General features: G+C 39.2%; 3 protein-coding genes across 12 annotated transcripts; all 3 read right to left on the bottom strand.

The window, feature by feature from the left end:
• Nucleotides 1-93,960: 93,960 nt before the first annotated feature.
• On the bottom strand, nt 93,961-132,368 carry CTXN3 (cortexin 3). Its single transcript, XM_005515931.4, is given in 4 exon segments — nt 93,961-94,214; nt 94,216-94,495; nt 103,760-103,859; nt 132,298-132,368. Coding segments are annotated over 2 exon segments (234 nt in total). The 5' UTR covers nt 94,401-94,495; nt 103,760-103,859; nt 132,298-132,368; the 3' UTR covers nt 93,961-94,165.
• Nucleotides 132,369-134,015: 1,647 nt separating this feature from the next.
• On the bottom strand, nt 134,016-165,019 carry PRRC1 (proline rich coiled-coil 1). 10 transcript variants are annotated; one of them, XM_065045703.1, is made up of 11 exons: nt 164,878-164,935; nt 164,244-164,298; nt 161,677-161,726; nt 157,041-157,157; nt 152,880-153,266; nt 151,466-151,623; nt 146,887-146,989; nt 143,450-143,613; nt 142,008-142,111; nt 139,314-139,416; nt 134,016-135,549 (listed from the first exon to the last, which is right to left on the bottom strand). In XM_065045703.1, exons 4-11 carry the CDS (start codon nt 157,135-157,137, stop codon nt 135,340-135,342), a joined length of 1,326 nt encoding a protein of 441 aa, XP_064901775.1. In that variant the 5' UTR covers nt 157,138-157,157; nt 161,677-161,726; nt 164,244-164,298; nt 164,878-164,935; the 3' UTR covers nt 134,016-135,339. The 10 variants fall into 10 exon arrangements, with proteins under 10 accessions (XP_064901775.1, XP_064901777.1, XP_064901772.1 ...); XM_065045705.1 differs by having other exon boundaries at nt 161,677-161,723; nt 164,878-164,919; XM_065045700.1 differs by lacking the exon at nt 164,244-164,298 and having other exon boundaries at nt 164,878-165,005.
• Nucleotides 165,020-171,062: 6,043 nt separating this feature from the next.
• Nucleotides 171,063-277,593, bottom strand: MEGF10 (multiple EGF like domains 10). Its single transcript, XM_065045696.1, has 25 exons — nt 277,468-277,593; nt 251,319-251,450; nt 248,323-248,424; nt 246,856-246,956; nt 235,250-235,342; nt 219,473-219,719; nt 218,775-218,895; nt 216,772-216,908; nt 213,894-214,106; nt 207,773-207,947; nt 206,785-206,905; nt 204,278-204,441; nt 201,927-202,029; nt 192,026-192,172; nt 190,244-190,378; nt 189,741-189,869; nt 186,605-186,733; nt 184,847-184,975; nt 182,817-182,945; nt 182,047-182,283; nt 180,578-180,705; nt 180,285-180,408; nt 178,291-178,335; nt 176,492-176,698; nt 171,063-175,522 (listed from the first exon to the last, which is right to left on the bottom strand). The coding sequence occupies exons 2-25, from the start codon at nt 251,432-251,434 to the stop codon at nt 175,362-175,364; spliced, it is 3,393 nt and encodes a 1,130-aa protein (XP_064901768.1). The 5' UTR covers nt 251,435-251,450; nt 277,468-277,593; the 3' UTR covers nt 171,063-175,361.
• Nucleotides 277,594-285,775: the final 8,182 nt, after the last annotated feature.

Raw genomic sequence — 285,775 nt, 5'->3', positions numbered from 1 at the left:
AAAACTCCTGCTGACACCTATAGCTCTTTGTGTAGGAAAGGACAACATACAATATTGTCAATCAAATGGTTTATATAATTTGTTTATATAGTTTATATATATGTTTTTATATATCTATATATTTCTATAGTCCCTATGTTTCTATAGTAAAAAATAAATAGATATTCAGAAAGAAATTGAATCATAGGTACCTTCTTACATTCTTACTGATAACTTCTGTTCTCCAAAAATACAATTCCACCCATACTAATTAATATTTCATTCCCTCCTTTCTAGCCATTTATTCCCTAGTTCAGGTCTTGATCACCTCTTAGTGACAGTATCAAGGTGCTGTTGAAACAATTGTGATGTCAAAACCAGATTACATACTTGAGTCATGGAAATGGGAAAGAGGACAATAAGTTTCCAAATACCAAAAGTTTCCTTTCCAATATATTTCCAACTACGTATTTCCACAGTGGACATCAGGTTATTTTGAATTTTTATTTTTTAAAAGTCTCTCTGAAGTAAAGTCAGTGGCTTTTCCAGTACCATGCACTAGACCAGTTCTGCTCTCAATTGCATCAGCACAATCCTCTGTAAGTCAACAACATTACACCATTGTAAAGCTAGGATAAGAGGGGCCTTCTTACTATTTTTGACTATAAGTATTACAGACCTCCTTTTTCTTTTCTTTCTTTCTTTTTTTTTTTTTTTAAACTCAGATTCAATTTTTTTTTTTTTTCTTTTAAGCTGATTTTGCCCCAGGCTTAAGTTCAGTTTGGACAGTCTGAGCTGAGAAAAAAATAGCAAACCAAACACTGTTTGTCTCCTTTTGAAAGTTATTCAGGCAACAGGGACTAGGTCTTGATTAATGCTCTCTTTTGAACCATTGTTTTCTAAGCTCTTATACAATTTGTTTTGGAATTTTCCTTGTTTTCAAAAGTAGTGTTGAAAAGTCAATGAAGTTAACACAAAGAACTACTGTAATGAGGTAAGACTGTGTCCATACCAACAAAAGAGATAAAAATGGGTTATTTCAAATGCTGCTGGTGTGCATCAGTGTTAAGAGAATATATGAACAGTAAAAGTTTGACTCAGTTGCCTAAACACAGGCTTCTAGTGACATTTGAGATGCCCTAGGATTTCCCACATGGCATTCACATGCAAATCCAGAGAGGCATGTGTCTTCCTTATTTTCTTGGGGTATCACAACAGACAGGCCTATGCAAACTCTCCAGTGTCTAAAATTACATGAGAGAGTTTTGCTGGGGAAACTGAATCAAGCCCTGAATGTCTGTATATTCTGTAACTTAATGAGCACCACAAAAAATTAGTTTTATACTTTGTTGATAAAGGACATGCCTATTAGATGCTTTAAACATATTTTGGAAAATATGCTCAATATCAATTTTACATCATCTACAAAGCATGAACATGAGAATAGTTAAGTCTTAGCACCTTTGTGCCACATGCTTTACGCTCTTGGCTGGCAAACTCTAGCACATTTCCACGGGGGCAAATACAACCATGTTGTGGAACCTTACTGAACCGTGTAAAAGCCAGAAGTACAAATAATCTGCTGCATAATTAGATACAGCGCTTGTGACATTTGCAAAGTTGCTCCTGTTTTGTGTCATGGTGAATTGGTTTTTAATGAATTAATATGTGTTTTAATACAGTTACCGAATTTAGGAATTACAGGTTTTGGTTGTATGAACATGTTCAAGATTAGAGCACAGCCATATGATAAATTGCTTCCCAACCATATGTAGTGTAGAATGTTTACAAATTAAAGTGAAATATTCTGAACAATTCAGTTTATACTATGAAACATGTTCTTTTATTCTAGATGGAACATATAATGCTTACTTTATATGTGCTATAGCATTTGTTATGAATATTAGGAGTGCGTTTTGCCATGCTCTTTCAGAATGAAAGATTTTCCAAGTGATCTGTTTCTATTTAGTGTATGAGAAAGCTTCTTTTGAGACAGTGTTTGCAATATGTAGACAAAACACAGTGTCTGTTCTGTAGCTGTCACTAATATAAAGGCTTCAACCATTTAATATGGGTAGCAGGTCCATTATGTTTAGCAAACTTTGTCATCTTGTCCAAGTCACTGTGACAAGCACAGCTTCTTTTTAGCTTATTTTCTGGTTAGCTTATTTTCTGGTTAGTTTCCTTGTCCATAGCCAGCTTGCTTTCACCTCAGCTGCTGACTTCCTCCACACTATCCTTCTTCCCTTACAAGGGCTGGCATGCTCCTCGTTGCTCACTGCACCAGCTGGCCTAACCGTAGAGGCAGTCCACCTCCAAGCTGATCAATTAATCCCATTCTAGTCTCTTGGCTACAAAGATGACCAACTCCCTCAGGCCTTCAGCTCTACCTTGGTGACAGTTTGACATGTGTCCTGATGTACAATGATGGCTTGTACTACCGAGAATTATTAGTGACATTCAGCGTGGCTTTAGAGAAGTCACTTAAGGACAGGTCATAATATAAGCTCCTTTCTATAGTTGGTTTATTTTAGTCTTAACATTACTTAAACTGAGATTTCTGTGTGCTAATGTTACTACGATTATACTGACCTCTAGGGGTTTGCTTTCCATCATAGAGTCTTTAGCTTCTTCAGTTACAGAATGATGAGCTCAGTTTCCTGTTTGAGTTGTGCCAGTGGGACTATATTCTTACCTTTTTTTTTTTTTTTTCCACATTGCAGTTTCTTTAAAAAGTAATAAAGACATTAAATGAATACTAAAATAACAAGACAGAAAAGCACATGTATCCATGTTCGTTTAGCATCAGGTGGGACAGAACACATCTTCAGAGATGTGAAGGCCCACCAGATTCAAAGTCTTATAAAAATAATAAGAGCTACTCTTAAATCTTTTTCTTGTACCTCACATTCATCCTGCTATATTCATGAGATCAACACCATCAATTTTTATTCCATAGAACTTTGATCCTTCTGAGAATTATTAACAATAATTTTAGGAAGAAGGACTTGGACAGTTTTCAGTGACAATTCACCTTTTGTCAAAAATGTGCATTTGTCAGGTATGAAGACAAGCTAGTTGCTTTGAATGGTGCAAAACTGGCTTCCAAATTAGGAAACTGATTCTTTGTATCAAAATACTGCATTCTAACAGTACAAGTCTTTCTAAAAGGACTTCTGTCATATAGGTAATATTGTCTAGTAGTGTGTATCAACAACAAATGTATTCAACAAAAACATGGTGGCCTCAGCACCTCTCAGCAGCAAAAGCTTTCCTCAGAGGAAGCCCATATGTTTAACACTACAGTTAAATTTCATTTGAGAACTATAGGTTAGCAAATGTAGAAGTGAATGTCTCCTCCTGCTTGGGAATGTACTGAGATAGTCTTGAATTATAGGATTGCATAGAAATGCATACAATCCTATGGTTTTAACGTGGACATGTGTATAATCTCTTCAGTAGTGTGCTCTACTTCATATTTGCCCAAATGAACAGTTGATTTACTACTCTGCAAAAGTATTATTGATGAGTGATAAACAATTTTCAATTCATCACGACTTCTGAAAAATCAGAAACCAGTTCTGCAAAACCTTCACAAATTCTAACTCTCACCGAGTCCAAATCTCACTGTTATGGTGCACAAATTTAGGCAACATTGATGACTCTTACCACTAGTGCCTCATCTACAGTCATAACAGAACAGAAACCAAAAAGTTACTATCTAAATTTGGAAAAGCACACTGGCTTCGTGCCCAGAATAAAACCATCCCAGTTTCTGCTTTTACTTGTTCATCTGGACTGACCAGATAATCAGGAAATCCTTAGATGGAAAATGGGAAATCCTTTATTATTCATTTGAATTGAAGGGTATTTCCACTGTGGAAAACTGTATCTGCTGTCAACAGGACTAGATATAGTATATGAAAGTAAAATTTAAAAATATATATGTATTTAAACTGGCAAATTTAAATAACGAGTAGAAATACAAAAACCAGATGATTCTTAGCTGCCAGGTAGATTTGAATTTACTATGGTAGTGTCATTGAATTCTTATTTATTTTATAAATCCCATGTAAGACAGCCTCAAGCCATAGTATCAGAGAACATTACACCTGGAGAAGAATGCTGAATTCCAGTCAAGGACTGGACATGCCACATTTTGCTCATCAAATTCAAGTTCCTGGTCTTCCTTCTTCAGTTTCCTTTAATGCTGTTTTTAATTTCACTTCTATTTCCTTCAGTCCCATGTAAACTTTGTATACTTACTAGCTTTCCTCCAAAATTTCATTTGGGGGCTTCTATCCCAGGCCTGTATTTACAAGGCCTTTTCCTCCCTGGCCCCTGACTCCTCCAGCTGGTCCTCTGTCTTGAGTTGTTTTGTATTATACTTGGGATGATTGAGGCTTCAGACCTGCAGAGTTGGCAATTCCTTGTCTTTTTCACCGCAAACAGGCTCACTGATAGCAGACAAACAAAGCAAAAGCAATCATTCTATACAAGCAAATAACTCTATGCAAAATTATTTCTGCTTTCTTTTATTGAACATCAAGGTCTCTGTGCAGCTACCATCACCTTCTCTAAATTACAGCCTTTGAAATTCATAATCATTCAGAATCATCCTTTTCTATTATCAGTTACTAAAACAAGCCCAAATCTTGTGCACATTTTTTACAAAAATAGATGCCTGAAGAAGCAAATTATATCATATTTTCCCCAAATCATCCTATTAATAGAGTGGATGCTATTTTTTTAGGGAAAAGAGCTGCTATTCTACTCTCAGAAACAGTGGGGTTCTGACAAGAATCTTCCTGATGCTGTTAGGTTTGGGAACCTCTGTTAGAGAGCCGCTCTGCAACAGCCTAGCTCCAAAGAAACAGTGTTAGTATGTAAGTACAAATGAGATTTCCTGATCTGAAAGGGTCTGCAGAAGAAGAAATTCTGTTTAGGTATTGTAATGCATTGGAGCAACCTGGAAAATGTATTACAAACAAACAAACAAACAAACCAAACAAACCAAACCAACTGCACAAACAAGAAAAAATAAAACCGAGGTTAGCAATATTGTACATGGGTTCAAGGAGATAGACCTGCAGAATGTGAAGTTGATGGATGATCTGAAATGCTGAAACATGATTACAACTTCTCTGTGGTTAGCAGTATATAAAGCAGTAAAAAATAGGGACACAACCATGCAGAATCTCTATTTGATGAAAGGACTATAAGACCTGCTTTTACAGTAAGTAAAGTTAAGTCTTGTGCTCATCAAAAGGCTGAAGTAGAAAGTAGCACAAATGCTGCACACTTAAAATTCATTTGAAGTTCTTTTTTTTTTTTTTTAACTTTTCCCATAAGCATAGGAGGAATTCAGCCAGTAGTTCTAAACATTATGTTGCTAGGTGCTGCTGTGTTGCTGTGGTCCAAATTAGAATTAGCAATAAGCAGACACAATTTAACTAACAGCTTGAAAGCCATTTTCTCTGACATTGCCTAGGGAGCTAACTGAAGAAAATGTGCAGCTTCGCAGCTTCACCTTTAAAAAGTGGGCTATTACTTTACATCAAACTAAAAGGCAGTTGTTGCTGAACAATGGAATAAAACACAATTAAAAACAAAACCTTATAATCATAATAAACAATAAAATTGTTATAGATATGATTTGTATACCAAACAAGTAGTATGATAAATACCAGTTGTTTTTTATTAGCTAAATTATATTTTCATATGCCACACTTTGCTACGTAAGCAAAGTGCTTTATGATAAACACTCATTAACCAACTCTTCCATTTAGTGACTCTTGACAAAGCCAGTTCTGAGCAAAGCTTAGCATATTTACCTTAAGGAATTGCACATATACAATATGTAAGCTGGAAAAAAAAATGGACAACGACTTAGTCTTCAGATTTTTTTCATTGTATGCATCTTTAATTACTAAATGTCTGGTGTTACGGACCTTCTTTCAGTACTCAGTCTCTAGCCAGTCAGGTTTTGAGACAGTAAAATATATGTTTAGATTCTGTACAAAAATTCACGACTATTGTAATTGTGTTGTGTTGTTTGCGGTTTTTTTTCGGTGGTGGTGGTGGCTGGTTGGGGTTTGTTTGTTCTTAAGAAACGAATAGGAACTAATCCTTTCAGGAGGCAAATGTGGTATTCTAAATGAAATTGTCTCAAGTACCTAATTTCTAAATGAAACATCCTCTCTGGAATCTGAGCTTGCTGAATTAAATTGAAATTCCTTTCAGTGTAGCTATGCTAATATCTTCACTGGAAAAGACGGGAATCTCAGTTTCATTCAGCCTATGTGAAATTTATACAAAGGAATGTATCAATGCATTTAAAATTATGATGCACTTGAACTAACTTTGTGAGACAATCATGACCTGACAGATTTTATTGTGGCTATTTACAATTACTTCTGTAAAGACTTCTAAAATTTTCCTTGTCTTGCTTATTGCAAAATGGCTGTGCTATAATCACAAAGCACATATTAGCCTCTAGGCAAAGTAGATAAACCAATAGGCCTAGAATTTGAAAGAAAAATGCCACAGGAAATATAATATCTTCATGGTTATGTCTAATTAATCTCAGAACTACCCCGGTTTGATCTCACTAAGAAGGGTTCTCTCGCTCTTTTGCTGGAAGATCTGCAAAATCTTGGTGTTAAAAAGGTGTTAAGTGCAGCAGAGAAAAGCTACGTATGGTAGTTGTAATTAAAACAAATGCTAAAAATTAGAGAGTTAAAATGTCATACTTACAATTAATAGTGAGTAGTACAAAGTGATTAAATTTTTATTTATTTGTTTTTGCAGATGACTAGTAAATTAGCTGAATTTGTTTAATCAAATTCCTTCTACCAGCTCTACTGGAAAATCTTTTATTCTTCTAAGCTGTTAAATAACTGTCATATGTCTCACAAGGTGCAATTTTGCATTTATTAACATAGAAAGGCATTCTTAACACTGTGACCTCTGGATGGAACTATTTTAAAGCTCACTTTGTCAGGCAACCTTAATATATCTCACATGCTGAGACTGAGACTCACGGAGGTGGCTTTTCAGCTTGTCACTGCTCATCAGCTATCTCAGTCATCTCCAGAAGTAAGTGATGGCCTCCTTTCAGCAGAGCTACATGCCGTGTGCCCTGATCAGTGATCCACTCACCAGCTCTGAATGGAGTTACAGGGAGCAGACAGGTCACAAAACAGTGCTACACTATGCTGTAGTTAAAGGCGAGCTATACAGTGAGAGTCCATTATTGAAATAGCAGTGCTATACTACAGCCTGGCACCTTAGCCTTCTCCAGTCGTGTGATCTGATTGTCCCTGTTCCTTTCCTCTTCCAGCATATTGGGCCACAATTCTGAATGTGACATGTCTCATGTCAGAAACAAAAACAAACAAACAAACAAACAAAAAAACAAACAAATTAACTGTGTGGTGCACTTAGTTTGAAAAATCTTAAGACATATAATAATTATCAAGTGTATTAGTTCAGTCAGTACTCTGCATACAGGTTGCCCAGGTTGGAAGAAAAGCCTCCTCTCTGTACTCACATAATGAAATAAAAGCAAAGATTTAGATTACGTTCATAGCATTTTTTATATTTTAACAAGTCAACACTTAAATACCTTCTGACTAAACTCCAGATTGGTTTGGACAGAAGACTACAAATAAGCAGCACTGCTACATATTCACTGTGTAAATGGCAGATACGTAGTAGCATCAACAAATTTGCTTAGCTGTTTCATCCTACAGTTGCAACAAGGTATACAAGCCATATACAAGTTCCTTCAGCTGTTTCCCAAGCTGTTTTCACACAAGGAACTCAAAAGGAATGCTACTGTAGAAAAAGCAACATAAACACCCTATTGTTCAAACTGATGAAAAGCCTTTATTTATACTTCTAAATGAACCTTTCTCCTGTAAATGTGTACCACCCCAATCTGAAAAACTTATCACGCTGAACTCAAAGATTCGCCTTTTAGATACTACTCTTGTACATCAAAGCACTCAAAACAGAAGCAATAGCTGGAGTTGTAAAGTCCTGTTATTCAGCAACATCTTATGCAATTCACCTTTGTAACTTCCTGACAATTGCATTTAACCTTTGATTTCACCACTGGAATATTTTCTGTAATAGCAGCCAAAGCAAACATTACAAGTACAGTAGAATCCTTTCCCATATCAGCTTAAATTTCATTTGCAGAAAAATACAGCGGTTTTTTGTTTGGTTGGTCTTGTGTTTGCTTTTTTTTAAAGTTTGTTCCTACTTGGCTATCAGCATGTCTGATTAAGCCAAAGAAATGAAAACTCAGCTAATAACATTATTATATCTCTTACCTGATTTGTCAACTAAACCCTCAAAACTAGTTATCACATACTTAGGTATTCAAAGACTGTTTCTGACAAATTAATGGGCCAGCACTGTTGAAGAATGGAAATAAAGAAAATCAGGCCAAAGCTCTATCCCTAAATTTGTAGCCTGGTGACCAGCAACTCATAAGGAGACTTTCCATGAGTTGTTAAAAGCCAGCCTACTTGTAGAGGGTGTGCATATGAGAGAGAACTGAGAATTCTTTCCTTCTCCAAACTACAGAATTACTGTGAGGTCATTTTTGTCTTTGTACCAGAGAAAAATTTTTCTTGGCTTTTTTTGTTCATTTTACATTCAGAGAGGTTTGCTCTGGTGAGGAAATCCTACAGAAGGGTTCGCAATTACTTTAGTAGGACTTGTTCCTGTCATATTCAAGAAATTTTCAAACTATGCCTTGCTTACACTTCCACTTCACTCATTGTAACTCCTGCAACAGCAGTGTTGTTTACTGATGTACTAGAAAAATGATGGAAGAATATAAAGATTTCCAGATCCCTGGAATTGTATATTGACCTTGCAGAACTTTTGGAGAGAGGAAAAAAAAAAAAAAAAAGAAAAAGGAAAAAAGAAAAAAGAAAAAAGAAAAAGGAAAAAAGAAAAAAGAAAAAAGAAAAAAGAAAAAAGAAAAAAGAAAAAAGAAAAAAGAAAAAAGAAAAAAGAAAAAAGAAAAAAGAAAAAAGAAAAAAAAAGAAAAAAGAAAAGCTATTGCTATATTAATGTTCTAAAGATTACTCAGAATGACTATTTCAGTTAACACCTGATTTGCATAGGGCATTAATTACTGAGCTGTTTAAGTCTGGTAGCCTTTATAATATTAGATGAAAAAGAAATAACGTAATCAGAAAAATCATATGTGTTAAAACTGTCACATAAAAAAGGTGGTTTTATTCAATGTGCTCCTCTTAACTGAGAATTGCAATACACTCTAGAAATGTCACCTGTGTTTACAATGTAAGGAAACATTTTAATTGGAACATATGGGAACAGCATGGGAAATTTTTAGTCCATTCAATTTCCTGTTTTGAAGCTGGTTTATTTTAGTTTTTTCATTGTTAATTTTAAGTGCTTTAGAGTAATTAAGAAATTATTCAGAATTCAAAAAGCCTGATGTTAATATAAAATTACAAAGGTAAAAAAATTGAGTATCATTTTAGCTCAGCAGTCATGCTATTAGAGTTTTCAAGTAAAAACAAAACATAAAACATAAACCGTGTACTCTTTTTTCTATTTGTGTTGTGCTTGTAAGTTATCTAATGAGCTTGGTTAGCTTCTAATCTAAGTAAGGTAAGCAAAAGTAGTAACAAAGAGCAGCGCTGTATATATACTTACACAATTCGATGCAAGAGTATGTTTTATTATACTGTATTTTTACAATTCTTTTATTCACTAAGAATTTAGCACAATATGAAACATAAATAGAGCTCCAAATTGTAAAGATTTTTTATGGATACCACCATTTGAAAAGTCAATGTTCCACTCAGGAAAAAAATATTTTCTGAGGTTTCCGAGGGTATATTCAGCAAAGGCAAAGGACTCCTGATAAGCAGGGGAAAGGTATCACATCTTTTCAATCTATCGTGAGGAGTGTAGAAAGGCAGCATCATGCCTGGCAACTCTTGAGCCCTTTCTTCTCTTTTCCACCACTACTTTGTATTTGTGGTACCTGCTGACTTAGCTTCCAGAATCACTGCTGTCACAACACCGTACCAAAAAAATAAAGAAAACAAATATGCAGGAACACTGGCTTGGCCACTGGCTGTCCAACACATTAAGTACACAAAAAGCAGCAATTTTGTGTGCACCCTGCAAAAGTTCATCTCACTGAGACAAGACAATTTTTTTCTCTATCACAGGCACATATTTTTTAGCTTAAACATACAACCACGCAATATCAAATGGTATGCCTAAGGCATGGTTGAAGTTTTTATGATACACAAAGACTGATTCTTTCTTATCCCCTCCTTTTTGAGAGCGCGGGTCTGTTAATTTTCACTTCCACAACACTGGTTTGAAGTCACAACTTAAATTTCTTGCATATGAAATCAGAAGCTTGTTGGAGGAACTACCATTCAGTACAATAATTACAGCAGAAGAACTATTTCTTTAGAAATCTCTTTGTGTACAGAGTTCTTGAGTTGAAGCATGACTGGAGCTGCCAGACCTCGCTAGAGCAGGAATAGTAAATGGAATTGAAGGCTTGTTTTCGAGGCTTCAGAACTAAGAAAAGAAGTAGGCCACTATCTCAGGTTAAGAAACTGACTAGCAGCATCACAGGGGAGAGCAGCTATTAAGTGGAGTATGAATTAGCTGAATGCACAGTTAGCTGGGATGACCTCCTTTAGACAAGTGTGTTTGGTGTTTCAGTCATCACATGCACATGTGAAACTTGATACTTCTTGGCCTTAGGACAGACCCTCTGTACTGAGGAGAAGACTGTGAGAGAGTCCTCAGCAAGTAGACAGTTCCATTTTCAGCCCATTATAATATTGCTAGTTTTCCAGCTCTTCAGTAAAAACAAGGAAAATGTGGTATTTCTGAAACAAAAACACCCCTATAGCATGAAAACGGAACAGCATGTGATATTCCATAAGGTAAAAACATAGCAGCTAGGATACACGTTTTGGGGGCATTCTTTCCTTCTATGATTTAAACAGAGTCAGAGCATACAGATAGCAAAGAATATTCTTTTCCTACCTTAGCAAAATCTTTTGGATGTTATTTTAAAGCATGTATTATGTAAATCAGTCATTCCCGTTCATAACCATGGCATCATGAGCGAGTTTCATTTTTAAAGCCTCTCATACTTAGGAATGGGCTGGTGTTTCACTTCTGCTTGTAATAAACTGTGACCAGCCTAAGAGTTGGGGTGTTTTCTGTTTCCCTTTTTCATTTGATCTGCCCCACACTCACAGGCCATTGCTAGGACACCGCATTAACTAGCCAAAGGCTAAAGGAAATGAATACTCTCTACGAATCTACAATGGCATGACTAAACTAATGTATAGGTTAAAAATATTTAGTGCCTCTTCAGTTGAAGAAAAAAACTAACCTGAAAAGGTCATGTCACTGACAAAGGTTGTTACATAGTTGTGTACATTCTTGTTGTAATGAAAGATTTCATCTACCTCTGCTTGTCTGGGTCCAGCATGGAAAGCAACAATCAGGCACTGTTGATGAAACTTTGCAGCTAAACAAGTTCTTCTAGCCCCACCTAATTTTTTTGCAGTGATTAAAATTTTAGGAACAGAAGGGCTGTATATCAACTGTCTTTGTAGCTCTTTCCCACCTACATGGCATTTTAAAATTTATTAAGGCTCAAGGAATTTATGTCTAGTCCCTCATCACAATGAAAAATACAAACTACTGTGCTGAAGTCACATCTAAGGTAGCCTGTCTGTGACACCCAAACTTTACTATTAACACGGCTAATTAAAAGCTGTCATGTCATTTGGCTTTGTTTTGATGTGATGGGACTTATTTGACTGTATGATATAGAGTAGCAGGAGGATTGCAATGTTCCACTGTGGCAAAGAACCATCTTATAATGGTCTTGGGTTAGCAGGAAAACAAAAAGCATTATTAATCTTATTTAACAAACCTCTAAAGCAGTTAAGTATAAAGCAACTTCCCCAGACTTTCAGTAAAGGCCCTACTGGTTCTTCATTTAAGTCTGTCTTTAATCAGGCTGTGTAACAGTGAATTGAGCAGAAGGGTGCAGAAACTACCATTGCACTAATTTCCTTCAGAATTTTATTGCAGATTCCTGTAACAGAGACTATTCTCAAAAGTTTGAATGCAATCTTTTGCATGCAGCAAGCACTGCTGCAGATAAGGATGTAATAATTTTGGACAGTGGCAGATTTTAAGTCTAATATCACAAGACAAGAAGGGCTTTGATCTGATTTACTCCTGCTTACTTTGAGACTAAAGAACATTTTGTTTCTAACGGACAAACAGCAGCAAACAGAAAGAGGTTCAAAAGCAAGAGTGCTGGTAGTTCATTGGGCACTTTTCTGGAATCGATGTGGGATAGAGACTTTACTTCTTCCTTTAAGTCAACAGAGATCAAAAGTAATTAACATAGCACAATCCGGTAAAGCACTTAAGCATGCGTAGCACTATAAAGAATGTAAATAGTTTAATTTGATGGAACTTGCATTCTTCAGATTACTTGAATGCATAAGCACTTTGCTGGAGTAAAGATGATGTCGGTTATTTGTCATGTTGACAAAAAGGGAAAAGTTATGATCGTCTCAAACAGCAAAAATGCTAACCTCGCACTTTAGTCAACAATGGAAAAGTCACAGCAGTGTTGTACTTAAACTACACACCAAAAGACATTTATAAGTTGAATATACATATTTTTGCTTGCAATAGGTTTCAATCCAAGTAGTCTTTATTATAATGCTATTAAAAATCCTTACTCAAGCTCCCATATCCTTCTAACTTTTTTACAAAGTAATGTTCAAAGCTTATTGAATTCTTGTTTGTTGGGCTTTGAGTAAATAATTCCGAAAGTTATGGTCCTCTATGCTGAAAAAGGACAACAGTAAAAATCCAGTATATAATAATTTTACAATAAGACTTAGAGAACTAATCTGGCCTAACCTGTAGGCCATCAATTAAAAATGGGGAGATGAAAGTGAAGAAGTGTCCATGTCCATGATCCAATAATTGGGCAACTTGTTAAAAAAATAAGTGTTAATGATCTCTTTCTGTGGCAAATAATCTCCAAGTGAAACCAGCAGAAGAGTCTTAATTATTTCAAAGAGAACTGGACCAAGCTCTTTCCTAAAATCTTACAGGTTTTTCACATGTGCTAACACATCACCTGATCAGTTCGGGCTGGCTCCTGTGATTTTGTTGCTGTCAGTGCCATTGAGTATCTGCCAGGGAGAAACTTCACTGAAAAAGCAATGCTGGAGTCAGAGTTAAGAAGAAATACTGGAAGTCCGATATTGTAGCAACACTATAAGAACCTGACTGAGATGTGGCATCATCAATCAAAATCTCCTTGCTACCACCAGGAAGCAGTTGCCTACACACACACTATGCATATGAACTCACTTAAATGAGATGTTAACTGATTTTTATTTTGCTACGCTTTGGAAAGATCACCTGCACCCAGAAAGTTAACTTTGAAAACTCTGAATCTTCTTACGTTTAGTGAAATATATAAAAATATATTTTAGCTACCCTTACAGCTAGTAATTAACTGTGGCTGGCTTTATTACTTGATTTTTTTTTTTTTTTTGTTTAGATGATAAAAAACGGTCAAGTAGGCTGTTCAAAAGTAAGAACCTGTAAAAGTCATCCGTACTTCACCATAGTGTTCTGCAGTCTCCTCCCCATCACACACCACTTAGTTCTAGCTTTTAATTATAAAGTGGTACTTGCCCCTGCCATAGGTGAAATTCCCACATTTAGATAAATCAAGATTTTTCCTACATGCAGAAGTGGGCTTAATAGTATATCTGCACAGCGATTCATTTTATTTCAAAATCTGTGGCAGCTAGAGGTGGCCAACTGTTCCCTTCCGCCATCTTCCTTCTTTGCACTGGCAGAACCAAACGATCATTAAAACCATTGCTTGATAAAGATTTCCTACTATTCATTTTGCTCACCGCTTGCTCAGCCGTGGTGCTGGTTAACAAAAGACAGTCATTGTAATCTGTGGTCCTATTAGAGGATATAGGAAGATTTTTTTCATTCCATTGATACTGTCAGAGATCCTGCCCTTTTGCCTTTCCACTGTCAAGTAAAATTCTCACATCCAAGTGAAGTGGCATTGCAAACTAAGCTAGCTGGTCTCACTGGTTGTATAATACAGTGGTAAGACTCTGCTTTAACTCAGGTAATGTTCAGTAAAGATACAGAATAGGTCATCTACATAAACAGATTTTCTGTGCCTTCTCACAGTTTCCCTCTCTTCAACCTTGCAAAAAACTTCCCTGAATCAGTATTTGCAAAGAATCATAACAGAATCATCTTACTGAAGCATGGACATATATACCATATGCTGCAGACATTATACTGAGTGATGTGCATTTATAGGAAACTATATGATTTGGTAACTCAGGCTTGACTTAATGTAATTTACACGTATGCAGAATTTTCTAAGTAGTGGCTGCCTGGAGTAACTCTGAAGCCTTCAAATATTCGTAGTCCAGTGCCTCAGGCACCTGCTAGTAGACAGGTGCATACTTACTGCAGTGATAAAGTTGCATGTGCGATACTCTGTTAAATGATTAAGGGCTGAAAGCTGGGGAAAACCGTGCTACACAAGCTCTCAAAAATCTAACAAAAGTACTGTTTTAAGTCAAATGTCAGCAGTGCTACAAGCATGTGTAACACGAACATTTTAAACTAGCATACCTCTGTCTTCAAGCTACATATAAATGGTTTGGCAAAAGCCTGACAGCCAAACCAGACTCTTCAGAATTTCCTTGTTATACCATCATAGCTCTTTATATTTAGCAAGTCGTGGGGTATGGTTCCACACCTGAAAACAAACAGAATTTCTTAAGCAAACTCCAGCATAAAAGGGGGTGTGTGAGAGTCAAGGGAAGTACACATTCAACACCTGAAATCAGAAGCCCTAGCACTGAAGTACACCCTACACTTTTTCCCCAATATAGTTATTACAAGCTGAAACTTTGCTTTTCCTCACAAAGCGGTGCTTCTTGGGGACAGAAGACTGCCACATGAGCTATCTTTTTAAAAAAACTTGTGGAGATAAGACTGTACTTTTTGGCAGAACATTGGTAGGCCAGTTCAACATAAGATGTGAATATTGTGTTGGATAAGATGTTGAAATTGTCTAGTTAAATCATGGTGAAAGTGACAGTGATTTATCCCCAGAAAAATCACAGTGGATTTTTTTAATTCATGTAAGTTATGTCATCATAAGAAAATTTGTTAAAAAGATGCTAATCAATTACGTAGGCTTCCCTTCCACTAGTTGCACATGTATTTTTGATTCAAGAGAGGATTCATATATTTGGAAAGTATTTTCATATAGTATCTGTTCAGACCTGGTGTACTACACTTACCTCTTTGTCTCATATACTCACTCAGTGACCAGGGTCAATAGAAAAGTATTCATTATATGTAGCACTCCACATGTTTAATTAAATCATCTCCTGAGCACTTCTGCATGTCAGATTTTCTGGCAATACAGTGGTATTAGCACTCTCTTAATTAAATCAGAAGACTCCAATAATTAAAAAAAAAAAAAAAAAAAAAAAGAAGAAGAAGAAGAAAAGAAGAAGAAGGAGAAGAAGAAATAAAGGACGGAAGGAGGGAAGGAAGGAAGGAAGGAAGGAAGGAAGGAAGGAAGGAAGGAAGGAAGGGAAAGAAAGAAAAGAGAGAAAGAAGGAAAGCAAGAAGGAAAGAAAGAAGGAAGGCAGGAAAACAAGAAGGAAAGCAAGAAGGAAAGCAGGAAAGCAAGAAAGCAAGAAAGAAAGAATGAAAGAAAGGAAGGAAGAAAGAAAGAAAGAACAACAATGACAAAAGCTTGCTTGGAGAGATGAGCAAAGAGCCAGAAATAAACCCTAATTTACTGATTGCACAGCAGACCACCATACAATCTACATCAAGCAATAGCAAATGTAAGTCTCAGTTTATTAATAGTTCTGCTTAAGGGCCATTGCAGAGATCATTTAAGACAAAATGGATTCCTAGGTCTCTTCCAGCATGGCCTAACGATAAAAACAGTAAGAAAACTACAGAACTGCACTGTAGGCCAAAGCACTTTGAACAACAACAACAACAACAGAAAAAAAAAGATTGAGGAGTTTTTAGTGAGGAAGACAATTTTCTGGATCTTTTGCCAATAAATATACAAGCATTTTACTGGAGCACAAGTCTGATGAGGAGCAGTTGATGGAGCTGGGGTTGTTTAGCCTGGAGAGAAGTAGGCTGAGGGGAGACCTTATTGCTGTCTACAACCACCTGAAAGGATGAAGGGTGTTGGTCTCTTCTCCCAGGCAGCAAGTGATAGGACAAGGGGAAATGGCCTCAAGTTGCACCAGGTAAGGTTTAGATTGTATATTAGGAAAAATTTCTTCACAGAAAGGGTTGTCAGGCATTGGAACAGGCTGCCCAGGGAAGTGGTGGAGTCACCATCCCTGAAGGTGTTTAAAAAGCATTGAGATGAGGTTCTTAGGGATACGGTGTAGTGCTATGGTTAGGTTATGGTTAGACTCGATGATTCTGAGGGTCTCTTCCAACTGAAATGATTCTATGATTCTTAGATTCTATGATTCTGTTTTTCTTGCTTGTGGTAACAATACAGATGCTTCATACACGACAGGAAATGGTGGGATGGAGGGATAACCCCACACATATAAATTCAATCGCAGGATATGTTTATTCCCTACCTTATCTGATTAGTGTTTTAGAAGCAGTTTGTTTTCCTTTTCTTCTAAATGTGCTTAAAGTGAAGTAACAAAATTATGAAATGGGTATCAAGTTTTCTCTCCCTCAAGCATGGCTTTTGAGAGGCAAGCAACAGCTCCGACTGCCACCCTCTAAGCTTTCCCGATCAGAGCAAACTGACAACTAAAGCAGATTGAAAACCCAATTTATATATCTGCACTGGTCTTTGCTCTCCTTATTGTCATTCTAGCACCTTGAAGTAGTAGCCTTTAACCTTGACTGTGGCTGTGGTACTACACAAACGCAGAACCTAAATCACTTATTACTTCATAGCTAAATTAGAGAAGGAAAATTTACAGACTTTGTGCACAAAATGTTTTGTTGGTTTTTTGGTTTTTTTTCAGGGTGCATGATCCAACCTAAATTATTTTTTATCTGATAAGAGCTTGTATTTGCATTCTCTACATACAGTCCCGCATTCAGCATCCTCCAAATTCATCCTTTACTAAGGCACACAAAATAATGCAAAAGCCACCCTTTTAATTGGTGTAGTTTCAATGGCCCTCTCTTCTAAAAGAAACATTATTTTTTTGCCAAGTAGTCCACTGCAAAATTTTTACTTCCTGATGGGCAGGTTTCCTTTGGCTACTACTGAATCCAGTTTATAAATTAATGCCCCAAATTTCAGGCCATCTCCCGAAGTTCTGGGGTCTTCCCCTTTGGATATCAATGAGACAAGCAATTCCATCCATCAGGGCTTCCAGCATTTGGTGTTAAAATCCTTGTCCACACTATAAAGTCACAAAATCAGGAGTGGGTTACTTGCACTAGCTACACTCTTTAAAAAAGAGCCAAGGCATCGCTTAAACACTGTTTTGGTAAAGCATTACACTATGACAAGAAATCTAAAATCTATTGTACATAAATGTGCTAAAGAAAAAAATGGATGTGTTTGGTTTTGAAACTAAAACTAATGGCAATGATTTTACATACTGCCAATTGAAGGAGCGGCTAAAGGTCCCACTTTCAGTGCAAGACATGGACCTGTTGGAGAGGGTCCAGAGGAGGGCCACAAAAATGATTGGAGGCATGGAACACCTCTCCTGTGAGGAAAGGCTGAGAGATTTGGGGTTATTCAGCCTGAAGAAGGCTCCAGGGAGACCTTATTGCAGCTTTTCGGTACTTAAGAGGGGCCTGTAAGAATCACAGAATCATTTTGGTTGGAAGAGACCCTTGAGATCATCAAGTCCAACTATATCGTAGATCTGACAATAAACCATGTCCCTAAGAACCTAATTTAAACACCTTTTAAACACTTAACCACTTCCCTGGGCAGCCTGTTCCAATGCCTGAAGACACATTCCATGAAGCAATATTTCCTAATATTCAATCTAAACCTCCCCTGGTGCAACTTGAGGCCATTTCCTCTGTCCTATCACATGCTGCCTAGGAGGAGAGACCAACACCCTCCATATTACAGTCTCAGATAGTTGGAGTCAGTGAAAACATCTCCCCTCAACCTTCTTTTCTCCAGGCTAAACAAGCCCAGTTCCCTCAGCCGCTCCTCATCAGACTTGTGCTTCAGGCCTCTCACCAGCTTTGCTGCCCCTCTCTGAACTCTCTCCAGCACCTCAATGTCTTTCCTGTAGTGAGTGGCCCAAAACTGCTTGCTAGAGTCGAAGTGCCACCTCACCAGTGTTGAGTACAGGGAAACAATAATTCCCCTAGTCCTGCTGGTCACACTATTCCTGGTACAAGCCAGGATGCTGTTGGCCTTTTTGGCCACCTGGTCACACTGCTGGATCATGTTCAGTCGGCTCTTAACTCCCAGGTTCTTTTCTGATGGGCAACTTTCCAGCCACTCTTCCCCGAGCCTGTAACGTTGCATGGGTTGTCATGTCACAAGTGCAGGAACCAGCACTTTGACTTGTTGAACCTCATACAGTTGGCCTCGACCCAGTGATCCAGCTGGTCCAGATCCTTCTGTAGAGCCTTTCTACCCTCCAGCAGATCAACACTCCCACCCAAATCAGTGCCATCTGCAAATACAGTGAGAGTGCACTCAATGCCTTTGTCCAGATCATTGATAAAGGTATTAAACAGAACTGGCCCCAGTGCTGAGCCCTGGGGAACATCCCTCATGGCTGGCCACCAGCTGGATTTGACTCCATTCACTATAACTCTTTGGGCCCAGCCATCCAGCCAATTCTTCATCCAGTTAAGAGTGCACCCGTCCAAGCCATGAGCCGCCAATTTCTCCAGGAAGATGCTGTAGGATACAGTGTCAAAGGCCTTACTGAAGTCTATGTACACAACATGCACAGCTTTTCCCTCATCCACTGAGTGGGTCACCTTGCCACAGAAGGAGGTCAGGTTGGTTAAGCGGGACCTGTCTTTCATAAATACATTCTGGCTGGGCCTGATTGCTTGTTTGTCTTGTATGTGCTGCATAGTAGACCTCAGGATGATCTGTTCCATGACCTTCCCTGGCACCATGGTCAGACTGACAGGCCTGTAAGACCTTGGATCCTCTTTCCAGCCCTTCTTGTAGATGGGTGTCACGTTTGCCAACTTCTAGCCAACTGGGACCACCCCAGCTAGCCATGACTGCTGATAAATTATTTAAAGTGTCTTGGTGAGCACCTCTGCTATCTTCCTCAGTACCCTTGGATGGATGTCATCTTGTCCCATATACTTCTGTGTGTCTAAGTGGTGTAGCAGATCACTAATCATTTCCCCTTGGATTATTTGGTCTTCATTCTGCTCCCTGTCCCTGTCTTCTGTCTTAGGCACGTGGGTATCCTGAGCACAACTGGTCTTACTTTTAAAGACTGAGGCAAAGAAGGCATTTAGTACCTCAGCCTTTCCCTCATCCTCTGTCACTGTGTTTCCCCTCACATCCAATCAGGGGATGGAGACTCTCCTTAGCCCTCCCTCTGTTACTGATATATTTATGGAAGCATTTTTTGTTCCCTTTTACCTCAGTAGTGAGTCCCAGCTCTAACTGGGCTTTCCCCTTCTAATTTTTTCCCTGCATAACTTCATGGCATCCTTATAGTCCTTGCCCCTCCTTCCAAAAGTTATAAATTGTCCTTTTATTCAAAAGTTCCAGCCAAAGCTCTCTATTTAGCCAGGCTGGTCTTCTTTCCCATCGATTCATCTTTCAGCACATGGGGACAGCCTGTTCCTGGGCCTTGAGATTACCTTCTTGAAGAGAGACCAGCCTTCCTGGACTCCTTCAGATTTCAGGACTGTCTCTCAAGGGACTCTGCCAATCAGATTCCTAAAGATCAAATTCTGCCCTTCAGAAGTCTAAGGCAGCAGTTCTACTGACCACCTTCCGTCCTTCTCCAAGCCTACAAAACTCGATCATTTCATGATTGTTATGCCCAAGGCAACCTCCGGCTGACATATTTTTGCAAATAACAGGTCCAGCAGGGTGCCTTCCCTGGTTGGCTCACTGACCAACTGTGTCAGGAAGTTCTCTTCCATACACTTCAGGAGACTCCTAGATTGCTTACTCTCTGCTGTGTTTGTTCTCCAGCAGACATTTGGTAAGTTGAAGTCCCCCATGAGAACAAGGCCTAGCAATTGTGAAACTTCTCCCAGCTGCCTGGAGGATATCTATATGCCTCTTCATCCTGGTTGGGTGGTCTGTAACAGACTCCCACCAGGATATGCACCTTGTTGGCCTTCCGCTTGATTCTTACCTATAAAATCTCAACCCTATCATCACCCTCATCAAGCTCTAGACAATCAATACACTCCTTAATAAACATGGCTACCCCACATTCTCTCCTTCCTTACCTATCCCTTCTGAAGAGTTCATACCCATCCAATGCAGCACTCCAGTTATTTGAGTCATCCTACCATGTTTCTGTGATGGCAACTACATCATAGTTTTTCTGCTGCACAATGACTTCCAGGTTCTCCTGTTTGTTGCTCATGCTGCTTGTATTCATATAGATGAACTTCAGCTGGTGAGAAACCCTAATTCTTTTGTGGTCATTCTTACACACTTACGTGGTTTCTAGCACATCTATAGCCCTATAGCCCCATCTATAGTCTTTGCTACCACACCCTTTGCTCCATCCCCTACCTCCACTGAGACAGCAGACTGAAGGGCCTCACTAGCACCCCTTCCCTCAAATGTTGGCATGCTGCCCTTGGGTTTGCCTTTGCTGTGCCTGGTTTTCTCCCCTTTCTCTTTCAAATATAGTTTAAAGCTCTTTCAATAAGCCCTGCTAATTCCTGTCCAAGGATCTTTTTCCCACTTTGATACAGGTGAGACCTTTGTCTCCAGCAGGCCAGGTGTCATGTAAACCAGCCCATGATCAAAAAACCCCAAATTCTGCCAGTGACACCAGTCCTACAGCCAGGTATTGATTTGGTGTGTCTTCTCCTGATTGTACCTGACAACTGGGGAGATAGAGGAGAACACTGCTTGTGCTCTTAACCAGTCATCCCAAGTGCCTCCTGATTGCATTTGGATTTCCCACTGCAGTCTCATCGCTGCCTACCTGAAAAATTAGTAGAGGATAATAATCTGAGGGCCTTACCAGGGCAGGAAGTTTTCTCTTCACAGCCTTAACCCTTGCCCCAGGGATGCAGCAGACCTCCCTAAGAAGTGGGTCCAGTCTGCATATAGAGCCTTCTGTTCCATCTAGAAGGCAGTCTCCTATGGCAATGACCTGCCTTTTTTTCTTTATAGCAGCTGTTTTGGTGGAGGGTGCAGATCAACTTAACCTCTTCCAGGCTGGACAGGGCTCTGAGCAACCTGATCTAGTTGAAGATGTCCCTGCTTGTTGCAGGGCAGTTGGACTAGATGACCTTTGAAGGTCCCTTCCAACCCAAACTATCCTATGATTCCATGATTCTACTTCACATCAATCCACAATAAATATAAAGCAGCACAGCAGAGAAACTTAACCTTCGTAGAAGAGCAGTTGAGAAAAGCAGATTGCTAAGAACCTGAGATCTGCATCTTATTAGCATATGCATTTTCACATGCATTGCTAATAAATTTAATGCAAGATAATATATCTAATGAAACCACAAGAGTTATTTAGAGAGCATTGAAACTGTATCCGTGTCTCTAGAGAACATAGAGAAAAGTAGGAAAGACTTCTGGATGGAAAGAAGACTTCTTTCTTGGAAAGTACGTTCTGGAAGTCTAAGCTTTCCACACAACTGGGTAGAAATGATGGAGTAGCAGAAATAGTGGAGTTTGGGCTTTTTGACACTGAAAGTTTGCTGAAGCAAATACGCTTTGTTTCAGTTTGACATTATTCTGTCTCTTCATGATTTTCTAAAGTGCTTCTGGTGGTTCAAATCCTATATTTTTCTATTTTTCTCTTTTATAGGTAATATTCCTGACCTGTCTTTTCTATAATGTACTGTGGCACACAATGATAGTAAGCCAAAAAAGCATTACACTGTAGCATGAGAGCAACAGCCAGACAGGGAAACAATTTGGGGGATTTTTCAGAAGGCAGTTTTGATACTATTCTGATATAAAACTAATAATTTATGCTCCTGATCTGCACAACTCTGAGAATCCTATTATAGTTCTTCTTATTGAATATTCTGTGAAAAATGTGAAGTTCATTTCCTTGTAAGACAGAAAAGGAATTTACCCTCAGGACCTCAAAGGAATTTTAGATGTGACAAAAGAACATGCAGGTACAATCTACAAGCATACCAAAATGTCATTCTTCTCAGTCAGAACATCTTTCTCTATCTGAAGTAGAGAAATCCTTTGAAAAACCTCTTATCTTTATATCTCAGAATGACATACTTTCATTTATCTTCTGGATGAATACCACATGGAAATGAAAGGAAGTATCTCCATGACTTTCAGGAGGACAACCGAGATGACCTTCATAGTTTCTATTAAAAAGCCCTACCAACCAAACTTTTATACCTTTCTTTTAGCAGCTTATATATGGTAGAATTTTAAAAAGGTCTGCTACTATCACATTATACTGATGTATTTGATGGCTTGGGCTTATTGTCCAATAAATTTAGTTTAAAATATCTATAGTGTTTGATGATTTCATTAAAGTAGTGATACACATCATGTGATAGTTGAGTGTGTGCATAACTGTACAGAAAGAGAAACTTCAGAATATGGAATATAAAAGAAACAAAAATTAATTACTTTGAGCTGGTGTGCAGTCATATAGTCAGATTGCCCTCAGTCTTTACATTAAACCTTAGCTAACAAAAAACTTTGTAACTGCAGATTACAAACACACAAAATAATTCAATTTTCCCATTCTAACTTCTTGTATATTAAAAAAAAAAATTAATAGCTTGATTTTTATTACTATTATGATAATCTGTTAACTACAAATGTGCAGAATTCTATACTCTAAAGCAAAAAATACAATATCAAAATTATTATCCAAATGCGGAGTCTAAGATATAAGGTGTTCACATGGGAGAACAGGAATTAGGCTTCTATTTTTGGGTGCCTTGAATGAAGAAACTAAGATCTATAGATAGTCATTAAAATAATATGCTGTAATTTTAAGCTTCATAAATTTTAAATTGCTGTTTGATTTTGATGAGATTGTTTCTATCTTTTACTAGCAAGATCAGAAGCAGCTCCAAGGTTATGTTCTTAAAAATGTTTCAGGCCTCAGTCAACTTCGATTCTGTGAAATTCCGTGTGAAAATCCCCCCCTCTTTTTGAAGGAAGGAATACTATGTTTGTATTTCTAGTTTTCTACCTAGGAATTGCCAAACATAGGTGAGAGAAGGAAAGACATGCTTTGTAAATGTTATAACATGACTGGGCAAATCAGTATGTTGCTGCAACCAGAGAGATTTCAACCCCTCCTCTGTCCTCATCTGCTGGTTCATATACATTCCTTTCTGGTCTGTAAGCATCCTGCCTTCCCACCTTGCAAATCTGAGCCCCAAACTAGGTCTCTTCTTCATAAAGATAAGCAAGTATATAGTGCTGCGAACAGGTAATTCACTTTCATCTCTTTAGGCTTACTAAAAGCTTACAAATTTTGTATTTTTCTTCTGCTGGTGTGTTTTAGAAATCATATGGTTATTTACCACACTAGAACTGAATAAATGGTAAAAATAATTTGAATACTTAGTTCAAGTAGAAAATGTAATTCCACTGTAAACTTGACCTTCAAAGTCTCCAAAATTGTAAGAAGTTCCATCAGGGTATATGACAGAAATAGCTTTCTACGGTTCTTGTGTTGAGTTTCAGTCATTGTTTTCAGAATTAGTCCAGTACAAATTAGAAACAAAACTTTAAAGTAAGTATTCAATTGTCTACCATTTAACATTTATATTACTACAATTTATTTGGACTACCTTTTTTTTTGAGAATTTAATTACTGTAAAATGTCCACTTCTTCCCTGATTCTCCTGTCTTCCCTATCTACTGTAATCTGCTGTTATGCTTTCCATTTCCAGGATCACCAAAATTTCTAGATGACAGAGTAGGTTCTTACTTGTAAAGGCTATCAAAAATAAATCAGTATACCCCATTAAGGCAGGAAATCTTTGCAGGATATAGATGAGATGGAAATGTGGAGGAAAAAAAATCTCAGTCTTTTCATATAGTACCATTGCACTGCGTACACAATACATGATCTTTGAACACACATACAGTAAAGAAAGCAATAAGTGTTTATGGTCATGATTAAACTTCAAAGTGTGTTTTGTACCAAACACTTTAATACTTGAGACTGTTTGAAGTATGCCAGTCCTTTATAGGCAGAGCTGATTCCCAGAGTCATTATACTGATAGTATGATAGATTATGGTGGGTAGATGAGGCCTCATGTCTTGTAAATATTCCTTTAAAATTCAGGGGCATTACAAGGAGTATTTAAAATAAGAAGAAATGTTAGTTTGAGACCAGGTTCAACCTTTACTAGGTTTGGTAACCACTCAATTGGCAATGACATTTCTGTGTAAATTGTTCAGTGCTGAGATACTCCCAGTGCCTTCCACTACTGAGATCTCATGATAACAAAGAAATATCATACAATAAGGCAGTAAAGAATAACAGATAGTTCATACTCCTATGAAGAAAAGGAACATGTCCTAATGACATGGAATAGACTATTCAGCATGTTAATAAATTATCTGAGAAAAACAGTGATACTGAAGTGACAAAGTTTTCTGTTTAAACTATGGTTATTCAGGACAATAAAAATAAGCTATAAGGAAGCAGAGAAGGAAAAGTCTGACTGGGCAATAAAATGGCAGAGGAAATGCAGTGTACACAAAAGCAAAATGAGGCACAGGAATAAAGTAATCCTAAATTTACATGTACAACGAATGACTTCAAGTTGAGTAATAACAATCAAGATTAGTATTTGAAGTTTATGATAGTTTATCTAGTTCTGTGAAAACACCAGTTTTTGATAACAGAAAAACAAAGCAGGGAAGAGAACAGTACATCTCACTGTTTTACCATATATAATGCAGTATTACAATGCCTACAGTTTGAATATTGTTCATATTTCTTATGATTTTAAGACATCACCCATCTTAAAAGGATACAGTAGAACCAAAGATCGAGGAGAAGTGGAGGAAAGAATGTCTAAAGATATAGAATAGTTTTCCTGTGTAGGTATCTCAGCTTGGAAAACAAATAACTGAGCAGGCATATAACTAAGGACTATAAAGCCATGAATTAAACAGAAAAAGCAAACAGAAGATGGTTCTTTCCTGTCTTCCCTAACATACGAGTGAATGTGCATTAAACATAAGTACTTAATCAAAAAGGAGTAGGTGGGGTTTTTTCACACAGCATGCAGCTGAGCTGTGGGCCTCATTGCCACGGAATGCTGTGCATCCCCCCCAAAAATAATTAGTCTTAAAGAGTTTAGACAAATTTACAGGAAATATATCTCAAGGACTATTAAATTAAAGCTACTACCTCTTATAGTGCATCTGAACGAATGATACATGAACTGGCTGTCACTGGTACCTAGGAAATATTGGAGAATCATGGCTACAACATGCTGTAATATTTTTCCCAAGTGTCTTCAGTTGTGACTATGGAACACAGAACGCTGGGGCAGATTGACCTGTTATGGGTTAGAGTGCAGCCATTGTTTGTTCTAACAGAATGATGATAGTGGGGATACAGTGACTTCCATACAGTGTTGCAATGTGGCAGACCACAAATGTCTAAGCTCAGTGTCAGATCAGCTGAATTAACTCAGCAATAACAACATAAGCCCTGAGAATTTGATGAAACCTTCATCTGAGAGTTCTCTCTAGACCAGTCCTAAAGTAACTGCTTACTGGTCAGCTGAGAATGTCAATAACAAGGCAGTAATGTTATAAAATGCATGTTATATAACACTGTTGTTTGATTTTAAATCCATTCTAGATAGCCAAAAGATAATGTCAACAGAATGGATGATGCTTCCAGAGGCTAACTAAATGCTATTAGTGTACTGTAAGGCCATGAAACAATGCTGTTCTGCTCTTGAGAAAATATCAAAGCAGCCAACACTAGCCTCCAGCAACATAAAGGCAAAAACTTTGCACAACGTGTTCTGAAATGTCACAAAAGACTGTCACCATAATTTGAGCCAGGCAAGTGACTTTCAATCACAGTTACAATTCTGATGTATTTTTAAGATTAATATTGCCATAATACCAGAGATGCCAAAATCATTGATATTTTTGCTGTATCTAAGTTAGCAAGAAATGTGGTGCAACTGGAGTCAAGCAGTAACTCAAAGGTGTTGTTGCTGAAACCCCCAAGATCAATGTGTGATGGAGTTTGGAGTTTTTAATTTAAACTAAATTTACTCTGCCCATCTGAACTTAACATTCACATTACACATGCAGCCCAAAGCTGCACAAATTTCCACAGTAGTTTCTTTGAATATGTATGTCCCAGATAGAGGCTGTGGTGCATCTTGAGCAGAGCTTACAGATTAGCTCTCTCTGAAAAGAATCTGGGGTTTATGCATAGCAGAGACACTTGTGAAACCAACTGATGTGTAGTGTAGGTGGGTACAACTAGGAGATTCTCTTTATTACCACTCCACTCTTTACACTATGACCCCACAGAGGATTTTTAAATTCTCTTTAGTTAACCTACTTATTAAAACCAGGTAAGGCACTGCATTCATTAACTTATCAGAGAATCACAGACCTTTTGCAATTGGGAGGGACCTCTGAAGGTCTTATTTTCCAGCCCCCCTGCTCCAGCAAGGCCACCTAGAGGCACTTGCCCAGGTCTATGTGTAGATGGTTATTGAATATCTCTAAGGGTAGAGACTCCATAACCTCCCTAGGCAACCTGTTCCAGTCCTTGGTCACTCCTGAACTCCACCATCTCATTCTCACTTCAGACAAGTCTGCCTTTGGTCTTCACATCCTCAATAAGCCCATCCTTGTTGGTGAGTACTGGGTCCAGCAGAGCACCTCTTCATGTTAACACCTCTGTCACTTGGAGAAGTAAGTTACTATCAATGCACTCCAGGAAGCTCCTGGTTTGCTTATGTCTTGCTATATTGTCCCTCCAGCAGATATCAGAGTGGCTGAAGTCACATAAAGACCAGGGCTTGTGAATGTGAGGTTGTTACTATCTGTCTTTGTTTTTTCCAGTTGAGTGCCTATAGCAGACACCCACTATACTGTCACATTTGCCTGTCTTCTCTTTAATCCTAACCCATAAACTCTCTGTTGGGTACTTTTCCATTCCCAGGCAGAGCTCCATACATTCCAGGTATACACTCACATAATGGGCAAATCTCCCTCCTCTTCCCTTCCTGTCCTTCCTGAAGAGCCTGTATCACTGTACTGCAACACTCCAGACACGGGAGCCATCGCACCACGTCTCCATGATCCCAACAAGATCCTAGTCCTGCACTTATGCACATATCTCTAACTTGTGTTTATTCCTCATACCGCATCGGGATAAATAGTTAAAGAATTGCACTGCTTTACAGTTTCAGCTTTATGATACTAAGATATTTAATTTAGAACATATTTTTTCACATCTATATAGGTTAACAAGTCAAAATATAAAACTACATTATTCTTAACAATTGTATATCTATAATCAGATATTCTGCCACATATTAGAGATGGAATACTTGACTATACCAAGTGTTGACCCTGTTATTGTCTAATGGTGGTATTTGATCACTGATCCAAGATTGTGGTAGGAAATGGAAACAAAGAAAAGAATGAATGCCAGTTAGGATTTTTTTCTTTAGTTCCCATTTCAACAATTATAACAACATATGGAACAAAAAAAAAAAAAAGGCACTAGTTCTTTGGAACCTATCACATAAAACTGCCTATTCATGTTTTGAAGATAATGTAGTAAACAAAAAACAGTACAAAGAAAGCTGGAATAAGAATCCACCTCTTAAGATTTGGGCAGTTCATTAGTTTTAAGTCACATTTGCAATAAATATTTCCAAAGCAGGAAAACAGAATGTATACATAAGCCCTTATCATTAGGACAGTTATAGAGCAATTACATTTTCCAGTATAAGCAATATTTAAAGGAAATGGAATTTGTATGAAGACTATTTTAAAAATCCAGCCTCTTTCTGGTATATGTTTTGTTAGTGGGGAAGCTGAAAAAACATCACACTGAATTACACATCATGTGGCTGTGTAAACCATAGAACAACTGCATTTGGAGAGAGTGGCACAATGATGCAAATTCTGGCAGAGAGAGTACATAAAACTGAATTCTTTCTTGTGGGGAGAATATGCTTAGACGTAACAAGGGAGATCATCCTCTGAAGGTAACATTGGCACAGGTAGTTTGGCAATCTAAACTCTCCTGTCAGTGAATTTTTAAGTGTAATATTTTCTCTGTACAAAGCAAAGATAATAATACATATGCAAAACACTCATAGACCAAGTAATAAAAATGATTGTGAAATTGCTATGATATAAGGAAGTTCAATAACCTCAGTCTGTAGTTTCAGAAATATCTGCAACGTTCAGGTGCCTGCAATTTCAGATGGCAGCTCTTACGGTTGTTTTCAGATCAAAAAGGGAATAACAGCACATCTTGTCACCATTTTATTGTGGATCATCTTCCTTGTTCTGAAATTTCCATTACTTTTAGGTGATCTGTTTGGCAATGAAAGAGTTCTTTCTATAGCCAATATGATGTATTTGCTTCTTGGCCTTTGTTCTTTTTGTTTTGTTGTTGTTGGTTTTTGTTTTTGCAACTCAACATAGTTATGAAAAGTATGAAAAGCCACTTCGCATCCTGAGAATTTTGCTGTACTTACAAGAAAGGAAGATAGGATTTGGTTTTGTGGTGTTTTTGCCTTCTTTTTCTTCCTGAACTGCCAACACCCCATCCATAAAACTCAAAATATTAAAAAATGAGACTACAGAAAGCCATAACTATTTTGTCTGTATATTTCTTCTTCACCTTTGGAGACAATGCTGAGTTGCTCAGCAGAAAGATGTTTACTAAGTGGTATTGATGACTAAAATGGTACCCAGGACTGCTGGATGAAAATGGGGCTATAAATATATGTCCCTGCAGAAAAGCAAGAAAAAGAACTTCATGTACCAAATTCTGCTCTTTTCTACACCATATGACTCTCAAATTATTAGACTGATTTCCTTGGCATTCCTCCAAGCTTAAACTGATGTAGCCTGAGCAGACTTCACCTCACAGCAATTAGCTGGTTTCCTTTAAATGTCATATTCCAGGGAATGCAGTCAGTTGAATACATAATTATTTTCCCAAGTCTTTTATGCCAGTTTTAAAGAAATATATGATCTATGAAACCCATGGTATTATAGTTTTCAAATAGGGCATGTTTCAAAGACAGATTTAATATCACATGCCCTCATGACATATTAAACTTACATTTGTTGAAAACCAAGGGGTGACAGCAGGCCAGAAACTTAGTGACAATAACATAGTATCTCTTGAGATGTCTTCCATCCCCACGTCATACTACATTTTTTATCTGTTAGAAAGTTTTGCTAAAAAAAAACTACATAAAGTAGCAAGGAGGAAGTGGTGGGGGAAATTCTTTTGTAACCGCTGAAGTTCTTTTAATGACATGGAAAATTTTTCCATGTCCCTCTTTAAAGCCAAAGGTTGCTGTAGTAAACAAACATCTCTCTCTCAAACTCTCTCTCATGTGCACATATCTTTTGTATGTGTAGTCCTAGTAATGGCATTAGCTAATGCAAGTCATTTTCGTATGCCTCGTCTCAGACTCTCTAACTGCCATGATTAAGCCAGTTTTCTAAAGTTTTCTTTTTGCTGTAACCTAACAAACAGTACTTCTTTGTTCACAGCAAGAAGTATGTTTACCTTCTAGCTTTAACACACTCCTAAAAAGACAGTACACTGCCCATTCTTATTCTGCAGATAGCAAAATATAATTTACCACTAGCTTTAAAGAAATTGTTTTTCCTTTTTATCTTATTGCTAAACAAGAATGTAAATTAAACTGAAAAATATTTATGCTGCTATGAATATAAGGACTGGCTTTTTATGAATAATATCCCAGTTAAATTTAATGGTGTACTTTGATTCTAAGCAAGCTGTCTTAATAGTTCAAACGAGATTCAGGACCTGATTTGATTCTGGTTGATGTCAGCAGTAATGACTGGTTGATATCAATGAAAACAAGGCTTTGATTCTGCACAAAGCATTAGTTTTAGTAAGAGTGTGATCTATGCACAACTATGTGAAAAAAGGCCTACTCCAGTTATAGTAGCTTTAAAGACTTAAATATTTTTCGTATTTATGCACATATTTTTAACTAACTAAAAAAAAAATAAATAAAAGAAACTTAGATGATCTTCAAACTCCATGAAATTTTCAGTTCTTGTTTTAATCTCTTTATATATTAAAAGACACAAAAGGCACTGACTTCTTGCTGAATGATGACTGTTTTGTCTGTACACATTTCAGATCAAAATTAAACTGTATGGTTGCCACAGCACATTACAATGAAAGGAACACGGTGTATTTGTTGAAGGTTATAGTTTTATGTCCCTGTACACTGTGTGTAGATTTCACTGTGAGAGCTACTCTAAAAGATCCCCACAGGCTTTTAATTACTATTTCAGTTTTATAGATGGGCAAATTGAAGTCAGAACTGCTAAAACTATACAAATAATAAGAAGCAGACCAAGAACTAGAACATACTGGTCTTGACTGTCAGACTTTTCCTCAAACTAGAAAGAATGATGCAAAAAGTCAGTTGAAAACAATAAGCCATAACAAAAAGGCAGAAAATGATCTGAATGAGATGCGTAGTAGCACTATTGACTGCCTAGATTTTATTGTGCATGCACAGCCAGGAATCAACGTGCTCAGTGAATGAATTTATCAAACAGACAGAACAATCCATTGTGGTACGTCTTGACTGTTAGTGGTGCTGGCAGCTCAGCTGAGCCTTATGGGGTAATTAGCCAAGGATAAATTAATCTGTTCTCAAATGCAGCCTGTTGATCTTTCCCAGGTTGTGAGCGCTGTTTAAAAGCATGGTTTCTTTTTTCTTTTTTTAATGTTTAATCTAGTCTTCCTTGGAACTAGAGTAAATAGTTGTATCTGTAGCTATGAAATATTACTTTAACATTTTGAAAGAATTTTCCTGAGTGAAAAAGCTGCATGTGTTGGATTAATGTCAGACTATTTTCCAGTTAATACTGGATCTTTATATTCTTTGTGCAAATGTTCTGCAGGAAATATCACATAGCTAGTCTCAAGGAAGACAAATATTTAGTTTTCGCAATACTGTCCTTAAATGACTACATATAGCTTAGGCAAAAAGGATTTGGCACAAATGTCTTTATTTTACTTTAGTTACCATAGATGAGGTTTGTTCAAAGCCCTTGAGGTTTTCAAACTTGGGATCTTGTTTCTTTTAAGCTATCTTGGAGCATACCTAGTCTCTGGCATATGTTACTGTTTAAAAGATTCTGCTTTAATGGTAGCTATTTCCAAATACTCTTTATGATACTTGGTCTTCTAGTTCTGCCTCATTAGAGCTAGCAGGCTAAAAATAGAATTGATATTTTAATTTTCTGCAAAGCATTTTTTAAAAAGAAAGAATAAAATCGAGGACAGCATTCAGGATACTGATTTGTAATGCATTGAAATCACTTCCCATTAATCCAAACCAGAAATGAGGCTGTTCTGCACAAAGTACTAATATAAGAGGCACACCATATACACCGTCATAAAGAATTAAGGTTTATTTGAACTGCTAAACATTTGAGTTGATTTTTATCCCCCATGAATTCTATTGCACATTCCATAAAAACATTGTTTTCAAGTAAGCTCTCCTTCACACTCAGCTGGTGACAGGAGCAATTCATACCATGCAGGGAATATGCTTATTGCTTGCACCTATGCGGGCTGTCACTGGACATCTCTTTGAAATAAAATAAGGCAGCAATTGTTTTTGCCTAGAACCAGTGGGTTGTAAAAACAGCTTTCCATTACCTCACAAAATGTCCTGTGACTGAGCTATAAGCACAGATTCCCTCTGCTCATCTGCAGGGCTGAGGGTTTGTGCAGCTGCAGAAGGAGCTGCTTCCTATGCTTTGCTGTCTGGGTATTCACTCCTGGACAAAACAAATACAAAGAGCTATAATTTTTGCCATGTTAAGCCTCCCTTCTTAGGATTCTCATATGCTACTTTTTAAGTTTAAACCCAGGCTTATCTTTGTGTTTGTTAATTTTTATCCATATCATCCCTGTACACATTTTGGCCTAGAGATGCTGCTGTTGGGGACCAGCAGGCTTCTTCTCCTCACTCATCCTCCTCACACAAAGGTGTGAAACTGTGTAAATCTGTGCAAATCTTCACCCTTTGTCATGGGATGGAAGCTTCACAAAATTCCTAAATATGAGCTTATTTATTTAAATGAAAACATGCTGTACACACAACCTGATGGAGATACACCTCCTGCTCTGTGTCTGATTAATGGTGGATGCAGTGTTAGAGGACAGTGGCTTTTCCTGTAGCCTTCCATAGCCTGGGATGAAGCTTGTTTGTGGGCGAGGCCAAATGGAGGAGGACAGTGCCAGGACTTGGAGTGCCCCATCTCACCTTTAGCCTGAGCCCTGCACACAGGCTGTCGAACGGAAACAGAAGTAAAAAGACTGTAAACAGATTCTATCATTGTGTCTTCCAGGTCATGCCATTGTCTCCTGGCTGGTTCCAGCCCAGCAGCTCAGGGTCTGGCTGGGTTGCAGCAGATTCAGTATTGCTGCAGCCAGGAGCCCATGGCCATCCCCCTCCCCTCTGAGGTAGCTGGTTGCACACCTGTTTCTTCCTCCTTTCCCATGGGTTGTCAAGCTTTGCTGTCTCAGACGGTTCACTCCTCACCTGGTCATTTTGTTACACTGCTCCCCTCTCCCTGCCATCGCCTTCCAGAACGTTCCCTCAGGAAAGACTCAGTCTTCACCTCTCTCAGGAGCCTCTTGTCCTTCCCAGCAAGGACAAGCTGAGCCTGTGTCCTCCTCTGCTGCCAAGCTGCACCTTCGGATGGGAACATAACAGGCTGCATGCCATAAACAGCAAACAAAAAAAATAAAACAGATATGGTTTTTCCAACTAGTAACTGCTATGAAAATTGCAGCGCTGAGGGAGCACAGCAATGCTGAGGTGGGGGAGGCATCAAGCAGGAACAATATCTCCAGGCCTTGCTGGGTGGCCCCACCACCATGAGAGGTGGTGGTGGCTCCACAGCACTGATCAGCAAGGAGCTGTGGGGAGGAAGGTGTGTCTGGGCACTGGGGTGTCCATCTCTGTGAGTGCTACTAGCAATTTAGCTGCTTTTGGTCCAGCTGCCTGGCAAATCTGCCACAGGAACTTTGTGAGATTTGCAAGACCGCCCTGGCTGGCTGGCCTCCCACCGAGCAGGGTCTCATCCCATGTCTCAGGCATGTGTGAGCTGGGTCTCCTGGCAGGAGGACTGAGCCCAGAGCAAGGGCACCAACACCAGCAGTGGCTCCTACACAGCCACACGTGGCCTCGAGCCCTTCCTGAGCCCTCAGTTAGGGACAGAGCCCTCCACACCGTCTGGTGGAGAGGGGAGGTTTGAGACAGGTCTTGCACATGCTCATTCAGCTTTTTAAAAAATTTCCACTATTTGCAAGCAGTTATTTGCTCCTTTGGGCACTTTCTGTGGTGGCAGCTCAAGTCTTGAGATGTGTAGCTGATTTTGCTCACTGCTTTTGCTGTAAGGTAGATGTTGCAATAGTTTCTTGTTCCCCTGAGCAATGTGCAGAAATCAGATGCCATGTTTTCATGAAAACTGAAAATTAAATGAAAACTGGTTTGTACTAGTGAGTTTCAGGCTTGGCAGCTTAGCTCACCACTGGGGGTATGACTGCCTGCATGACCACCAACTATCTGCTTCAAATTCTTCACCTTTTTATTAATAGTTTCCCATAGACCATTAACAGCTTCCTAGTAAAGCACGTGGTCAGGCTGTTGTCAGCCACAACACTGAATTTTGTTAGTTCTGACAGCCTGGTTTGATTAATGGCAGCCCAGTGTCACTGAGTACAGCAGGGCCAGAAAAGGCAACATGCTCCTTTGGCTCAAATTTGACTGATGAAACAGAAAAAGCTGCAGTGAATGCATATTGCCTTTTACATGGGGCTTGCGATCAAAATGTTTTGGTGCATATTAACTAACAGCAGCAGGCTGGGCAGTTAATAAAACCTTCAAATAAGAGGAAAGATGGGGAAAGAAAACAAAAGCACAACCTGAAGTTTCTTATCCTGCACAGCTAGTGCCAAGATACTTTCATAAATCAGTCATGGTAGAGTGAACTGTGATATTAAGCATAATCAACAAAGAAAACTAGGACTTATAATTAGGGGATTCTACTACAAAGCTTCTGAGATATTAAAAAATATAATGATAAAATATATTTATGCATTTTGTTCATATAGGAATATTTATGAGCTTAAGAAATAAAATCATCATAGGGTCACAGAATAGGAGGCTAACAGGATAATTCAGGCTGGGCAGGAGTTTCAGAGGTCTCTGTTCCAATGTGCTGCTTACAGCCATGGTCAGATCAGGACGCTCAGGGTTTCATCCAGCTGGGATACGCAACCCTCTGAGAAGGGAGGGAGTCTGCATCATCCCCCTGGGCAGCCTGTGTCACTACTTGCTTGGGCCTCTAGTGGAAATGCATTCTTACAGTCAGACTTCACCTTCTCCCTCACCCTCCCACCATGCCCCACTAAGATACAATCAGCTCCATCTCCCCAGTAGCCCCTCACAGTCACTGAAGACTGCTGTTGGGTGCCCCCTGAACCAGCCCTTCTCCAGACTGAATCAGCCTTGGTTCCTCAGTCTCTACTCCCAGGACAAGTGCTCTAGCCCCAAGCATCTCAGCAGTCCTCTGCCAAGCTTGCTGCAGTTTGTATAGGACAAGGGGTAATGGTTTTACACTAAAGGAGGGTAGATGCAGGCTAGACATAAGGAAGAAATCTTTTACAGTGAAGGTGGTGATATGCTGGAACAGGTTGCCCAAAGAAAGGGTAGATGCCCTATCCCTGGAAAGATTCAAGGTCACACAAGGTCACACAAGGGCTTTGCGTAACCTGATCTAGTTGAAGGTGTCCCTCTTCCTTGCAGAGGGGTTGGAGCAGGTGACCTTCTAAGGTCCCTTCCAAGCCAAACTATTCTATCTCCTTGTGGCCTAATGAGGGCTGAATAGACAAGGAATCTCATCCATTAATTGACTGGCACTGTTCCTGTTTATACAGCCCAGGACACAGTTGGTATTTGTGTCTGCCAGAGCACACTGCTGGCTCATGCACAGCTTGCTGTCCACCTAGACCCCCTGGACATGGTCATCAGAGCTGCTCCCCAAACTGGGAGTCCCCAGCCTGTATCTCTGCAAGGGGTTATTTGATTCCATGTCAGGACTTTGCATCTGTTCTTCTCAGATTTTCTGATGCTCTTGTCAGCTCGGTCCTCCAGCTTGTTTTGGTCTCTCTAGGTGGCAGCCCTGCCCTTGAGCACATTGACTGGTGAGCCCAATTTGGTGTCATCTCGTTCTAAGTTATAATAATCTAATTTTTAAATTGTCCTTTTCATTTTTCAAAACATTCCTGAGCAAAACAACCTTCAGAGGGGACTTCCATGGGAATTTTCACTTGTCTGTTAGTCAGACAAACCAAGTAGAACTTGTTTCAGGGCTACTGAAAACTTGAAAAATTAAGCTGCCCTTGCTGTAAGAGGATTTTAGCAACACTAAATTTATGACACAAAAAGTGTGTATTGGCCTCCTAGAATTGAGGTTTAACTCAAAAAATCTCACTCACCATTTTGGATTCAATTTCCGTGTTTCCTTCATCTTAAAATGAATCTTTATACTACAATAATACAAACATATCAATGTCATCTCTGTTCAACAGGTTTTTGAATTGATAATAATTGGAATAATTGACCTGGAAAGGGATAAATATATAAATAAGATTGCATTTCTTAGCATATGAAACACTAAGCTGCTCAGAAATGAGAGGTGGATTATACTTACTCATAGTTACATTTTTCCTTTAATTTTGGAGACGTTACAATAGTCAAATGTAGTAAGCTGTTTAATACTTATAACCCCTAAGGTCTGCACAGTGGAATGTGTGTGTAGATGTCCTCAGGTACTGCAGAAGGACCAAATCATTAGAGAACAAAGAAGAACATTTATGTATCAAGTTAACTTTTGTTTCATAAACCAATTTTGATAATTTCCTTCACTAGTTGGCAGACAAAAATGTGATCTGTACTGTCTTCAAAATCAGATAAAGAGAAGGCTCCAGGCAAGTCTGGGAGGTGTTACACCACAGAGAGGGAGTGGATGACTTTTGAGAGAAAAGAGTTCACAAATCTCGTCCAGGGTTGAGTTACACTAGCAACTATCTGGGCTGCTGACAGTGTAACTAATAAAAGAATTTTATACTGCCTGAAACCCTGCACAGAACAGGTCTTTCCAGACACAGAAGTATGTAGAGTTAGTCAAACTAGTTTAGGTGTTATGTCTAATTTAGGAAAACAGAAAAAATAAAATTATTTCCCTTCCTCCTTCCTGTATTCCTCTTCACTTTCTTTCCTCAGCAAGAGTCTTTTAATTTCCTAGAGGTTTTAGATTGAAATGCTTCAAAGTAAAGAAGGACAAAGTACAATCTAATCAGAAGTTGTCATGCTAGTCACAGTGTCCATTAATTCCATCAACAGCTGAATAATGGCTGCAGTTTGGCTCGGGGATGAGTAAGCCAGAGAATCATTGTGGAAATAATTGTAGTATCTTCTAGCCTTTGAGTTATTCCTTGGAGAGGCATAATAAAACTTTTAATCACTCCAAGTTGTGTCCTCATCAGGAATTCCAAATATCAGGATCTAGAAACCAAGACAGTCAAGACAAGGTCATCTGTACATCTTTCTCAACCAGGATTCTTTTCAAATAAAAGGCTTTTTTATTACAGTATGTTATGTACATTATATTAAATGAATGGTTTGACTGCCTGTTAACTTTCCATTTGATGTCCCACACAGCCCTTTTCACTAGATGTTCTTCTGTGTTTTCATTGTTATAGTTTATGAATGGAAATCTCATTATGAAAAGAATTATGAAAAGAAAAAAGGATTCTCATTATGAAAAACATTTTTGATGAAGTATTTTTAATGGTGACTGTGGCAAATTTGCATTATATCCTCAAGTATACAGTATCTCTGCGTTAGATCTACATTAAGTGCACTAATTCACCCACATGGAAACAAGGCCACCTCTTACCTTGGGCACTAAGGTCATCCTTTCTTAAATTCGCACCAGGCAAAAAGATGCCAGTTCTCAAAGACATTTGTATTGCTAGGACAAGAAGGTTCAATGGTACAGATCTCTACCACACATTATATTATGTTCTGCATTGCATTGGGCAACCTAGAGAAACATTCCTCCAGTGTGTAGCTGCTTCCTGTATGAATTTGCATAATCTGTTTGAAATGGTGTATGCATTTTTTTTTTGCAAGTAATAAAATACTAAATCCCTTCATCCTGTATCTTCTTATCGTCAGTATTAAAACTAACAGTATTTGCCTGTCTTCTGCTATCACCTCAGTTTTGAAACCTGAGCACTGGATTCCTCTTACTTAACTTGAGCTATATGAGCCATTGCTACCTGGTTTAAAAATAAAATTCTGTCTCTGTAATCAGCCAAGAGAGTTCCTAGACAATGAAAGCAGAATATGAACAGAATTTTTATTCCATCTGTATATTTCCATTGACTGGAGATGGAGCCTATACAGATAATATTAACTCTAATATCTTGCCTTTCAAGCAAGTAAAGTTAGGTGAGATTGTACTAATCAGTTTGTATGTGGATTAGTCAATTTTTAAACCTAAAAAAAAACCTGTATTCAGATTTCCTCTTTTCTTTAAAATTCATAAACCTTGTTTTATGTAACCATCATGGGGTTTTGCCCTTTTGGGGGGGGGGGTTGTTTGTTCATTTGGCTTTTGTTTGTTTTGTTTGCATGTTTGTTTTTTAGACAACTAAATGAAGTTAGGGATACTTGCCAAAACTCATCTATATGGATCAGGTAAGTGTCTGATAGATTTTTCTTTTCATCATTCTACTCACATGTCTGTGACTTACATTTTAGTTCATATTTAGGCCATGTGTGTATATGTCAACATATCTTGAGTGTTAACTTAAAAACACTTGTGCGTGATGAAAGTTGGTCAGTGTAAGCAAAAGAGAGGTAATATTCTGAAGTTAATGCTTAATCACCATTTATTAAGCATTATAGGATGTTATGCTCTAGATCATCTTTCAGACCAACAAAAAAAACAAGGTTCTTATTATTTCTCGATATTTAAGGTATTGTTGTTGGTTTTCAGCACTGTAAGATGTGTGTATGTAAATCCTGGTGTTCTGGCTTCATTTTTTACCATTCTGTCTGCTAAAATTCCCCTACTAGTTCTATTACCATGTTTCAGTTGCTATTGTGTAGCACATATGATACTGAGATTAGGCAACAGCTGACTGCGCATAGTGAAGTGACATTTAATTCCTGTAGGTGTTATGATGATGGATTGGTATTTTTGTGACCCTGTCTTCACTGCTGCCTTTTACCTTAAAATCATCTGTGTCAACCCGGCCACCATGCCCTGATGTCTACAGCAGACTTCAAATTACCTTTCCTGAATACTGATAACAAAGATAATCACTGTGAAAATGGGCAGACACTACAATCACAAAACCTGATACCTGATTTTCCTCCCAACCCTTCCATAAGCTTCCCCAGTTACAGCCTGCCAAACACATGTTCCACCCCTCTTGCTGTACTGTGACCTGCCCCTTCTTGCCAGCAGAGACCTGAACTTCATATGGAACTTCACCATCTTCAGTCCCATCCCCAGCTGCCAGTTTTTCTGCTTGCATTCTTCTGTCTGGTGTTAAGCAAAACAGAACATATGCTTCAGCCTTAATAAGAAATTGTTGAATCTATGATATTTTTTTTGCATCTAAAGGAAGTATGTGTCAAAACGTAGGTTCAGCACTGGTCTGATGTGAGGGCTTCAGTCTCTCACAAAGACACTCTGAACTGTACAGTATCATGTCAGAGTAGCAGGAAATGGTAATAGGATCAAGCAAAATATCTAGCAATGCCCAGAGGTGATGAAAAGGCCAAGGATAACAGTAAGAGATCAGGTTCCACCATAGAGATCTGCCTTTTCCTGACAATCTGGTCAATGTGGACGTTTTCAAAGGTTTGTCATGCATCTCCAGTCAAGAGAAGGATTTCCCTTGCCTCTCCTTGTAACCCAAGGATCTCTTCCATAGCTGGTGCCAGAAAGACCAAGCAGACATAGCTCTGTTAATAGCAGCCATTCACAGAGGCACAATCAGATAATTGCTACCTAAAGATATTAAGCTACTGGAGAGTGTCCAGAGGAAGGCTACAAAGTTGGTGAAGGATTTGGAGAGGAAGCTGTATGGGGATTGGCTAAGGTCACTTGTTGTGTTCAGCCTGGAGAAGAGGAAACTGACAGGAGATCTCATCGTGGTCTATGGCTTCCTCACAAGCGGAGGAGAAAGGGCAGATGCCAAACTCTTCTCTTTAGCAACCAACGACAGAACATGAGGGAATGGCAGGAAGATGTGCCAGGAGAGGTTTAGGTTGGACATGAGGAAAGCATTCACCCAGAGGGTGGTGGAGCACTGGAACAGGTTCCCCAGGGAGGTAGTTATAGCCCCAGGCTTGACAGTGTTTAAGAAAAGGCACATGGTGTGAATTGTGCAGGGACAGGAGCTGGACTTGATGATCCTTGTGGGTCCCTTCCAACTCAGGACATTCTATGATTCTTGATGGAAGAACAGATCCCCATGTCAAGCATTTAACAGAACATGGACACACGAGATTCTCAGGCTCTAGACTCTCAGTCAAAACACATCCTGAGACTCAGCTTTAGCCTTTCTTTTGGTTGTATCCAGCCGGAATCTGTCAGCAAGAAGAGAAGGTAAACAGCACACTAGGCATGTAGCATGCCTTCCAACACCTACCTGTTGTCACCTTCTATACTGAGAAAAGCAAGACTTCATTGCTCATGTGATTCCCAGCTAAACTGACCTGAGCAATGGGGAACTGGCATTCCACAGTGGGAGTCCAGATACCTTTGGCTGTTGAGAGCAAAGCCATTCTGCTTGAGAGTATTTGTTTCTTTAATCTCTCGATTTGGCAAGCAGGCTAGTCCATCATCTTTTGCAGAAATGGGTGGAATAATACAATGATTTATTGGTTTAGTACTCCTGAGATAAGCTGCTTGTCTGACTGATCATAGCCAAGGACAGGCCAATGTGTACATGGGTCATGCCACCAACATACTTATATTTATGTGTGGTTCTATTGCTGCATGTTGAATTGTTACATGCAGACTAACTGGCAGTTCTTTTACCTGTGATTAGTTTCCAATGAAGATACAGCTTACATATCTCTTTGAAAAGTTTCAGATGGAAGATTATACAAATTATTTGTTCAACCCTGAAAATTCATGGGAGAAGAGAAAAAACCCCACAACACTGTGTGTTGAAGTCACAAGCGTATCTGTATGCACCATTCACACCACCAAGAGCATGACATTTAAGACTAAGCAAAGCCATCGGTTATGTAATTAGTTAGCAGAGGCAAACATCCTGCCTGGAAAAACAAGAACAAAAGCTGATTTGTTTTATCTTTGCCATTCTCTTTAAGCCAATACGCTGCTCCAAATACAGCACTGCTGTACCAGTGTTCATGTTCCTTCCTCACTAACAAAGCTGAGGTCGTGCTGCAGAACAATTCTCTTGTAGTGACATCAGATACAAATGGCCTCAGAAGTAACATACTTGTTTGAAGAAAGTCCCAGTTACTAAAATTAGTTGTATAACTGCATTTATCATGAGAGATTACTGAGTCAGTGATGCCATGCTGCTCCCTGGGAGACTTACATAATAGGTTTTTCTATTGCTAATAATTCTGATTTTAGGTTTCTCTGATCATCTGGGTATAACACAAAACTTAAGCCTGCTTTCAGTCAGAATTAACTGGATAGAGAGACAGAAAGTTCCAATTACTTACATTAGCTGTATGACTACATTTATTATGAGAGATTACTGTGTCAGTGACGCTGTGCTGGCCCCCACGGGACTTACTTAGTAGGTTTCTCTGTCACTAGTAATTACGATTTTGTGATCCTGTAATCAGCTGGGTATGACACAAAACTTAAGCACATGTTCAGGCAGAACTATCTGTAGAGCAAGAATTTCTCTGTTGGCTCTACAGAAATAATAGTGTTTATGCACTTTCATATATAAACACTGCTGCTAAGACTACCTTACTTCAAACAAACTTATCCTCATTAGATCCAGTGTTCTATTTAAGCACTAAAACAAAATACGCGGTGCATATTTGGGCAATCATTGCATGCATCAAATGATGTTTAACCACCCGTCAAGTACAATAATCCCCTAGAAATGCACCAGCTGAAATACCGTATTGCTTTTTTAGACCTGAAATCACAAAGAAATAGAGGGAAAACAGTCTAAATCAGCACTGGCCTAAATAGGGCAACACCACTGCCAAGCCCAAACTTAATTTATATAAAATATTCTGGAAGCATTACACAATTTTATGAAGAGTCCAAGGTATTCTCAGTAATCTCCCTAGTGAGGCCTAGTTCAGCAGGATAAGAATATGACACAATGTGTTAGGCTTTCAGCATTTAACTAGAAATCTGTTTGGTCTATATTTATATGTATTCCAAAATCACTCTAAAAGATCCACAATAGAGAGCTACAGTTGCTGGTGTCTGAGATAGATATTCTGGTTGAAATGTGGAGGTAAACTTGTCATTACAATAGTTATCTTTATTTTCTTAAAATTGTGTAATGAATTCCAATGAGCAAAAGAGGAGAGAGGAGTGATTCTACTGAAATGTCAGTGTGGACTTGACCATGAACTTCATTGTTGTTTGTATTGACACAGAGAGAGGAGTCAAAATAATTCAGAGGAAAAATAAACTGAATAACTCTCAAGTCACTGGTGAATACACAGTTTTTTCTCTCTTTTTTTTTTTTTTTTTTTGTGATTATGTTCATTTGTGTTAGCAGTAAACTATCTTACCAATAATATACAAATGTGTAGGCATATTGATAACCTCTAATGAATTACACACATTCACACATGTAGATACTACTACACTGTATCTGTTACCTTGTACCAGGGCCTTGGTTAAATCTTCAGAAGTCTGGTGCATACATAGGAATATCCAAATTCATGATAAAATCAGAGATAAGGAAGATTCCGTTGTTACTTTTCTTGGCGTTAATCTTGTCTGTTTGACAGTGGTCAGATCAAAAGATAACAGACCTTCTTGGGTGTACATTCTGAGGTTCTCAAGAGCAGCAAAATTTCTTGGAACTTCAACAGTCTGCTCAGATCCATTAGAGACAGAGACTGGAGACAAAGTAGGTGATGGAAATGCATGGTATTCGGTCAATTATTTAGTCATTCTGAAGGAGATCAAATCTTGGTAAGAACTCATTCTTCTTATTCCTTTTATTCTCTTGCCCCAACTAGTGGTGAATTATTAATGACATATTTATTAAAAAGCAAAAACAACAATAACAAAGAAAACCAAAGCAAAAGAAACCCAAACCAACAAACAAACTAAAAACCTTTTAATTTGATTGCCTGGATATTCTCATGAGATTTAATGTTAGCTAAGAGTGAATAGACTGCATATCAATTAACTAACAAGGACTGGTCAGTCAGTACCAGCTGTCTACAATAATGTGACGTATTTTAGTTACAACCTCTACTACACATTCGGCAAAGTTTTATTATTATAAAACCCCAGAAGGATTTAAGGATCAGGACTTGGTTTATTCCAAGCTTCCTTCTTCCTGCTAAAATGTACTCCCAAAGAGATATTCCATTTGTTTTTCTCCTCAGGTTGTTCATCAAGATTAGGGTTCCAACTACTTTTCTCCCCAAATTGCTTTTAAGTGGGAAAAATCTCATGAGACAATGCTGCATTCTGTACTAGATTCATACCCAAATAATGTAAGGAAGTTATGGGGTAGTGCTATAACAGTGTGTTAAACTGTATGCATGAGTAGTGGATAAGAGAATAATACAGAGAGGGTAAAAAAGCTGGGTTTGGTACAGTATCGCGCATTCACAACACATCCCACACCCCAATTTCAGCATGGTTTGCGTTGAAAGGGATCTTCCAAGATCATCTAGTCCAGCCCTCCCCCCCATGAACAAAAACTGGTTAATCAGATTATAGTAGGTTTTCCTAGATAATAGGCATGCTATAAAAGATGTTTCTCTTAAATATTTTTTTGAGGACTAACACTTATGTATTCATAATAGCAGTCCAGAAAATAAATCTTATAAATGTTTAGAAAGCAACAAGTATTGGTTAAGGGTACAAACCTCAGATTACTTGTTGTTTATAAGAGAATTGTCCTGCTTCTGGTTGTTTGTCTTTTATATTATAGCCTTTTATTTTTTATTACTTAGCAATCCAAAAAGTAAGTGAGCTCTTCTGGCAAGTAGGGCACTTAAAACGACAAAAGCAAGAAAGTAAAATACTCTTCTTTAGTGTAACTTATGTCTTAGTTTAGAGAAAAAGTGCAGGGGTTATAAGCCCTACAGTACGTTCATGTAGTAGTTATTCTTTCCCTTCATTCCCTGTTCAGTGGAAAAATGGGATACTTGCTTAAATCCCCAAGAGCTCTTCTCTCATCACTTCTACAGTGACTCAAGCAGATTTTATTATCTAATTACAGCTCTGTAAAGATGCCCATTGTAAGCTGAGCCCATTTTCCCTGCTCACATGTGCTTTTCTAGAGACCCCAAGGGCAACACTGGATGTAACTCTCAGATCACTAGGTCATTTCTGATCTGAATTACACTGACAAAACTGAGATCAGAATTTGGGCCTATGTAATAGTAACGTCTCTACAGTGGTGTAAAATTAATGTGAGGAGAATCGAGCTCATTGATTTCAAGAGAGCTTCTCATCAAAGTAAAGCCGTCAGGATTGACCCTGGGAATCTTGTGACACAATGTTCCAGGAAGCAGCCTTTGTTTGCACACACTGCAGCTCTTATTTATTAATATGTGAGGCCAACAATGCCTATTGTCTCTTTACATATTAGAATGTTGTCACATGAGCAGTTCAAGTGACACCAAGGATTGCAAGGCGAAGACAAGTGGCTCTCTCTGGTTCCAACTAGAAACACTGTGTATTTGGATACATTAATACTCAACAAATATCCCTTCAGATTAAATCAGCCACAGATTTATTTTTTTTTAATTAAAAACTACTCAAACAATAATGGCTAACTAAAAGTAAGTTCACCCACCTAAACAAAATAATGTTTTATTTTGAAAATCCAGGCACAATATCTATATTTTTAAAAATATCTCACTGAATGATCTGAGTGTCTGAAATTAGGTTACAGGTTACTTATTATAAAATTCAAAAAATACCCACTTTGTTTGTGTGTCACTTGGAAATTTGAAGTGTAGAAGTATAATTTTTATATGGAGATTTGTTCTGCATTTTGAAATACTCATCTTTTTTTGTCCCCTTCTCACTCGTATGGTTTAGTCTTACAATATAAACAGCCCATAAAATACTCAGCCTTATTTACATGAGCCCTGTTATGTATAATTTCATCAGTTTTTTTCAGTCTATAAACATAGAACAATCCTTTATTTTTTGCCATACAATTGCTGCTTTCTCTCTTCCCATATTTTAAGTGAATCAGTTTTGCATAACTGCATCTATTATTCCATTCAAGAGAAAAGATGAGGATGCTTGTAAATGATATCAGGGTAACTTGAAATTAATACAGCTAAGCCTTCAGCTGGTGTTATCGTGCAAGGAGTATCCTGGCTCCTATACATTCCGTGATGGAATAAATGAAGAATAACAAAAAGGAGGCAATGAAATACAAAGGAACTATGTCTGAATTGTATTTGAAACTATCTAATCCCTTTGCATGTAGACAGTACTGAGGGGATACTCCATCTTGGGAAAGATAGGAACAAGTACACAGAAGGTATTTTCAGAAATGCCAAAGTGCATTCCCTTCTGCAAAAAAATATTAAACACATAGACTCCAATCACTAAACACTTCCCAGACACAGATTTTAATAGGAGTTATAAACCAAAATATGTCCAACATTATGATGCCAGTGAAAACTGAAATCTCTTACACTTGCCTTTTAACTCTAGTCTCCCTGTGTTTCTGGCAGGAATGTGCAAAACTTCCCAAACATCCAGTGACACAAGATTTGGCTCTAAACCTCAGTAAGCCAAAGAGACAAGGAAGAGGAGAATATGGCAAATTACTTTTTCCATTAATATTCCTTTTATGCAAATTTGAGCACATTCAGTTAGGTGCTGAAATGTAGCCCGGCAATAACACTTTTTCTCTAAGAATAACACACCTTGCTTTACACAAACAGATATTCTTGAGTGGGTTGAGGCACCCACCTACTTTTGAAAGCTGACAGCTTTTATCAGTGCTTCCCAAAGCTGAGTTTAAACAAACTTCTACTCAGTTTATTGGCTTCTGTGAACCCCATTCTAAGGTGAAGACTCCTTCCTGTGTCTGTGGCAGATGTTTATAAATCTAGCTTGGGACAGACAATTCCTTTAGATACAGGATCCCCAAATACTGAACATGGCAATGTCCAGGAAGTTCTGAATGTACCTACTTCCTATTGACCTTAAAGCATTTAAAAATCCTACTGCTTGGATTCTCATTCCTTAGTTACTAAAGATATTTCTGAAAATTGTATTTCTAGCTTTGCTGTACCATTTAGATAGCATTATATAACATATGAATCCAGAAAAGATATCTCAAATGCCAAAGGCATTTACCATTAACCAGATTTTAAAAACTTACGACTACACTTTCTCTTTCCCTTTTGTGACCTGGGGGCTGTATGGAGACAGAGAAAAAGAAGGCATAGAGCCAGGAAATAGCTTACTTAAGTACTCTGAGTCTTTAATAAATCAACAGTATTACCATTGCAGAATGAAGCCAAGAGAAGAATAATGCCAGCATCACTAAACTGCAGCCACTGTGCGTCTTCCTTGTAAGGGAGGGTAGTGTTATTGCGTGGCAAATAATGCAGCTTATAGGGGGCAAAAACCAGAATTACAGTTTCTGACGCTCTGAAATGTACATCTCTCTGGATGAAAGAAGACTCAATAGCTTCACCACACACATGAAGTACTGGTTTCTGAGAGTCTACCCATGATTCTGCTGAAGTAAGAAGATTTCTCATTGTCTTTTCAGGGGTTCAGGACCAGTGCATGAATTTTTTTTTATACCAAATGCTTGCCAATTTATCTCTTAGAGGCTCCTACTCTCAAAAACCATGCACAGCAGTGGAATAAAATTCCAGAGATTTTTGTTGCATAAGCAACAATCGTATTTTATAACAGTTATGCAACAGGCACATCTCTGTTGATGGGCCATGTTCTTTTAGATTTTCATCACGTGCTTTTGAAGTCTTTGTGAGCTTTGCCACTGACTGAAGGGGCTCTGGATCTTGTCCTTACTGCTAAAATCATTCTGCAGTGATAGACAAGATAGCTGGCAAGGAAGAACAGTGGCACCCAGTGGTGATTTGCTTTTTCTTTTCAAAATAGATTCTAAAAGACTTTCTACTTAGATTTTTTGGTAGATCCTCCTACCTAGTTTACACAAAGAATATATAGACATCTATGCATCTGTTACACAACAACATACATACATACATGCACATACCGTAATTCATGAAGTAAAAGATGGCTTTTATAATTATAATGTAATTGTAATGTTGATTAAAAATGAAATAAACAACCAAATTAATTGCACTTTAGGAAAAAAAAATAAACCAAAACAAACAAAAAACACACCAAAAACACTTCATGAAAAGTGGTTAAGGTGACCCTGCTTGATTGACCGTAATGCCATTTCCACAGCAGTTAAAGAAATTCTGTACTAATGAAAAGTTAAAAAATAGTGAAAGTTGAATATTTAAGTGCAGGTAGCTGTGTTCAGTCTTTTGCCTTATTACAATAAGTGCTGAACAGGATCTCACTTATTCTAGAAGATTACCGTCTTCCATTTCAGTTGTTCGTGGGGTTTGGTTGGTTGATTTGTTATCCAAATTTCACAGTTTGGTAAACAATTATTTAGAAAAAGGATGCAGCTTCTTGTAATAGCATGATTCTTGTTTCATAAAAATCATCTCTAGCACTGATTCATACTGCAGGTAATTTAGTTTTCGAAGTATATTTATTTGCTAGTCACAGAAAATGCTATAGATTTTTCTTTGTTCTCAGCTACTGTATCTAAGCCAAACTTCTCTTGTATGTTACCTGTTTTCTTACTGATTTTACCTGGTATACTGCAGGAGGTACTGGTTGTCTACATTTTTGGCTATGTAGCCATCAAATTAATGTTGCACCTGTACTATACATCTATATCAGCTTAAATGTAATCAGAGTCATTATCTGATACTAAAATTGACAACAGAAGATTTCTATGTGCTGTGAAATTCCTCAGTCTCCAAAACACAGGGTCTGCATGCACTTGTTTGGAATGATCCATAGCTCTTTCTAGTTCCTGAAGCTCGGACAGGAATTATTAATAAGACTTCAGTGGCTCAGGCCATATCTATACCAGAAGTGATTATAGCAGTTTATCTAGATAGACAGTTCAGGGATAATGCCTTGGAACATTGTCAGAGTTTGTTTAAATTTTTAACATACGGATATCCAATAAAACTGCTATAAAGACCTCAAGATTTCTGAAGTCTAAGGCAGTCCTGTCATTCTTTAACATGCTTTTCAGGGCTGCAGTGTAAGGGTGGGGCCTGAGGTCTGAAATAAATGGTAAGTCCTGGAGCAGAAAGCTCTAGGCTGATGGAAAGTCAGAGAAAAAATTTGTCCGTTGGTTGAGAGAGAGAGCTGTAGCTAAAGAGATCAAGAATCATGTGTAAATAATGTTTAGGTTTAGTTTTATGCTCTGTCATAGTTATACCCCTTTGTTTGAAAAAAACATGGGTAATAACATGGGGAAGAATATATTGTTGAAATAGTGCATAAAAGTTCTGGGCAAACTAGCAATGCTGTCAGGGGGAATAGTACTTAACTTTATCAGCGTACTGCAGCCTTGGCGTTTATTTTGTAAGACCAAAATAACAGAAGAGGAGCAGCTGCCTGTGCTGGAGACACGACAGCGCATAGCACTGGGTCAGATGCACCTTGTTTGATCTTTTGCCATCCAGCAAGACAGATAATGGAGCCCTGGGATTTGATACCCACATTTTGTAACTGGAGCATTACTCAAAGAGGAGGAGGGGAGCAGACAGCTGTCCAAGCAGCTGCACAATCAACAATTCAGAGAGTAGACTTCCTTTAGGAAAAGGGATAGCACAGTATTTCATATTTTAATTTCTTTTACGAAGTTAATATTGTAAAAAAAAAAATTATTGGTTATTTTTGAATGAGGGTTTGTAGTTGACAGACCACGAAGGCAGTCCTTTAATTTTTCCAACATTTTCAGAAGGGAGTGTTAAGCTGCTATTTGTTAGAGGCCCTTCCCTAAAAATTGTCAGGCCCTATTGAGTAAGTTGTCATTGAATGTGTAGACCAGTAGCAAATTAGTAGATCTAAGTTTGACCTGATTTCTTTGGCAAAATCATATTAACCTGACACCAGATATGGCTTTTGTTATTTTGACTACATGTTAGTAAGCAAAACAAAGTTTTCTGTACTATTAAACTGTTGTAATATTTTCTGCCTCACATGCCAAGTGCTGTTACATTCTGCAGCACAGAGCATGCATATTAGTTCAACAAGACATTGTTTATTTGAAGTGTTAGGCTGGTTTCCTAAACAGTAGCACATAAGGAAAACATCAGATATGAGTAACTGCTATGTCACATATGTATTTGCAATCACAGTCTTAAAAGATCTGGAGTTTTTTACTTTTTAATTTTTCTTTTACTTTTCCAGTACTGCAATATGTACAATGTCTACTACTCCATGGTTCAGAATACTAAATGCTAGGTAATTGTGCCCACAGCTTGCAAGAAAGCAATGTTGTTGACCCCATTTACTACAATCTGATTAAGAAGCAAATAAAATGAAAGACACCCACAGTTTAAAATTAGTAATCTCCTGTCCAGGTAAATTAACTGATAACAATATTTCTGGCTAAGGCTGCTGTAAAAAAATTAGGTCCAACCCAGCAGATTTCTTCTCTGAAATTAACATCAAAATCATCCTAACATTTTTTCAGCAGATTGGGATTTCTCATGTCTTAATAACATCCTGCTTTCAAAAGCAAGAGGATAACCAAACACTATATGACAAAAAGGTAAAAATGGCAAGCTCAAAGGATAGACTCCTATTCTGTATTTTTGTAAAGAGAACCTTGGAAGTAAGTTACCCAAGAACTTATACTGACTTAAAAGAGCTTAACAGGAAATGAGAATGTTCCTCTTGTTCTCTTGGGCAGTTTGACAGCCAGTTATGCACTAGGGAGACTCACTATGCTCAGACAGAATTCCAGCTTCCAGGAAAGCCAGGAGCTGCCTGACAATTCTTCCATTGTCACTGGAAAGAGATGCCACATCTAGTTCCCCTCCATCTGCTAAATACAAACAAATCAGCATTTCTAACAAGGACTCACAGCGTAGGGCATCAGTCCTAGAGAGAATCAGTTTGCAAGCCAAGATCAGTGTCAGATCCATGGATAGAGACTCACTCAGCCAAAAGCTTATCTAAAGAATCCTAGATACCTGTTTGACAAATGCCAATGCCTGAAGTTTCTTCCTTCAACAAGACTAAAGATTTAGATATTGGTGGGGTTTTTTTAAAAAGAAAAAAAAAAAACAAACTTCAAAAGGCCTCCTAGATATAAATACTATCTCTGAGCTCATAGCTTTGCCCTAGAAATAATTACCATGTCCTACTCACAGAGTACATTTCTGAGTAACACACACAACGTGGAAGTTTTTGGAATAATTACAGCATTAAAGATTACAGAACAATCTTCTGGGAGCACATACAATCATTTTCTACTATTTGCTGTTTTATTAGTAATCTTTATTGTGAAAAAGTTGATTTTCTTAAGTCTAGATAAATGCAAGTGCTATGCATAGAAACTAACTGAATAATAAGTAGTAGACATTTGAAATTAGAATTTCATAGCTTGCTGGAGAATAGAATCACTGAATCACAGAATTATAAAATGGTTCGGGTTGCAAGGGACTTCCAAAGTTCAACTGTTCCAAAACCCCTGCAATGGGCAGGGATATTTTTCACTAGCTGAGGTTGCTCAAAGCTCCCATCCAACCTGATCTTGAACATTTCCAGGGATGGGACATCCACACATTCTCTGGGCAACCTGTTCCAGTGTTTCATAGCCCTCATCATTAAAAATGTCTTCCTTATGTCCAGTTTAAATGTACCCTCTTTCAATTTTAAACCTTTGTCCCTTGTCCTGTCAGCCTTTCTTCATAGGAGAATAGATTATATTCATTAACTTTTTTTTCTTTAAAGTTAAGATAAATTGAAAGACTTATGTTTTTACAGATACATTTTTGAGTTTATATGAATAAATTGCCTCAGCCTTTGAAAACAGAGAACAAACTTTTTCAAACTTTAAATTCATCAACTAGCTAGCAATATGTCCACACTGACTCTCAGTTTGAAATGTCCAAAGTTTGAGATGTTCAGGTCAGTTATTCAGATCTCCTTTATAAAGCAGATCCAACAAATATAAAACATACTTCTCTATCAGTGCTTGACAAAAGTAATTCTCCAGAGCTGGCAAATCAACAAAGATGTGTTTGAGAAGATGTACGTAAGCCAAATTAAAACCATGGAAAGCTTTCCCTAATAGACCTTAGATCACTAAGGGATTTCAAGACTATCAGTGCTGTGCAGAGTGGCCAGCTGAAAGTTCATAACAGTAAAATAATCTTTTTAGTCCTTTTAGGAGACCATTTACGCCAAAAAGAGAAAGCCTCTCTGATTCTCTCCAGGGCAATCAGGCTAGACTTAGGTCAGCAGTATAGTGCTCACAATTTAATGACTGTGGTTCATACTGTTGAAACAAATAATGAATTAAATGAAATACAAAGGCCTCCTGGTTATACAAATCTGAAGCAAATTCACAGTTGGAAATGCTTTAATCTGTAGTGGCAAAACAAGACATAGGCTGAAAGGCCTGGAATACAGTACTGATCAAAATGCCTGAAAGAGCTTAAAACAGACTAATCTGCATCAGCAGAAAGATAAAATAGATCTTTCACTGACTGTAGATCTGTCAGTAGTGGGTGATTACTGAGAGAATTTGATTATACTTTAAATCTATCCTTATTTAAATTTTCCCAAGTTCTGTTTCATGCAGTTTTTGTTTCTTGATGCTGTTCCATAGTACGGTTAGTAGAGTCTGAAATATAGACAAGAAAAAGTAGCCTGGGAACAACTTTTCATCTTATTTTGAGTAATTGCCAAAAAACTCTTACACACCAAAATTTTATTTTAAATTTCTGCCTGGAAAAACTGCATTGAAAAAATCCTTGAAGTAATAATGAGAAAAAATACTGAGTGATAAAATCATAGATCATTCAGTGGTCTCAGGCAGAATCATTTGGAGAAAAGTATTTCCCAGTATGAAGTCTAACATTTCTGTTTGGGTATGAGAAGAATCTGGTGAGTAATAAGTTTTCATTGCATTGTGTCAAGACTACACAGAAATGCTGTCATTGACCCCTCACATTGCTAGCCATGCTGTCAAGATTTTGTTATCTACTTCCCAATTTTTGGTGCTGCAGAAGATCTTTCAAGAGGAAAACTCCACCAGACAATCAAATTGAAGTTCAATTAATTAGTCCAGTTCAGTTCTGTACTTATCTGTTTATCTCTGCTTGGAAAACTGTAGCTTCTTTGTGAGGAAAAATTCAGATTTTCAGTCTTTGTCTTCAAAGCTACTATATCCAGTAGAAACAAGAATGTTACTGACATCAGTAATTTGGTCAAAGGAAGCAAGAAGATGAAATGTACTTTCGAAGCAAAGAAATTCCATTGATCTGGGAATCAGCTGAGGTGGAAGGAATTTGGCTGCATTTGAAAAACTCACACAGAAACTCCATGTTTTGGTGAAGATACCATGTACATAGAATCACATAATGGTTGGGGTTGGAAGGGACCTCTGGACATCATCTAGTCCAACCCATCTGCTAGAGCAGGTTCACCCAGAGTAGACCACACAGGAGCATGTCCAGGCAGGTTTTGAATGTCTCCAGAGAAGGAGACTCCACAACCTCTCTGGGCAGCTTATTCCAGTGCTCTGGCACCCTCAAAGGAAAGAAGTCTTTCCTCATATTCAGGTGGAACCTCCTGTGCTTCAATCTGTGCCTGTTGCTGCTCGTCCTATTGTTGGGCACCACTGAAAGGAGTCTGGTCTCATCCTCTTGACACCCACCCTTGAGGTATTTATAAACATAGGCAAAGAACATGTAGATAAGGAACATTTTCAATCAGCTTTGGGGTATTTAACTTACAATCACCCCGAAGCCAGTCTAGTCAGGTGTCATTTTATATCACATAGGGTTTACTAGTGTGTGAGTCCAGCCATGTGAACACAGATAAGCTACCTGACCTGCAGAATCAACTCAGAAGTTTGGTGACTTCAAGACAGGAACTCTGGAAGATCTGGAAATCTCTCTTCTGGGCTTCCCACTGCTCTAGCTTACAGAAGTCTGGTAAACATGACATACGGCACTCGGACAGTTTCTGCAATTTTATTGTCTTTCATTTGAGCCAATAGGTCTCACCAGAGCTAGATTTCTGGAAATTGCATTAAAGCAATCAAGAAGTGCTTGCAGAACTGAGTGTGAGTGCTCCGTGTCTATCACATAGCATTGATATTATCCAGATATTTATGCTCTTTAAAGGTATCTATGTCCCTAACTTTCCTAGATAATGGACAGTTAACTATAGTCTCTTCATTGTATTTCTCTAGTTCCCCAGTCATCAGGGTCACATAGAAACATATGTCCTTTATCTGCCTTCTCTTGCCCAGGCTAGGAAAATTCAATTATTTCAAAAATGCATATTTAAAACCTCTTCTGACACACTCACTCTAACATCTCCTCAGCATCAAGCTCTTTATGCAATGTCTTAAGCTGGACATTCTATCTACTCAAGGCATTGTCAGAACAAAGTGGTGTAACCCTGAATGTCTTTCATGTAACCATACCATTAATACATAGGAAATGTCTTCATTTTTTTAACTAACACTTTACGTTTTACTTATACTTGTTTTGTAATCCACTACAGCCTACAGGTTCTTTCCTATAACACTCCTGCCCAGGAAGTTATTTTTCATTTTGCAAGGGTGGTTCCTAATTATAATATTGTATGTGTACACAGCTTATCCTTTATGAATTTCACCTATCTGATTTTAGAGCAACATGTTGTCAGTCTGTGACTTACTTACGCTGTGCTTGTAACTCTGCATAGCTCACTGTTGCTTATAGTTCATAAATACACTCTTCTGACACTACAGCAGTTAGTAACAATGTAAGCAAGACCTGGAAAAGACCAGACTGTCTTCTATTTGACCACATTGTCCCCAAATCTTCTGTAAATCCCCATAAACCTGACATGTTCCCCCACTCTGAAGAAAATGATTGAAGATTTGCCTAAGTGCTGTTTTATAATCAGGCATAGTTCTGGATTATTGTGATTTAATGAAGCATTATCTCCCTAGTTTATCAGGAAAATGTCACATGAAATTATTATGAGTCTAACTGAAATCAAGGCAGACTTTCTCCTCTCCTCTGTGATAGATATGCTGCCTAAGAAAAGTGCTGGATATGGTTTCCTTTGATACAAGTATGTTGACTATTTTTTGTATGTTTGTTATTCCCTAAATGCTTGCAAACTGATTCATATCTTTCCAGTATATTTCTGGATAACTAAGATGATTGGTTTGTAATTCCCAAGATAATTCCTCTCTTCTTAAAAAGTACTGTTTGTCTTTCTTCAGTCCACTGGAATCTCTCTCTGACTTTCCTGCGTTGTCTGTAATACTCTGCAATGTCTCTTCTAATTCTCTAAATTTCCTGATGTGTTTTATCTAATATTTTCCTCCTGCTTTTTTCTCATCTTACCCAATTTTTCTATTTCTCCACTGAAAATTGCACAAACATGCATTTTTTTTTTCTAATCTACATTTTTAAAGACACAAAATAAATTGTTGTGGTGGTTTTTTTGGTCAGATAAATTTGATTTAGACAAATATGAATGATGTATTAGACCACATGTACATCAGATACATTATCATAAATATTACGGTATCAACAAATGCTTAAAAGCAGAAAAGTAAAAAAAAAATGCCACAGATGGACAGTGGACAATTACAGTCACACATGCAGACTGGCAGAACCTTTTCCCTGTTCCCATACTTGCCCTTTTCTCTTCAATTTCACTCAAATGTCCACAGCCAGCCAGAATCAAGACACAGAAGTATTTCTGACATACTAATCCCTACTGCTGCCTTTCCCAGTCACATCATTCTTCCGTTCTTCCATCATGGTCTAACCAAAAGGCAGGCAGCTGGTAGCACAATCAGCATACACAAGTGCTTCAGGAACCTGGTCCAGAGGACCATATGACAAGGATACATTTTGTCATATGTTTGTGAGTGCTTGCGTTTTGGTGTAGCAATGGGCACAATGACCTAATTTTAGAATAGATTCACCCCTTTCAAGTGCCTCACAGTGAAGTATCCAAAGCATAAGGAAAATAAAAATGTTAATGTTTGTTAAAGTGATAGAATTACAAATATTTTCTTTGTTAAATCTCTTTTTCTTCTGTAACTACTCTTAAACAATCAAGAGTTTGGCTGGAACTAAAACACCAAGTCATTACTTTCTGAGAAAATGTTCCTGGCAAACTAAACTGTAAAAGAACAGCTAATGTAATTTGAGATAATGAAGGTTTATACTTATGGTTACACTTACACATTTTTTCCATTATATGTGTTAGCTATATATGATGTTCTTTACAGAATCTGTTAGGTTGAAAGTTAGCATTGCTTCATAGAAACCAATGACTTTTTGTAACTTTTAGAAATCATATGATAGGATTAGTTTTTATTAAGTTGTATGAACTATGAAGGAGGAATTTTTACCTAATCTGGAAGTACTGGGAGAATATCATTAAGCAGATTTCAAACTTCATCTATAGTAGATAACTGTGTTGGTCACCAAGACAAACAACTTATGGATACTCCTTTAAAACTGAAATAATCCATTGCCTCTGCATATGCCAACAGGGACAACAGAAGAAATCTCTTTTAAACATAAAAAAAAAATGTCTGCACACTCCTGTGTATAGAACAAATACTACAGCAGCTGAAAAGTCAGTGATTTAAGGATGGAGTTAATTTCCTGTATTTCCCCTGTACTGTAATCCCAATTCAATTCACTAAAATCTAAGCTGAGCAAGTGTCTATATACAGGCTGCTATATGGCAGGTCTACACAAGAAATGACATTACTACTACCTACAACAAAGAGAATAGTGGACCCACGGTGACTGTGGAGCCTCGAGGCTCTGCCATCATGTGATGTACTTGAGCATGATGGAACAGTAATGTGGTTCTGAAAACCCTCATATTCTAAGCAATATGCATGTATTTAGCACATTACCTTGCGTGACATTAAGCATAAAACTGGCTGTTCACAGAATCCACCACACTGTGCCTGCAATGGTGAGTTTCTTCATATTTTTGTCAGAGCATTTAAAATAACCACCAAAAAAAAAAATGCATTCTGAATGACAAAGAGAATTAGTTTATAATGGGCTTGGTCAAAAGCCAATACATTCTGGTGAAATGGTTTGTTTACCTTTCACAAGTCCTTGAATGAAGTCTGCCAGTCCACTAGACAGATGAAGTTTGTATTTGTCTGTTGCCTTGTTGTAGTTAGCATCTGTGTCTAAGGAGGGTTCTTTCCACTGGTGTTATAATCCCTTTTTAAGATGGAAACTAAATAATTTTACTTATGTTTCCTAGATTTAGCTAGATTTCCATTGCATTCATGTGACTGTACCACTCTAGACTTCAGTTTCAAAAACACACTGGGGTTTAACACTGTTGCCTGAAATAATCTAGTTCAGGGCATTTTTATAACTAATGATAACAAAGTTTCATAATTGGTTATAGCAAAGATCAGATCTCTTCTGATTTTTTAGGGGGAAAAGACTATTTCATATATCCATTGTGTTACTTCAGTATCATTTATGGAGGCAGTGCTAATATTATATTGACATACCCCAAGTTTCACTGTAACAACAACCTGTCACTGTTAAATTTGTTTACTCCTTTTTGTATGGTAGATTGTTCTACCTTTGAACTTCATATATATATAAATGCTCCTTTGAATAGTGTGAAATAAGGCGCATCCAACATAATTTTTTTTTTTAACTTCAAGATTTCAAAGTAATAGTAAAGCATGCACTTTGCATGGAAATATGCACAAGAGAAAGCAGAAGAACAGAAGGAAAATGGGATGGGGGTGGGGAGAAGAAAGAAGTGAAGCTTACAATCATGTATTGTAATATTTTTTTTCAGTTTTTCCCCCTGCTTTCCTGACAGGAGACAGTTGACCTGAAAGCAAGCTCAGCCTGCTTTAATCCCAGAAAGTGACTGGGGCCCAGGAAACGAAGACAATGAACTAGCACTCTGTCATATTTCTGTTGCCACTCTTAAACGAGTAACTCTCACCCAGAAATGATTTAGATTTCTCTCTGTTCTTTCCCACGTGTGTTCATTTTCACTTACCTTCAGACAGCCACCCTGAACTACATAAATACAAAACTCACTGTATGTGCACTAATCTCTGAATGTTCTGGGGCATTTCTTTCAAGATTTTTCCAGGAATTTAATTTTCCCCATTTTCTTGAATTTCAGGTTTTGAAGTAAACTTTACTGTCCAAACTACAAACCAAATGTTATCATGAAAACAGTGAGTAAAAAGATCTTGAAGATAAATTTAAAATTCAATAGAAAATAAAATAAAATAAATCCCAGATAAGCTATACTTCTTTTTTTCTTTTTTGTTTTCTGTTCAGGGTTACGTGTATAATTCTGGTGCCATAGAGTAAAGTGTGAGATATGCTACATATTCTCTAACATCTAGATAAAACCAGATGCCTATTTATTGATGTGCTACATTCCATTTTAAGTAGGTAATGGGAATAACAGATATTTTGCCCTTAATGAAGACATTTACTGCCTTTGTAGTCTGTCAAATCATTAGTGTACTCTGAGCAGGTACTTCATCTGCTGAGCAATATGGCACGGGGCAAAACTGTAGAAAATGCAGTGATGATTGCTGCTACACACAGTCATCACTTCACCTCTAGAAGACCATGCAAGTGAAACACAGAAGAATACTGGGAGTCAGGTAGCATCAGGGAAAGAGTCTGAAAGCCATTCTGAAATGTTGTGCCACAACTGATTACTAGAATCTCTAGTGGTGAAACAGGCAAAACACTTGAAAACCAGCTACTTCACAAGACAACAAAAACAATTAAAATTTTTAGACCAGCCTAGTCTCAGGTTATGTAAGACAGCTATAGCAGACAAGCTGGGCCTGACACTTGACTGTATTCAGTGTTTAAATGCAGAAGGGAAATAGATCTCTTGATGAAAACCAAGGTATTTCATGCTCCCACATTTTTTCATCTCTCCATAAGGAGCAAACTTCACACAAGGAACTCCAACCACAAAGCAGCTGGTTTTGACACTGTGTGAGAGAGAACATAGGGGCTCTTACGAGTAGAAATAGGAAAATGCTGGTCTTTAAAACATACAGATTCTATATGTAGCAAAAAAAGCAAAACATTTTTCTCAAAGATCAACCATAGACCAGAGGCTGATTAAAGCAGTACATTACACCCTAAGGAAAATTAAAGGTAAGAATTTCTGCTATTAATATGTCAATCAGTTCTGCTCTCTGGGAGTGAATAGACCTATGACAGCTCTGCAGCAGCAGAAGGGCTAACTCTAAAACTTTACTAACATATTAAAATCTAGATTTCCCATAACCTCCAGTGGTCTGGCTGTCACAAAGCTGTCCAATTTAACTTTTTCCCATGAGAACAATCCATTTGTGCTGATTGTTTACAAGGCAAGAGGTTACTTTATTACAAGCAGGAACATGGAACATGTGAGCAATGACTGTCCTCAGAAGAAAGCGTTCACTTTCATATTGTAAGAAAGCAGGGGAAGCATGCCGGAAGGTGGTTCTTAAAGTTACAGGCTGTGTAGTGTGAAGTAAGACAAGTGACTTTTCAGAAGTCTCAAATGTTGTACACCAAACATATGTCCTGCTATTTTTGTCTCCTTCACACTAACTACTCTAGCATGATTGTTGGCCTTAATTTATTATCCATGTCAGAGAAGGGCAGACTGGCTCCGAAGGACAAAGATATTATGTCAGTACTACATGTATTTAGGTCAGGGGACTTGCCTTTAAAAGTTGAATATAAATTCCATTGTTTACGTTAGTAAATAGGGCATGAGGCCCAAAAACGCAGCAGATCTCAGTTCATCCATTCCATGAATTCCTTTTGTTTAAAAATAAGTCAGTTCAATACGCTAGGCAAATTAAATATATTTGAACAAATTTTTGGCTGATATATGTGCAATTTGTATTGACTATCAAAATTTACTCATACTGTTCTCTGAAATTTCAATGACTTTGTAAAACGTCAAATATTACCAGTGCCAGTATACCATTTACAATTTTTGATTTAGCATATGACCTTCCAGCACAAAAATTTAAGACTACACTTTACACGTATCTGCAATTGCCAGTTGACTATTCAAGAGTAAAATTCAGGTTAGGCCCTTTTGAAATTCATCAAAACATTTCACCTTTATTTAATATCCACTTTCAAAACCTGAAACAATCCTTCCAGTCTCTGTTCAAGCCTGAAAAACTCAATTGTTAGAGCATCAGGTCAGGATGAATTTTTCCACAGCACATCTCCACCGCTTCTCCAAACTGTTTGTCCAAGCTAATATCAAGCTAACTCAATTTAGATCAAATGAGGGGTAAAGCTAGTTGTCATTATGTGGTAAGCAGCATTTGCAGTCCAAAGAAAGAGTCTCAAGCAATTTTTTTCCATTGTTTAGTAGCATGATCACTGTAGGTATCTAGGGTAGTATTTCCTAATTATAAATTGTTAGAAACGTCATATGCTAAATTAAAAGGTGGTGAGTGATAGCACACTGAGGTGATATTTTATATGCACATACATGAGCTGAACTTGTCTTGCCTATGCATAAAGCAGTAAGCAATGCGATAGGACTCAATCAATTAACTGCTCAGATCTAAAATTTCAGGCTCAGATAAAGACTTAAAATATGCCAAATGAATCAAAGGGTCAGAGGGCACAGAGGCCTCTACAATTTGTCTTTGTGGCCTAATTATCCTGCAGAGTACAGCTGTTCATTGTCCAGTGAATGAGAAAATCAGAAGCTTTCAGAGAGGCCATGCATTTGAAGAGTTATTTCAGAATTATTCACAAGATTTTTCCAAGGTTTAGGGGTCTTCCTTGGATATTTTTTTACTGCTCTAGTGTGGAAAAACGTCCTGAAACTTAAAGATTTTTCCTCTGTTCATGGACTGTGGGAAGATCTGCAGACAATAGAATGGCACTCGCATGAGTGAATGAAATACCGTTTCCCATGGTCTTCTGGGTGTACAAGGACCATGCGGCTTTAGCAGAATACCCTGTAAGCATGCACATTACCACATCACATGGATGTTAGTTAGCAGTTTACTGTTCCAGCAGCGACTTGCATGTTTTAACTTGCTTCCTCTTTCAAGCACAAATCTTGTCAATCTGTAATCTAATCATTACATTAGTACAGATTGTGTTAATTTATTTTGTCCTTATGAAGCACTCCCTGACTGAGAATTTTTAAAGACTAGAATCTTACAAAAGCTTTGCTGCAGATTGCCTGTGGCTTACTTAAGCTGTTTTTTTGTCTGTTTGTTTGATGGCAGAAAATTAAATGCAGCATCAGTACAGAAGGGAGCAAAACCATCACACTGCACTCAGAAAGCCTGCAGGGTCCTAGGACACTGTGTTTTGTTTTTGTTTGTGTTATTTTAGTAGTGACTCTATAATGTTGCTAATTTAAACAAGACATGGACAAATTTGTTTAACACTTCCAATCCTAGGACTCTTCAGAATTTTTCTCCAGATATGTGCTCTCTTCTGCTTATTTCTCCCAACTGAATTAGTTCAGCAATTATGGTCTCTCTGGGATAACAGCTTTGTTGAGTTTTTCTTAAACTCCAACAGGAAAGCCAAACATGTTTTCTTTTAGATTTTCTTAAAATCAATGTATTTCTCCATTAACCCTGAATCTGCATAATGTAAACTTGAATTGCTTTAGCACATTGTATCATTTTCCTCTAATATCACCCCAAAGTTTGAGTATTTAAGTTTTGGGTTGTTTGCATCTTGATATGCAAATTGAATTCAGATTAATTTGAACTGAAAGACTGAAAATTTGAATAACAGTATCACAGGAAAAAATATGGACTTGAGGACTCAAGAGGCATTTTCTTTTATCCCTGCCCCTAGGCAGAATTATGGCTAAACTATTCTTAGCTTGTATATAAATTAAAATTAGTGGGAAGTTTTTGCTGGAGGCATAGTTTTTACAAGGTATTTTTCAAGTTATCACACTTCTCTTATCTTTCTGAATTAAGTCCTTAGCAGTTTAGGAGTACTTCTTGTGCTAGTCTGAGTCAAGGGAACAAGGTCAAGTCTGAGTCAAGGGAACATGGGAGTTTGCTTATTTTCAAGCCATTGCCTAAATTTATAGCTACATCAAAATGCTAAAGGGAGACAAGCATTTTCTCGGGTAACTTGGTGCAGTTAATTGGTGAGCAGGTAATTTGCAAAGATTCCACACTAGGAACAGTAGCAACTGATTTTCCCTTCCTGTTTCACTTCCATATTTATCACAGTTTTCTTTCAGGTAGTCAGCATTAGTTTATTACCATGTCATTTTAAGCTAACATTTTTACTGTTTGCATGTGAACAATGCAGAATATGCCTCCGTCTTTTCTGAAAAAACCCCACATCCTTATGATATTTAGATACACTCATCCAGTGTTGACAATTATCAAGTTATTAATCCATTTGCTTTATATATGGAGTATCTACAACAGTTCAAATGAAATAATATTTTCAGAAAAATTAAAGACAATAGGGAACAAAGAAGAAGCTAAACTCATCCAAGTAAAAACCTAAGTCATCCCTTAATTCTCAAACTATCTTCTGCTGTAACCAAACTGTCCTTAGCACTCACCTAAACATAAATTCCCAATATTAGTTCTATTAATATCTTGCAGTCTGCAAGAAGACAGATCAGATTTAGTCAAATTTTATCTTTCAAAAACAAGACAGCAGTGAAGTCTTGGCAATACCCTGAAGACACATTAACAGTTCATTTATCCAGTGTGGGTAAATGTTTTTCTCTCTCAGAAGTGTACACCATATATTATAGAAAACCAAGCTACTTCAGCTACTGCAAAAGACTGCTATGGATCTAGAAGGCACGTTTCATATGAAGGGGTTCCTTTTAGCTAGGTATCGCTCCACGCTGAGAGGTAGATGGAGAGCAGCAGGATTCTATTTGCTTGTAAACAGCAAGGTCTATTTAGAGCCATAACAGAGATCTCTTTTCCTCAAATAGACCTGGCAGGTGTTGTTGTAGCCTATGCAGTGTAAATAAATATCTTCCCTTGAAAAACACTTCAGCTTGAAGAGATGAAATTTTACAATGTTCTGTAATGCTAAATATAATGTATTAAAAAGTTGCAAGAATCAACAAAGGTGTCCTTACCTGAATTTTACTTAAACCTAAGACTGAACTACAGAACTTCAGAGAATCTTGGTCTATAGCTTACCCCAAGCTTAAGGAAAACCACCTAGTACTTTTACTGAAATCTAGATATCTATAAAAGCTGTCATTCAAAGCTTCCAAATGCACCAGCGTCCAAACCTGGAACTAGATTTTCCAAAGATTTATCCTTCTGCTTATGTTCTGGAATAAGTGAAAAGATTTTGAGAGAGAGAGAGGTATCTGGCATCTAGTCACTACATTAGTTTGTATATGGAAACTGGATAAGACCTGGACTTCAAGAAGCTTGCTGGAACTTTCAGACAAATATTTTAGTTGCAATAAACTATTAAACCATGTTGCGGGGAGGGCTGCTTGGGAGAGGGGGAGGTTTTGTCTTTGTAGGTGCCAATGACAGCACAGTACTAAGTGTGCTATTTAGCTGCCAGAATAAGTGGAAGGGACATGGGATGATGATTGGTCGTTATTCTTCCCACCTCCAGGCAGTCCCTGAAATTCCTATTTAACTGACCTAGCATGCCAGAGCTAAGACAAAAATATGCTTTTACAGAGTGTAAATAAGCACAGAAATAGAGAAATACAGTGTTCCTTTCGTCAGCAACTGAATCACAAATAAACTTAAACAATAGCCTCTTTGAAATTTAGCTAATGCCTGAAGAGAAAAGGAGGAATGCAAGGCCAAAAAATCCACCCACAGTCTCAACAGACTGATAATTAAAATCATACTTGTTTACCATTCCAAATTGGTTAACCTTTTTTGTGTTGCTTGCCCCTACAGACTCCCACATATTCTATTGTAAAAACTGCTCATTACACAGCTGATATCTTAATTTAGATGGACTTGATTCTACTTGCTTCAAAATCACCATGAAAATTTCTATTGCAGTAAGTGAGGGCAGGATTTAGCCCTAAACCTGAGCTATGTTTTTTAAAATGTGTGCAAATACACATATTTATTCACAAACACATAGCCACATTCCACTGTTTGTTTGTTTTTTCCAATCCAAACACATTAAAAAACTGTCTCTTAAGCTAATACTACAGGAACTCATATATATATTGCATGAGATTGTGCCCAGTGTAAACACAACTGAGGTTGTCCACTGACTGAGAAAACATTTCATTTCTTAGAAGAAACTGAAATGTATAAAGTTATTCTAAATTTCCTCACCATGCTTTTTCTCCTCTCTGAATCAACATGTTCATACTAACTGCAATTAAACCTTAGACAGACTAAGAATTTATCTTTTCAAATATACTTCTAAGAAAGATATGCTGTGTAATTACTGTGTAAATAATTTATAACTGCTTCCAAAAAAATTTTAAAAACCAAAACAAACAAACAAACAAGACCCAAACTTCTGCTAAATGTCAGTTCTGGGTCCGTTAGTAAATAAAAAAGAAGCTATAGAATTAAAATTGTGTATGAAATGGATACACCCTCATTTTCCACAAAACCTGTAAAGTTAATAAAGATTCTTGATCCAGAAGTGAGTTACCTTTTCTCAATTTTACCCTGGTACAAGCAGCTTGAGAAAACCATAAAAACAAAATGCCTCCATCCATTAAATGAAGGCTTGGGAGCCCATTATAACCCTGCCTCTGCTGACCCAAATTTCAGGGATTTAGAGCTGGAATTCATTTATACAAGTGTAAACCTGAAAGCAGCATCTGTTGGGTGGTAAATGATCCTCTGGAAAATGGTTCATTTCTTATGTACAAGGGCAGAGCCTCCCACGTGCACAAGAAAGGCAAGACGAGCTGCAAGTCTGACAGTTAGATGAACCTAATTGGAGTGTTACAAAATAACTGAACTGAAATGATAACAGCACAGTCCAAGATTAGCCACAAAAACTTGAAGAAACTGCAGAAGCACTAAATGAAATCACAATTGCGTGGTATTATACCAGTGAGCAAAGAATTTCAGGAAACCAGCTCAAAGTCTTACGTTTTGTACTTGAAACTAACGTCTACCTGTAGTTGTAAGGAACACATGATTCACACTGAGCCAGCTGGGTTTGCTGTGTGGCTTGTTGATAGTGAGAGGTAGCACTTTAGTACACCTGTAAAATACCAATATTTATAAAGAAATGAGTCTTCTGTATCACACAGCAAAATAAAATGGAAGTTGAAATTATGAATATTGCAGGTTTTTTTATTTGTTACGTTAAAGTGTTCTTCTGTATCATTTTTTCAGATATTTTTACTTCTATATTTTACTATCACTATGAAAGTAATTTTCTTTCTGCATTGAAATTCATTTACCAAATCTGTGAATTGGAATCTTCTCATGATAAAAGCTTATTAAAACATATTCTCTGTCTTCTGAAAAAGAAGCATAAGACATGACACAGAAGTAATTTCATGTTTTGAAGGGATAATTATATCAAGTATTTTCTTCATATAAATTTTAATAATAAATCTTTTTTGTCACAGTATAGTACAGTTATAGCAGAAGCCTTCCTCCAGTGAAGTAAATGAGAAATATTATACCATGTTTGATAGGTTTTGGATAAAGTCCGCAATTACCTGAACAATGTCATAGCCCGTTTCTAGAAAAACAAGATGTTTCGTAGAATCAAATCCATGGTCTTTGGCACTGTCACAAATTCAAGTCACAAAGTTCATTGCAAGTATATCTATTTGATTAGAATGATATTTTAGAATATGTGAACCAGCTGAATTCCTTTAAAAACTATTTCATTAGTGCTCACATTCTCACAGCGTATCTGTTCCCAGTGGAATTAAAGTTGACAATTAATAGAAACTGATTTTATGCACAACACATCATGTGCACATTACAGGTATCTAAGATGATAATTTCTCTCTCAGCTTTTCTACAACAAGGAGCTAAAAGGGTACCCTTTTATATCATAACCACATTTTCCCTGTCTAACATTACAGACAGCAGAATATTATGTGCACAGTGCCTTGTTAGAGTCCCACATTAAGAGAAACATTCTCCAAATGTCAGACGGTGATGCATTATTGCTTCAGTCTTTAACCACTTTATAGTCACTTCCTCATGCTCTGTGACCTGTGCTTTGCTTTTGGTGTCCATGCCGTTGGTGTCATGGTGACCTTACAGTTACAGTCTGTCCACCCTGGAGCGGCAGCTCCCGTAGGCTCTCACATGCATCTGCAACTGGACATGTCTGGTTAACGAGCCGCTTTTGCTTTCGGTGTCATTGCTGTTTTGGAGTCTTACGGCAGTTTCTTAACTCTGAACAGCCACCTAAGGAGAGCCAGCAACACTTACGCAGCCAAACCAAGGCTCAGGCTCTGAGCAATTAAACATTAAGCGAGAAAACTGACTTCCACTGCTCTGGTAGCCTCGATATTTCCTACAGAAAAAGTTATTTCCATGTCTCCTGCTCAATCTCTTCAAAGTGGCTTTAGGAGTTGAACAGTCTGCTTCATTTCTCTCAGGATAGGGTCATTTTTACACTCATTGTAAATTGTCCATAACTGGTGATAAGATTATTATTTTAAAAGAAGCATATTAATACCAGGCAATTTGCCTGAATCGTTGTCCCATGAGTCTGGGCAGAAACTACCTCCCATCTATTCACAAGCAGGAAGGAATCAGTTCAGGCTATGGCTTTCAACGTAGCGGATGTCTCGGCTCCTCTCAATCTTTCATTCAAAGGGCAAGAAAACAACAGTCAGGCCAATTGAAAAGGTATTTTTATTCTAGCTGGGTAATAAAAAGCAACTTCTTTTACAAGTTGTGGAACTGAATAAAAAGATGAGCAGAAACTACCATGCATTACAAGATCCATAATACCTTGGTGGAGAAAGTACTGCAGAAAATGATTAGTTGAGAATGTGTGAGAAGTCAGAAATATAGCTCCAAACAGGCACCTCTAAAGTCAGGCAAATGCCGATTGCCAAAATTACTCCAAAACATGACTTATTTAAGATTTAACCCATGGGAAAAGTAAGCCAGAAAGTGGTTGTTTCCCCACAGAAGATACTGAGGGAACATCAGTTTTCATGAAGGAAAATATTTCTTTAGAAATGTTTTAAGCTTTCAAAACAATGAGAAGAACAGTCATGACTCAACCCACAGTTGTTCATAGACGGCAAAGCTGGTGAAGACATTCAGCTTCAGTATTATACTATTTGGGGACAATGTACTTAGGATTGAATATTTAATAAATACAGCCTCATTTTGGCTGATCAAAGCCATGTGTTTTTCCATTTGATTCAGTCACTGGTCTGCAGCATATGAATTCTCAACATATCTTAGAATGAGAAAGCAATATGAAGTGATAGCAATTTAAAAGACTATTCAATGCAGCACTTTTTGGCATTCAATAAAAAAAGGATTCATAGCTTTGAAGTTAAATAATGTATAGAAGTAGGAGCACATAGAGCCTCTGTTTTCTAAAGGGAGGGTCATGAATCCAGTAACATGGATTCAAAATCCACAGAGTAATCATGTGTGTTCAGTTATTCATCATAAATTTTGTAACATCACTCAAAATCCACTGATAAGTCAAAATCAGGGTGTAACCATAAACTTAGTTGTCTTGCTTGCAACATAGGATTTTAGCAGGTCCTCATGTTCTGCTGAAGTGAGGCAGTAACTTTTAAAAATCACAATAGAGACAATCAGATCATAACTTTTCTCCTTCAGACTGCAATCTCAGATTCCCCTCAGAGTGTTCCTCATGTCTCCTTATAGCACCTGAGCACAAATGAATAGCTTTTGAAAGAAATAAAGGAACTTAAGTAAACCACAGGCCATCAGCAATATTATTTCTTCCCACTGAATGTAGTGATGAAATCTTCCATCAATTCAACACACTAGAATCCAGTTCTTGTGGCTTCTCTGGTGAGAAGATTAGTCTTATTTTCACAGAACACCAGCAGCTACAGATGCCAGAGCTTTCAATATTCATTACGCTTGCTTTCCTTTGGCACCTTTTATGCTGCGCAATGTTATTGCAAGCTTGTCTGTGGATTTTGACCACAATGGTGTATGTTTACTGTCATACTAAATGGTCTTTAGATATAGTACATCTTTGCTTCTACAATATGGGAGGGAAGAGGCATTTTGCTTTAGGAACATCCTCTTAAAACATTTTAGTGACCTGCTACTCGGCTGATTACCATGCTAGCCCTGTGCGTTCCAAAATATGTACCAAATGCCCAAAGCAACATCCATTATTCACAGCCCTTTTATCAATCTCCATTAAGAGAATGCTATTTGAACAGCACACTGATATGTCCTTTCACTTATCAAAGAGATGGGATGAAAATCACCTGACAACAACTACTAATGAACCCACCTTCGACACCAGATGGCTGTCTGTGGTATGCTGGCACCATCTGTGGGTCACACAAGACAAGGAGATTACCTCTAAGCCAAAGGCTGTAACTATAAATGGCATTTTGAGCCCAGAAACATCTTTCAACTCTCTTTAAAATCTCTGAAGTCTCCATAAACCCTATTACATTACAGCTTATAAACGTACTTATTTCAAAGCTTGAAGTGTTTGAATCGCTAGAGTAAACGCTGCTACAAAGCTACAGTAGTACCGTACCGTAAGATCTGGACTATTTTGTTTGCTCTGACTAAACACAGAATATTTCATAGACAACTGAGAGAGGATGAAAACTTTCAGATTCTGCTTACATGCCTAAGTTACACTCTACAACAAAAGTCAAGATACATTATCTCAACAATCCATACAGACCTTGGCTTCTTCTTGTTTGTACTTTTATCGCAGTAATTTCAACTCATAGGTCTTCTCTCGCCCATCAGCATTTTCAGCTTCTTTGTTCTCCACCCAGTTCCCTTCCACAGGTGAAAAAGGCAGCAAGTGAGGTTTGACCTACATGATCCACATTTGTGTCTGATCTACATACCTATGATTAGCCTTGGCTTGCTGGTTGACCACACAAAAAAGAACTCAATGTGATGTTAAACGGGATACCCTAATTAGCACCTTCTCTCTCTTCTGTCTTCTGCTTCTGTGGAAACTTATCTGCAAGATTGTTGATAGCACCTTGAATTTAATTGAAAATTTAAAATTGGTTTTAAAAAATCAAGGAAGACAGGTAGCATAATTGCAGAAGCTTAGTTTCTTAGCTTAGGTTTCTGCAACAGTCAAAGAGGTTCAGCCAAAACTTAATTACCCTCCAAATAGCAAGGAGTAATTCTGGTTGTGAAACCTTAGTTAAGCAATATGTTAGCTCAACAGACATCTTTTTTTCTATGCCTCTGTCTAAAGAGATTTCTGGCAAGTATGTGTGCAAGGCATGATATTTTTCCATGTCTTCATAGCAAATTCTAAGAATACAACATTGTCATGTTTCCCATCCCTTTTTGGTTGACTCTTCAGGGGTTTTGTTTGCATTTTAAGGAATTAATATTTCATTGACTTACACATTGTTAAGCTCTATTATATTGTTCTCCTTAATTAACAGTTTCTCCGTCCAGCTTCAACGCAACCAGACTAAAGTCCATTTTTAAAACAAAGGTTTATATAACTGGAGATGCATGAAGTCTGGGCAATTTGTATCATTTATCTGAACAGTCAGCATCTGGATCAGCATTTCCTTGAGTCAGGTTGCCTTCCTCGCCTGCCTAAAACACAGGGATCCCAACATTCCCTGCTTGCAGACTCTTTTTACTGCAGTTGAAGTAAATCTTTGATCTTAGCTAAAAGGATCAGCATTTTTGTCCAGACTATAGATAAGGAAACATAGCTGTTGCCTGCTTTGATAGCTGATATTCCTAAATGAGTAGAAATAAACTATAGCAATAGAATCTTTAAGTCTAGTGGTGCAAAAGAAGAAGAAGAAACTTGTTATTTCACTCACTAAAGGTAAAAGCAATACTCATCTCCCGTCTCTTTTTCTAACTTTGTCACCATGTTACAGACTTTTCAGCATCAAGTTTTCAGTAGCTAAAACACAACTACTTATGGCAGCAAAGCTGAGGCTGAGACTACAATGGCAAGTTCACAATTTCTTTGCAATGGGCAGGCATTTATCATATGGTTTCATGACATTAATAGTAGTGTCTTCTCAACCTTAGAAAACAATTTTGACAAAGTAATTTTACCAATGGGTGAAGTTTTACATATGAAGAGTTCAAGAGAAAATTTTAAAAGCGTCTAGTGACTGATAGCAGCTACACAAATTTAGTACAGCATTTTTTTATTGCTGAATAACACTTGTAGAACAGTTTTTCAGATACAGCTCTAGAAGTTCATTGCTCTTCCATTTCACTAGCAAGTATATTTATGAAAACTATAAACACATCCTGGCAAAGCACCAACATATTATAGATCTATACATGGAGAGCCAGTGTACAACCTTACGTGAAGACCAATAAAATCACCCCAAAATTTTGCTAATTTCAATCGGTAAAGAGACTAGGAGGAACAGTTTCACAGTCAAGCATGGCTGTTTTTAGAAAATAGAAAATTGAAAAGCTTAGAAAATGGTGTGTCCTGTTAGACTAGCTGGTACATACAGAAACCTGATTTTAAAAGGCTACTTATTGTTTGGAAACAAAGCAGGGATTTAACAGTGTTTGGCCATTCATACCCCACCCGTGGAAATAATTATTCAAACTCTCTAGAGAAGCATCCTAACAGGATTTACGATCAAACCCTAACTGGCAAGGTTCTTTGGCTCCTCATTTTAGTTTCATGCTTTGAAAAAGAGGGAGGTCAATAGTTACGCAGCACACATAAACCCTCACTCACATACACCCGTTTCATCCATCTATATGGCAAAATAAGTAAACTGGGAACTCTGAGAAAGAGAGTTAGCCACAGTAATATTGAAATAATTTTCTTTGTTAGATAATTGTACTGTTTTCAAGCTGAAAAAAAAAAAAAAAAAAATTATTAAGCACATGCATATGTCCTGGTTTTGTTAAAAACAAGTTTCTCTTTTAGTGATTTTGCCTTTCAGCTAAAGCCTTCATATTTGCTGCATTTTCCTGGAGAACCAGACACAGGTTTTGGTAAACCTAGCAATGGAATGCAAACCTATTGATAAGCGCGGATGGACATCTCACGAGAGGGGCGATGAGAAACAAGTGACCAAAAAACTGACCAACTGTGTATAACATTCCATTCACGTGAATACTTCATATAAAAGTGCGAGATCACGAGGATCTCGTCCCTTTTCCTTTTCCCTTTTTCCCTTCTGCTTATGGCTGACATTAGGAGAGGACCTTGCTAATCGTCCCTGAGAACTGAGGCCTAGTGACAGGCTGAATCCAGCTCCGATTGGCTACAGAGTCTAATCCAGGACTTTGGGTGCCGGCTCTGCAGTTGCTGAGACTTTCAAGATTGGTTTTGTATGTTTTGTATTATTTTCTCTATTCTTATTAGCAGCACTAGTAAAACATTATTAATTTTTCCAACTCTCTTCTCTCTGTCCTTCTTTCCCTCCCGATCGCCTGTCCTGAGGGGGAATGGGGGAGATGGAGGGGCAAAAGGGGGAAGTGGGGGGGAGAGGGGGTTAACAATACATCTGCCAGGGTTTTATTGTCACCCTGCAATCTAAACCGTTGACAACATATACATATGTGCTAAGAATTCTGCCTATTCTTGATGGCTGTAGACAGAAGGATTATTTTCCCCTTCATCTTTACCTACTTAAGATTCACTTAAATTATAAAGAACTGCAGGAAAAGGACCATCTCATAACTTTTATGTAGAGATTTTATGATAGGAGTTGTACTGTGCAGAGGGTTGATATATAACATAAAATTAACATAACATAAAATTAACTAAAATCAAGTATGTGGAGGGAAAGATACATCTTGTTTAAAAATACTAATTGTACACATTTACATTATCCCGTATCTTCTGCCATCTTTATCAACATTCGTTGCTTAAAACTCTCTTTAAGTGACTTTTAGCATTGTCCAGTAGAATATGCATGTGATATCTGTATTTATTTTTCTTTTAATATCCTTGTCCAAAAGAAAGTATGTCCTGTTAAATTATTTCTGCCTCGGTTTTCAAACTGCAGATGATAGGAGAAGAAAGGATTGTTTAGATAGATAAGGACTCAATGTTAAAAGACCAGAAAATTTCCACGACTGTTTTAAACACAAAGAGGAAATTTTATAGTCATTATAACAAAAGCTAAAAAGCAGCTGAAAAAAAATGTCTGAAAACAATCAAAAAGACTGTGTTTGAAGGAGAGGAGTCAGAAAAGGAGAACTATTTAGAGAGAAAAATAAAATGAGAGAAGTTGTAATATACTGGCTAAGAGGAAAGGTTCTACATTTAGACTAGCATTTACAAATCATTGTTGAGCAGAATGAAATAAAAACTTCAGCAGACACTGCTGAGAAAAAGTCATAGCAGAAGCACCATAAACAATCTATAACAACATTGCCTGCTAGTAAGCATAGCCAAAGTAGCCTTGTGCTGAACAGAGCTTGGAAGTTGAAAGGCAAGAGTAAGGAAAAATTTTGATTAAAACCAGTCTAAAAAGCTAGAGACCTAGTCACTTGTGAAAAAAATTATAAGGATAAACAAAAACAGAGACTGCAGACAGGTAAAAGAAGAAGAAAATGGCATGGGGCACTGTCCATGCACACCATACTTCTACTCCTAAAACAATGAGGATTTGCACTGCTCACTAAGGGTAATTTTCACTGAAAAATCTGGTTAGTAAATATTCACAGTTCAATGGGGGATCAGTCACTTTTCTCCCATGTAAGTTCTTTCCTGTGAGGTTTATTATTCTGCCCACTGCATCGTAGTTATGTGCTCCAATAAAGACGTCTTTAAATCATCACCTACAGAAACTGTCTAGCTTTTTGGTAATTTGAGACCAGCCATTGCGAAAAATGGAGCATCCTTGTTTAACAGAGAATATTTCTCACAGATGAAGCCAGGATTAATTGCAGGAAAGATGGAAGAACAATAGACTTACTGTTGAAAAAAGGCATAAATAATCAAGAACCTCTGCAAAGAGACTATGTTCTCAGAGAAACTGGCTTCTAGCCACTTATAAATTAAGTGTGAAGCATGCAGAAGTAGGAGGCAAACAAACCTGAAATCATTAGGCAAAGGAACAATCAAGTACTAATCTCAGTCAGGCAGTCAACACATTAGCACTAGCTGTGGGTAAAGCCCAGCAGACATTTTGTATGAGTTTGTAAGAGCAGGCTACAACTTTGTTTGACTACATGACCTCAGTGAGGTCACACACACGTACTTACACATACATGCATGCACACATGGATGTATACGTAAAATCAAGCACACTCCAGCATCTGTACATGAGTATAGGACACTATTTGTGGTCACCAGCTGGGTGAACCCCAAAATTTTCTATGTAACTCACAGCATCTATCCATTCAGCTTGGTCTGTGACTTCCTACCTTCATTGTTAGAGTTCCTAACCTCTTGCAAACCCTGACATACCTCTAGGTCCCACAACCTTTTTAGTCCAAGAGCTGCACCTTTACCAGTCTCTAACACAAGGCAGCATTGGCTGGGACCTTCATCACCCTTAAGCTGCAGGAAGTTTGGGGCTGTCATTTCTCCCAGAGTCTGAATCTCTTTAGCTAATCTTTTGAGAAAAAAAAAACTAAAAAATCCAAGAAAGTTTAGACCAGGAATCAATCTCAGGAAGATTCCCCCTTATGAGAAGCAAGTACCCCAAAACACAAAACATCAGCTTTCTACTTTGAGCAGATAATCCCATGACCATAAGTACTTTTCTCTTTCCTTGTGTCCTGGGTTCAGCTGGGATGGAGTTAATTTTGACATGAAGCTGGGAGGGGACACAGCCAGGATATATGATATCATGCTCATTATATAAAAACTTGGGGAAGCTGGCCAGGGGAAGGAATTGCTCAGGAGAGGGCTGGGCATCAGCAGGTGGTGAGTGATTGCATTGTATATTCCTTGCTAGTATATTCTCTTATTGTTATTATTGTAATTGTTTTTCTTTGCTGTCGTGTTAAACAGGTTTTATCCCAGCCCACAAGGTTTACCTTTTTTTCTGATTTTCCTCCCCATTAACCAGTGGGGAGGAGTGAGTGCACAGCTGCGTGGTACTTAGTTGTCAGCTGGAACTAAACTACTGCACCTTGTTATTTCTCCTCATCTGGGAGGGAGGAGGAAAAGCAAAAAAAAAAAAAAACCAACACCACCCCCAACAACAATGACAACAACACCACCAAACAAACAAAACCAACAACAACAAAAAGTGGTGGGTGCCACCTCTGGGGTGACATTTCCATCCTGTCTTCAGGCCACTCAACCTGACAGAGTAAGACATTAATCCTACTTTATCAGTGCAAACGCTGGGGACAAAATTGCTCAGAGGCCCTCCCCTGGAGGACTTGCAGATTCCGACAACTAACCTGTACCACAAGCAGAAGTCTCTATCACTCCATGGAGTTACAGTCCACTATCAGCCTTGTTGCAAAGCTCACAACCCTGAACAGATTTACAGAAGAGTAGTTGAAGGGGCTATTTTTTTCGTGCCGCAGTAGCTCAGAACACCAGAGATTTCAGTTTAAATTCAACTATCAGCCTGTGCTACCTGTTCTTCCCACCATCCAACCTGAACTAAAGCTGCTCTGCTAAGAATCAGAAACATCTGCAGTTGCCCCAGCTGAAAACCAACAAGACAATGAGTCAGAGACTTTAATCATACTGCAGCCTCTTGCTGCAGTAGAGGTGAGCCCCATTACTCTCATGCCCTCTACATACCACCTTTTTAATACCTTCTCTCATATTTCCTTACAAACCCTCACCACTGTGTAACAACACTCAGAGCACTAAGGAACCTCACTCAAGGTCAACCAGCCAGTTAGTCTGTTTCACCCACACATCTCCCTCCTCCTCCCAGCTGACATAACTGCATCTCCCCCCAAAGCTGAACAAGGTTACTAATTAGAAACACATCATGCCAACCGGGTGCATCTTTAAACACTTTTCTGCCTAACTGCTGCCAAGAAGTGCTATTTCAGATGAAAGCTTAAGCAGGGATGAAAATGCCCTTACTGGTCTGATAGCAAAATTGTTGGGTTGCATTTATGGAGTACTCCAAGTCAGATCATTTCCTTAAGATAAGTCTTTAATAAACGAAGCTTAACAGCCTCTTTTGTTATACTAAAGAGCTCTTTTATTAAATAACTTAACAGATACCAGAACACAGGCACCCTTGTGCGTATACCCCCAACACCTTCTCTACCTGTCACCTACTACAAACAGCTGGGATGTGCCAGAAGATGCTACAATAGAGGCAACCCTCACAACATTCATTTTAGATATCTTTATATGGTTTGAGAAACATCTAGCAGCTTTTTAAAAGACAACTTATATGCTAATGAGTGTTTGGTTTGCTTAAAATCTTCTGTTACAAAAAAAAAAAAAAGGAAACAATGGTGTCTCTTCTAAAAGAATACCTTCAAAGAAATAGGAATCAGTCTTTGTTCATCCTAAAATCGCCAGTTTGCCAGTTTTACATAAAACAGCACATGATCTTGGTTGCTTCAGCACCATCTAGTTTCCGGCAGATAAATCATAAATAGCCAGTACCACTACAGAAGATGAACTTCCATTTTACAAAAGCAGATGGAGCTGAAAATGAAGGTCAGGCACTGGCAGATCTCTGTTAATGAAAAGTAAATGGTTTGCAGTGATGGAAGTGATCTCTCTGCGTCACCACATGGTTTCCTGTGATTCTTTGTGTTGAGGTATACTTTCTTTTACTCCACTTTTTCTCTTTTTTGTGTGCATACATGTCAGGTTTGGTCCTCTTGCACACTTCTGTAAGTATGTGCAAGATTTATTGTCTCCCTTTTCTTTCAGTCTGGTTATATTTCCTCGTCTTTCTGCTGTACTTTTTTCTGACCACAATGACATGAGGTTTTTTGATTTTGTCTGTCACTTTCCAAGACATTGTAGTGATTACTTGTTAGACACAGCCCACTCACCCCATCATCCTCTTCCTAGCACTGTTCTGTGGAACATGAGTGGCAATATAAAACCCTTCTTCCTTTGCTCCATTCATCTTACCTTGCATGACATATTTGCTTGCTCTCACAAGGGACCATACCAGTGAATTAACCCTTTTCCTAAAAATAACTTGACCAAAGGGCTATCCTTCTCCAGGGGGATCCAGCACACGCCATCCAGTCAGGGAGTGACCCACGGCAACATAGCCCTGCTCGTTAACTTTTGCGCCAAGAAAATGTATGGTTACAAATTAATCAACATGCTGTCAACACACAGAAATCTCTTTTGCACACTGTCATGCAGCTGTACCAGATCCTAACTGGTCAGCACCTCATTGTTTAATATAAATGGATGTTCCTCTAGTGTTGCAAACATGATTGCTCTCTTTGTTTAGGAGGGAATACTTTAATTCACTCATTAAGTTCAGCCACCTTTACCATAAATGCATGAGTAGTACTGCCAAGAACAGTAGCCAAACCAATCTGCATGAGCCAAACACTCTTTCCTACATACCTTCTACACATAGCCTACCGCCAAGAGTAATTTAGGTTGTAGTTACATTAGCAAGTAATTGCACCAGTTTACACTGGTGTGTCTAATTTTTTTTTTCTAATTCATTATTGCAACATTTAAATGAATCATAAATTGACCTAAATGTTGTGTTTTTATTGAAATCACTGCACTGCTGATATAAACATTTGTATTTGAAAATGGAATCTTCTGCTCAGGAAATATAGAACTTTAATGAGTCTAACAAATGTCAATGGATGGCAAAAAATTTTTTTCTAGATATGAACATTAAAGGTCTGATACTTACAATCCAGATGCACCATAATATGTTTTACATCATGTAAGCAGGCTGAAAATCAAAGAGAACATGAGGAGAAATCTCCCAATAGTAACACATATACAATGCATCCACCCTGGACATCATACCTACCTGTGGCAGCAGATACCTGCTGCCTTGTCCCTTAAGCCAAGGCTCCCTTTCAAGGATTTTTTAAATTTTGTCCTCAGTTAAGCTCAAGAAGACAACAAAAGCCCAGCATGAACTCAGATTATGGGAAATGAATGTTCAGAGAAATTGCTGAAATATAAATACACAGAGGCTATTTTCCATGGCAGAGCGCTATGCTACTCTCTCCAGAGGCCAGCAGCAGGAGTGAGGTGCCTGCTCTGCCTTCCCAGCTGCTCTGCTCTCCTGTCATCTGGGTAATTCTGACCTGCTCCTGCAGCTTTTCCCTCCCACTTTTCAGGCCACGTTCTCAAGCTCATCCTTTTGCTAGCAGTGGGCATGCTGAGGAGCACCACTTGAATAGCAACAGTAAGCGTCCTGGGCCTCACCCGGGCTTGACATGTTTGATTCACCGCTTCACTGTGGCATTTCCTTGGCATGGGAGGATTAAGTGGGCGTACGGGCTCCAGCCACATTCCTCATAGCCTCAAGAGGAAGGTGTGTGACTGACAGTGAGGCACAGCCAACACAGGATTGCATAAGCTGTTCCAGCTACTTCTGACAGACAAAATTGTTCCTTGGGGTTATAGAGAACTGTAGAGGAACTGAGGCAGTCTAGCTGCACTTTTGTGCACCAAAAGAGACACCAGCTGGCCCCACTATTACAAGGATGCAAGAAAAGTCTTAAATCACTAACATTTTCCACCTCAGGTCCAGCCCAAACTATGGTAAGCACGAAACAGGAGTCTGGGAGAGTGCTTAACCAAATACTGTTGTAGAAAAGCAAAGAGATGCTAGCACAGATCCAATTGTTTGTCTTCAAATATTTCTAGTTCCAAAGGATAACTTTAGAGTTGCTAAAAAATCACATACTCAGAGACTTTGTTGCATATTTAGTAAGGAAGTAACTCTCAAGGAAAGAAGAAAGGGAGTCAGCCATGAAATAGCAGGATCACAGAACAGCCTTGATGTTTTTACACCAAGTGAGGTGAGCAATTCCTCGGGAGGGAAGTGGGAGATGTCAGAGAATACTTGCAGCAGCATCTGTCACAAAGGTGTATTTAGTTTTTCAAAGTCTGTTCCAATCCCAAAGATAGCCCCAAAATCAAAACAATTTTTAAACATCACCTAAGTTTGAAATCCAGTACTGTGAAGATTGAAAGTTGGGCAACTAATCAAATATATAGGCTCATGCTTATGTTTTCCAATTCTTCCACAATATTATAAAGATAGATGTTAATTACATAAAAAACACTGAACCTCCATTTCAGTTTCAATTCTACATTTTCTAATTATAATTGGTATATGTAGCACACCGAAGTACATATGTTGCAAATGTGAAATATTCTCATTATAATGTGGAGGAAAATCACATAAACAAATTGACAACATCACATGGAGCAGTTAAACCGATCAGATACACTGGAGGCTTGTTATTTTTACATCTTCTTTTCCAAGTTATCACCATGCCAAAAGATCTGTATTATGTGTAACTTTTTTAAAGTAGGAGAAAGAAAAATTACTGGGTATACAAAATAATTCAAAGTAGCTGCCTGAATACTACTCAAAATGGGATTAGCAAAAGTTTAATACTCACTGGAAAAATATAGTAAGGACTTCTAAATCTAAACTCTTTCAGTTTAAAGACATTATCCCTTGTCCTATAACTATATACCCTTGTAAAAATTCCCTCTCCAGCTTTCCTTGAGGGCCCCTTTAGGTACTGAAAGGCTGCTACAAGGTCTCCCCAGAGCCTTCTCTTCTCCACGCTGAACAACCCCAAACTGTCTCAGCTTGTCTTCTCTTTTTAATTCCATTATCAAAAGCTTTATTATTTTAAATATTACTGTGATATTCATGCCCAATCACAAACTCATTGTTCAGAGTTCAACAGACATACAGTATTATGAAACACAGCCAAGAGAAGCACAGCCAGTTATTCTATGAAGATGGCAAAATCATAGAACCATAGAATCATTTGGGGTGGAAGGACCTTAAAGATCAACTAGTTCCAACATCCTGCCATAGGCAGGGACACCTTCCACTAGACCAAGTTGCACAAAGCCCCATTCAACCTGGCCTTGAACACTTCCAGGATTGGGCCATCCACAGATTCTCTGGTCAGCCTGTTTCAGTGCCTTGGCACCTTCATGGTAAAAAATTTCTTCTTTCTATCTAATCTCAATCTACCTTCTTTCAGTTTAAAGACATTACCCCTTGTCCTATCTCTATGTGCCCTTGTAGGTTCCCTTTAGGTACTGGAAGGCTGCTATAAGGTCTCCCCAGAGCCTTATCTTCTCCAGGCTGAACAACCTCAACTCTCAGCCTGTATTCAAAGGAGAGGTGATCCAGCCCTCTGATCATTTTCATGGCCCTCCTTTGAACTTGGCCCAACAAGTCCATGTCCTTCTTATGTTGTGGGCTCCAGAGCTGGATACAGTACTCCAGGTGGGGTGTCAGTAGAGGGGAGTAGAGGGGCAGCATCACCTCCCTCAACCTGCTGGTTGCGCTTCTTTTGATGCAGCACAGAGTATGATTTGCTTTCTGGGCTACAAGTGCACATTGCAGGATCATGTTGAGCTTCTCATCAGCCAATGCCTCCAAGGCTTTCTCCTCAGAGCTGCTCTACCCAGCCTGTATTTGCACTTGGGATTGCCCTGACCCATGTGCAGGACCTTGCATTTGACCTTGTCGAACTTCAGGAGATTCACATGGGCCCACTTCTCAAGCCTGCCCAGGGCCCTCTAGATGGCACCCCTTCCCTCCAATGTGCCAACTGCACCACACAACTCTTGTCATCAGCAAACTTGCTGAGGGTGCACTCTAATCCTACTGTCCATGTGGCCAACAAAGAAGTTAAACAGTGCTGGTCCCATAACTGGCCCCTGAGGAATGCCACTCATCACTAATTTCCACTTGGGCATTGAGTCCTTGACTGCAACACTTTGAGTGTGACCATCCAGCCAGTTCCTGAGTGGTTCATCTGTCAAAACCTTGTTTCTCCAGTTCAGAGACAAGGACGTCATGTGGGACAGTGTCAAATTCTTTGCACAAGTCCAGGTAGATGATATCAGTTGCTCTTCCCTTTCCCACCAACACTGTAACCCCATCTTAGAAAGCCACCAATTTGTCAGACATGATTTGCCCTTAGTGAAACCGTGTTAGCTGTCACCAATCATCTTCTTATTTTCTATGTGCCTCAGCACAGTTTCCAGGAGGATCTGCTCCATAATCTTGCTGAGCACAGAGGCAAGACTGGTTGGCCTGTAGTTCCCTGTGTTTTCATTTTTCCCTTTTTAAAAATGGGGGTTATATTTCCCCTTTTCCACTCAGTGGGAACTTCATTGGACTACCATGACTTCTCAAATATGATGGCTAATGGCTCACCAACGGTTTCCTCAGGACCTGTAGATTCATCTAATCACATCCCATGAGCTTGTGCAACTTCAGGTTCCTTGGATGGTCTCAAATCCAATCTTTTCCTACAGTGGGTGGTTATTGACTCTCCCAGTCCCTGTATTTGCCTTCTGTGACTTGGGCAGTCTGGCTAGAGCACTTGCCAGTGAAGACTGAGGCAAAAATGTCATTGAGTATCTCAGCCTTCTCCATATCCTGGGTAACCAGGTCTTCTGTTTTCTTCCAGAGAGGGCCCACATTTTTCCCAGTCTTCCTTTTATCACCAACGTACCTACAGAAGCTTTTCGTGTTGCCTTTGACATCCCTGGTCAGATTTAATTCTACTAGGGCTTTAGCTTTCCTAACCTGATCCCTGGCTGCTCAGACAATTTCTCTACATTCTTCCCAGGCTAAGTGTCCTTGCTTCCACCCTCTGTAGCCTTCCTTTTTGTGTTTCAGTCTGTCCAGGATCTCCTTGTTCAAACATGCCGGCCTCGTGGCATTTTTGCCTGACTTTGTTGAGATACATGGCTACTGAGCTTGGAGAAGGCAATCCTTGAAGATTAACCAGTTTTCTTGGGCCCCTCTTCCCTCCAGGTCTTTATCCTATGATACTCTACCAAGCAGATCCCTGAAGGGCCAAAGTCTGCTTTTCTGAAGTCTGGGGTAGTGGGTTTGCTGTGCTGTGAATATTATTGAAGGTTATTGATACAGTGTGAAAAAATGTCCAGTTTTTCTATCATCCGTCTAGGCATCCTTCTCGCTCAAACTGACTTTGACAAATTTAGCTTTGGTTTTATGAAAAGTCTTCTCTAAAGTCTTCTGTAAGCTGTATCATCAAATAAACCCATCTTATGCAGTGCCCACTTCATGGCCACAGCAAGTCCATTGGCACAAACCCCAGCGTTATCTGAATACTGTCGTTCATGTTCAAGGTACAACTAGCACATCTTAGCCATCTGAAGTGGTTCATTGTGAATGGTACTATTAAATACTTTTGATCTGCCCCATACAATTTCCAGACAGAAGTATTAAAGTAGAAATTGTTTAGCTTTAAATTAATCATAGACTGCACTTCAGCACAGCTAACTAGACATTATAAACAAGTGTGAAGTTTCAAAATAGTGTTAAGAAAAACAAGCCGTACTCTGAACTGAATTGCTTGTATGTTAGACAAGAGCAGGAAATCTGCCACAAATCTGCATTATTTTTACTGGCAAACTGAAAGATACAAATGAATAGCTTGAAGTGGATTCCACTGCATGTGGAATAATCCCATTAATTTAAAATACAGTGGAAATAGCTGCTTTTAAAAATTATACTTTATCTTCAAATTCTATCAAATTTAGCATTGCAATGAAGTGTCAAAGGCAACTCGGTGTTCTTGCAGTCTTAGGTCAGGTAAAAGCAAAATGGTTCACTTTTTTCAAGTCAGATTATTGTGTCCAACTTGTGTCCATTGTGTCCAACATCTATTTCTCTGTGATCCATCAGATTGTATCATTCCCTGCCCCTTCATACCTCTGTAATGTCCATTGTGTGCAGGGCAAAAGAGTCAGTGTTTGTCTCTGTCTTTCTCACTTGTACATGTACATGTCATAAGAAGTTTTCATTTGTCTCCCAGAATGTTTTTCTTCCTGATTCATGCTGCTCCTGATATGTTCTGCTTTATGTTGTCCATTCATACTACATTGATATCACACTCCAGTAGATCTATGTACAAGTTTGTAGCTCCTTTATAGAGAGCTAGTAAAAAAAGCAATCAAATAATTGATTATTTACAATTATAAGATGGAAAAGAGGTTGCTTGACCTGGTATTCGAGTATGAAGAAGGGATTTTTTTGTCTTAACAATACTGTTTAACTGTTTCAAATTTATACAAAACCTTAGTTTTAACTATCAAAATGCCAATTGTTGTTGTAGGCCAGCAGTTTGTACTGCCATCAATTCTGTCACCAGGCACAGAAGGATATTTGTGGAATCCAATTTTGTTTTATTGTATGAAATTCAAAGGAACAGATGTGTGAACAAATAGAACAGGGTGTCAATGCTTCCACCTCTACAATAACCCTGACAAAAAACACGTTGACAGCACCACCATACAAAACCACTTCAGCATTATACATATTTTGTTGCTAAAAAGAGCAACCCTTGACCACTTTTTAGAAGACAGGCAATCCTATCTGAAAGAAACATGGTACTCTCTGAGACTCCCTCTTAGTCTTTGTACATCGCTATGACTTTCAGACCTGTAATTCCCAGCATGTCCAGCTCTGCTCTTGCATCTATAGCAAGCAGGGATACAGCTGGCAAGAGAGATGGGTTTTTTTGCTGACTCTCTTGTGGTAAGTCCTTTATGTGTTCCCACCTCGGCATGTGCTCTCCTGGACAGAGTCCAGCCTCTGAAAAGATAATTTGCATTCTGTGCAATACAACCAGAAGCTGAGGACATCCAGGCTTAGCCACACAGAACTGTTCTCGTGAACTTCCTTTGCCCATAACATAAATTTATCAGTGAAAATTAGACGTAGTCCTGGAATAGCAGAGTCAAAATATAGATCTTACACACTTGTTGTGATTCTGGAACTTGATATCAATGAAAGTTAACCAGTGGTCTAGATCAGTAATAGCAATTAAGAAAAACAAACTTAATAAAATTATGTCATCTGTCCACAGCTCATGAACAGACCACCCTCTCTTAGCAGCTTCTGCTTCACAGTGTGTTTGCTTAGCTTATTGATCTTCCTGTGTCATGACTGTACAATGAAATTTTCTTTTCAGTGGAGGGCCTACAGATTTCAAAATTCCTTTATCAGAGAAATAATGGATTTTTCACTACTAATGTCTCCTAACTGAGACATGTCCCATCAACTGTGTTCTCAAACTCAGGAAGTATTCGAGAAATACGCACCTCTCTTCCCCTCCTATTCCAAATTCGTGAAAGAAAAATAGCAGAAAATGACAGATTTACAATAAAATGTTTATATATCTTCTTGTTTCCTCCAAAAAAATATTGGAGATCTGTAGAGCAAAGAAAATAATTTTTTAAAACTGAAGTATGTGGACATAGCCTCACTCTGCACAGATCTTTCTTTCTGGTGAATGTGCTATTCAAACTGTAGACGTTAGTTGTACTTCTTGGCATGCAATAGAAAGACTTTATCTGGATGAATATGATTTAAACAGTAAAAGTGTTGAGTGGAAATGCTAGGAGCCCAAATCATGTACGTAGTAAAACAAAAACAGAAAAAAACTTCTTCAAACAACCTCTGGTACATCCAGCATTTGAAATGTGTGTTTGATAGGGTGGGGGAAACAGCTTTATAGTTACTTCTAGGTGGATTTGCACTTCAGCAGCAATAATGATTTTTAATGAATCCTTGCTCTTAAAATTTAGTTCCTGAAATGAAAAGGTACATGGGCAACATTCATAAAATCATTATGTGGGAGGCTCTCCTCTTCTGCTGTGGAAAAGATCATTCTGCCATCAGTTGCTACATAATACTTTGACATTTGGTAGCTTTAATGGTGTTGATGACAAAATGGTCTAAACAGATTAAAAGACTATAGGAAAAGGTAATGAGCTATACTAGAGTAAGAGCTGGCTGATCTCATAGTGAGACCTCTGTCTGTGATTTTTCAATGCTCTTGGGAATCTGGAGAGGTCCCTGATGACTGGAAGCTGGCAGATGTTGTCCCAATCTACAAGAAGGACAACAGGGATGACCCAGAAACTGCAGGCCTATCAACCTCACTCCTGTCCCTGGCAAAATCATAGAGAAGATTGTTTTGGGAGTTATTGAAAAACATCAGAATGACAATGCCGTCACTGGTCTCAGCCAGCATGGGTTCATGAGGGGAAACTCCTGCTTAACAAACTTAATTTGTTTATACAACAAGATTACCCACCAAGTTGACCAAGGGAAGCCTGTCAATGTGATAGTTTTTGGATTTCAGTAGGACTTGAGGGAATACTAAATAAGTTTGTTGATGACACAAAATTGGGAGGAACTGTTGACACTCTCGAGGGCAGAGAGGCCCTGAAGAGGGATCTGGACAAATTGGAGAACTGGACAAACACCAACCACATGAAGTTCAACAAGGGCGAGTGCCAGATTTTGCACCTGGGACACGGCAACTCTGGCTGTACATACAGGCTGAGGGATGAGATGCTGGAGAGCAGCTTTGCAGAGAGGGATCGGGGGGTTCTGGTTGACGCCAAGGTGAACATGAGCCAACAGTGCCCTGGCAGCCAAGAGGGCCACCCGTGTCCTGGGGTGCAACCAGCACAGCATTGCCAGCCGGGTGAGGGAGGTGATTGTCCCGCTCTGCTCTGCACTGGTGCGGCCTCTCCTGGAGCACTGTGTGCAGGTCTGGGCAACACAGGATAAAAAGGATATAAAGTTACTGCAGAGTGTCCAGAAGAGGGCTATGAAGTTGGCAAAAGGTTGAGAGGGGAAGTCATATAAGAAACAGCTCTTGGTTTGTTCAGCCTGGAGAAGAGGAGACTGAGGGGAGACCTCGTGGTGGAGGAGAGGCAGGCATTGATCTCTTCTCTTTAGTGGCCAATGACAGAACCCGGGGGAATGGCAGTCAGATGTGCCAGGGGAGGTTTAGGTTGGGCATTAGGAAAAGGTTCTTCACGCAGACAGTGGTGGAGTACTAGAACAGGCTCCCCAGGGAGGTGTCACAGCCCCAAGCCAGACAGTGTTCAAGAGACTGGACAACATCCTCAGACACATGGTGTGAACTGTGGGGTTGTCACATGCAGGGACAGAAGTTGGACTCTGTCGTTCTTGTGGGACCTTTCCAACTCAGGACATACTATGTGTCTATTCTATGTGTCTAATATATTTAGGTACTCAGGTTATTTGAAAAAAATTACCAAATAGCTTTATGAAGAGGAAGTAAACAAGTCCTCCTTTTTTCAGCTACCAATGCAAAGACAAGAATGATCCTTGCATGCCTGAGTAACATTGAATTGCTTGAAGGAATTTTTTTTTCTTTTGTTGTTGGATTTCTCTCTGAGTTTTTTTTTAATGGGTAGGGACTGCAAGAGAGATTGGAATGGAGCTATTATTAAAAAGAAAATAGATTTCTTTTCCTACTGCCGTTACTGAATAATCAAATAAGTTCTTCTGTACTTTTCCACAAAGAGAAAATGAGAAAAATTAGATTACCTGCAACTGTCCCTCTGGATTTTAATTTGAAAACTTGTGGATGAAAGTTTCAGGGAAAAAAAAAAAAATAAAATTTACTATCTAATATTGCCTGCATGAAACAAACAAACAAACAAAAACCAATACAGAAGAAAATAATCTCCATGACAGCAGACTCTGGACAGTTGAGCTTCCAGTGTGATCCTTATACTGCAAGAAAATGCACTTGGAATTACTGAGCAGTGTTGCTGTGAAGAAAACAACATAAGCCAGCAGTGTGCCCTTGTGGTGAAGGCAGCCAAGCACATCCCTGGCTGTGTGAGCCAGGGTGCAGCCAGCAGGTCCAGGGCGTGGATGTTTCTCTGTTCTGCACTAGGGAGACCATGTCTGATGGATTGTGTCTACTTGGGAGTTCCCCAGACCCAGCAATCCCAGAGCACATACAGCAGACTCCACACTGATCAAAGGGTGGGAGCCCTTAGTGTGTGAGGAGAAGATGAAGGAACAGTTTGTTCAGCCTGGAGGAGAGAAAGCTCAGGTGACTCTTTACTGCTGCCCACCACTGGCCACGCTGGAAGGTGCAGAAAAGATGAAGATACACAACAGAAGTACAAGAGGCAATGTGCACAAATTTCAGTACAAGAAATTCCAACAGAATTTTATATATATATTTTTATATATATATATATATATATATATTCTTTATTTATTTATTTAATTAATTAATTAATTTTTTGCCTGGGAACAATCAAATACTTGAATAGGTTACCCAGGGAGGCTGTTGGATCTCCATCTCTAGAGGTATTCAAAACACACCTGGACACAGCCCTGAGCAACCCGCTCTGACCAGACCTCCCCTTGCTCTTTTTAACCTTTGTGACTCCATGACTCCATGTGTGTTTATCAACAACTTCTGCCAATGCTGCTACTAATGTGCTTGCAGAAAAATTATCCTTTCTGGTGTTGATGCATCCTGTGTATGTTAGCATAACTCCATACTTCTCAGACACTGGTTTTGTCCTATAAAGAGAATGAATGGGTCTTTTCCAGGGTTTAGTGTTTGTTTTTACATCATTACAGCCATCCAAATATACAATTATCGTGAAAAGCAGGTGCAGGGATCTTTTATTCTTAGAGTTGCACGGACAATGGGAAGTGCCACAGTCCAGTGGCATGGTGAGGCTTATGAGGTTTGTCACATTTGACTGCAAACTGTGTATCTCGGTTATCAATACCAGGTGTAGACAAAGAGCTTAGTGAGGGCTGCTGAACCTATCCGACATCTGTTCAATGCTGAGCCAAAATACACTTGTTAGTGTTGTGGCTGGGCTACTAGAAATATTTGAGCTTGTAGTTCCAGAGTTCAGCTGTCTTTTCCTACATAAACTGCAAGCACAATAGGCATACTGTATATGTCTATGTAATGCAGATATAGATACAAACTCCACAATGAAGGGTAGAGGAGAGATTTCATGTAGACATACTGGGCTCACTTAAGCCCACCAAAGTCAAGGGAGTACTTACATACCCAAGATGAAAGACAATTTTTTAAAATGTACTAACTAGCATTTCTGAAGAATTATTTTCTAAACATACTGGAGAATTCCTAGTCTTCATATACCATTTGATATTCTGTTTCTACATTATCCATCTGTTTTAGCCAAGAACTTTCTCCATTTATGTCTATATTTCCAGGATACACTTTTAGCAAATTGTGATTTTGTTTATTATTTCTGTATCTGCTGCTGTGTAACCAGTAACACATGGACTAACCTTTTTTCAAAAAAAAAACTATACATTGTAGTCACTTCAAAACTTTCATGTTAATAATTGTATACATAAGAATTATCCTACTTTAATAGCACCCATTTTCTGCATGGGCTAGAAAAAAGCTCCAGGAAAATGGAAAACATTGCATCATATGTTAATGTACTGTGTTATGATAATTACTAGTGAGACACATAGAGCAAACACATTACAGCACTTTAGGGAAAGAAGCTGCATTTTTGTAGACAGTCCAGTCATGTTGTCTTCTGAACTTAACAATAATTAGTGGAACTGATTGGTCTATGTTTATGGTAAGAGTTACCATGACTAAAAACAGGTAGCCCAGATAGCCTGTGAGCTAGGTCATGGCCATATAGAAAACAAAGACAAAAGTCACAATGCTTCAACTGTTTTAAAGCTCTGATTGATTTCTGTAATTCTTTTATAGTGTATTTTGTTACCTTGGCCACAGTAGCCTGTCTTTTTTGTTGATTACACCTGGAAACAAGCCTTTCTGAGAGAAGTAAAGCTTTGGCAAGAAGCAGACAGATGCATCTGACCTTGGAATCCCAAACAGAAGAACTACACGGGGGAAAAATTGAGGCAGAAAAATCTGAAATGACTAGGTAGGAAGCAAAAAAAATGATCTTATGCCAATCATTTTTAAGAGCAGGAACAATATGAAATGCAGTGTCTAAGCACCAAAGAATCCAGATGGTAAACAGAGAAGACATCTCATTTTACACAACAGACATATACACAGTAATGTTTTATGGTCACTGCTTTCTGGTTATCAAACCCTTTGCACTCACCATAAAAGACAAAATACATAAAGTATCAGCAAGATTTTTTTATTTTTTTAACAGCTGGTTAAACTTTACAAAAGTGAGATATTTTGTATCTATCAAAATTGATTAGAAAACACTATTAAAAATGTTCTAATAACATCAAATCAAGATTCCATAGGAAACAGGACAGTTTTCTAATATCTGCCAAAAACTGTTCAAAGAGTAAACACATAAAAAAGCAAAACAAACAAACAAACAAAATCTCAACCAGTTGTAAAGCCTAACCAAAAAAAAGAGCGATAGAGATAGTGCTATCAATGGTGAATGCTTCACAAAACTAGCCCCTTAATTAGCAGTCAGACACCATGAATTAAAGATATGTTCTGTCACATCAGAAAACCTGTGAAAGTGTATTGGCAAAATAGTAATTTTATGGCAATTATAGGACCTGTTGAAGCTTAACAACCAAGAGTGCTGGTCCTAAAAACTAGTCGATTAAAGAAAACAAAACAACAAAAAACATTGACTGCATATGTATTAAACATCAGTGCAGCACTGCCAAGCCTTTGATGCAGGTGTATGTGTTTAGAAATTTGGAGTCCATTTCTTCATTGCATTAATGTAAATCTGAAGTAATGCAGCTGAAATCAATTACATCAAGCCCAAGCTGTGGGGAACCAGGTCTTAAGAATGTGACCCTCTACCTACAAAAACGTCATAAATAGCCTTATTTTCTGTTGCAAGGATACTGTGACAAATGTTACAGGATTAAAGACCTTTAGGTCTGCTTGGATTTACACTGGAGTCTGAAGTGATCAACAGCATCAGCCATGGTATTACAAAGATGGGGCACTGTCGTTATGTATGAATCTTTCTCCTGTCTCAGACTGGGGGCTGTTACACATACTTATAGATGTACGTTCTGACTTCAGCCTTTGTAATTTTTTTCTCACATGGAACAGGCAGTCAATTATTTTTTTTTTTCCCTTGGCCTCATTGTAAATAAAGCAGTTGTCTGTTTAAATGTAGTTCTTGGTATAACTATTCTGTATTTAAACCTCTAATACCAATTCTAAGAGGCAAGGTAAGGTTTTAAACCAACACAGATAAAGGTAGAGAATCTTACTGAAAATCAAATCCATAGAATGGAAGTACAGTCTAGTTCAGGCACTGCTTGTTTAATTGCTTGGATAGCAGCACTGCACCAAATCCCCCAGTTCCCTTGGAGATCCTGCACAGTCTAAAGAGCAGGTTGGTGCCAGCTGCTGCAATGCTGGTTCTCCCACAGTGAAAAACAGAGCTCATACAAAGCAGAAGGAACTGTGATAGGACTTACTATGTTTTACAGTTATATAAAAAATGAGAGATGCATTTTCTACTACCCTGTTGACTAGTACACAGTGAATTCAATGTGACAGAAATCTGTGCTTCACAGATCCTGCCTTAGCACTGATAGTAAGTTCTTTGTCTCTGCCTTGAAAAAGACTTTCCTCTCTGCTCCTCCTGGGCCATGAAAATAACAGTGCAGATATCTAAGGGCACAATGGGGATTGATTAGCTGGTGTGCCAATATGGGAAAAAAGAAAAACTGCTATAGTGTCAGCAGCTTTTACAGTGACACTGACAAAAGAACGGGAGCCACGGTAGCCTCAGGTATCAATGCTGCAGAAATGATACCAAATCTCTGTTTTTTTTTCAGAAGTCCAAACTTTGCTGCAGAATTGCAGAAGCACTACAAAATGGTTGTGAAATGTGGGAAAGCAACAACTTTATTTTCATACAAACTGTATCAATATGAATACACACTTGCCACGTTTTACAGACTACGTGCATTTCAATAAACCAGGATGAAAAAAAAAAAAAGATATTCCGTGTTGGAGAAAATTCAGGTCATGTCCAAAAACTCAGTCATGCTGTAGATGAAAGGTTTCTGGATTATTTCTTGCAGTTCTTGGGGGTCTGCAGGCTGCTTTTCAGTGGTCATTGACATAGGCAAGTTAGTTAGTCTTTGCACCAAACTGAGTATAAATTCCTACCACAGAGCCTACAGATCAGAGCAGAGGTTGCAACTCCTAAGCTAGACTTCTTCAAAGTGTAAAGTGTCCCGTGACACCACATCTCACATGTGCAGCTCTAGTATCTCAGTGCAGAGCTTCAAACTTGCAAAATCCCTGTATACCAATCCCATCAGGCTCACAGGGCCATGTAGCTACACATGAGGTACCTCCAGGCCTTCTTCTGGAAGTATGTAAAGTAAAAGCTGCCTGAGTTATGCTTCACTGGTCACTTTGTCATAATCAAGCAGTATGCACTTGCTTAGACTACACAGCAGGCAGAACAAAAAGTAAAAATAAATCAAGTTTGTATTCGTATATCCTCTTGCTTACACAAAATTCTCTTCTTTGAAACTTTTAAGTCCATTCAATAGTATGAACCTCATCTCTGGAACAGGCTTCCCAGGGAGGTGTCACAGCCCCAAGCCTTCTCTCTGAGGCAGAAGAAGTTTGCCTTGCTGCCAACTGCATCAGTCAGTTGGTGGGTTCTTTTTCATTCCCAGTCAGCACAGCTATACTGCTAGACCCCAGCTTCACTTACTTTTGAAAAAGAGATCAGATCCTGCTAGTTGAATCACACTGACAGATGCATTTCACTGATGGACAAACACATCTGTACATATCCAGCAGTAATCCCTACATGGCTCTTGCAGAGTGAAGAGAGCTGTGGATTTCTGTGGCTGTACCATTGCTGACGTGAGCTACTTTAAAGGTGGCCCCTGCTTGCACAAGTTGCACTCAAACTGCTGACTGCAGTGAAGCAGCAGCATCGGGGCTGTTCTCACACATGTGCACCTGTCACAACAGCGGCTTGTCCCAGCTCCATGCTGTTAGGACAGTGCTTTCATTTAAGTGTCATGGCTGAGTCATAAAAGTCTTGAAATTCTCATTGGAGTAAAACAACTTGACTCACTGGTGTCTATCAATAAAGAAGCATAGAATCACAGAAAGTCCTGAGTTGGAAGGAACCCACAAGGATCATCGAATCCAACTCCTGTCCCTGCACAGGACAACCCCACAGTTCACGCCATGTGTCTGAGGGCGTTGTCCAGTCTCTTCTTGAACACTGTCAGGCTTGGGACCGTGACACCTCCCTGGGAGCCTGTTCCAGTGCTCCACCACCCTCTGGGTGAAGAACGTTTTCCTAATGTCCAACCTAAATGTCCCCTGGCACATCTTCCTGACATTCCCTGGGGTTCTGTCATTGGTCACCAGAGAGAAGACATCAGCACCTGCCCCTCCTCCTCCCCTTGTGAGGAAGCTGTATCTGCCATGAGGTCTCCCCTCAGCCTCCCCTTCTCCAGGCTGAACAAACCAAGTGACTTTAGCCGCTCCTCATATGGCTTCCTCTCCAAACCCTTCACCAGCTTCATAGCCGTATTCTGGACACTCTCCAGTAGCTTTATATCTTTTTTATCCTGTTTTATCCCTGAGGAACCTCATTAATGACTGGTCGCCAGCCCAACATAACCCCATTTAGTAGAACCCCTTGAGCTCAGCCTGTCAGCCAACTGCTCACACACTGCATTTTGTGTTTATCCAGCTGTATGCTGGACATCTTGCCCAGGAGGATACTGTGAGACATGGTATGAGAGGCATTACTTAAATCCAAAAAGATCACATCAGCAGGCTTCCCTGGGTCACCTAGGTGGGTAACATTGTCATAAAATTAAATTAAGTTGATCAGGCAACACTTTCCCCTGATGAGCCCATGCTGGCTGGGACCAGAGACTGTGTTGTCATTCTAATGTTTATCAATAACTTCCAGAACAATCTCCTCCATGATTTTGCCAGGCATAAAAGTGAGGCTGACAGGTCTGTAGTTGCCAGGGTCACCCCTGTTGCTTTTCATGTAGACTGGGGTGACGTTTGCCAGCTTCCAGTCACCAGAGACCTCTCCAGGTATCCAAGGGCATTGAAAAATCAGAGAGAAAGGTCTCACTGTGACATCAGCCAGACCTATAAGCACTCTTGGATGAATCCCGTCAGGTCCGATTGACTTGTAGGGATCTAGCTGGAGTAGCAAATCCCATAGAATTCCAGATTGACTGGGAATTTGAGAATTTTCTATCTGTCTTTATTTGGCTTTATCTCTTCGCACTGTCTCTTTGACTTAAACTCTTTCTAGTTAGATCAAAAAAATTAACGTGAATGTGCTATTTATTCAAAAATTACAAATATTCCTTCTTCCTCCGCAGTATGTAAAGGTGTATTTGTTTAAATTATACCAAAATTTGCTTAAATTATATTTTAAAGATTGCACAGAATTTTCTACAGAAACTGAGATAATAAACAAAAGCCCATATCAGTGTGATGCAGAGCTGCCTAAGCACAGCTGTGTTAGCACACAGGCCCTCCCTTTCCAGTCTCATTAATATTTCAGGTCATTGCACAGTCAATACACATTCTTGTGAGGCACAGTGATGTGCCAGAGGCTAATTTGTGGGCTGGAACTGTACTATTTCCATTCAAAATCTGGTCTGATTTCTCCAGACAAGGAAAAGTGAGCTATCACGAAACTGAATCACCAGCATGTCATTAGAAAACTTCTGTCAGACTTTGAGAGTGTGAAGGAAGAAGTCTCTGCTGCAGTGGGGGAGCTGGTATGAATTTCCTGTCTTTGCTATAGTCAATGTCCACAGGCTGACTTAACCAGACTGCCCAGCAGTATTACATTCCCCTTAATAGACCGACTTATCCCAGTGGTTTACAAAAATATCTCCTTGGAATAATTCCAAACATACCAGAGATGCTGGCTGGCTAAGTCTCAAAAATAGTCCTCAGTTAGCAACTTCCAAACTCCACACAGGAATCAAATTATCTCTCTCTAACACTGTGCTACATTCCCTTGACCAGAGTCACCACCTCCCCCTTCAGGTGCGATTATGAGGAAAAATCCTATTCTTTTAAAAGAAAATAAGATGTGTAGAGTCTTCAAACAGACCCTGACACACGAGACAGATGCCAGCCCAGAGGTAAAAATGCTGTTAGTACTGCTCCGTAAGTACTGACAACATATTGTTTTAGGCAGCACTGGTGCAACAACGGGAACATCTCTTGTACACCACATTGTCATTATCTTTGACAAATGACCTGAAAGTTTGAGTTTGCTTTGACCCAGGTACCCTGGCACTAATAGATACATAGCTAAAGCCAGCACCTCATGACTTCTAGAGAACATAGTTGTGTTCTCATCCGCTTCTGCCTACTCCATCTTGAAGGTTACCACCACTGCAATAAGCGTTGCTGCTACCTCTGCAGTGACAGATCACAGCCCAGGTTCTTTCTGCAAACTTGTCATGGAGCAGCATTTGGGGCTCTTGTTGTCCTCCTGTGAACTGTGATAGCCAGTGTGCAGAGCCACCCCTCCTTCTGCTGCCCCTGCTGCAAATAGCCTCAACCTTTAACTGGTGAACAGGACAAGGAAGCAAAGGGAAATAAATAGCTCTAAGTGCCACAGTGAGAGTCAGAGCTTTAGCTTGGATGAGTCAGCACAGCCCTAGCTGTACCAGCTACGGGGCAGGCTTTGTTTCTCCATTTACAGGCTGCAAGCCAAAGCACAAAGGAAAACTTCGCAAGTGCTTGTCATTATTATAGTACAAGTAAAATGGCTAAATCTAAAGCTTTGCCTGAAAATGGACAGCACACACCTCCCCTTCCCCACTCCGTGAAATGTTTCTGAAGTCCGGCAGCACGAGAACAATTTTCAAGATGCTTCTGTGTTCAGGAGCATGGCCTTTTCCCTGCTGGCAGTACATCAAATGTTGTTACCACTATAGTATTTCAATGCTGCTAAACAATGCTTTCAAACATCCACTTGGACTGTAGGTAGTTCTACTAAATTTTATGCAATCTTTTAAATCTTTCTTTCCCTGATGAATCATGCAGATAGATTTTTGTTTACATTGACTTCCAGGAATGAGTTTTCATTGTATAAATACATTCAAAGACATTTATAGGTAAAAACAGTGGTGGTTATTTATTGATTCTTAGCACCAACGTTTTGGTCATCCAATTAGAAAACAAAACCAATGCAGTGTGGCCTACACACCAAATAAACAGACTGAGTGAATTCTGGAAATGTGGGGGCTGAAATACATGCAAGACTGAAATTTTTTTGCACAAGCTGTTGAAAGAACAGTGCAAAAACTTGTCTTAATAGAAATCGATTTTGGCACAAAACCAGAAATATAAGCCAAAATTGTTACATGTCTTATTTACAACAAAGATTGCAGTCAGTGACTTGTTAGTATTAAGTAGCTCAATAACTGTTTAACACTAAGAAAGCATTTTATTAAATACCTGGGAAAACATGGAGGACTTTTTTTTTCTCCTGAAGTTTTTTAGCTCTTTCGATCTCATCTTACAGTCTGGGAAATTCCATCACTTGTCTTCAGAGCATGGGAGATAGAATAAGAAGAGTCTTGTGGAGCCTGAAAAGCTAATTTACTGCATACAAATAATAAAAACACATTCTTACTTCATTTGTAATACATTTTCCTCCACAGACTATAATGATAAAAAGACTACACAAGAGAAGACATGCTTTAGTGTCTCCTAGCTGATTATAAGAATCACATACGCTACATATTGTTCTGCTAATGCAACCTTTATCTTTTTCCCAATAAAGAGATTCACTAATCTACTTTGAAAAATGTAACTTGCTTTGGTATTTAATTAAAATCAAATTAATTGTGTGCATATTTGTATGTTGCAACTCCTACAATATTTAAAAAAAATATAAACTAGGACCAAAATAAACAGACATTCCAGGATTTTTCTTTCCTTATCAGAGCACTAAATAAGACTCTATTATTCTCAGTCTCTATGCAAGAGCATAGTCAAACTGGCCTTTTTCCAGCCCATCAGCCCATCGAGGTCGGCATACTCTGGTAGGGGTTGAGGAGAATTCGGAAGCAATGAATAATGAGTATTCCCAAGAAAACTAATAACAAAATCACAAAGGCAAACGTTGTTTTCTGTTCCAGGGTCATGCTAGAATTTGGTGTCATGTTTCCAGGTGGCACCAAAGTGGCAGTGAATATCTCTCCCTCCATCATTCAGGGAAGCTGAAAGGAATGGTCCCACAGTCGCCTTCTTTTCGTCATCAGTTTGCTGAGGTGAGAGTAGAAGCCATTTAGATGCACTCTGCTATCTGTAGGGCAAGGGGGAAGCAATGTTATCTGTGAATAGCCCTTTTGGTTGTTTACTTCAATACAACTTTCTCCTAATGGAGAAAAATGACTTGGAAAAGAACTTGACAGCAGGTCTGCTTGCCTCTGTGTCATATATGAGAGTTGTCAGAAATCCTGTACCATTCTGTTGGTAGTGCAGAATCCAGCCAGTGATATTAAATGTCACTAGACCCTGAGCTGGCAGTAACTTCTCTCTACCTACCATATCATTTGGACTGGGGTAGAACATTTCTTTTCTGCAAGGGGGAAAAAAAGGAGTTTAATTACACTGATCCAGTGGGAAGGCCACAGAAATCACAAATTGCATGCCTTGCAGCAGGACAGATGAACTGCAGTGGATGTGACTCTAGGCTGGGGAGAAGGGTTTGAAAAACAGATGTATTATACACAATGATCAAAATGATCAAAAATGTTTTGAGGTGGATGGACCAGAATCCACTGCAGGCCAATAAAATGCACGTGTCCCCACAGTGGAAGGCAGCAACCATTCAGTGCCAGTAATATTGCAGCATTTATGAAGGAAGAGCATAAATAACTTTTGCTGGAAATAAGAGAAGATTTAGGAAGGGAGCCTGAAGTAAGCCAAGTAGCAATTCAGCTCAAAGGCAGACATTACATCAAATCAGAATTGGGCTTAAAAACACAGTTAGCAAGAAAATGTTTTTTATGTCACCAGCTCTGCCACATGAAGAGAATCACCAGGATTTGGGACTGTACTTGGCTGTGGATATGCTCTGCTACTGCCTGTCTGACACTTCTGCTCCCTCGACTGTCTGTCTGGCTGTCCATCTGCCATTACTTTATCCAATGGATTTTCCTTCCAGCAGCAGGGAAGCATCACTGGATGCCACAGCTTAAGCCTGGTCATCAGCACCGCTGAAATTACCTATAAAGTGTCCTCAGGAAAAGAAAGGCTTAAAGTTGGTTGGAGGATAATGCTGTCTCAGCTGCACATGTTGTGTTAATGGTAAGAGGAAGGAAAAGAAATAGGAGAGCACAATGCAGAATATAGCAGGCAGGTGGTGAAAATTTCATACAAACATAACCGCTCCATCATTGGAATGGGGTCAGTAACAATTTGTAAGCATGCCTCAGTAACACCAGTTAATAGGTATAATTAAATGAAGAAAGCATAGTCGTACTTGAATATTAACATAATTATTCTAAAAACTGTACCTTAAGGAAAACAGAGAAAATTGTAAAGCAACAAAAACATTAGAATTGCATGGCTCTTATTGCCTGATTTAATTTCTGATGGAATGAATAGAAAGAACAAAAATGTTTACTTGCAGTCTTTCAAAAGAATGTCTCAGCTACCAGCTGATAAAAAATCTCAGAGGACTGCCTAATAGCAAGAGCTAAAACTTCAGGAACAACCAGTTTAATGAAACTAACAGACTTATTTGAGGGGGTGATACCTGGTGAAGGCAATAATGAATCCTGGTGATAAATAGTCTCATTATAAAAAAAAGGAAGAAACATATAAACTGAGACAGAGTGTATCACGGTGGCAGTCATGCTACAGTGAAGACCAAAGGTAGTTGTGCCCACTTTTAAAAGACCTCTGGTATTCTGACTTCAGAAAGTTCTTCAGTACTCGCATTGTCATGTTTTTTAATATTGTTTAAGCATATGCCCTCAGCCATATACATATTACAGACACTTAACAGTCTCCTAAAACTGCAATCACACTATACAGTAAATAGGCTTTGTCTCACAGGTCAGAGCATTTTAGGAAAGGTTTTTCTGACATTTTTCTAAGCACTATATGAATACAGTTAGCAACCATGGGAGAAAATGCAGAAGATGGAAAATTAACCATTTCATTCATGACAAAATAATATTTAACTATCCCTACTGATACAAGCACATGGGTACTTGAAAGGAGAAGGTAACTGGCTAAAGAAATTAATTGAGTGTATCTACAGACATAAGCAATTAGGTGTGAAGGCACTTTGGCCACAGCAATGTGGGCTCCCACACTCCTGGCCTCTGGTCATTTCCCTGGAGCAAGTGGCATAAGGAGCCCCAGAGCCCACACTTTCTGTTGTGTCAGCAGAGCTCTGCTGTTGCTGGGTACCAAAGAAATGTTCCCTGTCTAGTAGACTATACAGACTGTGCATAGCAGCATACCCTTAAACGGTATTTTCTTGCATGAGAACCTCTGCATTCCTTGTAAGAATTCCTCCAGCCTGCCTGAACTCCATCCCACCTCAGCGGTACCAATCAAAGGCTGACAGTGAGGACAGGAGCCTGGAAGAGGGTGGTGAGGAGCTGCAAAGAGAGGCATAAAAAGGCTCCTCCCCATACCGTGAGGGAGATTTCTGCCTGAGGATCCACTTCTAATGCAGATTCCAAGAGGCAGGAGCCAAAAGCACAAGTGTGATGCACACTGAAAGGTATCTCCGTTTCAACACAAATGTTTCCATGCAGCCAAAACAAATAAATAAAAAAATACAGATCATAACAAGGGAAGTGGTAGAAACCAGGTAATAGTAATAACACAACATGAAAGTATTTCTTTTTGGCTTGTTCCAGTCACTAAGAGCTGAGCCAGGTTATAGCATGGGTGGAAAGCCTGAAGGTTGTTTAAAAATTTGTTGATGTAACCAAGATTCCTCTAGGCACAGACCTGCTTCTTTTTTTATTTTTTTTCCCCCTACATCTCAGATAAAATCTTAACTGATAGAACAGACTATCCTTCACTTAAGTGACTAGCCCTGGTTCATATTTTTTTAATGCAGAGGTGCCCCCTTCGATTACTTTCTGTAATGGGTTCCTTGTAGATGTTTCTAACCCTTCATTTAATGAGTACACAGTTGCACATCACTCAATCCACATCAGGTTTTTATTATAATTTCTCCTTGCCAGTGTGCACACATCTATTATGTAGTTCAATTATAGCTAAATCTGAGGTGCTGCTTACAGTCTAAGGCATTAAATTTATAAAGAAATAAACAAACAAACAAACAAAAAAGAGTAAAACTTGCATGTCACTAGTGGCATTAAATTGACAGGTTAGTTCTTGGCACATCCTAAGACTTAACAGCCTTCACATAGTTTCAGATGCCACCTGCAGCCCAAAAACTGAACCATGAGCATAGGAGCTGGCCAAATGTCAGTAAAAGGTAACTGTTCTGTCAAGCCACTAAGATTTTTGAAGTTAAAATGTTGTTGGATGAATTACTTGATAGAACTATCGACACATTTGTATGAAAGATACAAATTCTCAGGACTCTGAAGAGTTAAACTTGTTCAAAGCACTTTTGATTGGTCTTTCTGTGCTTCGAGCACTTCATTTGTTTGAAAGTTGAATTTAATTGAAAATTGCTGTATGCTCAAAGCATTTTCTTAGGGCTCACAGTTTAAAGCTTCTTACTTTGAGAATAATAGGACTAATGGAAAGAATGGCTTTAAAATCTGTACCTCTAGGAATAGCATATTTACAACTGAATTTTGCTTTGTTCTGTTGTTTAAACTGTTTCTTTGTTATTACCATGAACAACATAAATTGTACTTTATATCACCAACCATATTTTTATGTTCTTAGCATGAAAGGCTTGTACGTTGGTGAGCAGTCACAGCCAAAGAGACTGTAGGGAATCACATCCCAGTTTGCTGGGCAGAATATTACTTCTACCTGTTTTGCCAGTTTCTGTAGCCTACCTGTTCATAAACTTGTATATCACCCCATCCATGTAGCTGCAATATGGCACAAATACTCTGAGACACATGAAAGCTCTGGAGCTGACATTCATTTGCCATAAATTGTTCCAATATAGTCAGAGGTACACACAGATTAGCATTGCTGGCCCTCTGTCTTTCAAAATACTGAGGACCTTGTAACTCAAGAAACTACTGAAGACATCCATACTGAACTGTGGCATATGCACTCTATGTCTGCATGGATTTAAAGAAAATATTTTAACTAAAAATATTAACAATGAAACACCATATAGAGTGTCATTGTCTATTGCTGTTCCTTGATAATCATTCACTGCACAACGTTCTGCGTAAACCACATAAAAGAGGTAGAAAATACTCTGAAACAAGCAAGTCTAAAGGAGAAATCTGACCAGCAGAAAACCATTTAAGTCACAGGGGCTTGCTGCCTTGCTATCTAGACACAAGGACAGATGTCCTGCTACTGCAGCGCTATACAGTTCTGCTTACTTAATTACTACCATGCCCACTTATGCTTTCGGCCCTGTAAAATTTGATTGATAAAAATTACAATTAAGCAATAAACACATCAAGACATTAAACATCAAGATACCTCAACGTGTTGAACAGGATATTTTCCTCTCTCTTTTAAGTAAATACCCATTGACTTTCTTTTGCCTGTCTTCTTCATTTGAGATTTGCTGGCCTAATCTGTAACGTCCTGTGACTTCGCTGAATGCTTCATAATGTATGCCTGATATGCAGGTATCCTATATTAGTGGAGCAATTGTTTTTCCGTTATGAAATATCTCATGGAATGTAGCAACCACACAACTGTGCCAAGACCATGTGCATGATTTTCCTATACCACCCATACTAGTTTCACTGATTACTCACTTCCTTAGCTACAAAAACACATGGCAAGTTTCTTCAGGCTCAAACATCTGTACACAAACTATGTGAGCAAAGAAATTTCCATGCACTCACAGCTCTATTGCTGTGATTGACATTTTAAAACTACCTTAAATAAACAAAACTTTCTTACACGAAGTGCCAGGTTAACCAATTAAATTACACGTGCTCTTCTCTTGTGCCCAAATGTGTCTTACGTTCCTTCATACTGTATCCTGTACTGTTGTTTACTGCACAGTCTCAATGGATATATGAAAATTCCCTTTTCACCTACACTTCATCCTTTTCTTCTTACAGATTTGATATCAAGCTGACCTCGCCCTTCCCCTGAAAGCGCATATCCTCATCACCTCTCAACAGCTTTAAAAGACAGATCTTTGTGTGCAAAAAGAGCCCCTTCGTGCACCATTCAGCTGTTGATACTGTTAGAGCAAGTTAATGGGGTTAATATTAGCAATAAAACAATGTTAGAAAGGAATCTGTTATTTTTTTTTCTTGTAGAACCTCTCCAATTTCATGCACCTCAATGTTACTTAATGCATCATGCAATGTTTACAATGAAATCTCACCTTTAATGTGTTAATGTGCATACATAATATTTTCAATTCTTCTGCATAAGCTGTATGAGGATGATTTATACATAAAAAAGGTCAAAGTTATTCCAAAAGCTTGAATTACTCACTACATTTGATAAGGTAATTGCTAGCTTTATGACATATTACTTGTGAAGATCTGAAGGTCTGAATCTGTGAAACGTCAATATATTTACACCATCTAGAAATCTGTACAGTGGTTTGAAATATGCACCCAACAGACTATTTTCATTCCCCACTACACACTCTTCTTTTTAAAAGAGGGTGTACAGATACACAGGCATCAGTATTGCAACCCTTCTCTACAATGAGTATCTTAAATATACAGTAGAAATAAGATAAGCAAAAATACTAAAGCTTTTAAAACAAATAACAAGACTAATATCCTTAGGCCAGATGCTACATGAATCAGCAAGTTGAAAATTTGTTATCTTAACAGTCATAAATCCTTAAAAAAGAAATGTTTGCTGCTCAAAATGAGAAGAAATGGATTTACTACTACTCCTTGGAGCATCAGTAAAAGATTAACTGTAATATATTTTTCAGAAACTAAACAGGGAATACACAACCTTATAATCAGTATAGAATAATTACTGTTACTTTTAAGTCTAATGTCAATTTTCCTGGCCTGCTCTGTAGGACATAATAGACAGGAATAGCCAGGCTTATGCAACAAAAAGGTTATAACTTCATTAGATAAATGAAGAAAATTAGACAGTCAATTTCTGTGAAACAAATACCTTCATCCAGTCGAGAAGGAACTTGACTTATTTCCCACAGCAGCAGTTACAGGTAGTTATAAGTATCCTTAGTTTCCATTCTTCCCCATCTTTCTTGTATTTCTAAGCATAAAGCATCAGGGACTGCCAAGGAACTGGTGAATATCCAAGTTCAAAAGCTGCCTTTTGAAGGATTAGAATTTGACACAAACACTCTCCCCCAAAACTTGAATGAGAATCCCATTTGTGTGTAGGAAGTAATTAGCTGAGAATACTGTCATTTTTTAAAGTGAGGCTACAATTTCAGTTCTGCCTCAGCAATTCTTCAATGGATTCTGCTTGGCTGAGTACAGCAGTTGCCTTGCAGCCTGTCTGAAACCATCTTCAGCAGAACATTAACATTCCAAAGGTATAACAAAAAAAAAAAACAAACCCACACCAAAAAACCCCACAGGGTATTGCCATACATTTGCAAAATCAGACCTATAATGTTCTAGTTCTTCCCTCTTCTTCTCCATTGATTGTTGTCAATAATCTGTCTTTTTAATACCAATTAACACTCCTTTTATCAGTCAATCTGAGTATTGATTACAATTTGTGATATGCAGCTAAACACCTTAATCCCTTACACTTCTTAAAATGTAATAGATTGTATGAACACAAATGGTGTACTATCTTTAGAAAACAGACTGACCTTGCAATGGGAAAGGATGTAATTAGTAACATTTGCTGCTTAACTTCTGAACCTATATCTAGGGATTTTTGCTCTGAGAGTTGTATTTGTCTCCATGTACTAAAGCTGCCCTTGACATTGTTGCTTTTTATTTTCAGGGAAAATATCTAACTAAAGCGAGAAGATTCCTGTTTTCCTTTCCCATGAGAAAAATGAAGTCAGTTTTAGAATGTCAGTCAGATAGGCTGGTTAAAAAAAGCATGGCTTTTGTTTGTTTGTTTTGTTTTGTTTTCTGAGAGCTTCTACTTAAAAGCAAGCAGACACACAGACACTGAACCCCAAACAATTCACTGGGTAAAGAACTGGCTGGATGGCTGGGCCCAAAGAGTTATAGTGAATGGAGTCAAATCCATTTGGTGGCCAGTCATGAATGTTGTTCCCCATGGCTTGGAACTGGGGCCAGTTCTATTTAATCTCTTTATCAATGATCAGGACAGAGGGATCGAGTGCACCCTCAGTATGTTTGCAGACAACACCAAGCTGAGTGGGAGTGTTGATCTGCTGAAGCATATGAAGGCTCTATAGAGGGATCTGGATCAGTGAGATCGATGGGCTGAGGCCAATTGTATAAGGTTTAACAAGGCCAAGTGCCGGGTCCTGCACTTGGGTCACAACAACCCCAGGCAGCGCTACAGGCTCGGGGAAGAGTGGCTGCAAAGCTGCCTGGCAGAGAGGGATCTGGGGGTGCTGACTGACAGCCAGCTGAACATGAGCCAGCAGTGTGCCCAGGTGGCCAAAAAGGCCAAGAGTATCCTTGCTTGTATCAGAAAGTGTGGCCAGCAGGACTGGGGAAGTGATAGTCCCCTTCGCTCAGCACTGGTGAAGACCAGCCTCAAATCCTGTGTTCAGTTTTGGGCCCCTCACTACAGGAAAGGCATTGAGGTGCTGGAGGGAGTTCAGAGAAGAGCAACAAGGCTGGTGAGGGGTCTGGAGCACAAGTCTGATGAGGAGCAGCTGAGGGAACTGGGGTTGTTCAACCTGGAGAAAAGGAGGCTGATGGGAGACCTTATCACTGTCTACAAATACTTGAAAGGAGGTTGTAGCATGGAGGGTGTTGGTCTCTTCTCCCAAGTAGCAAGTGATAGTATGAAAGGAAATGGGCTCAAGTTGTGCCAGAGGAGGTTCAGATTGGATATTAGGAAAAATTTATTCACAGAAAGGATTATGAAACACTGGAACAGGCTGCCCAGGGAAGTGGTTGAGTCACCATCCCTGGAGGTGTTTAAAAGACATGTAGATGAGGTTCTTATGGACATGGTTTAGTAATAGAGTTAGGATATGGTTGGACTTGATGATCTTGAGGGTCTTTTCCAACCAATATGATTCTCTGATTCCACGATTTTAAGGTAACACAATATTATCTGTTTTAATCTCTTAAAGGGAACTTCACTTTTCAGACATCTCATATTTTCATAGACCAAAAAAAAAAGAAAATGGGATATTATTCTCCCCTCATGTTTCTTTCTAGCTTTTGGTATGGACAATAGATTTGAAGCTCACAAGAATCATCTTCCTTTCTCTGTCTCTTGAGGATTTTCCAGTTGAAGCATCCTCTATTTTACAACGTTAACCCTGCCAACCACATGTGATAGAGAGTCAATGTTGTGGAGCGTGGGACCACGTTTTTGTGCATGTAATAGGACAAAATATGCTCACAGAGATGATGCAAAGCTGCCACCCAGATTAGCAGAATGCAGAGGTCATTTTGTGGACAGACATGCAGGCAAGCAGGGACATTCGTGCACCCTCATGTTGGTCTGTCTTAAACCCATTCACAGTCTGGCTTTTCATGCTTTATACAACTATAAACAAAGAGAAAATTACGTCCTCTTGCTGTCATATAAAAACCTCCATGCAGTGATCCCTCAGCACCTTGTTCTTTGCAGGACAAACAGGTAACAAGGCTTATCCAGGGACCTAGGCTTGGCACACACAAATATTCTGCGCAAGTCTATTTCAGTTGCCAGCACGTTGCTCTGCAGAGTAGTCACACATGTATAAATCTCAGTATAAACCATGAAGCAGTCTGCCATATGAATTCAGGGTGCATCTCTCCCTGTGCAGGAAAGCATTTCAGGGAGGATTTTTCAGCTTCTTATTCTCCTTTGCACACAAGGGCATAGGTGAGTCCAGTGCTGTGTTCTGTACCTTCCTAATCCCTCAGGATCTATTCCACTGGGCAAGCTTCAAAAAGTGTGTCCTAGGGCCCCTTCAAACACTTCCCCCCATCAGTATCTCTTGTTCTGTGACTTTAAAGAGCCAACTTGTAATGTCCCTTTTTGATTCTCTGGGGATTTTCCACTTTCTGAACCTGAAATACACACAGCTGGATTTGATCCACCCCATTGCTATAGGAAGCAACTTCTAGAAGGATAACTGATGAGGTTTTCCTTGTCTGGAAGATTCATGACATGACTTGAAAAAGAGGCTGGATGACATTCCCTGAAGATTTCTGGCATATGGTTTTAATAACATCAGACAGAAGCCTTCCATTTTTCATTTAAGTACTCTCAAATCACACACAGTCTTACAGACCAAGTAGCAGATTACTGCAGTACCACTGCTCTGTGACCCAGGCAAGCCAGTGTGCTTTCTGGGGTGTACCTTTTTGTCATGAAGAAACTCTTCATCACGTACTTCCCTTTAAACAATTCTCGTTGTGATTCAAGTTGTCACCCATTCAGCTTCAAGAAATGGAGCCAGTCTGCAAGAAAAGAAGGAATGATTCATTTCTTACAGGAAGACAAATTGTAAGAGCATGAACCTATAATCCAGCAATGAGGGAACTCCCATGGAACGGAAGGTTTGTTCCTGTCATTCTATATGCATTTCATATTAAGTAGCCATTGGGTTTGAAAAAAAATAAATCAGAAATAATCGTGGGAGCCGCCTTGTTTGCCTATAAACTGAATGCTGCTGCCATACCGTGTGAGCTGGATGGCAGAGGAGGCATATGCAGCACTTCTCCTAGGATTTGGTCCCAATAAGGTTACAGCAGGACTCAGGAATTAAGTGGAAAAGCTCAGGAGTGTCTCTGACCAAGTCAGTCAGAGAGGGAAGGCAAGAGAACTGCCTGGTGAGCTCAAGTAGTTATTAACCAGAGAATGTTTCCAGTCTTGGTTTCAGAGTTGGATTCCCATAGTCCCCTTAATGCTGCTTCGAGCAGCTAAAGCTATTCAAGTGTGGCCTTCAGTTTTAACAGATGCTATAGAGTTAGTTCCTGTAGGGCTTACAATGAGTGCATCATATCCTGGCTTCCAACCCCATAGACTGCAAATTCCTAGGTTCTTATTTGATTTGAAGACAGTATGCTTTACATATATCTTTGAATGGAAATAATGTAAAATTATGAAATAAATATCAAAAATACATTGGTATTTCAGATAACTTCCTACAGCAGTGGTAATAGGATAAATTTTCATCTCCAGCTATTTAATAGAAAAATTCCTTTAGCGGTCTTCAAATAAAGTTTTTCTCATCCAATATCATTAAAATATTTTCCATAGCCTTGACTTGATTTATTATAGAGTCCCATTTTACTCTTGACAACTTTTTGAAAAATAAGACCTGAAGATAACTGTATTTAATATTGTGATGTGTTTCAGTTCCAAAATCTACATCCATTTCAAAAAAATGTAAATAAAGGCAGCCTTTCAGGAGGCAACTCGAGACACTTCTGGCAACTTCTTGGTGTGCTTTTGTTTTGCCTGTTATTTATTTTTGTGAGGTGGGGACCCTGAAGTGCTGCTTCCCACCTGTTGTACAAGCAGTAACATATCACTTACTGAGTAGCAGGCATCCTAATTGCAGGTCCTGCACCACCATACTTGCACAGATGGAAAAAAACATGCAAACTTGCTTTTTCCTGGAGAGGTTGCTCTCCTAGATGTTTTTAGTGAGCAGCCCTAACCATCATAGCCAAAGCCAAGGCCTGACTTTCTATGTCAGGCTGGTAGACGTAATGCAAGGGAGAAAGATTTTGGCTGATACAGCAGCGTTCGCAGCCCAGCACAGCCTTCCTCATCTCCCCCAGGAAAGGGGGATAGACCAGGCATTTTGGGTCCTTGCATCACCCGTTAAATTACTTAACACACTGCATCTTTTTTCCCCTGAAGATGGCTTTAATTGGCACTAACACTCAGAGGCATCATTCACTGTGCCATCCATTTGGCTGGAAGTACAAGCCAATTCTGGCAGTTGCTGTGGACATCCCAGCTACAGGCACAGAGTCAGATCAGCCACCTCTCCAAGAAAACTGAGGTTCCCATCCCTTCCTTCCAGGCCATGCAGCACTACCACTGGCACTACCTCACCCCACAAGAGAAGTTTTGCAAAATAAACCTGCTTGCTATGCTCATGCCCCCTCTGAGTCAATCACACTATCTTTTCAGGGTAACTCCATTGTTTTTTTTGTTTTGTACATGCATGGGCAAGTTTTCTTTGGCAGGTGCATGAAAGCACATGAATACCCTCCTTAACATAGGCCATTCAAATTAACAATGTAGTTTAGACATTTTATGAAGGTAGTAGGCAAGCAACATAACTCCCAACTTCTTATTAGTAAAACAAACAAGAGCACACGTGGCTCCCCTACAGTAAACTCAGAAGACCTAGAGGTGGCATGACCTGTTTCCCTGCCTGGTCCATTTATTACACCTCTACACTGGAATTTCAGCTCTGTGGTCCAAATATTAGCCAGCACTTCCCATGGCAATTGCTTGAACTCTCCCATATATGTTTAAATCACATTTTCACATTCCTATTTGTGTGCTTTGCTTTTACATAACTGTGCCCCCATGGTTCCCATTTCAGACCCCTTCTAAGCATCTCCATTGCAATTGTGTCACGAAGCTGACAAACTCCATCCTGCTTCAGATTACTTGGAAGCACAAACTGAGTCACTCACCTCTGACTGACATTGAAAGCTGTTGAGAATGGGGATCAGCCACTGCAGAGTGCAGTGTGATACCTATAAAGTGCCACACACCATTCTCTTAAACCAGAGGTGGCATTCAGTGCACTAACTCATTGTTCCCTAGCACCTCAGAAGCTGTGTTTGCAAATTATATTACACTAATATTGATTGATTTTTCCTTCATTTGTATTCCTTAGTATGTACTGTAGCAATGCCAAAAAAAAGCAAAATCTCTAATGTCATTTACATAATTCATCAGAAGAGCCAAATTTTCAAAGTTAATTTACCTTCCTCACATTTTTCTCTAGTTCCCAATTTTGTCTTAATGCAGCCTCAATGTGACACGGAACATAACATGACAGCATTTCTGCTGTGAAAACATAAACATTTGTAAAACCTTCTACTTCTCTTCCTACAGTTGATTTATGCAGGCAGCTGTGTAAAGTTCAAGTGGTGTCTGCTCATAAGAGTACTAGATACCTTGTGACTGGCAGCTCTAGAAAAAGGGTCTTAAAAACTTAGACCATGCATGGACACATCATAATAAAAGTGTACAGATAGTTCTATTTTTTAATCCATAAGCTTATTAGTCATTAAAGAAGCAATGTGTAATTTTAACACTCTAAAGCTGAAGATTATGAGATTGAATTAGGATGCCTTCCAAAAGATATCACTGCATTATGTAGGAATTGCAATTTGGTATAATGCAGTTCATTAATGTCAGTCAAGGCACATTTTATGTCTAAGTCTCATAATAAACCCAGAGGAATATCACTGAACAGATTTTATTGTTTAAGAAATTATAAACACTACCTAACATTCCCATTCTCACATTAGTTAGCTTACCTTAAAAGTCATCTCAGAATACATAAAGAGCTTTGGAATAATGAGTCTGAAGAGACATGTAAGAGCTTAATGAGCAGGATGCTGGCTTTCTTGCTGTCTGATTTTCTCCTGATTTTCAATAACTTTGCAGAACTGAGTGCTACTGCTAAGAAGTGAGACAGGATTGTCTTAGCAGAGAGGTTGAGCATGCCAGTGATATAACTGCTGACCTTTAGAACAATTTGGGATGATGAGTGTGTTTTTCCTTTTCAAGAATCCTGCTTCATTTACAAAACTGCCCCTTTCCACAATGATGTCATCCTTTGACAGTGTGTTATGAAAGGAAGGGGTAGATCCCTTAAATAAACCCATACAGTTAAAATTTCTATACAATGTGCTACAGAATTCCAGCTGAGGAAGCTGGTAACACCCAAGTGATTCTTATCCACTGTTTTGGTTAAATTGAGACCTTAAAGGAATGAAAGTCATCCTGCTGGCTAACTCAGAAATGCCAAAGGTAACAGTGCTTTTTCAGTAAAAACTGCAAAAGTTCCATAATGAATGTTTTACACACCCAGCTGCACAACAGGTCACACTGACACAACTGAAACAGAGTTTTTTTCCCCACAGCTAAATGCTATCATTGATCTGATATTATATACAAATATTGTCACAGAATCACAGAATGTTAGGGATTGGAAGGGACCTCAAAAGTTCATCTAGTCCAATCTCCCTGCCCAGGCAGGAACACCTAGATGACGTTACACAGGAATGTGTCCAGGTGGGTTTTGAATGTCTCCAGAGAAGGAGACTCCACAGCCTCCCTGGGCAGCCTGTTCCAGGCTCTGTCACCCTCACTGAGAAGAAGTTTCTTCTCATATTTAAGTGGAATGTCCCATGTTCCAGTTCATACTCATTGCCCCTTGTCTAATCACTGTTTGTCACCGAGAAGAGCCTGGCTCCATCCTCATGGCACTCACCCTTTATATATTTATAAACATTCATGAGGTCACCCCTCAGTCTCCTCTTCTCCAGGCTGAAGAGACCCAACTCCCTCAGCCTTTCCTCATAAGGAAGATGCTCCACTCCCTTGATCATCTTTGTTGCCCTGTGCTGGACCCTCTCCAGCAGTTCCCTGTCTTTCTGGAACTGAGGGGCCCAGAACTGGACACAATATTCCAGATGTGGTCTCACCAGGGCAGAGTAGAGGGGAAGGAGAACCTCTCTCGACCTACTAACCAGCCCCCTTCTAATACACCCCAGGATTCCATTGGCCTTCCTGGCCACAAGGGCACAGTGCTGGCTCATGGTCATCCTGCTGTCCGCCAGGACCCCCAGGTCCCTTTCCCCTACACTGCTCTCTAAGAGGTCATTCCCCAGCTTACACTGGAACCTGGGGTTGTTCCTACCCAGATGTAAGACTCTACACTTGCCCTTGTTATATTTAATTAATTCCACCCCCATCCCCATGAGGAACTGGTGACCTTTTCTCCTGGGAAATTCTGTAGCCAGCCAATTATCTTCCTTCTTCCTTCAAGAGAGACTTTTCACACTGCAGCAAAGTCGTTGCATGAGCTACTGCCAAAGAGGGCAGACTCACCCCTACCCCACCTTCCAGCCCTGAAGGTTGCCACCACGACCTTTGCATCCGTCACAGCTGTTGTGCAACTACAGCAGAAATCAAGTATGGAGAATCCATCTGGGGAATAAAAAATGAAAACCAAACCAAAACAAAACAAAAACAAACAAACAAACAAAGATCTCATCAGATCAGCTGGCTTCTCAAGAGAGTCTGGTACAGAGGGGGACCTGAAGTCAGAGGAGCTGGGCTGCCTCTTTCAGCAGCAGCTTATTGTTAGATTGGCTTAGCCACAACTTGGAACTGCATCCTAAGCCTTCCTAGGGAAGAAAATTACTATGCAGTCACCTCTCCTCAGAGACAGACAAAGGAAGAAATTAAAACAGATGGGAGGATCCACGGGGGTGCCACAGCCATGGTTATCTTGAGGAGTAGATACGCAGTAGGACTGTAATAGCTCAAAGCTGAGAGGGAGTTGGTTGCAGATGGACTGGGGTGATTTCAGCAGTTCACAGTTAGGCTGCATGCATGAAGTGAAAAGCTATAGGAGCAAGAAAGAAGGCTGAAGACAGAGAAGATTTGAAGGACAGTTAATTGCAAAAGCATGGTTTCAGTTTAATTGCTCATGAGAGCAAGAGAAGAGTCTAATGACTGAATGGAAGGGACAGGAATCTTCTGAGTACCAAATAGTGGGGAGGAAGGCAGAAGAAAACATCAGCTAACAGGAGGTATGCACACATGCAAACACAAATACATATTAAGTTATTCAGACTGTAATAATGCCATAAACTGAAGGCATTTTTGGTAAAGGAGCAGAATTCTTATGGCAAACTGCGGGAACCCCAGCTACGCATACCCACACTTTTCTACACTATTTGTACAACCCCTGCCAGCACCAGCAGTTGCATTGCCAACTGTGAAGTGCCCTGGTCCTGGTGGAGCTGTCTGTATGCCTGCTATCATGCAGGAGAATAAGAAAATGGAAGTTTATATTTTCCTAGAGGCTCCATTTTTCTTCTGTTCTCACTGCAAGGTTACAAGTATAGAACTGAGGGGAAAACTCCAGTGCCAAAGTTTTGAGAGGTGGTGTCTCTATCACATGTGTTAAGAGTGAAAAATGGGATTGTGGTGTTTTTAAATTTAGTATGACATGCTAAATCTACAGTCACAGAAGGCTCGTTTTTCCATTTAAAGGAAAACAAATGGAATATCTGAAGGTTTTCCTCATGTTTATCCTTCTTAACTTATTTTAATAAGAATCTGAAACCATTTCATCTTGAAATAAGAAAGAAATTTTTTACATTGAGAACAATCAATCAGTGGAACAGCCTCCCAAGGGACATAGTGGAGTGCCCATCACTGATAGTTCTCAGGATGTGATTTAACATGGTGCTGGATAATCTCATTGATGCTCCCTTTCCTACAAAAGATTGGACCAGATGAGCTTTCAAGTTCCCTTCCCACATGGGCTGTTCTATGATTCATTTGATACATCTAATACGACAAAGATTTCTTAAGAAAAAAGGATAAAAGAGAGGGACAACAAGCCTTGTTCTGAGAGATCTCACTACAAATCATAAAGCTGCAAAAATGTCCACAATATTTTAAAAATCATCTCAATACTCTTAAATTGTTCTGATTAATCTCAACCACTGCATGATATAGTATTTTGAAAGCAAATATCCAGCACCTTGTAAAACATCCAGCCTGCCTTGTAAAAGGCAGACTGCAGTTTTGCGAAAGACAGGCACAGGAAAGGTATTGGGGTGATTTCTACCTGCATCTTGCAGCAACAAACGCTGAAAATGCTACCAAATGAGTGTTTCATTACCTTCGCGAGCACGGCCTTCAGAGGCACAAGCATTTATCAATAAAGTTTTCTGATGTCATTAGATCTTTGTAGCCCTTAAGGCTTTCCAGATGATAAAACCGCATTTAACATCAATTGCTTTTCAACCTAAGATATAAAATAATATTGAAACCATTGTGAATCTTATGAAAGAAACTGGCTTAACAGAACTGAAGACTACAAGCTTTTGTTTCTCATGCTCTGCAATGGTATGACAGCATGTCTCCCATCCTGCTTATTGAAGTAACTTTGTCCTGGTTTGGTGGGACAACCGATGGGGATGAAAAAATAATACTGATTCATTAACTCTAATTCACTCCTTTATTGCCAGCAAACAGCAAGATAAATGAGATATTGTGCACAGTCTTCATGTGACTTCATAAAGAAACCTCTATTTTTTTATTTAAAACAAAATGTTTGTTTGGCTCCATATGGTATAGCTGTCAAGGGTTTTGATTGCGAGGTGACAATAGAACCCTGGCAGATGTATTGTTAACCTCCTCTCCCCAGCTTTCCCTCTCAGCCCCTCCCTCTCCCCCCTTCCCACTCAGGACAGGCAATTGGGAGGAAAAGAAGGACAGAGAGAAGAGAGTTGAAAAAATTAAAAATGTTTTACTAATGCTACTAATAAGAATAGATAAAATAATACAAAATATGCAAAACCAATCTTGAAAGTCTCAGCAACTGCAGAGCTGGCACCCAAAGTCCTGGATTGGACTCTGCAGCCAACCGGAGCTGGATTCAGTCTGTCACTAGGCCTCAGTTTTCAGGGACGACTAGCAAGGTCCTCTCCTAATGTCGGCCATAAGCAAAAGGGACAAGATCCTTGCGATATCCCACTTCTATATGCAGTATTCACGTGAATGGAATGTTATACTCAGTGGGTCAGTTCCTTGGTCACCGGTTTCTCGTCGCCCCTCTCACGAGATGTCCATTCATGCTTATCAATAACCTCACATTCCATTGCTATGTTTACCAAAACATGTATCTGGTTTTCCAGGAAAATGCAGCTAATATGAAGGCTTTAGCTGACAGGCAAAATTCACTAAAAGAGAAAATTATTTTTTAACAAAACCAGAACAATAGTGAATAGCACAAAGAATTATCTATTTCAGAAGATAATATTGCTGTTGATGCTACTCAGCCAGTTTATTTGACAAATTTAATCTTTTTTGTACTAACAGAAATTTTTAAAAAATACTTCCTTTTGAAGGAGTGAGCAAGAACAACTCACAACTTGGCTGTGCCTGGCCACATTTCACTGCCTATTCTCCCAGACCTAAAGCACATTGAGAGACTGCTTCTCCCCTCCTCTGAGCAGTCATCATCCCTCCAAGGATTTTGCAATTATTCATTCAAAACGACAAGCCTGTTAATATTCTTTTCCATTTTCTCCCTATGCCCGGTCATTCTGAAAATCTGCATGTATAGACACCCCCTGTCTCACCCTGCTGTCCCAATTCCCCTGCCATCTCAGAAGCACTGCCTGACACAGCATTAACAAAGCTGCCATCCTGCCATCCTCTGCAGGATTTTACCACTCACGATTGCATCTACTCCTGGTCAGTGCAGACACCTAAGCACCCTCTTAGTCTACACCTGGAGCACAGAATCTGTGCAGAACAGCTGCACTTGGGTCATTTTTTCAAGTTACGCCAGCCTGAGAGAGAGCAGCCCACCTATAGGGGAATCAATCTGCCGTTTGCTCGTCAGTGCTGCATTCACATTTGTGAGGCAGTGAGAGACACGGCACTTCACCTTGCAGCGGTGAAGGGAAAGCTCAGAGCAAGCTCGTACAGCTACTGCACTAGTTTCACCTCACTGCAACTAAAATTCTGCTTTTTAGCAAGTCAATTACCATACACCAGAAAACAGAAACTTGCTCTGCCACGGCTGCAATAACTGTAGATATTAGACACAGCTGTAAAATCATCTATTTCTGTTGCTTATCCTGCTATGCTGCTTGCCTAGGTGCCTTTCATTTCAGTGATTTCTAACTGCTTGAATATTTTTTTCTTTAAATTTAACATTTTAATGTTTTACCCAATTCTTTATCACAATTGAGAGGGCATATTATCACATTCTCTTTGACCATTTTTCAGATCCATTTTGGAAAAACCTGCTGTGCGGGCTTCTTGGTAGACTTAAACTATTTCATTTTTCTGCACATGATCTTAGCAAAATATTACAGAGAGTAGGGCTCTTCAGTAAGAAAAGAACTCCATTTTGACAGACATTTATAATGAGAAACTCTAAAACTGTGTAAAAAAAAATAAATCAAATGTCTCTAAATTTTCTTTTATTTCAGCAGAATTTTGTTTCCTGCAAAAAATTTTGATCTTGTAGAAACTGCATTTTCCAGTGAAATGCATTTCACTGAAAATTCTCAAAAAAGCTTTCATATTTTTTCACTAAAAATACCAAATTATGTATTCTTTAAAGCATTAAAAAAGGGATGCAAATCTCATTGTCCCATTCATAGCCTATTCCTATAACTACGAACAAAACTTGAAACTGATGTCTTTTGAGTCCCATTTTTTGAAGCCAACATGAGATTTTCTTAAGGCAAAACCAATTACACCAAAATTGTTCTGCCAAATGTTTGTCTAACATTCAACAAAGTATACTTCTCCTCCTTCTTCAGCTTCTGAGCCAGTTGTGTGCATTTGGATCCCACTTTCCTGCTGATTTCTGCATTTTGATGTCTAGAATCTTCATTTTTCTCTAAATGAAAGCTGAATTTCTCACATGCTCACATGCCAGCAGGAACCAGGCTTTAAATAAAACATCAAATAGCCATAATTAAATTACAAGAGTTGGCAGCATTGTCTTAGCTTGCTGAGAAAGAAAAGTGGGAGAGTTTTTGAGTAGCTGGAGGCTCTCAAGTGGTGTTCTGACTCACACAGAGGGAAACCACATGGTCTTATTTTGAGAGCTTCTTTTTGCACCTTAATCTAATTTGGCAGGCCTGGGGTTCAACTGGTTTTCGGAAGAGCTGTATCATGAATCACTGTCATTGCTGTCCTTATTCACCAAGAAACACAGACACTATATTGTGAAAATGTCTTATACAACTTCTTCAGACACAAGGTTGTTCAGAAGTGCTTCAAACTGCACATCAAATGTCCTTTATAGCACACACACCAGCTTCAAACAAATACTTAAACAAGAGCAGTGTACCACTCACCGTGAATCACTGAATGTTTGACTGATAGACTTTTAGGTGCGGTTGTGGCATTTCGATGAAAAAGGCTGTGTTTTTTCTCTTAAGATATCCACTGGGTATCTGTGGATAGGTTTTCCATTTTCCCAGTGTCCTTATGAGCAAAAGTAACAATATAAAAGAAAATAACTTTTGGACTCATCCAATATGATTTGGAAAATGTACTTCCAGAAGAGTACTATCTTTAAAGAAAATGTCATGTTTTCCTGGGAGTTAGGGACAAAAAACCCAGTAAGGACTACCACGGCGTCACAAGACAAAGGTTAATTGGATGCAGATCCTGCAGGACATATGCTAGCCTGACATATGCAAGTACCTGATAAAAATGGTTTTCCACATAAGCATATTGAAACTCATAGGCTCAAGTGTGACCACAAATACAGTTGAAGACAATAGTAAACTAGAGATGGGTCTGAAGATGTGATTAAGAAAATGATAAAACTTAACTACACAGGCATCCTCTTATCTGCAGACAATTACTGAATCAGTACACAGGAATAAACAGAAAGTAACTTTGAAGAGAAAGCTGATCACAAGGGTAATTTTTTAAAAAAAAAAAAGGCAAGCAAAGCAGGGAAACAGTTTTGTTGTTCCCCTGAGACAGGAGCAGCAGCTGACAGAAAACTATATGTTAGGGGAGAAAAGAAAGGAAGCAAATGTTCACAAAACAGATATATGGGTTCAAGGAAAGAGGAACCGATCAGGTAAGGGCCCAAGAAAGACTGCAAAACAGAATGGCCTTGTGACAAATGACGTTGTTAAAGCCCCGGTGCTAAGGAGGAATTTGTCAAACATCAATGTGTTGTGGAGGATAAACAGAGAGGAGAAGATTCACGTTATTTCCAAGGGAAGTCATTCTTTCCTTGGAGGAAAGCAACAAAAGTAGGACAGCAGAACAAAGGTCAATAGGTCGCACTGTGTTTGGATCCTTGAGACATTGTTAGTGGTAAGCTTTGTCTTCTCAATGGATGAACTCTAATTGAGTCCTTAAGTCGCTTAAACTAAGATGATAGTCTTTAAGAAGAACCAAGAAACAATCTTAAGTTATTTTCTGTTTTCGGCTTATGCTCTTACAATGGCCTTTTGCTGGCGTAATGTTTGGTGAAGAATAAAACTGGATATTAGCCTTAGGAATAACTAAGCATAAGTAGCATTTCTTTTTGGGTTCATGTATGACAGACAGTTAGGAAGACAAAACATTGAAATATAAAATAAAACAAATAGGAGAGACAGAGCAAAAAATATATTTGTGAAAAGAGAATAAGACATCACGTAAGAAGTGAAAACACTTGAGGACACAAGCAACTGAAATAGGATTCTATTTTAGAATAGAGAACTCTGCTAAGTACACAGAGATAAATAAATACTTCTGTTAGAAGCTGAGAATTGACTAAGAAGTGAAAAGAAATACCTGGAAGTAGGTGTTGGATCACAGGATGAGCACAATTATTTCAGATAATGATTTAGAGCACTCAAATTAAGCTCTTTGTGTCCCTTTATGTTGCTACTCTTCTCGAGAGACCATAGATGAGCCTCTGAGCCCCATGAACCCTTGTTGGTTTAGGTGAGCCCAGCACCAAAAGGTGGTTCAGATGTTTAGTTGAACAATAAACTAAACCAATTAAATCCTTACTGATATGTGTTGAAAAAGATGTTCAATGAGCAATCAGAAAAATCTGTATAATACATCTTGTCAGTTGCTACACTGATTTCTCATTATTAACCGCTTCCTCAGAAAGTCCATACAGCTCTGAAAAAAACACAAGATGACTGGAGGAAAATAGTTCTAATTTAATATAGATATGTAAGGAGAACTTTAGTGTTAAGAGAGAACCATCCTCTCTAGTTCCCACAGTGTATCCTAGGTTTATTATTTAAGGTTTATTTATTATTATTTATGGTTTATTAATAACACAGTTTATTATTTATTTAATTAACAGAGTCTGATTTTTCCAGTTTTACCTAGGAAATCTGCTGATATTCAGGTTGTCATAATTTTAATACATTAAAAGTGAGCTAACATGATGACACACATATTAGTGCATTCTCATTTTATACTCATTATTGCAATGAATGAATGAGAGATCAAAAATTCCGCAATGTGAACATGCTAAATATAGATATTTTGGGGCTACATATTGGTTATTTTTCTTTCAAATTCTGTTAAAACTTCTTCATATTTCCCTATTTCAAAGTACTGGAATACTATTACTCCCTTAATCACAGAATGTTAGGGATGGGAAGGGACCTCAAAAGATCATCTAGTCCAATCCCCCTGCCAGAGCAGGAACACCTAGATGAGGTTACACAGGAATGTGTCCAGGCAGGTCTTGAATGCCTCCAGAGGTGGAGACTCCACAGCCTCCCCGGGCAGCCTGTTCCAGTGTTCTGTCACCCTCACTGTGAAGAAGTTTCTTCTCATATTTAAGTGGAAACTTTTGTGTTCCAGTTCATACCCATTACCCTTTGTCTTATCATTGGTTGTCAAAAAGAAAAGCCTGGCTTCATCCTCGTGACACTTACTCTCTATATATCTGTAAACATCAATGAGGTCACCCCTCAGTCTCCTCTTCTCCAAGCTAAAGAGACCCAGCTCCCTCAGCCTTTCCTCATAAGGAAGATGCTCCACTCCCTTAATCATCTTCGTTGCCCTTATTTAGTGTTTCTTACCAGTACTTATATGAAGCCACAATACTCAATTCATAATGATAAACTGTGAAGAAATATAAAAAACAGAGTAGTATGACTTCTTGTAAAGTTTTTTCTGGGCTGAAAGAAAGTGTGCCTGATAGGGCATGTACAGGTTTGTTAGTATAGACATCAAATCAGCATTAGAGTAAATAACTTAACTCATGGCACAAAATTCTGTCAGAACAGAAAATTTATAGCAAATTTCATCTGTGTTCATGTATTTTTCTTATTATTGTTTTGGAAGATTGCTGTGAAGTTTATTTTTCTCCCAGAACTTCCCTCTGTGGAGAATTTCAGACTCTGGTTTTCATGCCTATTTGAGACAACATGAAATTCTGACACTTGAAAAAACACCCTGGGGTACGATGTGACTCCCATCCTCCCTGCAGCTCCCCTCCTCTGCAAGCCACCAAGAACGCAAAAATAGAGGAAATAAATAAAATAAAACAAAATATCCCAAATTTGTCATGTAATTAACTGGTGTGTGTTGAGCATGGGTTCTCCCTCTGGAGAGATCCATTCTGAAGTGCATGATCACTGGCATTTTTCCCGTGAGGACGGTGTTAGGAATAGGGTTTCCTCACAACCACTCTGAGACCAGGCAGCCTTTCAGCATTCGTCTGGAATGGACAAGAGCCACGTGTTTCCTTGCCGGTTGTTCTTGGATCCAGATGTTTCCTCTTGTTCAATGACTGTATTGTGACTGTTTGTTGACCATAACTTTTATTTCCACGGCAGTGACAGGATGCGAGTAAATGCCACAGATAGCGTCTCAAACGTTCGTTTTTGTGTTGTTTCCCAAGAGTCCCAGTCCACACTGAAGGAAGTGGAAGTTTTGTATCAAAGTGTACATTCCCGAGCAGGAATAGGTATGGGGTTGATAGGGACAGAAAATAACCTGATATTTACTTTTTAATTATCAGAGAAATAATTAGCCTAGGCTGATGACTAAGCTCTGAAGAACATTACCAACTATACCTAGTCAAGTGAAACAAATGGGCTGTCTGTAAGCTAAATGCACACTATCCAAATGTCTTTGCAGAGAGCCACCACACTGAGGTACTAAATAGACTTGCCTTTTCCCAAACATATTTCTTACAAACAATGAAACTGATGATATTTTCTTTTATGTCCAGTTCAAAATTTAAGAACAGGAAAGTCACTATTGTGTAAGAGAGAGATGAGTTTTGCAAATTTTTGCTTATTATTTGACTTACAGGAGAAGCCTTGTCGATGTAGCAAAGCTGACATTGTCAAATCAGTTTGCAGTCAGAGTTAGAAAAGAGAGAATACTGATACATACAGCTAGTGAAAGTAATGGGCATGAGTTTTATCTGGTACAGCCTCTATTTAAGACCTTCCAGTAAATATGCATTATTTCTAGTATTTTCTCCAGAAGGCTGAAACTACAGGCTAAATACTCAGTTGTTGTAGCTTAGCTATGCTTCCCTGATTTTATATGCATTTAGACTATTTAAGGACCTACAAGGTGGTACTTTGGAGTCGGTTAAATCCGAAACATAGAGGGCTGTTAAAACGAGCTGCTTTTAATTAATTTCTTTAATTTAAAAATACCTGTCTATGACAGTGTGTTTTGATTTCTTTGGAACTACGTGCTATAAAAATTCCCCCCAAAATAAACAACCAAAACCAACCAACCAACACAAAACCAACCAACCAAACAAACAAACACAAAACAAAACCAACAAGCAAACAAACAAACAAAAAACAAGCAGAAACATTTCTAAGGCCTTGAATAGAGCTGAATGTTTGAATTAAGGAAACATCCACAGAAAAAGATTCCCTCAAGGAAGGAAGGATAAGAGATTGGGAGATTTCCTGCAGATGGGCAGTTATATCATCTCAGGGGAATGATCCTTTTGATATTTTTAATCAAGAGGTTCTTTTGTTTGTTTAGCTGTAAAGCCAAATCGGCTAAAAAAAATTTTACTTATAAGACCTCCTCTTTATCTGCTCAACTACTTTCAGTATTTTAATGTATCTTTTGACAAAAACTACACTCTAAGCATTTCCAAACAATTTAATAGAAATATTCAACAGGATTTTACTACATTCCCCTCAAAGTGCTAGAGTACTTTTTACAAATACCTGGCCTTGGTTCCAAGCCACAGGAAAGGGCATAGGTACTTGAGTTATCTTCAAGGTATTGTCTCAGGGACAACACTTCCAGTGGGAAACAGTTTTTTAAACACAACAAAATCTTAGGCAGAAGTTACTGCACTGCTAACATTAAAAGAAGCTAAATGTACTTTTTTGTTATCATTACTGAGCTCATCTGTTCAGGTTCATGGCTATCCAGGAGATCTGAGATTTTTAAAGCATGGTTAGCATTTATTTGCCACATGCAGGCAGCTTATCTGCCTACTGTAGGTTAATAAAAGTAATTTATTCCTCACAGGGCTAGACCCCGGACATCCAGTGCCATCATGTGGAAATATGAACTGTTACCATCTGGATGCTCAAAAACATTGAGGAGCATTTGCCCAAAGGGCCAGTGCTCTGGTTCTGTAGACACAGAGATCCTAAGGAAGGATATTTATGTATGATAGATCCACCAGATGCATCTTTATCACTAGCAAGACCTAGCGACAGAGTAGGACATCCATCTAAAAACTTGTACTTGCAGTAATGAAACCAACTGCGGAAAACAAAACAAAAAAAGTCTCTTTTGCTCTAATTGTCTAAAATGGTGTGAAAGCGTCATCCTCTGGAGTTTAATGGATACTACACTTTTCAGTGTCACTCCTCTAGGTAAGGCTACAGATTTCTCCATCAAGAAGAAGGAAAAATAGCAGGTTTTTCTTTCATTCATATATAAACATACACACATATGTACACACAAAAATATGCATATGCATACATATATGAACACACACAGAAAATGTTTATCCTTTAGAGGAAATTTGAGGGAGATCCTGGTCTTCTGGTGGTCACCGACAATTTCTGCTTTCCTGAACCAGGATTTCAGCCTGTGTGGGTTACATGTGAAGAAGCAGAAATAAAAGAGTAAAATAGCTTTTGCTCACTTCCAAATTGCCAGAAGCTGTAAGTTTTGAATGGTCAGGTGAAGGGCTAGAAAATACAGATGACAGTTGACTGTCCTATAAGCAAATGTCAGATACTACTATGGACTGACTCTTTTTGGCCCATGTGTTTCCTGGCAGAGAGCACATACATTTGGCTTTTGCATAGTAAGACTTCAAACAAGTAAGACACCAGTACTTCTTAAAAGTAGATCCATGATGGGTTTTCTTGTCATAATGCATTCCTCAGAATAGCAACAGATCATTAACTCTATCCAAGCCAATAGCCTGTGGTCTGTCTCATTACTATGGTTCAAACACTCAGTTTGAAGATCTAAACCAAAGTATCAAATGCCCAGAAAGTAACCACAGTTTGTCATGTGACTTTGGCAAGTGTTCTTTTAATTAACTAGAGAATGAACTAGGGTCAAGTCCATATGTTGGGAAAAATGAAATCTGAAATTCCTATTGCAACGCCTTCTGCTCCCCAGAATGCACAAGGCTGCTATGCAGAACATGCACAGGAACAAGCAGAAAAGCAGTAATTCTACACTTGACTTACTGTATCTCTCCCCAGATATGAAAGCATTAACAGTATCTCTCATGTCAGAAGTAATCACATAAACAGGTTATCATCCCACTTACAAGCATCTTAATCAAACCAGTGTGACACTTTAAGGACCAGTCTTTCTTGTTGTGCCAAAACACTGTTTGGATGTCTGTGCTGGTCTGGTTTAACAGAAGAAAAGTACAGTAAAGCCAGCTCTCCTTCCCATCTGCAGAAACTTTTCTTCTCTTGGAGCCCAAGGTGCCATGAAAGGTTGTGTGTTATAGTTTAGAACTGTGCTTGCAATACAATCCCGTCTACACAGCTCTTGTAGCTTAGAAGAAAAAAAAATGGCAAAGCATTCAAATGAGAAGATTGAATTGCTCTCTTTATACATACATATTTTTACATACTATAAATAATCTATCAATGATTTAATACTTATTACAGATATCATACATATGTATATATCATATATATGTGTATACGTGTGTGTACATATATACAATCAAAGTAACAGAGTCAGACCTCCTGATAAGAATACAACTTCTGCTCTGTTTTTCCCAAGCTTCCATAGGTTGGGCAACCAGAGCTTCCTCATTTGCTAGGCTAGTTTAAACCAGGTCAGTAACTATCACATACCCAGGGCTGTACGGTAAATGGATCAGGAGGATTCTTTTCTAAAGTAGCACCAGTAAATTGATCTTTAGGCAACATTTAAATCAGTAAATGTGCAGAATCCAGGAAGAAGTTCAAGCACAGCCCTGCAGTGTGTTTAAGCCCCAGCACACTCGTAAGGCACCACTGGCTTATGCCACACTGTGCTCTGCCTCGTGATGTCTGGCATCATTCAAGTCTAGCACATGAGGGCAAAACAAAGAGGTGTTTTGGATGTGACCACTCTGTGACTGGATAAAGCCTTGAAATGTTATTTTAGGGCTGAGGCTGACAAATGAATAGGCTTGTGCAGCGCAACCACAGAGGAAGGGATCCAACAGCTGCAATGCCACCCTCTCAGGCTATACAGTCCTGTGTTGCAACAAAACAAAGCTAAAGCTTATCACCACAGCTTCCCAAACAGGGATCCCTGAACTATTTCTCCAGCCATCTGTCCTTCCCCATCTGCCTCCCCCTTTCCAACAGCTGTTCTGCGGGTTTGAGTCTGCACACACAAAGGGGAGGTGTGCTACCACACTTCAGTGACAGTAAGATAAGGCAATATATACTTTTCCTCTGCTTCTCCCAAGACTGTCCCTGGGCTGGCTTCTCCCATCCAAAGTCACTTGACCCTTTTTCATGCCCTCCCTCAGACCTTGCATGTTTTATTTTTCCACCACAAAGTCTCTTGTCAAGTCACCAAACTCAGACTGCTTGTCTGTGCTCAGTATCCCTCCTGCATACATTTTAATTTTATTTTATACCATGCTTTATTTATTCTAATACCTCCTGAATGCCCACCGATACATTTTGTTTTAGTAGTCCTTGTCTAATGGATATATTTCCATAAGCATTTATTTTAGAGATAATTTACTAGGCCTGCAAAGTATTTTCTTCTACTTACTGAGCCAGTAACTGACAGTACAAGACAAGTCTGCAAAGATTGCAAGTTAGGCCAGTTTAGGGAACTGCCACTCCTGAAAATCGAGATCTAGAGTTACCGTACAGCAGATGAGCTCAAATTTTTCACCTCCACATAAAATGAGTAGAGCAGGATTGCCTCCTGGAGTCCATCCTCCAAAATATCACTGAAAACAGAAAGTATTTATTCTCTTGATCCTCCAGTATTAAGGCTGCTTGCCAGCCCACCACTGAATCTCCACCCACAGTGCAATGATGCAGAAATCAGAAATCCAAGAAGAATCAGAGGCAATCTAACACACAAGTTTTGGGGTGCAGATTTCTTCCTGTACTTAGTTGCTTTCCTGCTATCTTGTCAGACAAACATGAAAAGGAATGAATGGAAAGTGTCAGGCTGTTTTGTATGCAGCAGTAAAAACAAAATATTTCCAAGTGTGGGCAACTTGATAGTAGCAGGCAAAAGGGTGAACACGAATAAAGAACAGAAGGGAGCCAGAAGGAGTTTGTTTTCAGAGGGAAGGAGAGAAATATATGAGTACACCAAAGCATGTGGTCATGCAGATACAGAAATTGCTCCGTAGAATGTGGTAGAGTTGAAGAAAACCAAGACCTATTAGCTTCTTAGTCACTGATAAATAAGAACCAGAATATAGGCTGGATGAATACTTGATTTCTAATTTTCAAGAAAATTATGGACAAATACTTGAAAGCCCTCTCTAGAGGGTCTTAGATGACACTAGCTACAGATCCTATTTTTGACAATAGGATCTTTTGACAAGAGTCAGCCACAGACTCTTAACAAAGCAAAACAAGAACCACTCAGCACACAATGATGCTTCTCATGCTAAGGCCTTCCATTTTCTAGCGCATGTAGTTCAGAGATACAGTTATACCTGCATCTTCGTGATTAATGACATTTTGTACTTCTCCATTAGTCTCTTTTTGAAACCATTTATACTTTCAGATTTACCAGCATTTAATTCATAAAAGAGTACTTGTTTTGACTTGGCAGCCTATAGGTACTGCAGTACGTACAGTTGGCAGTTCTGCTTGCCGCTTAGTCAAGCTGTAACTTGACTCAAAACCAAAACAAAACCATAATTTTACCATTTCTCCCACCCTTATTTTTCAAGAACAGTACAAGAATCATCCAGAAAACACCAAAAATCAGGTTTTCTGCTTCTGTTTATGGTAATTGAAATAAATAATATGGTTAAAAAAAAAATCTAGATAAAGATCTACATGCATCTGCTCTGGAAATCTTCAGGTTTTATCTTCTTTCTCACTTGGCAGATTTGAAGTGGGGGAGCCAAACACCAGCAGGAAACAGGTGAATTTACTCAAAACTTCCCAAAAATTGGGTTCTGAAATCAAAGACATGTCTTGGACTAGAGCCTCATACTGTCTTCCAAGCATACTCTACTGTGGTGGTTACTGCATGAAGACCACGGCCCTCCTCTGTATGAAATCACAACTCCTTGGCTGTGTGTCCACTCCTACTCCTACCCAGTGATAGTGGTTCCTTGCTATATATGAAGACTTCCTCAAGTAGATCACAAAAAAACAATACGTAGAAAAACATCAGGACAACCTGAAGCTGTAAGGAACTATCTGTGACTGTCAGATCAGCTCTCCTCACTAGTGTTAGATGGAGAAGGCAAAGGTAGAGAGCCAAAAGAGCAAGAAGGTTTGACTGAGTTGTTGAATTGTTCTTTGAAGAGTAAATGTAGAGGGAAACACTGTTGAAGGCTGGAAGAATTAAGAGGTCTCTAACAGCATTCAGGGAGAACATGACAGCCCTGCCACAGCACCAGGACATACCTTTTATAAAATGGAAGAAAGCCAATGAAACTAGATAAAGATAATTAAAAGAAGAAATTGAAGTGAGGTAAGGTAGCATCAGTGAATCAGACTAGGTTGAGAAGAAATAAATAGGAAGATAAGACCAGGATGGCTGAACTAATACCTATCAGGAAATAAGTAAAAAGCACAGCTAAACAAATTTGTCAGAAGCACAACATTTATTTTCTTCTTGTGCTCTGCTGCTTGTTAAGGGTATTTGCAGACAACAAGAGTTTGAATCGGGAAATAAAACAGAACCATAGAAATGTCGTGGTAAAAGAAAAACAAACGAACAAACAAACAAAACAAAAAACTAGAACCAAACCAAAACCAATCCAACACAGAAAAACAATAAAACCAGCAGGGCTTCATTTTGAGACAGCATAATTAGTGTGAGAAAGTTAGGAAAGGAAGTTAGTCACAAAGACTATGTTCACATAATATTCATATGTACCACATGCCATACCGTTATATTATTTTGAAGTTTTCATCAGCTGTGCTTGCAAAATAACACCAACATCCACCTAAAACAAGCCATTGTAAAACCTTCTGCCCCCGGCTTTGGCTGGAGCAGAACGTGGTAGTTTATGCACGCTCAGCAGACACACCAGGCACATGCAGCTGCACTGGCTGCAACCCCTGACAGACGGGTCTGGCATCCCTTTTGTTTTCCTTCGCTTTCTTGGCATTGGTATCCCTGGAGCAGATAATTACAGGACTACTCTCAGAATATCCCATCTTCCATTCAGAGCAGTACACAGAAGAAAATACACAGTCGGGGACTACACATCCGAAATTTAACATACCAAATGCTTTCCGCCCAGCACACGGCATGTGCAACCCGAAACATTCACACAAAAGTAGAGCACTAGGGCTGTCATATCAATGGTGTTCAATGCATGCAAACAAGGAAAAGAAGCAAACACAAGCATTTGCCCCGTGGGAACTTGCCTTCACCAAAACACTGGCATAGCCAAACTGAGAGGGTTGCTGTGGCATGGGCAGTGATCTAGCTTGCTCAGCAAACAGCCTCACATCCCACCACATTTGGATTCTTTCAATTGTAACATCTCACAAATATTACATCTATGCTGAATAAAGTAGGAGATAAAAAAAGTAAAAACTTTAATGTGTTACGGTACACAGAAACAATAGGATGACTATAAATAAATAAATGGACAGATACAACTTCTCTTTGTTCTGATACTTTTGAAAGCAACAGTTGCTTTTATGTAGATACCCACGTAGAGTGTGCAAAATCATGTGGTGATTATGATTGCTTACAGAGACTGTTATGTTTTCTGCCTCCAGGCTGTTTTCCTACAGTGCCTTCTGCACTGAAGATGTGTAGAATACACGACTACACTCTTTACCAAGAAATGTTCCTCCCTTACTACACAATCCGAAGTAAATAAAAATACATGCACAGAAACTCTATTATTGTAACTGTTTTATTTATACCAGTCTACTAGGAATTTGCTGCAATTTCCTCTACAAGTAGCAATTTTCGGAGCAGGTGCTTTGAGTGGCTCCAAAAAAAATGCAACAGAAATATGTTTTCCTTTGAAAAACTAAATTTAAAGGTAACAAGGCAACTCCACAGCTAGAAGGACACTATACTGGCAGAGGCTGGATGTTCTGCTCAACTTCATACTGAAAACCTGTCAACATCAACTGGAGAGATCTGCTCTCATAAAACAGTGTTTATTCAGCTCTCCATTTTAGTGCCAGATGAGTGCAGTTAGCACTAACTAGACGGGTGGTTTTGGTCATGGCCAACAAGTAGCCAGATTGATTTCTGAGGCTACAAAATACTGGGCAGCATACGAGCTCTCTTCAGTTCCCAAAACTATAAGGTATGTGCAAGCTCAGGTTTCTGTGTGTTTCATTCAATTTTTTAATCTGTTGATTCAAACTCTGTTTGTTTTGGTTTTGCCATAACTCAAAAGTCAAAACGAACTGCAAAGAAAATAGTTTTTCCTATTCAATTAATTATATGGAAGCAATGGTTTGGTATTATCCAGTTCTGCAGAACTCTGAAAAGTATCTTATGACCTGCTGTCTTTAAATGAAACCAAATCAAAATAATGAAAACATGGAGCTACTTTATCAGCCTGCATTAACTGTTATGTTTCCACTTATGTTAATAAAACAACACTGATTTGAACTAGTAAAGGACTGAGAGTTTGACTAGAAACAATAATGTTTCATTCAACAGAAACGGGAGAGAGAGGTGGGCTACTGCAGAAAGCAGAGAGCAAATTGTAGGTGATATGAACAGGCTGCAGCGAGAGGTAACCAAGATTAGCAAAGCAAATTAAACAGATCACTCAAAAAAATTCATGAAGGTCTTTTGTGGGCAGAATGACAAAACTTTCCCTTTAATATTAGGAGAAACTTTACTGCTAGAAATGAACCCAAGAAAAGGTAGCACTGTTTTTGTTTTGTCTAAAACTGTGTGCATTCACACCCATGACTTCATGAAAGTATTGTACAGACATTGATAGAAGTGCTTCATGTGCATCGGATAACAGTCTTTATTCTCTTCCTGTATACTGATGTAATCTGATTGGTTCACCTATTTCCTACCCAGTATCAGATAGTCCTCCAAGAATAGGAAAGAAAAGCAAAGTCGCTCATGCAGTGGCTTCCAAATTTATTCTGGATAGTTAGAGTGGCCAGAGAAGATATGGTGACACCACCACCAAGAATGGCTGGATTTTTCACCAGCTCTGTCTCACATGCTTCCTCTTCCCTTTCCTTCACAATTTTTGTCCCCAAAATACAGCTTCAACTCCTCATCCTTATACTTAATCATTTTAAATTAGGTTTATACCCCTCCCTCCTCAGCTTTGTGCTACATACTTCCTCATCAGCTAGGTCTTCCACAGCTTCCTAGGGGAAAAGCACTGTTCCTACCACAGATGGGTTCCTATACAGCTAATGGGAACCAGAAACAAGTTCTGAAATCTACCTAAGTCAGTCATGGCATCTGCAGGCATCAGCCTTTGTTTCATGCTTGCACTTAAGAATCCAGAAAGCCAGCCGGGTGAGGGGGGCGATTGTCCCGCTCTGCTCTCCACTGGTGCGGCCTCACCTGGAGCACTGTGTGCAGGTCTGGGCAACACCAGTTAAAAGGATATAAAGCTACTGAAGAGTGTCCAGAAGAGGGATACAAAGTTGGTGGAGGTTTGGGGGGAAAGCCATATGAGGAGCAGCTAAAGTCACTGAATTTGTTCATCCTGGAGGGGACTGAGGGGAGACCTCATGGCGGCTACAGCTTCCTCACAAGGGGAGGAGGAGGGGCAGGCGCTGATCTCTTCTCTCTGGTGACCAATGACAGAATCCAAGGGAATGTCAGGAAGATGTGCCAGGGGAGGTTTAGGTTGGACATTAGGAAAAGGTTCTTCACCCAGAGGGTGGTGGAGCACTGGAACAGGCTCCCCAGGGAGGTGTCACAGCCTCAAGCCTGACAGTGTTCAAGAAGACACTGGACAACGCCCTCAGACACATGGTGTGAACTGTGGGGTTGTCCTGTGCAGGGACAGGAGCTGGACTTGATGATCCTTGTGGGTCCCTTCTAACTCAGGACATCCTATGATTCTAAGACTATGGTGGTTCAAAATTACTCACTACTTTGGCTGTCACTGCTGGAAAGAGAACCTACCTTCATAGCTTCACAGGATTTGTAGCATTGTCACATAAATGAAACTAAATCACCTTATCCCTAGTGATAATTTTAATTTCTTAAATTTATCAATTTAAGGCCAAATTTTGTATGTTGCTGAGTTGCAATGTCCAAGAAAACAGAATCTGTGGATACAAAGATACAAAGGACTGCAGCTACATAGAACAGAGAGAGAGCTTATAATGCCTACATTAAAATGCATACAACCTTCTAAGTATTTGGATGTGCATTTTTATAAACACTCTGAGATCCACAGATTAAATGAACCACATAACATTGTGACTATTATTACAGTAGCTCCCATTACATTGAAAATAAACATTCTCTTGTCCTTTCCTCTTCAGACACGTTTGTTGATTTGCTTTTAATACATCTTTTCAAAAAATGAATTGCAGTATGTGCCTTGCATGTGCACCATTCATCCCACAGCAACATCCCAAGCACACTGTTGATTGCAGGCTGGGCTTTTGGTCTGCCTGGGAAGACCTTCTACACCTGTTGCTTTGCAAGATACTAATTTTTCTCTCTTGTTGGATGGCATAGTTATTTCAGAATTCCACTACTGGTCAAAAATACTCACCCTTAAACAAAATACAACTTCCTGCACTTTTCCAAGAACTCCTGGAACAACCACCACTCATTTGCAACAGTTTGCAACTGTAAGAATTAGGTCATGAAAACAATCGTTAATTACTATGCATTCATGTGTGGTCTATTGTAAAAGCAGAAAGAACAGCACTCTGATAGTTGAGGAAAAAATGAATTGTGGTGTTTCTCATTGTGGTTAAATGCCTTTTTTTCACAGCCTGTCCCAAGTCGGTAAATATAGCCAGTCAAGAGCTTAATTAAGCCTGTATCTTTTATCAACTCATTTTCTCACCAGAAGACACAATTAATCCATTTTTATTACATAAGCAGGGCAACAGCTACTGTCCTTTTTTGTTTCTGAGGTGAAAAGAAACACGTTCCCTCTAGTATCCTGTCAGATGAGAAAAGTGTTTTCTTTCATTAGGAAATAGTCCTATAAAATTCAGATAATCGACTGAACTGTACAAGATACTCAAACTAAGCCTTTTCAAGTGAGAATTTAAAACCCAGAGAGTTTTTGATGGAATACAAGAGAAAACTGAGGGAGGAATTTGACTTAATGCATGGTTCTCAGAGCTACCGCAATAGTTAAAGTTTGATCTTTATTAAATACATGATGTTTGCACTGATCTGACAAAAATAGATTAAAAGAAGTTTGAAAGTCTCGATGTATCATTTCCAGCACCCCATTAAAAAAAAAAAAAAAAAAATCACATTCACTCCTGTCACAGACCATATTCTTACAGGAAACATGTTTTTGTGATTGATACCAAAAAACTCAGACATAACACAGAATTCTATGTAACTTTGTATTAAAGAAAGCCAACATAACCTTGGAAGAGCAACTCACCTGCTCCCTCCTTTACTGTACGAGGTACTTCCCTCTGTTACAGGGAAGTCCACGGCTACAATCACCCACACTTGTAGAATGTAAAGGTATAGGAAACCACTTTCTCAGTATTTTTTTTTAATTTGCCTGTGACCTGTTTAAGGCTACATTTGTTTTGATTCCAGTATATGAAAAATCACTGTGTTAGTTCAGAAGCAGCAGTTGTGTGGGTTTGGATCTGTTATTCCTCTGCAGCACTGTGTATTCACAACTCAGTTGCCAGGTCATAGTCTGGCTGTTTTACAAAGTCAACTGGCTGGAATATCTAAAGCTTCAACAGAATTCGGCACAATAAGACAATAAATCAAACCAAATGGCTTTTTTTTTTTTTCCTTTTAGGAACTGTAGCTCTGTACACCATTACTTTTATGTGAATAGTTTTTCCTTAATTGTATAACTATGGATGGAACAGAGCCATAAAGTCAAAGCCAAATAGCTCTGAGATTCAGGATGTCAAAATGCGAGTTCTTCACAGATTACAGACAGACTTAATTGTTGAAGTTAAAATCCACACTGGAAAACTAGCCATGTTTGAAGCTATTTTATTCTGGTTTTCACATCTGTGAACAACTTTTGATGGGATACAGAATGTTCTCATTTGCTACTCATTCTAGTGCTTGCCAAAAGTAGGAAACTAAGAAAGACTTTTTTTTTTAAATCTGCTTGATCAAAAATTATTAAATGTAATTGCAGACTAGACCCCCATAGTTCTGTCTTTCAGACTGAATACGGTTCAGTAATAAACTCTTCATTTCCATCTGCAAAGTCTGTAACACATCACACTATTAAGAAAAAAAGGCTAATGTTATAAATATCCTTAAAGAATTTTCATTAAAATTCTCATTTTCACAAGTTATAGAAGTTTTTCAAAAACCTCCACCTCGAAAAACACTCACTGAAGGAACTACCCTATGTTGCATGCAAGGGTAAACATCAAAGGTAACATGTAAACTTAATTAAACATAGATACTGAATCGCAATTACACTAAACCTCTCTATTGCGTGACTTGCATATATGTGTTGGTGATCTACTAAAGCTGGCCAAAATCAGCAGTAGCACACTGAAGTTAACTCATACTCACATCTGACTTCTCAGCTACCCTCTACCACCTCCTGTATCCCTGGCATTGAACAGAAGACAATTGAGTTTCTGTACCTTTTCCTTCATTCTTCACAAGAAGTTCCTACTTCTCTAGTACTCTCCTAATTGCTTTCACATCTTTTCATACTTTAATAATTTCTCTGCCCTCATCTGCCATTGCTGACTATCTTGCCCAAATTCAGCAGGTATCTAAAAAAGATTACTAGTATTGGAAGGCATTTCTAAAAACCTTTTGTTAAAGGAGAACATTCTGGAAAGTATATGAGCAGTCATTGAGGCTGTTCTGTTTCCGGGTTTGGGTCAAGACGTTTCACCAAACTACATTTGCTGTTTTGGTAGGCCCCACGTGTCACATCATTTAATCACTGATGTTATGTCAAATCCTGAGAAGGACAGCTGGGTGAAAGTTATCAGAACAGCATCAATAAATGTGTGGGGAATTGTACAACCAAGATTTTCCTAACAGAGCTGTGCTGCTCTGAATGGTGCCGTGATGAAAAAACTGAGGCCAGGCCCAGAGCAGTAACTTCTCAACCCAGCCTGGCTTCAGCCAAAACAGAGTGTGAGAGCAGCCCCAGGTAACTTCAGCTGATCCTGAGGAGAGCTTATTCTGCTAGGAAATCTGCAGAGGCAGAAGCCTCTTCCAACAGGGCTGTAACACTTTAAGCCACTAGCGCTGCTTGTAAAGTCAATGTCTGACCAAGGCCACAGCCCAAGAGCTGGGATAACTATAAACTTTCTACACCAACAGGCTGTTCAGACCACTGACTCTGTGCAAATGATTCCACACAAAAGATTTTGTTGGAGCGAGGCAGTTTTGCACATTTAAATTTCCAGCCCTTCTCTACTGATAACCCTGTCACACTCTCCTTCAAAATCCTTATTTGTGACATCCTGCATAAAATTCCAGTATCTAATTTTATAGAGAGGGCACACCTGGGTATTTTTTCTCACAAGTTCTTATACACATTAAGGAGTTGAAAACAATAAGTAATCCCTATTTGCTCTTTTTTTGTGTGTGTATCTTCAGTGAAATCAAATCAACTGCAAAAGGACTGAATTTGAACCTGGCATTCATTTCCAGCATACATCTCATTTTCAACTTTGCTATTCTGTATTGCATATTCTTAGGGCAAGGCACCACAACAAGCAAAAGCTGGAAGCACACATAGCCACATTCACTATCTGTACCTTAGACACAATTAGCAAGTGCTTTGAAAAAACCAAGGCTTTAATGGCAGAGCATCAACCAGTCCAAAAGTATCCAGAGCCCAAATGCACCCCTGTATTTTTCCTTCTGTTGTCATCTGCACTGACTAGAACGAAATTAGCATATGTGAGCTCATCTCTGTTGCCACCCCATGCACACTTTGTTTCACAGGTACACATGTAACTGGTAACACGTGTTCCTCTTTTTGAAGATACTACTACTCAGACAAGTATCTGGCTTCTTTTTGCAAAGCGTTCCACTTGGACGTCTGCTAGATAACTTTTAAGCAGTCTACAGGCATTTCCACAAATACAGAGTATCCTTTTTTTTGTACAGAATGGATATACTAACTATAGGAGCAGAATATTGGGAAAAAGAGAAAAAATTAAATCTAAATATTTCACTCTTTCCTAAGCACTCATTTTTGAACCAGACAAGCAGGCAAGCTGACTGCTTGCAGCAAACCTCTCAGAAACTTCTGCGCTCAGTTCTGGCCTCCCAGCTTTCCAGTCATGCAGCTGGATCCAGCCTTCACAATTCATTTATTCTGCCCCTGGGAACCTCTCAGCTCATTAAACTTTTCAGCCTCATCACTGCATGGGATAGTTGTCGGGATATTCCTCAGCTAAGCCATCCTTCTATGTTTTCTGCTTAGTTTCTTTAAACACGTTCTCAGGGGTTACTTGTAGTGATGTTGGACTTAACAGGTAGAGTACATTTATTTAAAACAAAATCAGAATTTCCTAAGTCCATTGATAATAAGAACCATCCAAAACTCCTAATACCAATGGGAAAGCTCTATAGTGGCCACCAGGAGTAACTTGTCACAAAAAGCATGTGCGACTGACAATGTTTTTTAACAAGATGCAGGAGGTTTTTTCCCCTTCAAGAAAACCAATCACAATTAAAAACTGGAAAAATATCATTACCTTCTCTCTGATCTACTAAAATCTCACTTTTCAAAACAAAAATCATTTAACTGACTCTTAGAGCTGGCAACAAATGCACATAATAAAATAATTTCAGAGCCTTCTACACTGTCGGTAGGTGCTTGCTCTCATTTCTTTAAACAACTTTGTTAAGTCCTGAAACTTTTTCAGACTCAGAATAAAAATCCAATATTCTTCCTATATATAAAATCCTTGTGCTAGTTTGGTTTTTTTGGTTTTTTTTGGAGGCTGATCCATTTGGTTTTTTTTGGAGGCTGATCCATCTCTTATTAGCCTATACAGATCTGCATAAGTTCAACCTGAATTTATCACAGCTCTTCTAAATACCGATTTCCATAACAAAACCTAAAATCCTGCTACTATGCAATGCACAAGTGACTTGAAGCATATTCAGCATGCACATGAGCATGTAAAGATTTGTAATCAGGACACCTTTGCCACAGTAATTAGGCAATGCTGAGAAACACCGATGCAACCGTCACAGTCCAGCCCCAAGGAACTGAACTGACCACAGGCTGGCAGGGAATTAAATTACATTACCATTAGAAAGATGTGCAGCAAACACAGTCAGTGACACCACCACCATAGCAGAGCACACAGTTATTACTACATTTTGGCTTACCTGCAGACGCAGCCCATGTCTCACAGCCTGGCCTTCTCCTCCCTGCTGATTATCATGCTTTTATATTTGACTGCAGTGAGGCAAAAGCTACAATAGATGGATGTCAGGTCAAATTATGTTTGGTTTTTTTTGTTTTTTTTTAATCAACGTGTATTTCCTGCTGAGACAATAGTACCATTTTTGTGGCAAATAGCTCCAAAACATCACGAGAGTACTGAACAAGACCATGGTCATGGAAAAATTGCTTTCAGTACAGCTTGCTATAAAAGATACAGTAAATAAAATAACTAGAACAGCAATTCCAAATGAGGAAATAAAATACTGGAATTAGCATAGCTAGTCTCCCTTCTGGACATATCCCCAGGACCAATTTCAGCAATCCTCGATATCCTTCATCTTCGAATCTGGGAGCTTTCCCTGTCTTTTGTTTATGACACTCATACATGAGCAAACATAACTGTTCACAAAGCAACAGAAATGGCATCTACAGCTGTATCTACAGTGATGAGTAGCAGTTGAGAATTGTCTTTACATGTCCAAATGTCTTTTTCTAAGTTGATTTCAATATAAATTTAACACAGGATGTCAGTGTCCTAGCTGTTGAGCTTCTTCTATTATTGCCCACAACACTACCCAGCAGATATTAAAAAGCAGGATGTTACCTTAACTTTCTCCAGCATTCATCCATGCCAATTGCAACTGAGATCCTGAAAAAGGCCTTTCCTCATGTAGGAAGTAATTTCAAAACTGGTTAGCTTTCCAGAACATCCTGCAGACATTTTGCCTTTCCTTGGCCTCTCAGGGAAAAAGTTGAACTCCTGGCTTTTATACGAGGATGTCAATTTTTTTTATACATAAACAAGCAATGCTCAGTAAAGGCAAAGAACTAATAGTAAGCTATCAAACTGGTTGTTTTCGTTCTTGGGTGAACAGTCAAAACTACATCAGCAGACCCTCATTGAGCCAGGGATTTTGAATGAAGAAAGACTGTTTCACTTGACAATGTCATAACCCAGCACCCAACCGTGAGGAGAAAGAACAGGGAGCGGGCAGTAACTCTAATTTTGCCATAAAGACAGCAAATTTCTATAGAAGAATACAGACCTAAGAATTCTCTAAGTCAGGCGAGGGCAGCCTCGGAGTATGACACATCATCAGCCTCGTAAGATAGCTGGAATGCTGGAACAGCTAATGTCACCACAGTGAACCAGGTCCTGCAAAATAAGAAGCTGCCTTCCGCCTCTGATCTTATCACCTCTGAAAAACAATGAAGGGCAGTACCAGGAAAGGGAGAAAGAAAATGGATATTCCTCTTCAGTTTTAATTTTAACTTATGCTGGGGCACATAAGCCTATTGATGATTACATGTCCTTTTCTCTTGGCATCATGGAGGGTGCTGTAAGGAGGGCATGAAAGGGCAGCATTCAACATATTGTACAATGAAAACTGAAATTGCAATAAAAGCAAAGATGCTTTTACTGAACAATGACAAACAGAAGTCCCTGTATCTTCCTTTTAGTTTATGGTATGAAGTAAGGACTACCAACAAGAGACCTCATGACTGCAAAACTCACATTCTGTTTGTTCTGGGCTTTTTTCAGACAAGATAGGCATTTATGTATGTGCCAAGTTTGTAACTTGACCATGTAACTATAATTGCAATAAACAAATCTTCATCAGCTATATTAAAAAATAAACCTTTAAAATAGATACAATCATCTAGGAAAAAACATTTATTCAATTAATTTACAGAGTAAGCCCATTAAGGCAAAATATATTACTTGGAAATAGGCTTTTACTGGGTACAAATGTGAGCTGTCTTAACAATATATTGTATATAAAAATGTCCTTTGAAAGCATCTAAGAAAGGTAAAGGCAGAGCAATACAAGCTGAAGAACTGCTTCTTTAAGGCAAACAAAAAGTATGTTTATTCTTCATTTCTTAAAAAAAGTATTATTACCAAAATATTTTCTTCACAAATGTTTCCATATTTCTAAATAAAGGTTTAAGATTGTGCAAGTATAGATAGAGGGCATTGATAGCCATGAAGAGAAAATCAGACACCACTGAAGATTTATACAAGAAACAGTGAGCTCATGACATCAAGGCTTTTAAGACTTCAAAATGTTTAGAAAACATAGGATAGCAAAGCAAGGGATACACATTTCACCATTTTCCACATCAAATTGATGACAATCATAACTTGATAGAAGAAATTACATAATTCCATACAAAATACAAAGTTTGGAAGCACTTGAGTAAATTATGTTGTTGAAACTGCTGAGCTAATTTCATGTGTATGTGGTACATGATCTAAAATCCACTGAAGCAACTTGAAATTTGTCTAGTGTTTTAATTGGACATGAATTTCATTACTGTTACATAAAAAGAAAAAAGATGCAGCCTGAAAAATGAGATTTCAAAATTATTTAGCAACTACTTCAACTAATGGGGCATGGATTTGTGCTTTTCTTCAGCAGCTCACTGTTACATGTTTTAAAAACTACTCAGCATCACTCCTGAGAACTTGTACACAAACACCAAACCTAGGAGATGTTAAGTACCACCAAAGCACAGCCCCCAAGAAAACATCTAATGCAGAAGGTAGTCTCTCTGTACTGAAATGTATATATAACATACATGTTATACTGTCAACATGTTTGCATTACTAATATAATAGAAATAGCTAAACAATTATCCCCTTCTTTTAAAAAGTATACTAACTAAAATATCTCAGCAAACGCCTAGTAAGGTGTCAAATAATAGCATATTCCCCTTTACAAACTGTAATGCTATTTGACCCAGTTATAAATACATGTTTGTGCTGATTTCCTGGTTCGTGAATCGTATTGGAAATCATATAGTAGTTAACATTTGCAATTGCTCATTTCCACTATCGGAAATTACCTTCACTCTGAAAAAGTAAAACAGAGTTTAATTACATTACAAATCTGTGTTGTATCCACTGAGAATTAGAATATGTAAGCCTCCAATGCCAGAATCAAAACCAGTATTCCTTCATGTCATGGATCAGCCTTCTTTCAAACGGTCCTGGGTAGTAAGTGTTGTTTGTACATTCCTGCTAGAGCCTTAGCTGCACTGTAGATCATCTGTCGACGGGACATGCCAGTGAATGCCACATGCCAATCAGTCCTGTTGACGTTCAGTACACTCTTCTCAAGCACTTCGCCCACGGTCACCAACAGGCCTGACCACCTCAGATTGTAGTCCTGAGGAGTGAGATTCTTAGCCTGTGTAACATTTTGAAAAGTGATTATTGAAAGAGTTTGAAATGCGTAGTTTTGTTTCTGTCTTCACTATTACTAACTTTCATAAGTAAACATTTGCACGTCAATAGGACTACCAGTCAAACTGAAGGGTATCAGAATTTCAGACTGCCCCATAATTTCCCTAGCCAATTATTCTTTTTGGATTTGTATGTATCATGATCCAAATGACATCTGAACAATACAAAACTAAAATACAATGCTTAAGAGTAAAGACATTCTGCCATTACTAGGAAGTAGTCTTCTCTTTAAAAGTAGCCAACACATGGAATCAATAATTGTACATATTTATACAAAGACTCATCCTTCAAAAGTTTTTTAAATGGTTAAAATGTCCATCTGAAGCAGAAAAGCAGTCAAATATAAGAAGAATGTTGATGCTGGCAAAAATGGAAGACTGAGCTACTTTAATGAGATCACAGAGAGGGCACATACTGCAATTCCCTGAAGCTGGAAGCAGAGGGAAGCAGTGGGGGAAGGATCACAGCATTTATCTGGTCTGATGCTTATCCCAAGCAACCACCTGTGGCCACCCTCACATACAATGTGAGGTAGAAGACTTTTAGCCCCACTAAGACTATTCTTAGTATTACTCAGTTCCTCACAGCATCGCACACTTGGCAAAATTCTTCACACAGATTTTATTTCAACAAATATTCGAGTCAGTCTGTTTCCAGTGCATGCACAGCACATCAAAACTCAATGTGTTCCAGCCTTCCTAAAACTACTCTCTTGCAACAGTAACACCATATATAAGTTTGTTAGAATATGCAGTCTGCTCCAATATTGAAATAACTTATTATCATGAGGTACATAAGAGACAGATTTCTTGAGCAAAGGAACACAAAATGCTCCTTATTAGTCAGAACATTAACAGTAAGAACTAAGTAACAGTGCATAGGAACACAAAATGCTCCTTATTAGTCAGAACATTAACAGTAAGAACTAAGTAACAGTGCATCTAGCTGCAAGAAGGGACTGAATATCTGACCAGGGTATCTCTGTTATGATCCATAACTGCAAATAACTTCATTAAGTAATTATTTATATTTTTACTGCTGAGAACCAGTTAACTTCAAATGAAATAAAAAACAAAACAAAACAACCCAACAAACATCAATATTGCAGTAGTTTCCCCAGTTGCAATTTCTGGCTCAGCAAAAAAAAACAAGATGACATCTGGTCTCCTCATAGAAAAAGGTTCTCAAAAGAAGCCCTCAAATACCCCTTTTACCTGCTCCAATCAAGTAATATTTAGAGTTCTGAACAGCCGTGAGTCTCATATTATGTGCTCAGAAAACTCTGCGCCATTGGTAGAGACATTAGCGAGACAGTATGTATTCTGTACAGTTAGTTTTACCACTATTTCCATCACACAGAACAATAAAACACCTAGCTAGCAAGAATTTCATGGAACATAATTGCTTTAACGTTGCCTCTCCTAAATCTTTTGTACAGTGAATAAGAAATAACATTGTCCCATACAAGTTTCTTCTCTATTTTTAGTCTGACATACAACTATACAATTGCTAGGATTTTTCCTACTGTAATCTAGATTTTTATTAAAGATATTGGACTGGATTTATACAGATATATGTTTCTCACAGGCCCTTGAGAGAAACCCACTCTGATTCTAGAAGAGACATAATGGTAACAAAGGTAACAACTGTTGCATACACACAATCAACAACCAAATGATTCACCACCACACATTATGTGTAAGTTAACTGAAATATATAATAGCACAACTAAAAAAAAAATTAACTCTGGAGGTACAAAACAAAGCTATGTTTTACTGTTGATGTATATACAAGAACAGTTTTATTTATACAGGAGAGTAGAATTCCATTTAATTCAAGTTTAGAGGCTTACAGTTCCACTGAATCTGTACTATACACTGAGATATACACTAAATGGGTTGCATAAAAGTTAGAACAAGTACAATTTCTGCTATTACAAGGTAAACACTACTTTTCAAAGTTGCAAAGTGTGTGTACCTAAGATAAAAAAAAAAAAAAAAAACACACAAGAAAAAAATCCTCACTAAGTTAAGCTATTGACTATACTTTTAAAATTACAAAATAGAGAATATTCTGTGAAACGGAAATTGAAGATGCCTATTGTGCTTTATGCTAAAAAAAAAATCAGTTCATATCAGAGCTCCACAGAAAATGTGACACTTATTTAGTAACTTCACATTGCTGTGCCTATTTTCATAGCATCATAGAACGGTTTGGGCTGGAAGGGCCCTTTGAAGATCATAATTTCAACCTGATTAATTTTTTTTCGCTGTAGCTTCACGTCTTTCTCCACTCATTTTGGAGAGCATTCTGGAAAATGACAGAGAGACTGAGCAATATTTCTCTTTTGGCCACTCATCAGCTTTTAGAAGCTGAAAGAACTTCGAAAAATAAGAAGTAAAACCAACCCCACAAACGTTCACTCTGCTGGAATTGGTACTACCAAAAAAAAATCCCAAAAACATAAATAGCTACTACTTGTTTTCTCAAAACAACTCCCTGAGGAATAAATCCCAAACAGTTCTGTTTTGAAATCCTTTACAGAAACATTTATTCAAAAAGAATTTTCAGACCAGAGTTAACTAGCGTATGACTCATATCTGCTGTCAGGCAACATGCAGTGACTGGAATTTGGAGTAATTACCAGTGCGTGCCCAAAGAAATTTAAACGATCCCATAATTGCCATTAAAAACTGCTACTGGTGATATTTTCAGTGGGGTGAACCGTGGTATTTCCAAAATTTCAACCTCTCAATTTCAGAAATTTTACATCCTTGTGAGAATAGTGCAGTCAGAAGTGTAAATCAGTCTTGCCTTTTAGGTCAGAGTCTCTGTGTTCATGTTGGAGTTAAGTTCAAGCACAGATTTGAAGAAGGGGTATCCTTTATTCATATATTTATTAGGAACGAGTTTTCAGAACACTAACTAGTACAGTATGCTGTCTGTTTGCTGGTAATTAACAACATAAATACTGAGGATTTACGAGCTTTATTAAGAAATGAGTGGTAAGATCTCAATTTATAAACTTGTACCTAGATGAAGTAGAAGCTACTTCACTGAATTTCTAACATGTATATGCGTGCACACAGACACTTCTCTATTACACAGTTTTGTTGGCACTAGATGAAACTCCAGTATGTATGTGAAGTAAGTCAAGGAAAGGAAAGCCTTCAGATTGGCAAGACTGCTTACTGCACCTTGACACAATTACTTAGTGCATAACCTAAGCTGCAAAGACCTTCTTCCACACCTGAGGAAGAAAGAGTATTATTTTATCTATGTAAGGATTCATGAGGGTTAATTTTGAGTCACTGAAACAGACTGATAACAATATTCCAATGGTTAAAGTTATATCTCCTTTATGAGGGAGTATTTTTTTGTGGCTAATTTCTTCTTGGTTAATATTTTGTCTTGGTTAAGTTCTTGTTGGAATATTTCTTCTTCATTAATAGAAAAGTAAAACTAGTTCTTCCAAGTGCCATGTATTGTAGAATGAGACTCTCAATCAAAAATTGCTTTCCCACCAATGCCAAACATTTTTAGGTAATCCATAAACATTATTCAAAAATAGTTATAATCCTCATTTCATAAATTAAAACATTCAAGTGGAGCAACTGTCAGTAAGAAATGACACAATCAATGGAATTAAAAGTTAAGTCTTGTGTCTCAACTGTTAATCCAATGTTGGTAAGAAAACGGAACACTCACCTGCTGAACGTATTGCAAAGGCACTGGTGTTGCTTGGGTAAAAGCTTCCAGATGAATTCCATGAACTGGATCCTCGATAATCAGACATCCAATGTCAAACCACCTGCAATGACGTGCAAGTTACTTTACGTTTGAGTACTGAATATCACTCAATTGAAAAACACCACATAAACAGTTGAAATATGACCATTTTATAAACTCTACTACTAATGTTGTAATAATGAGTTTCAAAGTTCTCCAGTATTTTTCAAGTAAATTTTTAATATCTCTCTCTTTATATATATATATATATATAAAATTCTAGTGCATGTGTATGCATATCAAATAAATAATGTACATAAAAACAGATAAAATACATGAAACTTACAATCAAAGAAATAAAGAAAGTTGGTGGGGTGGGCATGTGTGCAGATACATCCTTTTGGCCATATTTACTATGCTACAATTTTTGCCTAATCTCTGAAAGAATGTTTTTCATTAAGATAAATTTCCCTAACAATTAAAAAAAAAAAAAAATCAATCATTCATGTTCTATATTCAGAAGATATTTTTTTTCGTATGTCTAATCCTGTAACAATCATTTAAATTACTTATTCAGAAAAACACTTCTGCATCTTTCAGAAAAGATGGTGTCTCTTGTAGCAGACACAGTAAAGGCTACTGAAGCAGTACCTGAATGCTTCTCCTATCTGGCTTGCAAAAACATTAAATCATATCTCCCTATCAAAAAACTAACAATAGTGATACGATCCAAATAAAACCAAGGGCAATGCTTCATCACTACTTAACTGTATTCTGTTCTTATAACAGTTTTACAGTTGAGTTTCCATGGGAGAAACATAATCCAGGGAAACCACAAACAACAGCAAGGCTAAGAATCGTAAAAGATTTTAAAAGGAAAATATTACTGTAGTTCTTGTTTTATATGTGTGTTTACATATAAAATGTACTTTATTATTTAAATCACAGGAAGCAAGGATGTTGTTATAAAAAGAAATGCAAGACTCCAACTTTAAGAAACAACTGGCTGGGCCACACAAGCTTCATGTTAAGAGTTTACTGGAGCAAGACAGGCAGAAATACTTCACTTTGCCATCTTTGAAGGAGGGAACAAAGCACTGGAATGTTCTGCGATAGAGGACTACCTCACTTGCAAATATGAAAGACTGTTGAGAAAGCTTCATGGTTAAAGATATCTTGCTCCCAATTAAAAAATGAGTGAGGAATCCAAACAGCAAAATACACATAAAAGAGTTTGCAACCTGTTCTGCAAATAGTATTCAGGGCACACATTTGGAAGGGGAAGTAATGCCCTTTGGTTGTTTGACAGACAACTGAGAAGTTTAGCTGTGAGCAGTGACTGATCTGATGTTAGGTGCAAAGCTCTTAGTATTCGTGGGTCTTTACTGGGAAACTCATCCCCTTCGGACACGAACAAGTATGGTGAACAGTATCAGCAAAACAATGACTACAACCCCACATTAAAACTGTAAAACTACAATTCTCACTTCAGAATAATAATCAGTTATTAGCACCATGACCTATCATTTCTTTGTAATAAAAAAAAAAAAAAAAGGGCAAAAAGTAGTTCAAACGTTTTTTGTAACGCCATGCAAGGAAACTTTCAATGCTGCCTACAGAGTAAAAATTAAAGCATGCATTCAGTTATTCTTTTATTGTAACTAATATTGAAGATGAAGACATTCTTGGAGCCTGTAATGTACAGACAGAAGAGATAGTGTTTCTCGGAATAGCACTGCAATCCTGGGTCAACTCTTTCACATCCAGTACTTTAAACAACACTTTCAGATTTAGGAATGAGAGTTCAAATGACAAGAACAGCAATTATTTTGAAACAGACATCTCATTATCATAGTTACTCCTTTGTGGAAATACAATAAAACAGCTAAATCAGACTAGAAGGAAATAAATAGTAAATTCACTATCCATCTTCCACTGAAGATATTAAATATATATTAAAAATGGTGCAAGAGCAGAGTATGTATTAAAAAAAAATAAAAAATAAAATCAAAGCCCATTACGTGAATAAAAAGGTAAACAATAGAAAAAAATACTTGAAGTTTGCATGAAGAAAAACATGACATTGTCCTTAATGTTTTTGAACTTAATTACCAAGCTGCTACAAGAACTGTCTGTCAAAAAGTATGTTATGAAATCAAGTTGTAATGTATTTGAAAACACCATTGTTATGTCTGTGCAGCGCAAATTAAAAGTAATAAGTACATTGCCAGTGGAAGAAAAATGGATAATATATTATCTGATAAAATCATATTACTAAAAATGCCAGCACGTCTCCCAATATACTTTCCGAACTGAATACAATTTCAGAGAAAAAAAGAGTGCACACACGAGAGTGAGCAAACTACTAGCCAAATTCCAACTTTTACAGCTCCTTAATTTTGTCAGTTCAGCACAACTTCATTGTATTTCCATATTGTGAATTCTGAAAAACCTGACAAGGATTTTGTATATTAAAGTCTCAAGATGTCTGGACAAAAAAGCTGAACATCATCACCAAAATCATGTCTGCCCACGCAACACTGAAGAGAGACTATCTTTTCTGCTCAGAGTGATACTGACAGCAACTCTTTAGAGGCACCTTTGAGTCAACAAAGAATATGACTTGTTTTATTTGTTTTGTTCCCCTCCCAGGAATATATTTAAAGTTCTCACTTGTCAGGAAGCAATTCCTCAATGAAGTTTTCTACTGATACCACAGGCTGTTTTTCATGTATTACTCCTGTCCGACGCAAGCTGTCTATCCTTTCTTGGGCTCCCTAAGTGGTAACATTAGCTGTTAGAAAATATTCTCTTTGAATCACAACATAGTACAATGCTTACAGATTAATGCAAAAAGAATACACTTTTCAATTTACACAGAAAATACAAGACATTTTGAAAAACTACTCTTTATTTCCATGTTGGGAAAAGAAAAAACAAAACTCACGAAAAGCCATAATGGAATACCAAACAGTAAAACACAAACAATCAACAAAAAAACTATGATAAAGCTAACTACAGAATTTTAGTTTGTTATTTTTTTATGAAAAAGGACTGGATTAGCATGCCAAGAAATCCTAATCTGTAACACTGCTAAGCTTCACTGTTAAAGCATCAGTATATATTTCTGTTACTCACACTGACATTTTTGCATCTTAAGATTTGTTTGGTATAGATCCTTTAAGAACTTTCTATCAACTTGTAACACCAAGGGAGAGAATCTCTTTGTTGTAGAATCTATCCAACTAAGATGTATGAATCACTCGCTCCAAACCTGCTATCACTCTTGAGTTTTAATAGAAATATTACTACACTGCAGCAGTTAAACAGCTAAAGGAACATATACATTGTCCTCCTTTACCTCAATATAAAATTGTATCACCTAAAATATTGCTATTAGGATAGGCTTTACTCAATTGTGAGCACTGACAAAGCAGTTAGGAGAAAATCTTTCTGAGAGTACATTATTTTCTTACATTTAAGAAACAGAATATTAAATAGTTGGGTTCAGTTACAGGCAAAGGAGGTGGTTGCATCCACATATACACCTGAGGAATGTGTACGTTTTTAAAATCCGGTGAAAAAACTCTTGCTAAGTCTTCCTCTGGGCCACCACAGCTGTTTGCATGCTGCACAGTGAGTTCTTATTTTAAAAATGTAACACAGATCTGTTCAAGAAGATCCCTAGCAAGTGCTGATCAAACCATCTTTGGTCTACAGAAGTACTGGGGAGACAGCTCAGTCTCAAAGTCTTTTCATTTCTAACATTCCCACCATGGCTAGTAACAGATCAAGAAGAAATGTCCAATATACTTTGAAACTACACTAGTATCACAATGTATACTAGATGTGATGGCAATCAATGACAGTATAACAGAACTGGCTTAACTGTTCTTCATTTGCTGTAATGTGTTTGCAAAAAATGCAAAAAGTGCTTCAACAAGCATCTTTAAGCTCAACTAATGAACCAGGTGGGAAAAAAAAAAAAAAAAAAAGGAATGTTTATCTAGCCCACAAACTGACTTTCCCTTAACAGGAAGTCCGATTCTTGGTAAATGTTTCCACACTCTCTCTTTGCATTGAACGTACTTTACTACCGTTATATATCAACTTACTTTTAAACCTGCAGCATAGCCCACAGGTTGGGGTGCGATGTTAGACTGAGCAGACTCTCCAGTAACAATAGCCATTCCAAAGACTTCTTGAAAGGCATCTCGAATTGCTGCGACCTTTACCTCTTTATTAGAAGTAACCACTATGTCCAGTTCTCCCCCTGTTTCTGTAAAATACATATATATATGTGCATACATTTTTCCTCATTTCTGTTAGAAGCTAGTTCAAATACATACTACAGTTCAGGAGTATGCTTCAGCTGATCTTCTCTTTCTCATGCACTGTACAAAAGTTCTTTCATGAAGCAGCAGTAACTAAAGTTAGAAAGTAAAAGTTAAATGAATGGCTAAGTGATTCATGGATGAACGACAGACAACAGAACTGATGGTTGTTCAGCATCTGAAAAAAAAAGCATACAACTCATTTAAGGTGACAATTCATGGATTTAGAATAATAACTCAGACATCTATTTCTATGGATATTATGGTGTTCTGGGAAGTGGTAAGGAATGCTGGTGTGACACAAACTCTTCCTTATGAAAGTGACCAAGAACACAGATGCAGTTCATCAAATCCACTCAACAGCAGTCATATTACATAAGCTTTAAAAGAACGGCTCGCATTACTGCAGTATTTATCCTGATGTAAGAAAAATTCCTCCATTGATAATGATAAGCCTGAAGCTTAAATTTTAAAGAAAAGAACAATTTATTCTTAGGTTCATATTACTTAGCAGACCTCAGTTATAACATCTTTTTCTGAGGAATCATCAGAGATATGCCAGATGTGCAGTAGAACATAGTATTTGGTTTTTAAGCTATTTTTAAACTTATCTATCAATTGCTTTACTGAATGGAGTTGGGTATACATATCGCTGAACTTTGGGTAATTGTTTTGAACACTGGCTAACAACAGGACTAAAGAAACATTGAGAGGATCTATTTTCATTGATTCCTTCTTGATAGAAATCAAGTTAACATCAGTAAACAAGTACCTAAAATTGACTGCAGGCTTTTGCTGAAGTTAGTCTTGTTTGACTGCCCAGAGATACAAAAACTGTTCAAGAGGCTTTTGATGTGACTAAAAACTAACCCATAACATACCTATTAAATTACTGGGTTTTAACTTAAGGACAGTAACTGTGCCCCATATGTTTGTGTATTCCAAGAGCAGAATTCAGATTATGTTCTTTTGTATTAAGGATCACCATACATCAAAAGCATATCTTTGTTCATCACAGGTACAACAGAAGGGAAACAAAGATACTATATGCATTAAAAGAAACCATTTATGACAAGATCTGTCACACACTATGGTAATATGCAAATATTAAAACCTAAAATATAAGAATGAGATATACACTGGTAAATTCAGAGATAACTGTCACATTAAGTGCTCTGACACTTTAACATGAAATTTCATTGTAACTTGTGTTTTATAAACCGACATGACAGTTCCACCTACAATTTAAGATTCTCTGTTGTCTTTTGTTATAAAAGCATAGATGCTTATGCTTATAAGGTATTCATTTCCTGTGTAGACAGAAATTTTCTGTTCCAGGTGCTTGCCTCAGATGACATCTTCACAATGTGTCACTGAAAACAGTTCAGCCCTTTTCAAGAAAGAGATTACAGAAATATTATTTGCTCCCTCTCATGAAAAAAAATTTCAACCACCTCACCCAGAAGCTTTGGTAGTTTCATGCTTTGGCCTGAAATTTATTTGGAATTGCAGCAGTGGAGGGAAAGCAGTGTGAAGTTGGGTCAGTTGTTGTTGAGGACATGGCTTTTGTTGATGCCAGAAAACATTTCTAGAAGGAAGTAAATACTAAGTTTACAAATCTCTGCCCTATTTCTACGACCTGCAACTACAAAAAAAAAATCACAATATATTAATGGCCAAGATGTATAAAGATACTTTCCCGTCCAACATGACTTTAGAGAACTTTGAGATAACCACTGAATTTGCTTACGCTAACTGAATCTTACAAAGCATTTTATTAGAATCTTACAAAGCATTTTATTAGACTTACTTCCTCGTCTAGGTAATGTTGTTCCATGCAATGAATACTGTGTCACACTATCCAAACTGTCACTGGATACTGACAGATCCTATCTTAAAAAGGGATGGTCATGACTGCAATAGAAACCGCAAATACAGTTTGCCAAATTGTGCATAATCAACATTTACTGTAGCTTTGCACTGCATCCCACTACTCCTCTCAAATACTTTCTCAGTTGCTGGTTGGCCTTCTTGCTGGTTTCATATCCCGCTATCTCCTCACTAGTCAGCTGCTCGGATATCTTCCTTTAAAAGTAAGACAAATAACTATTATTCAATGATTAAGTCATCTTCCCATTTTATTCCACATATTGTTCACTAGATTAGTACAACAGTGCAGCAATGTGATCAGCTGAATCACTGAACAGGTCCAGGTGAAAAACAGCTCAGAAAAACAAAATGCGAAAACATTTAGTAGTTACTTCTTAGCCTTATCAGTTTCCCCAACAACTTCACCTACATGCAAAGGGCAGTACTGGCACAACTAAGAAGAGGACTGCTTAGCAAGCTGCTGGAAGAAAAAAACAAACAAATAACAAAACCAAACCACAATCCTGGACAAATTATGCCTTTTTTCCTCTATTTTAATAAAGTAGAAATCTCAAGGCAGTTACACGTGACATGCAACGTACTGTAGTAAAACAAAAAACAGTGAATACCACGATGTTTCTCCTTCCAATTCATTTTCAAACTGTAACTGAAATGCTATGCTTTTTCTTCCAGGATCACTGCTCAGCAACACTTCAGACTTCATTAGACCATTATAGAATTTTAATGTTCCTACTAACTGATTCAGGAACTACTTAAAGTTTGATGAATTTCCTAAAAATAGTATACTACTGGGCTAGAAAAGTGGAACAGTTGTAAGTCAGAAAAAAGCCTCAAAAGCTATGGAAGTACCTCTGTTCTATGCATACTTTTTGGCTTGTTTTAACTTTCATGTCATAGCTTACACAGCAGTATTTCACTATGTGATCCAACAGAACACATACAGTGTATTTTAAACTCAACTCCATGAGGCTTAAATAGAGACAAAGTGGGAGAAAACAGCATGCATCTTAGGGATTATAGACATGGTCTCCTCATTTTTTTTTCTTTTTAACTTCCTCATCTTTCACAATCTGAATTAAAGGATGCTGTCTATGCCAGCATCTGAACTTCAGTGGAATACAAAGTCAAACGAACCTCAAGACACACACAAGAAGTCAGCCTCCAGAGTAAGAGTTTCACCAGGTGATATACTTGAGAAATCAGTATAATATTGTGACTCTGAATTAACACACTAGATATAGAAACTTCAAGTGTGAAAGCAATGTGCTATTATATTAACCTCTCTAACACTGACATGTGTTACTTAATGGTTTGTCACCAATACTTACTGATATACGGAACCATGCCAGGATCCAGCGTTGTGATCATGGTCTCCACTGAATGTTTGGTTTTATCAAGAACAGACTTCACCATGGGATTCTCAGCTACACCCTAAATTTAAGCAAACAGATTTCCATATTATCATACTTTTTTTTTTCCCAAGACACTCAAAATATTACAGCTAAAAAACATACAAACAAAGAAGTACTTTCAAATATTAAGCTGCTTTTTGTTTTTCTTACCACATTTACACTTTGTAACACCTACTGTATCTCACTCCTTAGCACCAACGGTACAGGATATGACAATCAGTGCATGACATTTCAGTTACAACATAAAGTTCAAATGCTGTCTTTAACATACTCTTCTGCATTAATGCAGAAACAGGCCCATCAGTGATGGTGGAAACACACTTGATGCACTCCTATTCTGGGACTGGAAGACTTAAGCATTTAGTAGAGTTGTAGATTCCTAATGCTAACTATAGGTATTAATATCATCAGGCTAAGTAGCTACATTTAGACTGTGTTAACTCAAGCTGAAGAGTCCTTGTTTTCTAACCTTCTTAAAGACAACAGGATCTATTTTTGAATGGCCCATTACTAATAAATTTTTCTAGAGCAATTGAGCTGAAAGTCCTCAATTTATAAATAGATTCTAAACAATGCCGGAAAAATGTTCTACATTCTCCAGCCAAATCGTACGTGGAGGTGCTGACAGACATAAAAGTTCATTAAATATAAACACAAACACTGTCTTGTGTCTTGCAAATAGTCTTAGCGAATGTATCTCATCAAAAGATCACAGGGTGAAAGAAGAAAGACACCAGTGCTGAGTTATTGAGATAAAGCACTGGAAACTGTGGAAACCTTTTATAAGATTTCCTTAGTAAACAGACTGCTTTCAGTCTAATATTAAAACTGGATATACTTGTATCTGTTTCACTAAATGACATGCATTACACAGGACAACACTGCGCACACATTTTTCTCCAGAAAATGCTTGCTTAATACACCTTCACAGTATTTCACAGTACTGCAGAATCAGAGTAGTTTTAACTATTGCAGAATAATTTTACTCAGCAGAGCTTCTTTCCTATAAATCATAGAATCATATAAAGGTTTGGGTTGGAAGGGAAATTAAAGATCACGTACTTCTAACCCCACTACCATGGGCAGGGACACCTTCCACCGAAACAGGTTGCTCAAAGCCTCATCCAAACTTTGAATGCTTTCTATATATTTACAGCAAGCTTAACAAAGGAAAAAAAAAAAAACAAAACAAACCATACTTCTACAAATACTGAGATATTGTGCAGCTACTAATAATTATTATCTTATCCTATGCTCTAAAGCCAGAGCTCACTGTAACCACTCGTTTCTCATAAATATAACGCAAGACTTTTCTGAATAGTATCATTCACTGAGTAACACAAATATTTGTGACTACTCATGTACCAACAGGTTGCCACCAAGAACAGGGAAGTTTATATTCCTGCTTCAGCTCTCTCACAATTTGAAGTTTGTTGGTTTAACAAAAACTGAGTGAATGCTATGAGATCCTCAGAAATATTTTAAGTAGGAATTTTGAGTAATGCAGAACCAAGCAGTACTTCTCCAATCAGCAATCTGGCTGCCTAACTAACATGAAGTCATTGCACATCTGCAAATAATCAGGTTCCCCGGCAGCAAGAAGCTGCTACTTTTACCTGTGGAAGATGCCTTTATGTTCATCAGCCTACCACAAGAAGGAGAAACAACCCAGTTTTATACCAATGCAAAACATGAAATTATCACAACACTCTGAACTGCAACACAGCTAAGTTTGGAATTTCTGTCAAGTCAGATCTAAGTCAACATAAATCCTGTCACAGTTTAACCGCATCTAGCTATTCAAAACCAGGATAGCTGCTCACTCACTCCCCACCCCTCACCCCCAAATAGGGAAGAGAATCAAAAGGGAAGGGACAAACTTGTGGATCGAGATATGAATAGTTTTATAAAACAACAAAATAATACTAACATACTACTACTAACAATAATCATATACAGAAAATGGAAATAAAATATAAAATGATGCTCAAAGTAATTCCTCATCAACTCTGTCCATGCTGAGCAGCCAGTCCAGGGAAGAGGGCACCCTGGTCCCAGAGAGCCAATCCCAGAGGGAGAGAAAAAGCCAAATCAGCAGAAAGTCTCAGAGACCACTGCAAAACAGCAGAATGGCAAAAGGCCAAACTAAAGGAGCTCCAAAGGGAAGTCTGCAGAAACAAAGCAGAACTGCAATAGGTTTAGAGGTGGGTTTTCCAGCTGGGTCCTTAAACCTGAAGCATGATGCTAACGGTATGGAATATTCTCATCCATCAGCCTGGATGTCAGTCAAGTTCTGCCCCATCCATGCCACCCTTCCTTGCTGTCTCACACCTGCAGACAGAGAGCTCAGAAAGACCATGGGTCCCAGACAACAACTAAGATAACAGTAAGTTCTTACATTCTCTTTGTTCCAACACACGGTCACTAGAAAGTTACTTGAAAACATTCATTCTATCCCGAGGTGCTCTCTTATTGTTCTCAAACTGAATTCAAACAATGACCATGTTAGTTGCAAAAAAGAAAAGTTTCTAAACGCATGAAGAAAATTAACTCAATTTCAGTCAAACCAGCACAATACAAATTGCTTAAATGGAGAAACTTCCATGTTGGAAGAACGCAAACACAATTTTTCTTTTCATTTAGGTCCTGGCTGTCTTCATTGCTCAGTCAAATACAAAAGCTGCCAGGTGCAACAACTGCAATAGTACCATACTTTGCCTCTGATGTATCACATAGAAACCCATCTTGGAACTGCTATGAGTCTACTCAGCCATCTTTGACAGATCAAAGGAACCGAAACAGCCTCATTTGATTCTGGAACATTAATCTGCCTACTTTGGATTGTCATACTCTTGGGTATTACTTAGCTTGAAGGAAATCTGGAAGAATGGTGTATGATTTATTATGAACACCAGAGGAAAACAGATAGTTCAAACTACTTCAAGGACAGAAATAAAGATAACTGCTACAACTACTTTGTAAGCTCTCAACATGGAATCTAGGATGCACTTCTGTAATAATCACAAGCCAGTCTCTCAGATTCTGGGTGATCTTCAGAAAAAACAAGAGTCTGATGTGTGCTTACACATACAAAGAACTTGATGGCTTCAGTGTAACTAATGATTCCTCATTCTTCCACATAGAAAATTCTCAAGAGGCCACTGAACACACAAAGCACAAAGAATTGTGTAATATTTCAAGCAAAATCTAGATTATTGAAGTAAATAATGCAGACCCTATCCATAAATAGAAACAGGATGCCTTTTGGATCTTACTGGTATAAAGGCAACAGTCATGTGGATGAGACTGGTTTTTCAACTAATTTGCAATTGTAAGCTCTGGTACCTTCAAAGGAGCTACAGAATCACGTTACAAGAAAATGTTCTCTTCTGGAACATGACCATCTATTGCAAATATTAGGACAAATATGATGACTGAGACCAGGACGTTATTATTTAAAGGAAGAAAGATGTGTTTTTATGATCACCAGGAGACACCTCCCCCTGAAACGTGCAGCATGGCAACCCTGCTCTCACCATACTCATGGAGGATTAAACTTGCTCTTTAAGATTGTAAAGATGTTTATTCCTTCAGTAAGGAATAGCTCAATGTGCCATGCCACACACAACTTTTTCTCCCAGCTTTTCACGCTACAAAGGGCTTGAAAGTCCATTGAAAACTCTGCAGTGCCATTGGGACATCAATCTTCTCAATTCTTCTTGCACGTTCAGTACAGTACAGAAAATTGTGTTGCTCTTGAAGATGGTTCAGCATTCACGTACAGTCCTTAGATGTTTTTGCCACAATCTTCATGATGCTACTTACACACATAACTTGTTACAGCTCCAAAAAGGTTACAAGCTAACTAAATTCTACTAGTTGATGTTGCTACTCATTTCCTCAGTATGATTAGACCGCACCACAAAGAACATCTGTTCTGCACTATATACCACATGCCTTCAGCAGAATAGAAAAATCCTACAAAGTATCTCAGACACTTCTCAGGTAAACTTTTCCTTGGTGGAAGATGTATTTGTCTCCCCTGGAAGAGACCTGTTTGTTTAGAACAGGCAGGACTTGCATCCCGCAGAAATCAAACTCAGTTCATTAGGAAATGACATAGAAACAGGATATGCAAAGAATTCTGGTGAGGTAAAACAGTTGCTGGGAAGTAAAAATTAGCTTTCAGATCTTAAAGAGGTTCTAAATTTTCACCTGATTTAAGAACATGTGACAAAACCTGTTAGGTATGCATACTGTCCTGTCGCAAGCACTGAAATTAACCTAGAACACTTGCATTTTTGTAGTCCTGCCTCTTCTATACAAAGAAAGAGCAAAAGCATAGTTTCAGTAACTACCACTATGAAAAACAGCCACCCTGCACATGAGGTCAGAGAAAAAACAGAATTTATAACAACAAGCATTTAAAAAACATGTCAGTAAAGTTAGTAAAAAATGGTAATTCTTCATGCAGGTAACAGACAAAACCCTATACCTTTATAAACCCCCACAGTCCTCCAGCAGGTACTGCGCCTTGGGCAGTGGACACTCTGGGGTCTTCATGCTCCTCAGGAAAAGTGATTGCAGAACCAGTTCCAGGAGCCAAAGGTGATGAGAGAGTTGCTTGTTGAGTAATAGGATCTGCCAGAACACCTAATATGAGGAGAAAAACAAAACACAAGCGTTCATTTAGTTTACTGCATTTCATTTGTTATACTGTAGCAACAGGCAATTGTTTAACAGGAAAATGAGCAGGAAGAATAGAAGAATACTGGGTTGATTCACTTCATTTGTTGAAGGCTCCAGAACAACTCTGCTTGTTAAAGGTTAGCCAACATAATTACTGTAAAAGAATTCGACAACATCTGCTAATAGAACCGAGGCTGCCAGTACAACATGTATAAAATCAAATAATACTTTTTTCTTAGCAGGTTAGTTTAAAAGTGGTGCTTTTTATTGTATTTTAATTTTCACAATAAGTCCTCAGTATAGGAAAAAGAGGAATGGGTGTTGCCCAGGAACGTTCTTATACATCATAGAAGTGAGAGAAATAGGAAATTTTCTAACCCTGAGTGCTGGAAATTACTAGCAAAAGAACAAAGACCAAGTAAACTAATAGCTTTACACATTTTAAACAAAACCAAAATGAACTGGAGCAGTAGAAAAATTAGCCATGAGCCTTTGTCCCATTACTCAGGCCTATTTTATCAGACTTTCCAACACTAGCCTTAATCAAGAGTTATTTTGATTTCACACTGCACAATTGATAAGTCTTTTTAGACATTTTCCTAATACGGGCTACTTAAAAGAGGTATCACCAATAATAGTAAAAGCCTGGCCCAGTTGCAGTTAAACAGCCAATTTTCCATTCCACTAGCAGGAAATGACATCACTTCAGCAACTACAGCAATTGTTTGCATAGAAGGTATTTATTTTTAGCTGTCCTAATGCAATTTAGTAGCTGGAAACAAGAAAACAGAATTTGTCATATGACAGATTGTTATAGATAGCTTTTCAGAACAAAACCCTGAAGTGTGAGATTACAGCCTGAGATATATCATTCAGTGGCAACAAAATGGCTGAATTTGACTCTCTGATCTGCACAAAAGAGATGTATATATGTTCAGGTGGCTTACCTGCGCAAGTTAACAAAAAACAGAGCTCTTAAAGTTTTTTTTCTGTAAGACTGAATGCTAGCAGAACTCTGCTAAAGAGGACTCTCTGTCCTAGACCATGACTGTATATTAAAGGCTACTCTCCCTTCTTCAGAGTGCAGCTACATTAATTAAGTGTATCCAGAAAAATAAAGAAGCTGAACTTGCAGGACTCTAGCAGACTGGTAGAAAAAGCCACTCAGGACATCCCTCACCCTTTCTCACAAACGTGAAAGCATATAACCAAAAACTTACCTGTGACTGGAGGTGCAGAAAATGATGGCATCAGTGGGCTCTGTGGTGCTCGACCAGCATGACCTCTGGTAATGTCATAGGTTGAAGACATGGAAAATCCTGAAATGGGGGGACCAGTGGGAGGTGCAGGAAGACCAGAGCCAGTAGTAGAGCTTAATGGAGAAGGTACAGAGAACTGGGACATGGAGGTACTAAAAGCTGAAGGAGCAACAGGAGGTGGGGTAGGAGTTAGAGGTGGTGCAATAGTAGAAACCGTTGCGGAAGGCACAACTGGAAGAGGAGCTGAAGTCATCACAGGAGAAGGAAGTGAAGACACTCCAGTGGGCAAGGGTGGTGAGTATGTGGGAGAAGATGACATGCTTGGTGTAGTAAGGGGCCTGGACAAAGCTAGGAAAAAAGAGAAAAAATTGAATTTTAGAAATGCTGAGCCTTAATCACAGATATTCAGTCATATAGTTGTTCAAATATTTTACAAATAAGTTTTGACCCAGCCTGCTTTTTTTTCTTCAAAGTTAATTTTAGTTCACCTTGAGTCTGCATACTACAGCAATTGAACTCAATTTTTGGCGAAAGTATCTTGTAAGCTGCATTTCTTTTATAACACTATCTGACATAAGCTTAAAAAGATTAGTAAGAATTTGACTACTGAATTTATAGCAGCTGAAGTCTGCCTCAGAAATTTCTAGCTAATACTGTTCTTTCTGACTGACTGCTTAATCAAAACGAATAATGATGACGGAAGAAGTGCCCATCTTTCAGAATAAAATGCACACTAATCACACTCATCATATCTAGAAGGGTGGGAGTTACTTCAGAGGTATGGTTCTGTGAGATGGGTTGAGCACCAGACAGCCCTCTCCTCCCTGACACCCAGTATCCCTAACCCATCTGCTTTATCTGTTTCAGTCCGGCCCTCAGCTGATGCTTAGATAAGCCCATTTTGCTCTCTCACTTTGAAACTCTCCAAGTTTAGCCAGAAAATCAATTCAGAAAAAGAGAAATTACTATTATTGATAGCAGTTGCGATAATGTAGTGGTGTCCAAAGTTTATCATGCATGTCTATCAGTAAAAATTTTTGAGTGTGCACCCCAATGTATGTAAATTTACTTATAAACCATTTACATGTACCGCTGTACTAGGATACTGTGTATATCATAAAACATATACAATAGGAACTTTAAAAGGATGCGATAAAGATGAATGAAAAGAAAATAATTTATTAACAGCACAAAAGCTTTTCTGCCTCCACTGAAAATTGTTTTATTAGTATACTATTAATAGAATTAAATACTATATAATACAATTATTAAAGTAATGGTTAACATACTATATAATACAATTATTAATAATAAATTTTTAGTGTGAGCAACGTGATTGAAGATGTCACACCGTTAAGAAAAAATTTTGGTTTAATACCTTATGCTACGGCAATTTGAATGTCCAGTTCTACTCTGTGTCCAGATTATTTCAATATTTGGCTTTAACAGCTGTCATAGCTGGAAAAGATACCTCACAAAGATACATAGGTCCAAATGGAAGAAGTGCACTGTTGGCTGAACTTACTAAAACGTGCTATGTGTTTTCCACTCCTACCCACCAATTATGCAAAGGTTTTTCTTGAAACTGAAGTAGTAAATTTCAGCCTTCCCTGATGTCACCCAACTGTTCTTGTGAACAAATCAGAAGGTGGTGTACTTTGGCATTTTATCAAATGGGTTCAAAACCCACTGAAACTCTTTGTTTGGAAGATTTTTACACAGGTCACGAAATCCTCTTTGCAAGTGTATGTGTACAGACCTGATAGTTTTTATAAGCTACACTTGCTTTTTTTTGGCAACTGGATTGCACAACAATGGAAACATATCCAAATATCCATTTTCAAATCCTTCTCTAAAAAGCATGACTTTCTTACAAAAAGCAGTTACTGTATTGCTCCTTGTTAAAATGTCACCTTTACGTTGAAGGGACAAATTAAGAGCACATATTTTTAAAAAACATTTAGTAGTTAGCACATTGCTGACAGTCACTTGTCATCACAGCAAATCTCAGAAAATCTGGGAGACTCGTCTTTTTGTAAAAGAACAAAGTTCACGTCATCATTAAGTTCTACAACTCTTTTAAACACCTTGCCACATGACAACCAACAAACCTCTGTGCGATACAAAAAAAAATATTCCTGGTCACTCCTTATCTCATTACAAAATATTGTTAAAAAAAAAATCTATTGTTTAAAGATCATTTTCATAAAATTAACCACATCGATGGCATCCTGTAGCACTTTGTGCACTTCTGGCCCCGGTTTCTTTGCTGCAATAGCTTGCCTATGAATGAGGCAATGAATCAATTTTATGTGTGGCAATATCTGTGTAATCTTATTCCAAAATCCATTTTTATCCTAGTCAAAGCAACTGCTCCGACAGTGGTTATGCTTACACAGTTTTAATAAAAACATTGCTTTCATTAAAGAAGACATTTATTGTTGAGGATGTATCTTTTCTGGCACATCTCTCCTGTAGTGTTTGACAATAAAGCAGTTCTTTGTGTATTTTATTATTGAAACGGAATTTAGCAAAAACCTAGGCTGAGACATGCTAGGAACAACTGTACTTTCAGGCAACTGTATAGCAAACTTCCTGCGGTGTGTAATTTGTTCTAACACTTGTTTCTTCAGGAATGTTATCTATGCATCTTCCAACAATATTTGCAGACTAATGCATTTTAGTTTGTCACCCTATTGTTTACCAGGTATTATTTCAGGCATTTTTACCATGTCAGGAAGAACATGTGTTTCCCCAGCATACATAGCTTTTTGTCTTCACTATTACGTAAGAAATTTCAAAAGAGGTTTCTAAACATTTATCATTACGTTTACTGAAATTTTTTAAGTATTGGACTGAGTACTTTATGACTTGAAATATTAAAAAAACAAATTGGAGAGGTTTGTTTTCATGTTCTGCTTAGTTTTTAGATGTCTTGCTAATCACAGTGGCTTCATACTGTCCTTAGCTAATATCACAAGGCTTGATATACATTTAAGGCAAGGTTCATTGTTAACAACAGGGGATGCAAATTTATATTTCAAATAGTCCTCTTGAAAATTTTGAAATTTTTTTTTGCAATTTTTTGGTCAGATCTGATTAGATTGTTAGCCATATTATGAAGTAAAAACAGTGGCAAAAGAGCTCGTCCTAGGAGTCAGAGAAGTGTCAGCTCTTCCATTTTCTTGTTTGCTTGTGCTCACATTATTAGCAGTATTTTCGGTCCGTGGTTTTGCAGGAATCTTTTTTAAGTCACTTGCCAGTTTTGTGAGGGTTAGTACAGTTAGAACTAGATAACAATACATAACATCCACTTAAGCAGGCACACAAACTGCAAGGTGTTGCAATATGATGAAAGTGAGCAAACAAGTGAGGGTGCCACCATCAACCACTTTCCATCATTAAATACCAGCTCTCCCCTCAGGACACGTGAAAGTTCAACATATGGACCGAGTGAGGAGAGCAGCGTCAAGCAGTGTATTAGATATTAGTGAAGTTAAATTTGTTTCTTATTTTTTAGAGTAAAATAAACACTAATGGAAGTTCTAATATTTTCTTTCCACACCTGAATGGATTGCCTTGCATACTGCCTGGCATAAAAGCACCCTACTTTGGCATCTATTGCACTACAGTGTCTCAAGATGTGTCAGAAAATTCAATATGTCACATAGTAGATGTATCAGAAAACTAAATATTTGGTATTCAGAATACAATGTTCCAATTCCTGAAAAAGCAGATTAAGTGCTTTGATTACCACCCCCAATATTAAAAATCAAGTGATTATCCAGGTTTACCCCTATACCCTACAAGACTATAAATTCAAGTGGTTTTTAAACTCCATTCTATACCACTCATCTAACTGCACACTGTAGTGGAAGGTATTATTTCCCTGGTCCCACACCCTTAAAAACCACAAATTTCAAGAATAGCATTTAAAATATTGTGCGTGTTAGATGCACATCAGATAAGCAGCATGCTTCCATGATTAAGCAACAAATCAAATTCTTCAATCAGTCTGGAGAAGAACACTGTAATTATGCTGATTGCAATGTTTTTGGATGAACTGCTGTGCTTCAAAACACAAGAATAAATATGATGAAGTTGGTGAGGAAGTTTCTGTACCTAATGAGATAGGTGTAGCAGTGGCAGACACAGCCCCTGTTGTAGTTGGTGGGGGTGTGCCAGGTGGAGTTGTCTCTATTCCACTCTCTTCCATCATTTTCCTTCAGCTACGAAAAGCTGTGTGGAAAAAAAATAAAAGGCATACCTTGAGAAACAAGGGAAAATGTTTTAAATTAGAATGTAAAGGTCCCAACACAGTGATTTACGTTTCTGAACAGAGCAGGTAAATCAAATGCTCTTGAAAAAAAAGAAAAAAACTAACTGATCTCAAGTACATAATTATCAAGTATATCTCATTTCTACTGTATGTTCCCTTTATTTTTAGCACCGTGATAATATCTCACACTCCAAGCCTCTTCCTAAAAACTATATTAGGGATGCCCAGTTACTGCTCCAAATACACACTGGTGGTAGTTAGATGAGTAATAATAGAGAAGTAACTACATATCGCAAACCTCATATCCTATTGCAAGAAAAACTTCATTACAAGGTAGTGTTTTGTTGCATTATTGACTGCAATAGCTCAAACAAGGACCTCTTATTTTCAGAGCTGATGCATGAGGGGATGCAAAATGTGGCCAGAAGTAAGACCAAGGACCAAAGTCTTCCCCTTCTGACAGTGAAAAACCATGACTACCCAGGATGCCCTTTTGGGCTTAAGCACTTCAGCAGATGCTCCTGAGCATCACAACTGAATACAAGCACCTTGCTGAACAGTGGCATCGGTGGCAATGGCCCAGGAGCCTGGTGTGACCTAAGCTCTAACCAGGACCTTGCAGAAGCGTTTCAAGGTCAGTTAAATAATCCTCTAGAAAAGCCAAATGAAAATAGCTGAAATTTACTTACAACTTTAATAAAATTACACTGAAATTCATTTACTCTGAACAAATTTTCCAAAACTGAGAGTTGCTGTAAAATCTGAATAGCATACTCTTCTGGTGACACTATCAGAAGTGAAAGTAATTGAAAACTTTGGCTTTTACTTTGAAGACCAGATTATGTTGGATGTATCTTTTAACACCTTTGAGTAAACCTTTAAAATATACTACTACTGAAAAAGTAAAGCTATATGCCTATTTAAAAATCTTAAATTAACATAAAAGGGCTTAGAAGAAGGAAAAATATTGAGACTTTCAGGAACACCTGGAGATTTTTCTTCTTCAGTACACAAACACAAAGCCCTAGTTTCTTCTAAGTCTGGTAAACTAGATCACAATGATTTGTACCACTCCCCAAGGTAACTACTCTTAAGGAAATTTTAATGAAATAAAAATCCTACATAAAGTAATTCTATGTATGAAAAATAGACACACTCAAACATTTTCCACCATTACATCAGTGGCTATTAAAGACTGCCAGCTTATTCCCTTCAACAATTTACAGAGAAAAAGCCTTAGATAGTGTGTTGAGTAGAAATATTCATGTGTATATACAAAAACTCCACTTACTAGAATACAGGGGCTTTCCTCTCTTTCATAAAAACAAAACAAAAACTCACTGCCTCATTGTTTTTAATGTATATACAACTCTTTAAGTTAAATATGGAGGAAAAATTACTGTTATTAGCAAACTGAAAAATCCAAGGAGTAGGATGACAATGTTAGTCTTGACAGGCTTACAAAGAGTCACAGAAACAAATGAAATCATCAAAATCACGTAGAAGAAATTCGAGTCCTTCTGACAAACCTGTATCCACTGCATAAGTAATTCAAGACTAAATATTTGATCCTAGCCTCAGAAATCAAGTAAATATGTGCAGTACTCTTAATGAAAACTCTTAGGACAGAGGGATTTTACCTTCTGATTACCTATTCATTTCATTTAAAAACTTCTCTTCAGGTGGGATGAAAGGGTCAGTACTTGACTGCTGGGGAACAGACTGTCCTTGCAGAATGACTGCATCTCATCATCCCTTAGAAAGAAACTGCAGTATCTTCCATTAAACTTCAGTAAGTGGAAGAATTTGTAATAATAAGATTTATTTATTCTTTTTAATCAACCTACAGGAGTTTACATTTCCCCTCAAAGAAGTATTTCTAAAGTCATTCTTCTTCCCATTATACACTGCAAAGCAAGAAAGAATTTTCCATTGTGCAACTAAAGTCATCACTGATCAGAAACATTTTGTTTCATCAAGGCTCATTTAACCTGCTGCTTGATTTTACCTAATGCATTAATTAAAAACTGCTGAGAGGTGCTTACTACTTAAATTTAATACTACAGCCATGTAGAATGACTGAAAAATTTCCACAAAAACTCCATACAAGCTCTTTTAAAGCTTTGCAGAGCTATCACAATTTGGGGCGGGGGAGGGGGAGAAGGGGGAACAACCTCACAAAAAGTAATCTGACATCTGGAAACTTAAGAATTAGTAGAAATGTAACTAACTCTACCATTACTTTTCTCTATCACCTTTACAATGCGAAAAGAGAAGCAAGCATAAAGAGAAATAACCATCCCAAATGTGCAAAAATTATGTGTCAATTGCTGAAATATGGAACTGACTTAAAATTTTTAACTGCCTTAAAATCTGAACTTTAAAAAAAGCAAAAACCAGTACTTTCACATTTTCTCCTAGCACTTGTAAGCCTCCCTGGGAAAGCCAACCATCTGCAAATTCAGCCTGGCCAGGAAATGGAAGCTTGAGAAGGGAATCCTGCCAGTTGTAGGGCTTATTTCCATTCCCTTGGACTTCGCAGGTCTGGGTGTGTACCCCTACATGATACGTCCCAGTAAGCTGGATACCCTCTGAGTGATGCTCAGTCAGAAACACAGCGCTATTTTCACTCTGTTTTGGCTGAAATTTTATCCTTTGAACCTCTTTCATATATTGTCCACTATAATCAATTGGGGATTTGCCACTAGCTAGCCATAAGACTTCTCCCAACCTTTTGCTGGAAGAAAAGACGAATTCCTATACTCTCACACATAATCACAATATCCTGAAGCGTTTTTCTCCCACTCTCAACTTTTTCCTTCACTATTTCCTCTTTCCATCTACCCACATCCATGCCAATTAGAGAAGCCTAACTGCTCCTATATTATTTTCCTTTCAGCTTACCCGTCCCCTCACACAACTACCAATCTTACTGAGAAGTCTTGACCTGGCAGAGACTAACATGAAGCTTGCCTAAGTAACAGCCTTCTATACACCAGTTTCTCAACCTAAGCCAGTTGTAGTTTGCACATGCTGCATAAAAAACAAAAATAATAGAAAAAATAATAATAAAGTTAAGAAGAAAGATAAGATGTGGGAAGAGGAAACACACAAAAGAAAAACAAAAAGTACAATAGGTGTAATTGGAAGCTAATTGTAATTGGAAGCTCATTGTGTTGAAAGAATCCAGCACTATATAGAATTAAAATTGATCCTACAGGATATATGGTTTAACACTTGAGTCTAACTGACCTATCTGAAACCAGTTACATGTGAGAAACTGAGAAGCATGGAGTGGAAAAGAACGTAAGGGGAAAAAAACCCCAAGAAATTCACAGACTTTAATGGTATTCAGTCTTCAGCAAAGTTTCCAGGAGGGTTTCCAGCTTCCCATAGGGGAGTTGCAGGGAAAAAGTTCCCCAATAAGATCAGATCAGCCTACAAATACTTACTGACTGCTGGGTGTGGAACTGTACTGTCTTTTCAGGGATTTAAAAAAACACAGTAATAATTCTTCATAGATCAAGCCACAAACACATAATTTACAGCAAGGACCAACCAAAAATTCAGCGTAACTTTTTAAGGAAGTTACTTTTGTGCCTTCTTGCAAACTAAAACACTTCGTATTACTAAACTGAAGCCACGAAGGAGAAACTCTGAGACAGACACATTTTAGTGTGTGCAATTAGGTGAAAATAACAGCAGTACTGCCATCTAGTGATTTGTGATCATAAACTGGTTTCACAAATTTGATAATATTGCCACATTTAGCTAGAAGAAAATCTTGGTTTATGCTTATATGAAAGTAAAAAATAAGGTATATGAAAAAGAGAAAAAACACACTCCAAATGATCAGTCACGCTTACAATAACCCATTTAAGAAGCAGAAGCATGAATTTTGTTAGGCTGCCAAAGATTATTTGTTTAAAAAAATAAAACTTGCCAGTAACAAAGAAGACAGTATAGGGATGCTGTCAAACCCCCACATTACACAAAGAAAATATACTATACCCACAATGTCCATCCCTATGACTGGTAACTATATTTTACTGATTCTCACCAGCTGAATCTCACCCATTAACCTGAAGCTGAACCTCGTTCTCCTAATTCTCAAAAGCAAGGCCTGAATATATTGCAATAAAAACTAGGCTAAAGTTCTAATTAAAATTTTTAACAAGGCTTGTGTTAAAAGCAGGTATGAAATAATTTGAATTAGAGACTAAAAGGCTGAACTGGCAAATTATTCACCTTTTGACTGAAGTTTAACAGGAAGTAATTAAATTTCCACTAATATTTTGCAATAATCTTAAGGATATAACAATACTTCAAAAGCATTCTTCAAGTTGTTACTCTAAAATGTAGATTTCACAGTTAATTATAAGATTACCTACAAATGAAGATTGGCAAATTTCACATGGATAAAAACACATTATGTAGAAATCAGTAAGTAATACTTCAGAGTTTATAATAAGGGCATACCTTCAGTCATCCTTAATTAACCACTTCTTGTATTTCAGTAGAAGTTCCTGCTAATAAATGAAAAACCACAGTATACTTAAGAATCCTAAGAGGCAACACTGTTCTCTAAGCAGAGCGTAAAATGAAACAAAACCACAGCTGGAATACTAAATTTAAATGCTATTAAACTTCTCATCTTTAATCACAATATGCATAACGACAAGGTGTTTCAAAAAGATGGACACAGTTTGAAATATCTGTATCTCTGCAAACACAAACTGCCCATGAATGAAACTGCTACAGTCCATACAGCAGGTGAAGGAAACACAGAGCACTTATTAGAAGTTTAATAAAACTTGATAGCTTATTAAACTGTTTGTAATTTTTTGTCTAACTGTAATACATTGGGTCCATCTTTCTGAAACACCCTGTATTTTAATTCTGTGTAACAGTACTGATTACACACATTGTTAATGGCTAAGCACAAGTTGACAACTGTCCAGAATAAGGATCAGTAATTCATTTATTTATTTGAACAAACAAATTCTTTGGAGCCATTCCTTGTGCGGCAACATCTACAAATAAAATATTATGCTCTAGGTTTCATTAACTGCTAGAGAGATTCACAGGCTCATAGTTCTAGTCCAGAGGAGAGATGTCAAAGGGAAAAAAAGCCCAAGAACTCAAAGATGCAAACAAGGGAGATTAAAAAGAGAATTACCAGTAAGAAAATGAGAAAAAAAAATGGCAAAAGAAAAACCTTCAGCTATTAACGACGGCATGCAGCTGACCTCAATCAAAAAGACAACACTTCCAAAAAAAAAAAAAAAAAAAAAATCCAGAGGTGAATGTTTAGTACATTAAAGTTTTATTTGAAAAATCCCTCACATTGTTTTTTCCATTTTAGAAAGGAAGAGCACAAAGTCAGCAACAGAACTTCCTTCAGACCCTGGTCTGTTAAATGCAGGCAGTTCCCAGAGGACATACAAAGCCTCACTGAAGCCAAAGGAAGGGCACAGAGAGATGGTAAGTTTAACCACCTGGTGTTAAATGAGTGGTTCTATAGTCTAGAGAGCTAAAGGGAGGTTATCGCGGAAGAAAACGCAAGAGAACAAAACTCTCCTATACCTGTTTTATATTTATAGTATAAATAACATTAATCATTACACCAGCATCACTTTTTCACTTTCTTCCTTAGACAAGAAAAAAAAAAGTTCATTAACTAGAATCCAGTACACCTCAGACCTAATGAGTACCAAGATAGCCCGAAACATCAGGCATGCCAGAAGAATCACAGAATGTTAGGGATTGGAAGGGACCTCAACACATCATCTAGTCCAAGGGGTTGGATTCATCTTGACACTACTGCAGACAGTTATCTTAGTCCACAGACACAGTAAAAAAACAGAAAGTTCCACTTTTCTAAAACTTTCCTAATCTCTGATCATTATATTGTTTCCCACATTCTTAGTGCCATTGCCAACTCTCTGGATTTGTTCCAGACTACATGCACACTTACTATCAAATATTTATTTTTAAACATCACAAAGTTCAAAGGCAACCCTCATCTTTGGTATTGCCAGCTCTTGTGATTTATAATAATTTCAAAGCAATCCTCAAGACATTGATGTTCAAACGTGTGAGATTACAAGATTTGATGAACTAAAAAACTGAACCATAGAATAGTCTGGGTCGGAAGGGACCTTCAAAGGTCATCTAGTCCAACCCCCTGCAATGAGCAGGGACATCTTCAACCAGATCACATTGCTCAGAGCCCTGTCCAGCCTGGCCTTGAATGTCTCCAGGGATGGGACATCCACCACCACCTGTTCCAGTGTTTCACCACCCTCATTGTAAAAAATGTCTTCCTCATGGCCAGCCTGAATCTCCCCTCTTCTAGTTTAAAACCATTACCATGGACCACTCAGCTCCAGAACACTGATGATCACAAAGAACTTCTAACCTAGTATACAACGTTACATACGACTACACAAAACCATCCAAGAAACAGCTTAACAAAATCACGTATATTTTATCAATTTGCACCAACAAATACATCATATGATGTGACGGAACAGCTCCAGCATTTTCAGAGAAAGAAATGAAGGTTTTTTCATGTGACAATAAAAATAAATAAATCATATAAATCAAGGGCAAATCACTTCAACAATGCCTCCAGAGACATTATATTAAGTAATAAACCTCCTGAAGCATCAGTTGATAGAACTCAGGTACTAACAGATCTGCAAGGGTGAGCATTTCCACTGTCAATCACACTAAAGCTGCAATCACACAGGTTTAGCAAGACCAGCATTTCAATCTCTAGCTGCAAGGTTAGAAGACAAAGTCCCGAGGTCAGGCATCCCATCTCCCTACACAGAGCCTGGAGGAACTCTGTTAGCCAACAGGAGTGACTCACAACAGCTGAACAATATATGTGACCTAGCAAGGTGCTGGAAACAGCCAACCAAAAACTCTACGGTAGAGTGCTGGTCCATGTGTGAATTTGCAATGACCACCAGTCACTGACGCAGCAAGGAGTCCTGCTGTAAGGACTCTGATCTCCATTCATAGCACATGACGCTCACCCTTACAGCGAGCTTCAAAGCATGTTCTCGTCAGGAGGGAGGACAGGAGCCGCTGCTGCCCTTAAGGACAAGATGGTTGAGAACAACAGGAAGAAGCTAAAGTGTCCGTAGCGGGGTCAGGTCCATGGCCGCTCTGCAGGATCGAGCCCGGTGGGCAGCTAACACCATGGGGCCCCAGGTGTGCCACCCAAAGGGGAAGAGCGCCCTGGGGGGAGGTCTCGGGAGGACTCCCGGAGCTCGGCCCGGGCCTCAACACGCGCGAACACACGCGGTGGGGCCTACAGCCCCTGCAACCCCTGCTGCTGACGGGCCGGCAGGCCGGACGGACCCTACGGGCACCTCCCCCCGCGCGGGAAGCCCTCCAGCGGGCTCCCCGCCGCGCCCCATCCCGCACGCCACGCCGCCCCTCGCCCCGTCGCCCTGACCTACGGACCTGTCCCAGCTGCTTCGGGCCCCAACGGAACCCAACCGCCGCAGCCGGCACCCTGGATCGCGGGGAAGCCGCCGCTCAGGGCCGCAGCCCAGCCCAGACCTCCAGCCACTCCCTCCCCGCCGCCGGGGACGACGGGTGCCACGGCGTCCCCTCTGCCCGCCACAATAGGCAACCTCACCGAGCCCCAGCACCAGAGCTCACCGCCTCGCCACGACGCGGCCTGCCCGGCCGCGCTCGCCTAATGCGGAAGCTGCGCCCCAAGCCTCGCCGGCGGGAAAAGGAGGCGCCGACCCGACCCGCCGCGCCGCTGACTACAGCTCCCAGCGGCCGGAGCGGCGATGCGCACGCGCTCTGCGCCACGCTGGCTCCGCCACGCTGGCTCCGCCTCGCGCTGCCACGTCCCCGCCAGCGGTGCGTCGCGGGGCAGCGCGCGCGGTTGTGTGGTTCTCGTTCTCCTGCGCTGCCGCCGCGCGCCTGTTCGGCCCCCCCGCCGGGGGCGGCGCGTGCTGCGGCCCCAGGCGGGAGAACCGTGCTCGCACAGCTCGCGCCCTGCCCCCGAAACGGCGGCAGCGCGCGGCAGGACGCCGCTGTGCCACGCGGTGCCACGCTCTGCCACGCTGGCGCCACGCTGGCGGGCGGCCGCGGGGACACGCGGTGGAGGGTGGGGCGGGATAACGGACTCTGCCCGGCGCGGGGGAGCAACTCCCTTCCGCCATATTCCTGGGCGCTGGTGGGGCTGCCCTTGCAATGCTGTGTTCAGTTTTGGGCTCCCCACTACAGGAAAGACATTGGAGTGCCGGATTAAGTTGAAAGGACGGCTGCGAGGCTAGTGAGGGGCCTGGAGCCAAAGCCTTTATGAGGAGTGGCTGAGGCAACTAGGGTTGTTTAGTCTGGAGAAAAGGAGGCTGAGGAGAGACCTAATCACTTTCTGCAACTACCTGAAAGGAGGTTGTAGCATGGAGGGTGTTAGTCTCTTCTCCCAAGTAGCAAGTGATAGGACAAGGGGAAATGGCCTCAGGTTGCACCAGGGAAGGTTTAGATTGGATATTAGGAAATAAATTGATCATGGGAAGGGTTGTTAAGCAGTGCAACAGGCTGCCCAGGGAAATGGTGGAGCCACCATCACTGTAGGTATTTAAAAGATGTATAGATAAGGCTCTCACGAACATGGTTGAGTGCCCAAATTAGGTTATTGTTGTACTCGATCTTGCAGGTCTCTTCCAACCAAAATGATGCTATGATTCTTTATCACTAGCTGACTCCTGTCACATTACACCTGCGCAACCCACCATTTTCAGGGATGTCAACAGCCCCTCTGCCTATCAGGGAGAAAAAGAGAGGAGGCGCTCTTGGAGAGCACAGCTCCAGCCCCATGATGGCCCAAGCAGGGCAAGGAGGCTGTGCAAGAGCAGAGGGAGAAGCCCCGTGGCCTCTGCTGAGGGTAGCGAGAGGAAATGGTGGGCACAGCCCAGGCAAAAGGGGAGAAAGCAGCACAGCTGGGGACAGCAACACCACCTGAACTGTTAGTAACACCCTCTGCAGTTTTTAGGCCCTTTTTGTCTTTTACTGCCTGCCAATCAAGCCTAGAGGTCTGGGAGCCCTTGCTGGCCGGCACAAGCCCCAGCTGCTGGCCCAGCCCTGGTTTTGGCAGAGCCTGGGCCATTCTAGTGCTGCTGGTGGGGTGGCCTCTTGGCGGCTGGAGAAGACTCCTCAGGGCTGCCGGCCCTCCTCCTCGGGGCTCGCCGTGGCTCCCCCCGGGGAGCGTTCCCTGCCCCGGCTGGCAGAAGATGGACCTGGTGCAGCCTCCTCCTGGGGCTCTTGCTGCTCCCAGGCGATGGGAAGCAGGGCAAAGGGAGGGCTGCTGGGACCCCCAAGCAGGACAGCTGCTGAGGTGCTGGGCCAGTCGCCCACGTTGTCTCCTTCAGGGCTTCTGAAGGGAGCTGGGGCAGGCATGGGAGACCGTCCTTGGGAGGCAGAGGGGCCGGGGGCAGCCCCAGGGCTGCTCTCCCGCTCCCAGGCAGCACAGCCGTCCTCCAGGCTCAGCAGACGGTGGGCCTCCCTGCTGCAGCGTTGCATGGCCACGTCAATAAGCTGGTGCACAAATGTCGCCGGGTGGTTTTGGAGGGTGGATCCCAGCAGCTGGACCACGATATCTTCATCCAGCCCAAAGAAGACCAGGAGGGGACTGATGGGGTCCTTCACTGTGGCTGCCTGTGAAGACCGGGTCCCAAATAGCTGTCCCAGCTCCTGATGCACCCAGGTCAGCAGGGGCTGGAGGAGAGTTGGGTGTTCCCAGAAAAGGGATGCCCAGCTGATGGGCTGGAGGCCACCCAGAGGAGCCCTGGGCACCATCCCCACAGGCTGTGGTGTTGTGCTGCTGTCAAGATTTAAGGCAAGGTGGCAATAAACCATGGCAGACGCTCCCTGTTATCCCCTCACTTCCCGCCACCCCTTTCCTTTAGATCGGAAAGATGATAAGAAAGAGAAGGGGAAACGAAGAGAGACTTAAAGTTGGAGAGTTTTAAAGGGGTTTACTGATGCTACTAATAAATAGAGAATATATATACAAAATATACAAAACCAATCTTGAATGCTCGATGTGGAGCTGGCGTCACTCCAGCAGCAGGAGCTGGGCGTGCGGAGCTGGCGGCTCCGGCAGCTGCAGCTCAGGGTCCTGGAAATCATGGGCAGGACTGCACAGCAAACCAGAAACTGGTTGCAGGGATGCAGGGCCTGAGGGCTGTAGATCACAGGCAGACAGACAAGGTCCTCTCTAGATGCCGGCCATGGTCAAAAAGAGCATGACCCTCGTGATCACCCTCTTATATAGGGGGTGTGACGGTTATGGGTTGGAATACCTACTTGACCCTCAGTTGGTCAGTTCTAGTCACCTGTTCCATCCACCCCTCCTCAAACACGCCCCCCTCACAACGGAACGTGGGCAAACTTACCGGTCTTTCTTGGCTACCATAGTAATAACTCTAAACATGAGCTTCTTCAGCATTCTGTTGTTCTTCCAATCAGCACTGAGTACAGCATCCTACGAAAAAAAATATGCAGGCTAAAACTCAGAAAAGTACAGCCACCTAGAAGAACTTAGCTGAAAGAAAAATCACTGAAACAGAACTGGTCTTGTTTTTAGCACAACCAGGCCAGCTGCTGCTGGGCTGTGCGCAGCTGGATGGCCAGGAGCTCCTTCTGCCTGGTGGCCAACAACCGTGCTGCAGGTTGAGGGATGACATGGTCCTCAAAGTCGCTGTCTCCTCGCACTGAGTGCCAAGACGGAAAGGATCCTCCTCTTGCAGAAGGGGCACTCAGGTTTGCTCTGTGCCCACTGCAGGATGCATATGTAGCAGAATTGGTGGAGGTGTGCATCACGCTCAGGAGGCTGGCATGGCTGCAGGACAGTCATCCACGCTTCTGCTGCTGGGGAAAGTATGGACCAAGTCCTCTTGGTGGCCATTTCTGGCCGCATGAGAAACCAATATGAGTGGTGACAGCAATGCCAACCTCATTGTTAGAAACACCAAGCCTATTTCTGTAGTTTTCATACATTTATTGTATTATTTGATCATTAGTCTCTCAGTCCCCTTGGGGGCCGGCACAAGCCCCAGCTGCTGGCCCAGCCCTGGTTTTGGCAGAGCCTGGGCCATACTAGTGCTCCTGGTGGTGTGGCCTCTTGGCAGCTGGAGAAGACTCCTCGGGGCTGCCGGCCTTCCTCTTTGGGGCTCGCCGGGCCCTCCCAGGGGAGCACGGGCTGCCCCGGATGGGAGTGGAGGCCGTGGGCCCAGCCTCCTCTGGGTCCTCCCGCGGCTCCTCTGGCTCCTCCTGTAGCTCCTCTGGCTCCCTGTGGGTGGGGACGGGGACAGAGCGGGTGCTGCTGGGACCCCCAAGAAGGGCAGCCGAGGAGGTGCTGGGGAGCTCTTCTGCCTCTGATCTGTCAGGGCTGCTGGAAGGGGCTGGACTGGGGGCAGGAGAGCCCCTTTGGGAGGCAGCAGGGCCGGGAGCAGCTTCGGGGCTGCCCTCCCGCTCCTCGGCAGCCCAGTTGTCCCTCAGGTCCATCCGGCGTTGGGCCTCGTTGCTGCACCGCGCCACCACGGTGTCAATCAGCTGGCGCACAAAGCTGACCGTGTGCGGGCCCAGGGCAGCCCGCAGCAGCTGGCACAGGGCTTCCTCATCTGGGCCAAAGAGTCTCAGGTTGCACATGACCAGCCTCTGCACTGATGCCTCTTCCTGGCGGGCACCCTCGAAGATCAGCCGCAGCTGGTGTCGCAGCCAGAGCACCAGGTGCCGCAACAGAACTGGGTGCTGCCGGAAGAGCAACGCCCAGATGTGGGGGTGGAGGCCGCCCACAGGGGCCCTGGGTACTGGCCTCACAGCTGATGGCTGGGATGCTGCAGGGCCATGGAGATTGTGGGCGTCTCGGTGTCCAGGAGCTCCTGTCAAGTGGGTGACAACGGATGGTGCTGCAGGTGGAGGGATGACGTGCTCCTGAAAGTCGTTGTCCCCTTGCACTGAGTGTATGATGGAGTGGATCCTCCTCTTGCAGAGGGGGCACTCAGGCTTGCTCTGTGCCCACCGCAGGATGCATGTATAACAGAATTGGTGGAGGCATGGCATCACGTAGCTGGCCTCCTCCCAGCTGTCCAGGCAGATGGGACACCGGTTGTGCTGCTCCGTGGCCATGCTGTCCACTTGCTGCGGTGGGCTCGGGGGAGCTGGGGACGTGGAGCTGCTCCCTCGCACCGGTGCTGCAGCAGCCGCTGTTGTGCTGGAAAAGGAAGAGAGGCCACGGTTACTGGCTGGCCCGGGGAGGGGTGGAAGGAATGCCCAGGTTCCTCCAGAAGGAAACTCTCCCAGCTCCCCGGGGTGAGGTGTCCCTGCCCAGTTCACCTCTGCTGCTGCGAGCTGTCTCCTGGGTGCCCCGGCTGCCTGAACCTGGCAGGGCCGGGGAAGATCCTCCTGTGGCTCTGGGGTTGTGCACTGAGAGCTGCAAGAACAACTCCCCGAGCACAGCACCAGCACCGACAACAGCCTCGCTCAACACTCCAAACCTCGCAGACTCGCTTGGCTGGAGTGCGGTCACAAGACGGCTGGGTGAGACTCAGCGCCCGGATATAAGCAGTGAGGGGTCAGAATTGATTGCTTGGGAATGTCATAGTCCACCACTAGGTGACATCAGAACCCACCACTGAGGGGCATCACTGTCCAGCGCTTGGGGACACCATGACAGACCATCTTTGCCCGCAGCACTCACCCAGCAGCACTGAGGCCCCAGCACGCGTGTCTGGGGTTGCCACAGAGCCGCTGCCCACTCCGTTCCCCCATCTCTTGTCTTGTGCTCGGCATCGGTGTTTCACGCCAGTCACCGAGGCCTCGGCTGTGTCTTACCAGGGCCCCATCAGGTTGCTTTGGTCAGGACAGGCGTCTCCAGGCCCATATGGCAAGAGAGGTTCACTTGGTCAAACCTTGTGCCTCCCTGGAAGGCTGCAGGAGAACGACCCACAGGCTCTCCCCACAGCCCAGCCCCACTGGCCAGCCTCCCACGGGGGCTCAGAGGCAGCACTTGACTCACTCTTGCCCGTCTTATTCTATTTTGTATCATATCCAGAGTGGGAGCGTAGGCAGGGGTGCTTTGCTCAGCACTCTTCAGGCCTCATCCAGGCACTACATTATCTTTGCAGTCCCAGACAGGAGATACTATACACTGGAAACACCCATCCACTGGGGGAGTCACCTTGTCATACAACGAGATCAGGCTGGTCAAGCAAGAACTGCCTTACATACACCCATGCTGACTGTGCCTGGTCACCTGCTTGTCCAATATGTGCTGCGTGATGGCACTCAGGATCACCTGTTCCATTATCTTCCCTGGCACCAAGGTCAGACTGACAGGCCTGTAGTTCCCCAGATCCTCCTGTGGCCCTTCAAGTAGATGGGCATTACATTTGCTAACCTCCTGTCAACTGGGACCTCCCTCGTTAGCCATGCTTGTTTATGTCCTGTTTGTACTTTGTTTACTGGCTTTTTAATGGTTGACCCAAGGCTACTCCACTGAAGAGGGGAAGTGCCTTGCTTCTGGCAACTCAGCTCCCCATCCTTCTCAAAGCTTTAAGCATTCAAGAGACAGCCTCGAAAGAATCAGCCCGTTTACAGAATCATAGTCCAGTTTACAGACAGTAATCATAGAAGTTCAGCAGTTAAAAATCAGCCTTGATCTTCCAGGAAGCATCTCATGAACTACTTGCCTTCTGTATGAGGGAAAATAAAATGTTAACACGTTACTTGGTGGTCCAGCATGGGCAGGCACAACAGTTTTATATTTCCCATCCTATTTCAAGATCCATCCTAAGCAAATGAGAAACAAAGGAAAACATTTCAAAGCATTTCCCATCTTTCATTAGAAACTTTATTACATTAACCTGCAAGTATGAGAAGTGAAATAAATGGTAGTGAAGGACAGAGGGATGAACGTCAGTCATCTTTGGAAAATAGATATATTTTCACAACAAAACACTTTTTTGTTACAGCTAAGAAAAAAAGCCAGGCATACTTGAAAGGTTTTCTTTAAAAATATATTACAGATCAATCATATCAAAGTGAAGTCCTCTGGGCTAAAAAACTGAATAGAGAAGAGATAGGTTCAGTGCTCTAGCACTAGTGTGAGTGTACCAAATGACAGGATTTTCTGTACAGTAATTAATGAACATGCACTCATTTGTTTTCAGTCATTTAAACTACTATATATACAGTCTTTAATAGAAAGCATTTTTGTCAAAATTAGCTCTGTATTCTTCACTCTGGACTTTAGAGCTCCAGTATAAGGATTATTATTCAGAAACATACCTAATAAAAAAGTGGGAGTCACAGTACTTGGAAAATCCAGTATGTTCTAAAAAACACATTCCTCACTTTTGATTTTGTTTTATCCTAACTTCACTTCAATATTAACTTGACTCTGCAGATTGTCTCAGCAGAAAGTATGAGTACAAAGTATTCTTTCCCATGTGCATCTCCAATCCAAATTTACGGGAGTCCTCTGGGAATATCAAGATAAGGACAAAGTTTATGTGTAACAGTGTGTTGTGATGAAAAATCTTTGATACAGTAAAAAGCCTTGAGGTTCATTATGCTTCTAAATGACCAGAATTAATATGCCTGCATTATTTAAAAGCTAAAGTTTATGCTCACTACGTATTTTAAAATCAGGTATTAACACTGTGCGGCTTTTTGCACTTTATTAAACTGCTAACAGGTTGCTAAGGGATAGCTAGCTCCATTTCAATGCTATGTTTCTCACTGTTGTCACAGAAACATACAGAGGCAAGGCATCTCTTTCCGTTCCCACCTGTAGGGAACCCAATTCTCTGAGTAGGTGGCATTCGTTAACATTATTGTCCCAACTTGCTTATTAAGTTCTCACCACAATGTAGTATGCACGTTCACAAATATTTAAGTTCCCTAAAGAGCATACTGGGATGTAGAAAAAGGGCTATGTGACAGTCATGAGGATTGCTTTGGGGATCTCTTAAATTGACAGCAGATTGTACTCCAGAGCAAGCCTTCCCAGCAGTACAGGAGGCAGCAGGACTGGTCACGGAAATCCCAGGTGCTTTTTTGCTCTGGAAAGATACACGGCTGTCATTTAGCAAGAATGTATGACCCCTGCATGAAATCTGTTTTCTGAGTGTCTACCAAGGATCATTCACTGAAGTAAATTCACAAGTCGTTTACCTGATCTGTATGTATCGTAAATCTGGCTTGGATGCAGACATTGCTTTTGCTGACTACACAGCAGGAGTTCTGCCCACATCTAGAAAGACGGACTTTGGTAATATGTCTATATAGAATATGCACAATAGGCAGAATTATCAGAAACTCATCTGTTTTCAGGAGTATTTGGCTGAATGCAACACTTGAGAATATGTGATAGACTCAAAAGTTTCAAACAAATATAATTTATTCAGCTCTTCATTTTTCCTTATAAAGAGAACTGTTTATGTTATGAAGGTTAATTTAGCTGGTGATCTCCAAAGTTTACACAGAGTAAGAAAATAATTTTTTGTGAGCTCACAATTGCTAAATACAGCATTTGCTATTCATGGCTTCAGAGAAGAAAGGTTTTATTTTAAAGTCTCTTTCACACAGTACAAACACGTGTATATACCAGTAGCACTACATGTTATCTATACACACACAAACCCAATCAATACTTTGTCTTACGGAGGGATTCAATGGTAACTGACTTTTGAAGTCTTGTCGTTAATTTCTGTACTTGCAAAATCCAAAACTAATCAAATCATTTATTGCAAGGATATACAAGAAATGCCCAAGGAATTGCAAACAGACAGTGCTCATGGCCAGCAAGAACCAAGGATATTCTGGGGCACTTACACAGGCACATACTTTCCCAGGCTTGAGCATGTCCACAACAACATCTTCAGATGCAGATCTCTCATTTGTCACCACTTCAGTGACAACAAATAAAAGCAAATTTTATTTCCATTTCAGCTCTGGAGTTCCTTTTTAAAAGGCTTCCAGAAGTTCTTTCAGTTTTTCCTCCAGTTAATCCTCTGCCACATTTAGTATTCCAAAGGCAACTGGCTGAGATTTTCTTAGGAATCTATCAGTGCTGTCACAGTAGCGGCCATTCCTTGTCTCAGACTGTATTGCAGCCCTGACTTCAAGATAAAAACGGTCTTGGCACTCCCTGGGCTAAGCCAGACGGCAAATGTACCAAGCTCTTGACCGATCAACTGCCCTTTGCATTGTTAGGGCGTGTCACAGGTCTCATGTGCCAAAATGGGACCCTAACACAGAAAGAAGACGACTAGTGCCTGCCGTTACATGCCATGGGATGCAACCGTCTGTATCCTTTCCTCATCAATCGGGGATATACCGAGCCTCAAGGCAATCTATTCGCAAGAAGCTGCAGAGTTTCCACCAGGGCAGGGTGAAAAAGCCTGTTTTGTTGATGTTACAAGCATGTTAGTGGGTAGCATCACTGGCAGCAGCAGCAGCTGGAGGTCATACTGCGACATAATGTTTACGTTCCTAAAGGTAACTTTCCACTGAAAGAGAATGTCGGGTCCCTATCAACCATTAAATTTTTAGGCCGATGTGTCTGAGGGACAATTTTGCTTCAATGGATGGATACCTTGACAAATTTAATTTCCACTGAAATGTGCAGCTCGTAACAGACTGTTTTGGAGGGAGATAAAGGAGCTTTTTGGAAAGATGGACTCCATCCATACAGTCAACAGAATAAGCTATACATAAAAGAGGGACCGTTTTTTATTTCTGCATTCCTGTTATTATCCTAGACAAAAACACCTTGAGTTTTTTTTCGCAATTAATTAATCAACTGTGATGTATTAGCTAAACACCTCTGACAGACATCAGTATGACATGAATTCTTACTTTAATCCTCTCCCTCTGCCCAGAGGTCCCTTTCATCAGACAAAATAAAGGCCAGTTGGCAAAAATGCAAAATAAATGGACATGGTGAAGAATATTTTTGCACTGACAAGCTAGATCTCTAGAAACACAGACACACGGTGTAAAAATGGAGACACAAGTTAATGAAGACTGGGGGGTACATGTGTCACATTATTAGCAATGCAAAAGACCAGCTTAAGCATGTGTTTCCCTACATCAACTATAAAAAAGAAAAGGTGCTTTTTTAGCAAGTATGCACAGAGATTGCTTAGTTATTTCTATGAAAAAAAATCAGAGCACTTTACTATTTTTATCCTATATTACAGTCATTATTACTACCTGTTTATAAAATGTAAACCTTTCCTTGCAATTAAGATTTACAGCAGTCATCACCTTTGTCCACTCCTTATATAATCAGTCCATGGTGTCAAAAATAAACTGATTGAATTGACATATTTTATGAAGCAATTACTGATATGTTATGGATTATTAGTTGTGTATGGCAGAAACAGTAGTCAGAACTGCAACATATGGAGTTGACTGTAGCGAAAGATTTGTTGAAGGCTGGTGCTGGGTCTCCAGTACCAAGAGATCTTGAGGCATCATACAATATTGATGTATGCAATGCTTTCATCTCCAAAACTATTCAAGCAAAGTACACACACCACCAGTAATGGACAAAAAAAGCCTGATGGTGCATTTCCCAAACAGCTCTAGTATTGTGCTTACTTATCCCCAGCAGGTCTTGTTTCTTAATATGTCCTGACTAAAGATCAGAATGGAAGGTAAAATTTGGCAAAGCAGTTTCTCTTCTACAAAACTAGTGAATCGGATTACCTGTATGAAGTGGTATTTGGTAAACTGCACTGTCCTGGGAATATTTCTGTTCTGAAACATGACAAACGTGAAGTCTATATTTAAAGTCACTGAAATGGGATGTTATCAAAACTGATCTGCTAACTAATATGTTTAAGCCACTATATTACAGTATAAATGTGTTGCATACCTGTTTCTATAAAACTCACTGCCACGAAAAAAAAGAATTATCAGGATCCCCAGAGTGTGGCATTTGTCCATCTGTCACTTGTATATACAATACAAACCTCATGCTGAGATTCTGTTTAATGTACAGCAATTGTCTGCTGGACAGATTAGGAGCCAAATACGATGTTAAACCTTAGGGAGGAGCACAACCATGCCACTTTGCCCCTTGAGAGTCCCACTGTGCTACACATCAGCTTTTGGGGTCATTCACTGCTGACCTCCTTCGGAGAGGCTGTGGGGCTATCTCGAACTGGTAGCAAATCATAATGGCATGGAATATGGCTGTTTTTTGGAAGATCGTAAGGATCCTGGCTGAAACGTCCACCGCTGCTGAATGCTCCCTGGACAACACTCACCGTAGGTTCTGTGACAAAAGAGAGCACATACAAGAAACACTAGAAGCGGCAAACAGAAGGCAAAGACTGTCTTTCATTTCAGTGTGCATGACAAAATATCCTCTCCTTTCTGCTTCAATCTAATGATTGAGTGCTGAAACACAGGCATAGCAACAAAGGCTGATATTGAGGTGTTTTGGCTTCACACTAGGTTACACCAGCGGGCTTGCATCAGTGCCCTGCCATGAGCGTATCTACTGACAGAAGCAAGTGGACCAGCATCTGTTCGTTTTGTGTGGACAAGCTAAAAGAAAGCCCAAATTTGGGGCTTTTAATAAAGATTTTATAAAAATCCTCAGAAACACAACGGAGATATTGATAGATTTCAGAGGAATCTCTAATAGGGGACAGAAAAGGAAAATGGTATCCTATGACATGTGACATACACTTTATTCCATTCCAGAGACCATTAGGTTAACTACCATTCTACAAGACCTGAAAGTTTTCTGTAACTACAGCAGCTACAGTAATACAGTAACTAGATGGGGCACATGTGAACGAAATTGTATGTCTGTGGGTGAAGGTGCTGCTTTTTTTCTGGTCAGGAAGAGGAAACATGTCTTTTGTCCCTCTCATAGACTTACTCCAGCTGCGTTCAGTACTTAACAGCCTAATGTAGAGTTGAATTACACTGCAACCAAATGCTAAGTTCATATGATGCTGTTCTTTAAAGAAAGCCTTTCAAATCGGGGCAATTCAGAGGTACGTCTAGGTTACAGAACACAGATGAAGGTATTTCACTCTGTTCTTGTGAATTACACCACTTAGCTCAAAAGAATGAGATTGTTGTTACAGCCTTTGAACAGAAAATAAAATCTGAATGCATCATCATTTTTTTCAGTGTTTTTTCATGTGTTTGATTAAACGGGTCAAAAGATTAAAAAGTCATGTGTTCTTGGTTCTTAGCCTTCAACATTCAAAGTAGATGTTGTACTTACCGACTTCATAAACATTCTTATTGGCAGAAGTAGAGCCAGCGATCTCAGCGTAGGGGGAGTCCCTGCGTGCTGGTGATTTCATTTCAACATATCCACATTCTGAACTTTTTGGTACAAGAGCCGGTGGGTCTTTTATAGTAGCATATGGATTCTCAGAACTACTCAGTGAGCAATTACTTAAATTGTATTCTGAATTCTTCACTAGATCTGCAGAAAGGAAAAGCATCTATTTCTCTCAAGCATGCTACATCCTATGGACATTGCTACTTAACACAGTATTCTTTTCTTTTGAGTTCTAAAAAGTCACTCATAAATTAATATCTAAACGGAAACCAGTCCTAACACTTCAACATCGTTACACAGCAATTAATGAAAGCACCTTTACTGCCCTGCTCTTTCACAGTATTGGTCTTGCCATCAGAAAATTCCTGTTGCAAAGTCTGAGTACCTTCAATTCTGGGTAAAATAGTAGCTAGCATTAAATACAGATAATGTGTAGAATCAGTTTTTAAGAGGCACTTCGGAATACTTTCTGCCCTTCCAAGTGCTGAACTCAGGACACTGTTAAAATAAGTGATCTAAGCTTGCTCCCAGTAGCAATGTCTAGGCAGATGGTAAGGTGATTTTTAGGGATGGTTTAGCTGGTACAAGGTCTGAATACGCAGCCACACTAGAAGAGTAACCAGCTTTTTACAAGATTCTGTAATGCGCACGTAGGAGAACTGAAAAGGAATCATCACATGGCTTGTCATTTCAGGATTTAACTGAAGGCTAAATAACTAGTTTAAGAGATGTATTTTCTTAAGCTGGGAAGATATTTTATGGTGTCTGTGTTACTTTGTTCTCTGTGGGTGTTTCGGGGTTGTTTTGTTTTGGTTGGTTGGTTTGTTTGTTTGTTTTGTTGCTGTTTTCTTTTTTCTTTTCTTTTCTTTTTTTTTTTTTTTTTGGTGATATGTTGTGTTATTTAAGCTTTAGAGCTGAGACTTTCTCAGCTTGTTCCCAGCCCCGGGTACCCAGCACGAGACTGACCATGGTAAACATGTCGGCGGTTCGATCACTCCTTCATCTTAATTGTTCTGTATTATACAACAGGTGACAAACCAGCTGCTTTTGCCTACATATTTAACTCACTATTCCTATGGACTTTGCCAGGCATTTTTCATTGTTTGGATGCCCAGGAATTCCAATCACTCTTGCCTCATGTAACAAAAATAGTGACACACACCAGTATAAAGTCTGATGAGAAAACTGGATCATTCAAAAGACCAGAAATATCAGCACTACCCTGAATTTCTGAAGCTTTTAATTCCTCTCTAGGTATTAATGCTTTTTTATCCTTCCCAAAGGCCTGCAGTAAATGTGGTGAAGCACTGCAGGCTCGTCGTCATGCAGTCCTATATTGACCATGCCAGTTGCAAGAGGAATTGACCCTCTTTTAAAGCTTTTCATCAGAGGCAGCATGCATCCTTACCTGTCTCACTAGGCTGAATTCAAGGGCCATGTCCCTTGTGCTCTCTAGAGCCATTTCATAACCCAGCCATTACAGAGACATTTGATGTATGTGCCACACAGGGGACTTACAGAGGCTTGTTTTGTTTTGTTTTGTTTTGCTTGGTTTATAAACCCTCTCTTCAAAAAAGAAAAACTAACAAATGAACTTCATGCATTGATTCAGTGGCTGGGAATAATTTAGTCCAAAATTATTTTATATTATCTTCACACAGAAATCAAAGATAATTTGGAAGAGTAAACTGAATATTTACATCATTTCATCTAAATAGATCAGAAAACAAACTCACCTTTCAATGACTTTCCCAAATATCCCCTATCAAGTCCAAAAGCACCTGAGAAAAATGATATAAAAAACAGAGTAGTTTTAAAATCAAAGACATGTTATTAGATATTGGTTTCCAAAGCTTTAAAAATTGCTTTGGATTTCTACCAATTTCTACCTTAGCAGATTAATTCTTTTATAAGCACTGTGAAACTGCCCAGTATAGGATACAGAAGCATTGTTACTGTTTGCTTGCAGATTTTTCAAACAGTGGTTTCCTGAATAGGGAAGGTGCTTAAGGTCATAAGGGGCCATTCAATTATCTCATTTGAGCTCACATATGTCACAGGCTGTTATGTTTCCACCAGTTACTCTAGAATGAGCCTAATAACTGCTGTTTAATTAAAGTATAATTTTTGTCTGGTTAAACCATATCCACCAGAAAGTCATCCCATCTTGACCTAAGAATCTCAGGGTATGCAAAGTTCACTCCAATTCTTGGTACTTTGCTTCCAAAGTTCATCACTCCCATTGTGTTGGCCAAGGTCACTCTGTCCCAGTTCCTTGTCCTGCAGAAATGGCCTGAACACCTAGTGCCTAAGTTTACAGCTTTGCAATTGTCTGTTAGTAACAGATTTCTCTCCCCAATAGAAACATCAGCAATGAACAATGCCTGACAACTGTCTTCAGAGACCTGGCACTTAACTTGGTCATTAATTCATTCAAATAGCTCTGATTTATATTACGGAGTGTTAATTTTTTAAACAGATTGTATTGGGGTACTATGCTAAAAGCCTCACAAAAGCCTAAAATAATTTTATCTATACAATATCTCTATAAATAAACTTCAGAGTTTCCAAGAACAAAATCATGTTATTTGAGGAGACCTAAACCAACTCATTTTATTCCCACCCATCTTTATGTATTAGATCTCATGTCAGCTGTTCTGTTGTTTTTACTAAGACTAATGCCCGGCTCACCAGCCCAGAGCGCCTCAAGTAATCCCATTTGATTTCTATAAAACCAACATACTGTCATCATTCATCCAGTCCTCTAGAATCACCCACAGCCAGCATCTCTTAGGAGTCTTAAGTACTAATGCAAATGCCCTAAGAAAATGGGAAGCTGAGCGTTAAGCATTATGACTGAAACCTTTTCTAAGAAAAAATAGATCTGAGCCTGAATTGTGGTTCGATCAAGACTGGGGGTGAGCAGGAAGAAAAAAATGATACTGCATACTGTTGTTCTGATTCCCAGAATCTGATACTGATAAGGACCAGAAATGAAGGTAATTAACCGATCTAAATTATACAGGCACTGAAAGTCCCTTTTAAGGATTTCACTGGTCAGAAATATGGTTAATGCAAACCAGCTCTTTTGGAATGCATGAGATCGGGAAAGGATGAAGAAACAGCAAAAGATGGCATCAAGCAGAATACAGCAACTCTCACCACCCAGACATTTTTCTCCTTAAGGTCTTTTAAGAAATTTTTCTCCTAAGGTCTTTTAGCAAACAGAAGGCTTAGCTTGGAAGATGCTCCTAGAATTTACACCTGAAGCAGCTCAGATGATGAGAAACTAGATCTTAAAGCACTGACACCATTTGGTGAGAATTAAACATAAAAAACAAACAAACAAAACAACCCATAATATATGCAGCCTCTACTTTATTAATAAGAATATGTACTTTTGTCAAAGCAGACCCTTATTGTACAATACCTATTGTTTTATGAAACCAATCGATAAGCAAATCTTTTTAGAAAAATAAGACAGGACTATTTTGCATCTCATGTTCTGCACTGGGCATCAGACTGATTTACCATTCCCCACAAGGAGTCACTTTTTTATTTCTAAGGGTATGGCCTTAAAGAAAGGTCAAACCCATAACCCTGAACCTCACACACAGTCTCACAAGCCTGGCATTACGCTGAGTGGAGAGACAGGGAAACATCCCTGCTTTCCCATCCATCCCAAAGGCAATGAATAACACTCACATTCTCCTCCTCTCTTTCCCCTTACCAAGCTCATTGAGGTAGCCACCATGTTTCCAGTCTGCAGGCAGTGTTCCCGTGTGGTCCATGACAGTGCCTCGTTTTCCAGGTTCCACATTTTTAAGGTTCACAAACAGCTGATTGTTTTTTGCCTATTCCAAAGAAAGATGGGTAATAAAAACTGAAACCGATGGGAAGTTGCTGAATTCCCAGGTGGCAATCAGGGAAAGCAAAAAACCACCAAATATGAAATATTAGAGGAGAAGGTAAAAGAAACCAAAGACTAATTGAGACAGAAACATCCAGATGTTTATGTTTTACCTTTGCCATGGTCAGTCGGTCCATGTTGTCGACAGGAGGTGGTGTAGTGCATTGAGTTAGAGTATGATAACTAGGGTTAGAGAAATAGTGATTGTTAGCATTTCCACCATTACTGTGAGGGATGGTTTCTGAAAAGAAAAATAAAGGACAATAAGCAACTAAAACTAACATGGCATTTCTTTCTTTGGATGTTTTTTGACAGTGCTGCACTATTTCAGAACCTGATCTAGAGTTTCTTGGAATAAAAACGTAAAAATCTTGCATTCATTTAAAGAAATTAGAGATACAGAGCAATAACTGACTAGTCATGTCCTCACTTTCAGCAAAGAGCGTTCACAAGGGTTACTTGCTAACTTCTCTTTCTGCTGTGGTCCCTTGCTCTCTTCTACCTCTGTAGTCATAGTGTTGTCCCAATATAGACACTTTTACCATCGAGTTCACAGCAACATTTTCTGGTGCTTCAAGAGAACCGCCACTTTTGCTGATACACCTCTCTTGTCTCTGGCAACTGTTTATTCTGGCTTCTTTACCTGCTGCCTTCCTTAAGAGTTGTGTGCAAAAGACAGCACTGCCTCCACTTTCAGGTACCCATTGCATCTCAACTCACATGCACTTCCACAGGCTGAACAAAACTCCTCTTTTGTTTTAGGAACATTGCTCTTTGCCTTCATTTGTTTCAAACTGGAGCCACTCTGCTCTCTGCCTCTCTACAAAATCTTGCCACAGCTAGTGAGAAATTCTGATTTGCCACATCTGTAGCAGTCTTTCTGTATTCAAGCTGTTGGCATTGAATTCAACATCTCAGTAGAAATCTTCTTTTGCCACACTCCACAGTTCTGTTTAAAAATAGGCACAGAGGAACAGAAATGTCCTTTCTGCAACTGTTTAATGCAGAAAAACATTTGAGGGTGCAAAATGTTACACAATAAAGCAAGGTATATGGTCACTTGTTCCTTACAATTGACACATTTTACCAGGGTAAGCCACCTTCAGAGTATCAAAAGCACAGATTAAAAGACTGTGATGCAGAACAAACTAAGCAGCTGTAGACGCTGGGCCAGCATCCTTCTGAACTCAGCTGAACTGTCTCTGGCAGATAAAAGGTAAGCACACAAGTCTATCATCGCATCCCACCGGTCTCGTGTGGCACTTCACCAGCACCACTGCCAGTGTGGTCTCAGGGGCCGCTCTCCTGCCAAAGGCACTTGAGATCAGAGTCTCAGCCTTCTTCTTCCAAGAGGGAAAGCCCCTCCTGCCTGTCTTTCCAGGAAGGCTTCCAAGGCAGATCTGCAGATACTCTTTTTGAAATGGAATACGTTCCTGCTCACAGCAGCCCTCACTAATGCCAAAAGCTGAAACATGCACATTCAAGCCCTGTTAGGTGCAGATTTGAACGCCTGCAGAGCTCTGCTAAAAGAGCACAAAGTCAAGACATGGAGAGAAAAAGATGTGTTCTAACTGTCACTTACCTGAAATGGTGTAATCGGCATTGATGACCCTCATAGCAGGGGTATAGGTCACTGCAGGCATATTTGTTTCTTTTCCTTTCTGCTTATGTCTGTAAATGATGAACAGCACTAGCAGGAAAAGCACAATCAGGACAAGAATGATGATGCCTGCTATGGCCCCTATCTGGTAGGAATCAGCAGGGATGGCAGCACTGGTACGGCTTAAGCTGTTCAAGTTTCCCACTATAATTACACCAGCTGAAATACAAGAAGAAATGAAAATACGTGGCATAAATTCAGAGGCTTATATGTCAGGAGCAGAAGACAGTAGTTCACTTCTAAATCTACCTGCTAATTTCACTGGATGTAATAATTCCGAAATAGACTTTGTCAGAAAGCAACGTGAAGACAGTCCTAGCCTTAAGGAATAGCATTCACCTTCTTTATATAAAGACAGATTTTCATGGAGCTGAAAAAGTAGTAACATTCTCTAGGCAAAAGCACAGTGCAGGTAAAGCAGATGCTCTGTCAGCAGCTTTGGACAGCACAGCACAGTACTGTAAAACATGTCATGCGATCTACACCTGAGAGCTTTGTTCCAATAAACTACCACGGAGGCATCTAATACTTACAAAATCTACAGAACATTTAATAGATTCAATAGAATGGACGACTTGAACACACATGCCTCATCACATTCATTTAAGGAATGAAATAAAGATGGCATTTAATACGTTAATACGATATTTATATAAAACAATTGCCATAATTTTATTGCATCTAGGCTTCACCTTGATCACACCTGGCCCCTTTCCAGCCTGGGCTGCAGTAACATGTTCCCGTGATGTGGTCGCAGGTTGAGTTGTTCAGACAGTCACATATCTGCCGGCACCCATACCCATATGTACCTGGGGGGCATTCTGCACAAAAGAAGTGCAAATAAGAATCAGGCATAGTCATTACTTCTTAAACGTGTTGGTGTTACAGATCCACAGCACCATATGCGCCACCATTTGTTTCTTTTCGTATATGGCCAGCAGATGGCAATGTCTTCTTAGTGGTAGACTTCTGTGGAAAAGATTTTGTTAAGAGAACTTCCGTGTGTGTGGGGGGGGGGGGGGAAAGAAGGAAAAGGAGAAGGAAACTGTGTTCAGAAGTTATTTTCCTTTACTGTGTAGTTGCTGCCACTAAGGCGGTGAAATAAGCAAGGAAAAACAAAAAAATAAAGGGCAGAAGACAGCGATGAAATGGACAAAATGTAAACAAAGTGCCAAAGTATAACTCACAATTGGTGAATAACACAAGTGGTGCCACAGAAATGTTCCTGGAGTCTTGATCAATTCAGACTCAAGCGGAATGTCATTCTTACATACCTTCTTCTTTTCTTGGTTACACCCACTAAAACCAGACTCTAACCACTGAAGTCAATAGCTGGGCAAAAACCATCATCCCATAATATATTTGGGCATTTTGAAATTCAAATTGGAATGAAAAGTCAGTTTTTAAAACTGACATTCAAATTCAGAAATACCAAAACACTTAGTTTAATGTTGTTAAATCATCACAATCAAATTATAGGATAAAATATAACATCTCTAAAACTTAATAATAGAGTTAGATTTGCCAAAGTATTCAAGATGATTTTTTAATATCATGGCATCAAGAGAGGATCTTAAAAAGTTTATCTTTTCCTAAACATTATTGCTCTTTTGGAGTGAAACATTAAAATCATTGGAGTAGAATAAGAAAATTTGAATAGCTAATAATTTCATGTTGCCAGCTATTATTTCATTGAAATAAACATATTCGTCTAAATAATTCAGATTTTGCTGCAACTGTATTTCCCCTAGGAAAAAAAAATCTACTACCCGATTTTTAGTGGTTCTACCGTAGATGTTGATCAGCCTTAAAAACATAACTCCTGTTGCAGCTGGGGGCTAGACCCACTGCTGAGGGAATGAAGTGTGTCTATAGGGATGTAACCTCCCCTCCCTTCTGCAACAGTGCTGCCAGGTGTGACACATGCTGTCCTGGCCCCTGCACAGCCCTTCAGAGCCAGATGCAGCTAAATCAGTCCTGGCTATAGGTAACACACAGTGTCCTCTGCCCAGGAGAAGCAAAGCCCTGTACAGGTTTAAACCTTCACAACAGCAGGTTGAGTGGGTTGGTTTGCACTGCGGTACAACGCATGAAGAGTGGGAGCACCGCTCTGCAATGTTAACAAAGGCTGGACGAACAGTTCTGTGCTTATGAGCCTGAATATTCCTCTAATGTTGTACAGCGTTACACCACCATTGATTTCAGTAGCGCTATTCTTGATATTTCTGAGTAACGAATCACAAACATACAAAAACAAAATGCCATCTCTTGCGCTTTTGTAATCCAATTGTGTTGTAAAACCACATGGCAAAGATTAATTTTATCCACTAGGACTGATGTGGTACTTCTTTAGTTTCCTCACTATCAGTTTTCATTGTGGTTTCTGCTAATGACAGTTACTTGCATTCATTTGTTACTTTCACGACAGAATTGTTGGGGTTTTTTTAGCATTAAGTGCAAAGCAAGTAGAATGTAGTACAAATGCCTCATATAGGTAGCTGCAAATTGAGAGAAACAGGCATCCCAGTCGTAATCAGTCTTAATAACTAATTCTGTGGGCTTTTTATCTGTTTGGAAAAAGCCTAGATCCGGCTCCCAAAGGTCCTTCCCATCAAAATTCCCACTGAAGTCAAGAGGCTGTATCACAGCGCTGGCCAAAACAAGAGTCAGCTCAGGGCTTTGTGTTTGCTACTGGGCATGAGCAATTCCTGCCCGTACTCACTCTGCTCGCAGTGCTTCCCCATGAATCCCGTGCGGCAGGTGCACTGCCCGCTGATGTGGTCACAGTCGGCTCCATTCTGACACTGGCATATCGATGCACAGTCCTTCCCGTAAAACCCCAGGGGACATCCTGCAAGACAAGGAGTGGGAGGGAAAAGGAGTGGAACAACTGCTCTAGAAATAGAATACAAATATTCGGGTTAGGTATGTTATCGAGGAGTAATTTCTCTAGCCCAGCTACTCAACATGGAATTCTACAAACAGTAGATCAAGATCTACCTTAAGTGGTTTAAAATACACATTAGCAAAAACTACATAAAAAAGAGGCTGGGAAACTCTGTGGACAGCAGATGTTCAGAATAAGGCAGCAAGAAGGGCTGCTCAAAGAAATGGGTTTAAGAAGATATTTGAAAGAGGAGAAAGAGAGGAGTTTGTGAATTAGAGCAAGGAGTCTGTTCTGTGATACAAGAACCTTCAGACACATTTTCTGCACCAAGTTGAAGACGGAAAAAAAAAAAAACAACACAAAATCAAAACATATTGTATCTCAGCTCCTCACAAAGATACCATTTCAGTATGAAGAAGACATATCACTGCAAAGAGGTCATTATTCACCAGCAGGAAGCAAAATAAGCATGTTAGCTGACAGCTTAACCAGTATAGTGAATGTCTTCCAGAGCTGCATCCATATGGCCCTATAATGTATCTGTTATTTCCTGCCACTATGACACTATTCAGTTGAAAAAGCAGAGCTCTGATTTTATGAAAAATTTATTTAAATACTGAATGCAAAACACAGTAGTCTTCTTTTTCTTGAGTTTAAAGATAATGGTTGTGCACAGGTTACAGACAGTCAGAGTGCCTGGATTGAAGATAAACCAAATTGAAGCTGTAATATGATACAGATAAGAAGGCAACTTGGTCAATATCTATTCTAACAAATGTTTATTTCTTAAACTTCGTGTGAACTCTTACCCATCATATAATGAGTGTCATATACCTACACCCAGTCACCACACTGCTTGTATTTTTAATAAAACACATAGAGAAAATGAAAAAAATATTCTAACATCACAGTCTAGTGAAGTTTCTAAGTTCCAAATAAAATAGCTTCTACATCAGTATTGGAACTAGAGGTGCTGAGCTAGCACTTTTGTTGCAATTGCCCCTGAGCGGTAGCAATTACAGGTATGATATGTACTGTATGATCACTCTGCTGTAATAACAGAGACTGCGCCTCAGCAGACAACAGCTACAGCTATGCTTTTCTCATGGCTTCCGTCAGCTCTGTGTTATCTTACAGTCTTGGTTGCTGGGTCCCTGACGCTATAGTGTCTCCTGGGGATGTTTCAGAAAGGGAAGGTATCAGATGGTAAGGTGGGGAATGCCTGCAGAGCTGATACTGTTCATGCTACAGACTGCAGCCAGAACTGCACATGTGCAGTGGCAGCATCTGAACGTCAGGGTCATTCGTTCTGCATGTTCATATGACAAACCATTCCAGAAGGATGTCCATCTACAGCCAAAAGTTGTCTTCTTCTGAAGGAAGGATAAAGAGGAACCTGAATGTAGTGGCCAGTACTCTGCCAGTGCTTATACGGGGGCCTCCCCTGCAACCATGTAGGTAATGTGGTTGTGTCTTCCTGATCAACAAATGTTCAGCAGTGTGGGAAGGAATCAATGAATAAAGTGTGAAAACACTGAAGGACAATTCTGTCACTGATTCGTAGACTAACACAAGATAACAGAAGTCACTCACTTTGCGTACAGTAAAGGCCAGTCCATCCTGGGGTACATTTGCACTCCCCATCGTAGGCACTGCAGTAAGCTCCGTTATGGCAGTTGCACGTGTGGATGCAGTTTGGTCCCCAGTGAGAAGGTGGGCAAGCTAGAAGAACCCAGAACAATTAATTAATCTCAAATGTCAAAGATCCTTGATACCTATGAACGGAGCTGCTTACAATCACATGTGAGCACTCATTCATTTGAGGTTTGTTGTTTTTCTTTTAAACACATTTTTGGGCTCCTCCACTCTGAGAAAACAGCCACAGATTTTTTTATTTTTTTTTTAAACCAAGGAATCATTTTGCTCTAGATTAAAAGTGCTGAAAAATATTAGATGTGTGAAAGAAATCAACAATACTTACTCGATACTCAGTAACTAGGACATTCATACCAGCTTTCTCATAGAGAAAGCCATGTAAATTTCCTTTCTTAATTTATTTTTCAATCTGCAAGCAGTTCAATTGAGCAAAGACAAGGGGATAAGCCTTTAAAGCCCCAAAAGTGAAGAAGAAACAGAGAAGGTTGAAACACATCTTGCAGCCTAGAGCTTTAGACCCAATCCTAAACTTAGTTCTTGTATTTCCATTGTTAGATACTAAATAATTGCCTAAACACAGTGCATGTAATCAGGACTATACCTTAATCAAGTTAAGTCAGCTGCTTCTGTGGGTCTATATCTCTAAAAAACAAGTAATCATCTATACAGTGGACATTTTTTTCACTCACAATCATACTGACACATTTTGAGACAGAATTTTACCAACTGCTGTGAAACTGCCATGGTGAGTGAATCTGATACTATGTGCTTCCATTAGAATAGTGAAGTGGTTCCAAAATGCAAATTACTATTCAGACACAGCAAAAGATAATTTTCTTCATGTCAGAATATCACTAAGTCCACAGGGTAGGCTAAGAATAGCCCCTTTCTATTGATTAGGATTCACATCTTGAGGTTTTTACTTGTTTCTCTAGTAAAGAGATGCATAATTTTAAAATAGTTTTCTGGCAGTACAACATGAGTATTTCACAGGAGAGAAGAAAGAGGTCAGACATGGAACCCTTAGCTTTATTCCTGTGTAAATTTTAAAAGGCTGATGACTCGTTGTTGTTGTGTACTGATTTGGTTGTCCACAGACCTGTCTGAGAGCAATAAAAACTCTTGAATCATTTAAATGTTTGCAAAATGACTTGTCTGTGGGGGCTGTGTTTTTACAAAGTGTAATCTTTGCCCAAATTTCACTTCATTAAGAAATATACAACATTGTATTGAAAAAAAGTACTAAGTTTGTTTTTTTTCCGTTTCCACTTCAGTTGTGCCTTGTAATGATTTTCATTATTGTTTTTTGTTTGAAATAAGTGGTCAGCTAAGAAGGAATGTAAATCACATACAGATGAAAGGTTCGAAGTTTCAAAAAGGTCGCTAGTTCCAAAAGAAATTAATGGAATCATTATTTTCTATGTGAACGAAAGGCCTTTATACAAAGCAAATAAACTTCCTCTGTTACGGTCCATGAGCACAGCCTCAATAGACGCTTCCATTCATATTGCTGGCACCATTTTCTTGTTATTGATTCAATGAGTAAGTCCCTCCTCCTCCTAAATACCCCTATTCTGCTACTCTTCCAACTACCTACTTATTTTACCATAAAAACAGGGACCTTTGTTGATACTGGCTTCCACAGGAATAGGCCCAAGATTTATTTTGGTATCATATTGAGTTGTGCATGCTAATCACTTCACAGAATTTAGCCAGCAAAGGTTTTTTTCCAAATTGACCAGCTGTTACATTGCACTGGTACAGAGCCAGTTAACCTGGACTAGTCAAACCGTAAATTGTATAAACTAATGAGGCATGTTATTAGGAAACGGACATTCCTGGAAACCCCAGCACAATGTCTTTTGAATTTTGACATATCAGGGTCTGGTATAGCTTCCTTTAGTAATATAAAAGGGGTTGACTGAAATTTTGGCATGTATATGTTTCAGACTATGCGGATTTTAGTACTCATGGAACTGTACATGCTTCATGTGAGAATTTTGCCCCAAATGTTTTTTTCCTGTCGTTAGTAATGTGCATAGACCCAGCAAGGCATCTGGAGAATGCCTAATTATTTAATAAAATAACTCTATGAAACATAATACAATTAGGGCCTAGCCCTTCTCCAGTTTAAGTCACTAACTGAGTCTTCAAGTTTAGCCTGACAAGACAGTACTCAACAAGTGAGGCAGAATTACACTAAAAACACCTATCTGTGAAATGTTTATAAAAGGAAGAAAGCAAAAACTCCTTCAGAAAGTTATAGGCACTCAAAAAAAAAGTCATACTGAAAAATTTCTTAACAAAATGTTCAACAAGAATAAGGATGGTCTTCCAACTTGTGTCAGAAAATCTTGGCTTTGTTCTGAGCCTTGCCAGTAGCTCTCTATGCAACTGCAGTAAGAAAAAACACGTTCTATCTCAGTGCCTTAGCTTCTTATTTGTAAAATAATAACTCTGTTATTCATAAGACTATCCTGAGGATACAAGCCCTGGGATGTTCACAGCCCTACTGTGGTAAGACTAAATAATTACAGGCAAGCAAACAACAGGTCAAGAACTCCCTCTGCAATGCAAGATTCATCAGGTCACATACTTTTTCATGTTGGATGAGACCTCTAGCATTGGTGAGTCCAACATCCTACTCAAAGGATCTTCAAGAATTATAATTTCACAACCTCTTCTAGATTGGGAGACTTCAGAGCCTCTCTGGACAGTTCCTGTTCTTGATTACTCTCACAGTAAAGATTTTTTCTCTTGTACCTAGTAAAAGTCACCCTTGCTGCAGCCTGTGAGCACAGACTCTTGTCTTTTCACAGTGCACTTCTGAAATAAGTCTAATCCAGCTTCTCTACAACTCTTCTTTGGGCAGTGGAAGACTGAAAATCAATCCCTCCTGTCATATGCTGCAGCCCACTTACTAGAAAAACCATAGGGCAAATGCATTTCTGGTAGTGCTGATGAAACAAAAAAAAGTTTAGGATCTTTTCATTATATACCATAAACTCCTAATTTCTGACCTAAACTGTGCTTCTTTACCAAAAAGTAGATTATTTAAATAGCTGATACTTACGCTGAGAGCAGTCACTACCAATCCAGCCAGGGTAACACTGACAGGACCTATCAATAGGATTACATGTTCCATTATTGGTGCAGGTGCATATTCCAATGCAGTTCTTGCCAAATCTGCCACTGGGACATACTGAGAACAAGTTGTCAGAATTAGAACTCGTTAGTAAACAGAACAAGATTGTATTTTCTTTATTTCAAGAGAAAGCAAGCGATATTAGGATCAAGAAATGTATTGCTTAGTATAACCTTAAAGTGACACATTATAAATTCTGGTAAGCCCATTGTGCATACTCATTATACAAATAGTACAAATAAGAATACAGTGGGTTTCATACTTAAGGATCAAACATTCAAACAGTTTAAATCTGCTTAAGATTCCTAATTTATAAACCACACATATTGCAACAGAAACTATTTTTGGTTTTATAGTTTCCAAGTGACAGAATAAAAATTATTACAGTGCCTGGTCTCTGCAGCCCATAGAATCTTTATTACAACTTGTACCTTCATTACAGAGAGCTCCTGTAAATCCAGGTAAGCAGTCACATAAGCCAGTAATATGGTGGCAGGGACCACTGCTGTGTACACACTGGGGACATGTCTGGCTGCAACGGTGTCCATAAAACCCAGGGGAACAAACTGGAATCAGAAAGAACAAAATGTCATTGCTTCCTGCCCTTTCTATACAGCCATGATCTACTCTTCAGCACACTTATTCCTGACTTTGAATTAGTTCTGCTTTCTAAATAACACAAGAGTTGCACTGGTGGTTGTTATTCTTCATACAGGTCAATGCTTTACACTCATGGAAGGAGATTTGCTTATCTTTATCAAGGGTTTACTATATTCTAGTTCGTAATGACTTAGTTGACATTCTATTACTTGTCAGGGCACGCTAGACTTCGGTTTGAAATGTACATGTACTTTATATATTATACATATTTGGCTACACATTTTACATCCTCTACAATATGAACTTCTTCTAAAGCATTTCTGAAGACAAGTAAGTTAAAAAAATAGAATGGATAGCTTTATCTGTACATGTCTAGGGTCATCTTAGACCTTGACTTCTTAAATGTTTCTAACTTGGAAGACAAACAGACATTAATTCACTGAGAAAAACATACGAATGTTTTCCAGTCATCCTTTCATTTAAGTACTCACCATACTCATTACATGGTACAGACAGCTACACATCACCTAACTTTAAGAGAACCTGAGACAAGAAATACAGAGTTGTCCACTTCTTATGCTAAAGGCTGGGGTGGGAAAAAGGCTGTTGAATTAAATCTCCTTCTTTGTTGCTCTAATCCCATTTGGCATTTATTTCCTGATAGATTAGAATATTAGGTAATGCATCGAGAGAAATACCTGCTGCACAGCAGCAATTAGTACTGATGAAAACTAACTTGGAATCTTTTCAATATTTTAATTTCATTCAAAATTCAGTCTTTTAATTATACACTTGATACAAGTTATGTGGGCAGATCTCTCTAGAGAGATTAACTTTTCCAAGTGAAACAGCGCAAAAAGGTCTTCCTGCTTACTGAAAAGGCACTTTCTGACTGGGATCCAAATTGTTTGTATGACCTTTGTCTTCCCAGCCTTCAGGCCACGCATCAGAGGGGGGCTCTGAGAGCCACTGGACTGGAAGCCTCTTGTCCAGTTCACAGGCATAGTTCCAAAACACAGGCAACACTTTTACATGTAGCATTACACTTAGTCTGCCTTTGGATTAACTGATTAACTGCAAGGCCTTCAGAGATTAGATAGTGAGAATAATTACTGCAGCTAGTTAGAAATTATATGGGAATACTAATGCCACAATAATGTGGGATTTAATAGTGTCACAGGCAATCGCATTCTTCAGCCCGAAATCTTGCCATTCCTGGAGTGTTAGGACTTCATCTTCCTCTGGTTCTCCCTCTGCCTTCTAGTAATCATTACAAAATTCACATCCATCAACCACATTTGGAAATGCTTGCCTTGAGAATGGAATGCCCTGCTAAATTTGTTTATTTGAAAGTCATGTGCATGACAACATCACAGTACAGACAGTGAAGAAAAGTTTTACCATAACAAAAAATGCACTATTAATCAGAAACATTTGTTAATTTTAGATAACACTTGTTTCAGTATACTCATGCATTTTGACCCAATATACAATCAAGGAGTGTTTCACAGTACTTCATACTGCAATTAATAAAGCATTATGGTATTGTATAATATGTATTCCAAGTAGAGGAGGGAGAAAGAGAAATTTTGAAGTATTTATTTTGTCCTTACTTCTCTGACAAGTAGTGCCTCTGTATCCTGGTGCACACTCACAGATTCCATCATCTGGAGAGCAGGATGCTCCATTCTTACAGTAACAAGACAATGAGCAATTTGGACCCCACTGTCCCTCTGCACACACACTGTCACAGTGAATACCTGCAACCATAAATGAACAAAACTGTCAGCCTTTGTAAAAACCTCTTATGCATAGTTAGTTTGAACTTCTGGTTCTCAGAGGTCTCATTTTTAAAATGCAGATCATAAAACCTGTTTTGAAAGTAGCACTAACATTAGGAAAACAGAACAAGGTAAACATGCATCTCTGCTCCTGCCTTCCCCTAGAACAGTAAATTTCTTTCATATTCTAGTTTTGATGAGCTGTAAATAAGGGCTGATTCTGCATTTCTGCAGATTCACATGGAACATAAGTGCTCCATGGGATGATGCCTTCAGGTTTCCTGCTCACTAATACTTTAAGATCTACGAAGATAAACATCAACCCTTCTTCAATATAAAGAGTTCCATAATTTTCCAACACCTTTATACACATAAAAATTTAAAAAGCTTTTTAATTCCTCTCACTTTCACCACTGGTATCAATAAGGAGATATTAAAGAGGAAAGCAATTCAAATGCAGCAAAATGATGGCTTTTGCTTCCTCCATAATGGCTGTTTCAAACCAGCAAAAGTTTATTTTCAAATTTTATGTTAGGGAAATGCAAGACAAAAGGTATTGCAGAAACTTTTCCTTCTGAAAGTAAAAATTCTTAAGGTCTGACATAATTTTCTGTAATAATGGGGTGCAGGACACAGAATGATTTCTAATTAGTGGTGAGCTGATTACTGGTAAGCCTCTACCAAATGGAAAAATGTAGTGCACACAAAGGGTTTCCAAACACACCATGTGAACATTCCAAAATGCTTAGCTGCAACAGTGTTAAGGATGCTGGTCAGTCAGTGCTTTGTCTAACCATTTTTGTCACAAAATTTATTACAAAACAGCCACAACCTGAACCCCTATACTTAAACCATAATAGAAATCACTAATTATAATAATCAAGTCATGGGATAGTTTTTCTCTTTGCAATGCAGCAACATTCAGTATAACTTTCCTGTTTGTTTTTTCTACTATCTGCTTTTAAAAAGCACGCTGCATGTTAAATGCCAGCAGGCACCACTGTGGAACTCAGACCATATTGTGTCTACAGTACTTTGCATTAACAATTAAGTATTATTGTAGTGCCTCTACTGAATGAAGCTCTTCGCTAAGGGAAAAGTGGACTGAATGCAGCCACAAGCATGTCTTGCTTTGTAAGTATTTCCAGCAAAATATGCCACAGGCTCACTGGCTGCCAAAGTCCTAAAAAAGTAGAACAGTTTCACATGTGACAAGAAAAAAATCTTTGAATTTTGAAGAGCAAAACCTACTGTTCAGAACATTACTAAAAAATAATTACACTGTTCACTGACAGACCAGATGCAGAGGTGATTCTTCAACACCTACAGCATGTACCTTGTAAAGCTGCCTATATCCAAAAACTAACTCTCTATTTAGAGGAAAGGTGAAACTCCAGACTCTCAAATTGTTTGTTTCTCTGCAAGACAATCAACAGATTGAATAATCAAATACGTGGTTCAACAGATTGCACAAGCTAACACCAGCAAGAGAAAAAACACTTGCTTTTTAGAATCAGATGCTAACCAGCAGCAAGACAGTACCCAGGCCACCTAAAAGCCCTAAATGTACAATGATCATTGGTTAATACTGATCTAAACCAAACTTGTCGTCAGAAAATTAAAGACTTCTTGTATGATTACTTTTTCATCTTTTCCTGCATAGGCAATATCATTCTCCTATCTTCATCTACATTTGAGAGACAGTGTAGACTTGCTTCTCAGTAGCTGGGGTCACCTTTTTCACTTACTTTCTATTTGTAGATAAATAGATAAAAGAGACTGGTTTGATTCTGAGAGATGCACATAAGCAGGATGAGATCATGGCTTTTTTTTTTAGAAACAAGACCACTTATTTCAGATGCATAAGATTGCTCTGCTTTACATTCTCAAATTTGAGAATTCAAGTTTTTAAATCTGTGAAAGCACAAGCAGACACACACAGAGGATTTCAGGATTGAGTTTGGCATTCTGTTTGCCTGACTGTTATCTGTGATATCACACAGAGCTTCACTCAGTGAACTCTGCTAGAGAAAAGACATTTTTCACGGAATTTTGATGGGTTTCCGTGGTGTTCAGTGTACAACAGTCACTATTAACAAGTCAGCCGTTGCCAAGAGTTACCATAGTGCATTATCTGAGATTATGTAGACCAGTGACATGCAACAACACTAGGCTCAATTATATCGTCTTGATCTGTGCACAGAGGATGCTTTATGACAGCATGGTGTCAAAGGGTGATACTGGGCACACTGGGATAGAAAAGACAAAGGGCCCTATGCTACACAGAGCCACGATACTTGAGAGAGCCCACAACTACCATTAAGAAATGAAAAAGGAAAGAGTTCCTCCAGTACATATCAGAGAAAATTATCCATTGGGGAAACTGAAAAAATTACCTTTCGTTTCCCACTTTCAGGCCTTATGAGGAGGTGGTCAGGTAAAGCATTATATCCCCCTATTTAACAAAGAGTGTATCCCAAATATCACTGAGTAATAATTATGGCAGTATAAAATACTGAAAGAGTGCCTAATATGACTCCTGTTGCACTATAAAAGGAATTTTATTATATTCACTATTGATCATAAGCAAAATTAATTTCACTCCCGTGTGTGAATGTCAAGAATGAACGTAGCAAAGGATAAACACTAATTCATTTAGTGATTTATTGTGTCTTTACTTAAAAAAATAGTTTTAAATTTCATTCACCCACTGTTTAGATAAGTTCACAAGGTGCTTAAAATAAGTAACTGAGTTTCACATCTTTACCTGTAAGAATCAAATATGTCTATTTTTGAGAAAGAATATGTTAGAAATATTTAATGTATTAAAAAAAAGAGAACTAGTTTTCCAGACTCTGATCCTTTATATGAACTTTCAGCAAAGAAAGCCATGCTTTTACAGAAAAGCTAGAAATCAGTGAGGAAAAAAACATTTTTTTACTAGAACTTACAAAGCAAGATTAGACTCAGCTTTTACAACAATGGTATCAACAGTGTTCTTCTTACGATTGCTCCAATTAATCTCTTATGCAATAAAATTGCTTTTGATAAGTTTTCATGTTGATTTTGATACTGATAAGGATATCTGCAAGGAAATGTTTTTGCCAGAGCTATGGACAAAGGGCTCTTTGATGGGCTTCACAAGTTGCTAGGCAATCACTGAATGGTCATGATAAACTTCAGCTAAGCTGCTCTGAAGAAATGCTCATGCATTTAATGCCCAGTGCTTTATGCTGGGGGCCTCACATCTAAATCAGCGTTCCCCCAGCATTTGTAATTGCATGAATGAAGTAAATAATTCTTTAGGGATACCAGTGTTTCTGCCCATCCTAGCAGAGTGTTTACATACTCCCTATGCTACATTTTTAAGCTGAGACTCAATGAATCATCCAAGTTTGATGAACGAAGAGCTAATTTGTTTCAGTACTCAAAGGGGAAAAAAATCTAACAATTATTTCTTACGATCTTCCTGGGCAAATTTATTATTGGACCAAGTACTATTTTGCAGATTTTTGTGTTTTCATTAGTCTGATAAAAAGTTATCTGAGCTTCAGAAATAATTTTCTACCTTTTTTTTTTTTTTTCCCCCACAAAACATGTATTTGCTATAAAATTTATTTTCACAACATGTGGGACTTCCCAGTATAGTGTCTCAGAATTAAAACCTATTTACCTATTTGTATACAGGTGTACTTCCCATATGTCAGAACTAAACTGAATATGCAACAGCCTAAACAAGAGAAGAATCGAGACCTCAAAACCTGGAGAAATCATGGTTTCGTTAAAGCTAATGAAATATTTCCATTATGGTCCAAGACCTCACCCTTCATTTTTGAGAGAAACAAACACTGGACAACTTCTGTTCAAGGAAGCTGAGACTTCTGATGGTGAGAATTGCTCCCCTCCATCACAGCCAAATAGTGGATGAGCAGCCCAAAGAAAGGGGAGAAACAGGACATGGCAGTGGTGAAAAATTTCAGAGGCACTATTTAGAAGGACCTTCTTTGTCTTTAAGGGAAGAGAAGCACCTTGCTCCCTACGTAAAGATAGCCAGAAGACTAAATAAAAGTGTCTCAAATTAAGAAGCTAATGAAAGGATCAAAGATTTTTCTCTAGAAGTTCAAACTGCTGCTTCTTCACTGTAGCAGCAAAAGAGTTCGTGCCCATGAGTTTTGGTAGGAAGCCAGCTACAAAAGCTTGTCAACACAGGGCTGTGTGTTTGAAAGCAAACATATGGATCTGCAAATCTGAGTGGAAGAATCACTTTTGAGATATCCTTGGTAGTTTCCTGAAGACCATACTGTTGCTGCATGCTATCATCCTTTCCAGTGGAGCTCTTCATCTACCATGGTTTAGGCAATCACAAGAAAATACTACTTTTCCTTTTCTTACCTTCTTGATAGGAAGAAAATAAATGTGCTTAATCTATTGATTTAAAGTCATTCTTCTAAAAGAGCGGTATTGCTTCCACATAAATACACAGTTAAGTCCAGATGTAGGGTAGGCCGAGCCTCCTCCTACTGAAGAATTAATCTCACTAAATTTGGAAAGTAAATACACCATTTATCATGTACCCGCATATGATTTAATTTTGTGGCACACTTAATCACAACGGGACCTTGTGCTTCACGAGCCCAGGGGAAATCAGCCAAGGTGGAGGGAAACACATGTTCTTGCAAAACGTTCTTGGCTTGGGTGCACCAGGGCACCAGCAGCACACCGTTCCAGCACCAGATTGCTTCTCTGGGTCTTAAGGTGAGGGAGACCCATGACAGTACTCTTTTATGCCTTTTTTCTTCTATGTCAAAGGGGAAAAAAATGTGTACACATGAAAAGCTAAGAAGCAAGGGAGAATTCCAGTTTGTGTTTCCCAAGGGACCTGGTTATTTGCTTCAGTGAGGCAAGTATCAGATGACAGTCCTCCCTGTTATAATCCAGCAACAAATGTGCCTCTTACAAATAATATCAGGAGCACATGGAAAGACACAGCACTTCCTCACAGAAACAACACATCTGGTGATAGGCAATCTGACTAGCGTCGGCAGGTGTCCAGCACAGCAAAAAGCCACCAACACCCTGTCTGCTGTAGCATATGGTAAATACTACGCACGCTGCCAAAATGTAGGCTGATAGTACTGCGTATGTCGCTTTCATAAACCAATGCTATTGTTTCGGTACAGAGAGCAGACTCGTGGTATTTCATAATGCCTGGCACTGCATAACCTTTAAATTGATTTTAAAAGTAACAAATGTCATGTATCAGTACGGTATGACATCTCTTCACAAACAGAAAGGTCCAGCAGAACTGCACCCAAGAAAGCACAACAGTAATAGGTTATCAGTAATAGCCTCATTACTGTAGTACAGTAATGGATAAACTGTCTAGAGAAAAACCTTCTCCCTTTTTATGATGCTTTATTGCAAAATCTCAGTTTGCAAGAATATGAATTCTCTGATCTTTTAGATAATTTGGAAAAACTGTATTTTCACAGCTGCTTGCAGAACGGATAAGATTAATGGATGAAATTAACAGTTACCATGGTGCTTTCTGAATTGTGGTCACTGAGAGAGGCAGTAGAGGTGGCTCTTTAATGGAAGTTAACTTAAAAGTGTTGGTATAAATTTTTAGGATAATTAATTATCATTGCCTATTAGGGGAATACATTTTGTATGTCTTTCTTCTGCTTTGTATTTTAATGTATCTCATTCTTTTCCACTGTCCAGCTATTTCACTCTCTCCAAACGAAGAAAACTTATTTATAAGATACAGCGAAAATGTCAAGGGACGAGAGTGTTTGGGGCAGACATCATCCTCTGCGTGGGAGGATGTTTCTTGTTTGTGCCATCCTGTCATGTGGCTCCTGGAACGTGATGGAATGGTCAGATTGCCAGGAAAAAAAACATGAGCCTTAACTCTTGCTTTTCTAAGCAGAATTAAGCTGCTGTACAGGGAGCACTTGATGTAAACTATAGACAGGGTAGGATTTCTAACAGGAGTCCTACAAACAAAGTCACTTTTGTCTACGATGAAGAATCTAGATATGCACCTAGGTAACAGACCTTAAACTAAAACCAGAAATCCTAAATTCAAACGGAACCTAATTAAAACCCATTTTAATTATTTCTTGAGTTTTATAACAGCTGATGGCAACACATTACACTTTAGTTCATAACTAGGACCTAAGACACAAAAGATAACACACTTGGCATGTTCAAAACCGAAGAAAAAACTACTTTAAAAAGTTAAACCATATAGCATCTCACTATTGACCCAATGCTCAGCTGCAGCTATTTCTTCAGACTAAAATACGGGGTAGCATGTCAGCTGTGCTGCCCTTTGGTACATGACAACAGTTCTTCTGCCCACACAGCAGTTCAGAGCTCCCTCCTGCTGAGAGAACAGGCACCTTCCCAGGCAGTGACCCCCCCGCCCCATGCAGCCTGCTTCCTCTTCCCCAGAGTTACGGTACAACCATGTCACCCAGCAAGAGAAAAATCTTCCACTCTTCCTTTATTTCTGCAAAGTTATAGAAACTATTCCCTCCGATTAAATTCCCTGGGGAATTGTGTGGACAACTGCCCTGTTCAAATGGCTGAGAAAAATGCTACATTTAAAATACATTCTCAGAAGCTTTATGTTATTATGGTGTCATCAAAATATTTGGGGAAGTTGACCTTGGATTCATCAATATATTCTTGTTGAAAAAGAAAAAAATACTCACAAGTTCACATTTTTAAGCTTCTTCAAATGCATTTATTTTCTAACACTACCCTCACAGTGGTTTTTAGACAAGTAAATCCTTCATTTGGGTTAGGTAAGACTGATTCAAAATCAGTTCCTCTCCCCCTCTTCCTTTTTTTTTTTTTTTAGGAAATATTAACCACCAAAAACTAATAAGTGTGAGAGTTACTTTAACAGATCTAATAGAAAAAAAAAGTTATTCTAACATAATTTGTTGCTATATTTTGACAAATGTATTGGGATTGCATAGCAAAGTTTTGTAGCAGAGAGGCTACAGGGGTGGCTTCTGTGAGAAGCTGCTAGAAGCTTTCCACATGTCTGACAGAGTCAACATCAGCTGGCTCCAAGATGGACCCGCTGCTGGCCAAGGCCAAGCCCATTGGCAACGGCAGCACTTCTGTGATAACATATTTATGGGGAAAAAACTGTTGCACAACAGCAGCTGGAGGAGAGGAGTGAGAATATGTGAGAGAGACAACTCTGCAGACACCAGGGCCAGTGAAGAAGGAGGGCAGGAGGTGCTCCAGGCACCAGGGCAGAGATTCCCCTGCAGCCCGTGGTGCAGCCCACGGTGAGGCCGGCTGTTCCCCTGCAGCACACGGAGGTCCACAGTGGAGCAGAAATCCATCTGCAGCCCAGGGAGGACCTGGGTGTGGACCTCTGGAGGACCTGGACCTCTGGCGTGGGCCAGAGCAGGTGGATGCTCAAAGGAGCCCCTGGAGCTGGAGCAGGCTCCTGGCAGGACCTGTGGCCCCTCAGAGAGAGAAGCCCACGCTGGAGCAGGTCCTCTAGCAGGACTTGTGACCCTGTGATGGGCCCAGGCTGGAGCAACCTGTTCCTGAAGAACTGCACCCCATGGAAGGGACCCACGCTGGAGCAGTCCATGAAGAACTGCAGCCTGTGGGAAGGATTCATGTCGGAGAAGTTCTTGGAGAACTGTCTCCCATGGGAGGCATCCCATGCTGGAGAGTGCGATGAGTCCTGCCCCTGAGGAGGAAGGAGCAACAGAGACAACATGAGATGAACTGGCTGCAACCCCCGTTCCCCATTCCCCTGCACTGTTTGCAGGGAGGATGTGGAGAAATCAGGAGTAAACTTAAGCCTGGGAAGAAGGGAGGGGTGAGGGGAAGGTGTTTTTAAGACTTGGTTTTATCTCTCATTATCCTACTTTGATTTGACTGGTAATAAATCAAACTAATTTCCCCAAGTCAAGCCTGTTTTGCCCATGATGGTAATTGCTGAGTAAATGGTGTTTCCCTGTCCTTTCTCAACCCACGAGCCTTTCATTATATTTTCTCTTCCCTGTATTTTTGAGGAGTGGGAGTAATAGAACAGATCTGGTGAGCACCTGGCATCCAGCCAGGGTCGACCCATCACAATCTGCTTCTCTACCTACTATGTATGCACATATATATACAGCCTCCTTTCTTAATTCTACAGTCCAATGATATCTCTGCAATGTAGCATTACAGTACAGCTATTTGAGAACCTCTTTGTAAAGTATTCTCTCCTTTTTTTAATCATTCTAAATATAAGTACCTACACAAAGACCAAATTCCTCATGTATATTGCTCTGACATGTGACGTGTGGGAGGAGGATTTTTCCAGACAGAGTATAAAGCAAACTATGCCATTTATGTCATACTGTGTGTCTAGACATCACCAACATGTTGAAACTAGTCTGTTAAACACGTTGTTGTGATGACATCATCCAGAGATGAATACTCAAAGTTTTATCTATGATCATGCATGAAGTCTCTTTCTAGTGAAATCTTTTTCCTTTCTAAATATGAAGACAAAGTAATATTTGACTAAAGACAAAAATATTATCTCCTTTTTAATACCTGAGTTCACGTATAGTCAAAGTTTGTGATATGCTTGAAGCCTTTGTCACATCCCCAGTTAGTTATGGCCGGGTAATTTTTACAGCCTGTTATAAAAATTGCTAATTTTTAGCTAATTTTTAGCCTTTTGAAACTACCTATTTTAATCTGGCTTCATTCATTAACATATTTTTGGTCTCTGAAGACTTGTCTCCGGTTTAGAAAAGTCACAATACGTGTTTTGAGCAGTACGTCTGGAACTTGTGAACAGTTCTAATTGCCTACACAATGGTTGCTCAAGATCAGCCACTGATTCACATTTTTAATGTGGGTATTCTTTGCTTAATATGCTTATTAACTTAAGAAATAATATTTTGGACAGATCCAAATATAAGTTTGAGAAAGTGTGTCCAAACACACACGTACAATTACCTGAAACTACCTGAAAGTAACAAAAGTCATCGAAGGTCATTAACATCAAAACAAAATAAACACAAAGTAGTGTCTCACAAAATAGTAATAGAAGGCATAATACTATTTTTTCATAATTCTCTCTCTTTTACTATTTCTGAGCGCTTGTGGTAGCCATTTGCTAGAGGTATCTGAGTGGCTAATGATAAGTCACACTGCAGTTTGTGGGAAGAGAATAAAATAAACATAGAATAAAACAAATTCCTGGCTCAGGTAACTGCTGGCTCTGGAAGCCTCTCTCACACTGAAAAGAGCAACACTGGGGAGACACAACAGTGAGACAGGCCTTCTCAAAGAACCTGGCAGCAGCTTAACATACAGACAAATTGCACAAGTAAGAAATAGATTTAGTCTTCCACAGCAAAGCAGGAGCCCTTCCTGCCCACATGTGTTTCCCCTACAGATTTCCACTTCCTACACTGCCAGCACAACCTTTAATATCTAGTTATTTACCACCTTCGTAAGGAATCATATTCTGGAGATGCCCAGATTTTAAGATTTCCCCTTCTATTCCCGGTGTTCTGTGGATCCCACATTTGACAAAGTTTCCACACCTGTGAATCACAGAAGTGACACAGCAGCCACAGAACCGTCCCGTTTCTCCTTCCAACCCCACATACTGCTCCTACACCCACAAAACTGAAAGTCCCACCACAGCGGAAACTCTCATTGTTCTTCATGACGGTTTCTTTCGCACCTGACCATCCTGGTAGACAGCGACAGTAACCCGTGGTGGGATGACAACCGTCCGCGTGGCTGCAGTCACAGCGTTCTGCACAATCCATACCATATGTGCCATCCTGTAGCAACAACAACAACAACATCAAAACAAAAAAAAACAGAAATTACAACAACTGTGAGTTAGAGGAGAACAAGTTCTGGACAGTTCTGCATCAAAAAGCAAGTACAGATCTCTCCTGAATCCATAATCTGCTTTCTTAATGTAAAACACTTTTGGCTTTTGGAACATTTTAGCACCCTACATTTTCATTATTTCATTTAAGAGGGGAAGATAAAGAATTAATTACATTCTCTTGAAAAATCCCAGACTAATGGACCTGGACACAGTGGTTCAGAACAGAGTAATCTACACTGTCAGAGGCTGCAATGAAAGCTTTCTTGTACTGTCCCTCTAATTTCCCTCATTTGCCTTACAACTGTGCTACTGCTCCAGGACCTGGGGTTCCCTCTACAGGAAAGCAATTCAGTCTCTCTTCTGCCTCAGACCCTGAGCTGCCTACATATTGGTCAAAAAGGATACTACACAATGCCACAATTTCTTAAAAAAAATGTAGCAAAACGTTATACTAAAATGTGTGTTCAGTGTGAAGTTTATTGCATAAACAATACAAACTCTCTTCTTTTGATGAAAAATCCTTCTCTCTGTACTACATCTCACTATGTTAAAAAGAGAAGCTCTTTGGTTATGAGACAGTACAGAAAACAAAATAATTTTTTGGCTATGCAACTTTTTTTCAACAAACAAGACAGATTAAAGCTACAAGTTGAACACCCCTCTTGGTGTATTGTTTTTTAATGGAACTACAGATTTTAATGGAACTACAGATAAACACATGAATTTGCCTTTTCTGCTGCTTCTGTGGCACATATATTTGGGGTTAATTTCCTACAAAATCAATCTAAGAAACTGAAAAGAGCAAAATCCTTACAACTGCATTCTGAAAACAAGGCGAAGTACAACAGTAAATTTGTCTTACAGAGAAGGTGTCAAAAACAGATTAAAAATCATGGGGAAAAGCTAGTATAATTTAAGGTAATACTTCTGAGGTTACCCATAGCAAAGGAAAAAAATAGAAAAACATGTCAGGTTTGTAAACAAATCATTTAAATTTGAGGCTAAAAACTGGTCTCAGTCACATTAAAAACCCGAACAAAACCTATATGAAAATTCATCTGCTGTTCTTTGACGTTCATGCCCACATTTCAACCAAGTTCCACAGCATTTAGCTATGCAGTTCCCAGTTTTTCAAGTCTAAAATAGAAGAAAATCTTACATGACTGGGGTATAAGGAGGCTTTTGCTCATCTCAGCAACTCCCAAAAAAAACCCCACTTCCGACTATTCAAATTTTCATTGAAAACAAAGGTGTGCTTTTCAGTCTTACATTGTAGGTCAGCTACTCCTACCACATAATTGCTCAGTAGAGCTAGTCCACACTGAGAGAAGCTTGAATGTGATATGGGAGGGGAATACAAAAGGTTTATGTTTAGTTCGGGTGATTCCTTTATGATTATATTAAACCAAAAATTTGCCATGCAGATAGTTTTGCAAAAGAGAAGACAGCAGAGAGGAAAAGCAGAGCAGAGAGAAGTTTACAACTTTGAAATTTTGAAACTGTATATTTTTATGGCTTCCCCAAACTACAGATTACAAGGCAGAACAGAACTGATGAGGACCGTGCCTTTGTCAACACAGCGATTTCTAATTTTGCAGTTCTCAAAGTCTGGGAGGTAGCAGAAGTGAGAGCTCCAAGAGAAAGGCAGAGACCTGTCATGGGACTGGGCAGGAAGAGTGCCTTTTTGTGTCTGACTGAGAAGAAATGAAAGTTCTTCTGTCACACTGAATCATAGATGTAAGCTGATCTACTTAAAGTTAGGTTGTTTGATGTGGAGTACATTTTTGGTACATTTTTTCTCTCATCATTTTTACTTAAAGTAATTTAACAGAAGCAGTTTGGATAGAATTTGATGCCGATAGGGAAAAAATTGGTTTTGTGTTTTTCAACAAATTCTAAAGGAGTTGTGAAAAGTTTGAGATCCAGCTTCCAATTGTGAAAGCAGAAAGAGTGTTCATCAGTGCATCTTCATTTTGTGTAGTAATTTTTTGTGTGCTTGGATGTGCAGCACAGCAGAGTTCTTCCAGAAGAACTGCTGGTGCATGTCCCTGATCTTGAACCCAGTTGCATACGGGCTACCAGGTGCAGTGCTGCTTAGGGACTTTTACCCATGAAGTCAGAAGAATGACATGGAGCATCCCCCTGCCCAGTATTATCCTACAGTGCAAAATTCAGTGAAATTATTAAGCTACCTGACAAGGGAGTTCACATTTTTCTCCTCTCCAGCCTGGAGCACAGGTACAGGTTCCATCTAGAGCATTGCAAGCCCCTCCATTAAGACACTGGCAAGTAAGGTTACAGCCAAGTCCCCAGGTACCGCTGGGACAATTTATTGAGCAATCAACACCATGCCAACCTGCAACAAATAAGAATTAAAGTGACAAATTAATCAGGTTTTCTCCCATTCCTCTCTGAGGACATGCTGCCTTCCACCTACTGTGTGGCATCTCTCAGAGCTGCACAATACCAGCGTAACATTAACTACAGGTGAGTATCAGCAGTTTCAGTTGAGGACTTGTCCAGGTTTGAACAAAGGTGCTCTAGGGCACCTTGTAACATCTGTGCACAGCATACATTTGCAGATGGTTGCCAACATACAAAAGTAATTGATGGGAGATCCAAAACAAAGACACCTTGAAATTTCTCAGCACTAAACTATACTGCAAGTTTTAAGGCACAGCCTGGAAAAAACAAACAAACAAAAAAGACGGAGACTATTTTCCTTAGACATGAGCTGCTGCTTTCAGGATTCTTTCACTAGCGTTCAACACAGTCAGTTTTGCAATATGGTTTTAACAGAAATCTTAGACACAGAAAAAAGAGAAGACACAAGAGTAGTGTACAAGTTTGATTTCTCCAAGGATACAAAAAAGACCTTTCAGATTATTTCTGTACTTCTCTTCAAATACAAATAAGAATGCAATAGAAAATGGTCCTAAAATGCGGCATTCGCCACTGATTATGCCTGAAATTAATGGTTCACAGACTGTGCACTGGATAGACAGAGATGTGAATAGATTTTTTAAAATGTGATCATCCATTGGATACAAGAGAAATGGCGTGAGCCAGTCATATGTTATCATCAGCAGTGACACAAGCCAAGTTTCTAATTTTGTACCTTGTTTACAGTAAGCAAAGGGAAAATAGTTCTGCACTGAATCTAATCAATAGACTATCCAAAACACATGTATTGAAATGAAGCAGCCTTATGGCCTGGATTGATAGCTTTGAATTTAGGGGTCATTTCAGGAAAAATATTACACTATACTAGCTGGAAAATTGAGACACTTTCTATCAAGTGTCTTTCCAGGATTTATAAATTTCCTTCATTTACATTAAGGTTTTGATTTCACCATTTGGTGTCTTTTTTCAGTGTAGTATGACTAAAACTGCATGATGCACAAGCAGATAGGATTATGTGTGGCTCAAGGCATAGTTTTTCTCCTCACAAACTACTACTTAGCAGTAGCTATTGGCTACTTTAAGAGAGTTAAATCAGCTCCACTGTCTCTGGCAAGAGCACAAGCTGGAAACAACACATTTGCTACGCAACTGATTTAATTGTATCTGACGAATTTAGTGGCTATTTGTGTAGGTAATTCTAACACTTCTCCCCCACATTCAACCTTTGTATATTTTTGGAAAAACATTTTTAGAGCGGGGGGGTCTATGATGTAGGCTGGGCATGGGATTTGCATGGGAATATTCAACAACCTGCCCTCCATTCTCAGCAAGCCAGCATCACAGCTGAGAGATGCTGGACTTTAAATCCTTCCTAACAGCAGAAGTGAAAAAGAGAACAGGTGTATTGCAAGAGGGGATCTTCAAGTGCAGTTTAGTAGCACATTTGGGGTTGAAAAGGAACACCGTGTGCACCTGTAGACCTTTATGTGGGAAAAGACTTCTGCAGAACCAATGCTGGAGGATGTCTGATATATCTTTGTTGCAGCCAAAGGCATGTGATACGGGGAGACAGAGAGGTGGGCAGGCACATACAACTTCTGGTGGAGGTACACTGACAATCAAAATCACTGTTGGGAGGACACAGCCAGGTAGAAGGGTCAAGGAACATAAGTCTACTCACACTAATACTGGGAGATTCAGAAGGTTTTCTTGAAGAAGCAGGGAACAGAAGAGGCACAAGCTGGGAAGGGGTTATGCAACGTTTTGTCAGGTAATTGCTCAGGAAAGGAGTATTTGAATAGATAAAAATGCCAGTAGGTATCAAGATCAGAGCTAAACTGGCAGGAAGATGTCAGTGCCTCTGTGATGCTAAGAGGGGCGAGGGAGGCGGCCAGAGGTGAGGCTCACCCAGGCTGAGGGGAAACTGCGCTACATATTTTGACTGGGAAAGCCAACATCAGAAAAATGGCATACGATGGTCTCTCAGACCACAGCACTGCCACAAGATACAAGTGGTGGCCCATCTCAGGTAAACACTAGTAATTCGCTCAGCCACAGTATCCAGCCCACTGAGAACTGCACTGAAGAAAGAGGAACACAAGGTACACGCACCCTTCTCTGAGTAGATGTGTTCCTAGTTTTTGCCTCACTGAGCAGCAAGAAGCATGAGGTATCTAGTGATATGGCCTTCGAGGTGGTCTGCTTTTTACTGAGTTTGTTTCTCCTTCTCTGCTTCAAAAACTCATTTCATTTTGTGATTAGAGAAAAAGAAAAATAATTCTGAAGAAACACTTACCTGCTTTGCAGGCACAAGAACCATCCACTGGTGAACAGATGGCTTCATTTTTGCAGTTGCACACAGATGAACAGTTTACTCCATACGTCCCCGGAAGACAAGGAGTACCACAAGTCACACCCTTAATTACACAAAAATAGGTTCAGACAATACAACTACTAAATGACCTAGATGACTCAGAGGCTATAAAAGCCAGAAAACATACAGCCCGTGAGTGTCCTAGGCTGTCACTAAGTTATCCTGAATTTAAGGGAGAGTCATTCATGCTTTCTACTTCTAGAATAAGCAGTGGTTTTCCATTAGTTGCTGTGAGAGCTCAGGTCACATAGCTAACAGAACTTGGCTAGAGCAACGGACAGTATTTTCAGTAACAAAGAAGCCCCTTATGAAATCTAAACACAGTAAGACGGCAGTTCAGTGGAAAATAATGTGGATATGTAAAATATTTTTAAGAAGTATTTTAGCTGAAGTTTTCACAGTTATTATTCTTAAAAGAACAGTCATACTTTAAAATGTTTTCTATGTTACACTAGCATCCAATGCACAGGTAACAGCAATTGTGTGAAAGCCACAGAACAATCTGTCCTGAACTGTAAAAACAATTGTCTCTGTCTAGAGTTTCTCTGGATAGAGCTGAGGAGTTGGTGAAACAAGATAATGATTGAAACCTAGCATTCCTCCCTTTATTTACACATAATTTACACCTTAGACCCTCATTCTTATCAATGGCTTATAAAGCAGTCAACTTTTCTTTCTTAAAATGGCTTAAAATGGCTCCATTTCAGTACTAAGAAACAATCACAAACTTTGCCTTTTCAGAGTCCTACCTTATAACACACCCAGTGGTACAAAATATCCTTACCTCTACTACTTACTACTACCTTAACTCTACTGTGGTGGAGAAGGGACATTCTGGCATTTTGAAGAATTTGGCACTTAACAAAGGAAGCAGAGTCAAAAATGGACTGTGAAAGTGAGACTTATTTACCTTAAATCCAGGGGCACAGGTGCATTTTCCAGTCACACTATCGCAGTCAGCACCATTTTGGCAGCTGCAGATCTGCTGACATGACTCGCCATAGAATCCCGGGGAACATGTCTCATTGCAGTAGAGCCCAGACCAGCCGGGCTTGCAGGAGCATTCCCCAGACATAGGGTGACAGCTGCCAGGAGGGTATGAAAGGATAAATAATTCAGGACTAAACGTGACACCAATATTAGTTTTTTTTCCAGAGAACAAAATGCTGTTATAGATAGGTTGCATAAAGGATCTCGCATGCTATGCATAGATACAGTTTTACTCACCAAACCACAAAGAAAAGGGCTCTGTATATGTGTATATAAATGTATGCCAATTAAGATAAAAATTGTAACAACATACAACATATAGACATTTTGGGAGGACACAGAAAGAAAAGCAGAGGTATGGTTTTTCTATAGCTAGCTGAAAAGAAACCTATCTGAAACACAGTTTTTACCATAAAATATATATCCATGGTTACAAATAACCAGGTGATGAAACCATTAAATTCCACAAAATGTATTGGTAGGTGTCCACTCCACTTATAAAGGGATCATTTTCATAACTCTGCCCAAGCATACTGTCTGAGAAATATGATGCTTCAGTAAAATAGCGTGGCATCCAACACAAAATAATAACACAGCACCCAATGAGTAGCAAGTACGCTTTTTTCTTTAAATCATTGGTTGAAAAGAGGACAATTAGCATCATTCTGCAAACGATACAAAATCATTTGCATTGGGCAGAATTCAGATACACCATGAGAGCAGTGACCTTTTGGAGAGCATACTCCCTGTGTTGGCCATACCTGGTGGCAGACCAGCTGTCCCTACCTGGAACAGCAGTTTCATTGAAGGGCCAGTGAGACAGCTGTTGCCTGATAACAAATGGACTCCATCAGCTGTGCAAAGATATATGTGCTGGAAAAGTGGACACAATGGGGTACTCTGTAGCACTCTGGCAGACAAAGCACTTCACTTAATTCTCACCAAAGGAAAGCCTTAATATCCAAATCCAATATATTTACAATGGGAAGACTGTTTAAAGATATTTGTCTGCCACTGATTGAAGTTGCTTTAAGTGTGCTGGAAAAAAAAAAAGTGACTTTGCCCAGACGCATTAAATGACCCATGACAAGAGCCTGATTTTGCAAGACTTGCTGACTCCTTGTGTGGGATGTGTTTGCATATTTTTCTGACCATTTGAAAGTTTGAAAAAATACCTACCGCACTTTCAGGTGCTATATCATAAGTAACAACAATATCATTTGAAAAAGTTGCAACATAACAAGGGAATACAATATTAGTTGCAACTGCTCTTGGGACTCATGGACTACTCTTGTCAAACTACAGATTTCCATTGCCAAATATAATACAACCAACTGACAAGATATTGCTGATCAAAAAAAGTATGAATTATACTGTCTGGAATGTCATTATGCATTCTGCTCTCTATATTATTGCATATGGTGTGACATCGTAAGAATCTGGGGGGCTTAAAGATTCTTGGACAGTATCAAGCTGTTTTCCATGAAGTGAGAGGAAAGGTCTTTTCAACTAAATAATATATGCAAAAATGGTTCAAAACTTATGGTGCTCATAGTCAACAGTCATGGTTATTTGTTCAGCTCTAAGTATACCTGCCATGAAATATGTTGAAATGGAACTATTCTCATATCAATTATATGCAAAGTTATGAAAACACATGATGCAAGATGATCAGATTTGTCCTCTATTCCCAGCTTTCAGTAGGCACTCAGTGGTATTCTGGATCCAATTCCCATGTTTCTTACCAGTGGAAGAGAACAAGCCAGGGAATATGAAAAGATCTTTCAATCCACAACTGAATAGTCTTTAGGATATGAAATATAATACTTTTAAAACATAAAATTAGTAGTACTGTCATTTTAAGGCACAAATCTCAGCTTTATTTGTTGTTTGTTTGTTGTTTTTTTTTTTTTTTATTTTCAGGACAGGAGAACAGCACACACATGAGCAACCACTGGTTATGAAGCAGAAGCATTGATATTCTGTGCCCCCCAGTGAGTGTTACTAAGACATACTTGCATATATATTGATTGACACCAAAATTAGTATTCTGTAATTTGTAATTAGATGCAGGAAGCTGGAATACTTGTGAAGCTTTTTGATGGGTTCTCATGCAGCTAACTTAATTGGCAATAAGATGTATATATTAAGATACAGAAATAAAGATATGTTGAGAGATGATACTGCCAGTACATCCGCTTTTATTCCTGATCTTTTGTTCACACTTTCTGGAAATGCAACCCTACTCTGTACGGAGACAAAAAAATACTCATGGGTAGTTGATAATTATTTGAAGGACTTAGATGAACTTAATGATTTTCATAAAAGTCCACTAGAAAAATGAAAAACTGCAAGACGCCCTCAACTTGACTTTAAAAATACACACAGACTAAATGAACTAAACATGTATCACATCATAAAATTCCACATTACATATGTATGTACCTCAGAAAAAGCATGGACAAAAGAACTCCCATTAAAGCTCATGTAATGAATAAACCCTAATTCCAGCCTGAACTATACCAAATTAGCTGGTCATACAGAATGCCCCCAGCTGTTCTTACCTACGGGCATGAAACAGTGGTGGAAAATCAACAGTAAGAGCTTACAAGAAAAAAAAAAAAAAGAAAACCAAAACAAACAAACAAAAAACCCACCACACAACAACAAAACAGGGACATCTCAAATTCAGCTTGGATATCAACCTTAAACCAATGCATATGCTGTAAGACAGGTGTAACAGATATCCTTTGTAAGCCTTCTAGATAAATACGCAGCTACAGTCTGCCCTTTTTACATTTTCTGAATAATCATCTGGTGTCATTTGAATAAAGGCATGACAAAACTCAGCCTAGGCTAGAAAAACATTCCTGTACAAAACAAAGTGACAATGTGAACAAAGGCCAATCTTTTTTGCTCGTTCCTGCAAACCGGATCTTCAGAATTACAAGTTTCTCTAAGCCCCACAAACTGTGGATGGAAGTGGGAGGACAATATGGGGCTGCTCAGAGCGGCTCACAGCACTGCTGTTGTATCCCACTGAGGAAGCTTTTCATGTTTTATGTGATCTTAATCTCAGCCTAGTAGTGCTCACTCTAATTTTTTTTCTTGCCCATTGAGTAAAAAAGGAAAAATCAATAGTGTCACCTAGTCACAGAGAACAGCAGTCTGTGTCTGATTTATAGTGTAGCTAAAATTCTTTCATATATATCAAAAGATGCAATAGAGAAGAAGCCTTTGTGAAAAACTCTTTGCACGAGAGTGTTGTTACCTGCAGCCTAATATACCTCTGGACCCCTATTATACCTAATATACCTAATATACCTCTGGACCCCTCAAAAGAAAAAAAACAAAACTCTCAAGTATATCTATATCTAACCCTTTACGAAGCATTTAGTAAATGCTGCTGATACAACTAAGCATGGGCTTGCCTTTTATCCCCAGGAGCTGCCATCAGCCAACAGCAGTATCGAAATCCCTGTAGCTTAGCCTGCCCAAAGTGCAAATTATGAATTAATGTCAAAGCTGTTTTGATACAAATTCCTCGGTCATAAAACAGTAATAGAAATACATTTTTGAACTATGGGGTATCATAATGTTTTTTGCACGTTTAAGTATTTGAAGAAAATGGCTAGACAAATACTTGTATACTGCAACTCATGTACACATGTTTTACAGCACTATTTTTTGGTGCTAAGTCTCTTTTTAACCAACTTTTAGTTCACTTCTGTATCTATGAATACTAAGAACATAAGTTGTAACGTAGGGCTCTAGGCCTACCAACAACTCCTCTTTGAGGGTATCTAAACCAGTGGTCATATCATCTGAAAAAAGCTTTTACAATGCCTAGGTCCCTAGAAGTCCTAACAGAATCCTAGACCTACAGACACACAAAGTGTATTTGAAGAAGGAATTGTATGCCCTTTTTGTGCCCTGGAATTATCAGTTCTTACATTGCTGTTAAATGGGCTAGTGCTATGAAGAAGATCCTTTGGCTACAGCCAGCCCAAATAGTACTTGATGTAGGAAAGTAATCGATGATAATATTCCCTGATGTGCTTAAAAAGTTATCTCCTGGCTGAGTGAAAGATGAAGACAGCGAGACAAAACTGGCTTCTCAGAAGATTCTCAAAAGCGTGAAGTGTCTGCAAAGACCTTTGTCTTCTACACCAGTACTCAACGCCCGTTGATTTCTGTTATTTGCTGGTCTTAATCACTTCTTAACCCAGGGAGAAGGAATATAAGAAAAATATAAGAAGGAGTATAAGAAAAATACACTTGTGAAGTCATGAAAATCTTTGTTTACCTCACAGATCATTATGCTCTTGCAAATATCCACCCACATCTACAGGCCTGTTAAGTTCCTTTCTCATACAGAGGAGAAAATGTTCAAAAAAAGACCAGCCATATGCTGCTGTTTACATGTGAACATTTGTGATCTGATTTGACCACAAGCTGTCTTCCAGCAGTATAAATGAAGGAACAGCTGTGTTGAACATGAATCAGAAGTAATCCCTGTAATATCAGAAATACTATACAGTGTAATGCATTCCTGTCAAACAAGGCTGCTACAACAGTCTGCAGACAAACTTTCAGGAAAGCAGATAACCATAATTCATAATACAATAGTATTTAGTCTACTAGCAGAATTTGGAGCTAGACAGGTCAGCATTATGGTGCCACTTATTCTTGAATGGCTTGCCCAAAGAAGGAATTGCACGATTTTATGTAAAAAACTCTGCATTTCTTCAAAAGATGTCTCAAGTAAATGGGATAAACAGAAGTGCAAGCACACAACTGTAAAAGCATATGAATGGAAAGAGAAAATAATTCAGTTTGCTGTCACACAGTTTGTCAATGAAAGGTATGTTGAACAACTCAGACAATCCACAAAGTAATTTTTCAGAAAGGCCTAACATAATAGTTATTTAGATGTATGTGCTCAAGCGCTTTAACATCACTGCTTAATTCTGACTAAAGTATCATTTTATCTATGAGAAAAAGTGCATCTTACATAGAACATACAGCAGCATTCTATGTGACAGTCAATAGTTCCTGCAAATTTCTTTCACAGCTGTTTTCAACAGCAAAAACTGAGACTGTTCACAAATCTTACCTAGGGTACTGTGACTAGTAACACAATTAAGTGTAAGTGAATGTGTAAGTGAATGCACAATGGCCAAATTACTTCATCAGAACTGTGTTCTGTAGCAAGAGAAAGCTGTCTAGAATTGTTCTATAAATATGTTGGCTTGCCTCAGCTGACATCTGACATTCCTCCCACACAGCTCGAAGTTTTTCTCCAAACAGCTAGTTTTCAGATGCTGAACAATATGCTGAAACACTGAAAACAAAAAACTCAAAAAATAGAACTCATTACTGCCTGAATAAGGAGGGATGGTAAAAGGTAGGCCAACTGGAAAACTATTTAAATTAAATTTCCAGGGATCAGATCTCACCTGCCTTCTATGGAGGAAAAAAAAAAAAAAAAAAACAGTATTTTTAAAACCTAGATTTACAATTGGTAAGGCTTTGGAAATTTTGCATTAAAACCATCCTCTACACCAATTCTCGTATGTGCATTCAGGGAGAGAGAGAAATAGATTCTCCTCTCATTCCCAACTCGTAAGACTACACAGCCATTGATTTCAATTCAGTTATTTCTCACCTACAATACACCAGAATATGCAAGGGACGTATGATGTATGCTGACTTTATACAGTGAACAATATAATGATTTATTCATGTGGTAAATATGGGCAAATGTCACACCTTGGCTTAACATCTATTTCATGGGTCAGAGACCAAATACAGTGTATTAAGATCAATTATAGCTGCAAGCAACAAAATTCAGAAGCTCTTTTGTGGTTATATTTTCTTTCTTAAATGGTTAGAGAATACCAAATAGTCTTAGAAGTCTTTAGCTGCTTCGGTTTGCATGAAAATACTAGAAACATTAGGAAATATTTCTTTTCAGATTATATTCAGATTTCTGTGTTCTATGTAGGAAAAGGAAACAGGATAAAGGGTGTAAAGCCTACCTCCAGGTATTGGGCATGTGGCAGGGGCACTTTTTATCACACTTGAGACCATAAATTCCCTCAGGGCAAAGCCTTGTTTCACAGTGCTCTCCGGTGTATCCTGGTTCACAGAGGCAGGCACCACTAATATGGTAACATTTCCCACCATTCATACACTTGCAGGTCTCAGCACACTGCACTCCATAAGTCCCCACTGGACACTCATCTTGGCATCTGTGAGAAAAACAAATAAAAACTATTCTTCATAAACGATGGCTTTGGGAGATTTAAGGGAAATAAGGTTTAAGATGAATCTCTCATACGGGCCTAAAATGCCTCTTAAGTAGAGCAGGAATTTATATATCTTCATATTTAAAAGTGGCTGTCTCTCTGGCTTCTGCTGCTCAGCTAGAGAGGCTTAAAAACATTGGCTCTGCAAATTCCTTTGGAAAAGGTCTTCCTTCTCCCCAACAAAAGAGACAACATGCATACCCAGACAACTGTACTTCACATTCAGGAATCAGAACAAAACCAGACCCTCTTAAATCAGATCTGAAATACCAAGGAATAATTTTCCAAGTATTTTGTTTCAAAAGCCATGCATCTGTAGCTTTTTAAAGCGATCTAGATTCTCCACCTAGGAATAACGTGAAGAGGCAGCAGACACCCGCACCTCTGCAGGCACTCAGGCCAGGAAGCTCCCTGGCAATCACGCTCGGCAGCCTCTGAGAAGAGTATTTTCTAATTGTGTTTCCAAACATATGATGTTTCCAAAATACCTTTCTTTTCGTAACTTCATTCTAAACCTTTGTTGTTGTTGTTGATTTTTCATTTCAAAAATTCTTAGGATGAGGTGGAAACATATTCAGGAACCCACACCCCTTCTTTTCTTTTTACTTTTCTAATAGATGAAACTGAAAATTAAGTAAAGAGTTGAGTTTAACCCATATGGGAGAGTACCAGTGATTTTTATTACTCCTTAAGGAAAATATATCCTAATAAAGGCACTTCACCAAAATTCTCCTCTCTCATTCACAGAGCTTTTAGAACACAGCTACTTTAAGCTTATTTCCTTAGTGTTTTACATATGAAATGCATTAATTTAACCTAAAGATCAGACTGTATGTTTAGCTGTCCGGCCTGACTACTAATAGTCAATTTTCAGTATCCTGTTTGTAAAACTTGCAACTCATTTACTAATGAGTTTCAGATAGCAACTTCACTTGGCGATGTATTTAAGAGATATAAAATGAGTTTGGTGTTTTCAGCTTTAACTTCTCTGTGTTTTGTAAGTGAATTGTTAAAATTCAGAATGTCAGTACTATTACAGCTTTACTAAAGACTCCAGCACTAAGTGCACTTAAAATGTTTGATTTTATGTATGAGAGCAGACAAAATTTAACTTTGCAAAATTTTTGGGGGCTGTTTCATTGCATTTTCATCAGCTTCTGAAAGACCCTCTTCCACTTTGTGGTGAGGACAGGTATTAGCCTAAAAGTATTAGGCAGAACAATGATAAAGGTAGTTTAAACTAGATTCCCTTGTGTTAATTCAGCTCACTTAGAAACTGCTACATGCTCTAGGAGTCCTGTTTTTCTTGCTGTATGACCAAGTTCCAGGAGTCACCACCATGCCAAAATCTCAGATAAATACTGTTGAAGTTACACACAGAGTGGAGAATAGCTTAGCACTTTATAAAAATGTCCCTTTTGCTGCTGCTATGTTCATGCCAGCTTGGACAATGCCCACACATTTCTTCTAACAACTTCCCTCCTTGCCAGTCCATCGACATTAAATAAGAACCAGGTCTACAATCTGACTTCTGACCCATTCCTGCCCTTGGAGTACCATGAAAAACAAAATAATTACAAATGCAGCCTATTTTGCAGGAAAAGGTGGGGCTCAGACTTGCAAAAGTGATCAAAATGCTGCAGCCTGCAAGGCATTTCAGATTAAAATCAGATTTAAATTCCCAGACAAAATATTAATTGCATTTAGAAACACTAGTGTCATGCAGTGCATAGACTCTCTCTCATCTGTATATTCCTTTGATTTCCCTGCTGACTTCTCTGTGTTTCTTTAAATGCATCTATCACCTTTTGCACTGCTTCTTCACAGACACAAATTTAATTTTGGCATCCTAATGGTTCTGGACTAAAAGTTTCTTTTCCATTTATTATTTTCTTTATGTCTGGCACAGCTCTCTTCATGTCCTGTGAACACTCGCGTGGGAAGTGCATATGGTTACAATACCTACTATTGTTGGCAGAGATCCCCTGGACTGACCCCAGTGATTAAGCTGCTGCTGGCTTCAGCAAATGAGTTGTGAGCTCTTAAAAATACATGCAGGAAAATACTTCTTTCATCACTTTCCACTGCCTTCAAAAATGATGCCTTGCTGTATTATGTTTCCAGTCTACCAAAGATGATTTTTAACAATCAAGTCAGAAAATAGAGAAGTTTCACGTCTTCATTTGAATGAAATACTTTAGAAGACAACTCTCCAGCTTCCTCATTTTGAAGAAGAACCGAATGAGCCTCCCTTGCTACTGTGACTGCCAAACGTCTGCACAAACCCAAGAGCTTCCCTCCTCATCGCTTCACCATACCCCAAACTGCGTCATTCTGCAAGCCACTCAAGTGAAGACCCACAAGACGCTGCCAGAGCACACACCACAGCAGGAAAACCCTGAAGCCAAGCGGTTCCTCACAGAAGGATAATCACATAGGCACTTTTAACTTGTGACTCCTCAGCTAACTGATACGGCAAACATTTAATAACAGTCTTTTGATCACACCACAGACGTTTTCATTCTTCTTCCTACCAGATTCTCAACTTCCTGTGCCGTAGCCCACCCTGTGCAGCTTCAGCAGTCTGGCAAAAATAAGTATTTCTTACCGTTCCCCTGTGTAACCTGGGCTGCAGTGGCATTGACCTGTTGCTGAGTCACAAGTCCCTCCGTTGTGGCACTGGCACTCCTGGGAACAATTTTTCCCATAACGACCCTCAGGACAAGGCTGACCACAGACCATGCCCTGCATGTGCAGAAAAGGAATCTTAGTATTAGACTGGGTTTACCACAGCTTGAATGAAAAAGGAAGAAAGGTTTGTAATGAAGGTAGATCAAGGAGATCTCGTGTCACTTGTCTAATGCTGACCTTTGAAATGCCAGGCTTTAAAAATGGGGTATGTTTCAGCACTGGAGGAATAATCTTCTAGGATTTCTATTTTTGAAGCCAAAGTTAATGAAAAACACCATCTTTAAGCAACAGTGAAAACACTAAGACATTTAAGACTAATTGATATCAAGCCCTTCTCAATTTATTTATCAGGAGTAGTATATATAAAGATATTTGGAAATGCCCCCCAGTAAGTAGTGGTGCAGAAATCAGTAATTGCTGTAATTCCCCATACTACTTTATGATAAGTTGTTTTTTTCTGATGAAAGGAAAAGCTGTTTGCAATTTCCCTGAAAGCAGCATCTTAAAAGCTTAGGTAGGATGTCTGCTTCCCTTCAACTGGATGTGAATTTCTGCACTACTATTTATGTCCTTAATTACACGTGTGCAGGGATGGAAGCATTAGATCTTAAGACTTTTATGAAGTTATTTCAAGAGAAACATATTTACAGGCATTTCAGCAGGGGAAAAGAAAAAGAAAAAAGAAAAGCAGCAGATATTTCAGTTAACATAAGATACTGCAGAATTCATACCTGGCTACTTTAAATCTTCCCTACAGGAAAAGCCAAAAAAGTTATATTGACAAAAATGTGTTTGAAATAATTGAAAATAACAAAGAGTTATGCTGAAATAACTACTTGGAATGGAAAATTATTCAAAGAGCTAAACAGTAATTTCTTAGTTAAGACACACATTATTATAAAGTTCCCATCACTGTTTCATGTTCTATCTCATTTTTCATTAGCTGTGTTTTGCCAGATAAAGGGAGATAAGAATTTATGCAGACATTTGTATTGTATGATCAATGATTTCATTCTTCTAACATGAAGTGGAATAAAGAGTAAAAATGGCCATAATCCAAGTTGTCAGGTGAGTGGTGCTGTTCAAACACACAAACAGACATGATAATTTATGGCAATGTTCTCTGGTTGGCAGAAAACTGACCTTTGCCACAGGTTATCTCAATATAATAGCTCCATTATCATGAGTTACTTAAAAGTTCAGTAAATGTGGATTTTCACCCAAAATGGACAATTTCATAGAAAACATTATTTTAAAAAACTATTGATAAATATAATCTCCAAATGTATTTCAATAAATTATTTGGGCTTTGAGCACCTTCCAGACTTTTGATCACCGTACAAATCCATTATTTGCCAACTCAGAGTTGGAAGTCTGGTAGCAGGGGAAGCTACTTGCAGCTCCGAGGTCAATTCTTCTCTCCCTACCCACTGACAAAAGGATAAAAGTCTAAAGTTAATGTCAAAGTTCTGATGCCTCATTTCCATCAACAATATTTAACACCGTATCTAAAGTTCTGGGGTTTTTGCCATGCGTGCTACACGTACGACAACAGGCACAAAACCCATTACTAAAATATAGAACAGTGTCACTTCCCTATAATATCAAAATATATCTAGAAATTACTGACTTTCAGACAAGATCTAAAGGATGCTGCCTCGTCACAGTACCATTCATCTCTTTTGCTCCCCAGAATTTGTTATGGTTAAAAAGACAGCACAGAACTGAAGGATTTTCAGTAACAGATGGTTTTGCAAGTATTTTATTCCAGTTCCTTATGCTAAAATACGCTTCCCATTACTCCTGGCTACAGGCAGTCTGCATTTGCTATCCTCATTTGCTACACTTCTCTGAGGCTGCCCGAAATGTACAAATATGGAAGATTTATGGGGATGTGTCAATTTCAGAAAGTGTTTTTACCATCCATCCTGGCGGGCAGGCACACTCCCCGGTGACGTGGTGACAGACGCCTCCATTCTGGCAGGGGCACCTCTCCTCGCACTGTGGGCCATGCTTCCCGGGGGGACAGAGGTCCTCGCAGCTGAGGAGGTTGGTGGTGGACAACAGAGACAACCGTTACTTTGGCACACACTCCAGTCTCCAGCCACCTCTTTATTTTTAATGCTATTTGTAACTTTCTGGCCAAAAGCATGAAGTAGAAAGCAGTTCACCATAAAGAGACACACGCTGATTATTGTGTAGCAACCATCCACCAAATCTGAGGAAGCAGACCTGGCAAACTAGGCATTATCTCCTCTTAAAGATATTTCTTTCTACACTAGTTGGTGCTCACTCATTGTTACTGACAAAGTTCAAAATCTGTTCTGTAATGACAAAGCCAAATTTTTGCAAACTTGTAGCCAAACTGTTTTCACGGTGGTCATAAAGAAGCTCCTGCATACTTCTAATGGTTTCTACTCGGTAGTCCAGATCCAGAGGGCTTTGTCTCAGCTACACACACTTTGCCCAGCTGCTTCTTAGCCACCAGCCCTGCCTCCCTGTATTATATGTCAGTCAGACCAACAGCAGTGTTAAAAGTTAATCTAACCTTCGTTTCTCTTGTTAGCATGATTTAAAACCTGTATCTCTCTCCTATAAATAATACATTCAATGCTTACAAGGCACCCGTGTATCCAGGGGGGCATCTGCACTCTCCAGTCACATAGTTGCAGGTAGCTCCGTTTTGGCACTGGCATTTTTGATGGCAATCATTTCCGTATGTGCCTTGATCACAGCGTTCCTCGCAGCGCCAGCCTTTGAAACCTGATGCACAGTGGCAGGCTCCAGTGATGGGGTTGCACAAGGCTCCGTTTTTGCACTGGCAGCGGCTGCTGCAGTGAGGTCCCCAGTGGTCACTGTCACATGCTGAAGGAGTAGAAGGAAAAAATTACAGCAGTTTTATTAACAGCTCATGTTACAGCACTGGAGATACTATGAGTCAACTGTGGGAAAAAAAAAAAAAAAGTATAAAATGGAAATAGTTATGTAGTACATCCTCAGTTCACCTTGGTCTTCAAGGACCTTCGCAGGTGGGCATAATATAATTTACACACACAATAAAACTGATTTCTTAAGCACAAAAGCAAACACACTAAAATGTGGAGCTGCGAAGTAAATGCAAGTTTGAGACTCTTCACTGTCAAAACTCTTCATTATGACTCTCCACTGCTAATAACTGTTATGTTTGCAGTGAGCTTTCATTTACACAGCCAAGTGTGAGTAACCTAAAAAAAGGTAAAAAAGAGTAGTCCTAATCCATAAACAACTGTCTGAATCCCACACGGAAGTTCCAAAGCTTACTCAACATAAGATTGTAATTTTTTTCAAGTCCAGAAGTTCCTACTTACTTCCATAATGGCAAATATTTCCTTTTCAATCTTGAAATATACTGATAGGGCAAGAGAAAACACCAGAAGCATTTTTTCAAGCAATAGAAATTACTGATTTGGTGGTTATATTTCATCTGGATGTTAACAATTTAGTTACCCAACGTGTCTTCATGATCATTTAAATGCATCTTTTCTTGTCTGCCCTAACACAACCCATTAAAACCCTGTAAGCAAACCACTCAGAGGTTATTTCAGCATCAAAAGAAAAACCTTAATGTTAAGGAAGGAATTTTTCTTAAGTGAGAAACATGGGAGTTCTGTAAAGAGCCAGAAGATTAAAGTCACCTTGAGTTCAGCAGGAATGTGCTAATCATACGGTCAAATGATCTGATTTTATTTTTATGTTTTGTTGATAACTGCAGTACAATGGGAAAGCCTCAACTGCGGCATCTGGAAGCCTGGGCTCTCCTCTTGGAGACTGACAACCATTGTTCTCCCAGCCTTCTCCTAGGGCAAAAAAGGCCAGGCAGAGAACAGGCACACTTTCCTAGACTAATGCAAAGTAATTCAAGAATCCTCCTCAGGGTAGGAATTATTCAGCTATAGGAGCTGTTCACTCAAGCTACAAAAATAAAAAGGGATTAGGGTCTTTTAAAGAATCTACTCCTTAAGTTTTTTCTTTTTTTTTTCCCTTGGGAGGTCACTGGAACATGCATCCATCATGGAGATACTGTGAGCACCTACACACAATAAAATACAGAGCAATAGTACTGTAAGTACTATAAACACCCAGCAATACTGACAGGACAACTGCCCATCTCATTGGCCTCTCTCTTCAAAGATGTGTTGGTTTTGTTATGGACTGTACTACAAGATGCTGCTGTCTTCAGCACATAGCATCGCACAAGTTGCCTTTCCCCATGATAACACACACTCATTCAGAACTGCTATATGGTGATTTTCAATGTGTCTGCATGGAATAGAAAGTGTAATCCTCATGCTTAACCAGTCCTCAAATTGTTACCAGGAAACGAACTGTTTTGGGATATATGTAAAAATATGTGTATGGGTGGTGAGACATCTGAGACAATCACATCTACGGTCTTGACGGAGCAAACAACCCTACATTTTTTCTGTTTAACATGTTAATCTGGATTCAGATAACAAGTCTTCCTCCTGCTTCCAGACGAAACAGACAATTTCAATTTCAGCGATTCCTCATGGAATAATTAAAACTTAAAAAAAAAAAAAAAAAAAATTAAAACCCCCATCCTGGCATGTCTGATAAACAGAAGAATTCAGACTGATTGTCAGACCATGACTTTCAGTGCAGAGCTCAGTCAAGGATGAATGTGGCCTGAACACATCCTAGATACAAAGACATAAAAGGCAAGAGAAGGGTTATTCTTGGTTGGTAAGTGTGAGCTTGTGTTCTTTCACCAATATGTGGACATGGGATGTGTGGTGCAATACAACAACACTCATGTAGTTGCTTGAAGACCCAGCATGAGGAGTCTCAGAGCCACACAGACCAGAAACACCTAGTACCACACATCTGCCACTGCCTCGAACACACAGGCACCAAGACTACCTTGCTAGGAACTGCTTCACTAGTGAAGCAGTGGAGGCCTCATACTCCCTCTGCTCTCTTTTTTACAAGCCCGTCCCCAGTTTGCCTCCCTAGGGTGCATCGAGATGCCTCCTGGAGATTTACTGATATCCAAGGTTAACGTGCTATGACTGCAAACTTGAACCTTTCTTGACTATTTTACCGTAAGAGCATGTACTGCACAGTACATAGTAATTTATTAGTTTCCTGGTGTGATCTTCTCATGATGTTTGCAGGAAATCACTAAAATAAAAAGCATCATATGGTTGCTAATAGGATTTCCAGTCTCATAACCATTCTCCTGGAAATGGCCAGGTGGGTAAAAAAATATCGACTATTCAATTTTTCACTACAGGACAATGGTGAAGCATGTCGACAAGGGCAACAGTGGCCTCATCACAGCACATCTGCACAATAGTCCTTTACACAAGGTCTGCCACCAGTCTAGCATCTATCTGTGAGTTATGGGCAGAACTGTGGAGAAATTTACAGGATTAATAGGAATAAATAATAATTTTTAATGAGATGGATAAATCCCATATTTTACCTCTGTGTCCCCTGACTGATAATCAATAATGTTCCTCATAGAAAATTAAAGTGATTTGTCAGAAACTGACGCTCAGTTTACTATTAAGAAAGAAGAGGCCCAAGGGTAGAAATGTTTCCTGTGGCGAGTTTGGTTTATTTTTAATTAGTTTTGGAGGCTAAATTTACCAACTATTACAGCAGACTATTTCTGCTGCTTCCTAGTATTCAGACACTAAGAAACACAGGCTGGAAATCACACAGCTGCTAATCTGGTGGAATGGAATAGTCTTTGAGTTAATGACTATCGTCAGGTTACAGACTGTCAGCTGGAGTTTAATCAGAATAGCTACTCTGATTGTCCTGACTGCACCAAGGTCACAGGCACACGCATATATGCAAACACCACATGCATGCACACACAGAACTGTCAGCTACTGGCTTCTGAACAGATTTGGAGCCATAAATCATCTGTCTCAGCACAGGGTATATGTGAAAGGGAACCAAAGTGTAGAGACGAGAGCCCCATGTTCAGAATGGTTTCAACACAAGGACAATGATGCATCTCAGCCCAAATAACTCCTGGAAACAGTTTGAATCCTGAAGAAATACAAAACCTAATTAGTAAACCAGAGTTTATTTTCTGTGTTGATGATACAGAACTGGCCTAATGCTGTTCTGTTTTAAGCAGAGCTTCTTCCTTACAATAGTAATTTCTCCTTCCCCTTTTCACATATATATTTTCATCCTCAGGTTTGTCTGTTTTAAACAGAAAAAGACAGCTAGCTGTACTGCTCCCTGCCAGCTGTTATAGCAGGCTCACAGCGTCCTTTCTGCCTTCACCTTACCCTGTAGGGGAAAAAAATTAAAAAATCAAAGCAAATGTTTAACAAACACCATGGCATTAATGCCACATCTTATTTTCGTTTTTCTTTTTATATATTCTGTTCATCTCGGAATATCTTTTTTGTCACTGCAACAAGTGCTGTGCACATCACACGACACTACAAACACAGGACAGAGAACTTTTTTCCCAAAAGACTACTCAGTGAAAGCAGAAGTTTGCCTTTGGGAATGAGGACACTGCATTGTATAAATCCTCATTAAAATGAGCAAGTAAGGTATGATACTCTAAGACAATACAGGCCTACCATGATAAAGAAACGCTCACTGAAACTGAGTGCCAAATGATTACTCCAGAAACACAGGGAAGCTCAAGGATTCAATAGTGAAAAAAACAACTTCAAGAAGAAATAGTATCTGTGATGCAAATTGCTACCATTTTGGGGACTTTTGTAGCATCTTGGAATATTAAAATTCTGTATTTCCTAGTACAATAGCTTTAATGGAGATTGTTATTATGCTGGGCTAGATGTGGTTTTATGCTCATAGCTTCTGTGAGCAGCTGATGATTTGCAAATTGTGGTGGAGGGAGCCCTACTATTTTAGCATGCAAGGTATGAATTTTTATAACAATGTGAAGAACAAACGAAGAATTTGGTAACTCCTTTACAGCTCCTTATAAACAAAGACATTTTAAATTAAGTGTGGTCACATACTTGTAAGGGTTTTTTCTGCCTTTTTTTCATTGTCGTTGACTTCTTTAAAAGTCAACAAAAAGAAGAATGTAAATGAGTACAAGTTTATTGCTGACAAACCCACCTTGATCACCTACAATTCTGTACTCCTCTAAAGAATGGCCTATAATGAGAAAAAAATAAAGCTATCAAATCAAGCAAAAGAACATCTCAGAAGAAAATTCTCCTTAGAAACTCTGACTTGCAACTATCTTTTAAGCATGCTAAAATTTCCTTTGTAATATCATCTTCAAGCCAGGCAATGTTTATTGCAATTATTTTTAAAAAATTGTTCTTCTCTCTCTTTTTTTTGCTAATGGAAAGATTAAAGTGAAGAATCACAGTTCACTTTTCTTGCTATCACTTTTTGTAGCTGTCCTATATGTAGCACCAAGACAATAGAATGAGACTTTATTCTGGCTTACACGTCTTTCTGCAACACACTGCTGTGTTTTTCTGAAAATATGCACCATTGTCACCAAAACAGAGGAGATTCTTACCACAGCATTTGGCTAATGTATTTTTATGGTCTTTTAAAAACACTGAAAACAAAATTCCGTATAACAGACAGCAGAAAGAGAGTGAACACTCCCTTACTTGGAATGCAATACTGTGAAGTACAAATTCAAAATAAGCAAACAGTGGCAAATAGACAGATTTCCTCTCTCTCTCTCCTCAAAATTCCAACATAATTTCTTCAGACAGGTTCAAGGAGCCACACCCTTTAGTATTTGAAAGCTGGTTTTCCTTTCTCCAGCATGTAAAACAAACTGAAGTTTCCCATAACTTCAACATCATCTTTGACTGACATTTCTTCCTCTCTAGGTTGTCACATCAAGGACAAGTCTAAATCTTTTGTGTCTTCCTTTGCATCCTTTTCTGACTCTCAGATCTCTATTGCCTTGCCCTTACTTTCATGGCCTTTATGGTCTAGTCCTCATCTATCATTTCTTGTCCAGTATGCAAATATCAACCCCCTACATCCACATTGCCCATGACATTAGCCCCTTTGTTGCATTTTCAGACTATCATCTTCCTCATTTCTCTTCAAGTTGCCTCTACAACGTGGCACATCTCTCCATAATCCAAGCCATAAAACTGCCATGTTGTCCTCCTCCATTGCCTACCTTATAACTCCTCCTTCCTGTCAAGTCCACAAAAAGTCAATGTGGCAAGCATGACAAAACCGCTACCTGCCACGGTAATTTATGAGCGTTTGCTTTCTTCCTCATTTCCTATGTGTTTCCAGCTTCGTGTTATCGCTTTTCTTTTCCTTCAACCATAGATTTTCTAGGGCAGAGGACACCTTCTGTTCTGTACTTGCAGGAGGAGTCCACAAATCCCCAGCAGAGACTGCCATGAGCAAGAAGGACCAGCCTCTACAGCTAAAAGTAGACAGATTGTAACATGTCCTGTTTAAGAACTATTCTAGTCTTTTTGAGCAGAGAATGTAAATAAGAAATTACTAACATTTCTAGGAGGGCCCAAAAGTGACTTGCATTATCAGGAAATATCTATCACTAATAACCAACCACAGCCATTGTAAATAAAATAGGCCAATATTGAGAAAACTTTGATTTATCTCCAAAGGAGTAGCCAACTGACACTCTTACTATCAAAAAATTCCCTAAGGCTGTCCACAGTTTAGTGTTTGGAAGAATGACTCTTCCCTCTGTTCCAGAAGCAAGAAACACGCTTGCCTTAACTTAGTGGAATTAATACTTCAGGTATCTAACTGGCAGTAAGTGGAATCCGACAAATCTCAGCAAGAATTTTACAATAAAACAGAATAACCTTTTATGAAGGGGGCATTTAAATTCGTAGGTGAGAGGAGCCACTCACCTCAACTATTTTTCTGATGACCTCAGTAACGAAACACCGAGGACAAATCCTCCCTTTTCTCTGTCAACAACAGATGCCCATCTAACTTCCAAGCGTCAACAGAAGGGAAATTTAATTCTAACTCATGTGTAGGATATTTTGCATACCTTGAAATGCATTTACTGTTTTTCCCAGAGAGAGTGCCATAATTAAAGTATGAAGGCTTGGAAAGACATGGCACACACAATGTTTTAGATTAAAATTTTATCAGAAAACTGGATTGACGTCCTTGACAGGGAAGAAAGTATTTCATATACCATGACAACAATCAAACAGGACCTATATTACATTAAGGCATAATGTACCTTTGGTCTATGCAAAACGGAACTTGGATAATACTGTATGGATTCTAAATTACTCTTACTGTTAAGGACACAAAATTAATAATAATGTGGATGCTACTCTTAATGATCTTTTCTGAGTGTGCTTGTGTTCAGAACAACAATCATTGATTCACTACGCAAAAACCATGACAAAAATATAAATTTTGTCACTGATCTAAATCCACATCATCCTTCTTGGAAAACTGAGACATTATTCTTGAAACTGCTCTCTGCTATTATGATTTGGTTAGCTGCAGATCTAAATTGTTGGTGTTCGTTTCCCTTTGGACACTGCTGCAGGATAGGAAATAAATAATAATTCTCCCAACTCGGTTTTGAACCAAATGAAAGTAAATTCCCATTGATTCCAAAAAATCTATAAATACTCAAGTGTGTTTAAAATTCTACAAGATATATTAAGCCCCTAGTTACATCAACCTGTATGTCAGCCTGGACAGCGAGACAGTTAATGTGGAACGCGGCAAACAGAAATTTCAGAGATTAGTCCAAAGAGGCAGAAAACAAAGACAGCTATTCTGTAAAGTAGAATAAAAACACCCCTTAGAAAACATTCCAAGTCCTATTTAATAAAAACATGAGATTATTCTCCACATAGTTTTTATACACTCCATTCTAGTCACCTCAAGATGTCACAAAAACATAAGCACATGCATATCAGAAAATAAATCTTTTTCCTTTAGAGAATCACTCATATGAATTATAAAATATCAATGACTTTTAGTAAAACACTTATTTTACCAACATCCCAGACACAGAAATGCATAGTAGCGTTTCTTTTTTTCAGAATGCATTTTCTATTAACTCTGGATTTTCTTTGAGCCTTTTGTTTCTATCTGATTTAATTTGTTATATTGTAGGCTTTTTACCCTGTGGCATATTTTTCATTCTTACTTTTTGTTTTGGCTATAAGAAAGGATTTTTATTCAAAATGCTAAGCTTTGATTTAATTTAGGGATTTTTCTTTTTTTACTTTGTAAAAGTCTTTTGATCCGTGAAGTGGAAGAACAATGAAAATGTGTTTTTCAGATCCTATAAAAGACGGGAATTATATGCCTTTCACATGCCATAAATTTCAGAAGACTCTTTAAAGTGTTTTGGACATCAGAACACAAGGTCAAATAAATGCTAAGGCAAACACACACAGATGGCTCTTCATGTTCATTTTATCTCACTACTGAGGTAAAACCTGTTAAAATAATCACTACTACAGGAAGAGTTACAAAATTATAAGAATCTGATTGTATTGTATAAAATGGACTGTTGTCATGCCATGATTCTGATTTTACACAGATCTCCTTGTAGGACCATAAATTAGCCTTTTTTATTTTCGGCAATGCCTTGAAGGCCATCTTAATTTTTAAATTAGGAACAAATGTTGTCCTTCAGATCCTGCAAAGTGAGACACCGACAATACATAAGTCTGCCAATATCTAATGTCGTTTGAAACTAAACCAATACTAAAAACACTTTTGCACTGTCACTAGTAAAAAGAAATATTCAAGAAATCAACTTAGGTAAACACCACAAAAATAACAAGTTTAAGATATGGTGAAAAGCAGAAATGAAAAGCATCTCTGATCCAGAAAATGTTTTTAAATCAATAAAACTATCACCATGTACTTCAATGTCTTCCTTCAGTAAATCTCAACATAAGTAAATTTAATAACTCAGCTTTGTGGAAAAGATATTTTTGTTTCTTCTTTTGCTTAAAGATTGGACTTGTAATTCAGCAAAATACTGGCTTGTCCATAAAATCTATTCAATTTCATAAAACTTCAAGATCAAAATTCTTTATAGAACAGAAGTTATATTAAAAACAATAATAATATAATTTCAACTATGTTGTTGTACTGGGCTCTAGAAAGGCATGGCTGCTATGTAGCCCTGAGAATTTTGATACTACCTATCACAGTGACACTTGTAGTGTTTCTGTAGACAATGAAGGTGATGGCAACTTCCATCAACACCTGTTTTCCCTATTTGCACTTGATCTAAGTTGCTGGCGGGTTAGTTTCTTAACCCATAAATATTCAGCCTTGTTAAAGGAGAAAAACTGGCAAAACTGAGAAGTCCGGGGAATTACAGAAGTAAAAAATACAGAAGAACTAAGGGTAATGGAGATTATGGGGAAGACATGTGTAATAAGAAAGAGTTAAACTTAAGACTGTTTACAACTTGCTGTCACTGTTGTTAACAGGATGTATTTGTGCATGCAGACATTTGGGAGCTGATGTGAGGGGCAGCTCTGCATTACTTGAATGAGCTATTTCTCTACATTTTCCACAAAAGCAAATAGCTCCCTGTCAGCATACTCTGCAGTTTCACTTGTGTGTTTAGCAGTTTCTCAGTTCTGTGAATCAGGCCTTTCTGCTGCAAGCGTGTGGTTAAAGCCAGAACCTATTTCTACAGCTAGTTGAATGGCTTGGAAGACTTAAGGATGAGCTTGCTCTCTAAGCGTCTCTTCTTGCAAGCTCGGTTAGCCAAAATGCTTTCAACAAACAAAAAGCGAAGAAATGCCTTGGTCAAAGAAGCTCAGTTCAAGATTCACAAGCTGTGCCATCAGAGGCTACAAGATATTCCCCAGGACCTTGTCTGGTTCTGCACACCAAGGGGGCTGTCTCACTTGGTGTGCAAGGGTGTCTGTGGAAAACAGTCACACACCCACCTCTGCAGGGTTAATGGAAATTACAAGCTCCACTGAGTAACTGGCAGTGCTTGTAACTCACGTGAGCGTCTCACACAGGCTATGCCAAGGGATCCAGTTTCTGCCATATTCTGCCTTTGCCAAGTCCCATGAAGAAAACAGTGAGATTTTCGTGGAATTTGCGAACTTTACAAACACCCAGGACAGGAAAGGAAATCTGACAGTAGCAGAGCTACTGTACCTTAAAAGTTTCCTTAACAAGTGCATTTAAAGATAAGATGTTTCCCTGAGATGCCAGCTTTAAACACTTGGCTTAATGTATTAAGGAAAAAGCCAGTTCTCTTCTCATGCTTTATAAAACCCTGGAGCCAAATTACGCCTTAGTGCCACTTTTTCTATCCCTATGCCCTCAAACTACAGTCCAAATGAAACTCTATTAATCACCAACAGAATCAAATTACAAATTAAAAACCAGTGATTCAAACAAATCTCAGATCACTTAAATATAATAAAAATAGAAAATGCCTATTCATATTTGAACAAACAATCCTAATATACTTGTCACAAACCACGATGACATTGTTCCCTTTTTGCTCTACTACTCAGGCCAGCTGTGGGATCACGAAAGCTTTTCAGACAAGTTCGTGTAGTATTGATTTTGGCCTTTTGCCTCTGCTACAGCTTATTCAGAAAGTGTCCTATTGATTTTGAAGGAATTATTTGTGGACTACTAGGCATGAGAAGAAAAACAAAGTGAATGTCCTGATTGCTTAGTGGGGTTCCATGTTAGGCTGCATGTGTATCTATGTTGCACATGCATTCAAAACTGACAATCAGCTCCATATATTACATATTATAGCAAATACTGTGGCAAGACTGTGAGCAGAAAACAGGCAGAAAACTTAATCTACACATTTAAAATATTGTTTGACCATCCCTAAGCATGTAGACAGACAACTATCATTACATGTAGCAACTGTTACAGAAGACTGCTTTATTTACAATTGGTAGTCAAAAGTGTTCTTATATAATCCAATTTGACACATGTAAGTTAAAAATATTATATAAACAATAATCCAGTTTGTGAGGGAAAGGTTGGGCTGCTTTGTTTGTTTCTCAATAAAATCCTTTTGTTTACATTTTTAATCTACAAACACACCTATCTTTACCACTGTGTCCTTTTTTCCTAAATTGTGTCTTTGTCCCCAGCCCAGAACCCATCAACTTATACTCCTGAAGTTCACAAACACTTCTTCAAACTGGTGCTCACAATGCACTGGTTGTGCTGATCTGCTCACTCCAAAGGATAGGTTCAATATGTCTTCTGTCCACTCATTTGCCATTGACCTGACTGCTGTGTTTGGTCAATAAATCTTTATCAGAATAACTTGTTTCAGGTGACTGTTATCTTTCCCACTAGAACTGAAGTGTTCTACAAATCAATGATCTCTCAATCCAAGTAGTATTTCTTTTCAGATATGTTCATTATCATAATCTCTTCCATCACCTCCAACTGAAATTTACTGCAAGCAAACACTGCTTAATATAGTATGTTTCCTTTCTGTAAAAAGAAAGGGCCTGAAAGAAAAATTCATCTCACATGATAAATGTTCCCCAAGGAGATAATATTTAGTTAGCCAAATTCCACGGCCACCACTCAGGTTTTGCTCACAGAATACATGCAATCCTGTTTTCCTCTCAGGTGGGATGTAAGGTTTTCAGAAAAGCAGAGGATGTGACAGTGAGGACAGTGATGGGTTAGGCTAGAATTAAGCACTGAAAGAAGACAGTCTCAGTAGTCCAGTCAAATCTTTATTCCTCTTCTCCCTAAACTGAAAGCAGCTACTGACCTAGGCAACAGCAAATTGGATAAGACTCATCACAAAAAGCAGGTAATCATTGCTACAAAAGGAAAATGGAATCTCTCAAAAAGTTTAATCCCTAGAAAGGTTATTAGGCCATAGCACACAGTGGTATGCAAAAACAGGTGACAAAGCTTGCTGATTCAGTTTTTACTGTGCAATGTATGAATTTAGTCCATGCAATCACTCTGTCACTTTTGGAGAGAACATTATAGCATTTGGGAATCACCTGTCTGCACCTACCACCCAGTAAGCCACTGTCACATAGAAGCTGTGGCATGTGGTTTAGAAATTTATTTGAAATACACTGGGTTTATAGAACTGAAAAACAACAGGTAAAATCAAACAGTGGGATGGCAGATGGACATATGCTGAATAGGACTAACTCTGTTCTCAGATACTTAGGGATGAAATACCTTTGTAAGTAGAATAATCAGTCCTAACAGAGAAAGAATAGTACTTTGGAAGAAAAAGTTTCATTCTTCAGTTTTACAAAAAGTATAGTGCCTAGGTAGAACAGTTTCTTCCAGCATTTTTGTGTCCATGGAAAATAAACAGAAGACTAAATCTGGAAGTTTGCCTAATATCTCACACTTTGAGAATAATCTCTCCCTTTCAGTCACAGTATTTTATTTGCTCATCACTAATTATTAAATCTCTGACTGTCCACCTTACAAAAACACTGGCCTGCCTTGTAATAATTTTTCTTTCTCTATTCTTTGGTTAAATAGTTACATAGTTTAAATGTTTCTATGATAGACTGTATTTTTCTTGAATGAATTACTTTCCATATCAACAAACTTATTCATAAAACCAAGCATCTCTTTACTTTATCTGATTGCAACTTTCTGTTACTAAAACTAATTAAGTTGGGGATCATGCAGAAAATATAGTTAAAGGCAAAAGATTAAAGTCTCCTATGTAGGGCAAGCAACAAAGAGCCACAGAGCCAAAACCCTGTAATTTACTGCTTTTCCAACACTATCTACTGCTCTTCAACTCAACTTGATCTGCACTGTATCTCTCAGACACAACGATAAGGAAATAATGCACAGCTAGCAACAAACAGCAGCAGTCAAACTCAGAAGGACAATATGGTGAAAGCAACGTATTTCTTAAGTTTGTCCACATGGAATGGGAGAAATTCCAAACCAATTGTCCCTGTAGCACATGCACAAATATATCTTCCTCCCCAGCCAACCCCCCTTCTCCTAGGACTACACTAGGGATTTGAAAAAATTTTGGCAGTTCCAGTTAGCTCTAATGTCACGCAAAAACCTTTAGAGGATCACCAACCTCTCCAGAGATCACACTGTTCAAAGGTACACAACAAAGTCTCTTTCAGCTTTGGCCTGTTGTATACGCACACCAGAAAGTATTTTTGCTATTGAGGCTGCCGTGACAAGCAATCCAAGGCATCCAGCTGAGGAAGGAGCAGAGGAAAAGATCTGCACATGTATTCAGAATGAATGATACTAGACAGGTAAGGGAAATGGATTATAGAAAATCCTCTGAGAGGAAGGATTTTATCCAAACACAGATTTAGAGGCTCCTGTCTCATCTAAAGTACCCTTTCAGTGAGTTTTGAACTTGGAAATACCAATAAGTAACAGTATTTCCCTATTCTACGTCATCTAGTGATGCACTTCTGCATGTTTGATTAGTTACAGAAAAGCTCAATAGATAAAGATTTCAGAATGAAAGATAACATTTTTTGACAATTTCTTTTGATCATTCAGCACATAGATTAACATCAGTATTACAGTAATGTGGCTTTGCTAACTTTTTCAGTTTTATGCCTTATAGAAAATTTGACTTTGCTTCAGAGCTGTTTATTAAAAGAATCACTTGTAAGTATATGCAGACTATGCAACAAACATAACAATTTCAAAATAGTTAAGTTCTTACTCATGTAATTTATAATTAATTATTTTTATTCACGCTCTCTCAAATTTCACAAAATATGCTGTCTGAACAGTGGCACAGTTCCAGACGCAGAGTCACTATAGCACCTTGTTAAAAACAACAACAATAACAACAAAAACACCCACTGTTAAGTGGAATAAAATGAAGGTGAAAATGTGAAAATGCAACCACATTGTTTTTGTCCCACTGATGAGCATATCTTTGCAAGACATCAAGCTCTGATTTATTAATTAGAATTTTATGTGCTCTACACAATTAAAATTGTAAACTTCTTTTTTATTGTTGACTAAAATATGTTCCTTCCAAGTGGATCGTCACTAGCAGTGACCCACTTTGAACTTTAACATAACGAAGTATGTGGTTGTAATGTTACCCAAAACATTACATTTCCAAAGACCTTACAAAGGAGAATAGAAAGATGGTATAAATAACTGTAATGAATACAAAAACAAGAATTACTCTGATAAACACTATTTCAGGCAAATGGAAGAAAAAAAATAACAATTCATGGTCTGCACAAATTATTCCCTTTAGCAGAGGAAGGGACAGTGCACAAACATGCCAGCCCTGCCCCAAGGGGTTTCTGCCCTCTATCCGGACCTTGTCACCTCATTGCAGCCTGCTGTGCCTGGTTTTACACTCAGGGAGTCTAGAAAACAGCAGTGACTAACAAGGTCATAAACTGATATTATTTTACTACTTCACTTTGTGATTTTGACCTTTTGCTATGTTCTTGCACCAAGCATGTCATTGCCTTGATCTTCACAATTTCTTTATTAAGCATGACCACCTGCTCACTGGGCTGCATGTGACTGCACCCACAGACCAAGCAGGAAAGGTGCCAACCTGACCCTGTCTCCTCCTGCAAGTGTCCTTAATACACCGCTCTTGTTCCCATCGTCTCCTGAACACAATCTCATGCAAAGGGGAAGGAGAAGAAAGTTGGAGAAACGTGGCTAGTAAGTGAAGTAAAATGTGTATTTGATCAGGCTGAGATGGAGTTAATTTTTCCCACTGCAGCGGTCACAGTGCTGTGCTTTGTATTGCTAGCTAGAAAAGTGTTGAAAACACACCAGTGCTTTGGCTTCTGCTGAGCAGTGCTACCCCAGCATCAAGGCTGTCTCTCCAACGTTGCCGCCTCATCAGTAGGCTATGGCTGGGCAAGATCTGGGAGGGGATATAACCAGGACAGTTGACCCAAACTGACCAAAGGGATATTCCATACCATACATCTGCTCAGCTATAAAAGCTCAGAGAAAGGAGGAGGAGGGCAGACATTCATTATTATGATGTTTGTCTTCTGGAGCAACCGCTATGCGTAATGAAGCCCTACTTCCTGGGAAGTTGCTGGACATTGCCTGCTGATGGGAAGCAGAGAATAAATCTTTTCCTTTGCTTCCATACATGGTCTTTGCTTTTGCTTTATTACACTGCCTTTATCTTGATCCATGAATTTTCTTACATCTTGTTCTCTACTCTTTTACCCCCTGCCACAGTCTTGCTGAGGAGGGGAGTGATACAGCAGCTTGCTGGGCACCTGGCATCCAGCCAAGGTCAACCCACCACACACACAAAGAGACTAAACAGACCCAGAGTGACTAATTATGCAAGAGGAGAACACAGGGGAAAAAAACCCTACAATTTAGTGGCAAAGCTAAAAAGGAGGATAGGGTTGTGAGGATGGCTTTGCTCATAGTTTTTAAACATGACCTGGCACCATCATTCTTTATGCATTAGAAAAATGAAAAATTAGATATTTTCTTATAGTTAAAATACAATTTTATCTACTTTACTCCACATAGTAAGTTCTGCATTATCTGGCATGTTTTTGAGCACAAAATAGCTCATGACATTTAGTGCTGTGACAGGGCAACATTCCTTGCAAGAATGTCCTGGTTTTGTTAAAAAACAAGTTTCTCTTTTAGTGAATTTGCCTGTCAGCTAAAGCCTTCATATTAGATGCCTTTTCCTGGAGAACCAGATACATGTTTTGGTAAACCTAGCAACGGAATGCAAACTTATTGATAACCACGGATGGACATCTCGCGAGAGGGGCGACGAGAAACAGGTGACCAAGAAACCGATCAATGGTGTATAACATTCTATTCACGTGAATACTACATATAAAAGTGGGAGATCACAAGGATCTCATGCCCTTTTTCCTTATGGCCGACATTAGGAGAGGACCTTGCTAGTCTTCCCTGCAAACTGAGGCCTAGTGACAGACTGAATCCAGCTCCGGTTGGCTGCAGAGTCTAATCCAGGACTTTGGTTGCCGGCTCTGCAATTGCTGAGACTTTCAAGATTGGTTTTGTATATTTTGTATTATTTTATCTATTCTTATTAGTAGCATTAGTAAACCATTGTTAATTTTTCCAACTCTCTTCTCTCTGTCCTTCTTTTCCTCCCGATCGCCTGTCCTGAGTGGGAAGGGGGGCAGAGGGAGGGGCAAAAGGGGGAAGTTGGGGGCAGAGGAGGTTAACAATACATCTGCAAGGGTTTTATTGTCACCTCGCAATCTAAACCCTCGACAAAGTAAATGAAGAAAAATCAGGTCACAAAGAGTAACCTGATAACTCAGAGCAAGCCCCTGACCAGAAAGCAGAAGCCCAACCATGGCATTGATGATAATCTGCCCAAAAGAGAGGATGACACTGTGAAAAGGGCAGAAGACAGGCAGAAGCAGGTGAAAACTCACCACTGGAGCAGTTTGGTCCTCCCCAGCCAGGCTCACACTGACAGGTGTTTGGAGCAATACAACGACCATGGACACATTTATCAGCACAATGAGCTGCCAGAGAAGGAAATAAAAAAGAAAATATTAACTAAATACAATATTATTCACAGCACTAGGAAAAAGATCCTAAACTTATTTCTAATCCATGTTTTTCATGTCTCAAATATATCCTAAAAGCAAAATAAACATTACTGTATTAATGTTTGATGACATCTCTTCAAAATAAATTTTCTTATTTCACTCTCTTCTATTTCTCCTAAATTTGAAGGCTCCAGTTAAAACCATGTTGGTGCTACTCAAATACTTTCGCATTTAATGAAAATTGTCTGCATTTAATGAAAATTGTCTACATTTAATGAAAAAAGTGTCATAGTATGATATAGGTTGGAAACCAGTCTGAACATGGCTGTGGGCAAGAGTGTCTAGGTGGTGCTGCCTGAGGAGGTACATTGGACACAATGACTCTCACAGGTGCCTTCCAACCTCAACCACCCTGTGATTCTCAGAAGTAAGCCCTCACTCCAAGAAAAAGAGGAGACCTTGTGCATGCATAAGAAGAGGGGTTCTCTGGCAAAAGCATAGGTAAAACATGATTTGTAACACACCAATATTTTAGTATTTTTTCTTCTGAATGGCTGCACAGTTCAAATGTAGCACAACAAAACAGGGATGATGATTAAGATAAGGCACAAGGTAGAATCGTAGAACCATTTAGGTTGGAAGAGACTCTTAAGATCATCAAGTCCAACCATAACCTAACTCCAGCACTAAACCATGTCCCTAAGAACCTCATCTATGTGTCTTTTAAACTCCTCCAGGGATGGTGACTCAATCAGTTCCCTGGTCAGCCTGTTCCACTGCTTAACAACCCTTTTCATTAATACAGTTTTCCTAATATCCAATCTAAACCTCCCCTGGCACAGCTTGAGGCCATTTCCTCTCATCCCATTACTTGCTACTCCAGAGAAGAGACCAACACCCTCCATGTTACAACCTCCTTTCAGGTGGCTGTAGACAGCAATCAGGTCTCCCCTCAGCCTCCTTTTCTCCAGGCTAAACAGCCTCAGTTCTCTCAACCGCTCCTCATCAGACTTGAGCTGCAGACCCCTCACCAGTTTTGTTGCCCTTCTCTGAATTCTCTCCAGCACCCCAATGTCTTTCTTGTAGTGAGGGGCCCAAAACTAAACACAGAATTCAAGGTGGGACCTCACCAGTGTTGAGTACAGTGGCACAATCACTTCCCTAGTCCTGCTGGCCACAACATTCTTGATACAAGCCAAGATGCTCTTGGCCTTTTTGGCCACCTGGGCACACACAAACCCTATGAATCATTGCAACCTTTATTCTAAGTGCTAAGCAAAGCTTTTTTTTTTTTTAATTATTATTTGCAAGCATGTGTTTCTACAGTTAAGGCTTACTTTTAAATGAGGATTTTATTGAAACTTTATTGAAACTTTTAAGAAAAATTTGAAATGGCTTCTAATACCCAACATAACCTCAATGTAACTTATGCAGAATACAGTACACTGAAGAGGAAGAATCTGCAACCAACGACAGTTTTCTGGCTTTATATTCATCACAAAATACCCTCAAATTTAAAATATATACACTGTAATACTTTCCTCCTAATTTGAACAACAACAAAACTTTAAAAAATGTAGATAGGATTTGAATTCTCTTTGTATCAACTTTTCCAGAGAAACTACAACAGGAATCTGATCAGTTTATCAATGAATACAAGGTGAACCATGGGAAAAATTCAAAGTAGGTGTTTAAAAGAAGTTTAATGGGACTATATGTGAATCATTTGGGTTCTGAATGGATTGAAAATGCCCTACAGTAATTAGGAAAAATCTTGCAAAATGTCCTGTTTTCTTCCTAATTAAATATGATGAAGCACATTGGTCATCTTTACGTTTTGTGTGGCCAAAAAAAAGGAAAGTCACAGAGAGATTAACTATATACATTTTTAAAATCTTTGGTTATCTGGGATCCCAGTCATTAATTCCACATATTTACAGCCTTTAATTTTCATTCTCAACTTTCATTTCTAATAAGCTACTTTTCAGATGTGCAGTGAAATGATCTTCATTAGAAATCAACAGGGGGAATATGATTTTTTAAATGTCAGATGATACAAGATATTAATACAAAGCTATTTCATTGTTCTCTATTTATTAAGAAAAGAATGACTTTAAATAATTCATCACCATTTTCCATTAGTCTTATAACTAGACATGAATTACTTGTATCTTTGAAGATTCTTGCCTAGCAGGTGCTGCCTTGGGCACTGAAGCTCTCCCTAAACCAAATGCATGAAAAATCTTACCAGTAAACCATAAGACAACACAGTACCTGTACACATACGTGTCTCTGCATGTGCACATATATGACTAACTTAGTGAATACCAGCGTACTCAAACCAAACTCCCGAGCGCTAAGGCTAAATATAATAAAGCAACATTCCATCACACACTCTGTGAGACAGATGGAAAAAAATATAAACATCACAATGTTATAAAAAATTGGACCCAGAGAGAGGTACGGAAGAAGCTCCTTGAGTATCTCCTTGCACTGCCCTTCACACCATGCTGAGCACATAGAATCACACAATCACAGAATCATAGACTAGTTTTTGTTAGAAGCTACTGTTAAAGGTCATCTAGTACAACTCCCCTGCAATGAGCAAGGACATCTTTAACTAGATTGGGTTGCCCAGAGTCCCATCCAGCCTGGCCTAGAATGTCTCCAGGGATGGAGCATCTACCACTTCTCTGGGCAACCTGGGCCAGTGTTTTAGCACCCTCATCACAATAAATTTCTTCCCCACACCTAGCCTGAATTTAGCCTCCTTTAGTTTAAAACCATTAGCCCTTGTCTTATCACTACAAGCCTTACTAAAAAGTTTGCCACCATCTTTCTTAGAGGCCCCTTTTAAGTACTGAAACAACACAATAAGGTCTCCCTGGAGCCTTCTCCAGGCTGAACAAGCCCAACTCTCTCAGCCTGTCCTCACAGCAGAGCTGTTCCTGCCCTCTGATGATCTTGATGGTGTCCTTTGGCCCCTCTCTAACAGATCCATGTCTTCCCTGTACTGAGGGCTCCAGAGCTGGACATGGGACTCCGGGTGGGGTCTCACCAGAGCAGAGCAGAGGGGCAGAACCACGTCTCTTGACCTGCTGCCCACGCTCCTTTTGATGCAGCCCAAGATACAATTTGCCTTCTGGGCTGCAAGTGCACATTGCAGGCTCATGTCCAATCTTTCATCCACCTGTTCCCCCCAGTCCTTCTCTGCAGGGCTGCTCTGAACCCCCTCATCCCTCAGCCTGTACTGGTGCCAGGGGTTGCCTTGACCCAGGTGCAGGATCCTGCACTTGGCCTTGTTGAACCTCATGAGGTTCTCATGGGCCCACTTGTCGAGCTTGTCCAGTTCCCTCTGGATGGCATTCCATCCCTCAGGTGTGTCAACTGCACCACTCAGCCTGGTGTCATCCACAAACTTGGTGAGAGTGCACTTGATCCCACTTTCTATGTCACTGATGAAGATATTAAACAGCAGTGGTCCTGACACAGGGCCCTGAGGGACACCACTTTTTACTGGTGCCCATCCAGACACTGTGCCATTGACCACTACCCTCTGTATGCAACCATCCAGCCACTTTCTCATCCACTGAACAGTCCACCCATGAAGTCCATATCTTCCCAATTTAGAGAGAAGGATGTTGTGGGGGAGCATGTCAGAGGCTTAACAGATGTCCAGATAGACAATATCCATAGCTCTTCACTTATCCACTGATGTAGTTACTGTCACAGAAGGATATTAGGGTGGTCAGGCAGGACTTGCCCTTGGTGAAGCCATGGTGGCTGTCTTCAATCACCTCCCTGTCCTCCATGTGCCTTAGCATAGCCTCTAGGAGGGTCTGTTCCATGATCTTCCCAGGCACAGGTGTGAGGCTGACAGATCATAGGTCCTTCCTACAATCCTTGTGTAACAGCACATGCTGTGATACCATGCAAAGAATCATCAATTACTTCCAATAATAAAACAGAGTTGTCTTAGAACAAAAGTACAACAGGTGAAACTTTGGGTCAAATGCAGTAGCATCTCACAAATTAGAGCAGTATTCTTTCCTTAGCCACAAGAGCTTAAATCAACAGTAGCTTCTCTGCAGCCACTGAAGTGGTGTTTTACTTTTCCAGTAGTAGAGCATAAACCAAATACAACTCTTCAAAACAGGTTACCACTACTAAGTCTCTACAGAAGTTATCTACAGGTAACAATATCAGGGATTTGACAGCCAAAACTCTGCTGACTCTAATAACAAAGAAATATGGGATAAGAACCACTGAACAAAGATATATAATATAAATATTGCTGCTTCCAAATAAATTCAGTGAAGACCAATGAAAATTATATATATATATATATATATATACATATATATATATATATATATATATATCACACAAATACAATTCTTTTTGTTCTCAGAGAAGGGGCACATGTAATTCTTTACTTTGAGGAAGCTAAACTAAAGCCAAGAATGTTCCCAAAATTTTCAAGATACACAGAAGAATTAAAGATATCCAATATTTCCTTTTTTTTTTTTTATTCTTAAGTTTCTTAATGCCCCAAAATAATCAAATAATTATTTCTTTCTATGCTCTGGATATAGATAAAAACCTGTTTTTGTAACCAAAATTAATTATTCTCCAGAAATGTTATGGGTTAGTGATTCTTGGCAACTGAATCTTAATTAAACATCCTTAAGAGACACCATCTGTAAAAAAAAATCATTGCACTGAAGATGAGGATAAGAAAACCAAATTCACTACCTGACCTACAAAAAAGTGTAAGGTAAGGACAACATGAAAAGTACTAGAACAAGCTGGGATGACATGAATGACATCACAGACAGAAATTATTTTCTATTGATTTCCTATGGAATTGCTGGACATGGTATAAGAAAATATTTATGTGTAAGAGCAGGTGAAATCCTTAACATGAAGTCTTTTTGATACTGAGCAGTGTGAAAATTCGCTGAAGGCAGTACATTGCATAAGTCATATCTTCTTTTGTAAGCAAAAAATCAATTATCATATGAAAAGCAATCTGAGCTTACTCTTGCCTATTTCCTTCTCCATCTTGTTTCCCATTTTCTTCTGTATGTTATTGTTTCCTTCAAAATCTTCTCTAAAATCTTGCCGTGTTCAACTTACAGGTCTATTTCAGCGGATCATATCCTTTAATTTTCTCAAAAAACAAAAGATAGACCCGCTCTCTCTGATTATAAAGTATCAGCCAGCTTGAAGTATCTACAAAATACGTGCTGCTGCATGTGCAATTTCCTGTAGCAGCCCTCTCAGCACCACGGGAGGAGATGCCCTGTCCCCTCGACACAAGTCCATCAGCCTGCTTGAGCTCTGTTCCCCCCTCGGTTGCAGGCACTGGTATTTCAATAATCAGCTGAATGAACATGCCCTGCTGAGGAAGCTCAGCAAAGCAAATCAACGTGTAAAGACATGTGTAACCCACTGGGCCATCGACACCACTATTACAGCAAGCAGAAAGTGATGTGGGGCAGGGGCTTGGCTGACAATGCTCACACACCTCAGCACCGCAGCTTCGGGAGGGGAGCTCACAGCAGAAGGATTAACCCAGTCATGCTAGAGGCATAAAAGGTATAACACATTTTAGGTCAAGCTGCCACTTTCTAACACTGATGACATGTCTCACGCTGATATCAACAAGGAGAGGGAGACAGTGCTCCCACTTAAGAGAAGATTGCAATTCAAACACCTACTTAGATGCTGATGGGCTCCAGCATATCCCCTGCAATTCAACACAGATTGCTCCTCCACTGCTATGCCTGCTTCAAGTGTTACTACAGCTGTGTGGCATAACTCCTGTGCCTCACACAACTTCTACTTCCACTTCTGAACCAGGACGTATATGAAGAGTGGAACATCATAAGACTTGAAATTTCTGAATAACACTCTATGAAACTGCTCTCTGTGATTAAGAAAGTGTCACAAAGTTCTTTCATTATAAGTCACCATAGACGACATTTAGACAGCTGTGCATTGCATTATCTCGTGTCAAAAGAAGATACAGAAGAACGTCCAGTAATAAAATTCAAAAAAAAAGATATTTTTTATCTTCAGTAAATGTTTATGCATGCATTTTAGGATCTGTTGCTTTTTCATTTTGAAAAGCCAGACATAAATCAATTAACATAAACAAAGCTTGAAATAATTTGCCTGTAATTATGCACGTAAGTAAATGATCAGGAGAATCAACTACAGTTCTGCAATTAGACTTCCACATTTTAAACAAATTAGTCAATTCATCAAATTAACAGATACCTGAAAGAATACCTGATTTAATGAGATTTCATACATGAAATCTGTTAAATAAAATTCCTATCAACTTTACAGATAATTCATATCAGGAAGATTGGAATAATATGTGAAATGGGACTGCTTTTGGACTGTAAATAGATGTCCAAATTATTTATTTCAGATTACTTTCAACAAAAAAAGTCATACTATATGTCTAACGGTGCTTCATGTTTAGTATTTCTGCTAATACCACTCTATCCTGATTCAGATACTTAGTCTTTGAAAACAGCAAATTGAGGAAATATATCCATTAAAACAAAGAAGAAGCGGGGGGGGGGAGGTGGAAAGAAAGAAAACCACACTTCTTTAGCTGGTAAAATTCCCAAAACTTTGTGAATTGAATTTTAAAGCACAAAGCATTTCAGACAGGAAACAGAAAAAAACCTTTTCTACATATTCCACAAAGTTTAACTTCAGTTTCCTCAAAATTAAATAAGGCCCCTCAGCACTTATCATGCAAAATAATATCTTTCAAACTACATTATAAATGTGTTTTCTTCAAATAAATTCTTCACTTTTATACTGTATGCTAGAACATATCCTTTGATTAATCCTTTTATCTTATGCTTGATGATGAGTTGCTATTGAAGTGAGCGATACTCAGTTATACATTAAGATAGATGGTTCATTTTCTATTTCATGTCTAAAGGAAATTCAACAGGCATAATTCGCCTTTCATGTTCTCAGAAATGTGCTACACTGTCAGATCTAAACATTAATTACAGGCACTGTAATTTTTAAGAGCAAAAATAATCACCTGGCCTACAGTTAGCCTACTCTTCTGTAGAGATCCTGGCAATAGTGAAGACCTCAGTCAGAAATTTGCACATTATTCATATTCTTTATAAAAACAAGTTATATGAAGAGTGCACAAACTAGAAGTACTAACAGGTATCTTCATGCTTACAAAACAGCCCAAGTATTGACCCCACATAATGTTGGAATTAAAATTAAAATGTGATTTTTTTTACCCACCTGAAGACAAACCAAAATAACACAACTAATAAAACACAGGAGAATTTTTCTATTCAACATGACTGAGCACTGCTTGCCATAATAAATTTGATCTGCAAGATACTATATCTATACTGGCCAGACATTACATTAAAAAAGGTGCTTATTATAATATTCCTTAACATCATTTAAACTGGCCCAAGAGGCTCCCTGAAAAGCTTCCAAGGTCTGCAGATGGAGCCTGACTTCTGATGCCACTTTGTTGTTTACTAACAGTGATACAAATGCAGCATCATTTCAACAAACTCAGAAACATTGGAAAGATAGCTATCTGAGTTGGTCAACAGATTTTTTTTTTTAAACTTATGATGGCTGTAGTGAGGTTGTCTTTTCCATGAAACTTTTAACAGATACCTACTTTTAGTGTGACTGTCTTCTTATCAATGGCATTACTCAAAAGAAGAGGATGCTAAAATTCTGTATCAGAGTTTGGACAGTTTACAGTACAACAGTTATTTTTAATTTAGAGAAGAAAAAACAAACCAAAAATTTCCGTATGAGTGATAAAAAGACCTGTTTGCATATTTTCCATGTACATATATGTACTGAATCCAAAGACAAAACACAAAGGGTATTTTTATCAAAAAGTGAAAATATAACACAAGTTTCACCTACTGGAAGTTTTCAGGAGCAAATACGGAAGAGTTGCAATTCTACAGTAATCTTGTAGCTTAAGATGAATTCAAATTCATCTGTTGATACTAGACTTCAAAAGATGTAAAAAGAAACCCCCCAAAAAAACACTTACATTTGAGCCAATGCTTTTGCCTGGCTGTTGGTCAGTCTTTTCCTTTGAGAATACAACATTTATAGACTTTAGCAACATAAAGCTGGCACATTCCTGCAATTCTTTATGCACTGACAAATAATCCTCTTTCCAGTGGCACTGCCACTAGTAAGTACTACCTCTAGGGGAATGGTGACTGGTGAGTATTCCTGCTGTACATTCCTAATTGTTAGTTTAGTAAGGAAGTCACAAGATTTCAGTTCATCATTGTATGCACTGAAGTTTTGAGCCATACCAAAATAATCTACCAGTAGATTATTTTAATTGATCTTTATAAATCAGTAAGTCAAACAAAGGAACAAACAAACAACAAAACATCAAGAGCACCACAAACATTTTAGCCTTTTAGAAGCACCCTACATCTAAAAAATAATCCAAATGGAAAATTAAACTACCCAAGTGGAAATGCAGTGCACATTATGGAGCAGCAACAGGAGATATCCACAACACTTCAAATTGCTTTGATTCTCTTCTGTCTTTGTGTATAAAAAAGCATGGAGGTGCATGTGTGTTTCTCAATATGATTGCCATTTTCTTGCAAAAAAAGATTTTGTGCTGGCTTTCTACCAGTGATATTTCTGCTGTGATGACATAGGAGAGTCCTCCCCCTATCACTATCTTTTACCATTTGATCTCAGCTGACAGCATCCCACTTGTTTTCCAAATTAAACTGGATGACTAGTATTATTACAGTGTATGCAGGTATCATCTACACAAGTATGTACAAGATCACTACAAAGAAAGCTGGTTGAAAAAGCAGAAAGCATTAAATATTTGCCACCATCTGTAACTGCTGAGCTCCTCCTTTGCCCTGAATCCTCAGCTCCAATTGAAGCTCATGAGGACTGAAGGTGTCTCAATGCTTTCCAGGGTCTACCATTGCAGAATCAAATAAATGCAAAGTTATGTCCACTGAAGGATGTTTATTTTTACATAGTTTGAAGTCTGAGGCACTCCAAAATCACTTCAAAAGTCAGAGCAGATTATGTCCTGAATATCAGCATTTGGCATTTTTTTGTGTAGTAAAAGTAAAGAAACAGTACATACAGTGTGATCTGAATTTACTTGTTTCTGAGTACTAATATGCATATATGGAATGAATTCACTACATACACTATAGCTATGTAAAAGCTGTAGTCACATCACAGACTCATCACCACACTTCTCACATGATCAAACTGTTATATACTTCAAAAATTATACTATCTAATAAAAAAATTAAATATTGTTCATATAAGCTGTATAATAACCAAATGTAGCTAGAAATTGGTTCTTATAAGTCTAATACATACATGTGAAAAACAAAAAGGTTAAAAAAATGCCAATTTGATCTCAGATCCATTTAAAAAAAAATTGGTTTTTAAACATATCACTTTGACTTTGCTTTTTCATGTGAAGACAACAAATCAAATATCCTACTGCTGCATTTTCAAATTCCAGGAAGTGCTGTAAAACAAAAATATAAATAAGAACAGTGTGATGTGTTATGACATTCACAGGGTATAATTTTCCAGGGATACAAATAAATCCTGTCAGTCACTTCCAGTATGCACCTCACAACAAGCAGAAAGGCACAACTTAAGAAAGTATTTTGCATTTGTCTTGAATAAGTAAATCTGACGTACGTCCTGATATTGATTTTCAGAGTCTCATTTATTGGTAAAGACCAAAGACTGACCCACTGCACTGCTGCCCCCTAAACTGGGTTGCAAAATCCAGTGGCAATGACAAATCTCTTGTTATTTGTTATTTCAGAGAATGTTTCCTGGACAAGCTTCTCCATACTTTGAGTGCTATGCTGCACCACTGTTATTATAGGCATAAGGCAAAAAATAAAGCAATGGAAGTACCTTCATTTTTCTCATTCTCAGCTGAGAAAAACAAACATCAGGTAGAGCAGCATGCCTGAGAGAGTTAGGCTGAAAATGTACCGTTGCAGAGACAGCCTTTCGCAGGTGCCTCAGTCCAGGTCCCGCTCAGGGGTGGTGAGAACATGCTGGTGGGCTCCCCGCACAGGCCAGCCCAGTTAGGGTTTGACTGGGGGACATGACACAGGGCTTCACACAAGAGGAGCCAAAGCAGTCACTGAAACAGCTCACACTCTGTGGCCTTCCCAATAAGCTGGGCTTTTCACTTTTTTTCTCTTGGCAAGGTTTGCCAATTGGTTGCCTGTTCAGAAACTGGGCAGCAAGCCCACCGCCCACATGCCATCCAGATGCTCCAGCCTCTCACCAGTCTGCTCTTACAGGGTCCTGCATTTCCAGAAAAAAAATCAACTATACTGCCTCAGTCCCTCTGACGTTGCTCATTAAGGTTTTTCAGGACATAGCTGTTTTCCACTATAATACATGCCCCTTCTGTCTTCTAAATTAATAAAAGTTTATGCACAGGTCAACATCACAAATGACATGACAGACATAAGATTGCCCCTGATGAGCCCAGTTTTTCAAGGAGATGAAAAGATGAAGAGATTTAGTTCACTGCCTTCTGGAAAACTTACCGTTGCAGTCTGTGCTGTGCATGTGCATTCCCAGGGACAAATAACTTGAAATATAATTGAATTAATTTCATTTTTATGCCTACACATTTGCCCATCTCCAAGGATATGCTGTCCTTCACAACTGCTTACCTATCAAAAGTTCTCTATTGTCAGTCCTGCCAACAGAAATCATCTAGCTACCCAACCTGCTATATGACTTTGAACAAACCTGTGTTAAACTACCAAACATACACTTCCAGATCTCTGAATTAACACCAGATCTATTTTCATTCTGCCTTTTACTATGCTCTTGAATGAATACCATATTAAGAATCACACCTTCCTAGGTCTGCGTAAGGCCATACAAGACAGAATGAGAGCTGAGCCAAGGCCACCATCAGGCCTTGGACACAACTCTTCCCTCTTTAGACTTAAGAAGCCATGGACACAGGGGCATGTGCCACACAAAAAGGTGTTGATGCTGCCTTCAATTAGTTGTTACAGATTTCTGCATCGGCAAGAGAAGCTAAGCATAGGGATCAACCAGAGCCCACACTAAGGAGAAAAACCTTATATTTCCCTTCTGATTTTGAACCTCATATTTATTTACTGTGTTGGAAAATGTACTGACACTTGTGCTCTGCATTTTCCATTTGATCATTAGTTAGAATCACATTGAGGCTGGTTACTTACACATCTGAGATCCAATCAGCCTGTGATTTGCATATGCACAACGCCAATTGGCTTCAATGAGAGCTGCACGTGCACCGCTGATAAATAACTGAGCCCCCATAACTCAGCTTCCACAAGTCACCCATCAAAGGGGAGTCAAACTGGTATTGTGATAAATGTATGGAATTTCAAAGCAAAAGAAGCTAAACTTACGGACACACATTTCCCTGCTTTCATAAAATCCAGGGCAGCACTGGGATTTACGCCTGTACATTGTCTTTTCACCATGTCTGTAGGCAGTACGGTAACTGATCCTACGGGAAAGAATGAATGGTTGTTACACATAATTCATGTTTCAGAAACAAAACAATATATGTTCTTACAAATTTTAAAAAACATTCCAGTATCATTGAGACAAAAAAGCTCAAGGAGACCTTGATTTATCTGTTGATGAGTTCAAGAGTCCTAGTGATTCCCCACTGGAAAAAAAGTTAAGGATTTTGGCTACTTAACTAACATGCAAACTAGAGCATCACTGCCTTTGCCATTACCATCCCCTATGGAGACTAAAGGCTGGCAATACAAATCAGTTTGCTGGATAATTACAGCTATCAGTTTCCAAGGGAAGGACTTCTGGGGATCATGCTCCCAAGGCTGAGTCAGTTTTCTTGGGGCAGACATATTGTGGGAAGAGAATTTCTGGATAAGGCAAGAGATGTGAGGGCTCACGGGAGAGCTCAGACTTCCCGGGCAGCCGGCAGTGCTGCACGCCTCTTGCCACCAGGGCGGATGCGTCTTGCCGAGCACAGCTCTGCAGGGTGGTGGTGAGCAGCACACAGAGAAATCAGCACATAAACACGTCAAGAACTGCCAATAATAAAGTTTCCTTCTGACACAAGCAAGTAGTGTTTATCAGAAGCGGGCTCACCCGCTGCTTCCTCCCCTCTGCCCCTCAGCATGTCCATAAATCTCTTCCCCCAGCTCTCCTAGCTGCTGACCACATTGTCCACCAAGCAGTAAATACATCCCCAAAACACCTGAGACAGTCTGAACTACAGCAAAAAACAGCTTGTTTTTTTAAATGTGTCACAGGTAAACAGCTTGTTTTTTTAAATGGTGTCACAGGTAAACAAAGTGCAATCTCTCTTTGAACTCAGTATCTGCTTTTAACACACTCTCCATACTGATCTGTCTCCTCTAGCTGCTGTGCCCCAGGGAGCCTTTCCAGCTTCTGATGGTTCATACTCAGCTAAGGAAAATGCTTTTTACAGCTATCACTAGTTTTTAATCATTCAACCTCTCCTTACTTTCTGCAAGCACAAGGAGTTTCCTTTAAGAAATTCTTTTATTTCCTTTTCAAGTGGCATACACTTTCCCTGGAACATAAGGTTGCAAGGAGCAAGGGGACTCTCACAACATTTCTGAACCAGTACACCTCACAGGGTCTGGGGAGTTCAATTTTGTGCATTGTATGCTTTTTCCCAACCTGTTTGTTTTATGTTAGCACTTTATGGGAAGGTACAAGTCAACCTGCTAATAAAACATGTGACATTGCTTGGACAAGCATTTTCCAGTTGACACAGACCGTAACAGTTATGTAAACTATAGTTAGTATATACCTAAAATATTTACAATATCAACAAGATAAGCAGTTTGACAATATTAGCAGTTATACATCACCTGTGTCGTGTGCACTTGAACCAGTTTAGAATGTCAGTACAACTGGTGTAGTAGATTTGATCAAAAGGATGCGGATATGACTCTTGCACTGTAACTGAATAACTGGGGAGAGACGGAGAAAGCAGACAGATTATCAAGCAAGTCCTTTATAGTAGAGTCTGAATTAATTAAGTCTTTTACAGAGCCCTGGTATAGAAATGAATAAATATTAACAAATACCTCACGTGGAACAAAAACACACAGAAGGTTCAAATTTAGGTAAAACATGAACCAACTAACTTTATAAAACAGAAGATATAAATTGAAATATTGTTCTTCCACCAACAAAAGAAAAATAGCTATGTGGAAAACCAGCATGTCTCTCCTGTATAAAACATTTCATGAAACAGTACTACTAGACATTTTAAGGAAAGTAATGTAAGCCTAAATTTAAAACAAACAAACAAAACTAAATAAATAAATAAACATTAAAAAAAAAAAAAAAAAACAAAACCAAAACACCTGTGTCTCAAATGAACAGTAAATTGAAGTAATATGTTGTTTGTGTTCTCTTGTGGCAATAAACTTTTACTAACATCATCAGACAGCTGGAAAACTAGTTAAGAGCCAGAAAATGAGGTAGCTTCTGCTATCATACAAAACAGAAAGATCTTGCTGGATTTTCAGAGAAATATCTTTTTCAAACTGAAGCTGTATCCACAGCAAAATGTCTTGTTTGGTAGCTGAAAGGTCTGCCAGTGTATTTAGACATTGAGTGTTAGCACAGAAATACACCTAACTAATGATTGATTACTGAAAAACGATACAGCTATTATGCCATCAGCCTATTCAGCAATCATGAACGATAAAATATTAAAGTCAATACCTTATTCTGTTTACTGGCTAATTCTTAAGAGAGAAACTTTTTTTTTTTTTTTTAGAAATACTGTGCTTAAGTCCTGCTACTGCCTTCTGCCAAATTATAAGCAGAAATAAATCTACGCTCTGAAGAATAAATCCTATAAATAAATCTATACTCTGAAGTCCAGAGCCTCTAGAGCTGTCAGCGGGGCAAGAGGAACAGAGCCCTGTTGCAAAAGGGAAAAATATTGAATCACCCTAGAAAACACTCCAGCAGGCTGTGTGCGCTGGCAGTCAGTCAGTTCTTAATTGCGCAACAGGGCTGGAAAACACAGGAATGCATGGCAAGTTCCTGCAGTAGGACTAATTCCCAGGACCAGCCAAAACACTTACTCAGTGTGTAGCCCCTTCGGCTTTCACTCACTTTCACTCACACCCTGTTTGACCTCTTAGTGCCTGTTGCACGGTAACAGCCACAATCTCCTCTTCCTGCTGTCATCACCTATACTGAAGGAAAACACATCCAGACCCGCTTACTCAAACTACCTACAACTAACTCTGTTTTTCCCACATCCATGTGAAGGAGAGCAACCCTAATCCATCCAGCTGTTTGACCTAGTTGACAAAACACTGGTGAGGTGCCGCCACTCGCTTGGGGCTCTGCGCTTTTTGTTCAAGGCAGGGTACGTTCTACCCCTTTTTGCTGTGGTCGTGGTTCATGTGTAGAGACTGCTTTATTACTGGTTGGAGTAGATTTATTTAGAGCATATAGCACTGCCAGTGGCAGCCACAGTAAAGGGCTTGTAGACAGGGATTTACTCTTTCCTACTTAGATACCTTTGTTGCCTGCTCTGAGCAATAGCATGAATGTTTCATTAAGTTTACTTCACGTTCCTCCCCATTTCTAAGACTCAGAAGAAGAAGGAAAAAAGCTCATGCAACAAAATGGGCATGCTCTCTAGATATTTTTTTCTTGCCACAGACTTTGATTAGTTTGTTTTAAAATACATTATGCAATGTAAATAGTTATATTTGGGGTTTTTTCCCATTTTGCTTTCCTAGATCAAGGCTCCCTTCAAAACCACTTTTATATATAAAAACAGTAAACAAAACATACCAAATGTAGAGCAATATCCAGTAACATTGCAGATATGTGCTGAATACTATAAACAGGTGTTTAGTAGAGTAACTGCTTCATATACACAGTGTTGTATAAGTCAAATTGTACACAACGGTAGGCACAGAGACTCCAAATGCTTCACATGAAGCTCAGATAAATTCCTAGGGAAAGCCCTTAAGTGTGTTGTTGCTTTTTTTTCTTTTTTTCATAGAGAGACTTTATTAGAAAGTGAATACAAGCTTCAATTTTCTTTATAAAGATTCAGCCATAACACGGGGAAATAAATATACAGTGGCATAGTAGCATATCCAGTGATTAATCATAAAACACAGTTTACCTGTGCAGGAAATACTGATGTCCTCAAAAAAACAGACTGTCTCAAGGACTAGCTGATCAGTCATGGCGTTAATACTAATGAGACCATAAGGCTTGGTTTCACTACTATAACAACCTTTACACAAGAAAAGAAGCAAATGCTTGTGGCTCAACCTCTCCTACCCATTGTGGTGTCTTCCTTGCAGTTAACATGAAACTGACTGAATGAACAGACAAATTAAATCGATGAATTTCTTTCTGTAGGCTACAAATTTCTGAACCTCATAAAAAAATTAAACAACAAATCTTAATTCAGATTCTGTGAATGCTGAACAGGTACAAATCAGCATAATCAAATTTGGCCAAACTCCAATATGGTTGATTATATTTTGCATAAGTAAGAGCTTCTTCTCACTTAAATTGAAAAAAAAGCTTTCTTTATTCACTTCTGGCACCCAGATGGCTGTGTAGCATTGCTACTGTCACTGTAATGTTTTTTTTTGCATCCTAATCCCTACTGCAAAGATGACTGCATTTCAGCCCAGTGTGAAATAATCTTTTACTTATCCATGAACTTACCTTGCCCATGCAGTAATGAGAATTTTTCCCAGTTCATTACTCAACTAACAGTTTTAAATAATTTTTAAAATACCATGTAAAACAAAACTAAATTATTACAATCAGAATTAATGTCATGTACTTTTCCAGACAAAAATATTACCTTTCCCAGTGGCTACACACATTGGGATCTTCCAGATTCAAAGATAAAGTTGTTCCCATCCAATGGTACAGGAGTATGACCAGGAAGCCAAAAAAGGAGTTCAAATGAAGAACCATCTTTCCTAAAAGGTTGCTGTAAGAAAAAGTATTTATAACATATAAACCATATTATAAAAATTATAAAGGAATTACAACTATTGATCCCTACCTAATCAATATATATGATATAAAGCAACAGATACTTCAAGGAACACACACTGCTCGCCTAGCAGAAGCAATATCATGCCTAATTTGAAAAAAAAACCCAAATGGAACAGTTTCACACAAGTGGCAGGGCAGTCAGGTGGTGAACATTTTAGAGGTCCCACTGTCCCATCAAATTGCAGGCAGCCAGGCTTAGTCTGTTCAGTGATGTTTTGTCCACACCAAGTGACAGAGCTGCAATTTCAAGGCTGGCTATTGCTGAAGACCACAGGACCAGAAAGGTTCAGCCAATGACACAGTGCCAGAAACCCTGCACATCACTTAGGCACAGGGGGATGTTGTGCTACCCCATTCATTGCCAGCAGCACCCCCAATTCCTGCAGCCTATGGTGACCTCTTAAAAACCCCAGATGCCACTTCATCTCAAGCAGCATCTTTCGTAAAAAGTCTGTTCCCCAAAACTACACACTGCTTTCACTATGTGACTTCTCTTAAAAATGCTTAAGCACCTGAGGCACAGGCCAGCAAGGGGGGTGATGCCCAAGGTCTGCTTGCAAAATGCTGCGCCCCAGCACTTGGTCACTGCCTCGACCTGCGTGTCTCCATAAACTGCCTTCTTACAGGGCCCAGGCAACAGTGTCACGTGGAAAGGTGCAACTCAGAGGAACGAAAAGCATTATAAAGACATTCTGCAGCACTTAGGAGGTGGTGTTGCTTATTTTTTTAGTGCAAATATTTTAATGAAATAATAAATATGCATGAATACTCCTTATCAGTTCTTCAGGATGTTAGACAACACTATTGGAAGATCCAATGTGAGCTCAGGACTTGCAAAAAATGGCTTTTACTAGCTAACCTACAGTTCTTATGCAAACAAATTAATTAATTAGGGGAAGGGTTTAAATGACTTTGCTTTGCATTGTTGACAGTGCCACATGTTATCCTGCGTTGTTACTGCTCTTTAGAGTTGAATTCCTAATATAGTTTGCAAAAATACCCCCTCCTCTGCCAATCATACAGTTCCCAAACACAGTAAAAATTCTGTTCATAAAAAAGTTATTGTAATAACATAAAAATCTAAAAGATTGTCCTAAAACTTTGACTAGGTCTTTGTTTTCAGGCAAATTACTTTGCATACTGAGACACTTTTAATCCAACCTGCTGTTAATTCACAAATGCCAGAATGAATGTTGCTAATAGGTAATTTGTAAAGACTTAAACTACTTATTTCCCTTTCAGTGAACATTTGACATTATATCCTCATTTACACACACATTTTAAGACTATGTGGCTACAGACATCAAATAAAAATGAAATCATTGAGTCTAATTGATAGTATAAGAAAATAATTTCTAATAAATATGTTTGTTTTGAAATAATGCAAATAATTTTAACAAAGGAAATTAATCAGAAATAGAATTTTCTTCCTTTAAATATTATGGAACAGAATAAAGCAAACCACACCAATAACTTTATTTTAAGAGAACAAAAGTCCACTGGGCCATGAGAAAAAAATAGACATGAAATAGTCTTACTTTACCTTCTTCAGAAGTCAACATTCAAAATCTCACAAAAAGAAACTATTATATTTGAGATATCTGAGGATACAGAGATGATCTCGTTTTGTTGAATCCCTCTTGAAAAATCAGGGCTGCTAAAAGACATTTCATGGTCTGTAACTGCTACTCTGTATGCACACTGCACAGCAGAGTAGTCAGTGTACAGTTGTTTAAAGAGCAGTAAAAGCATCTGTATTTTCAGGTAATAATTTCAACAAAGTGGCTATTTCTCTCACTGAAAATAGTCACTTTGATTATTCACACTGTAAACTTTATCTCCTTTTTTCCCTTTTATTCTCAACTTCAGTAACTTTCCTTTTGGATACATTTAACGAATTTTGAAATAAAAAAAAAAAAATCATTTGCATGAACCCCCTAGTGTAAAACTTGATTGCATTCCAGATCTTTTGCTTAATTATTAAGGAAAATCAAAACAGAAAATCAGTACAACTGATTAGCATTGCTAAGGTGTTTATATTAGCAATAAAAAATGTAGATGACTAATTTAACCCTTGCTGTCTACAGTTTGCACTGAGATACCCTGAACAGAGATTAATTTTTCGTATTATATATTGCTTAAATTATCTCACCCAATAATACATCAGTATCTTCACTATCTACATATACATAGCACCCTGGTTTAAGCACTGAAAATGCTAATTTTAGAGAAGACCTTCTCTATGCAAATTAGTGATTAGTAGATGTATCAGAGAGTAAATAACTCATGCTAAGACAGAAAGCTCCTCTGACATCCTAGAGCATATTGTATAATTTATGTTTCTGAGTCACAAAAAGGAATTTGCTACCAGGCATCAAGCTTTCTACTGTGAGTAGCACTACTGACCTCCATGAAAAATAACTTCAAAGAGGCAAATGGTTGTTCCCAGAATACTCTCCACTATCAGCAACATGTCTGCATATATGGGGGGGATTAGAGGTGAGGGAGGGAGCAGAAGATATTTTTCAGACTTCATGCGGGAGTTAGCAAAATACATTTTTCAATCATTTCTATTGTTAACCAATATGTACTATGCTCTCAGTGCAGGTGAAGTCTCTGACTTCACAACCCAGCTGACCACACAGAAAATTTAACCTAGCTCATGGCGTTCGACTGCCAGGTCTTTCTTCCACTGAAGTACACAGCAGAACACATACATCTCAACAGAACACTAAAATCTTTTTGCATTTTTTATACTATTTGAGGCAAAAACTTTGGTTTACAAAGCCGCACGTTGACTTTCATTTGAGCAGGATCTTTACGGCAGATCCTCTGCAATATGAGGTCTGTTCAGTTCAGAGACTTGTCTGCTTCCCTGGACTTTAATACGAGCCCATGGTTTCAAAATACTAACAGCAAAGCAGTGCAGCTGCACGAAGCAACTGTAGAATACTCCCCTAAGTTTCTGTAATCTAATTAAGGAAACTTAGCTCATTATACATTTATTATATAAAAGGAATATATTAATAGTCATCAAAAATAGTAATATTAAAAAATTAATCAGATCATCCCAAGGCATAATTACTAACAGGTTATTTTTAAACAGTGTTGCAGGTGTACAGGTATCCCAAAAATAAATTCCCATAAATTACAGGTACTCCCTCAAACGCATTTTACTGTGAGCAACTACATGAACTACATGAACTACATTCATCTCAGTAGTAAGTAGATGAAAAAGCCTTTATGCGCACCATATGGACACAGACAGTTAACTATTACTACCCATCATCTGAGATTTGTAGACACTTTCTCTGCCACCACTGTGTCGACGGCTTTTGCTTTGGTTTGGAGTTTTTTTCCTATAGAGTTCAGGATCAAAACCAGAGAAAGAACAGAAAGCTAAAAAAGACAAACAAATGTTTCTTCTCTAGGTAGTGAAAACTCAGACACTATTAAAAGTTAATCTCTCCACCCATCCAGGGCAGAACCACAAGCAAAACTCAGGACACCGAGCTCTCCCTCAGATTTGTTGTAGCTAAAGGTAAATAAACATGAGTGGACCTGGGGGAGCAGGGGAAGGTGAAACAATGCAAAATGTAAAAGAAATTAAGGTTGCTTAAGGCTGCAAACAAGTCCTTTCTGGTCAGCAAAATCAAGTGCTGCCGGTAAATTAAGCAGGATTAGAACTGCATGAGCAACAGAGAATAGTACGACACAGTTGCTAACATGACATAATGGACCCAAGACCAAGGGAAATGCTGATGCAGCTTTCTCATTACTGTTGCAAAAGCATTTTTACCACTGTAACATAAAAAATGCAGCAGGAACATGCCACTTAGATAGAAAATGAACTTCAGAATAGTAAGAGCTTTTCCTACTCTGTCATGGTATCCATAAGGTTTTACAACACTCATTTCTGCCTTTTGCAGTGATACTGTGAGAGTATACCAAACTGTTCTCTGGGCTGCAATCCCATGGGCTGTTCTTAATTACACTTACATTGCATTAACCTGCCACGTACAGCAAATGCTATTTTAAAAAATCTTCATTCTGCCCATCACAGTTGAACTTGCAGACTGAACTGTAAACCACACAGTCATTACCGAGGGGTCCCTGGCTGGTGCCTCTGCCTTCACACTCCCCAGAGCATGACAAAGCCAGCAACCCATAACAGGCTTGGTGACTGCTACCCACAAATGGAAATCACAGCTCCAGATGAGATAAAGACTTTTTCTAAAGATTTTCTGGTAAAGAATTGTTTGGTATTTCATTTCCTGTGTATTGTTTTTCATAACATCATAGTCTCCTCACTCCTGAGGTTCAGCTCTTCTACGAGGGGCGCAATTTGTTTGTAAAATAATCTCTCACACTACTGATGTCAGGCAAAGCACAATTTGAACCTGACCTAATCTTGTCAATGATGATTAGTCCCGTGTTAACTTCCGTGAAAAAAGTTGATTGCTTGTATTGATTACATTAGAGAATTAATGGGTGAAGCGCAGAAGGTATTTTTGCTTTGGAAATCAGTAAATCAGTTTGATGCTGTGTCACATCAAGCCTCACTCATAAGCCGAATACGAATTAACCCTAATAGGAGCATTATCACACAGACCCAAGGCTGGCTGTAAATAAAGTGATCGGTGTCTTCTCGAATCCTCAAAATATGTCACTTCAAAGGCATCACCACCAGTTAGGGTAGCTCAGAAGAGACCAACATGCAACCCATCTGGCAAGGCTGAGACTCTGCTTGACAGAAAATGTGAGGGATCTGGACAGCTAATATGACAGTTTGCTAAATAATAACCTAATAGTGCCATAAACTGAATGACCCTTTCACATCTCCCATGATCAGAGATTACAAGGGTCCTTCTTGATGCAGTTCAATCAAATCTGAGCCTCTTAGCTCCTGCTTCTTTACCCTTAAACCCCATTGCTCATCCAAATGTGTGCTGACAGGTATTGCCTTAGCCACACAGTGACTGACACCCTGACCTTGCTAGTGAATTTGCTGAATATATGACTAGCCACAAACTATACTAACCCAATCCCCAAGTCCTCCCTCAAAACACAGTATTCACTTCCTTATTTCATACCCTAGTAGTCAAAAGTAACAATCCCTCCAGTTTTCCTCTTCACATGTTTGTTCTTCTGCAAGCTTTTTCACTTCTGAGGTCCCTCTGGGGGGTAGCAGTTATTTAGGCCAATTTAGACAAGGTTGGGCTTACAAGCCAATGCAGCCACATCATAGGTTTCCCTTCTCAGACACTAGGAGGTCTTACATGAAAAAGAGAGTACCCTTAAGTCACTCAAAAACAGTTTTATTGTGGACAAAATCTCAAATTTTTAGTTAGTACCTAAGATTCAAAGTGAAACAGACACCAAAGGTGTTTAATATGGACTAAGCACATGAAATGGAAAAAAAATAATGTAGACCAGTACCTGAAGAATAACCACATCAGAGGCTAAGTGTGCTGGAAAAGTTTCCTTTATGGGGACAGATACAGTGCTACTTTTTTCATGTGCCATATTATTAAGAAAAACAAATCATTAATGAATATCCATTTTTCTTCATTTCGTAGATTATATCATTTTTATTTTTTTTGTGTCTTTAATTATCAGAGGTTTGTAGGAAAATTAGGTTTAAGTAATCACAATGCATGGGTATGTGTTCTGGTCTCATGCCCAGTAACTTCTAGATCCATTGGTCATTCAAACGCAAATTAACAGAAGCAAAGAAATCTTGAATTGTCAAGTTCCAGAGAATCCACTAATAAAACACAAGTCTGGAGAATACCAGGCTTTATCTGCCTATAAGTCATGGAAATACCTGTTTCAAAAGCTATGGCATCACGATCCTTTATGTAACGTTATAATTTCAAAGGCTGCATATCTGTACCATTCCTTCTAAATATAAATAACAACACATAATCTGATTTTAAATAGCAGAAAGAACATGTTAAACTGTATTTTGGAGTAGGCACCTTCTACTTAAACATGAAAACGTTCAGGCAGAAGGCTAGAGAGGCGGGGAGCCGTCACACATCGTTTTACAAGTGTCAAACCATCTCTCGCACCACAATTATAAGGACAGTTCCATTTCCAGAATGAAATAAGTTTACTAGAAACACTGGAGGAAACAAAAATCTTTAGCTCTCAGCCAACTTCTAGTTCTATACTAGCAATGCCAATCAGCACTGCAGCATGGTCCCAGTTAGCTGGCCCCTCCATAGGACTGTATGCCCCAGCATCAGTACAGACCCAAAAGCACAATGCTATTCCATCACCAGCATAAAGCGGGTCCTAAAGGATTCTGTATTTCCCTGCAAGTCAGTCAGCAGTGTCTTTTACAATATCTGTTCTTACTGTAAAATATGAGATTAGAGTTTCCCTAAGATTTTCTGGCCTCTTGAAAAGCAAGACTCTTTTTGGCCCACCAACTTCACTTACTGCCATGCAACACTCTCACAGTACAGTAGGAGCTTCCATAGCCACTAAGTTGGCAAGGATGATATATCCATTTATCAGTCCTCTTCTCCCTCAAATCAGTCTTAAAAGGAGAGGGAAAGGAAGTTCAGTGGAAGTCAAGTTTGCATGAGGCAAGGAGGCATGGTAAAGACAAATGCCAGCATGCCAGATCCTTTGCAGATGGACTCATTATTATTCCTCTGAGGCAGGCTGCCAAACATCACAAGCATGGGGTCACTTCACTGTAGCTGTAATTGTCCACTAAATCAGAACACTGTTCACATTAAAAGATTTTTTTTTCAGGCAAATAACAAGTATAGGTGTTGAACATGCAAACCTATGATCATTAAGGTTACATGGTTTTGTATGTTTAAAGATTATTCACACAGGAAGTCGAGAAGGTGAACTGTTAACAAAAATCTTTTGGCTAAGTGTGCTGTCCGGTTATTTTCCACCCAGATGAAAAGTTACCCAATACAGCTAAAGCTGTCTAGAATCCAAATCAAAGTATCTGAAAAGCACACTTTCAGAAGATGAAATGGCAGCTAGAACATAAACCCTGATGCACTTCTTTTACACAAGACACTTTAAGTGAACCATAGAAAATTATGTCAGGTCAGTATACTTATTATCTATTTCTGTTCTGAGTGTCAGTGGGCAAATGTTTATTGCTTTAACTTCAGGTTCTCACACCAAAAATAAAAAAAGGAAAATTCCTCAGGATGCTTAATGTTCATTCATCCCAAACCAAACAATGAAACAAGAGTAAGTGATGGATAGAGAAGCTATATGTGAGATGAGGAAGGCCAAACAAAAGGAAATTGTTTCTAAAAATAATTTATAATAAACAAATTTTGTAAACACAGACCACTGAAAATCTTCACCAGCTGTGCCTGTACTGTTGATGGTAGTGTTGTATCAGGGTCATATTTTCAGTCAAAGGCAACATGCAGCTTGTCACCAGGGGACAACTCAAGACCAAGAGTAGTTCCCCCTTCCATGCATAAGGAAGGGCATATAGGAGCCTGGTTTTTGAAAGGCCGCCCTCAACCACCATCTCTTAAGCGTCTGTAGATCTTTAGAGTTCACTGTTTCCCAGCTGACTGCCATTTGTGGGCAAGTTATTGCAGCTGTTTGTTTCCTGCACCCTCTAGCCAGAGCTTCAAGGTCTTCCTCCTCCCCTTCCAGCCCCTTTCCACAGCTGCAGATTGCCCTGGGGCTGGCCAGCTGTCCCCACAGAAGCCACAGCGGTGGGATGCAGAGGCATGTGGGAGCCAGGGGATGGCTGGTGACGTTACCCGGCTGGGATGAGGCTACTGACGCAGGGACCAGCAGCCTTCAGTCCATACACAGATGGCATCTATCAGCCCTGGACATCTTTACCAGAGTGGCTGTTGACAGTTACCAGTCAGTTAACAGTAACTCATACTTTAAGAGAGGCTGTACAGTACAGGACTTGATACAAAAATCATATCCACACAGACTTCCTTTCCCCTCCCTCCTCATTTTTTTTTTTTAAATCAAATAATGTGTTGCTTACTGGACGACCAGTCTGTATATTAAACCCCAGGCTGTTTTAATAGTACCAGTGAAAGCTAAAAGGCTAAGAGTAAAAATAACTGGATGCATGTGTTTAAGGAAACTTAATTCTCAAGTTAGACATTAGTGGCATGTATTAAAGCTCTGTTTATTACAGAATAACAAGGTAAGAATCTGTATCAAATTTTTTAGCATAGTCCTTTAAGCAGATAGCACCACCAGACATCTGGTATTTCATTTTTTTTCTAACAGGAATCACAAGAAAGGATACTGTATTCATGGATGCAACTGTGAAAACTTTGTGGGTTTTGACAAGCTGCCTGGGACAATCCTGTGGTTGCCTAAATACACCAATGCCCTGTTTCCACTGGTGTGGAAATTCTCATTCATGGCTTTACTCTGTCTTGCCTGTAGCTTTTGTGACCTCTCTTTTCCTATTATCTCAAGTACCAGTCTTCCAGACACTGTGTCACTTCCAGTTTATTGCCAGCCTATAAAAGAGTATGACCACAGGATTCAGACAATTCCTTTAGCTTCCTATGCAATTCAGGATCCATTTCAAATGTGCTCGCCCTCCTTTAAAAGTTTTCTGCTTCTTTTTTCAGCTCTCTTCAAAGACTGCCTCTGTTTCTTTCCTTCCCCAGTTACATGCACGTTCCCTTTTTCCACATACATTTCCATCATACATTCCATTCTCCCCCTTCCCAGACACATCCTCTGTTATCACTGGCAAAATTCTTCAGTCTACAGCTCCCCACGCATGTCAGAGTCTTTCACTGGACCCTTTCATTATAAAAATCAGACACATGAACACCCTCATTTATTTATATCTTCTAGTTGCTAACGAGATTTTTATAATTTGTGAACAAATTTGTTGGTAACGCTGCTTCAATATATTTATCTTTGTAAGTCATCCATGGAAATGCCATTTTGCATATAACACTCTACAGAAAATAAAGTTGTCATTCCAGTTATCTCCTCTTTTAATGATTAAGACTGAGTATTTCACTCCTGCAAATCCCTATTACAGTAGTTTGTTATAGACTTCATTTTTCAAATTATCTACTTTAAAACAAGACCAAAAAAAGTTAATTAACTCTGATGCCATCTCATTTTAATGGCATCTTGAAATATCAATGCATTACTTCTCATATTTTCTTTTTCACCTATAGAAATCTAGTTCAAAGTAACTACAGTTCATTGCACAAGCCTCCCACATCCCCAAATACTCCACCCCCAGGAAAGTAAATCCAAAACTTTCTGGTAGAAGACTGAGGAACCTAGAAGTGTTTCTTCTGACACTTCATTCATTCACTTCTTCCGTCTTTTATTTTGGCATTTGCAAAGGTTAGAATGGATGTAGTACTCCCGCGTTCTTTCTTCAAGGGGGAAAATGGAAGGTCATAATGCAAAACTAAAAGAGACTGGTTAATTCTACTTCTTAAATAAAACCACAGTTAAAGGGACAAATCCTATTCCCATTAAAGCTGAGAGGAATTTTGCCTTAACAACTTTCAGTGATACTACAGTGCAACCTGATGACGCCATCCTACAGAGTGAGCAACATGTAAGAGTGTGATTTTCCCAGTAAAATGGCTCAACAACACTGGGAGATCCTTTCAGTGCATCTTTTTGGTGTCACCACTAGCTGGAATAAACGGAAAGAGCTCTACAGACCAACATGTATGAGACCAGACACATTTTCCCACCTACTCTTTTCATTTTTCGCCTGTCTCTCTCCACCACGGTTAATTTAATACTGCTGAAGGCCCTAACGAGATGCCACCAAGTGATCATACCATGTCCATTATACTGGTGACAGGCGTGTATCATTGCTACTGCCCGAGAAGAACTGGAGCAACACTTAAGTTTTATGCTATCTGTACACCTTTCATAACAATTGTAAGCATGTGCAGTTATGGAAACAATCCTTACATCTGTAAACCTCCTCCCTGACCTTTACTTATTAGCTTGTTTGATCTGCACTGCTCTTTGACATTACAGAGTGACAATGTGGTCTCATTTTACCATCTGTGGCCTGGAATATCTACAGACACAATATGAACAACAGGTTAAGGAGCAGTTGAACATTTAAGACACCTAAACTCAACATTACATTATTTTTTAAAAATATTACAAACTTAAAACCATGATTGCAGTTATATAATTTTAATGTTTAGACTCCCTGTCGGTCAGCAGAGAACAAACAATATTCCTAGGGAGAAATGCAGCCTGCCAGCTGCCAACAGTGACTGCAGGTTTTTTCTCTTTCATATGTTTGTGTATGTGTGTGTGTATGCACATGCAAGCACCTGCACACTGTTGCATATACATAAATGCAGGTAAATGTACACAGACAGGTTCAATACACTCCTGGATGAATACCTGAATCTGACACTGTGCTTTGGTGAATAAATAATAACTCTAAGAAATAAACCAGCTACCAACATTTGTATTGGGCAGTAAAAAAAAAACATGTTCTTTCCAAAAATGAAGTAAACAACTTTGTATTTTACGCATGAAACCACTTAGATACTAAAACAGTAATTTCATATCAAAGTTTCCAGTTCTGATTTATATGAGTTTTAGTTTTCTCTTACCATAATTTTTAAGACATTTCAATCCTTACATTCTTAAATTAATTTTTTTGAATGATGAATCAGATTCTCCTTTAAAAGAGTGCCTGGTACATCATTAAAAGAAGCTAATGAAGGCAAATGCCCCAGAAGCTCTAACAATCAAAAGAAGACTTTTTGGTCACAATTAATATCTTCTTTCAAGATAACTTCTCTTATTAAAATATGTTAATTTCCTTGGTTACAGGTTATCTGAAACCTTCCTAAATGTCTGCTGCTAATTCCAGCTGAAGGCAGAGTAATTTGAACCCAGAAGAATCAAGACCATATTTTTATTAACTTAAGCACAAGGCCCTAAATCCCCCAAAATGTTATCCTTCAGGACACATGTTGCCTTCTTTAAACTTGTAGTTCTTTGCAACATGGGTTGTAAAAGGACTACAGTAGTACGAGCTCATATCACTACAAAAATGGTCTATTCATAGCATTGTCTGACATAGCACGTTTAGCAACAAGGCACCCTATTCAGAGATCTTATTTTTGTGGACATTTGTATGCCAAATTAAAAAAATCTCTACGATGGTGGGTTTAATGAGGTACTCTCTGTAATGAGGTATTCTCTGTAATAAAATTTAAAAGAGGGAGACAGAGTTCTTCAGCTTAATTGCCACATCTGTTATTAGGCACTTTACTGTGATTGACTGGAGTGTATGTGTCAGAGACTGTGCCAGAAAACAGGGAAACTTTTAAAGTAGACTTCTAACTTATAGCCCAACTGGCATTATCAGCATCGCTGTTACGATTTCTGCTGCATTTTGTGCATTTTTTAAGGGAAATTAAAAGCATTCACTATTTTCAGAAGGAAATGCAGTGAAATCTGAATGCATGAATGTGTCATCTCTCATTAACGGATGACAGACTTAAGCAATCCAGTGTTTGTAAATTGCACAGGAAGAGATTTCACCTTCAGCAGTTTATCTGCAACTTTCTTTTGCTAGCAGAGCAGCAACTAGCTGAGGAGACACTGAAAAGCAGCACAGCATCTGCAGAGGGACCGGACATTCACGGTGCAGGAGCTTCTGGGAAAAGCCAAAATGGAACGGATGCTCTCCTCAGATCCATGTGGAAATCTGGGATGAAACCTGAACTCACTAAACTGCTTGTTCTCTCTGAAATTCAGAGCCCAACAGATCAACGCTGCCAGCATTTGCCATATCACCTCCCTGGCTGCAGCAGGGACCCTCCAGGCAGCTTAGCTGGGGGCTTGCTGCAGAAATAGCAAACCCAAATGCAGGTCCCTGGCAGAAGACAGTGCAAACAAGTAGAGGAAAGCAAAGCCCATGTAAGAGGGAGAGATCAGAGCAGCCCACACCAGAGGTTGCGTGATCACAGCATCATGTAATAGATTGGGTGGGAAGAGACCTTCAAAAGTCATCTACATCAATCCCCCCTGCAATGAGTTCCAATGTGACCAGGTTGCTCAGAGCCTCATCCAGCCTGGCCTTGAATGTCTCCAGGAATGGGGCATCTACCACCTCTCTGGGCAACCTGGGCCAGTGTTTTAGCACCCTCATCACAATGAATTTTTTCCCCATGCCTAACCTGAATCTCCCCTCCTTTAGTTTAAAACCATTACCACTTGTCTTATCACTACAAGCCTTACTAAAAAGTCTGCCCCCATCTTTCTTAGAGGCCCCCTTTAAGTACTGAAACACCTCAATAAAGTCTCCCGGGAGCCTTCTCCAGGCTGGACAACCCCAACTCTCTCAGCCTGTCCTCATAGCAGAGGTGTTCCAGCCCTCAGATCATTTGGCCTCCTCTGGCCCCTCTCTAACAGGTCCATGTCTTTCCTGCACTGAGGGGTCCAGAGCTGGACACAGGACTCCAGGTGGGGTCTCACCAGAGCAGAGGGGCAGAACCACCTCTCTTGACCTGCTGCCCACGCTCCTTTTGATGCAGCCCAAGATACAATTTGCCTTCTGGGCTGCAAGTGCACATTGCAGGCTCATGTCCAATCTTTCATCCACCAGCAACCTCAAGTCCTTCTCTGCAGGGCTGCTCTGAACGCCCTCATCCCTCAGCCTGTATTGGTGCCGGGGGTTGCCTTGAGCCAGGTGCAGGACCTTGCCCTTGGCCTTGTTGAACCTCATGAGGTTCTCATGGGCCTACTTCTCAAGCTTGTCCAGGTCCCTCTGGATGGCATCCCATCCCTCAGGCCTGTCAACTGCACCACTCAGCTTGGTGTCATCCACACTCTTGCTGAAGGGTCACTCAATCCTACTTTCTATGTCATTGATGAAGATGCTAAACAGTACTGGTCCCAGCTGGGAAAAAGTGCATCTCTTATCCTGCCCATGGCTGTATGCTGGGTGGTGCTGACAATTGACTTTTGATGACTACGGGCTCAGATTCATGATTAAAAAACCTGGTGAAAACTCCATGCCTGGGCTGGCTAACTGCTATTACACTGTTTCTACTACCAGCAGATCTGCTTTTGACTCTAAAACCCAAGCTCTTAGCATCTTCCAGTCCTGACGCAGCAAAATGACTCTGAGCTTAGACACACCTTCTCCCTCAACTAACTGCTTCTTTCCAATTTCACACAGGCTTTGAATAGGAGCACAAAAATGTATGTTCCTATTGTCAGCAAGGAAGATGGACAGGCCAGCTGCCATACTGCTTAAAATTACTTCTTTTCATCTATTTCATCCAGTAATGAACAAGAGATTATTTGACCTTCCTTAACAATTTTCTGCGCTGCTCTAGAGACTGTGAAGAAAGGTAGGAATGTGTAGAAGAGCAATAAAAACTGTACAGATATCCATTGCATCCGCTCCTGAAAGGCAGAAGGATGCCCTTGTGTTGAAAGCTAAAGAAAAGCTGCCTACCACGGGCTCGGGCAAGTGATGGGTGCTTCGTCTGACCCAACCGATCAGCTGCCCAGTGAACTAATCCATGAATAAATCTTTCTTCTCTCTGGAGGGCAGACTGGGACACTCTAATTCCCTCCCTCCAGGAGAGCAAGTGACTGTTTTTTGGAAACAATCTCCCCCAGCAGGTTAGACGAGCCAGGGCAGATGCTCTCTGTCACTGTCTGAAGGTCTTTGTAGTGCACTCAGGAGTCCAAGGCTGCTCCATGCTGCAAGAGGGTCCAGCAAGTTTCCATGTAGCTCTCTGACTGTGGGGTCTCCTTCCTCTCATGTGCCTTCTGCAAATATCTGATCTCCCTCAGCCTCTTTTATACAGAAAAGTATAAGATTCACTTGCTTAAGCACATTTATTTTTAGGTATATATTATGACATAATCTCATATACAGTATTTTTATCAACATAACTCTATATAAGATTTACAACACTTTTCCTAATGTTGTAAGGCTTTTTGTTATTAAGGCTGCTCTTAATAACCAAATTGTACATGGAAAGTATTTAGACTCCTGACTATATATCTTATCTCATAAAACAAATCAACAGCAGAGCTGAGAACAAAATTTAGGTCTCCTGGTCTCCAATTTAAGCCTACTCTTAGGACTCATGCCTCCGGTTCAACATTTTGCCAGTGGCAATAACATGCACATCATGCTTACAGTGCTTACCGTGGGTGTAGCATCAGAATCATGAAATACAGACTTTTGGGTCTTAGACATTTACAAAGGAAGCACCACACATAAAATCACAAATGAAAGAATTTTTAACAGATTTGGGTCATCTCTGAAGTGGCCAATAATGCCCTCTTGGCTCTCTGTTTTTTCATTTCTTTATTTTTCCCATTGGTATTCATGTTGTAAACTGCAATGAAGAAAAACACACATATATGCATAAGAAAAAGCCTCAATGTAGTAAAACTTTGGTATTTCCCTGGACATAGGCAATACAACAGAAATCAGGGTAATTTTTAGAAGTGTAGTGAGAGACTGCATTGGAGAAGAAGAGGAAGCTTAAAGTACATCCCAGGACGCTACCTCCAAAGATGCGTCTGAATGCCACTAGACATTCTTGGAGTGACTGCAATTAATTTATACTTCATTTCAAAAACCTCCAACTGAAGTCCAAGAGGCAGCATCCTCAGACTTTTTTTTTATATCTTCTTTTACCACTAGATGAGAAAGAGCATTTCCTCCCTGCATTCCAGCACTACTTTGGCAAACCAAACCAAACCAAACAAAATGACTTTTCTGAAGTGGATCCACTGTCAAAATAAAAAGGAACTTGTAAAAGGGTGTGGTACACACAACAAGGTTGACAGTTTGCAAAGACACAAAAAAATTCTTCTGTATTTTAGTGGCACAGACCAGAACCCCAAATTACTGCATCCTTTGAGGTTCACTCACCATGAATGCATATCTTGCCTGTCATTATTCATACATAATGCAAATTGGCATGTTCCGCAAGAAAGAATGGAACATATCTCAAAAGCGCATTAAAGTCGCAGAGGAACAATATTGTTCGAGAGATGTCTCCAAGCTCTATGAAATGGTTATGGAGATGGAAAAATCTACTGACAGCAGCAAGAAAGCATCTCTTGCTATGTTTTTGCTTCATTTTTCAACAACTACTCAACCAGTCTCCTTATTCAATAATTAAATATGCACTCTTTTATGGGTTCAGAGTTTCAACAACTTCCGCAGAACTAGTGAAACTCATTCTATTCAGCACCATCTCCTGTCTTAAGGTGATGAAGCCCTGTGGCATACCTGCACAGCAGTATTTGCAATGTGTGGTGACTTCAATCCAAAATAACCCTAAAGCATAAAGGGCACTAATGTTGCTATGCATTTCAACAGAATCCATTACACAGCTGAAAATTCAGCTTTTTGCTGAAATAAAATTTAATAATCTATTAAAAGAGGCCAATTGTTTTGACTTCAGTGGAGGCAACTTTGGGATGTCTGGACAACACAGAACATGTGTGTTCAGGGATCCTACAAAGTATTGCACAGGCAATGCATGAGGGTTCTGTATTCACGGACCTCACCTTACTTACTCTGAAAGTTCATTGATTTCAGTTGAGTTATTCCCGGTTTACTCAATGTAAGCAAGAAAACTGGGCCCTCAGCTTGTCTTCTCTTATACATTTTATTTTAAAAGAAATGAAACTAGCTAAAATTATGTTTTTTAAAAAAGAACATTCTTTGCACTCAGCTAATATCTTCATGAAATCTACCCCTCAGTTTAAAATACGCATTTCAAACTCCCTGGCAGGTACCTTTCTGAAACAGTTGTTATTTACAATATCAGTCTGTGGAAGAAAAAAAAAAAAAAAAAAAGATTAAAATATCAAGTTACTCTGCACTTCCAAACAAGCCTGGCCACAGCTGTACATCAGCTTCCGAGCAACTGCTCCACAAACACACAACAGGGCTTCTGTCTTCCCACAGGGTTTGCTCGGGTCACCCGCATGTGGCGCGGATTAAAGCCGCACCAAAGCTCCATTACAGAGCAAGCGGAGCTGCGAGTTAAGTGCAGGAGCCGTCGGTGCCTCCGGTAAATGCCGCCATCAGGCGATCAGCCCCGAGGGGTCTCCCCAGTGCCGGAGGTGCCCTCACACAGCCCGCACACAGTCCTCGGCCAGGACGGAAAAAAGGACCCAAGTGATTTTTCTGCTCTTACTTTTTCACTGTCTAAGCAGAGGGAAGTCGGTGAAGAGGAGATGAGCATGTTAAGAGGGTTTGTTGTAGGCGAAAAGAGGATAGTGAAGAGGATGCCTATGATTTTGGTGGTGACAGAGCCAGGCAGCCTGCATAAATTGTGAAATTTGCTTTAGAAACATCATTGTCAAAACTGAAAACCAGTCCCTGTGTCAAACACCTGAGTATTTGGCACAGAGACTCCCTGCACAGGGATCACAGAATCACAGAATGTTAGGGATTGGAAGGGACCTCAAAAGATCATCCAGTCCAATCCCCCTGCTGGAGAAGGAACATCTAGATGAGGTTACACAGGAATGTGTCCAGGCAGGTTTTGAATCTCTGCAGAGAAGGAGACTCCACAACCTCCCTGGGCAGCCTGTTCCAGAGCTCTGTCACCCTCACTGAGAAGAAGTTTCTTCTCATATTTAAGTGGAACCTCTTGTGTTCCAGTTTGAACCCATTACCCCTTGTCTTACCTTTGGTTCTCACTGAGAAGAGCCTGGCTCCATCCTTGTGACATTCACCCTTTATATATCTGTAAACATTAATGAGGTCACCCCTCAGTCTTCTTTTCTGCAAGCTAGAGAGACCCAGCTCCCTCAGCCTTTCCTCATAAGGGAGATTCTCCACTCCCTTAATCATCTTCGTTGCCCTACGCTGGACTCTCTCCAGCAGTTCCCTGTCCTTCTTGAACTGAAGGGCCCAGAACTGGACACAATATTCCATTGAATCTTCTTGAAGTATTTAGATTCCTGAAAATCTCTTAGTTGCATTGTAAAAAACCCCACATTTCACAAGTTGTGAAGTTCCTGTATTTTGATGTCACTGAATATAGTAATTTGGATACTTACAATTCACCAGAAAATGACAAAAGAATGGGAGGAGCTGACAACATCAAACAGGACCATGAAAGCTTACATCATGAGAGAGAGTGACACCTACACCAAACTCTATTTAACAGCCAAGAATCATACAGCGTCATCTCTGCAAATGTCCTTGTCCTTTGTGGTCCCAAAACCAAACACAGCACAGGCAGATGTGAGTTGAACAGTAAGGCACACTTGGGACACGAGTTAATTTGGACAAATCCAAGCAATCCAAACATTAGTATCTGGAATAATAATTTCCTTTCATGAGTAAAAGGGCCACCTGTGAGGTGGGATTTCAGATTTGGAGAGGCTGTTCGCTTTGCTGTCTTCAGGAGATGGACAATGTGCTGTTTTACATGACACGTACTTTTAGGACATTCATAGGGACATCATAATTGAAGCAATTCTTATGCATAAAACAGTAATTATATGGATAATTAAAATCCACTGCTGTCGTAAGACTGTGCAGTAGCCTACAATCATCCTTTAATGACAGCACACACAGAGATCACAAGCATTTCCAAAGTGCTTGCAAGACAAAAGGAAATCCTGACTCTATGGAGTCTGGGACCCTTCTAACACAGTTTAAAAAAATCAAGTACCGATCCTTCTGTTGAGGTTTAAAAAAACCGGCCTGTCTAGCCCAGCTGTACCCTCTGCAAGCATTTATTCACCTGACGTAGATAACCGAATTTCTTAGACCAACAGCTCAGCCTTACTCTGACACCAGCTGCACTGTATCCTCAGTATTTCTTTCTATTTAAAAGATTTGCTAAAACATATAACATAAACACTGGAGGAAAAAGCTGCCAACCTGTCTAACTGCCAACCTTGCTCCCCAAACCAAACACCTTCCAGATTTTTCCCAGGAGCAGTAAGACTCTTCAAACACATCATAATTAAAGAAAGAAGCAACCACCACCAAAAAACCATCCAAGTGCCAGGCCAAAATTGGCCGGCATTTTTACTGGCATGTAAAATTCAGGCAAAATTATTAAGCTCTCTAGTTTCGATCCTCAACCACAAGCAACTTGGCATAAAAATGGGTATGTGCGTAGAAGCGCCAAGTTCACACAGAGCCTGTAACAAGTCCTGAGAGTCACATTTTTGGAGTGGGGGGGTGAGTGCAGTGAAGGGCCAGCTGCCCAGGACAGCCCTCAGCACATGCTGGATGGAGCAGGACTGAGCTTGGCCCTTTGTTGGTGCAGGCGGGAGCAACAAAATCGCCAGCTCTTCAGGCACTTCTATTGTGTATTTAAATAGAGCTACCAATATACCCTGCTTCTTGATTTATCATTTGTACCCCAAACACAAAATACGGCCTGACCCTCTTCAGATTGATTCTTGCTGACACGAAACTCTTAATATAGGCGTAAGTAATTTTGGTCATTGTCTCTCCCAAAAATATAGACAAAAAACCCTCCAAAGAAAAGCCTAATGACAGAGAACTGAATAAATAAAAAGATGAATTATTTAATACTACGCTGTCACAAGTTGCAAAAAATGCTTTCTGGCCCTCTTTGCACTTCAAAAACTTCTCTGAAGTAAAACATTCACTAGGAGAGTATAACTAAAGTAAGAAAAATGTGTTAGTATAAACAAAACCTAACTGAAGAATATGAAATAATTTCGTATTTCAAATTTTTGTATTCAGAAAGTGTAACAGTCACAGCAAAATGAAAAAAACATATTTGAACCTGATGTGAAATTAAAGAAATTGAACTCTTGGTGCCTTTTTTTTTTTAATGCCAGTCCAAATATACTAATAAACTACATGTTTCCCCTAAGTGTTTAGAAGCAAATATCAGTCAAAAGCAAACACTAGTTTAATGAGGTCCTCAATCAAAGGAAGAAAAAAAAAGAGAGGGAAAGAGGAGGCAAAAGGAGGGAAGAGGAAGGAAGAGAGGGGAAGAGAAAAAAAAAAGATAAAAGAGAAGAGAAAAAAGATAAAAAGAGGGGGGAAAGCAAAAAGATAAAAAATATTAAAATATAAAAGAAAGGAAAATAGAAGTAAAAAAGGAAAGAAAAATAAGAAAGGAGAAAAGGAAAAAGGGGGCTGGGAGGGATAGGGAAAAAGAAAACAAGAAGAAAAAATGAAAAAAAAAAAGGAAAATAAGAAATGTACAGCAGTAGCTAGGGAATGAGGCCAAAGTGCCTTTGCTGGGCGTGATCACCAGTGACTCAGGTCCTCAATGGGTGCTACCCCCGGTGTGCTGGGTAAGACAATCCAGCCCTCGGGGCAAAGGCAAGACAGTTGTTTTTAAACAAATACATTTCTAATTGAAGAGCTTTCCACTCCAGCTGCCATAACCTATTTTTTAAGTAGATTTACAATGGCTGACTCAAGTATGCTGCCTTTGGGGCCAGGACTGCCTCAGCTCACAAGTCATCAGCAACATTTCTTCATGTATCAAGTGCTCTGATTCTTGCTGGTGGTCTTGAACCCTTTGAAGAGGGTTTATAAGTAACCAAACAAATGCTTCCCACAATCACACTTAAGCATTATTTGTGCCTTAGTTCCAATGATCATAACATGTGTGTGTTGACAGACCAGTGAGTTGAAGATTTTGTAAACACTTTAGAGGAAACTACAACTCAGTTATTCAGGCTCAAAAGCACGCTGCAGGAAGCAGTCTCGTAGCATGGAGCAAAAGAACTGGAAGATCTACTTGGTCTGTTGACATACTCTTTTCTTTATTCCCACCATGTCTGTCCTCAGTGCTGTGTTACATGGCTTCTGCTGATTCCTGACAGCAACTCAAAAAAAAACCCATAAACAAATCAAGTACATAATTTTGTACTCAAAACATAACTGGACCTCAGCACACACGTGAGCATGCACACACAGACACTCATGTATTTCTCTTCTTTTTTAACATACAAGTGGTTCCAGTGTATTCACGTTCTCGGGGCAACCAAGCTTAGTCTGACTATTGGCTTTGGGAGGATATGATGCCAGCCAGCCATGCATAATGGCCTCTTTGTCTGGCTGTCACATGAACAGCGTTGTGTTACAATCATTGTCACTCTGGGCTTAAACTGCAAGGCATGCTTTCACACAAAACATTCACTTCGGGGGCTCCTTTTGGCAGAGCCCTGTGATCGAAACTCTTTCGTTCCTCTTTAGTTAATCAGTTCAGCAATGCCGAAACTTTAAAAAATCAGGATTCAAAAGCTCTCACACAAATCATCTGCATCTAAAAATTCTCTATGGGTCACATGCAAAAAAAGGGCAAGTAACATAAAATAGCAATCGCTATGCACGAATCAACACCAAACTCATGCGTTGAGCAACACAGTTAATAAAAAATAGACTGCCGTAGTACAAAAGGTCTGAGTGAAACTAACAATAGTGAAAACATAGAAATAAGTTTGATTCAGTCCACCTTTGCAATATGAGAGGGAAGAACGATACCACCATGGTAGTGGGATCCCCCTAAAACGCAGTTTAGGAGAAGACAAGCATAGCACTGCACCTGCAAATTCCTCCCCTTTGTTCCACCAGCTCACCACCTCACTGTTCCCACCTGTGTCTACAACGCAAGGCAGGTGCACCCCGTAGCCCTGACCTTTAGATATGAACACAGTCAAAACGAGACTGTCGTGTACAGCTTTCCCCAGCACCTGCTGGCTGCCCATGGGAAACCCCATGGCACAGGCAGAGCTGGAGCCAGAGAGGTCTCGGGCAGCTTCTGCACCTTGGGCTGGCACGGGAGCAGAGCTGCAGCCTGACTGCGGAGTACGGGCAGCGCACAGCACTGCCAGGTCCCCTGCGAACCATGGGTGAGGATCTCATCATTACTTTTCCTAAGCCCTTCGACAGTGGAGTATTTTGTTCCAAGTAACAGTTGGGGACAGGAAAAATCCCAAGTCAAAGTTATCACCCCCTTGAATATCACCCCCTTGAATATCACCCCCCTTGAATATTTTTCTCCTACACTTCGGGAAAATGTCTGCAAGATAAAATCAAAACATTTCCACAAGACGAAGATGAGTAACTTACCAGGTGACAATGTTATTACCTGCTCTGTAAATTCTTTAAATTCATCAAGTACCCAAAAAGACTCCTGAAAAGTAGATAAACAGGATTTCTGTATAAGAGAATCTTCAAAAGATGCTGTGAACATGCTGAACTCATTGAGACCCTGCACGGATGTCTTTGTTTTCATTAATGGAAAATATTCTCACAGGGCTAAGTCTAAAATACGTTAAGAACAACATCCTCCTGCCCTTACTGTCTCTCTGAATCACTTTGTGTTGCACATATTTATCTCATACAGTTGCTTAGGGAATACAGCACTACTTACTTTGAACAGGTTTTACAGGATCTACCCCTGTGCAATTCAGCAAGAACTCACAGAATAATGCTTGAAATGTACAGAAAACTTTCCAAAGCAAAGATTTCTTTCCAAAAAGAAACGGGTGTGCATGGAACAACAAAGTACCAGCTTGCTTAGTGTTTTCTGTCCAGTTCATTTTTCTTTCCTTTGCAGTTCACCAAAGCAACATATCTTCTGCTAAACTCTGGTTTGTATTCCACCCTGCTACTGCTTGTAGACATGTCAGTTGCCCTAAACAGACATTATCGCTCTCTTGATAGTTTTCCTTTCTTGAGCAGCCTTGGCCAGCCCTTTGTCTACTCTACATCCTCCACCACTATTTCAAGCACGCCCTCCCAGACCAGCACTGCCCATGAGAGGCACCACCAGGCTGGGTCAGGGCCCGCCAGTGTCACGCCTGGACAACTTCACCCACATCATAAAACCCTGATGGTCTTCTCTTGTCCCCTGACAAATCCACCTTCTGCATCATCCTAAGGTCATGACTTCCCTTTGCCTTTCATGGTCTCCTCCCATGCCCAGCATTTCTCATTCTTCACAAGATGTTGACCCCTTACTTGGCAGGGCCATGGTACCAGCCCTCATAGGCAATACACCGGTGTTTCAGAGAAGTAGTTCTACACCGTCTCCTACTTGTAGACTTGCACCAGAAAAAAAACCCTTATCATTAAATCCCTTTAAACATTTTAATTTACATATTTTTATTAATAATATGACTGTGGCTTGACAGCCAATTTCATTATTCCATTGTTCCTCCATATTTTGTATTGTCTTTTGTTTTAAATTTTAGATCATAAAAGGTAAGATCACTTTTGCTGTTGTTTCTGTGCTGTTGTACAGGTACTGTGACTTGTAGGACACTAGAGCCATACAACCTATGGTTGTTAGTGCTACTGTTACCATTTTAAATATGAGAAACATTGATATGAAGTCTTTATATTCAAGTTGCATCTCTGTATGTTCAACAAAAATAATTTAGTAGGCTTAAAACGGTATTCTTTTACAGCAGCAGGAAAAAAAGATTAATATTCCTGAAATTACACAGCGAGTCAGTGTCAAAGTTAAAATTATGCTGCTTTCCAATCTATATTCTTTCATTGTGTTGCACATCAAAAGGCCTCAGAATTAGTACTTCATTGCTGGCTATGGGCTAATTTTTCTGATAATCAGATACAAAACATAGATAAAACATGAAGAGCTGTCTGTCTGTGTTTTAATGTGAACCTAATGTGTACATCCAAAGGCATGAAGCACAAATCCTTACATAAGCAAAACATCAATTAAAGACTAGACAGTTTGAATAGGTTAATTAACAAGAATGCTGACACAATCAATAAAGCTATTCTAGTAAAGCAAATCCATCCCCAGAATACTCCCAGGTGGCTTTAGATGATACATACTCTTTTAATCAGAAAAACATTTGGCATATCAAGACACAGATTCTTCTCATAGATGAAAAAACACAGTTATATCTAAGTTCATGATACAACAATTCTAGTGTATATTTCAAATCTTCTAAGGGGAATATGAGTACCAGTTACTGGGAAACTCATGTCTTAATGTTAAAAATCAGGGTCAAATTCCATTGCTGACAATGAGTTGGTAACATAACCACTCTATAGTGAAATCTAGAGTCACTGGCGTAATTGATCAGGGAAGACACTGTTTAATGGGAATAAGCATGTAAGAACTGTGACTGCAATTCCACTACACCATTCCACTTCGTATATAAATAAAGGCTTATAGTGGATTTTTACTGCTATACACTGTGTTCCATTTAAAAAATGAATATACTGGATCCATGTTATGGTATTCTCTATGGAAGAATCAATATATCTTTGTTTTGCCTAAAATTGCAGCACATATGCAAATAATCTGTTTAATTTTTTCCCTCCTTAGAAGCCACTTACTTCCCTTAATGAGAAGAAGTGAAAATGCCTAGGCAAGAAAAGGGGATGTGGAGACACGGTGTAAAACTCCTGCCAAGTAATCTGAATATAAATTCAAGCAATCCTTACCAGCTGCAGTCAAAAGCCCACTCCAAATTCTGTTAGATGTTAATCAAAATTAAGTATGCTAATGCATGGTTCCTACATTCTTTGCGTAGATGAGTTAGCCACTTTTGTTGAAGTGCACTTGCTTCCCTAGGTGTGTGACCCATACAGCAGAACACATCATATTGCAGAAAATGTCATTATGAGAGTCAGGGAAGAACTGTTCCCTTGGACAAACTACTCACCAGCTGGGCAGGAAAAGCTCATTTAACACTGTAACCAGGGGACAGGTCCTCCTGGTGCCCGCCTTGTGAGGACACAAGCCCACACCCCCCCAGTCGCATTTAAAGTGTTGGCATTAGCTACGTGTATTTTAGCTAGAGCAGCTACATGGTAAAATTTATGGTATACAAATGGCTAGAGCATCATGATGTTGAGGGAAAAGCAGTACAGTTTCTGTCTACTGGGGATGTCCATGGAGAGTTGAAACTGGTGTGCACAGCCCTGCCCTGGAGACCAGTGCAGACTCTGGATGGTTTGACCACCTGATACTGAAAACAGAGGAAGTCTGACAAGTGATTTCCAGTTTACTTCGCACCAGTTTACTGTCACTGAGTAGACGGCAGCTGAGAATTTTTTTGCAAGATATGGATTGTAATCCATGAGCAAGACACAGGAAACTCATTGCCAACACTGTGAACTGCTTGTCTTCTAGCAGAGGCTTGTAACACTCCAGACTTAAAACTCCACCATCTTAAGAAGCCAAACAAAGTCATGCCACCTTCACAGCATATTAACAATCAATACTAAAATGATGTAACTGATACACCTCTTGTGGGAGCAATACACATTTAAATTAAATTGTATGACGTGGCTACATGGTGATTACAGTTGTCTGTGTAAGAAAATCAAATAACTTTCACTAGATGAGGTCCCATGTTTTGATGCCGTGCAGGTGCATGAGTTATATGAGCAAACAAGTAGAAACTGGGGCCTATATTACATTGTTTGTCAAGCTTACTAAAAATCCAGAGCACACCCACCCTGCTGGCTTTTCTGACTTGAGACAGAAAATAAATTCTTAATAACATTTTGTTTACAAGGCCATTGAGTAGCAACTGATACAGATAATTTGGCCACCGAGGCTGTTATTTTCCTAAATTCTGTCTCCAGCTCAGACAGTTGCACACCCCTCTGCACTTCAAGAGGAATGCACATACCTAATTGTGTATGCTTTCCACCCAATATTGTGTTATTGGGCACAACTGCCATTTAGGGGTGTTGACAAGGAAACTGAAGCCTGAAGCCAGCTTTCAGTTTCAGTCTCACAGCAGACATGCTGCTCAAAGCATCTCAGACTTTTCAGCATAGGTCTGTAGCTTATCTGCTGGGAAATAAGTGACACTCTCCAGATTTGGTGGGGTTTCTGTTCTTCAAAGTTGCTGAATAAAAACACTTTTTTCTAAACAGAGTCTTTATGTTAATCTGATGTCCCAACTGCTGCTGCCAAAGCTCAGTTACAAATCTGAGAAAGCATGCCATGAAACATCTTCAGTACCAATAGCATGTTACAAACTGTGGTTTTAAACTCACTTCATAATCAAAAGTTGGTACTTGAGAAAATCTGCAGAGCTGTATATGATTCCAGGAAATATGTCTGCTTTGACTACATTTAATTACTCAAAGACTGGCAGCAATATTTAAGTTACACGTAAGATTACCAAAAAAGCCCTGCATTCCCACCTCATTCTAAGAAAAGCAGCTGTTTATTTTTCCTAATTGATTTGTGCCTACAGTTCCAGATCAAGCCTACTTCTTGGCTAAAACACAAAATAGAAAATCTGTACAGGATACCACACAACTAAGAATTTCTCTAGGCAGCTTCTGCTGAAAGACATATTCTGGAACAAAGTCAGGTTATTAAACAGATGTGAATTTTCACGTGCAGGTCATGCTTATTTACATATATACACAAACATCCCTCTATCTCAGTATGTACCCTCGTCCAAGTCTCTGTTTAGGACTGCTGAAAGCTTTCCGTTGAAACGAACGGTAACCTTAAAAAAAAAAATAAAAACAAAACACAACCTTTCGCTCAAATTTTCTGCTCTACGGAGAGCCTGAACTGACTCGTCCCGGCTTCGGACCGCTGGCGGGGAGAGACGAAGGCGATGCGAGTTGGGGAGAGCGAGAGGAGCCTGCCCGGAGTCCCAGAGCCGCCCCACCAGCCCGGTCACCCACCAGCGACAACGCGTAGTGGCATATGCCACGGGTGCCTGGCTGCGCTGCAAAAGCGGCGCGACCGACCAACGGGGTCGGCGCCCCACCGGTGCCCCCAGGACACCTTTGCCCAGGGCAATCTCCGCTCCGGGGGCAGTAGCGCCTTGCCCTCCCCGGGTGGCCGCCTGACCCGGGATGCCGCCACCCGACCGGGAATGCCGCCGCGCTGCTCCGCCGCACCAGCGCCCGGCTTCCCGGCGCCGCACCTGCGGGGCGGGGCGGGACGGGATGGGATGGGATGGGACGGGTCCCTGCCTACCTGTCCCGCTGGCACCCTTCCCGGACGCCGGGACGCCAAGAGCCGCCGGGTGCCGCCGCCGCTGCGCCGAGCGAGGGGCGGTGTGTGCCGGGGGGCCGGTGGGACGCAGCCCCTCCTCCGCCCGGCCCGGCCCGCCCCCGCCCCCCGCCCCGGCCTCCGGCCCTGCTGCCGGGGTGGGCATTGGAGTCTGATTAGCGGCGCGTAGCCACGACGGGCAGAGAGACAGACAAGGCACTTAACCACTTAGAGGTTTTTAGGACTGGTGTTTCCCTTGGGGAGGTCGCCGTCGGGAATATTGCCTTCCCCCTGTTTCCCCCATCTTCCCACCCCCCAAAATAGCCTCCCTCCAGTCACTTGCAGGCAAAGCGAAAGCTACAGAGGTAATTTTGTTCAGCCCCGTGAAGGATGGACATCCACCCAGTAGGTAACCGAGGAATATAATCGTCGAAACTCCTTAGGTCTCAGGAGCGCTGGTCCCCGGCTCCGTCAGGAGACCCAAACCCACAGGAAAACAGACGTCATGTACTCCCCTCCCGTAAAGCTTGATAAAGAAGAGCATCATTAGTTTTCCACTTCTATGTATTTTTGCATATTTAGTTGGAGATACTTGTTATTCCCAAAATATTTCAGGTAACTCAGACCTGTGAGCCTGTTTCGTGACTGAAGTTGCAGTATGAAGCACAGGAAGGAAAGTGTTTTGTGAAACTAAGCAACCACTACTCACTTGGGTCTTTAAACAAAAGAGAGGCCAAAAGAGACTGACAACTGTCATCCCATCCTTCCCCACTGCGTTTAACACAGACTTTGCACGATTTAAAAAAAAAAAAAAAAAAGTATGTTTTAAATATGAAAATAATGAAGACAGTAGCTAATCAACCAAAGGAGATTCTGCACCGTGAAATCTGCCTTGCGTAACTGTTAAGTAGTGCTTCGTTTATAGATGGAATTTTGCGCTTTGCGCTTCGCGTACTAGGCTGTTGTGCCGTTAAAGCATCTTTTTTTTTCTTCACAGAAAAGGGAGCAGGTTTTACTGCGGGCGGTAGTGCACGGTGGGGTGCGCAAGCAGCGCCCAGTTCGGGCGGGCGGGGGCTGCGCAGCGCGGACGCGCGGGGCAGCAGAGACACCTGCTGACGCTCAGGGCGGCGGGGCCGCGACACTCCGTGGAGTTCACAGTACGGCACTGCAACAGCTGTCTGCATACACGATCTGCCATTTAGCACGGGGCGGGGGGGAAGTGCGAGAACCCAAGTTTTCTTGTCACGTATATTATTGACCGCTGTATCTAACCCTGTTAGAACTAATGGCAGTTTTGCTCAGATCTTAAGCATGAATGGATAAAAAGCACTAAGAAATCGCAAATACAAAAAATAAAAACATAAATTAAACAACAACAACAAAAAAACCTGATCTGATTCAGGTTAACTATACTAGTCACAGACAGATTTTTTAAGACAATCCAGTATGAAATGGTAATTGTCTGCACAAGAGGTTAATCTAGCCAACTGAAGATCACCAGTATCGATTGTATGCTTGTTGCATAAATTTGGTTAACTTCCTTATCCTTCATGGGAGAATATATTTGTATGCCCCTTCTCAATGTGTGTGCCTTAGGACTTCTTAGTGTTTTAAAACACTACAGTTTTTCTAAAGCAGTAACTCTGTAATTTAGTTGCACATCACGGTTCCTCTGGTTTTGATGACAGAAAGATATATTCAGTCTCAGATCCCCAATTAACACAGCAGATTAAGTTATGCCAATTGTGTATTATTCCTTTTTGATATCTTTTACAACTTCAAGAACTTCCTCTGTTTCTTTTAATCATTTGTTCATCCATAAGGTGTGCATATAAATGTGAAATACTAAGAAAATATATTTTTGTATTTCATCCTCTTTTGCACCAAGAACCACATTCTTCTGTGAATTGTCTCATTTTCTTTAAGGGAAATTGTGGAAGAATAAGGAACTACATTACAAGAGTGTGGTCCTAAGTGCTCGTTTGAATATAACTTCCAATGTAGTACACTTGTCATGGAAATACACATAGGAGGTAGAAAATTAACAACCTTAGCAACAAATTATGCAAATAAAAGATGTTCTACCAATTAAATGGATGACCTTTAACAAGAAATTCCTTCTTTTTTTTTCTTTTTTTTTTCGGGGGTGGGTGGGTTGCATTTGTAGATGATCAGACACTATACTAAAAGTTAAGCATCAAGTTAAGCTTAACTGTGGTAAGACATCTGTGATGTCAGGATGAAGTGGCCTCTAAAGATGTTTGTCTGTTACTCCTGCCTAACCATGACTTAGATTAGATATCTTAACTTTTAGATCGCAATGAGTGCCATGAGATGAAAGCTACCTAAGTTGCCTACACAATTATTTCCCTACATAAGTAACACTTTACAATAAGTAGGAGCCTGTCTCACTCTCTGACTCCCTAAGAAAAACTAATTGTATTATGATGTCTTTTATCTGGTTTCTCTTTGAGCAAGGAAAGCTTTTAAATTATTGTGTGGAATATCTGAATTCTAGACACTGAGGAGAAATCACAGGAAGAGATTGTCTTCGACCGTATCAGCATCTCAAGGCCTTCAAGTACACCCACAAGAGGTTATGAACACACGTTAAGTGACATTGGGTAGAAGTAAAGCTTCAAAAGGAAGAGTGTAAGTCCAGAAGAGGAAAGGTATTAAACACTATCTACTGAGAAAAAGAGCTATATAAAATATGCATGTTTATTAAAAGCACAGACTGTTATGTACAGATATACTTATCCAATATTTTCCACTCCTATTTGCCACTTTTCCAGCCAAATTATTTGATCAGAAAATAACGATGACTCATTCAGGTGACACACAAAAGCACAACAGTATTTTAATACAAAAATTGCACTTACAGTCCAGACCATGTCTACAGTTTCACACCGTCAGGATTTCAGGTTGATATTATTCCTCAGAAAATAAGGAATGAAGGAGAGAAGTGGTGTAATTATCAGTTTCAGATGGTTTCATCATTCTCTTAACTTTGAAAGGACAGGAGCACAGAGTAATGCTGCTGCGTTCCCCAAGTGCCTCATGCATAGGCTGTTTTCCAGTGATAAGGGGAGTGCTGTTTGCTTTCAAACTATGCTTGCAGGGAAGAGGAAAGGTAGAAGGAAAAAAAACAAAAGAGAAAGAACACTGAAATCAGGCTGACTCTTCCTATTTGCGCTTTGGCCTTCAGAAGGCAGAGGTGGAATGAAGCAGTGATTGCAGGCTGACCCTGGGCTTCAGATTAAAAGGTGCTGGGGAGTAGAGACAGGGGAATGGAGAACAAAACTAAGAAAAGAAAGTAAGCAAGCGGGGAAAGAACACAAAGATAGTAAGAAGAAGAATCCAAAATAATAAACAGAATGGAGAAGGAAAAAAAATTAGCAAAATAATATGAAAGAGATCATGCAAGATTGTTTTTTTAACTGTCAGGTTCTTCAAAAACATCCATCCCGCATTTCAATACAGGCAATATTTTTAAGCATTCCTTATAATTTTATAACAAAAATATTTGAGGCCTAGTGCTAGGCATGGGCACTGGTGGTAATTCTGCTATTTTGTGTGATAATGATGTGATATCACAGGAAAACATGACAATTAAAAAATCACTGACTCTCCATTTCTTTTTATGTGGATTCATGGACATATGACAGGTTTTCAAATAAATCTGTAAGTGAAAAAAATTATGAAAACAAGTATGAGAATGGAATGATCTATGATTTGAAGACATAGGTAAACAAGAAAGACATTCAGTATTAGAATTTTTAAGTTTTCTGCTGAGTAAGAGTTACCTTTAAAACAATCTTTCTTCACTTTATAATAGTGACCTTGAATAACACCTAAGGACACTATTGGGTGGAAAAGAATACCTGGTCTGGCCAGCAGACAACTACTTAACATTCCCGGCACAATGAAATACGCACAGCAGACACAAACTGTGTAAGATCATCCAATTAAAATAAACTGAAATAATATTAACTTACACTGTGTATAAAAATTACCTTTACATTGCAACAATCCTCTTTAGAAAAATAATAGTGTTGCCATGCTTGGGTTATTTGAGGTAATGCAATAGGAAAATCCAGGATTGTTTATTCTACTGCCCATGAAAGGACAAACAGAAATAGCTTAAATATAGTTTTCCAAAATTACTCTTTAATCTTTTATAACACAATTTATCTAAAAACTCACAGCTTCTTGTAAACATTAATTCAGTAAGTGCTGAGATACTTACATTTCTTATATATGTTGGTAAACCAAGGCTCATGTTGGCTAACTGACAGATCTGAAAACGGGCCGTAGATGTTTTAAGTTGTTGTTCCCTGGTTGACAATACCAAAAGACACCTTTAAACTGCTCCAAATGTAAATTTTCCCCTGGAGCTCAGAATTAGTTAGTCTTATGCTCTGAAATCTCAGGATGAAATAAATTACCTTGTGTGCTTCTCAGTGAACCTGACATTTTCACACACTGATAAAAAGAGCAGCTGTAACAGCGTCTTCATTCTTATCAATGGTCGTACACTCTGTTCAAACAAACAAAAAAACAACTAGAGCAGCCTAGGGGCAATGCTTTTTATTTTTTAAAATACAATTTCATTATGTAACTTTCCACTCCGTGGAAATCGTAATGCCTGCCAGAAGAGCTATTACAGTCCATTCAGAAGCAACACCATTCACGGACACTTCTGCCTTGCAGCAGCCCCATCCCCATGGGTTGCTCTCCACGGGATGCTTCCCACAAGCTGTTCCCTTCCTATCTTCTTACCATCTCTCTGCCATTGACTTTGTGAAAGAAGATCAGAGCAGTTCACATCACTCTCAGGACAGGATAAAGCTTTTCTGCCTGTGTACTACTGTTCAGAATAGTGCAGAGAGGCTGGTGACAGAAGCCTGAAAGTGATTTCTTCTTACCACTCCAAAATATGATCAGGCCTAGCACAGTTGTCAAGCAAGGACCTCCTAAATATACCAATATAATATTGCATTTATCTCCTCTAAGATGCAAGCAGTGATAAAATAATCCCAACAGCTCAGTATCACCTCTGTTAACAATGTTTCAGGTCTTCCACTCTAGCAAAATGGTTTAACTTTTCTGCTTCTCTTTTTTATTTCAGACTTAAAGCACTAATTTCCTCTTAAAAATCAAAACAACACTTTTAGTGAATATACAATGTGCAACGTATTAAACTTGCTCTGCTCTAAATAATTATACAGTCCCAAAATGTTCAGCTTAGCTAAGGACAAGGTTCTGCTGTAGCACAACAGAGATACAACATACCAGATAAACAGCTTCACAGCAAAGTTTACAGTTGTACGAAAACTATTTATAAAGCAAGGTCTGGCTAAAAAAAAAAAAAGAAGTCCATAAGACTCACTGTTGATTTGTTACTTATCCCCTGAAATCTATGAAATACAAAAGACTGAGTTCAGTTTCATTTAAGTTCAGTATTCCCCACATAACATACTAAATGACACTAATTCATTTGTGAAGGCTGAGCATCTTTTGACAGACTTGATTTGTTATTTTTCTGTGCCAGTTTTTAAACTAGTTTCTGTCGTGTAGAGCAGTCAAGTCAATAAAAGCATAGAAGGCTTGTGTAAGAAACAAACTATTTCTAGCTTATGCAACAAACCCAGTTATGTCCCTTGGAGCAATTAAGCTGTAAATAGCACACAATCACTGGCATAATCAATCAAATGTGCTTTACCACATGTTTGTACGTACTGTTGAAAGTAAAGCTATCATCTTCTTCATTTAATAAACGGTATTATACTTGTAGTGTAAGAGAAACCACTATCTGTAAGGTCCAAATGTTCACTAGAATTTTATTTTAGGTCATAGGAACCCAAGATTATGTATATATACATTTTACATATGTAAATATGCATATATACATAATGTGTATATACTATCTGTATATACATTTTACATACATTATTTATCATGCCTAATATTGTTATATTGTGTTGATATATAATAATTATATTAATATATAATATTAATTATGTTATACATTAACAATATTTCTGAAGATAATTTATCTCTCCATCAATGCAGCATCTATGGATTTCGAATATGCTTTTGAATTCACAGTCTTGATACAGAAAATTAATACAAACCAGTACCACTTACAATGAAATAGCTACTGAAACACTAGCTAACCACATGCAGAATAGAAAACAACAATCAAAATTTCAATAACTTTTTTGGTAATCTCCTATTTTGACTCTCTCAGTTTAAAGGGATGACTCTGATGTTACTTCTTAGTTAAAACTTTTTTTTTTAATCTAACATCATGTAAATTAGCACACTACTAAGTAGAAATAAATACAACCTATTATTAACATTGCAGAAAATGAAGATACTTGTTTTTTCATTTCACAGTTTCCCAATATAGTTTCTTAAAAATAGCTCTTCCCCTTATTAAAAGTAAATTTTGATGCTTTGAAAAGCATAGACCAAAAGCACTGATTGCACTAGGCTCTGATAACCTGCCTCTTCAGATTCTGAAGGCTTCCAATAAAGTCGTCAAATTTAATTTATTGGAAAATGCTTGCTCATCTGCAGCAATAACTGTGAATGAAAAATAATATATGTAAAGGTCAATCATACCAAGACAAAGCTCCAATCCAATCATTTTCACTTATGTGATAAGAATAGATGAACCACCACTCACTGTACTTAGAATCATAGAATCATTTAGGCAGGAAAAGACCCTTAAAGCCATTGAGTCCAACTTTATAGAAATAATTAAGTGTTATCTGCCCAGTTACAAATCAGGAGGCTCCTGCATGTGAGGCAAACGTGGTAACCCCTACACTACAGAAACACTGGCTCACATCCTCTGGGAGAAGTGCCTGTAGTCAAAACAGTCAAGACATACAATTTTATATATTCAATGTCTAGTGTAAAACTATAATATCTCCTGTTCCAATATTAGATCTTATGTGTATGAATGGTACCTATCAGTATATTTGTTTAAGGTGACAGAAATAAACTCCATACTTTTCAAAAAGTTCTCTGATGTGGATCTGTAATACAGTTTTCAATACAGAATTTGAAATCAGTGTTGTCATACTTGTATTTAGATCCCACAGTAAGGAAACAAAAGACCTTCACATAAATGAAGAGCCTTTTTTTAAGTTAGATCTGATGTGTGTAATTTTCAAACATTTATGTTTGTTGCACTACATAAAGGCAAATGGTTTGCTTAAACCCACGAGAAGAATATAGTGTTTCTCTCATAGGTTTTAGTACCTTAGAGTAACACCAAATTAAATTTTCCAATTCATGTTGACCTCTTGATAAGGTAGATCTCATTTGCATATGGAAGCAGATAAAACTGAGATTTGGTGGCAAAGGTATTCACATAAAAATTTTGACACACAACTCTGCTACAAAAACCATGAAGTTGGTGTGTTGAGTAATTTAACATCAAAGGGAACTTAGCAAAGAGATAAATTAGGCCAACCCATATGTAAATTTGTTGTTAAGAATTTCTTCAGTTTACGGGTTTGTGGTTGTTTTGTTTGGGTTTGGTTTGGTTTGGTTTTTAAATCTAATCTGCTTTACAGACAACTAGAAACAAGACAAGTTATATCCTTGTAAGCAAATTCATCCTCAGATTTTGGAGAAGAAAATTAAGATGTTTAGACACTCATAAAACTAAGTGCAGTTTAAATTAATCACACCTCTTATATGCAGCAAAGAGAAGAAAAGTATCACTCAATTAGGTCCACAGTCTCTGGAGTGCTATGTGCTGCCTGGTGCTGAATGTTGCCCTACCAGTTTGCATTGGGCAACATCAGAGATGCTAATATGTTTAGCTCAGAGTTTAAACAGAACAGATTCTGTAGCATTTAAAAGAGAGGAGTGTTTAATTAACCCTCCTTGAAGATTTAATGCTTTCTCATTTACTTTTTAGAGAAAACTGTGCTTGGAGATTACTTCTTTTGAACTGCAAATTTAGTTTCAACAGTTTATTAGTCTTCCTCACTGAAGGGATGTTCTTCAAAGTTAATGCCTCCTGTATTAGCAGCTACATTTTCTGGCAGAGCTGGGAATTTAAAAGACCAGAAAAACCTGCCAGGCTAGAACAAAATACTGCAGCATTCCTTCCGATGTAATTCCATAGCCTGAAGTTCACTTAGGTGCCAAGTGTTATTTGCTACCAGCACTCTATCTCAAGTCCTGAATGTTCCTTTCTTTTTGGAGTTGTGCACTTCCAATTTTTTGATAGGGTGGACATCTCAAAGTGTGGCCCACTGCTCCGAAT

Source organism: Columba livia, chromosome Z (assembly GCF_036013475.1).
Source record: "Columba livia isolate bColLiv1 breed racing homer chromosome Z, bColLiv1.pat.W.v2, whole genome shotgun sequence".
NCBI lineage: Eukaryota > Metazoa > Chordata > Aves > Columbiformes > Columbidae > Columba > Columba livia.
Note: the sequence above shows the minus strand (reverse complement) of the source record. Positions and strands in the feature narration are given on the sequence as shown.

Bases quoted from the DNA above. Each gene is read 5' to 3' on its own strand.
- PRRC1 (XM_065045698.1), bottom strand. From the start codon at position 157,137: ATGATGGAAGAGAGTGGAATAGAGACAACTCCACCTGGCACACCCCCA. The intron at 151,624-152,879 runs GTAAGTTTTTGG...TCCTCATATTAG, and splicing joins TTCTGCACCTCCAGTCACAG to GTGTTCTGGCAGATCCTATT. The intron at 135,550-139,313 runs GTGAGTGTTCCG...AATGTTACACAG, and splicing joins CTTTGCAATACGTTCAGCAG to GCTAAGAATCTCACTCCTCA.
- MEGF10 (XM_065045696.1), bottom strand. From the start codon at position 251,434: ATGGTTCTTCATTTGAACTCCTTTTTTGGCTTCCTGGTCATACTCCTG. The intron at 219,720-235,249 runs GTGAGTTTTCAC...CTACTCCTTCAG, and splicing joins AGGACCAAACTGCTCCAGTG to CATGTGACAGTGACCACTGG. The intron at 180,409-180,577 runs GTAAAACATAAA...TCTTTGGAATAG, and splicing joins ACCGACTGACCATGGCAAAG to GCAAAAAACAATCAGCTGTT.